The sequence below is a fragment of the Mobula hypostoma genome, chromosome 22 (genome assembly GCF_963921235.1).
Source record: "Mobula hypostoma chromosome 22, sMobHyp1.1, whole genome shotgun sequence".
In the NCBI taxonomy this organism is placed as follows: Eukaryota; Metazoa; Chordata; class Chondrichthyes; order Myliobatiformes; family Myliobatidae; genus Mobula; species Mobula hypostoma.
In genome coordinates, this window is record NC_086118.1 from 60,754,285 (window position 1) to 61,003,039 (window position 248,755).

At 48.5% G+C, this 248,755-nt stretch overlaps 2 protein-coding genes across 5 annotated transcripts; both read right to left on the minus strand.

The window, feature by feature from the left end:
* Window positions 1-72,006: 72,006 nt before the first annotated feature.
* On the minus strand, window positions 72,007-152,727 carry rnf157 (ring finger protein 157). Of its 4 annotated transcripts, none has more exons than XM_063030897.1 (19): window positions 152,358-152,727; window positions 147,685-147,803; window positions 146,562-146,650; window positions 135,561-135,707; window positions 134,843-134,960; window positions 132,251-132,317; window positions 127,499-127,542; window positions 119,081-119,128; window positions 118,146-118,217; window positions 117,861-118,020; window positions 111,507-111,619; window positions 105,090-105,322; window positions 104,468-104,573; window positions 100,413-100,524; window positions 92,525-92,757; window positions 81,670-81,726; window positions 81,533-81,590; window positions 75,855-75,959; window positions 72,007-72,881 (listed from the first exon to the last, which is right to left on the minus strand). In XM_063030897.1, the coding sequence occupies exons 1-19, from the start codon at window positions 152,614-152,616 to the stop codon at window positions 72,796-72,798; spliced, it is 2,226 nt and encodes a 741-aa protein (XP_062886967.1). In that variant the 5' UTR covers window positions 152,617-152,727; the 3' UTR covers window positions 72,007-72,795. The 4 variants fall into 4 exon arrangements, with proteins under 4 accessions (XP_062886967.1, XP_062886966.1, XP_062886965.1 ...); XM_063030896.1 differs by having other exon boundaries at window positions 81,551-81,590; window positions 100,413-100,614; XM_063030895.1 differs by having other exon boundaries at window positions 100,413-100,614.
* A 7,521-nt stretch (window positions 152,728-160,248) lies between these two features.
* On the minus strand, window positions 160,249-237,864 carry LOC134336464 (uncharacterized). Its single transcript, XM_063030716.1, has 18 exons — window positions 237,763-237,864; window positions 237,611-237,646; window positions 232,186-232,263; window positions 231,719-232,088; window positions 224,513-224,583; window positions 222,981-223,057; window positions 222,617-222,707; window positions 220,229-220,432; window positions 215,859-215,981; window positions 215,565-215,612; window positions 214,843-214,968; window positions 210,823-210,938; window positions 199,903-199,971; window positions 177,807-177,899; window positions 173,308-173,458; window positions 172,665-172,749; window positions 170,829-170,921; window positions 160,249-160,631 (listed from the first exon to the last, which is right to left on the minus strand). The coding sequence occupies exons 1-18, from the start codon at window positions 237,862-237,864 to the stop codon at window positions 160,420-160,422; spliced, it is 2,145 nt and encodes a 714-aa protein (XP_062886786.1). The 3' UTR covers window positions 160,249-160,419.
* Window positions 237,865-248,755: the final 10,891 nt, after the last annotated feature.

Genomic DNA, 248,755 nt, shown 5'->3' on the forward strand with positions numbered 1-248,755 from the left:
ACATTTGGACAGGTGTGTGGATAGGAATGGTTTACATTTGGACAGGTGTGTGGATAGGAAAGGTTTACATTTGGACAGGTGTGTGGATAGGAATTGTTCACATTTGGACAGGTGTGTAGAAAGGAAAGGTTCACATTTGGACAGGTGTGTGGATAGGAATTATTTACATTTGGACAGCTGTGTGGATAGGAATTATTTACATTTTGACAGGCGTGTGGATAGGAAATGTTCACATTTGGACAGGTGTGTGGATAGGAAAGGATTAAATTTGGACAGGTGTGTAGATAGGAAAGGTTTACATTTTGACAGGTGTGTGGATAGGAAAGGTTTACATCAGGACTGGTGTGTGGATAGGAAAGTTTTACATTTGGACAGGTGTGTGGATAGGAATTCTTTACATTTGGACAGGTGCGTGGATAGGAATTGTTTATAATTGGAAGGTGTGTGGATAGGAACGGTTTACAATTGGACAGGTGTGTGGATAGGAACGGTTTACATTTGGACAGCTGTGTGGATAGGAAAGGTTTCCATTTGGACAGGTGTGTGGAACGGAAAGGTTCACATTTGGACAGGTGTGTGGATAGGAATTGTTTACATTTGGACAGGTGTGTGGATAGGAAAGGATTACATTTGGACAAGTGTGTGGATAGGTAAGGTTTACATTTGGACAGGTGTGCGGATAGGAAAGGTTTACATTAGGACAGGTGTGTGGATAGGCAAGTTTTGCATTTGGACAGGTTTGTGGATAGGAATTGTTTACATTTGGACAGATGTGTGCATAGGAAAGGTTCTCATTTGGACAGGTGTGTGGATAGGAAAGGTTTACATTAGGACAGGTGTGTGGATAGGAATTGTTAACATTTGGACAGCTGTGTGGATAGGAATTGTTTACATTTGGACAGGTGTGTGGATAGGAATTGTTAACATTTGGACAGGTGTGTGGTAAGGAAAGATTCACATTTGGACAAGTGTGTGAATAGGAATTGTTTACATTTGGACAGGTGTGTAGATAGAAATTGTTTACATTTGGACAGGTGTGTGGATAGGAAAGGTTTACATTTGGTCAGGTGTGTGGATAGGAATGGTTTACATTTGGACAGGTGTGTGGATAGGAATCGTTTACATCTGGACATGTGTGTGGAAAGGAAAGGTTTACATTTGAACAGGTGTGAGGATAGGAATTGTTCACATTTGGAATGGTGTGTGGAAAGGAAAGGTTCACATTTGGACAGGTGTGTGGATAGCAAAGGATTACATTTGGACAGGTGTGTGGATAGGAATTGTTTACGTTTGGACAGGTGTGTGGATAGGAAAGGTTTACATTTGGACAGGTGTGTGGATAGGAATTGTTCAAATTTGGACAGGTGTGTGGATAGGAATTGTTTACATTTGGACAGGTGTGTGGAGAGGAAAGGTTCACATTTGGACAGGTGTGTGGATAGGAATTGTTTACATTTGGACAGGTGTGTGGATAGGAAAGGTTTACATTTGGACAGGTGTGTGGATAGGAATTGTTTACATTAGGACAGGTGTGTAGATAGGAATTGTTCACATTTGGACAGGTGTGTGGATAGGAATTGTTCAAATTTGGACAGGTGTGTGGATAGGAATTGTTTACATTTGGACAGGTGTGTGGATAGGAATTGTTCACATTTGAACAGGTGAGTGGATAAGAATTGTTCACATTTGGACAGGTGTGTGGATAGGAATGGTTTACATTTGGACAGGTGTGTGGATAGGAAAGGTTTACATTTGGACAGGTGTGTGGATAGGAATTGTTCACATTTGGACAGGTGTGTAGAAAGGAAAGGTTCACATTTGGACAGGTGTGTGGATAGGAATTATTTACATTTGGACAGCTGTGTGGATAGGAATTATTTACATTTTGACAGGCGTGTGGATAGGAAATGTTCACATTTGGACAGGTGTGTGGATAGGAAAGGATTAAATTTGGACAGGTGTGTAGATAGGAAAGGTTTACATTTGGACAGGTGTGTGGATAGGAAAGGTTTACATCAGGACTGGTGTGTGGATAGGAAAGTTTTACATTTGGACAGGTGTGTGGATAGGAATTCTTTACATTTGGACAGGTGCGTGGATAGGAATTGTTTATAATTGGAAGGTGTGTGGATAGGAACGGTTTACAATTGGACAGGTGTGTGGATAGGAACGGTTTACATTTGGACAGCTGTGTGGATAGGAAAGGTTTCCATTTGGACAGGTGTGTGGATAGGAAAGGATTACATTTGGACAAGTGTGTGGATAGGTAAGGTTTACATTTGGACAGGTGTGCGGATAGGAATGGTTTACATTAGGACAGGTGTGTGGATAGGCAAGTTTTGCATTTGGACAGGTTTGTGGATAGGAAAGGTTTACATTTGGACAGATGTGTGCATAGGAAAGGTTCTCATTTGGACAGGTGTGTGGATAGGAAAGGTTTACATTAGGACAGGTGTGTGGATAGGAATTGTTAACATTTGGACAGCTGTGTGGATAGGAATTGTTTACATTTGGACAGGTGTGTGGATAGGAATTGTTAACATTTGGACAGGTGTGTGGTAAGGAAAGATTCACATTTGGACAAGTGTGTGAATAGGAATTGTTTACATTTGGACAGGTGTGTAGATAGAAATTGTTTACATTTGGACAGGTGTGTGGATAGGAAAGGTTTACATTTGGTCAGGTGTGTGGATAGGAATGGTTTACATTTGGACAGGTGTGTGGATAGGAATCGTTTACATCTGGACATGTGTGTGGAAAGGAAAGGTTTACATTTGAACAAGTGTGAGGATAGGAATTGTTCACATTTGGAATGGTGTGTGGAAAGGAAAGGTTCACATTTGGACAGGTGTGTGGATAGCAAAGGATTACATTTGGACAGGTGTGTGGATAGGAATTGTTTACGTTTGGACAGGTGTGTGGATAGGAAAGGTTTACATTTGGACAGGTGTGTGGATAGGAATTGTTCAAATTTGGACAGGTGTGTGGATAGGAATTGTTTCCATTTGGACAGGTGTGTGGAGAGGAAAGGTTCACATTTGGACAGGTGTGTGGATAGGAATTGTTTACATTTGGACAGGTGTGTGGACAGGAAAGGTTTACATTTGGACAGGTGTGTGGATAGGAATTGTTCACATTTGGACAGGTGTGTGGATAGGAATTGTTCAAATTTGGACAGGTGTGTGGATAGGAATTGTTTACATTTGGACAGGTGTGTGGAGAGGAAAGGTTCACATTTGGACAGGTGTGTGGATAGGAATTGTTTACATTTGGACAGGTGTGTGGATAGGAAAGGTTTACATTTGGACAGGTGTGTGGATAGGAATTGTTTACATTAGGACAGGTGTGTAGATAGGAATTGTTCACATTTGGACAGGTGTGTGGATAGGAAAGGTTTACATTTGGACAGGTGTGTGGATAGGAAAGGTTTACATTTGGACAGGTGTGTGGATAGGAATTGTTTACAGTAGGACAGGTGTGTAGATAGGAATTGTTCACATTTGGACAGGTGTGTGGATAGGAAAGGTTTACATTTGGACAGGTGTGTGGATAGGAAAGGTTTACATTTGGACAGGTGTGTGGAGAGGAAAGGTTCACATTTGGACAGGTGTGTGGATAGGAATTGTTTACATTTGGACAGGTGTGTGGATAGGAAAGGTTTACATTTGGACAGGTGTGTGGATAGGAATTGTTTACATTAGGACAGGTGTGTAGATAGGAATTGTTCACATTTGGACAGGTGTGTGGATAGGAATTGTTCAAATTTGGACAGGTGTGTGGATAGGAATTGTTTACATTTGGACAGGTGTGTGGAGAGGAAAGGTTCACATTTGGACAGGTGTGTGGATAGGAATTGTTTACATTTGGACAGGTGTGTGGATAGGAAAGGTTTACATTTGGACAGGTGTGTGGATAGGAATTGTTTACATTAGGACAGGTGTGTAGATAGGAATTGTTCACATTTGAACAGGTGTGTGGATAGGAAAGGTTTACATTTGGACAGGTGTGTGGATAGGAAAGGTTTACATTTGGACAGGTGTGTGGATAGGAATTGTTTACATTAGCACAGGTGTGTAGATAGGAATTGTTCACATTTGGACAGGTGTGTGGATAGGAAAGGTTTACATTTGGACAGGTGTGTGGATAGGAAAGGTTTACATTTGGACAGGTGTGTGGATAGGAATTGTTTACATTAGGACAGGTGTGTAGATAGGAATCGTTTACATTTGAACAGGTGTGTGGATAGGAAAGGTTTACATTTGGACAGGTGTGTGGATAGGAAAGGTTTACATTTGGACAGGTGTGTGGATAGGAAAGGTTTACATTAGGACTGGTGTGTGGATAGGAAAGTTTTACATTTGGACAGGTGTGTGGATAGGAATTCTTTACATTTGGACAGGTGCGTGGATAGGAATTGTTTATATTTGGAAGGTGTGTGGATAGGAACGGTTTACAATTGGACAGGTGTGTGGATAGGAACGGTTTACATTTGGACAGCTGTGTGGATAGGAAAGGTTTCCATTTGGACAGGTGTGTGGAACGGAAAGGTTCACATTTGGACAGGTGTGTGGATAGGAATTGTTTACATTTGGACAGGTGTGTGGATAGGAAAGGATTACATTTGGACAAGTGTGTGGATAGGTAAGGTTTACATTTGGACAGGTGTGCGGATAGGAAAGGTTTACATTAGGACAGGTGTGTGGATAGGCAAGTTTTGCATTTGGACAGGTTTGTGGATAGGAATTGTTTACATTTGGACAGATGTGTGCATAGGAAAGGTTCTCATTTGGACAGGTGTGTGGATAGGAAAGGTTTACATTAGGACAGGTGTGTGGATAGGAATTGTTAACATTTGGACAGCTGTGTGGATAGGAATTGTTTACATTTGGACAGGTGTGTGGATAGGAATTGTTAACATTTGGACAGGTGTGTGGTAAGGAAAGATTCACATTTGGACAAGTGTGTGAATAGGAATTGTTTACATTTGGACAGGTGTGTAGATAGAAATTGTTTACATTTGGACTGGTGTGTGGATAGGAAAGGTTTACATTTGGTCAGGTGTGTGGATAGGAATGGTTTACATTTGGACAGGTGTGTGGATAGGAATCGTTTACATCTGGACATGTGTGTGGAAAGGAAAGGTTTACATTTGAACAGGTGTGAGGATAGGAATTGTTCACATTTGGAATGGTGTGTGGAAAGGAAAGGTTCACATTTGGACAGGTGTGTGGATAGCAAAGGATTACATTTGGACAGGTGTGTGGATAGGAATTGTTTACGTTTGGACAGGTGTGTGGATAGGAAAGGTTTACATTTGGACAGGTGTGTGGATAGGAAAGGTTTACATTTGGACAGGTGTGTGGATAGGAATTGTTTACATTAGGACAGGTGTGTAGATAGGAATCGTTTACATTTGAACAGGTGTGTGGATAGGAAAGGTTTACATTTGGACAGGTGTGTGGATAGGAAAGGTTTACATTTGGACAGGTGTGTGGATAGGAAAGGTTTACATTAGGACTGGTGTGTGGATAGGAAAGTTTTACATTTGGACAGGTGTGTGGATAGGAATTCTTTACATTTGGACAGGTGCGTGGATAGGAATTGTTTATATTTGGAAGGTGTGTGGATAGGAACGGTTTACAATTGGACAGGTGTGTGGATAGGAACGGTTTACATTTGGACAGGTGTGTGGATAGGAAAGGTTTCCATTTGGACAGGTGTGTGGAACGGAAAGGTTCACATTTGGACAGGTGTGTGGATAGGAATTGTTTACATTTGGACAGGTGTGTGGATAGGAAAGGATTACATTTGGACAAGTGTGTGGATAGGTAAGGTTTACATTTGGACAGGTGTGCGGATAGGAAAGGTTTACATTAGGACAGGTGTGTGGATAGGCAAGTTTTGCATTTGGACAGGTTTGTGGATAGGAATTGTTTACATTTGGACAGATGTGTGCATAGGAAAGGTTCTCATTTGGACAGGTGTGTGGATAGGAAAGGTTTACATTAGGACAGGTGTGTGGATAGGAATTGTTAACATTTGGACAGCTGTGTGGATAGGAATTGTTTACATTTGGACAGGTGTGTGGATAGGAATTGTTAACATTTGGACAGGTGTGTGGTAAGGAAAGATTCACATTTGGACAAGTGTGTGAATAGGAATTGTTTACATTTGGACAGGTGTGTAGATAGAAATTGTTTACATTTGGACTGGTGTGTGGATAGGAAAGGTTTACATTTGGTCAGGTGTGTGGATAGGAATGGTTTACATTTGGACAGGTGTGTGGATAGGAATCGTTTACATCTGGACATGTGTGTGGAAAGGAAAGGTTTACATTTGAACAGGTGTGAGGATAGGAATTGTTCACATTTGGAATGGTGTGTGGAAAGGAAAGGTTCACATTTGGACAGGTGTGTGGATAGCAAAGGATTACATTTGGACAGGTGTGTGGATAGGAATTGTTTATGTTTCGACAGGTGTGTGGATAGGAAAGGTTTACATTTGGACAGGTGTGTGGATAGGAATTGTTCAAATTTGGACAGGTGTGTGGATAGGAATTGTTTACATTTGGACAGGTGTGTGGAGAGGAAAGGTTCACATTTGGACAGGTGTGTGGATAGGAATTGTTTACATTTGGACAGGTGTGTGGATAGGAAAGGTTTACATTTGGACAGGTGTGTGGATAGGAATTGTTTACATTAGGACAGGTGTATAGATAGGAATTGTTCACATTTGGACAGGTGTGTGGATAGGAAAGGTTTGCATTTGGACAGGTGTGTGGATAGGAATCGTTTACATTTGAACAGGTGTGTGGATAGGAAAGGTTTACATTTGGACAGGTGTGTGGATAGGAATTGTTCACATTTGGACAGGTGTGTGGATAGGAAAGGTTTACATTTGGACATGTGTGTGGATAGGAATTGTTTACATTTGGACAGGTGGGTGGATAGGAATTGTTTACGTTTGGACAGGTGTGTGGATAGGAATTGTTCACCTTTGGACAGGTGTGTGGATAGGAAAGGTTTACATTAGGACTGGTGTGTGGATAGGAATTGTTTACATTTGGACAGGTGTGTGGATAGGAAAGGTTTACATTAGGACAGGTGTGTGGATAGGAAAGGTTTACGTTAGGGCAGGTGTGTAGATAGGAAAGGTTCACATTAGGACAGGTGTGTGGATAGGAAAGGTTTTCATTAGGACTGGTGTGGATAGGAAAGTTTTACATTTGGACAGGTGTGTGGATAGGAATTCTTTACATTTGGACAGGTGTGTGGATAGGAATTGTTTACGTTTGGACAGGTGTGTGGATAGGAATTGTTCACGTTTGGACAGGTGTGTCGATAGGACAGGTTTACATTAGGACTGGTGTGTGGATAGGAATTGTTTAAATTTGGACAGGTGTGTGGATAGGAAAGGTTTTCATTAGGACTGGTGTGGATAGGAAAGTTTTACATTTGGACAGGTGTGTGGATAGGAATTCTTTACATTTGGACAGGTGTGTGGATAGCAATGGTTTACATTTGGACAGGTGTGTGGATAGGAATTCTTCACATTTGAACAGGTGAGTGGATAGGAATGGTTTACATTTGGACAGGTGTATGGATAGGAAAGGTTTACATTTGGACAGGTGTGTGGATAGGAATTGTTCTGATTTGGACAGGTGTGTGGATAGGAATTGTTCACATTTGAACAGGTGTGAGGATAGGACTTGTTCAGATTTGGAATGGTGTGTGGAAAGGAAATGTTCACATTTGGACAGGTGTGTGGATAGGAATGGTTTACATTTGGACATGTGTGTGGATAGGAATTGTTTACATTTGGACAGGTGTGTGGATAGGAAAGGATTACATTTGGACAGGTGTGGGGATAGGAATTGTTTACATTTGTACAGGTGTGTGGATAGGAATTGTTTACATTTGGACAGGTGTGTGGATAGGAAAGGTTTACATTAGGACTGGTGTGTGGATAGGAATTGTTTACATTTGGACAGGTGTGTGGATAGGAATTGTTTACATTTGGACAGGTGTGTGGATAGGAATGGTTTACATTTGGACAGGTGTGTGGATAGGAAAGTTTTACATTTGGACAGGTGTGTGGATAGGAATTGTTCACATTTGGACAGGTGTGTAGAAAGGAAAGGTTCACATTTGGAAAGGTGTGTGGATAGGAATTATTTACATTTGGACAGCTGTGTGGATAGGAATTGTTTACATTTTGACAGGCGTGTGGATAGGAATTGTTCACAGTTGGACAGGTGTGTGGATAGGAAAGGATTAAATTTGGACAGGTGTGTAGATAGGAAAGGTTTACATTTGGACAGGTGTGTGGATAGGAAAGGTTTACATTAGGACTGGTGTGTGGATAGCAAAATTTTACATTTGGACAGGTGTGTGGATAGGAATTCTTTACATTTGGACAGGTGCGTGGATAGGAATTGTTTATATTTGGAAGGTGTGTGGATAGGAACGGTTTACAATTGGACAGGTGTGTGGATAGGAACGGTTTACATTTGGACAGCTGTGTGGATAGGAAAGGTTTCCATTTGGACAGGTGTGTGGATAGGAAAGGATTACATTTGGACAAGTGTGTGGATTGGTAAGGTTTACATTTGGACAGGTGTGCGGATAGGAAAGGTTTACATTAGGACAGGTGTGCGGATAGGCAAGTTTTGCATTTGGACAGGTTTGTGGATAGGAATTGTTTACATTTGGACAGATGTGTGCATAGGAAAGGTTCTCATTTGGACAGGTGTGTGGATAGGAAAGGTTTACATTAGGACAGGTGTGTGGATAGGAATTGTTAACATTTGGACAGCTGTGTGGATAGGAATTGTTTACATTTGGACAGGTGTGTGGATAGGAATTGTTAACATTTGGACAGGTGTGTGGTAAGGAAAGATTCACATTTGGACAAGTGTGTGAATAGGAATTGTTTACATTTGGACAGGTGTGTAGATAGAAATTGTTTACATTTGGACAGGTGTGTGGATAGGAAAGGTTTCCATTTGGTCAGGTGTGTGGATAGGAATGGTTTACATTTGGACAGGTTTGTGGATAGGAATCGTTTACATCTGGACATGTGTGTGGAAAGGAAAGGTTTACATTTGAACAGGTGTGAGGATACGAATTGTTCACATTTGGAATGGTGTGTGGAAAGGAAAGGTTCACATTTGGACAGGTGTGTGGATAGCAAAGGATTACATTTGGACAGGTGTGTGGATAGGAATTGTTTACGTTTGGACAGGTGTGTGGATTGGAAAGGTTTACATTTGGACAGGTGTGTGGATAGGAATTGTTCAAATTTGGACAGGTGTGTGGATAGGAATTGTTTACATTTGGACAGGTGTGTGGAGAAGAAAGGTTCACATTTGGACAGGTGTGTGGATAGGAATTGTTTACATTTGGACAGGTGTGTGGATAGGAAAGGTTTACATTTGGACAGGTGTGTGGATAGGTATTGTTTACATTAGGACAGGTGTGTAGATAGGAATTGTTCACATTTGGACAGGTGTGTGGATAGGAAAGATTTACATTTGGACAGGTGTGTGGATAGGAATCGTTTACATTTGAACAGGTGTGTGGATAGGAAAGGTTTACATTTGGACAGGGGTGTGGATAGGAATTGTTCACATTTGGACAGGTGTGTGGATAGGAAAGGTTTACATTTGGACATGTGTGTGGATAGGAATTGTTTACATTTGGACAGGTGGGTGGATAGGAATTGTTTACGTTTGGACAGGTGTGTGGATAGGAATTGTTCACCTTTGGACAGGTGTGTGGATAGGAAAGGTTTACATTAGGACTGGTGTGTGGATAGGAATTGTTTACATTTGGGCAGCTGTTTGGATAGGAAAGGTTTACATTAGGAGAGGTGTGTGGATAGGAAAGGTTTACGTTAGGGCAGGTGTGTAGATAGGAAAGGTTCACATTAGGACAGGTGTGTGGATAGGAAAGATTTTCATTAGGACTGGTGTGGATAGGAAAGTTTTACATTTGGACAGGTGTGTGGATAGGAATTCTTTACATTTGGACAGGTGTGTGGATAGGAATTGTTTACGTTTGGACAGGTGTGTGGATAGGAATTGTTCACGTTTGGACAGGTGTGTCGATAGGACAGGTTTACATTAGGACTGGTGTGTGGATAGGAATTGTTTACATTTGGACAGGTGTGTGGATAGGAAAGGTTTACATTAGGACAGGTGTGGATAGGAAAGGTTTACGTTAGGACAGGTGTGTAGATAGGAAAGGTTCACATTAGGACAGGTGTGTGGATAGGAAAGGTTTTCATTAGGACTGGTGTGGATAGGAAAGTTTTACATTTGGACAGGTGTGTGGATAGGAATTCTTTACATTTGGACAGGTGTGTGGATAGCAATGGTTTACATTTGGACAGGTGTGTGGATAGGAATTGTTCACATTTGAACAGGTGAGTGGATAGGAATGGTTTACATTTGGACAGGTGTATGGATAGGAAAGGTTTACATTTGGACAGGTGTGTGGATAGGAATTCTTCTGATTTGGACAGGTGTGTGGATAGGAATTGTTCACATTTGAACAGGTGAGTGGATAGGAATGGTTTACATTTGGACAGGTGTATGGATAGGAAAGGTTTACATTTGGACAGGTGTGTGGATAGGAATTGTTCTGATTTGGACAGGTGTGTGGATAGGAATTGTTCACATTTGAACAGGTGTGAGGATAGGAATTGTTCAGATTTGGAATGGTGTGTGGAAAGGAAATGTTCACATTTGGACAGGTGTGTGGATAGGAATGGTTTACATTTGGACATGTGTGTGGATAGGAATTGTTTACATTTGGACAGGTGTGTGGATAGGAAAGGATTACATTTGGACAGGTGTGGGGATAGGAATTGTTTACATTTGGACAGGTGTGTGGATAGGAATTGTTTACATTTGGACAGGTGTGTGGATAGGAAAGGTTTACATTAGGACTGGTGTGTGGATAGGAATTGTTTACATTTGGACAGGTGTGTGGATAGGAATTGTTTACATTTGGACAGGTGTGTGGATAGGAATGGTTTACATTTGGACAGGTGTGTGGATAGGAAAGTTTTACATTTGGACAGGTGTGTGGATAGGAATTGTTCACATTTGGACAGGTGTGTAGAAAGGAAAGGTTCACATTTGGACAGGTGTGTGGATAGGAATTATTTACATTTGGACAGCTGTGTGGATAGGAATTGTTTACATTTTGACAGGCGTGTGGATAGGAATTGTTCACATTTGGACAGGTGTGTGGATAGGAAAGGATTAAATTTGGACAGGTGTGTAGATAGGAAAGGTTTACATTTGGACAGGTGTGTGGATAGGAAAGGTTTACATTAGGACTGGTGTGTGGATAGCAAAGTTTTACATTTGGACAGGTGTGTTGATAGGAATTCTTTACATTTGGACAGGTGCGTGGATAGGAATTGTTTATATTTGGAAGGTGTGTGGATAGGAACGGTTTACAATTGGACAGGTGTGTGGATAGGAACGGTTTACATTTGGACAGCTGTGTGGATAGGAAAGGTTTCCATTTGGACAGGTGTGTGGATAGGAAAGGATTACATTTGGACAAGTGTGTGGATTGGTAAGGTTTACATTTGGACAGGTGTGCGGATAGGAAAGGTTTACATTAGGATAGGTGTGCGGATAGGCAAGTTTTGCATTTGGACAGGTTTGTGGATAGGAATTGTTTACATTTGGACAGATGTGTGCATAGGAAAGGTTCTCATTTGGACAGGTGTGTGGATAGTAAAGGTTTACATTAGGACAGGTGTGTGGATAGGAATTGTTAACATTTGGACAGCTGTGTGGATAGGAATTGTTTACATTTGGACAGGTGTGTGGATAGGAATTGTTAACATTTGGACAGGTGTGTGGTAAGGAAAGATTCACATTTGGACAAGTGTGTGAATAGGAATTGTTTACATTTGGACAGGTGTGTAGATAGAAATTGTTTACATTTGGACAGGTGTGTGGATAGGAAAGGTTTACATTTGGTCAGGTGTGTGGATAGGAATGGTTTACATTTGGACAGGTTTGTGGATAGGAATCGTTTACATCTGGACATGTGTGTGGAAAGGAAAGGTTTACATTTGAACAGGTGTGAGGATAGGAATTGTTCACATTTGGAATGGTGTGTGGAAAGGAAAGGTTCACATTTGGACAGGTGTGTGGATAGCAAAGGATTACATTTGGACAGGTGTGTGGATAGGAATTGTTTACGTTTGGACAGGTGTGTGGATTGGAAAGGTTTACATTTGGACAGGTGTGTGGATAGGAATTGTTCAAATTTGGACAGGTGTGTGGATAGGAATTGTTTACATTTGGACAGGTGTGTGGAGAAGAAAGGTTCACATTTGGACAGGTGTGTGGATAGGAATTGTTTACATTTGGACAGGTGTGTGGATAGGAAAGGTTTACATTTGGACAGGTGTGTGGATAGGAATTGTTTACATTAGGACAGGTGTGTAGATAGGAATTGTTCACATTTGGACAGGTGTGTGGATAGGAAAGATTTACATTTGGACAGGTGTGTGGATAGGAATCGTTTACATTTGAACAGGTGTGTGGATAGGAAAGGTTTACATTTGGACAGGGGTGTGGATAGGAATTGTTCACATTTGGACAGGTGTGTGGATAGGAAAGGTTTACATTTGGACATGTGTGTGGATAGGAATTGTTTACATTTGGACAGGTGGGTGGATAGGAATTGTTTACGTTTGGACAGGTGTGTGGATAGGAATTGTTCACCTTTGGACAGGTGTGTGGATAGGAAAGGTTTACATTAGGACTGGTGTGTGGATAGGAATTGTTTACATTTGGGCAGCTGTGTGGATAGGAAAGGTTTACATTAGGAGAGGTGTGTGGATAGGAAAGGTTTACGTTAGGGCAGGTGTGTAGATAGGAAAGGTTCACATTAGGACAGGTGTGTGGATAGGAAAGATTTTCATTAGGACTGGTGTGGATAGGAAAGTTTTACATTTGGACAGGTGTGTGGATAGGAATTCTTTACATTTGGACAGGTGTGTGGATAGGAATTGTTTACGTTTGGACAGGTGTGTGGATAGGAATTGTTCACGTTTGGACAGGTGTGTCGATAGGACAGGTTTACATTAGGACTGGTGTGTGGATAGGAATTGTTTACATTTGGACAGGTGTGTGGATAGGAAAGGTTTACATTAGGACAGGTGTGGATAGGAAAGGTTTACGTTAGGACAGGTGTGTAGATAGGAAAGGTTCACATTAGGACAGGTGTGTGGATAGGAAAGGTTTTCATTAGGACTGGTGTGGATAGGAAAGTTTTACATTTGGACAGGTGTGTGGATAGGAATTCTTTACATTTGGACAGGTGTGTGGATAGCAATGGTTTACATTTGGACAGGTGTGTGGATAGGAATTGTTCACATTTGAACAGGTGAGTGGATAGGAATGGTTTACATTTGGACAGGTGTATGGATAGGAAAGGTTTACATTTGGACAGGTGTGTGGATAGGAATTCTTCTGATTTGGACAGGTGTGTGGATAGGAATTGTTCACATTTGAACAGGTGTGAGGATAGGAATTGTTCACATTTGGAATGGTGTGCGGAAAGGAAATGTTCACATTTGGACAGGTGTGTGGATAGGAATGGTTTACATTTGCACAGGTGTGTGGATAGGAAAGGTTTATATTTGGACAGGTGGGTGGATAGGAATTGTTTACATTTGGACAGGTGTGTGGATAGGAAAGGTTTACATTTGGACAGGTGTGTGGATAGGAATTGTTCACATTTGGACAGGTGTGTGGATAGGAAAGGTTTACATTTGGACATGTGTGTGGATAGGAATTGTTTACATTTGGACAGGTGTGTGGATAGGAAAGGATTACATTTGGACAGGTGTGGGGATAGGAATTGTTTACGTTTGGACTGGTGTGTGGATAGGAATTGTTCACATTTGGACAGGTGTGTGGATAGGAAAGGTTTACATCAGGACTGGTGTGTGGATAGGAATTGTTTACATTTGGACAGGTGAGTGGATAGGAAAGCTTTACATTACGACAGGTGTGTGGATAGGAAAGGTTTACGTTAGGACAGGTGTGTAGATAGAAATTGTTCAAATTTGGACAGGTGTGTGGATAGGAATTGTTTACATTTGGACAGGTGTGTGGATAGGAATTGTTTACATTTGGAAAGGTGTGTGGATAGGAAAGTTTTACATTTGGACAGGTGTGTGGATAGGAATTCTTTACATTTGGACAGGTGCGTGGATAGGAATTGTTTATATTTGGAAGGTGTGTGGATAGGAACGGTTTACAATTGGACAGGTGTGTGGATAGGAACGGTTTACATTTGGACAGCTGTGTGGATAGGAAAGGTTTCCATTTGGACAGGTGTGTGGAACGGAAAGGTTCACATTTGGACAGGTGTGTGGATAGGAATTGTTTACATTTGGACAGGTGTGTGGATAGGAAAGGATTACATTTGGACAAGTGTGTGGATAGGTAAGGTTTACATTTGGACAGGTGTGCGGATAGGAAAGGTTTACATTAGGACAGGTGTGCGGATAGGCAAGTTTTGCATTTGGACAGGTTTGTGGATAGGAATTGTTTACATTTGGACAGATGTGTACATAGGAAAGGTTCTCATTTGGACAGGTGTGTGGATAGGAAAGGTTTACATTAGGACAGGTGTGTGGATAGGAATTGTTAACATTTGGACAGCTGTGTGGATAGGAATTGTTTACATTTGGACAGGTGTGTGGATAGGAATTGTTAACATTTGGACAGGTGTGTGGTAAGGAAAGATTCACATTTGGACAAGTGTGTGAATAGGAATTGTTTACATTTGGACAGGTGTGTAGATAGAAATTGTTTACATTTGGACAGGTGTGTGGATAGGAAAGGTTTACATTTGGTCAGGTGTGTGGATAGGAATGGTTTTCATTTGGACAGGTGTGTGGATAGGAATCGTTTACATCTGGACATGTGTGTGGAAAGGAAAGGTTTACATTTGAACAGGTGTGAGGATAGGAATTGTTCACATTTGGAATGGTGTGTGGAAAGGAAAGGTTCACATTTGGACAGGTGTGTGGATAGCAAAGGATTACATTTGGACAGGTGTGTGGATAGGAATTGTTTACGTTTGGACAGGTGTGTGGATTGGAAAGGTTTACATTTGGACAGGTGTGTGGATAGGAATTGTTCAAATTTGGACAGGTGTGTGGATAGGAATTGTTTACATTTGGACAGGTGTGTGGAGAAGAAAGGTTCACATTTGGACAGGTGTGTGGATAGTAATTGTTTACATTTGGACAGGTGTGTGGATAGGAAAGGTTTACATTTGGACAGGTGTGTGGATAGGAATTGTTTACATTAGGACAGGTGTGTAGATAGGAATTGTTCACATTTGGACAGGTGTGTGGATAGGAAAGATTTACATTTGGACAGGTGTGTGGATAGGAATCGTTTACATTTGAACAGGTGTGTGGATAGGAAAGGTTTACATTTGGACAGGGGTGTGGATAGGAATTGTTCACATTTGGACAGGTGTGTGGATAGGAAAGGTTTACATTTGGACATGTGTGTGGATAGGAATTGTTTACATTTGGACAGGTGTGTGGATAGGAATTGTTTACGTTTGGACAGGTGTGTGGATAGGAAAGGTTTACATTAGGACTGGTGTGTGGATAGGAATTGTTTACATTTGGACAGCTGTGTGGATAGGAAAGGTTTACATTAGGACAGGTGTGTGGATAGGAAAGGTTTACGTTAGGGCAGGTGTGTAGATAGGAAAGGTTCACATTAGGACAGGTGTGTGGATAGGAAAGGTTTTCATTAGGACTGGTGTGGATAGGAAAGTTTTACATTTGGACAGGTGTGTGGATAGGAATTCTTTACATTTGGACAGGTGTGTGGATAGGAATTGTTTACGTTTGGACAGGTGTGTGGATAGGAATAGTTCACGTTTGGACAGGTGTGTCGATAGGACAGGTTTACATTAGGACTGGTGTGTGGATATGAATTGTTTACATTTGGACAGGTGTGTGGATAGGAAAGGTTTACATTAGGACAGGTGTGGATAGGAAAGGTTTACGTTAGGACAGGTGTGTAGATAGGAAAGGTTCACATTAGGACAGGTGTGTGGATAGGAAAGGTTTTCATTAGGACTGGTGTGGATAGGAAAGTTTTACATTTGGACAGGTGTGTGGATAGGAATTCTTTACATTTGGACAGGTGTGTGGATAGCAATGGTTTACATTTGGACAGGTGTGTGGATAGGAATTGTTCACATTTGAACAGGTGAGTGGATAGGAATGGTTTACATTTGGACAGGTGTATGGATAGGAAAGGTTTACATTTGGACAGGTGTGTGGATAGGAATTCTTCTGATTTGGACAGGTGTGTGGATAGGAATTGTTCACATTTGAACAGGTGTGAGGATAGGATTTGTTCACATTTGGAATGGTGTGTGGAAAGGAAATGTTCACATTTGGACAGGTGTGTGGATAGGAATGGTTTACATTTGCACAGGTGTGTGGATAGGAAAGGTTTATATTTGGACAGGTGGGTGGATAGGAATTGTTTACATTTGGACAGGTGTGTGGATAGGAAAGGTTTACATTTGGACAGGTGTGTGGATAGGAATTGTTCACATTTGGACAGGTGTGTGGATAGGAAAGGTTTACATTTGGACATGTGTGTGGATCGGAATTGTTTACATTTGGACAGGTGTGTGGATAGGAAAGGATTACATTTGGACAGGTGTGGTGATAGGAATTGTTTACGTTTGGACTGGTGTGTGGATAGGAATTGTTCACATTTGGACAGGTGTGTGGATAGGAAAGGTTTACATTAGGACTGGTGTGTGGATAGGAATTGTTTACATTTGGACAGGTGAGTGGATAGGAAAGCTTTACATTAGGACAGGTGTGTGGATAGGAAAGGTTTACGTTAGGACAGGTGTGTAGATAGAAATTGTTCAAATTTGGACAGGTGTGTGGATAGGAATTGTTTACATTTGGACAGGTGTGTGGATAGGAATTGTTTACATTTGGAAAGGTGTGTGGATAGGAAAGGTTGACATTAGGACAGGTGTGTGGATAGGAAAGGTTTACGTTAGGACAGTTGTGTAGATAGGAATTGTTCAAATTTGGACAGGTGTGTGGATAGGAAAGGTTCACATTTGGACAGGTGTGTGGATAGGAATTGTTTACATTTGGACAGGTGTGTGGATAGGAAAGGTTTACATTTGGACAGGTGTGTGGATAGGAATTGTTTACATTAGGACAGGTGTGTAGATAGGAATTGTTCACATTTGGACAGGTGTGTGGATAGGAATTGTTTACATTTGGACAGGTGTGTGGATAGGAAAGGATTACATTTGGACAGGTGTGTGGATAGGAATCGTTTACATTTGAACAGGTGTGTGGATAGGAAAGGTTTACATTTGGACAGGTGTGTGGATAGGAATTGTTCACATTTGGACAGGTGTGTGGAGAGGAAAGGTTTACATTTGGACATGTGTGTGGATAGGAATTGTTTACATTTGGACAGGTGTGTAGATAGGAATTGTTTACGTTTGGACAGTTGTGTGGATAGGAACTGTTCACGTTTGGACAGGTGTGTGGACAGGAAAGGTTTACATTTGTACTGGTGTGTGGATAGGAATTGTTTACATTTGGATAGGTGTGTGAATAGGAAAGGTTTACATTAGGACAGGTGTGTGGAAAGGAAATGTTTACGTTAGGACAGGTGTGTAGATAGGAAAGGTTCACATTAGGACAGGTGTGTGGATAGCAAAGGTTTTCATTAGGACTGGTGTGGATAGGAAAGTTTTACATTTGGACAGGTGTGTGGTTAGGAATTCTTTACATTTGGACAGGTGTGTGGATAGCAATGGTTTACATTTGGACAGGTGTGTGGATAGGAATTGTTCACATTTGAACAGGTGAGTGGATAAGAATTTTTCGCATTTGGACAGGTGTGTGGAAAGGGAAGGTTCACATTTGGAGAGGTGTGTGGATAGGAATTATTTACAATTGGCCAGGTGTGTGGATAGGAAAGGTTTACATTTGGACATGTGTGTGGATCGGAATTGTTTACATTTGGACAGGTGTGTGGATAGGAAAGGATTACATTTGGACAGGTGTGGTGATAGGAATTGTTTACGTTTGGACTGGTGTGTGGATAGGAATTGTTCACATTTGGACAGGTGTGTGGATAGGAAAGGTTTACATTAGGACTGGTGTGTGGATAGGAATTGTTTACATTTGGACAGGTGAGTGGATAGGAAAGCTTTACATTAGGACAGGTGTGTGGATAGGAAAGGTTTACGTTAGGACAGGTGTGTAGATAGAAATTGTTTAAATTTGGACAGGTGTGTGGATAGGAATTGTTTACATTTGGACAGGTGTGTGGATAGGAATTGTTTACATTTGGAAAGGTGTGTGGATAGGAAAGGTTGACATTAGGACAGGTGTGTGGATAGGAAAGGTTTACGTTAGGACAGTTGTGTAGATAGGAATTGTTCAAATTTGGACAGGTGTGTGGATAGGAAAGGTTCACATTTGGACAGGTGTGTGGATAGGAATTGTTTACATTTGGACAGGTGTGTGGATAGGAAAGGTTTACATTTGGACAGGTGTGTGGATAGGAATTGTTTACATTAGGACAGGTGTGTAGATAGGAATTGTTCACATTTGAACAGGTGTGTGGATAGGAATTGTTTACATTTGGACAGGTGTGTGGATAGGAAAGGATTACATTTGGACAGGTGTGTGGATAGGAATCGTTTACATTTGAACAGGTGTGTGGATAGGAAAGGTTTACATTTGGACAGGTGTGTGGATAGGAATTGTTCACATTTGGACAGGTGTGTGGAGAGGAAAGGTTTACATTTGGACATGTGTGTGGATAGGTATTGTTTACATTTGGACAGGTGTGTAGATAGGAATTGTTTACGTTTGGACAGTTGTGTGGATAGGAACTGTTCACGTTTGGACAGGTGTGTGGACAGGAAAGGTTTACATTTGTACTGGTGTGTGGATAGGAATTGTTTACATTTGGACAGGTGTGTGGATAGGAAAGGTTTACATTAGGACAGGTGTGTGGATAGGAAAGCTTTACGTTAGGACAGGTGTGTAGATAGGAAAGGTTCACATTAGGACAGGTGTGTGGATAGGAAAGATTTTCATTAGGACTGGTGTGGATAGGAAAGTTTTACATTTGGACAGGTGTGTGGATAGGAATTGTTCACATTTGGACAGGTGTGTGGAAAGAGAAGGTTCACATTTGGACAGGTGTGTGGATAGGAACTATTTAGAATTGGAAAGTTGTGTGTATAGGAATTGTTTACATTTGGAGAGGTGTGTGGATAGGAAAGGTTTACATTTAGACAGGCGTGTGGATAGCAAAGGTTTACATTTGGACAGGTGTGTGGATAGGAAAGGTTTACATTAGGACTGGTGTGTGGATAGGAAAGATTTATATTTGGACAGGTGTGTGGATAGGAATTCTTTACATTTGGACAGGTGCGTGGATAGGAATTGTTTACATTTGGAAGGTGTGTGGATAGGAACGGTTTACATTTGGACAGGTGTGTGGATAGGAAAGGTTTACATTAGGACTGGTGTGTGGATAGGAATGGTTTGCATTTGGACAGGTGCGTGGATAGGAATTGTTTACATTTGGAAGGTGTGTGGATAGGAACGGTTTACATTTGGACAGGTGTGTGGATAGGAACGGTTTATATTTGGATAGCTGTGTGGATAGGAAAGGTTTCCATTTTGGACATGTGTTTGGAAAGGAAAGGTTCACATTTGGACTGGTGTGTGGATAGGAATTGTTTACATTTGGACAGATGTGTGGATAGGAAAGGATTACATTTGGACAGGTGTGTGGATAGGTAAGGTTTACATTTGGACAGGTGTGCGGATAGGAAAGGTTTACATTAGGTCAGGTGTGTGGATAGGAATTCTTTACATTTGGTTAGGTGCTTGGATAGGAATTGTTTACATTTGGAAGTTGTGTGGATAGGAATTGTTTACATTAGGACATGTGTGTGGATAGGAATTGTTTACATTTGGACAGGTGTGTGGACAGGAATTGTTCACATTTGGAAAGGTGTGTGGATAGGAAAGGTTGACATTAGGACAGGTGTGTGGATAGGAAAGGTTTACGTTAGGACAGTTGTGTAGATAGGAATTGTTCAAATTTGGACAGGTGTGTGGATAGGAAAGGTTCACATTTGGACAGGTGTGTGGATAGGAATTGTTTACATTTGGACAGGTGTGTGGATAGGAAAGGTTTACATTTGGACAGGTGTGTGGATAGGAATTGTTTACATTAGGACAGGTGTGTAGATAGGAATTGTTCACATTTGGACAGGTGTGTGGATAGGAATTGTTTACATTTGGACAGGTGTGTGGATAGGAAAGGATTACATTTGGACAGGTGTGTGGATAGGAATCGTTTACATTTGAACAGGTGTGTGGATAGGAAAGGTTTACATTTGGACAGGTGTGCGGATAGGAATTGTTCACATTTGGACAGGTGTGTGGAGAGGAAAGGTTTACATTTGGACATGTGTGTGGATAGGAATTGTTTACATTTGGACAGGTGTGTAGATAGGAATTGTTTACGTTTGGACAGTTGTGTGGATAGGAACTGTTCACGTTTGGACAGGTGTGTGGACAGGAAAGGTTTACATTTGTACTGGTGTGTGGATAGGAATTGTTTACATTTGGACAGGTGTGTGGATAGGAAAGGTTTACATTAGGACAGGTGTGTGGATAGGAAAGCTTTACGTTAGGACAGGTGTGTAGATAGGAAAGGTTCACATTAGGACAGGTGTGTGGATAGGAAAGATTTTCATTAGGACTGGTGTGGATAGGAAAGTTTTACATTTGGACAGGTGTGTGGATAGGAATTCTTTACATTTGGACAGGTGTGTGGATAGGAATTGTTTACGTTTGGACAGGTGTGTGGAGAGGAATTGTTCACGTTTGGACAGGTGTGTGGATAGGAAAGGTTTACATTAGGACTGGTGTGTGGATAGGAATTGTTTACATTTGGATAGGTGTGTGAATAGGAAAGGTTTACATTAGGACAGGTGTGTGGAAAGGAAATGTTTACGTTAGGACAGGTGTGTAGATAGGAAAGGTTCACATTAGGACAGGTGTGTGGATAGCAAAGGTTTTCATTAGGACTGGTGTGGATAGGAAAGTTTTACATTTGGACAGGTGTGTGGTTAGGAATTCTTTACATTTGGACAGGTGTGTGGATAGCAATGGTTTACATTTGGACAGGTGTGTGGATAGGAATTGTTCACATTTGAACAGGTGAGTGGATAAGAATTTTTCGCATTTGGACAGGTGTGTGGAAAGGGAAGGTTCACATTTGGAGAGGTGTGTGGATAGGAATTATTTACAATTGGCCAGGTGTGTGGATAGGAAAGGTTTACATTTGGACATGTGTGTGGATCGGAATTGTTTACATTTGGACAGGTGTGTGGATAGGAAAGGATTACATTTGGACAGGTGTGGTGATAGGAATTGTTTACGTTTGGACTGGTGTGTGGATAGGAATTGTTCACATTTGGACAGGTGTGTGGATAGGAAAGGTTTACATTAGGACTGGTGTGTGGATAGGAATTGTTTACATTTGGACAGGTGAGTGGATAGGAAAGCTTTACATTAGGACAGGTGTGTGGATAGGAAAGGTTTACGTTAGGACAGGTGTGTAGATAGAAATTGTTCAAATTTGGACAGGTGTGTGGATAGGAATTGTTTACATTTGGACAGGTGTGTGGATAGGAATTGTTGACATTTGGAAAGGTGTGTGGATAGGAAAGGTTGACATTAGGACAGGTGTGTGGATAGGAAAGGTTTACGTTAGGACAGTTGTGTAGATAGGAATTGTTCAAATTTGGACAGGTGTGTGGATAGGAAAGGTTCACATTTGGACAGGTGTGTGGATAGGAATTGTTTACATTTGGACAGGTGTGTGGATAGGAAAGGTTTACATTTGGACAGGTGTGTGGATAGGAATTGTTTACATTAGGACAGGTGTGTAGATAGGAATTGTTCACATTTGAACAGGTGTGTGGATAGGAATTGTTTACATTTGGACAGGTGTGTGGATAGGAAAGGATTACATTTGGACAGGTGTGTGGATAGGAATCGTTTACATTTGAACAGGTGTGTGGATAGGAAAGGTTTACATTTGGACAGGTGTGTGGATAGGAATTGTTCACATTTGGACAAGTGTGTGGAGAGGAAAGGTTTACATTTGGACATGTGTGTGGATAGGTATTGTTTACATTTGGACAGGTGTGTAGATAGGAATTGTTTACGTTTGGACAGTTGTGTGGATAGGAACTGTTCACGTTTGGACAGGTGTGTGTACAGGAAAGGTTTACATTTGTACTGGTGTGTGGATAGGAATTGTTTACATTTGGACAGGTGTGTGGATAGGAAAGGTTTACATTAGGACAGGTGTGTGGATAGGAAAGCTTTACGTTAGGACAGGTGTGTAGATAGGAAAGGTTCACATTAGGACAGGTGTGTGGATAGGAAAGATTTTCATTAGGACTGGTGTGGATAGGAAAGTTTTACATTTGGACAGGTGTGTGGATAGGAATTGTTCACATTTGGACAGGTGTGTGGAAAGAGAAGGTTCACATTTGGACAGGTGTGTGGATAGGAACTATTTAGAATTGGAAAGTTGTGTGTATAGGAATTGTTTACATTTGGAGAGGTGTGTGGATAGGAAAGCTTTACATTTAGACAGGCGTGTGGATAGCAAAGGTTTACATTTGGACAGGTGTGTGGATAGGAAAGGTTTACATTAGGACTGGTGTGTGGATAGGAATGGTTTGCATTTGGACAGGTGCGTGGATAGGAATTGTTTACATTTGGAAGGTGTGTGGATAGGAACGGTTTACATTTGGACAGGTGTGTGGATAGGAACGGTTTATATTTGGATAGCTGTGTGGATAGGAAAGGTTTCCATTTTGGACATGTGTTTGGAAAGGAAAGGTTCACATTTGGACTGGTGTGTGGATAGGAATTGTTTACATTTGGACAGATGTGTGGATAGGAAAGGATTACATTTGGACAGGTGTGTGGATAGGTAAGGTTTACATTTGGACAGGTGTGCGGATAGGAAAGGTTTACATTAGGTCAGGTGTGTGGATAGGAATTCTTTACATTTGGTTAGGTGCTTGGATAGGAATTGTTTACATTTGGAAGTTGTGTGGATAGGAATTGTTTACATTAGGACATGTGTGTGGATAGGAATTGTTTACATTTGGACAGGTGTGTGGACAGGAATTGTTCACATTTGGATAGGTGTGTGGATAGGAAAGGATTACATTTGGACAGGTGTATGGATAGGAAAGGTTTACATTTGGAGAGGTGTGTGGATAGGAATTGTTCAGATTTGGACAGGTGTGTGGATAGGAATTGTTCACATTTGAACAGGTGTGAGGATAGGAATTGTTCACATTTGGAATGGTGTGTGGAAAGGAAAGGTTCACATTTGGACAGTTGTGTGGATAGGAATGGTTTACATTTGCACAGGTGTGTGGATAGGAAAGGTTTACATTTGGACAGGTGTGTGGATAGGAATTGTTTACATTTGGACAGGTGTGTGGATAGGAAAGGTTTACATTTGGACAGGTGTGTGGATAGGAATTCTTTACGTTTGGACAGGTGTGTGGATAGGAATTGTTCACATTTCGACAGGTGAGTGGATAGGAAAGGTTTACATTAGGACTGGTGTGTGGATAGGAATTGTTGAAATTTGGACAGGTGTGTGGATAGGAAAGGTTTACATTTGGACAGGTGTGTGGATAGGAATTGTTTACATTTGGACAGGTGTGTGGACAGGAATTGTTCACATTTGGATAGGTGTGTGGATAGGAAAGGATTACATTTGGACAGGTGTATGGATAGGAAAGGTTTACATTTGGAGAGGTGTGTGGATAGGAATTGTTCAGATTTGGACAGGTGTGTGGATAGGAATTGTTCACATTTGAACAGGTGTGAGGATAGGAATTGTTCACATTTGGAATGGTGTGTGGAAAGGAAAGTTTCACATTTGGACAGTTGTGTGGATAGGAATGGTTTACATTTGCACAGGTGTGTGGATAGGAAAGGTTTACATTTGGACAGGTGTGTGGATAGGAATTGTTTACATTTGGACAGGTGTGTGGATAGGAAAGGTTTACATTTGGACAGGTGTGTGGATAGGAATTGTTCACATTTGGACAGGTGTGTGGATAGGAAAGGTTTACATTTGGATATGTGTGTCGATAGGAATTGTTTACATTTGGACAGGTGTGTGGATAGGAAAGAATTACATTTGGACAGGTGTGTGGATAGGAAAGGATTACATTCGGGCAGGTGTGTGGATAGGAATTCTTTACGTTTGGACAGGTGTGTGGATAGGAATTGTTCACATTTCGACAGGTGAGTGGATAGGAAAGGTTTACATTAGGACTGGTGTGTGGATAGGAATTGTTGAAATTTGGACAGGTGTGTGGATAGGAAAGGTTTACATTTGGACAGGTGTGTGGATAGGAATTGTTTACATTAGGACAGGTGTGTAGATTGGAATTGTTCACATTTGGACAGTTGTGTGGATAGGATTTGTTTACATTTGGGCAGGTGTGTGGATAGGAACGGTTTACGTTTGAACAGGTGTGTGGATAGGAAATGTTTACATTTGGACAGGTGTGTGGATAGGAATTGTTCACATTTGGACAGGTGTGTGGATAGGAAAGGTTTACATTTGGACACGTGTTTGGATAGGAATTGTTTACATTTGGACTGGTGTGTGGATAGGAATTGTTTACGTTTGGACAGGTGTGTGGATAGGAATTGTTCACGTTTGAACAGGTGTGTGGATAGGAAAGGTTTACATTAGGACTGGTGTGTGGATAGGAAAGGTTTACATTTGGACAGGTGTGTAGATAGGAATTGTTCGCATTTGGACAGGTGTGCGGATAGGAATTGTTTACATTTGGACAGCTGTGTGGATAGGAATCGTTTACATTTGGACATGTGTCTGGAAAGGAAAGGTTCACATTTGGACAGGTGTGTGGATAGGAATTGTTTACATTTGGACAGGTGTGTGGATAGGAAAGGATTACATTTGGAAAGATGTGAGGATAGGTCAGGTTTAGATTTGGACAGGTGTGCAGATAGGGAAGGTTTACATTAGGACAGGTGTGTGGATAGGAAATTTTGCATTTGGACAGGTGTGTGGATAGGAATTGTTTACATTTGGACAGGTGTGTGCATAGGAAAGGTTCACATTTGGACAGGTGTGTGGAAAGAGAAGGTTCACATTTGGACAGGTGTGTGGAGAGGAACTATTTAGAATTGGAAAGTTGTGTGTATAGGAATTGTTTACATTTGGAGAGGTGTGTGGATAGGAAAGGTTTACATTTAGACAGGCGTGTGGATAGCAAAGGTTTACATTTGGACAGGTGTGTGGAAAGGAAAGGTTTACATTAGGACTGGTGTGTGGATAGGAAAGATTTATATTTGGACAGGTGTGTGGATAGGAATTCTTTACATTTGGACAGGTGCGTGGATAGGAATTGTTTACATTTGGAAGGTGTGTGGATAGGAACGGTTTACATTTGGACAGGTGTGTGGATAGGAAAGGTTTACATTAGGACTGGTGTGTGGATAGGAATGGTTTACATTTGGACAGGTGCGTGGATAGGAATTGTTTACATTTGGAAGGTGTGTGGATAGGAACGGTTTACATTTGGACAGGTGTGTGGATAGGAACGGTTTATATTTGGATAGCTGTGTGGATAGGAAAGGTTTCCATTTTGGACAGGTGTTTGGAAAGGAAAGGTTCACATTTGGACTGGTGTGTGGATAGGAATTGTTTACATTTGGACAGATGTGTGGATAGGAAAGGATTACATTTGGACAGGTGTGTGGATAGGTAAGGTTTACATTTGGACAGGTGTGCGGATAGGAAAGGTTTACATTAGGTCAGGTGTGTGCATAGGAAAGATTCACATTTGGACAGCTGTGTGGATAGTAATTGCTCACATTTGGACAGGTGTTGAGATAGGAATTGTTTACATTTGGACAGGTGTGTGGATAGGAAAGGATTACACTTGGACAGGTGTGCGGATAGGAAAGGTTTACATTTGGACAGGTGTGTGGATAGGAAAGTTTTACATTTGGACAGGTATGTGGATAGGAATTCTTTACATTTGGTTAGGTGCTTGGATAGGAATTGTTTACATTTGGACAGGTGTGTGGACAGGAATTGTTCACATTTGGATAGGTGTGTGGATAGGAAAGGATTACATTTGGACAGGTGTATGGATAGGAAAGGTTTACATTTGGAGAGGTGTGTGGATAGGAATTGTTCAGATTTGGACAGGTGTGTGGATAGGAATTGTTCACATTTGAACAGGTGTGAGGATAGGAATTGTTCACATTTGGAATGGTGTGTGGAAAGGAAAGGTTCACATTTGGACAGTTGTGTGGATAGGAATGGTTTACATTTGCACAGGTGTGTGGATAGGAAAGGTTTACATTTGGACAGGTGTGTGGATAGGAATTGTTTACATTTGGACAGGTGTGTGGATAGGAAAGGTTTACATTTGGACAGGTGTGTGGATAGGAATTGTTCACATTTGGACAGGTGTGTGGATAGGAAAGGTTTACATTTGGATATGTGTGTCGATAGGAATTGTTTACATTTGGACAGGTGTGTGGATAGGAAAGGATTACATTTGGACAGGTGTGTGGATAGGAATTGTTTACATTAGGACAGGTGTGTAGATAGGAATTGTTCACATTTGGACAGTTGTGTGGATAGGAATTGTTTGCATTTGGGCAGGTGTGTGGATAGGAACGGTTTACGTTTGAACAGGTGTGTGGATAGAAAATGTTTACATTTGGACAGGTGTGTGGATAGGAATTGTTCACATTTGGACAGGTGTGTGGATAGGAAAGGTTTACATTTGGACATGTGTTTGGATAGGAATTGTTTACATTTGGACAGGTGTGTGGATAGGAATTGTTTACGTTTGGACAGGTGTGTGGGTAGGAATTGTTCACGTTTGAACAGGTGTGTGGATAGGAAAGGTTTACATTAGGACTGGTGTGTGAATAGGAAAGGTTTACATTTGGACAGGTGTGTAGATAGGAATTGTTCGCATTTGGACAGGTGTGCGGATAGGAATTGCTTACATTTGGACAGGTGTGTGGATAGGAATCGTTTACATTTGGACATGTGTCTGGAAAGGAAAGGTTCACATTTGGACAGGTGTGTGGATAGGAATTGTTTACATTTGGACAGGTGTGTGGATAGGAAAGGATAACATTTGGAAAGATGTGAGGATAGGTAAGGTTTAGATTTGGACAGGTGTGCAGATAGGGAAGGTTTACATTAGGACAGGTGTGTGGATAGGAAATATTGCATTTGGACAGGTGTGTGGATAGGAATTGCTCACATTTGGACAGGTGTGTGGGAAGGAAAGGTTCACATTTTGACAGGTGTGTGGATAGGAATTGTTTACATTTGGACAGGTGTGTGGATAGCAAAGGTTTACATTTGGACAGGTGTGTGGATAGGAATTGTTTACATTAGGACAGGTGTGTAGATAGGAATTGTTCACATTTGGACAGGTGTGTGGATAGGAATTGTTTACATTTGGACAGGTGTGTGGATAGGAAAGGCTTACATTAGGACAGGTGTGTGGATAGGAATTGTTCACATTTGGACAGGTGTGTGGATAGGAATTGTTTTCATTTGGACAGGTGTGTGGATAGGAATTGTTTACATTTGGACAGGTGTGTAGATCGGAAAGGTTCACATTAGGACAGGTGTGTGGATAGGAAAGGTTTTCATTAGGACTGGTGTGGATGGGAAAGTTTTACATTGGAACAGGTGAGTGGATAAGAATTTTTCGCATTTCGACAGGTGTGTGGAAAGGGAAGGTTCAGATTTGGACAGGTGTGTGGATAGGAATTATTTACAATTGGACAGGTGTGTGGATAGGAAAGGTTTACATTTAGACAGGTGTGTGGATAGCAAAGGTTTACATTAGGACTGCTGTGAGACTTCCGGTAGCGCTCATGGAGTGAAGTCGCGTTCTTGACTCGCTCCATTACCTCTGAGTTTTTTCTCTCTATGGTCAGCTATACTTTAATTAACTATTAAGGCATCAATTTTTACAATACTTTGAATTAAACTGAATTCTCTGACAATTGGATGGAACTTAGATCTGCTATGTCTAAGAACGGGAAAGACGGCAAGGATGGTAAACCTCCGGTTAAACCGAAAGCTACGGATCTCCCTCCGACTGAATCACCGGTGACTTTGGAAGCTATATCGGAGTTAATTCAGAGGGAAATTTCAACCTCTGTTAGGGAGATGATTCGTACAGAAATTATGGGCTTTGTTAAAGACCTGATTCATATGGAAATCTCAACTAAGTTCCAGAAAATTGCCGATTTAATTGATAAGATGCAAACATGTATTGCGGAACATCAGTCGGCTATATCTGGTCTTCAAAAATCCGCGCAACAAAGTGAGCTTAAGATGGGGAAAGTCGAAGAAACAATTAATGTAATGAAGAAGAAACTTGACTTTTTGACTTTTAAAAACTCTGACTTGGAATCTAGAATGCGACGGCAGAATTTACGAATGATTGGCGTCAGGGAAGCCGTGGAAGCTAACAACCCTATGAAATATTTCTCCCAACTTTTAAAAGATGCATTCCCTACTGTATTTCCTGACCAACCACCGCTACTGGATCGTGTTCACAGAATCCCATCATACTCGTCTAGGTCAGATAGACCTAGGCATGTTATCTTACGTTTTCATTACTTTCAAGATAAGGAGAGACTGTTTCGATTCGCTCGATCTAAAGGTTTCATTGATTTTTCGGATCTTAAGTTCCGATTCGTGGAAGATTTCAGTAAACCAATCTGGGACCAACGGGTCCGTTACAGATCCGTGATGTCGGAATTCTATAAGATGGATTTAAGACCAGCGCTGCTGTACCCTGCACGTCTAAGGATTCGCATGTTAGATGGAGCTCTTCGTTTTTTTGATTCTCCATCGGATGCCCAGAGTTATCTGGATCAACTTTCATCTTCAACATCTTAATTGCCTTTTTTTAATTTTCTCCGTTGATCGGAGGCTGTGAATTGGTTGGTTTTAACTTTTCTGTGCCCTATTTGGGCAGAAAAGTTTACTTTCGATTTCTTAATATGGCTGCTAAACTTTCTTTTTAACTGCGTCATTTTTTTCTTTTCCCAGGGGATTCTGGGTGGTTACTTCCCTTTTGTCATCTTACGTATTTCCTGTGCGGCCTTAAATTTTGTAGTTTTTTTTAAATTTTATTCTGTTTTGCTTTTTATAATCATTTTATGTTAATAATCCTATTTTTTTTGTTGCTGTGTCTATTCATGAGTTTGAGGTTTATTGTGGTTTTTTTTAATATATACTTTCCGGCTTTTGTTCTGTTCTGTGTGTATTTTAATTGAGCTAACTTTTTTTTACTTATTTTTTACTGTTTTACAATTAGCTGATCCTTTTCATATTTATACCTTTTTTTTAGGGAGCGTATACCGGAAGTCATGGGGGTAGTTTTAGCGCTTGCTTCTTTCTGGCGGGTCTGCTTTAGATTTCGCCTTGGGGTCCTGGGGTGGGGGGCGGTGGGAGGGGCTTCACGTTTTAGTTTGTTTCTCTTTGGGCTATATACATTATTGAAGTATTGGTTACGTCCTTTTCCCCGGTATCTTTTGTATGTTCTGTTTCCTCTCCGGGTCTGTGGGTCGCGCCTATTGTCAATCCTCCTTGTTATGGGTTGACTTTAGGATTTATGGAGTCTATTATTAATTTTGTCTCCTGGAATACTAATGGTCTTAATCATCCTATTAAAAGGAAAAAAGTTTTTAAAGTGTTCCGGAGACTTAAAGCACAAATTTTATTTTTACAAGAGACCCATGTACGGAGGGGGGACAGACTACGTTTTTTCAAATTTTGGAAGGGACAACAATTTCATTCGAACTCCAATGCTAAGATTCGAGGCGTCTCTATCTTTATAGACTCCTCAGTTACTTTTATACAACAGGATATTATCTCTGATCCGAATGGTAGATTTTTATTGGTTAGTGGTTTATTATTTAATAAAAAAGTAGTTTTGGTTAATGTTTATGCTCCTAATATGGATTGTCCGGAATTTTATAAATCATTGTTTGATCAGTTTCCGAATTTGAACGAGTTTTCATTGATTTGGGGCGGAGATCTTAATACCTGTTTATCTCCAGCTTTGGACCGTTCGGCTCCTTTACGGACTTTACCTAATAAATCTGCAAATTTGATTAATTTTTTCCTTTCTGATTCTGGGTCGACGGACATTTGGCGTTTTCTGCATCCTCAGGAAAAAGATTTTTCCTTCTTTTCACATGTTCATCATTCCTATTCAAGAATTGATTATTTTTTCATTGATTCTCGTCTCATTTCTTCAGTGATTAAATGTGATTATGATTCTATAACCATTTCGGATCATGCTCCACTTAAGCTTTCTATTAAAATTATGGCCAATATACCAAACAATAGACAATGGCGTTTTAATTCGCTGTTGCTTCAGGACTCGGACTTTGTTAATTTTATGAATGAACAGATTGAGCTTTTTTTTACAATTAACCATACAGAAGATATTTCGGTTAACACTCTTTGGGACACTTTTAAAGCCTATATTCGGGGTCAGATTATTTCGTATTCCGTTGCTTTGAGGAAGAAACAGAAGCAGGAGGAGATGGTAATTGTGGACAAGATTAAAGAAATTGATAAGAAATATGTTATGGCTCCTTCTGAGGAGCTATACAAACAAAGAACTGAACTTCAAATGGAACACAGTTTACTACTCTCGTCCTCGATTGTAAACCAATTAAAGAAAACAAGAAGTGATTTTTATGTTCACAGTGATAAAATTGGCAAGCTGCTGGCTAATCAATTGAAATCTAATTATGTTAAATCTCAAATCAATCAGATTTATAACCAAAATGATCGATTGATATTGGATCATGTGGGGATTAATCAAACCTTTTGTGATTTTTATTCTTCTTTATACCAATCAGAGTCTCCTCGAGATTCTAAATATATGAATGATTTTTTAGATAAGTTAGACTTCCCTCTGATTTCACAGGATATGTCTTCTTTATTAGATACTTCCATTACAATGGATGAGATTAAGAATGTTATTTTTTCTATGAATCTGGGGAAAGCTCCTGGCCCTGATGGGTTTACCGTTGAATTTTATAAATGTTTTGCTTCTTTATTGATTCCTTGGCTCTATAAGGTTTTTGAGGCTTCTTTGAAACTTGGTAAACTTCCGGAATCTTTTAATAGAGCATCAATTTCTTTAATACTAAAGAAGGATAAAGACCCTGCTCAATGTGCATCTTATAGACCAATATCTTTATTAAATGTTGATTCTAAAGTTTTTTCTAAGTTATTAGCAAATAGACTAGAAAAAGTACTTCCTTCTATTATTTCGGAAGACCAAACGGGTTTTATTAAAGGTCGTTACTCTTTTTATAATATTCGTACATTGTTAAATATCGTTTATACTCCCTCACAAAATGTTCCTGAGTGTGTTATTTCTTTAGATGCCGAGAAAGCTTTTGATAGAGTAGAATGGCCTTATTTATTTAAGGTGCTTGAAATGTTTAATTTTAGCTTGAAATTTATATCCTGGATTAAACTGTTATATTATTCCCCTGTAGCCTCGGTTCGTACTAACTCCTTAAACTCACCTTTTTTTCCTCTCTTTCGTGGTACTCGACAAGGCTGTCCTCTTAGTCCCCTATTATTTGATATTGCATTAGAACCTCTTGCAATTGCTATTCGAGAATCTTTAAATATTACTGGGATAACTCGGGGATTAAAGTCCCATAAATTATCACTCTATGCTGATGATTTACTTTTATATATTTCTAATCCTGAGAGATCCATTCCTGCTGTTTTAGAGTTATTAGCACAATTTGGTCTTTTCTCAGGTTATAAATTAAATCTTAGTAAGAGTGAACTTTTTCCGATTAATAAACATCTTCCCTTATATTATAAATTTCCATTTAAATTGATTAATAATTACTTTTCATATCTTGGGATTAAAATTACTTGTAAACATAAAGATTTATTTAAGACTAACTTTTTACCATTAATAGACCATATTACTCAACTTTCATCTAAATGGTTTCCCTTATATTTAACTTTGATTGGTCGTATTAATGCAGTTAAGATGTTTTTTTTGCCAAAATTTTTATATGTGTTTCAGGCATTACCAATTTTCGTTCCTAAATCTTTTTTTGATAAAGTTGACTCTAAAATTTCTTCATTTATTTGGCAGAACAAGAATCCGAGACTGGGTAAAATACATTTACAGAAAGCTAAGAGAGATGGAGGTTTAGCATTACCTAACTTTAGATTTTATTATTGGGCTATTAATATTCGACATATGAAATTTTGGTTACTTGATCGGGACATACTATTTATTCCTAAATGGGTAGCATTGGAATTACAATCTGTTCAGGGTTATACACTTGGTTCTATTTTAGGTTCCTCTCTTCCTTTTGATTCGAAACGTCTTAAGCAGGTCTCTAACCCGATAGTTAAATATGCTTTGCGCATTTGGTTTCAATTCAGAAAATTTTTTGATCTTAATCAATTCGGGTTAGCGATTCCTATTTTAGGTAACATATTTTTTCCTCCCTCTTTTACGGATCGCGCTTTTCAAACTTGGAAGACTAAGGGTATTTTACGGTTTTTGGATTTATTTTTAGATGGTTCCCTTATGTCTTTTGAACAATTATCTAACAAATATAACTTATCAAGAATACATTTTTTTAGATATTTACAAGTTAGAAATTTCCTAAGTACTATACTTACTTCCTTTCCAATGCTTCCTCCTATATATATTTTAGATTCGATAATTAACCTTAATCCATGTCAGAAAGGTGCATCGGCTATGATTTATAATATTATTATGAAACTTAGGAAAGCTCCATTTGATAAGATTAGGGTAGATTGGGAACAGGAATTGGGGCTTACCATTTCTGTGGATGATTGGGGGCAGATTTTACAATTAGTTAATACTTCCTCTATTTGTGCTAAACATTCCCTAATTCAATTTAAAGTGGTTCATAGAGCACATATGTCCAAAGATAAGTTAGCGCGTTTTTACTCGCATATTAATCCTTTCTGTGATAGATGTTCGGGGCAGATAGCCTCTTTAACTCATATGTTTTGGTCTTGCCCTACTTTGGAAACTTTTTGGAGAGATATTTTCAATATTATTTCTAAGGTATTAAATATAGATATCTCTCCTCACCCTATTACTGCTATCTTTGGACTACCTAAAATTTCTAGTAATCTTTCCCCTTCAGCCCGTAGAATGATTGCATTTCTTACTTTAATGGCGAAAAGATGTATTTTACAACATTGGAAAGAGCTTAATGCTCCAACTACCTTTTTTTGGTTTTCTCAGACGATTTTATGTTTGAATCTGGAGAAAATTAGAAGTAACCTTTATGATTCTTCATTTAAATTTGAACAGATTTGGGGACCTTTTATTCGATATTTTCATTTAATGTAATATTTACCCTTCTTGTTTTCTCTTCACTGTTTTAATGGAGGTCGGGATTGAGGACGTGATTTTAAGTTTAACTCTGTTTGGTTTCAAGTTAGCCCATTGCTTTGCTTTGCTTTTAGTTAGTTGCACGGTGGGTTTTTTTTTGGGGTTTTTTTTTTCTTTTTTTCCATTGATATATATAAAATCTAGTATACTATTATGTTATCTTGGTTTCTTATGCTTAAATTACATTGTTTGTAGTATTTTCTTTTTGGTATTGTTATCTTTTGGAATTTTATTATACTTTAACATTGTATTAATGTTTATATGGCTTACCTTTTTTGTATACTTACTCAATAAAAAGATTTAAAAAGAAAGAAAGAAAGGACTGCTGTGTGGATAGGAATTGTTTACATTTGGACAGGTGTGTGGATAGGAACGGTTTACATTTGGACAGGTGTGTGGATAGGATTTGTTTACATTTGGACAGGTGTGTGGATAGGAAAGGTTCACATTTGGACAGGCGTGTGGATAGGAAAGGTTTACATTAGGACAGGTGTGTGGATAGGAATTGTTCACATTTGGACAGCTGTGTGGATAGGAATTGTTCACATTTGGACAGGTGTGTGGTAAGGAAAGGTTCACATTTGGACAGGTGTGTGGATAGGAATTGTTTACATTTGGGCAGGTGTGTGGATAGGAAAGGTTTACATTTCGACAGGTGTGTGGATAGGAATTGTTTACATTAGGACAGGTGTGTAGATAGGAATTGTTCACATTTGGACAGGAGTGTGGATAGGAATTGTTTACATTTGGACAGGTGTGTGGATAGGAAAGGTTTACATTTGGACAGGTGTGTGGATAGGAATTGTTTACATTAGGACAGGTGTGTAGATAGGAATTGTTCAGATTTGGACAGGTGTGCGGATAGGAATTGTTTACATTTGGACAGGTGTGTGGATAGGAATGGTTTACATTTGGACAGGTGTGTGGATAGGAATCGTTTACATTTGGACATGTGTCTGGAAAGGAAAGGTTCACATTTGGACAGGTGTGTGGATAGGAATTGTTTACATTTGGACAGGTGTGTGGATAGGAAAGGATTACATTTGGAAAGATGTGTGGATAGGAAAGTTTTGCATTTGGACAGGTGTGTAGATAGGAATTGTTTACATTTGGACAGGTGTGTGCATAGGAAAGGTTCACATTTGGACAGGCGTGTGGATAGGAAAGCTTTACATTAGGACAGGTGTGTGGATAGGAATTGTTCACATTTGGACAGCTGTGTGGATAGGAATTGTTCACATTTGGACAGGTGTGTGGATAGGAAAGGTTTACATTTGGACAGGTGTGTGGATAGGAATTGTTTACATTAGGACAGGTGTGTAGATAGGAATTGTTCACATTTGGACAGGTGTGTGGATAGGAATTGTTTACATTTGGACAGGTGTGTGGATAGGAAAGGTTTACATTTGGACAGGTGTGTAGATCGGAAAGGTTCACATTAGGACAGTTGTGTGGATAGGAAAGGTTTTCATTAGGACTAGTGTGGATAGGAAAGTTTTACATTTGGACAGGTGTGTGGATAGGAATTCTTTACATTTGGACAGGTGTGTGGATAGCAATGGTTTACATTTGGACAGGTGTGTGGATAGGAATTGTTCACATTTGAACTGGTGAGTGGATAAGAATTTTTCGCATTTGGACAGGTGTGTGGAAAGGGAAGTTTCACATTTGGACAGGTGTGTGGATAGGAATTATTTACAATTGGCCAGGTGTGTGGATAGGAAAGGTTTACATTTAGACAGGTGTGTGGATAGCAAAGGTTTACATTAGGACTGGTGTGTGGATAGGAATTGTTTACATTTGGACAGGTGTGTGGATAGGCATGGTTTACATTTGGACAGGTGTATGGATAGGAAAGGTTTACATTAGGATATGTGTGTGGATAGGAATTGTTTACATTTGGACAGGTGTGTGGATAGGAAAGGTTTACATTTGGACAGGTGTGTGGATAGGAATTGTTTACATTTGGACAGGTCTGTGGATAGGAACGGTTTACATTTGGACAGGTGTGTGGATAGGAATTGTTTACATTTGAACAGGTGTGTGGAAAGGAAAGGTTCACGTTTGGACAGGTGTGTAGATACGAATTGTTTACATTTGGACAGGTGTGTGGATAGGAATTGTTTACATTTGGACAGGTGTGTGGAAAGGAAAGGTTCACATTTGGACAGGTGTGTGGATAGGAATTGTTTACATTTGGACAGGTGTGTGGATAGGAGTTGTTTACATTTGGACAGGTGTGTGGATAGGACAGGTTTACATTTGGACAGGTGTGTGGATAGGAAAGGTTTACATTTGGACAGGTGTGTGGATAGGATTCGTTTACATTTGCACAGGTATGTGGATAGGAATTATTTACATTTGGACATGTGTGTAGATAGGAGTTGATCACATTTGGACAGGTGTGTCGATAGGAAAGGTTTATATTTGGACATGTGTATGGATAGGAATTTTTACATTTGGACAGGTGTGTGGATAGGAATTGTTTACGTTTGGACATGTGTGTGGATAGGAATTGTTCACATTTGGACAGGTGTGTGAATAGGAAAGGTTTACATTAGGACAGGTGTGTGGATAGGAATTGTTTTCATTTGGACAGGTGTGTGGATAGGAATTGTTTACATTTCGACAGGTGTGTAGATCGGAAAGGTTCACATTTGAACAGGTGAGTGGATAAGAATTTTTCGCATTTGGACAGGTGTGTGGAAAGGGAAGGTTCAGATTTGGACAGGTGTGTGGATAGGAATTATTTACAATTGGCCAGGTGTGTGGATAGGAAAGGTTTACATTTAGACAGGTGTGTGGATAGCAAAGGTTTACATTAGGACTGGTGTGTGGATAGGAATTGTTTACATTTGGAGAGGTGTGTGGATAGGCATGGTTTACATTTGGACAGGTGTATGGATAGGAAAGGTTTACATTAGGACATGTGTGTGGATAGGAATTGTTTACATTTGGACAGGTGTGTGGATAGGAACGGTTTACATTTGGACAGGTGTGTGGATAGGAGTTGTTTACATTTGGACAGGTTTGTAGATAGGAACGGTTTACATTTGGACAGGTGTGTGGATAGGAATTGTTTACATTTGAACAGGTGTGTGGATAGAAACGGTTTACATTTGGACAGGTGTGTGGATAGGTATTGTTTACATTTGGACAGGTGTGTGGATAGGAATTGTTTACATTTGGACAGGTGTGTAGATCGGAAAGGTTCACATTAGGACTGGTGTGTGGATAGGAAACGTTTTCATTAGGACTGGTGTGGATAGGAAAGTTTTACATTTGGACAGGTGTGTGGATAGGAATTCTTTACATTTGGACAGGTGTGTGGATAGCAATGGATTACATTTGGACAGGTGTGTGGATAGGAATTGTTCACGTTTGGACAGGTGTGTGGATAGGAAAGGTTTACATTAGGACAGGTGTGTGGATAGGAATTGTTTTCATTTGTACAGGTGTGGGGATAGGAATTCTTTACATTTGGACACGTGTGTGGATAGCAATGGTTTACATTTGGACAGGTGTGTAGATAGGAATTGTTCACATTTGAACAGGTGAGTGGATAAGAATTTTTCGCATTTGGACAGGTGTGTGGAAAGGGAAGGTTCACATTTGGACATGTGTGTGGATAGGAATTATTTACAATTGGCCAGGTGTGTGGATAGAAAAGGTTTACATTTAGACAGGTGTGTGGATAGCAAATGTTTACATTAGGACTGGTGTGTGGATAGGAATTGTTTACATTTGGACAGGTGTGTGGATAGGCATGGTTTACATTTGGACAGGTGTATGGATAGGAAAGGTTTACATTAGGACATGTGTGTGGATAGGAATTGTTTACATTTGGACAGGTGTGTGGATAGGAACGGTTTACATTTGGACAGGTGTGTGGATAGGAATTGTTTACATTTAGACAGGTGTGTGGATAGGAACGGTTTACATTTGGACAGGTGTGTGGATAGGAATTGTTTACATTTGAACAGGTGAGTGGATAGGAATTGTTTACATTTGGACAGGTGTGTGGAAAGGAATTGTTTACATTTGGACATGTGTGCGGAATGGAAAGGTTTACATTCGGACAGGTGTGTGGATAGGAAAGGTTTAAATTCGGACAGGTGTGTGCATAGGAATTGTTTACGTTTGGACAGGTGTGTGGGTAGGAATTGTTCACGTTTGAACAGGTGTGTGGATAGGAAAGGTTTACATTAGGACTGGTGTGTGAATAGGAAAGGTTTACATTTGGACAGGTGTGTAGATAGGAATTGTTTACATTTGGACAGGTGTGTGGATAGGAACAGTTTACATTTGGACAGCTGTGTAGATTGGAAAGGTTTACATTTGGACAGGTGTGTGGAAAGGAAAGGTTCACGTTTGGACAGGTGTGTAGATAGGAATTGTTTAGATTTGGACAGGTGTGTGGATAGGAATTGTTTACATTTGGACAGGTGTGTGGATAGGAAAGGTTTACATTTGGACAGGTGTGTGGATAGGAAAGGTTTACATTTGGACAGGTGTGTAGATAGGAATCGTTTCCATTTGGACAGGTATGTGGATAGGAATTATTTACATTTGGACAGGTGTGTAGATAGGAATTGATCACATTTGGACAGGTGTGTCGATAGGAAAAGTTTACATTTGGACATGTGTATGGATAGGAATTGTTTACATTTGGACAGGTGTGTGGATAGGAATTGTTTACGTTTGGACAGGTGTGTGGATAGGAATTGTTCACATTTGGACAGGTGTGTGGATAGGAAAGGTTTACATTAGGACAGGTGTTTGATAGGAATTGTTTTCATTTGGACAGGTGTGTGGATAGGAATTGTTTACATTTGGACAGGTGTGTAGATCGGAAAGGTTCACATTTGGACAGGTGTGTGGATAGGAATTGTTTACATTTGGACAGGTGTGTGGATAGGAATTGTTTACATTTGGACAGGTGTGTGGATAGGAAAGGTTTACATTAGGGCATGTGTGTGGATTGGAAAGGTTTACATTTGGACAGGTGTGTGGATAGGAATTGTTTGCATTTGGACAGGTGTGTGGATAGGAATGGTTTCTATTTGGACAGGTGTGTGGATAGGAATTTTTTACATTTGGACAGGTGTGTGGATAGGAAAGGTTTACATTTGGACAGGTGTGTGGAAAGGAAAGGTTTACATTTGGACAGGTGTGTGGATAGCAAAGGTTTACATTAGGACAGGTGTGTGGATAGGAATTGTTTACATTTGGACAGGTGTGTGGATAGAAAAGGATTACATTTGGACAGGTGTGTGGATTGGAATTGTTTACATTTGGACAGGTGTGTGGATAGGAAAGGATTACATTTTGACAGGTGTGTGGATAGGAAAGGATTACATTCGGACAGGTGTGTGGATAGGAATTGTTAACGTTTGGACAGGTGTGTGGATAGGAATTGTTCACATTTGGACAGCTGTGTGGATAGGAAAGGTTTACATTAGGACTGGTGTGTGGATAGGAATTGTTTACATTTGGACAGGTGTGTGGATAGGAAAGGTTTACAATTGGACAGTTGTGTGGATAGGAATTGTTTACATTAGGACAGGTGTGTAGATAGGAATTGTTCACATTTAGACAGTTGTGTGGATAGGAATTGTTTACATTTGGACAGGTGTGTGGATAGGGAAGGTTTACATTTGAACAGGTGTGTGGATAGGAAAGGTTTACAATTGGACAGGTGTGTGGATAGGAATTGTTCACATTTGTACAGATGTGTGGATAGGAAAGGTATACATTTGGACATGTGTGTGGATAGGAATTGTTTACATTTGGACAGGTGTGTGGAAAGGAAAGGTTCACATTTGGACAGGTGTGTGGATAGGAATTGTTTACATTTGGACAGGTGTGTGGATGGGAATGGTTTACATTTGGACAGGTGTGTGGATAGGAATTGTTTACATTTGGACAGGTGTGTGGATAGGAAAGGCTTACATTTGGACAGGTGTGTGGAAAGGAAAGGTTTACATTTGGACAGGTGTGTGGATAGCAAAGGTTTACATTAGGACAGGTGCGTGGATAGGAATTGTTTACATTTGGACAGGTGTGTGGATAGAAAAGGATTACATTTGGACAGGTGTGTGGATAGGAATTGTTTACATTTGGACAGGTGTGAGGATAGGAAAGGATTACATTTGGACAGGTGTGTGGATAGGAAAGGATTACATTCGGACAGGTGTGTGGATAGGAATTGTTTACGTTTGGACAGGTGTGTGGATAGGAATTGTTCACATTTGGACAGGTGTGTGGATAGGAAAGGTTTACATTAGGACTGGTGTGTGGATAGGAAAGGTTTACATTTGGACAGGTGTGTGGTTAGGAATTGTTTACATTAGGACAGGTGTGTAGATAGGAATTGTTCACATTTGGGCTGGTGTGTGGATAGGAAAGGTTTACATTTGGACATGTGTGTGGATAGGAATTGTTTACATTTGGACAGGTGTGTGGATAGGAATTGTTTACGTTTGGACAGGTGTGTGGATAGGAATTGTTCACGTTTGGACAGGTGTGTGGATAGGAAAGGTTTACATTAGGGCTGGTGTGTGGATAGGAATTGTTTACATTTGGACAGGTGTGTGGATAGGAAAGGTTTACATTAGGACAGGTGTGTGGATAGGAAAGGTTTACGTTTGGACAGGTGTGTGGAAAGGAAAGGTTCACATTTGGACAGGTGTGTGGATAGGAATTGTTTCCATTTGGACAGTAGTATGGATAGGAAAGGATTACATTTGTACAAGTGTGTGGATAGGTAAGGTTTACATTTGGACAGGTGTGCGGATAGGAAAGGTTTACATTAGGACAGGTGTGTGGATAGGAAAGTTTTGCATTTGGACAGGTGTGTGGATAGGAGTCGTTTACATTTGGACAGGTATGTGGATAGGAATTATTTACATTTGGACAGGTGTGTAGATAGGAATTGATCACATTTGGACAGGTGTGTCGATAGGAAAAGTTTACATTTGGACATGTGTATGGATATGTATTGTTTACATTTGGACAGGTGTGTGGATAGGAATTGTTTACGTTTGGACAGGTGTGTGGATAGGAATTGTTCACATTTGGACAGGTGTGTGGATAGGAAAGGTTTACATTAGGACAGGTGTGTGGATAGGAATTGTTTTCATTTGGACAGGTGTGTGGATAGGAATTGTTTACATTTGGACAGGTGTGTGGATAGGAATTGTTTACATTTGGACAGGTGTGTGGATAGGAATTGTTTACATTTGGACAGGTGTGTGGATAGGAATGGTTTACATTTGGACAGGTGTGTGGATAGGAATGGTTTACATTTGGACAGGTGTGTGGATAGGAATTGTTTACATTTGGACAGGTGTGTGGATAGGAATTGTTTACATTTGGACAGGTGTGTGGATAGGAATGGTTTACATTTGGACAGGTGTGTGGATAGGAATTGTTTACATTTGGAAAGGTGTGTGGATAGGAAAGGTTTACATTTAGACAGGTGTGTGGAAAGGAAAGGTTTACATTTGGACAGGTGTGTGGATAGCATAGGTTTACATTAGGACAGGTGTGTAGATAGGAATTGTTTACATTTGGACAGGTGTGTGGATAGAAAAGGATTACATTTGGACAGGTGTGTGGATATGAATTGTTTAAATTTGGACAGGTGTGTGGATAGGAAAGGATTACATTTTGACAGGTGTGTGGATAGGAAAGGATTACATTCGGACAGGTGTGTGGATAGGAATTGTTTACGTTTGGACAGGTGTGTGGATAGGAATTGTTTACATTTGGACAGGTGTGTGGATAGGAAAGGATTACATTTGGACAGGTGTGTGGATAGGAAAGGATTACATTCGGACAGGTGTGTGGATAGGAATTGTTTACATTTGGACAGGTGTGTGGATAGGAATTGTTCACATTTGGACAGGTGTGTGGATAGGAAAGGTTTACATTAGGACTGGTGTGTGGATAGGAAAGGTTTACATTTGGACAGGTGTGTGGATAGGAATTGTTTACATTAGGACAGGTGTGTAGATAGGAATTGTTCACATTTGGACAGGTGTGTGGATAGGAAAGGTTTACATTTGAACAGGTGTGTGGATAGGAAAGGTTTACAATTGGACAGGTGTGTGGATAGGAATTGTTCACATTTGTACAGGTGTGTGGATAGGAAATGTATACATTTGGACATGTGTGTGGATAGGAATTGTTTACATTTGGACAGGTGTGTGGATAGGAATTGTTTACGTTTGGACAGGTGTGTGGATAGGAATTGTTCACGTTTGGACAGGTGTGTGGATAGGAAAGTTTTACATTAGGGCTGGTGTGTGGATAGGAATTGTTTACATTTGGACAGGTGTGTGGATAGGAATGGTTTACATTAGGACAGGTGTGTGGATAGGAAAGGTTTACGTTAGGACAGGTGTGTGGAAAGGAAAGGTTCACATTTGGACAGGTGTGTGGATAGGAATTGTTCACATTTGGACAGGAGTATGGATAGGAAAGGATTACATTTGTACAAGTGTGTGGATAGGTAAGGTTTACATTTGGACAGGTGTGCGGATAGGAAAGGTTTACATTAGGACAGGTGTGTGGATAGGAAAGTTTTGCATGTGGACAGGTGTGTGGATAGGAATTGTTTACATTTGGACTGGTGTGTGCATAGGAAAGGTTCACATTTGGACAGGTGTGTGGATAGGAAAAGTTTACATTAGGACAGGTGTGTGGATAGGAATTGTTCACATTTGGACAGCTGTGTAGATAGGAATTGTTTACATTTGGACAGGTGTGTGGATAGGAATTGTTCACATTTGGACACGTGTTTGGTAAGGAAAGATTCACATTTGGACAAGCGTGTGATTAGGAATTGTTTACATTTGGATAGGTCTGTGGATAGGAATTGTTTACATTTGGACAGGTGTGTGGATAGGAAAGGTTTACATTTGGACAGGAGTGTGGATAGGAATTGTTTACATTAGGACAGGTGTGTAGATAGGAATTGTTCACATTTGGACAGGTGTGCGGATAGGAATTGTTTACATTTGGACAGGTGTGTGGATAGGAATGGTTTACATTTGGACTGGTGTATGGATAGGAATCGTTTACATTTGGACATGTGTGTGGAAAGGAAAGGTTCACATTTGGACAGGTGTGTGGATAGGAATTGTTTACATTTGGACAGGTGTGTGGATAGGAAATGATTACATTTGGACAGATGTGAGGATAGGTAAGGTTTACATTTGGACAGGTGTGAGGATAGGAAAGGATTACATTTGGACAGGTGTGTGGATAGGAAAGGATTACATTCGGACAGGTGTGTGGATAGGAATTGTTTACGTTTGGACAGGTGTGTGGATAGGAATTGTTCACATTTGGACAGGTGTGTGGATAGGAAAGGTTTACATTAGGACTGGTGTGTGGATAGGAAAGGTTTACATTTGGACAGGTGTGTGGTTAGGAATTGTTTACATTAGGACAGGTGTGTAGATAGGAATTGTTCACATTTGGGCTGGTGTGTGGATAGGAAAGGTTTACATTTGGACATGTGTGTGGATAGGAATTGTTTACATTTGGACAGGTGTGTGGATAGGAATTGTTTACGTTTGGACAGGTGTGTGGATAGGAATTGTTCACGTTTGGACAGGTGTGTGGATAGGAAAGGTTTACATTAGGGCTGGTGTGTGGATAGGAATTGTTTACATTTGGACAGGTGTGTGGATAGGAAAGGTTTACATTAGGACAGGTGTGTGGATAGGAAAGGTTTACGTTTGGACAGGTGTGTGGAAAGGAAAGGTTCACATTTGGACAGGTGTGTGGATAGGAATTGTTTCCATTTGGACAGTAGTATGGATAGGAAAGGATTACATTTGTACAAGTGTGTGGATAGGTAAGGTTTACATTTGGACAGGTGTGCGGATAGGAAAGGTTTACATTAGGACAGGTGTGTGGATAGGAAAGTTTTGCATTTGGACAGGTGTGTGGATAGGAGTCGTTTACATTTGGACAGGTATGTGGATAGGAATTATTTACATTTGGACAGGTGTGTAGATAGGAATTGATCACATTTGGACAGGTGTATCGATAGGAAAAGTTTACATTTGGACATGTGTATGGATATGTATTGTTTACATTTGGACAGGTGTGAGGATAGGAATTGTTTACGTTTGGACAGGTGTGTGGATAGGAATTGTTCACATTTGGACAGGTGTGTGGATAGGAAAGGTTTACATTAGGACAGGTGTGTGGATAGGAATTGTTTTCATTTGGACAGGTGTGTGGATAGGAATTGTTTACATTTGGACAGGTGTGTGGATAGGAATTGTTTACATTTGGACAGGTGTGTGGATAGGAATTGTTTACATTTGGACAGGTGTGTGGATAGGAATGGTTTACATTTGGACAGGTGTGTGGATAGGAATGGTTTACATTTGGACAGGTGTGTGGATAGGAATTGTTTACATTTGGACAGGTGTGTGGATAGGAATTGTTTACATTTGGACAGGTGTGTGGATAGGAATGGTTTACATTTGGACAGGTGTGTGGATAGGAATTGTTTACATTTGGAAAGGTGTGTGGATAGGAAAGGTTTACATTTAGACAGGTGTGTGGAAAGGAAAGGTTTACATTTGGACAGGTGTGTGGATAGCATAGGTTTACATTAGGACAGGTGTGTAGATAGGAATTGTTTACATTTGGACAGGTGTGTGGATAGAAAAGGATTACATTTGGACAGGTGTGTGGATATGAATTGTTTAAATTTGGACAGGTGTGTGGATAGGAAAGGATTACATTTTGACAGGTGTGTGGATAGGAAAGGATTACATTCGGACAGGTGTGTGGATAGGAATTGTTTACGTTTGGACAGGTGTGTGGATAGGAATTGTTTACATTTGGACAGGTGTGTGGATAGGAAAGGATTACATTTGGACAGGTGTGTGGATAGGAAAGGATTACATTCGGACAGGTGTGTGGATAGGAATTGTTTACATTTGGACAGGTGTGTGGATAGGAATTGTTCACATTTGGACAGGTGTGTGGATAGGAAAGGATTACATTAGGACTGGTGTGTGGATAGGAAAGGTTTACATTTGGACAGGTGTGTGGATAGGAATTGTTTACATTAGGACAGGTGTGTAGATAGGAATTGTTCACATTTGGACAGGTGTGTGGATAGGAAAGGTTTACATTTGAACAGGTGTGTGGATAGGAAAGGTTTACAATTGGACAGGTGTGTGGATAGGAATTGTTCACATTTGTACAGGTGTGTGGATAGGAAATGTATACATTTGGACATGTGTGTGGATAGGAATTGTTTACATTTGGACAGGTGTGTGGATAGGAATTGTTTACGTTTGGACAGGTGTGTGGATAGGAATTGTTCACGTTTGGACAGGTGTGTGGATAGGAAAGTTTTACATTAGGGCTGGTGTGTGGATAGGAATTGTTTACATTTGGACAGGTGTGTGGATAGGAAAGGTTTACATTAGGACAGGTGTGTGGATAGGAAAGGTTTACGTTAGGACAGGTGTGTGGAAAGGAAAGGTTCACATTTGGACAGGTGTGTGGATAGGAATTGTTCACATTTGGACAGGAGTATGGATAGGAAAGGATTACATTTGTACAAGTGTGTGGATAGGTAAGGTTTAGATTTGGACAGGTGTGCGGATAGGAAAGGTTTACATTAGGACAGGTGTGTGGATAGGAAAGTTTTGCATGTGGACAGGTGTGTGGATAGGAATTGTTTACATTTGGACTGGTGTGTGCATAGGAAAGGTTCACATTTGGACAGGTGTGTGGATAGGAAAAGTTTACATTAGGACAGGTGTGTGGATAGGAATTGTTCACATTTGGACAGCTGTGTAGATAGGAATTGTTTACATTTGGACAGGTGTGTGGATAGGAATTGTTCACATTTGGACACGTGTTTGGTAAGGAAAGATTCACATTTGGACAAGCGTGTGATTAGGAATTGTTTACATTTGGATAGGTCTGTGGATAGGAATTGTTTACATTTGGACAGGTGTGTGGATAGGAAAGGTTTACATTTGGACAGGTGTGTGGATAGGAATTGTTTACATTAGGACAGGTGTGTAGATAGGAATTGTTCACATTTGGACAGGTGTGCGGATAGGAATTGTTTACATTTGGACAGGTGTGTGGATAGGAATGGTTTACATTTGGACTGGTGTATGGATAGGAATCGTTTACATTTGGACATTTGTGTGGAAAGGAAAGGTTCACATTTGGACAGGTGTGTGGATAGGAATTGTTTACATTTGGACAGGTGTGTGGATAGGAAATGATTACATTTGGACAGATGTGAGGATAGGTAAGGTTTACATTTGGACAGGTGTGCAGATAGGAAAGGTTTACATTAGGACAGGTGTGTGGATAGGGAAGATTTGCATTTGGACAGGTGTGTGGATAGGAATTGTTTACATTTGGAGAGGTGTCTGCATAGGAAAGGTTCACATTTGGACAGGTGTGTGGATAGGAAAGGTTTACATTAGGACAGGTGTGTGGAAAGGAATTGTTCACATTTGGACTGCTGTGTGGATAGGAATTCTTCACATTCGGTCAGGTGTGTGGTAAGGAAAGGTTCACATTTGGACAGGTGTGTGGATAGGAAAGGTTTACATTTTGACAGGTACGTGGATAGGAATTGTTTACATTAGGACAGGTGTGTAGATAGGAATTGTTCACATTTGGACAGGTGTGTGGATAGGAATTGTTTACATTTGGACAGGTGTGTGGATAGGAAAGGTTTACATTCGGAGAGGTGTGTGGATAGGAATCGTTTACATTTGAACAGGTGTGAGGATAGGAATTGTTCACATTTCGAATGGTGTGTGGAAAGGAAAGGTTCACATTTGGACAGGTATGTGGATAAGAATGGTTTACATTTGCACAGGTGTGTGGATAGGAAAGGTTTACATTTGGACAGGTGTGTGGATAGGAATTGTTTACATTTGGACAGGTGTGTGGATAGGAAAGGTTTACATTTGGACAGGTGTGCGGATAGGAATTGTTCACATTTGGACAGGTGTGTGGATAGGAAAGGTTTACATTTGGACATGTGTGTGGATAGGAATTGTTTACATTTGGACAGGTGTGTGGATAGGAAAGGATTACATTTGGACAGGTGTGTGGATAGGAATTGTTTACGTTTGGACAGGAGTGTGGATAGGAATTGTTCACATTTGGACAGGTGTGTGGATAGGAAAGGTTTACATTAGGACTGGTGTGTGGATAGGAATTGTTTACATTTGGACAGGTGTGTGGATAGGAATGGTTTACATTTGGACAGGTGTATGGATAGGAAAGGTTTACATTAGGACATGTGTGTGGATAGGAATTGTTTACATTTGGACAGGTGTGTGGATAGGAACGGTTTACATTTAGACAGGTGTGTGGATAGGAATTGTTTACATTTGAACAGGTGTGTGGATAGGAACGGTTTACATTTGGACAGGTGTGTGGATAGGAATTGTTTACATTTGGACAGGTGTGTGGAAAGGAATTGTTTACATTTGGACATGTGTGTGGATAGGAAAGGTTTACATTCGGACAGGTGTGTGGATAGGAAAGGTTTACATTCGGACAGGTGTGTGTATAGGAATTGCTTACATTTGGACAGGTATGTGGATAGGAAAGCTTTACATTAGGACAGGTGTGTGGATAGCAATTGTTTACATTTGGACAGGTGTGTGGATAGGAAAGGTTCACATTTGGACAGGTGTGTGGATAGGAATTGTTTACATTTGGACAGCTGTGTGGATAGGAACAGTTTACATTTGGATAGCTGTGTAGATAGGAAAGGTTTACATTTGGACAGGTCTGTGGAAAGGAAAGGTTCACATTTGGACAGTGGTGTAGATAGGAATTGTTTACATTTGGACAGGTGTCCGGAGAGGAATTGTTTACATTTGGACAGGTGTGTGGAAAGGAAAGGTTCACATTTGGACAGGTGTGTGGATAGGAATTGTTTACATTTGGAGAGATGTGTGGATAGAAATTGTTTACATTTGGACAGGTGTGTGGATAGGAAATGTTTACATTAGGGCATGTGTGTGGATTGGAAAGGTTTACATTTGGACAGGTGTGTGGATAGGAATTGTTTACATTTGGACAGGTGTGTGGATAGGAATGGTTTACATTTGGACAGGTGTGTGGATAGGAATTGTTAACATTTGGACAGGTGTATGGATAGGAAAGGTTTACATTTGGACAGGTGTGTGGATAGGAATTGTTCAGATTTGGACAGGTGTGTGGATAGGAATTGTTCACATTTGAACAGGTGTGGAGATAGGAATTGTTTACATTTGGACAGGTGTGTGGATAGGAATTGTTCACATTTGGACAGGTGTGTGGATAGGAAAGGTTTACATTAGGACTGGTGTGTGGATAGGAATTGTTTACATTTGGACAGGTGTGTGGATAGGAAAGGTTTACATTTGGACAGGTGTGTGGATAGGAATTGTTTACATTTGGACAGGTGTGTGGATAGGAAAGGTTTACATTTGGACAGGTGTGCGGATAGGAATTGTTCACATTTGGACAGGTGTGTGGATAGGAAAGGTTTACATTTGGACATGTGTGTGGATAGGAATTGTTTACATTTGGACAGGTGTGTGGATAGGAAAGGATTACATTTGGACAGGTGTGTGGATAGGAATTGTTTACGTTTGGACAGGTGTGTGGATAGGAATTGTTCACATTTGGACAGGTGTGTGGATAGGAAAGGTTTACATTAGGACTGGTGTGTGGATAGGAATTGTTTACATTTGGACAGGTGTGTGGATAGGAATGGTTTACATTTGGACAGGTGTATGGATAGGAAAGGTTTACATTAGGACATGTGTGTGGATAGGAATTGTTTACATTTGGACAGGTGTGTGGATAGGAACGGTTTACATTTAGACAGGTGTGTGGATAGGAATTGTTTACATTTGAACAGGTGTGTGGATAGGAACGGTTTACATTTGGACAGGTGTGTGGATAGGAATTGTTTACATTTGGACAGGTGTGTGGAAAGGAATAGTTTACATTTGGACATGTGTGTGGATAGGAAAGGTTTACATTCGGACAGGTGTGTGGATAGGAAAGGTTTACATTCGGACAGGTGTGTGTATAGGAATTGCTTACATTTGGACAGGTATGTGGATAGGAAAGCTTTACATTAGGACAGGTGTGTGGATAGCAATTGTTTACATTTGGACAGGTGTGTGGATAGGAAAGTTTCACATTTGGAGAGGTGTGTGGATAGGAATTGTTTACATTTGGACAGCTGTGTGGATAGGAACAGTTTACATTTGGATAGCTGTGTAGGTAGGAAAGGTTTACATTTGGACAGGTGTGTGGAAAGGAAAGGTTCACATTTGGACAGGTGTGTGGATAGGAATTGTTCAGATTTGGACAGGTGTGTGGATAGGAATTGTTCACATTTGAACAGGTGTGGAGATAGGAATTGTTTACATTTGGACAGGTGTGTGGATAGGAATTGTTCACATTTGGACAGGTGTGTGGATAGGAAAGGTTTACATTAGGACTGGTGTGTGGATAGGAATTGTTTACATTTGGACAGGTGTGTGGATAGGAATGGTTTACATTTGGACAGGTGTATGGATAGGAATTGTTTACATTTGGACAGGTGTGTGGAAAGGAATTGTTTACATTTGGACATGTGTGTGGATAGGAAAGGTTTACATTTGTACAGGTGTGTGGATAGGAATGGTTTACATTTGGACAGGTGTATGGATAGGAAAGGTTTACATTAGGACATGTGTGTGGATAGGAATTGTTTACATTTGGACAGGTGTGTGGATAGGAACCGTTTACATTTAGACAGGTGTGTGGATAGGAATTGTTTACATTTGAACAGGTGTGTGGATAGGAATTGTTTACATTTGGACAGGTGTGTGGAAAGGAATTGTTTACATTTGGACATGTGTGTGGATAGGAAAGGTTTACATTCGGACAGGTGTGTGGATAGGAAAGGTTTACATTCGGACAGGTGTGTGTATAGGAATTGCTTACATTTGGACAGGTATGTGGATAGGAAAGCTTTATATTAGGAGAGGTGTGTGGATAGCAATTGTTTACATTTGGACAGGTGTGTGGATAGGAATTGTTCACATTTGATCAGGTGTGGAGATAGGAATTGTTTACATTTGGACAGGTGTGTGGATAGGAATTGTTCACATTTGGACAGGTGTGTGGATAGGAAAGGTTTACATTAGGACTGGTGTGTGGATAGGAATTGTTTACATTTGGACAGGTGTGTGGATAGGAATGGTTTACATTTGGACAGGTGTATGGATAGGAATTGTTTACATTTGGACAGGTGTGTGGAAAGGAATTGTTTACATTTGGACATGTGTGTGGATAGGAAAGGTTTACATTCGGACAGGTGCGTGGATAGGAAAGGTTTACATTCGGACAGGTGTGTGTATAGGAATTGCTTATATTTGGACAGGTATGTGGATAGGAAAGCTTTACATTAGGACAGGTGTGTGGATAGCAATTGTTTACATTTGGACAGGTGTGTGGATAGGAAAGGTTCACATTTGGACAGGTGTGTGGATAGGAATAGTTTATATTTGGACAGCTGTGTGGATAGGAACAGTTTACATTTGGACAGCTGTGTAGATAGGAAAGGTTTACATTTGGACAGGTGTGTGGAAAGGAAAGTTTCACATTTGGACAGTTGTGTAGATAGGAATTGTTTACATTTGGACAGGTGTCCGGAGAGGAATTGTTTACATTTGGACAGGTGTGTGGAAAGGAAAGGTTCACATTTGGACAGGTGTGTGGATAGGAAAGGTTTACATTAGGGCATGTGTGTGGATTGGAAAGGTTTACATTTGGACAGGTGTGTGGATAGGAATTGTTTACATTTGGACAGGTGTGTGGATAGGAATGGTTTACATTTGGACAGGTGTGTGGATAGAAATTGTTTACATTTGGACAGGTGTGTGGATAGGAAAGGTTTACATTTGGACAGGTGTGTGGAAAGGAAAGGTTTACATTTGGACAGGTGTGTGGATAGGAATTGTTTACATTTGGACAGGTGTGTGGATAGAAAAGGATTACATTTGGACAGGTGTGTGGATAGGAATTGTTCACATTTGGACAGGTGTGTGGATAGGAAAGGATTACATTTGGACAGGTGTGTGGATAGGAATTGTTTACGTTTGGACAGGTGTGTGGATAGGAATTGTTCACATTTGGACAGGTGTGTGGATAGGAATTGTTCACATTTGGACAGTTGTGTGGATAGGAAAGGTTTACATTTGAACAGGTGTGTGGATAGGAATTGTTTACATTTGGACAGGTGTGTGGATAGGAATTGTTCACATTTGGACAGGTGTGGGGATAGGAAAGGTTTACATTTGGACATGTGTGTGGATAGGAATTGTTTACATTTGGAAAGGTGTGTGGATAGGAATTGTTTACGTTTGGACAGGTGTGTGGATAGGAATTGTTCACGTTTGGACAGGTGTGTGGATAGGAAAGGTTTACATTAGGACTGGTGTGTGGATAGGAATTGTTTACATTTGGACAGGTGTGTGGATAGGAAATGTTTACATTAGGACAGGTGTGTGGATAGGAAAGGTTTACGTTAGGACAGGTGTATGGAAAGGAATGGTTCACATTTTGACAGGTGTGTGGATAGGAATTGTTTACATTTGGACAGGAGTGTGGATAGGAAAGGATTACATTTGGACAAGTGTGTGGATAGGTAAGGTTTATATTTGGACAGGTGTGCGGATAGGAAAGGTTTACATTAGGACAGGTGTGTGGATAGGAAAGTTTTGCATTTGGACATGTGTGTGGATAGGAATTGTTATATTTGGACAGGTGTGTGCATAGGAAAGGTTCACATTTGGACAGGCGTGTGGATAGGAAAGGTTTACATTAGGACAGGTGTGTGGATAGGAATTGTTCACATTTGGACAGCTGTGTGGATAGGAGTTGTTTACATTTGGACAGGTGTGTGGATAGGAAATGTTACATTTGGACAGATGTGAGGATAGGTATGGTTTACATTTGGACAGGTGTGTGGAAAGGAAAGGTTTACATTTGGACAGGTGTGTGGATAGGAATTGTTTACATTTGGACAGGTGTGTGGATAGAAAAGGATTACATTTGGACAGGTGTGTGGATAGGAATTGTTCACATTTGGACAGGTGTGTGGATAGGAAAGGATTACATTTGGACAGGTGTGTGGATAGGAATTGTTTACGTTTGGACAGGTGTGTGGATAGGAATTGTTCACATTTGGACAGGTGTGTGGATAGGAATTGTTCACATTTGGACAGTTGTGTGGATAGGAAAGGTTTACATTTGAACAGGTGTGTGGATAGGAATTGTTTACATTTGGACAGGTGTGTGGATAGGAATTGTTCACATTTGGACAGGTGTGGGGATAGGAAAGGTTTACATTTGGACATGTGTGTGGATAGGAATTGTTTACATTTGGAAAGGTGTGTGGATAGGAATTGTTTACGTTTGGACAGGTGTGTGGATAGGAATTGTTCACATTTGGACAGGTGTGTGGATAGGAAAGGTTTACATTAGGACTGGTGTGTGGATAGGAATTGTTTACATTTGGACAGGTGTGTGGATAGGAAATGTTTACATTAGGACAGGTGTGTGGATAGGAAAGGTTTACGTTAGGACAGGTGTATGGAAAGGAATGGTTCACATTTTGACAGGTGTGTGGATAGGAATTGTTTACATTTGGACAGGAGTGTGGATAGGAAAGGATTACATTTGGACAAGTGTGTGGATAGGTAAGGTTTATATTTGGACAGGTGTGCGGATAGGAAAGGTTTACATTAGGACAGGTGTGTGGATAGGAAAGTTTTGCATTTGGACATGTGTGTGGATAGGAATTGTTATATTTGGACAGGTGTGTGCATAGGAAAGGTTCACATTTGGACAGGCGTGTGGATAGGAAAGGTTTACATTAGGACAGGTGTGTGGATAGGAATTGTTCACATTTGGACAGCTGTGTGGATAGGAGTTGTTTACATTTGGACAGGTGTGTGGATAGGAAATGTTACATTTGGACAGATGTGAGGATAGGTATGGTTTACATTTGGACAGGTGTGCAGATAGGTAAGGTTTACATTAGGACAGGTGTGTGGATAGGAAAGTTTTGCATTTGGACAGGTGTGTGGAAAGGGAAGCTTCACATTTGGAGAGGTGTGTGGATAGGAATTATTTACAATTGGCCAGGTGTGTGGATAGGAAAGGTTTACATTTAGACAGGTGTGTGGATAGCAAAAGTTTACATTAGGACTGGTGTGTGGATAGGAATTGTTTACATTTGGACAGGTGTGTGGATAGGAATGGTTTACATTTGGACAGGTGTATGGATCGGAAAGGTTTACATTTGGACAGGTGTGTGGATAGGAATTGTTCAGATTTGGACAGGTGTGTGGATAGGAATTGTTCACATTTGAACAGGTGTGAGGATAGGAATTGTTCACATTTGGAATGGTGTGTGGATAGGAAAAGTTTACATTAGGGCATGTGTGTGGATAGGAAAGGTTTACATTTGGACAGGTAGTGGATAGGAATTGTTTACATTTGGACAGGTGTGTGGATAGGAATGGTTTCTTGTAAAAATAAAATTTGTGTTTTAAGTCTCCGGAACACTTTAAAAACTTTTTTCCTTTTAATAGGATGATTAAGACCGTTAGTATTCCAGGAGACAAAATTAATAATAGACTCCATAAATCCTAAAGTCAACCCACAACAAGGGTTTAATATTTAATTAAATGTTTAATTTTACCTTGAAATTTATATCCTGGATTAAACTGTTATATCATTCCCCTGTAGCCTCAGTCCGTACTAACTCTTTAAACTCACCTTTTTTTCCTCTTTTTCGAGGTACTCGACAAGGCTGTCCTCTTAGTCCCCTATTATTTGATATTGCATTAGAACCTCTTGCAATTGCCATTCGAGAATCTTCAAATATTACTGGGTAACTCGGGGATTAAAGTCCCATAAATTATCACTCTATGCTGATGATTTACTTTTATATATTTCTAATCCTGAGAGATCCATTCCTGCTGTTTTAGAGTTATTAGCACAATTTGGTTTTTTTTCAGGTTATAAATTAAATCTTAGTAAGAGTGAACTCTTTCCGATTAATAAACATCTTCCCTTATATTATAAATTTCCATTTAAATTGATTGATAACTATTTTTCTTATCTTGGGATTAAAATTACTTGTAAATATAAAGATTTATTTAAGATTAACTTTTTACCATTAATAGACCATATCACTCAACTTTCATCTAAATGGTTTCCTTTATATTTAACTTTGATTGGTCGTATTAATGCAGTTAAGATGTTTTTTTTGCCAAAATTTTTATATGTGTTTCAGGCATTACCAATTTTTGTTCCAAAATCTTTCTTTGATAAAGTTGACTCTAAAATTTCTTCATTTATTTGGCAGAATAAAAATCCGAGACCGGGTAAAATACATTTACAGAAAGCTAAGAGAGATGGAGGTTTAGCATTACCTAACTTTAGATTTTATTATTGGGCAATTAATATTCGACATATGAAATTTTGGTTACTTGACCAGGATACACTATCTATTCCTAAATGGGTAACATTGGAACTACAATCTGTTCAGGGCTATACACTTGGCTCTATTTTAGGTTCCTCTCTCCCTTTTGATTCGAAACGCCTTAAGCAGGTGTCTAACCCGATAGTTAAATATGCTTTGCGTATTTGGTTTCAATTCAGAAAATTTTTTGATCTTAATCAATTCAGGTTAGCGATTCCTATTTTAGGTAACATATTTTTTCCTCCCTCTTTTACGGATCGCGCTTTTCAAACTTGGAAGACTAAGGGTATTTTACGGTTTTTGGATTTATTTTTAGATGGTTCCCTTATGTCTTTTGAACAATTATCTAATAAATATAACTTATCAAGAATACATTTTTTTAGATATTTACAAGTCAGAAATTTCCTAAGTACTATACTTTCTTCCTTTCCAATGCTTCCTCCTACATATATTTTAGATTCAATAATTAACCTTAATCCATGTCAGAAAGGTGCATCGGCTATGATTTATAATATTATTATGAAATTTAGGAAAGCTCCATTTGATAAGATTAGGGTAGATTGGGAACAGGAATTGGGGCTTACCATTTCTGTGGATGATTGGGGGCAGATTTTACAATTAGTTAATACTTCCTCTATTTGTGCTAAACATTCCCTAATTCAATTTAAAGTTGTTCATAGAGCACATATGTCCAAAGATAAGTTAGCGCGTTTTTACTTGCATATTAATCCTTTTTGTGATAGATGTTCGGGGCAGATAGCCTCTTTAACTCATATGTTTTGGTCTTGCCCTACTTTGGAAACTTTTTGGAGAGACATTTTTAATATTATTTCTAAGGTATTAAATATAGATATCTCTCCTCACCCTATTACTGCTATCTTTGGACTACCTAAAATTTCTAGTAATCTTTCCCCTTCAGCCCGTAGAATGATTGCATTTCTTACTTTAATGGCGAAAAGATGTATTTTACAACATTGGAAAGAGCTTAATGCTCCAACTGCCTTTTTTTGGTTCTCTCAGACGATATTATGTTTGAATCTGGAGAAAATTAGAAGTAACCTTTATGATTCTTCATTTAAATTTGAACAGACTTGGGGATCTTTTATTCGATATTTTCATTTAATGTAATATATACCCTTCTTGTTTTTTTTCACTGTTTTTAATGGAGGTCGGGATTGAGGACGTGATTTTAAGTTTAACTCTGTTTGGTTTCAAGTTAGCCCATTGCTTTGCTTTGCTTTTAGTTAGTTGCACGGTGGGTTTTTTGGGGTTTTTTTTTTTTCTTTTTTTCTATTGATATATATATAAAATTTAGTATACTATTATGTTATCTTGGTTTCTTATGTTTAAATTACATTGTTTGTAGTATTTTTTTTGGTATTCATACCTTCTGTAATTTTATTATATTTTAACATTGTATTAATGTTTATATGGCTTACCTTTTTGTATACTTATTCAATAAAAAGATTTAAAAAAGAAAAAAAGGATAGGAATGGTTTACATTTGGACAGGTGTTTGGATAGGAATTGTTTACATTTGGACAGGTGTGTGGATAGGAAAGGTTTACATTTGGACAGGTGTGTGGAAAGGAAAGGTTTACATTTGGACAGGTGTGTGGATAGCAAAGGTTTACATTAGGACAGGTGTGTGGATAGGAATTGTTTACATTTGGACAGGTGTGTGGATAGAAAAGGATTACATTTGGACAGGTGTGTGGATAGGAATTGTTTACATTTGGACAGGTGTGTGGATAGGAAAGTATTACATTCGGACAGGTGTGTGGATAGAAATGGTTTACATTAGGACAGGTGTGTGGATAGCAATTGTTTACATTTGGGCAGGTGTGTGGATAGGAATTGTTTACATTTGGACAGGTGTGTGGATAGGAATTGTTTACATTTGGACAGGTGTGTGGATAGGAAAAGTTTACATTAGGGCATGTGTGTGGATAGGAAAGGTTTACATTTGGACAGGTGTGTGGATAGGAATTGTTTACATTTGGACAGGTGTGTGGATAGGAATGGTTTCTTGTAAAAATAAAATTTGTGCTTTAAGTCTCCGGAACACTTTAAAAACTTTTTTCCTTTTAATAGGATGATTAAGACCGTTAGTATTCCAGGAGACAAAATTAATAATAGACTCCATAAATCCTAAAGTCAACTCACAACAAGGGTTTAATATTTAATTAAATGTTTAATTTTACCTTGAAATTTATATCCTGGATTAAACTGTTATATCATTCCCCTGTAGCCTCAGTCCGTACTAACTCTTTAAACTCACCTTTTTTTCCTCTTTTTCGAGGTACTCGACAAGGCTGTCCTCTTAGTCCCCTATTATTTGATATTGCATTAGAACCTCTTGCAATTGTCATTCGAGAATCTTCAAATATTACTGGGTAACTCGGGGATTAAAGTCCCATAAATTATCACTCTATGCTGATGATTTACTTTTATATATTTCTAATCCTGAGAGATCCATTCCTGCTGTTTTAGAGTTATTAGCACAATTTGGTTTTTTTTCAGGTTGTAAATTAAATCTTAGTAAGAGTGAACTCTTTCCGATTAATAAACATCTTCCCTTATATTATAAATTTCCATTTAAATTGATTGATAACTATTTTTCTTATCTTGGGATTAAAATTACTTGTAAATATAAAGATTTATTTAAGATTAACTTTTTACCATTAATAGACCATATCACTCAACTTTCATCTAAATGGTTTCCTTTATATTTAACTTTGATTGGTCGTATTAATGCAGTTAAGATGTTTTTTTTGCCAAAATTTTTATATGTGTTTCAGGCATTACCAATTTTTGTTCCAAAATCTTTCTTTGATAAAGTTGACTCTAAAATTTCTTCATTTATTTGGCAGAATAAAAATCCGAGACCGGGTAAAATACATTTACAGAAAGCTAAGAGAGATGGAGGTTTAGCATTACCTAACTTTAGATTTTATTATTGGGCAATTAATATTCGACATATGAAATTTTGGTTACTTGACCAGGATACACTATCTATTCCTAAATGGGTAACATTGGAACTACAATCTGTTCAGGGCTATACACTTGGCTCTATTTTAGGTTCCTCTCTCCCTTTTGATTCGAAACGCCTTAAGCAGGTGTCTAACCCGATAGTTAAATATGCTTTGCGTATTTGGTTTCAATTCAGAAAATTGTTTGATCTTAATCAATTCAGGTTAGCGATTCCTATTTTAGGTAACATATTTTTTCCTCCCTCTTTTACGGATCGCGCTTTTCAAACTTGGAAGACTAAGGGTATTTTACGGTTTTTGGATTTATTTTTAGATGGTTCCCTTATGTCTTTTGAACAATTATCTAATAAATATAACTTATCAAGAATACATTTTTTTAGATATTTACAAGTCAGAAATTTCCTAAGTACTATACTTTCTTCCTTTCCAATGCTTCCTCCTACATATATTTTAGATTCGATAATTAACCTTAATCCATGTCAGAAAGGTGCATCGGCTATGATTTATAATATTATTATGAAACTTAGGAAAGCTCCATTTGATAAGATTAGGGTAGATTGGGAACAGGAATTGGGGCTTACCATTTCTGTGGATGATTGGGGGCAGATTTTACAATTAGTTAATACTTCCTCTATTTGTGCTAAACATTCCCTAATTCAATTTAAAGTTGTTCATAGAGCACATATGTCCAAAGATAAGTTAGCGCGTTTTTACTTGCATATTAATCCTTTTTGTGATAGATGTTCGGGGCAGATAGTCTCTTTAACTCATATGTTTTGGTCTTGCCCTACTTTGGAAACTTTTTGGAGAGACATTTTTAATATTATTTCTAAGGTATTAAATATAGATATCTCTCCTCACCCTATTACTGCTATCTTTGGACTACCTAAAATTTCTAGTAATCTTTCCCCTTCAGCCCGTAGAATGATTGCATTTCTTACTTTAATGGCGAAAAGATGTATTTTACAACATTGGAAAGAGCTTAATGCTCCAACTGCCTTTTTTTGGTTCTCTCAGACGATATTATGTTTGAATCTGGAGAAAATTAGAAGTAACCTTTATGATTCTTCATTTAAATTTGAACAGACTTGGGGATCTTTTATTCGATATTTTCATTTAATGTAATATATACCCTTCTTGTTTTTTTTCACTGTTTTTAATGGAGGTCGGGATTGAGGACGTGATTTTAAGTTTAACTCTGTTTGGTTTCAAGTTAGCCCATTGCTTTGCTTTGCTTTTAGTTAGTTGCACGGTGGGTTTTTTGGGGTTTTTTTTTTTTCTTTTTTTCTATTGATATATATATAAAATTTAGTATACTATTATGTTATCTTGGTTTCTTATGTTTAAATTACATTGTTTGTAGTATTTTTTTTGGTATTCATACCTTCTGTAATTTTATTATATTTTAACATTGTATTAATGTTTATATGGCTTACCTTTTTGTATACTTATTCAATAAAAAGATTTAAAAAAGAAAAAAAGGATAGGAATGGTTTACATTTGGACAGGTGTTTGGATAGGAATTGTTTACATTTGGACAGGTGTGTGGATAGGAAAGGTTTACATTTGGACAGGTGTGTGGAAAGGAAAGGTTTACATTTGGACAGGTGTGTGGATAGCAAAGGTTTACATTAGGACAGGTGTGTGGATAGGAATTGTTTACATTTGGACAGGTGTGTGGATAGAAAAGGATTACATTTGGACAGGTGTGTGGATAGGAATTGTTTACATTTGGACAGGTGTGTGGATAGGAAAGTATTACATTCGGACAGGTGTGTGGATAGAAATGGTTTACATTAGGACAGGTGTGTGGATAGCAATTGTTTACATTTGGGCAGGTGTGTGGATAGGAATTGTTTACATTTGGACAGGTGTGTGGATAGGAATTGTTTACATTTGGACAGGTGTGTGGATAGGAAAAGTTTACATTAGGGCATGTGTGTGGATAGGAAAGGTTTACATTTGGACAGGTGTGTGGATAGGAATTGTTTACATTTGGACAGGTGTGTGGATAGGAACGGTTTATATTTGGACAGCTGTGTGGATAGGAAAGGGTTCCATTTTGGACATGTATTTGGAAAGGAAAGGTTCACATTTGGACAGGGGTGTGGATAGGAATTGTTTACATTTGGACAGATGTGTGGATAGGAAAGGATTACATTTGGACAGGTAAGGTTTACATTTGGACAAGTGTGCGGATAGGAAAGGTTTACATTAGGTCAGGTGTGTGGATAGGAAAGTTTTGCATTTGGACAGGTGTGTGCATAGGAAATGTTCACATTTGGACAGGTGTGTGGATAGGAATTGTTCACATTTGGACAGGTGTGGAGATAGGAATTGTTTACATTTGGACAGGTGTGTGGATAGGAAAGGATTACACTTGGACAGGTGTGTGGATAGGAAAGGTTTACATTTGGACAGGTGTGTGGATAGGAAAGTTTTACATTTGGACAGGTGTGTGGATAGGAATTCTTTACATTTGGACAGGTGCGTGGATAGGAATTGTTTACATTTGGAAGGTGTGTGGATAGGAACGGTTTACATTTGGACAAGTGTGTGGATAGGAACGGTTTATATTTGGACAGCTGTGTGGATAGGAAAGGGTTCCATTTTGGACATGTATTTGGAAAGGAAAGGTTCACATTTGGACAGGGGTGTGGATAGGAATTGTTTACATTTGGACAGATGTGTGGATAGGAAAGGATTACATTTGGACAGGTAAGGTTTACATTTGGACAGGTGTGCGGATAGGAAAGGTTTACATTAGGTCAGGTGTGTGGATAGGAAAGTTTTGCATTTGGACAGGTGTGTGGATAGGAATTGTTTACATTTGGACAGGTGTGTGCATAGGAAATGTTCACATTTGGACAGGTGTGTGGATAGGAATTGTTCACATTTGGACAGGTGTGGAGATAGGAATTGTTTACATTTGGACAGGTGTGTGGATAGGAAAGGATTACACTTGGACAGGTGTGTGGATAGGAAAGGTTTACATTTGGACAGGTGTGTGGATAGGAAAGTTTTACATTTGGACAGGTGTGTGGATAGGAATTCTTTACATTTGGTTAGGTGCGTGGATAGGAGTTGTTTACATGTGGAAGTTGTGTGGATAGGAATTGTTTACATTAGGACATGTGTGTGGATAGGAATTGTTTACATTTGTACAGGTGTGTGGATAGGAATTGTTTACATTTGGACAGGTGTGTGGATAGGAAAGGATTACATTTGGACAGGTGTGTGGATAGGTAAGGTTTACATTTGGACAGGTGTGCGGATAGGAAAGGTTTACATTAGGACTGGTGTGTGGATAGGAAAGTTTTGCATTTGGACAGGTGTGTGGATAGGAATTGTTTACATTTGGACAGGTGTGTGCATAGGAAAGGTTCACATTTGGACAGGTGTGTGGATAGGAAAGGTTTACATTAGGACAGGTGTGTGGATAGGAATTGTTCAGATTTGGACAGGTGTGTGGTAAGGAAAGGTTCACATTTGGACAGGTGTGTGGATAGGTATTGTTTACATTTGGACAGGTGTGTGGATAGGAAAGGTTTACATTTGGACAGGGGTGTGGATAGGAAAGGTTTACATTTGGACAGGTGTGTGGATAGGAATTGTTCACATTTGGACAGGTGTGGAGATAGGAATTGTTTACATTTGGACAGGTGTGTGGATAGGAAAGTTTTACATTTGGACAGGTGTGTGGATAGGAATTCTTTACATTTGGTTAGGTGCGTGGATAGGAATTGTTTACATTTGGAAGCTGTGTGGATAGGAATTATTTACATTAGGACATGTGTGTGGATAGGAATTGTTTACAGTTGGACAGGTGTGTGGATAGGAACGGTTTACATTTGGACAGGTGTGTGGATAGGAACGGTTTACATTTGGGCAGGTGTGTGGATAGGAATTGTTTACATTTGGACAGGTGTGTGGATAGGAATTGTTTACATTTGGACAGGTGTGTGGATAGGAAAAGTTTACATTAGGGCATGTGTGTGGATAGGAAAGGTTTACATTTGGACAGGTAGTGGATAGGAATTGTTTACATTTGGACAGGTGTGTGGATAGGAATGGTTTCTTGTAAAAATAAAATTTGTGCTTTAAGTCTCCGGAACACTTTAAAAACTTTTTTCCTTTTAATAGGATGATTAAGACCGTTAGTATTCCAGGAGACAAAATTAATAATAGACTCCATAAATCCTAAAGTCAACCCACAACAAGGGTTTAATATTTAATTAAATGTTTAATTTTACCTTGAAATTTATATCCTGGATTAAACTGTTATATCATTCCCCTGTAGCCTCAGTCCGTACTAACTCTTTAAACTCACCTTTTTTTCCTCTTTTTCGAGGTACTCGACAAGGCTGTCCTCTTAGTCCCCTATTATTTGATATTGCATTAGAACCTCTTGCAATTGCCATTCGAGAATCTTCAAATATTACTGGGTAACTCGGGGATTAAAGTCCCATAAATTATCACTCTATGCTGATGATTTACTTTTATATATTTCTAATCCTGAGAGATCCATTCCTGCTGTTTTAGAGTTATTAGCACAATTTGGTTTTTTTTCAGGTTATAAATTAAATCTTAGTAAGAGTGAACTCTTTCCGATTAATAAACATCTTCCCTTATATTATAAATTTCCATTTAAATTGATTGATAACTATTTTTCTTATCTTGGGATTAAAATTACTTGTAAATATAAAGATTTATTTAAGATTAACTTTTTACCATTAATAGACCATATCACTCAACTTTCATCTAAATGGTTTCCTTTATATTTAACTTTGATTGGTCGTATTAATGCAGTTAAGATGTTTTTTTTGCCAAAATTTTTATATGTGTTTCAGGCATTACCAATTTTTGTTCCAAAATCTTTCTTTGATAAAGTTGACTCTAAAATTTCTTCATTTATTTGGCAGAATAAAAATCCGAGACCGGGTAAAATACATTTACAGAAAGCTAAGAGAGATGGAGGTTTAGCATTACCTAACTTTAGATTTTATTATTGGGCAATTAATATTCGACATATGAAATTTTGGTTACTTGACCAGGATACACTATCTATTCCTAAATGGGTAACATTGGAACTACAATCTGTTCAGGGCTATACACTTGGCTCTATTTTAGGTTCCTCTCTCCCTTTTGATTCGAAACGCCTTAAGCAGGTGTCTAACCCGATAGTTAAATATGCTTTGCGTATTTGGTTTCAATTCAGAAAATTTTTTGATCTTAATCAATTCAGGTTAGCGATTCCTATTTTAGGTAACATATTTTTTCCTCCCTCTTTTACGGATCGCGCTTTTCAAACTTGGAAGACTAAGGGTATTTTACGGTTTTTGGATTTATTTTTAGATGGTTCCCTTATGTCTTTTGAACAATTATCTAATAAATATAACTTATCAAGAATACATTTTTTTAGATATTTACAAGTCAGAAATTTCCTAAGTACTATACTTTCTTCCTTTCCAATGCTTCCTCCTACATATATTTTAGATTCGATAATTAACCTTAATCCATGTCAGAAAGGTGCATCGGCTATGATTTATAATATTATTATGAAATTTAGGAAAGCTCCATTTGATAAGATTAGGGTAGATTGGGAACAGGAATTGGGGCTTACCATTTCTGTGGATGATTGGGGGCAGATTTTACAATTAGTTAATACTTCCTCTATTTGTGCTAAACATTCCCTAATTCAATTTAAAGTTGTTCATAGAGCACATATGTCCAAAGATAAGTTAGCGCGTTTTTACTTGCATATTAATCCTTTTTGTGATAGATGTTCGGGGCAGATAGCCTCTTTAACTCATATGTTTTGGTCTTGCCCTACTTTGGAAACTTTTTGGAGAGACATTTTTAATATTATTTCTAAGGTATTAAATATAGATATCTCTCCTCACCCTATTACTGCTATCTTTGGACTACCTAAAATTTCTAGTAATCTTTCCCCTTCAGCCCGTAGAATGATTGCATTTCTTACTTTAATGGCGAAAAGATGTATTTTACAACATTGGAAAGAGCTTAATGCTCCAACTGCCTTTTTTTGGTTCTCTCAGACGATATTATGTTTGAATCTGGAGAAAATTAGAAGTAACCTTTATGATTCTTCATTTAAATTTGAACAGACTTGGGGATCTTTTATTCGATATTTTCATTTAATGTAATATATACCCTTCTTGTTTTTTTTCACTGTTTTTAATGGAGGTCGGGATTGAGGACGTGATTTTAAGTTTAACTCTGTTTGGTTTCAAGTTAGCCCATTGCTTTGCTTTGCTTTTAGTTAGTTGCACGGTGGGTTTTTTGGGGGTTTTTTTTTTTCTTTTTTTCTATTGATATATATATAAAATTTAGTATACTATTATGTTATCTTGGTTTCTTATGTTTAAATTACATTGTTTGTAGTATTTTTTTTGGTATTCATACCTTCTGTAATTTTATTATATTTTAACATTGTATTAATGTTTATATGGCTTACCTTTTTGTATACTTATTCAATAAAAAGATTTAAAAAAGAAAAAAAGGATAGGAATGGTTTACATTTGGACAGGTGTTTGGATAGGAATTGTTTACATTTGGACAGGTGTGTGGATAGGAAAGGTTTACATTTGGACAGGTGTGTGGAAAGGAAAGGTTTACATTTGGACAGGTGTGTGGATAGCAAAGGTTTACATTAGGACAGGTGTGTGGATAGGAATTGTTTACATTTGGACAGGTGTGTGGATAGAAAAGGATTACATTTGGACAGGTGTGTGGATAGGAATTGTTTACATTTGGACAGGTGTGTGGATAGGAAAGGATTACATTCGGACAGGTGTGTGGATAGAAATGGTTTACATTAGGACAGGTGTGTGGATAGCAATTGTTTACATTTGGACAGGTGTGTGGATAGGAAAGGTTCACATTAGGAGAGGTGTGTGGAAAGGATAGGTTCACATTTGGACAGGTGTGTGGATAGGAATTGTTTACATTTGGACAGGTGTGTGGATAGGAATTGTTTACATTTGGACAGGTGTGTGCATAGGAAAGGTTCACATTTGGACAGGCGTGTGGATAGGAAAGGTTTACATTAGGACAGGTGTGTGGATAGGAATTGTTCACATTTGGACAGCTGTGTGGATAGGAGTTGTTTACATTTGGACAGGTGTGTGGATAGAAATTGTTCACATTTGGACACGTGTGTGGTAAGGAAAGATTCACATTTGGACAAGCGTGTGAATAGGAATTGTTTACATTTGGACAGGTGTGTGGATAGGAATTGTTTACATTTGGACAGGTGTGTGGATAGGAAAGGTTTACATTTGGACAGGTGTGTGGATAGGAATTGTTTACATTAGGACAGGTGTGTAGATAGGAATTGTTCACATTTGGACAGGTGTGCGGATAGGAATTGTTTACATTTGGACAGGTGTGTGGATAGGAATGGTTTACATTTGGACAGGTGTGTGTATAGGAATCGTTTACATTTGGACATGTGTGTGGAAAGGAAAGGTTCACATTTGGACAGGTGTGTGGATAGGAATTGTTTACATTTGGACAGGTGTGTGGATAGGAAATGTTACATTTGGACAGATGTGAGGATAGGTAAGGTTTACATTTGGACAGGTGTGCAGATAGGTAAGGTTTACATTAGGACAGGTGTGTGGATAGGAAAGTTTTGCATTTGGACAGGTGTGTGGAAAGGGAAGCTTCACATTTGGAGAGGTGTGTGGATAGGAATTATTTACAATTGGCCAGGTGTGTGGATAGGAAAGGTTTACATTTAGACAGGTGTGTGGATAGCAAAGGTTTACATTAGGACTGGTGTGTGGATAGGAATTGTTTACATTTGGACAGGTGTGTGGATAGGAATGGTTTACATTTGGACAGGTGTATGGATAGGAAAGGTTTACATTTGGACAGGTGTGTGGATAGGAATTGTTCAGATTTGGACAGGTGTGTGGATAGGAATTGTTCACATTTGAACAGGTGTGAGGATAGGAATTGTTCACATTTGGAATGGTGTGTGGAAAGGAAAGGTTCACATTTGGACTGGTATGTGGATAGGAATGGTTTACATTTGCACAGGTGTGTGGATAGGAAAGGTTTACATTTGGACAGGTGTGTGGATAGGAATTGTTTACGTTTGGACAGGTGTGTGGTTAGGAATTGTTCACATTTGGACAGGTGTGTGGACAGGAAAGGTTTAGATTAGGACTGGTGTGTGGATAGGAATTGTTCACATTTGGACAGGTGTGTGGATAGGAAAGGTTTACGTTAGGACAGGTGTGTTGATAGGAATTGTTCAAATTTGGACAGGTGTGTGGATAGGAATTGTTTACATTTGGAAAGGTGTGTGGATCGGAATTGTTTACATTTGGAAAGGTGTGTGGATAGGAAAGGTTCACATTTGGAATGGTGTGTGGAAAGGAAAGTTTCACATTTGGACAGGTGTGTGGATAGGAGAGGATTACATTTGGACAGGTGTGTGGATAGGAATTGTTTACGTTTGGACAGGTGTGTGGATAGGAATTGTTCACATTTGAACAGGTGAGTGGATAAGAATTGTTCACATTTGGACAGGTGTGTGGAAAGAGAAGGTTCACATTTGGACAGGTGTGTGGATAGGAAGTATTTACAATTGGACAGGTATGTGGATAGGAATTGTTTACATTTGGACAGGTGTGTGGATAGGAAAGGTTTACATTTAGACAGGTGTGTGGATAGCAAAGGTTTACATTTGGACAGGTGTGTGGATAGGAAAGGTTTACATTAGGACTGGTGTGTGGATAGGAAAGTTTTACATTTGGACAGGTGTGTGGATAGGAATTCTTTACATTTGGACAGGTGCGTGGATAGGAATTGTTTACATTTGGAAAGTGTGTGGATAGGAACGGTTTACATTTGGACAGGTGTGTGGATAGGAACGGTTTATATTTGGACAGCTGTGTGGATAGGAAAGGGTTCCATTTTGGACATGTATTTGGAAAGGAAAGGTTCACATTTGGACAGGGGTGTGGATAGGAATTGTTTACATTTGGACAGATGTGTGGATAGGAAAGGATTACATTTGGACAGGTAAGGTTTACATTTGGACAGGTGTGCGGATAGGAAAGGTTTACATTAGGTCAGGTGTGTGGATAGGAAAGTTTTGCATTTGGACAGGTGTGTGCATAGGAATTGTTCACATTTGGACAGGTGTGGAGATAGGAATTGTTTACATTTGGACAGGTGTGTGGATAGGAAAGGATTACACTTGGACAGGTGTGTGGATAGGAAAGGTTTACATTTGGACAGGTGTGTGGATAGGAAAGTTTTACATTTGGACAGGTGTGTGGATAGGAATTCTTTACATTTGGACAGGTGCGTGGATAGGAATTGTTTAGATTTGGAAGGTGTGTGGATAGGAACGGTTTACATTTGGACAAGTGTGTGGATAGGAACGGTTTATATTTGGACAGCTGTGTGGATAGGAAAGGGTTCCATTTTGGACATGTATTTGGAAAGGAAAGGTTCACATTTGGACAGGGGTGTGGATAGGAATTGTTTACATTTGGACAGATGTGTGGATAGGAAAGGATTACATTTGGACAGGTAAGGTTTACATTTGGACAGGTGTGCGGATAGGAAAGGTTTACATTAGGTCAGGTGTGTGGATAGGAAAGTTTTGCATTTGGTCAGGTGTGTGGATAGGAATTGTTTACATTTGGACAGGTGTGTGCATAGGAAATGTTCACATTTGGACAGGTGTGTGGATAGGAATTGTTCACATTTGGACAGGTGTGGAGATAGGAATTGTTTACATTTGGACAGGTGTGTGGATAGGAAAGGATTACACTTGGACAGGTGTGTGGATAGGAAAGGTTTACATTTGGACAGGTGTGTGGATAGGAAAGTTTTACATTTGGACAGGTGTGTGGATAGGAATTCTTTACATTTGGTTAGGTGCGTGGATAGGAGTTGTTTACATGTGGAAGTTGTGTGGATAGGAATTGTTTACATTAGGACATGTGTGTGGATAGGAATTGTTTACATTTGTACAGGTGTGTGGATAGGAATTGTTTACATTTGGACAGGTGTGTGGATAGGAAAGGATTACATTTGGACAGGTGTGTGGATAGGTAAGGTTTACATTTGGACAGGTGTGCGGATAGGAAAGGTTTACATTAGGACTGGTGTGTGGATAGGAAAGTTTTGCATTTGGACAGGTGTGTGGATAGGAATTGTTTACATTTGGACAGGTGTGTGCATAGGAAAGGTTCACATTTGGACAGGTGTGTGGATAGGAAAGGTTTACATTAGGACAGGTGTGTGGATAGGAATTGTTCAGATTTGGACAGGTGTGTGGTAAGGAAAGGTTCACATTTGGACAGGTGTGTGGATAGGTATTGTTTACATTTGGACAGGTGTGTGGATAGGAAAGGTTTACATTTGGACAGGGGTGTGGATAGGAAAGGTTTACATTTGGACAGGTGTGTGGATAGGAATTGTTCACATTTGGACAGGTGTGGAGATAGGAATTGTTTACATTTGGACAGGTGTGTGGATAGGAAAGTTTTACATTTGGACAGGTGTGTGGATAGGAATTCTTTACATTTGGTTAGGTGCGTGGATAGGAATTGTTTACATTTGGAAGCTGTGTGGATAGGAATTATTTACATTAGGACATGTGTGTGGATAGGAATTGTTTACAGTTGGACAGGTGTGTGGATAGGAACGGTTTACATTTGGACAGGTGTGTGGATAGGAACGGTTTACATTTGGGCAGGTGTGTGGATAGGAATTGTTTACATTTGGACAGGTGTGTGGATAGGAATTGTTTACATTTGGACAGGTGTGTGGATAGGAAAAGTTTACATTAGGGCATGTGTGTGGATAGGAAAGGTTTACATTTGGACAGGTGTGTGGATAGGAATTGTTTACATTTGGACAGGTGTGTGGATAGGAATGGTTTCTTGTAAAAATAAAATTTGTGCTTTAAGTCTCCGGAACACTTTAAAAACTTTTTTCCTTTTAATAGGATGATTAAGACCGTTAGTATTCCAGGAGACAAAATTAATAATAGACTCCATAAATCCTAAAGTCAACCCACAACAAGGGTTTAATATTTAATTAAATGTTTAATTTTACCTTGAAATTTATATCCTGGATTAAACTGTTATATCATTCCCCTGTAGCCTCAGTCCGTACTAACTCTTTAAACTCACCTTTTTTTCCTCTTTTTCGAGGTACTCGACAAGGCTGTCCTCTTAGTCCCCTATTATTTGATATTGCATTAGAACCTCTTGCAATTGCCATTCGAGAATCTTCAAATATTACTGGGTAACTCGGGGATTAAAGTCCCATAAATTATCACTCTATGCTGATGATTTACTTTTATATATTTCTAATCCTGAGAGATCCATTCCTGCTGTTTTAGAGTTATTAGCACAATTTGGTTTTTTTTCAGGTTATAAATTAAATCTTAGTAAGAGTGAACTCTTTCCGATTAATAAACATCTTCCCTTATATTATAAATTTCCATTTAAATTGATTGATAACTATTTTTCTTATCTTGGGATTAAAATTACTTGTAAATATAAAGATTTATTTAAGATTAACTTTTTACCATTAATAGACCATATCACTCAACTTTCATCTAAATGGTTTCCTTTATATTTAACTTTGATTGGTCGTATTAATGCAGTTAAGATGTTTTTTTTGCCAAAATTTTTATATGTGTTTCAGGCATTACCAATTTTTGTTCCAAAATCTTTCTTTGATAAAGTTGACTCTAAAATTTCTTCATTTATTTGGCAGAATAAAAATCCGAGACCGGGTAAAATACATTTACAGAAAGCTAAGAGAGATGGAGGTTTAGCATTACCTAACTTTAGATTTTATTATTGGGCAATTAATATTCGACATATGAAATTTTGGTTACTTGACCAGGATACACTATCTATTCCTAAATGGGTAACATTGGAACTACAATCTGTTCAGGGCTATACACTTGGCTCTATTTTAGGTTCCTCTCTCCCTTTTGATTCGAAACGCCTTAAGCAGGTGTCTAACCCGATAGTTAAATATGCTTTGCATATTTGGTTTCAATTCAGAAAATTGTTTGATCTTAATCAATTCAGGTTAGCGATTCCTATTTTAGGTAACATATTTTTTCCTCCCTCTTTTACGGATCGCGCTTTTCAAACTTGGAAGACTAAGGGTATTTTACGGTTTTTGGATTTATTTTTAGATGGTTCCCTTATGTCTTTTGAACAATTATCTAATAAATATAACTTATCAAGAATACATTTTTTTAGATATTTACAAGTCAGAAATTTCCTAAGTACTATACTTTCTTCCTTTCCAATGCTTCCTCCTACATATATTTTAGATTCGATAATTAACCTTAATCCATGTCAGAAAGGTGCATCGGCTATGATTTATAATATTATTATGAAACTTAGGAAAGCTCCATTTGATAAGATTAGGGTAGATTGGGAACAGGAATTGGGGCTTACCATTTCTGTGGATGATTGGGGGCAGATTTTACAATTAGTTAATACTTCCTCTATTTGTGCTAAACATTCCCTAATTCAATTTAAAGTTGTTCATAGAGCACATATGTCCAAAGATAAGTTAGCGCGTTTTTACTTGCATATTAATCCTTTTTGTGATAGATGTTCGGGGCAGATAGCCTCTTTAACTCATATGTTTTGGTCTTGCCCTACTTTGGAAACTTTTTGGAGAGACATTTTTAATATTATTTCTAAGGTATTAAATATAGATATCTCTCCTCACCCTATTACTGCTATCTTTGGACTACCTAAAATTTCTAGTAATCTTTCCCCTTCAGCCCGTAGAATGATTGCATTTCTTACTTTAATGGCGAAAAGATGTATTTTACAACATTGGAAAGAGCTTAATGCTCCAACTGCCTTTTTTTGGTTCTCTCAGACGATATTATGTTTGAATCTGGAGAAAATTAGAAGTAACCTTTATGATTCTTCATTTAAATTTGAACAGACTTGGGGATCTTTTATTCGATATTTTCATTTAATGTAATATATACCCTTCTTGTTTTTTTTCACTGTTTTTAATGGAGGTCGGGATTGAGGACGTGATTTTAAGTTTAACTCTGTTTGGTTTCAAGTTAGCCCATTGCTTTGCTTTGCTTTTAGTTAGTTGCACGGTGGGTTTTTTTGGGGTTTTTTTTTTTCTTTTTTTCTATTGATATATATATAAAATTTAGTATACTATTATGTTATCTTGGTTTCTTATGTTTAAATTACATTGTTTGTAGTATTTTTTTTGGTATTCATACCTTCTGTAATTTTATTATATTTTAACATTGTATTAATGTTTATATGGCTTACCTTTTTGTATACTTATTCAATAAAAAGATTTAAAAAAGAAAAAAAGGATAGGAATGGTTTACATTTGGACAGGTGTTTGGATAGGAATTGTTTACATTTGGACAGGTGTGTGGATAGGAAAGGTTTACATTTGGACAGGTGTGTGGAAAGGAAAGGTTTACATTTGGACAGGTGTGTGGATAGCAAAGGTTTACATTAGGACAGGTGTGTGGATAGGAATTGTTTACATTTGGACAGGTGTGTGGATAGAAAAGGATTACATTTGGACAGGTGTGTGGATAGGAATTGTTTACATTTGGACAGGTGTGTGGATAGGAAAGGATTACATTCGGACAGGTGTGTGGATAGAAATGGTTTACATTAGGACAGGTGTGTGGATAGCAATTGTTTACATTTGGACAGGTGTGTGGATAGGAAAGGTTTACATTAGGAGAGGTGTGTGGAAAGGATAGGTTCACATTTGGACAGGTGTGTGGATAGGAATTGTTTACATTTGGACAGGTGTGTGGATAGGAACGGTTTACATTTGGACAGGTGTGTGGATAGGAATTGTTTACATTTGGACAGGTATGTGGATAGGAAAGCTTTACATTAGGACAGGTGTGTGGATAGCAATTGTTTACATTTGGACAGGTGTGTGGATAGGAATGGTTTACATTTGGACAGGTGTGTGGATAGGAATGGTTTACATTTGGACAGGTGTGTGGATAGGAATTGTTTACATTTGGACAGGTGTGTGGATAGGAAAGGTTTACATTTGGACAGGTGTGTGGAAAGGAAAGGTTTACATTTGGACAAGTGTGTGGATAGCAAATGTTTACATTAGGACAGGTGTGTGGATAGGAAAGGATTACATTTGGACAGGTGTGTGGATAGGAATTGTTTACATTTGGACAGGTGTGTGGATAGGAAAGGATTACATTTGGACAGGTGTGTGGATAGGAAAGGATTACATTAGGACAGGTGTGTGGATAGGAACGGTTTACATTTGGACAGGTGTGTGGATAGGAACGGTTTACATTTGGACAGGTGTGTGGATAGGAATTGTTTACATTTGGACAGGTATGTGGATAGGAATGGTTTACATTTGGACAGGTGTGTGGATAGGAATTGTTTAGATTTGGACAGGTGTGTGGATAAGAAATGTTTACATTTCGACAGGTGTGTGGATAGGAATTTTTTACATTTGGACAGGTGTGTGGATAGGAAAGGTTGAGAGGGATATGGGCCAAATGGAGGTGAATTGGACTGGCTTAAGTCGGCAAAGGCTGACATAGACCAGGTGGGCCATTCAGCCCACCGTCTCTATGCTGACTATCATCTCATACCGGTCCGGGCATTGTTTTTATCAGTGTAACCCGGATCAGGGTTTAAGGAGTGGAGCTTCAGTTCCAGGGTCTCTGAGACACAACAAACACTGGTGGAGACTGCAGTTCTTGTTCCTTTAATCTACAGTGAGAGGCAATGCGCAGACTGTAACACAGAGCCAAGTCTTGCCAGGAATGTCACAGTCTTCATGAAAGAAGGAGTGAGGGATCGAGAGGGAGTGAGGGGCAGGGAGTGTGAGAGAGGGGAATAGAGAGTGCGGGGCAGGGAGTTTGAGAGGAAGAAGGAGAGAGGGGAATAGGGAGTGAGGGCAGAATGTCTGGGAAGGAAGAGTTATGGAGGGAGTGAGGGATAGGGAGGGGTGATCTGGGAGTGTCAGACAGGGAGGGTGAATGACGGAAGGAAGAGTTAAGAAGGAAGTGAGGGATAGGGAGGGAGGATCTGGGAGTGTCAGACAGGGAGAGTGAATGACGGAAGGAAGAGTTAAGGAGGGAGTGAGGGATAGGGAGAGGTGATCTGGGAGTGTCAGACAGGGAGGGTGAATGACGGTAGGAAGAGTTATGGAGGGAGTGAGGGATAGGGAAGGAGGATCTGGGAGTGTCAGACAGGGAGGGTGAATGACGGAAGGAAGAGTTATGGAGGGAGTGAGGGATAGGGAGGGAGGATCTGGGAGTGTCAGACAGGGAGGGTGAATGACGGAAGGAAGAGTTATGGAGGGAGTGAGGGATAGGGAGGGAGGATCTGGGAGTGTCAGACAGGGAGGGTGAATGACGGAAGGAAGAGTTATGGAGGGAGTGAGCTAAGGCAGGGGTCTGATTGTTGCACGTGGATGGTGTTCCAGCAGGAAGCATTCATCTACTCCAGGGGTGTGCACTGTGTCTGGGGTCACATCCTCGGTCACACGGCAAGACTTCCATAGACAGGGCCGTGGGCTCCAGGGGTCGAGGGCCACTGGCCAGGCCTGCCCTCGTCAACAGGGGTACCTGAGATCGTAGAGGAGAGAGTCAGCAAAACAATAGGCTGATTTAGCTTATCCTCTGCCTCAGCTAAAGCAACATCTTTGAAAAGGACTTCCACCCGATTGTTGGTGTGTGTCAGCCCCTTGATTGTGACCAGCAGAATAATCTGGTTCCACAAATTATAAGGCAACCCTAATGGGTAATTCCTGTTGTTCAACACTGCCCAGCTCTCCACCTGGCTCCAAGAGCTGAGTCCCAGAGTGAACTGTGAGGGGTGAGGGGGAATGATTGCCTGTCCCTGACGTTACAGCAGCACCTGACCGAGTGAACCGTGAGGGTGGGGGGTAATGAGTGCCTGTCTCTGACATTATTGCAGCACCTGACCGAGTGAACCGTGAGGGTGGGGGGTAATGAGTGCCTGTCTCTGACATTATTGCAGCACCTGACCGAGTGAACCGTGAGGGTGGGGGTAGGGGGTGGGGGTGCCTGTCCCTGACGTTACAGCAGCACCTGACCGAGTGAGGCACTGAGGGGAGGGAGGGAACGTCGACTCAGACCATGAGAGGCCTGCGTCGGGCACTGAGGAGGCCTGGTAACTCCGGGCAATGAGGTCAAAGGAGGAATAGCCCAGTGGTTGGAGTCAGCTAAAACACCAGGGAAGGTGGGTGGGGTCAGAGGGGAGTCATACCATCCCAGAACATCTGTGTGGGGGTTCCTTAAGACCATAAGATCCTAAGACATAAGAACAGAATTAGGCCATTTGGCCCATCTAGTCTACTCCGCCATTCAATCATGGCTGATCCCTACCTTCCATTCCTCAGCTCCACTCCCTGGCTTTCTCCCTGTAATCTTTAATGCTGTGTCCTATCAAGAACCTATCAAGCTCTGCTTTAAGTACACCCAATGACCTGGCCCCTACAGCTGCCTGAGGTAACAAACTCCACAAATTCAACACCCTCTAGCTAAAGAAATTTCTCCGCATCTCTGTTTTAAATGGATGCCCCTCTATTCTGAGGCTGTGCCCTCTTGTCCTAGACTCCCCCACCATGGGAAACATCCTTTCCACATCTACTCTGTCTAGACCTTTCAACATTTGAAAGGTTTCAATGAGATTCTCTCCTCATTCTTTTGAATTCTTGCAAATACAGACCCAGAGCGATCAAACTTTCCTCGTATGATAATCGTTTCATTCCTGGAATCATCCTTGTGAACCTCCTCTGAACCCTCTCAAATGCCAGCACATCTGGCGAGGAGCCCAAAACTGTTTACGATAGTCAAGGTGAGGCCTCACCTGTGCCTTACAAAGCCTCAGCATCACATCCCTGCTCTTGTATTCTAGATCTCTTGAAACAAATGCTAACATTGCATTTGCCTTCTTCACCACTGACTCAACCTGCAAGTTAACCTTCAGGGTGTTCTGTATAAGGACTCCCAAGTCCCCTTACATCTCAGATTTTTGGATTTTCTCCTCAATTAGAAAATAGTCCGCACATTTATTTCTACTACCGAAGTGCACGACCATGCATTTTCCAACACTGTGTTTCATTTGCCACTTTCTTGCCCATTCTCCTAATCTGTCTAAGTCCTTCTGCATCCTACCTGTTGCTTTAACACTACCTTCCTCTCCACCAATCTTTGTATCATTTGCAAACTTGGCAACAAAGCCATCTATTCTATTATCTAAATCATTGATATACAGCACAAAAAATAGTGGTCCCAACACTGACCCCTGCGGAACACACTAGTCACTGGCAGCCAACCAGAAAAGGATCCTTTCATTCCCACTCGCTGCTTCCTACCAATCAGCCAATGCTCTAACCATCTTAGTAACTTTCCTGTATAATACCAAGGGCTCTTAACTTAGTAAGCAGCCTCATGTGTGGTACCTTGTTAAAGGCTTTCTGATAGTGCAAATATACAACATCCACTGCACCCCCTTTATCTATCCTACTTGTAATCTCCTGAAAGAATGCCAACAGGTTCGTCAAGCAAGGTTTTTGCTTAAGGAAACCATGCTGACAATGTTGAGTGTCAGTGTCAGTGTGATGAGTCCAACCCCTCCACCCATCGTCACCCTCTACCTGTCTCACTGTCACCACTCCCTTTTCCCCAGCATCCCCGCCCCAGAATCCACATTGGTGTACAGTGCATCAGGCAACAGCATCTACAGAAAGCACTGTTCGTACGGGCAGTGGGGAGTACAGGGATCAAGGGCACTGAGACTGCGCTCAAGCAGCAGGTAGCAGCTGGTGATTACAGACAGACTGCAGGGCGGTGGGGAGTACAGGCATCGGCGAGACGGGCAGTGGGGAGTACAGGCATCGGCGAGACGGGCAGTGGGGAGTACAGGCAGTGGCGAGGCGGGCAGTGGGGAGTACAGGCAATGGCGAGGCGGGCGGTGGGGAGTACAGGCAGTGGTGAGGCGGGCGGTGGGGAGTACAGGCAGTGGCGAGACGGGCGGTGGGGAGTACAGGCATCCGCGAGACGGGCAGTGGGGAGTACAGGCATCCGCGAGACGGGCAGTGGGGAGTACAGGCAGTGGCGAGGCGGGCAGTGGGGAGTACAGGCAGTGGCGAGGCGGGCAGTGGGGAGTACAGGCAGTGGCGAGGCGGGCGGTGGGGAGTACAGGCAGTGGCGAGGCGGGCGGTGGGGAGTACAGGCAATGGCGAGGCGGGCAGTGGGGAGTAGAGGCATCGGCAAGGCGGGCAGTGGGGAGTACAGGCAGTGGCGAGGCGGGCAGTGGGGAGTACAGGCAGTGGCAAGGCGGGCAGTGGGGAGTACAGGCAGTGGCGAGGCGGGCAGTGGGGAGTACAGGCAGTGGCGAGACGGGCAGTGGGGAGTACAGGCAATGGCCAGACGGACAGTGGGGAGTACAGGCAGTGGTGAGACGGACAGTGGGGAGTACAGGCAATGGTGAGACGGGCAGTGGAGAGACAAGCATCGGTAATTGCTGGTCACAGCTCAGTCAGACCGAAGAGGACACGGATGATCACTCACCAGGTGTGGCAACCTCCGGACAGGGGTCATTGTCCAGTCCAATCAGCTCGGGTGGCTTGTTGTTGTTGTCACAGGCAGGCGTGACGCCAGTCTGGTCCCACCAGCCTGGAGAGAGAAAGAAAGACAGGAAGATTGTGGCAGGCGTTCAGACAGCCGGCACAGGTTGTCAGCGGCCCGCATGTCATTGGAACTCACAGTGTGGCACGTGCAGCGAGGGGATGTGTCGCCACTGAATGGGTCTGTATCCATTTCCTGTGGTCTTAGTGAAATACATGGCAGATCACATCTTGTCTCGGACTGTGGCTGAGGTCTCGACCTGTGTCCAAGGGATATTCCTGTCTCTGCAGTAAACCCCAGGGTTGTATTTGGGATCAGCGTCCGGTGTCCATGTTCAATATTCATTTCCTAGTGTGGGGGTTAGTGTTTGCCAACTATGTCGGGGTGGGGGATACTTAATCTAGAGTTACAGGGGGATGGGGACCCGAGTGTCAGAACAGTTAGTGGAGAAGTTGTGGAGACAGATGTTGGTAACGCCTTAGAGAAAGTCAAGAATCAAAAGGTTGAGCATTGTGTGACTAATGCCGAGAGGCGTATATTTCAATGCAAGAAGCATCGTAGGAAAAGCAGGTGAGCTCAGGGCATGAATCAACACATGGAATTATGATATTGCAGCCATTAGTGAGACTTAATTGCAGGAGGGGCAGGACTGACAGCTCAATATTCTGGCGCTTCGTTGTTTTAGACGTAACAGAATGGACTGACTAGAGAACTCATCTGCTGAGGGATTATGGATGGAAATGAGGAATAAGAAAGGTATGACCGTGTTAATGGGGTTATATTACAGAGCACACACAGTCCGTGGGATTTAGAGGAACCAGCCTGTTATAGAGGGTGATTTTAACTTTCCACATATTAACTGGGACTCCTTTACTGTAAAAACACGAGAGTCATAGAGAGATATAAAAGTACAGCACAGAAACAGGCCTTTTGGCCCATTTAGTCCATGCCAAATTATTTAAACTGCCAACTCCCATTGACTTACACCAGGACCATAACCCTCCATATCCCTACTAACCATGTACCTATCAAAAGTTCTCTTAAACGTTGAAATCGAGTTTGCATGCACCACTTGTGCTGGCAGCTCGTTCCACACTCTCACGCCCTTCTGAATGAAGAAATTTCCACGCACATGTTCCTCTTAAACTCTTGCTCTTTCACCATTAACATCTGGTTGTAGTCCCTACCAATCTGAATAGACGAAGTCTGCTTGCATTTATCCTATCTCTACCCCTCATAATTTTGTATATCAAATCTCTCCTCCTTCTACATTCTAGGGAACAAAGTCCTAACCTATTCAATCTTCTCTTATAACTCAAGTCTTCCAGAACCACCAACATCTTTGTAAATTTTCTCTGTAATCTTTCAATCTTATTTACATTGTTCCTGGAGGTAGGTGACCAAACCTGCACACAACACTCCAGGCTAGGCCTCACCAATATCTTACACAACTTCAACACGACATCCCATCTCCTGTGCTCAGTACATTGATTTATGAAAGCCAATGTGCCAAAAGCTTTCTTTATGACTCTATCATCCTGTGACACCACTTTCAAGGAATTACCGATCTGTACTCTCAGATCCCTTGGTGCTACCAGCCTCTTTGGTGCCTGATCATTCACCGTGTAAGACCTACCCTGTTACCCTGTGAAGTGCAAAACTTTGTACTTGTCTGCAATAAATTTCAATCGCCATTTTTCAGCCCACTTTTCCAACTGGTCCAGATCCCGCTACAAACCATGTTAGCCTTCCTCATTGTCCACTACACCCCCAATCTCGGTGTCATCTGCAAATTTGCTGATCTAGTTAACCACATTATCATCCAGATCATTGATATAAATGACAAACAACAACGGACCCAGAACTGATCCCTATGGCACAGGACTAGTCACAGGACTCCAGTCAGAGAGACAACCCTCTACTAGCACTCTCTGGCTTTTCTCACAAGGCAAATGTCTAATGCAATTTACTACTTCATCGTAAATGCCAAGTAACTCCATAAGACATGACGTACTGCCCACGAAGCCATGGTGACTACCCTCAATCAGTCCATGTCTATCCAATACTTACATATCCGATCCCCCAGAATACCTTCCAACAACTTTCCTGCTACTAACGTCAGGCTCACTGGTCTATATTTTCCTGGTTTATTTTTAGAACCTTTCTTGAACAGCAGGACAACATTGGCTACCCTCCGATCATCTGATAACTCACCTGTCGTTAAGGACGATTTAACTATCTGCTGGGGTCCTGACAGTTTCTGCACTTGCGCATGGTCTGCACACGGTCCAAAGGAACACCTTCTCAGGCCCCGGTGGTTTACCCTCCTACTTTGCCTCAGAACAGCAAACATCTCCTCTGTAATCTGTACAGGGTCCACGAAGTTGATGCCACTTTGCCTCACTTCTATAGACTCTGTCTGACTCCTGAGTAAATACAGATGCACTAAATTCACGTACACTCTTCCCCGTCTCCTTTGGCTCCACACATGGATTACCATTCTGATCTTCCAGAGGACCAGCTTTTTCCCTTATGATGCTTTTGCTCTTAATATATCTGTAGATTCTCCTTTAGAAATTTCTGAAATGCCAGTTCGCTGCTGTTGTTACTGCACGGTCGGGAATCTTCCGGAGAGAAGGCCTCAAAATCCCCGGCTTTGCCGGCTGTTGGTGACCAAGATTGAGGTCGAATCGTTCGGACAGAGATGGCGCTCAGTACTTGGTGTCGGAGAGCTGATTCGGAGGCTCGAAGTTTTCAGATGACTCAGAGACGGATTGTGGTCGGGCATGGCAGGGAGAGTTTTTCTTCCTTCTCCTGACTGCATGAGATGTGGGACATTTGAGAGACTTTGAACTTTTTACTGTGCTCATGGACTTCTTCATCAAGTTATGGTATTATTGCACTGTTGTAACTATATGTTATAATTATGTGGTTCTGTCAGTTTTTTCTGTCTTGGTCTGTCCTGTGTTTTGTGATATCACACCGGAGGAAATATTGTATCATTTCTTAAAGCATGCATTACTAAATGACAATAAAAGAGAACTGCATGTCTTCATAATCTAATCTACTCTAATCTAACCTTGTCTGCTAGGGCAACCTCATGCCTTGTTTCTAACCCTCCTGATTTCTTTCTTAAGTATTCTCTTGCATTTCTTGTACTCCATAAGCACCCACTTTGTTCCTACCTGACTATACCTGCTATACACCAATTTTGATGGGGGGAGAAGATGGCGGCATGATGACAGCGCGCGCGGCCACTTCTGTGATGAATATCTGTTATCTGTCAAGTAGGGGACCGTGCACAAACCTGATTTGATGGAGACAGATGTGAGAGCACAGCGGAACATCTGGAAAACTTCTGAAATGCTCACTTCGCTGCCGCTGCTACTATATGGTAACCGGAATCTCTGGAGCTGAAGGCCCCGAAATCCTCGGCTTTGCGTGTTTCAGCAGCCGGGGAGAGGTCGAAGGCGCTCGGCAGAGGATGGCGCTCGGAAGGCTGTATCGAAGAGGCTGCTCGGAAGCTCGGAGTTTTCGGACGGATGGACTCAGGCTGGGCTGGGGTCGGCTGCATCCAAGGTATCGGCAAGTTGACAGTGCCTGGAGGTTTATGGCAGGGAGTTTCTCCCTTTTGCCTCCTGCTATCAGGGACTCGGGAGTCGATCGACTCGGGACTTTGAGACTTTTTTACTGTGCCCATGGTCTGTTCTTTATCAAATTATGGTATTGCTTTGCACTGCTGTAACTATATGTTATAATTATGTAGTTCTGTCAGTGTTAGTCTTTGGTCTGTCCTGCTTTCTGTGATATCACTCCGGAGAAACATTGTATCATTTCTTAATGCATGTATGCATTTCTAAATGACAATAAAAGAGGACTGAGTGTTCTCATAATCTAATCTAAGATATGGCAAGTGTGGACTGGGACAGGCTGTTTTCCAAAAAAAGTGTACTTGGTAAGTGGGAGATTTTCAAAAGTGAAATGTTGAGAGTACACAGTTTGTATCAGCCTGTCAGAATAAAAGGTAAAGATAACATTTTTAGGGAACCTTGACTTTCAAGAGTCATTGAAGTGCTGGTTAAGAAAAAAAAAGGTGCAAAGCAGACATAAGCAGGTAGGAACAGATGAGGTGCTTATTGAGTATAAGAAATTCAAGAGAACACTTCAGAAAAAAATCAGGAGGGCTAAAAGAAGGTATGAAGTTGCCCTAGTGGACAAGGTGAAGGAGAATCCTAAGGGATTCTACTGACATGTTAAGAGCAAAAGGATTGCAAAGGACAAAAATGGTCCTCTAGATCAGAATGGTAAACCAGGTGTGGAGCCAAAAGAGAGGGGGGTGATCTTATATGCATTTTAACTCTATTTCGATAGGCAAAGCAGCAACTTCATGGGCCCTATACAGGTTACAGATAAGGAGGTGTTTGCTGTCTTGAGGCAAATTACTGTGGACTAATCCTCAGGGCCCAACAAGGTGTAACAAGGTTCAGTCGCTCAGCATGGAAGATGAGGTAATGAATTGAATTAGGAGAAGCCAAGGAGTGGTAGTAGATGGTTGCCTCTCTGATTGGAGGCCTGTGACTAGTGGTGTGCCACAGGGATCAGTGCTGGGTCCATTGTTGTTTGCCATCTATATCAATGATCTGGATGATCATGTTGATAACTGGATCACTAAATTTGCAAATGACACCAAGATTGGGGGTTTATTCTACAGTGAGGAAGACTATCAGCGCTTGAAATGGCATCTGAACCAGCTGAGAAAATGAGCTGAAAAATGGCAGAATTTAATACAGACAAGTGTGAGGCGTTCCACTTTGGTAGGACCAACCAGGACAGGTCTTGCACAGTGAATGGTAGGACACTGAAGGGTGCAGTAGAACAAAGGGATATAATTCATTGAAAGTGATGTCACCGGTAGATAGGGTCATAAAGAAAGCTATTGGCACACTGGCCTTCGCCTTCCCACCCACCAAACCATCTCCACAACCCTTCACCCACTCCTGCTCTCTCCTTGATCCCCATCACCCACCAAACCGTCTCCACGTGACCCACATGGGGGCCCATGTTCAGGAGTCATGTCACTGAGTGATGCAGGGCTCTGTGATCGGGGGTGAACATGGATGCCAGGTGTGGATGATGGAGAGTGACCTTGGACCTGGGACATGGATACCAGACATAGACACTGGACACGAGATACCAGTAAACGACCCCAGCAACAGAAGATCACATCAACAACCACAGACACATCTCAATTATCGTTCCCTGAACGTGGATTTTTCCACTTAGACTGCTGTGTACATGGAGCTGTCACTTGGATCCCTTGACATAGACCCCAGCGATGCACGTTCGGTGGGTGGAGAGAAGCGCAGAGCCTTTGACATGGACCCATGGACATCGGGACACCACACACGGATGTCCAGACCATTGAGGTGGATATGATGAGGATCCATAGGTGCCTGACAGTGACACCCAGCCACCCGTCGTTATCTGTGGGTCCTGACCTCTGGCACCAGATCCCGACATACAGCCACAGGACACATCTACAGGGACACGGATCACCGAATATGAAGATCAGGCAATGGATAGTGGGAATGCCCAAACTGAGTGACAGGAAGACAGGTTACCAAGGATACTTGACTCACGGACAGCAGCTCCCGCCCGCTCCTCGGTAACAGCGTTACCCTGGAAACACAGACAACAATGTTACCCTATAGGACTATCAACAGCCAATCCTAAGCAGTCCCCTGAAACCCAGCCCTACCTCAGAGTCTCGTCGGCTGGTACCCATATCAGCATCAGCCTCTGGTGTCCGAGGAGCCTGTGAGAACAAAATCAGGGAACTATTGTCTGATGTCATCCAGAGGTACTTTGCCCTTACCCACCAAACTGTCCCCACAGCCTCCCCATCCCCACTGCCCACGCTCTCCCCATCGAAAACCTCACTAAACCCCTCCCACCCACCAAACTGTCCCCACAGCCCCTCACCCGCCCCTGCTCTCTCCTCGCCACCCATCCATCTACTCCCCCAGTCCTTCCACCAATTCCATCCACTCTTCCCCATCTTTCCCCAATCCAATTCCTCCACAAGCTCTGAAAATAAGAAATTCTTTCAGAATCTGTAAATTCAGAGCAACACACACAAAATGCTGGAGGAACTCAGCAGGTCAGGCAGCATCTATGGAGAGGAATAAACAGTTGAAATTCTGAGATGAGACCTTTTTCCAGCACCTGTACATCAATAGCGAAGTAGAGATGGTCATTCCTCAAAATGCTTTAGTGTCCAAATTAATTCCTACTGATGAGAGCCTTTTGGTAAAGTAACCCACTGTATAAAAAGGAGAGAAATTGGAGAATTAAAGCAGGGGTGGTGTTGGGCAGAATCCAGTACGCGGCATTTGGAAGAGTGATGAACCTGTTGGAAGACAGCCCAGGAGTACAGGAGTGTCTTCACACTTGCGGACTCAGAGTGGGAGTGGGAGAACCGGAAGATGTGCTGTGTACGTACTTTCAGAAAGCTTTCACAATACCCCCGGAAGAAATTAGATTCAATAATAAAGCAGATGGGATTGGGAACAATTATTGTTGTGGATAAGGAACTGGTTAACACATAGGAAGGAGAGGGTAGCAATAAATGGGTCTTTCCTGGGGTGGCAGTAACTAGTGATGTACAGCAGGGATCAGAGCTGGAAACCAGTGACTCACAGTGGATATGAATGATTTTAGGTGAGGGAGTTCAGTGCATTAACTCCAGGTTTGTGCAGGTCACTGACCCCTGCTGGCTGGGACAGGGGTGGCGAGGTCCAAGCCGGGAACAGGTGGGTCAAAGTGACTTGGACAGGTTGACCAAGTGGGTGGATGCAGGGTAACAAGGATAAATGTGGGATGGCATATTTCACCCTAAAGGTGAGGTTTGGGAAGTGGGAGAGGTATCAAGACCTGGGTGTTCTTGAGCACCAGTCACTGGGAGTAAAGATACAGATGCAGCTGGCAGGTATGGTGTGGCTGGTCATCTTAGCAAGAGATTTCATGTCCCTTTAGGATTGTACCAGTTTCAATCGCATCCCTTTCATTCTTAAAATTGCAGCAAATATAACTAAGTCCAAAACCAGAGCTGGGTAAAACCCAGCCTATCCAGTACACTCATAACTGCAAGGCCAAACTCTACTCCATCTCAAGATTCAAGACTGTTTATTGTTGTTCTTCAGTACAGGGTGTATAGGGGAACCAAATGATGTTACCCTGGATCCCATGCAGCCTTTATAAACACAATAAATATTTTTAAAAAACAAACACGCAATGCACAGGTAAGTGTAAAGTGGCAGAACATGGATGGGAGCGAGGGGCGGTGAACTGTGCAGGCTTTTGTTTGTGGCCCGAGTTCAGCTCCTATACTCTGCTGCAGAGTGCCTTGTTAAGATCAATGGATCACTGACAGCGCCCGTTTCCTTCAGAAGAGGAGTATGTCAGGGGTGCCCCATGTCCGGCCAATTGTATGCGATCTGTGTCGAGCCATTCCTGAGCCTTCTTCGGCTGACGGGTCTGGTTCTGCGTGAACCAGACATGGAGGTTGTCCTCTCGGCCTACGCCGACAACGTACTCCTCATGGTGACAGATCCCAGTGACCTACACAGGATGCGCAAGTGCCCAGAAGTTTTCTCGGTAGCATCCTCCACTAGGATCAACTGGGCAAAATGTTCCAGACCCCTAGTGGGTCAGTGGCAGGTGGACCCCTTGCTGGAGGAGATGAGAGCTTTTGAGTGGAGTAGCAGGCATTTCCTCTATCTGGGAGTCTACCTGAGTCCTTCTGGGGACACCTGGCTGGCGAACTGGCAGGACCTGGAGATGGAAGTCATGGCCCAGCTGGGGTGCTGGTCAGGCCTTCTCAGGGTGCTTTCCTATCGAGGCAGGGTGGTGGTCATAAACCAGCTGGTGGTCTCCATGTTGTGGTACTGGATGATCACCTTGGCACCTCCTGCCCCCTTTGTCGCGAGAATGCAGAGGAAGTCCGTAGATTACAGGAAACACTGGGTCTCCACAGCAGTCTTCAGTCTCCCAGTGGGAGAGGGCGGACAGTCGCTGGTGTGTGTACATACGCGACTGGTGGCTCTCCGCCTCTGGACCCTGCAGAGATTCCTGCACACCGAGCACCCTCCCAGGTGGCACGTGTTGGCGACATCCTTTCTCCGGAGAAGCTGCTGTCTTCACGAAGATATGCAGCTGCCTCCGGCGGGCGTCAGCCGTGCTGCTTTGCGGAGTCTGCCCGGCTTCTATCAGGACTTTCTGAGAGTCTGGAACATGGCTACCTCAGGCTGGGAATCCCCTTCTCTGGCAAAGGGCAGAGTCCTGGCCGACCCTTGCCCAACAGATGTTGGTGCAGCTCAGGTGTGTGGATCGACTCAGGCTGAGCTGCTAGTCGGACCCAGGCTCCGCAGCCTTACCCGAGAGCCGAGCCAGCACAATTTGAGCCGTCTCTCCTTGACACCCACAATCCCATTCAGGGATGCAAGTTGGAGATATCAGTATAGGCTGCTGCTCCACACCCTCCACTTCCTAGCCCTTGTCCATTGTCCCAACACGCCATGGCGGTCAGTCTTTCCACCTGGAGGTGAGGGAGGTCCCCAGTGGAAATCCCTTTACGAGGGGGTTCTTCCCATGCACCTGGCGGATCTGGGGTGGGGGCTGCTGCATAGAGCGGTGCCCTGTAACAAGTTCTTTAGTTTGTACACGGATCTCCCAGCTGCATGTCACTTCTGTGGGCTGGAGGAGACCGTGTACCACACGTACATAGAGTGTGTGAGGCTGCAGCCCCTTTTTGTGTATCTGTGTGGGCTGCTTCTCACCTTCTGGTTGCATTTTAGCCCCACAGTATTTATATACGATCATCCAGTAAGGAGGGGGGCATGCAGGGATGAGGATGTACCTGACAACTTGCTCCTGGGGCTGGTGAGATCAGCCATCCGTGGGTCCTGGAAATGGGTGGTGGGAGGATCTGCCCGGGTAGACTGCCTGGCAATGTTTAGGAGGAATGTTCGTGCCCGGGTAAATATTGAGAAGGAACACACTCTGTCCACGGTGACTGTAGAGGCGTTTCGGGGCCGTTGGGCTCCACAGGGGGTTATTGCCATCACTGACAGAGATGGAAACATTTTAGTTTAATGTGTATTGTCTATTTGTAGTGAAGTAATTGTGTTAGTCTCTGGTTTGTATATATAGCACTGAATCTATAATAAAGATATTCTGTATAAAAAAAAGGGGGATGGACGGGAGCGAGGCGGGGTGGACGGGAGCGAGGGGTGGTGGACGGTAAATGAGGGGTGGTGGACGGGAGCGAGGGGGGTGGCCAGGAGCGAGGGGTGGTGGACGGGAGCAAGGTGGGTGGACAGGGAGCGAGGGGGGATGGATGGGAGCGAGGGAGGACGGACGGGAGCGAGGGGGAATGGATGGGAGTGAGGGGAGGGACGGACGAGAGCGAGGGGGGATGGACGGGAGTAAGGGAGGACGGACGAGAGCGAGGGGGGACGGACGAGAGCGATGGGTGACGGACAAGAGCGAGGGGGGATGGACGGGAGCGAGGGGTGATGGACGGGAGCGAGGGGTGGTGGACGGGAGCGAGGAGTGGTGGACGGTAAATGAGGGGGGATGGACGGGAGCGAGGGGTGGTGGACGGTAAATGAGGGGTGGTGGACGGGAGCGAGGGGTAGTGGACGGGAGCGAGGCGGGGTGAACGGGAGCGAGGGGTGGTGGACGGTAAATGAGGGGTGGTGGACGGGAGCGAGGGGTAGTGGATGGGAGCGAGGGGGGATGGACGGGAGCGAGGGGGATGGACGGGAGCGAGGGGTGGAGGGAATGATGGGTGGTGGACGGTGAGCGAGGGAGTACGGACGGTGAGCGAGGGGGTACGGACGGTGAGCGAGGGAGGACGGACGGGAGCGAGGGGGGCCGGACGGGAGCGAGGGGGGGATGGACGAGAGTGAGGGGGGATGGATGGGAGCGAGGGGTATGGACGGGAATGATGGGTGGTGGACGGTAAATGAGGGGTGGTGGACGGTGAGCGAGGGGGGACAGACGGTAAGCGAGGGGGGACGGACGGGAGCCAGGGGGGACGGACGGGAGCCAGGGGGGGATGGAGCGAGGGGGGATGGACGGGAATGATGGGTGGTGGACGGTGAGCGAGGTGGGGGGGTGGGAGCGAGGGGGATGGACGGGAATGATGGGTGGTGGACGGTGAGCGAGGGGGTACGGACGGTGAGCGAGGGAGGACGGACGGGAGCAAGGGGGGACGGATGGGAGCGAGGGGGGATGGACGGGAGCGAGGGGTGGTGGACGGTAAATGAGGGGTGGTGGACGGGAGTGAGGGAGGGGATGGACGGGAGCGAGGGGGGATGGACGGGAATGATGGGTGGTGGACGGTGAGTGAGGGGGTACGGATGGTGAGCGAGGGGGGACGGACGGGAGCGAGGGGGGATGGACGGGAGCCGGGGGGGATGGACGAGAGCGAGGGGGGATGGATGGGAGCGAGGTGGGATGGACGGGACTGATGGGTGGTGGACGGTAAATGAGGGGTGGTGGACGGTGAGCGAGGGGGGACGGACGGTGAGCGAGGGGGGACGGATGGGAGCCAGGGGGTACGGACGAGAGCCGGGGGGGGGATGGACGAGAGAGAGGGGGGATGGACAGGACTGATGGGTGGTGGACGGTGAGCGAGGGGGTATGGACGGTGAGCGAGGGGGGACGGACGGTGAGCGAGGGAGGACGGACGGGAGCGAGGGAGGACGGACGGGAGCGAGGGGTGGTGGACGGTAAATGAGGGGTGGTGGACGGGAGTGAGGGGGGATGGACGAGAATATGGATGGTGGACTAAATGAGGGGTGGTGGACGGGAGCGAGGGGGGGATGGACGGGAGCAAGGGGGGATGGACGGGAATGATGGGTGGTGGATGGTGAGCGAGGGGGTACAGACGGTGAGCGAGGGGGGACGGACGGGAATGATGGGTGGTGGACGGTAAATGAGGGGTGGTGGACGGTGAGTGAGGGGGGACGGACGGGGGACGGGGAGCGAGGGGGGACGGACGGGAGCGAGGGGGACGGACGGGAGCCAGGGGGGACGGACGAGAGCCAGGGGGGGATGGACGAGAGCCAGGGGGGGATGGACGGGAGCGAGGGGGGACGGTTGGGAGCCAGGGGGAACGGACGAGAGCCAGGGGGGACGGACGAGAGCCAGGGGGGGATGGACGGGAGCGAGGGGGGACGGTTGGGAGCCAGGGGGAACGGACGAGAGCCAGGGGGGGATGGACGAGAGTGAGGGGGGATGGATGGGAGCGAGGGGTATGGACGGGAATGATGGGTGGTGGACGGTAAATGAGGGGTGGTGGACGGTGAGCGAGGGGGGACAGACGGTAAGCGAGGGGGGACGGACGGGAGCCAGGGGGGACGGACGGGAGCCAGTGGGGGATGGACAAGAGTGAGGGGGGATGGATGGGAGCGAGGGGGGATGGACGGGAATGATGGGTGGTGGACGGTGAGCGAGGGGGTACGGACGGTGAGCGAGGGAGGACGGACGGGAGCAAGGGGGGACGGATGGGAGCGAGGGGGGATGGACGGGAGCGAGGGGTGGTGGACGGTAAATGAGGGGTGGTGGACGGGAGTGAGGGAGGGGATGGACGGGAGCGAGGGGGGATGGACGGGAATGATGGGTGGTGGACGGTGAGTGAGGGGGTACGGATGGTGAGCGAGGGGGGACGGACGGGAGCGAGGGGGGATGGACGGGAGCCGGGGGGGATGGACGAGAGCGAGGGGGGATGGATGGGAGCGAGGTGGGATGGACGGGACTGATGGGTGGTGGACGGTAAATGAGGGGTGGTGGACGGTGAGCGAGGGGGGACGGACGGTGAGCGAGGGGGGACGGACGGTGAGCGAGGGGGGACGGATGGGAGCCAGGGGGTACGGACGAGAGCCGGGGGGGGATGGACGAGAGAGAGGGGGGATGGACAGGACTGATGGGTGGTGGACGGTGAGCGAGGGGGTATGGACGGTGAGCGAGGGAGGACGGACGGTGAGCGAGGGAGGACGGACGGGAGCGAGGGAGGACGGACGGGAGCGAGGGGTGGTGGACGGTAAATGAGGGGTGGTGGACGGGAGTGAGGGGGGATGGACGAGAATATGGATGGTGGACTAAATGAGGGGTGGTGGACGGGAGCGAGGGGGGGATGGACGGGAGCAAGGGGGGATGGACGGGAATGATGGGTGGTGGATGGTGAGCGAGGGGGTACAGACGGTGAGCGAGGGGGGACGGACGGGAGCGAGGGGGGATGGACGAGGAGCGAGGGGTGGTGGACGGTAAATGAGGGGTGGTGGACGGGAGTGAGAGGGGATGGACGAGAATATGGATGGTGGACTAAATGAGGGGTGGTGGACGGGAGCGAGGGGGGGATGGACGGGAGCAAGGGGGGATGGACGGGAATGATGGGTGGTGGACGGTGAGCGAGGGGGTACGGACGGTGAGCGAGGGGGGACGGACGGGAGCGAGGGGGGACGGATGAGAGCGAGGGGGGATGGACGGGAATGATGGGTGGTGGACGGTAAATGAGGGGTGGTGGACGGGAGCGAGGGGGGGATGAACGGGAATGAAGGGTGGTGGACAGTGAGCGAGGGGGTACAGACGGTGAGCGAGGGGGGACGGATGAGAGCGAGGGGAGATGGACGGGAATGATTGGTGGTGGACGGTAAATGAGGGGTGGTGGACGGGAGTGAGGGCGCATGGACGGGAATGATGGGTGGTGGACGGTAAATGAGGGGTGGTGGACGGGAGCGGGGGGGGACGGGAATGAAGGGTGGTACAGTGAGCGAGGGGGTACAGACGGTGAGCGAGGGGGGACGGATGAGAGCGAGGGGAGATGGACGGGAATGATGGGTGTGGACGGTAAATGAGGGGTGGTGGACAGTGAGCGAGGGGGGACGGACGGTGAGCGAGGGGTGATGGACGGGAGCGAGGGGTGGTGGACGGGAGCGAGGAGTGGTGGACGGTAAATGAGGGGGGATGGACGGGAGCGAGGGGTGGTGGACGGTAAATGAGGGGTGGTGGACGGGAGCGAGGGGTAGTGGACGGGAGCGAGGCGGGGTGAACGGGAGCGAGGGGTGGTGGACGGTAAATGAGGGGTGGTGGACGGGAGCGAGGGGTAGTGGATGGGAGCGAGGGGGGATGGACGGGAGCGAGGGGGATGGACGGGAGCGAGGGGTGGATGGACGGGAGCGAGGGGGGATGGACGGGAATGATGGGTGGTGGACGGTGAGCGAGGGGGGACGGACGGGAGCCAGGGGGGATGGACGAGAGCCAGGGGGGGATGGACGAGAGTGAGGGGGGATGGATGGGAGCGAGGGGGGATGGACGGGAATGATGGGTGGTGGACGGTGAGCGAGGGAGTACGGACGGTGAGCGAGGGGGTACGGACGGTGAGCGAGGGAGGACGGACGGGAGCGAGGGGGGCCGGACGGGAGCGAGGGGGGGATGGATGGGAGCGAGGGGTGGTGGACGGTAAATGAGGGGTGGTGGACGGGAGTGAGGGGGGATGGACGAGAATATGGGTGGTGGACGGTAAATGAGGGGTGGTGGACGGGAGCGAGGGGGGGATGGACGGGAGCGAGGGGGGATGGACGGGAATGATGGGTGGTGGACGGTGAGCGAGGGGGTACGGACGGTGAGTGAGGGGGGACGGACGGGAGCGAGGGGGGACGGATGAGAGCGAGGGGGGATGGACGGGAATGATGGGTGGTGGACGGTAAATGAGGGGTGGTGGACGGTGAGTGAGGGGGGACGGACGGTGAGCGAGGGGGGACGGACGGGAGCGAGGGGGGACGGACGGGAGCCAGGGGGGACGGACGAGAGCCAGGGGGGGATGGACGGGAGCGAGGGGGGACGGTTGGGAGCCAGGGGGAACGGACGAGAGCCAGGGGGGGATGGACGAGAGTGAGGGGGGATGGATGGGAGCGAGGGGTATGGACGGGAATGATGGGTGGTGGACGGTAAATGAGGGGTGGTGGACGGTGAGCGAGGGGGGACGGACGGTAAGCGAGGGGGGACGGACGGGAGCCAGGGGGGACGGACGGGAGCCAGTGGGGGATGGACAAGAGTGAGGGGGGATGGATGGGAGCGAGGGGCGATGGACGGGAATGATGGGTGGTGGACGGTGAGCGAGGGGGTACGGACGGTGAGCGAGGGAGGACGGACGGGATCAAGGGGGGACGGATGGGAGCGAGGGGGGATGGACGGGAGCGAGGGGTGGTGGACGGTAAATGAGGGGTGGTGGACGGGAGTGAGGGAGGGGATGGACGGGAGCGAGGGGGGATGGACGGGAATGATGGGTGGTGGACGGTGAGTGAGGGGGTACGGATGGTGAGCGAGGGGGGACGGACGGGAGTGAGGGGGGATGGACGGGAGCCGGGGGGGATGGACGAGAGCGAGGGGGGATGGATGGGAGCGAGGTGGGATGGACGGGACTGATGGGTGGTGGACGGTGAGCGAGGGGGGACGGACGGTGAGCGAGGGGGGACGGACGGTGAGCGAGGGGGGACGGATGGGAGCCAGGGGGTACGGACGAGAGCCGGGGGGGGATGGACGAGAGAGAGGGGGGATGGACAGGACTGATGGGTGGTGGACGGTGAGCGAGGGGGTATGGACGGTGAGCGAGGGAGGACGGACGGTGAGCGAGGGAGGACGGACGGGAGCGAGGGAGGACGGACGGGAGCGAGGGGTGGTGGACGGTAAATGAGGGGTGGTGGACGGGAGTGAGGGGGGATGGACGAGAATATGGATGGTGGACTAAATGAGGGGTGGTGGACGGGAGCGAGGGGGGGATGGACGGGAGCGAGGGGGGCCGGACGGGAGCGAGGGGGGATGGACGAGGAGCGAGGGGTGGTGGACGGTAAATGAGGGGTGGTGGACGGGAGTGAGAGGGGATGGACGAGAATATGGATGGTGGACTAAATGAGGGGTGGTGGACGGGAGCGAGGGGGGGATGGACGGGAGCAAGGGGGGATGGACGGGAATGATGGGTGGTGGACGGTGAGCGAGGGGGTACGGACGGTGAGCGAGGGGGGACGGACGGGAGCGAGGGGGGACGGATGAGAGCGAGGGGGGATGGACGGGAATGATGGGTGGTGGACGGTAAATGAGGGGTGGTGGACGGGAGCGAGGGGGGGATGAACGGGAGCGAAGGGGGATGGACGGGAATGATGGGTGGTGGACGGTGAGCGAGTGGGTACAGACGGTGAGCGAGGGGAGACGGATGGGAGCGAGGGGGGATGGATGAGAGCGAGGGGGGATGGACGGGAATGATGGGTGTGGACGGTAAATGAGGGGTGGTGGACAGTGAGCGAGGGGGGACGGACGGGAGCGAGGGGGGATGGATGAGAGCGAGGGGGGATGGACGGGAATGATTGGTGGTGGACGGTAAATGAGGGGTGGTGGACGGGAGTGAGGGCGCATGGACGGGAATGATGGGTGGTGGACGGTAAATGAGGGGTGGTGGACGGGAGCGGGGGGGGATGGACGGGAATGAAGGGTGGTGGACAGTGAGCGAGGGGGTACAGACGGTGAGCGAGGGGGGACGGATGAGAGCGAGGGGAGATGGATGAGAGCGAGGGGAGATGGACGGGAATGATGGGTGTGGACGGTAAATGAGGGGTGGTGGACAGTGAGCGAGGGGGGACGGACGGTGAGCGAGGGGGGACGGACGGCAGCGAGGGGGGATGGACGGTAAGTGAGGGGCGGTCGACAGGAGTGGTTGATGTGACATCATGATTTTCCAGCACCTCTGTATACAAGTCGTTGAGGCAGGCGGCTGGTGCCAGTGATATGGCAGCTTTGTCTAACCATTGTCCACCGCAGTGCACTCTCCATCCACCAGCTTGCTGATGACATCATTCACCATGGTAGCCTTGAGATGGAGTGAGGAGGGAGAGAGAACGAGCTTAGTGCCCTGGTGTCACGATAATCATCTTTCTCTCAGTCAGCAAACAAAAGAGCTATTCATTGACTGCAGGCGGGGGTGTGGGGGCGCTGGGGAGGGTAGCAGGCAGTACCCATGTTCCTGTTTTAAGACTGTGGAATGTTTCCCTCTAATGATTAACTGGACTCTTGTTCTCAGAATGTATCTCTTCATGATCTTGAATTTTGTCTGCCTGCAGTGCACTTTCTCTGTTATCGTAACAGTTCATTCTGTTATTGTTTTACCTCTGCACTGTGTAATAATCCAATCTGTATGAAGAGCTTACAAGACAAACTTTTCTCCGTATCTCAGTACATGTGACAATAATAAACCAGTTCCAATTCCAGGGATCCACTAATTCCACTCAGCAAGAACATCTTTCCTCTGATCAGAATACCCAAACTGCCCACAGTATTTTCGGTGTGGTCTCACCAAGGTCTTGTACAACCACAGCAGGACATTCCTTCCCTTGGATGACTGGTCTCGCTATGACCAGAGAGCTGGAGGTGTGTTTGGTGGGTGGGGGGACTGAGATCCTCTTTGCTGCTTTCAGTCAGGGGTCTCTGCCCCTGTTTCTAGATCAATTGCCCAGGCGGTGGCGATCCCTGGCCAGTGAAATAACAGCAAGACTCACCTCCTCCTCTTCATCCTCCTCCACCTCATCCTCTCCCTCCTCTTCCTCCTCCTCGTTGTCATCCCTCTCCTCTTCCTCCGTTGAAGGCAGGGTGAGACGGTCCTCGGGATCGCACTCTGCCAGACTGTTGGCTCCGTTGGCCAGGTAGGAGCCTGACATGGAGGAGATTGTGTCGGTGCTGAGCTGCGAGGAGGCCATTGACATCACGCTCTGTGCCAGGCTGCTGCCAGGGTCTGTCGTGGGGGGAGACCAGGACAGGGAGAGTGTGAGAATTCCAGAGACAGAGAAAGAACCACAGCAAGGTCGTCAAAATGAGAGAATGTGAGAGAGAGAGAGAGAGAGAGAGAGAGAGAGAGAGATCACACACACACTTGGAGAAAATGAGGCCGGGTTGGGATGGACAGCAGGTAAGGATGGAAATATCCTAGAGAGATTGCGGTCCTGCCAAATGCCAGGTGTACGTAGTGGTATGTGAGTGGCAAGGGTGTGATAAGAAGATTATCTGATCAGTGTTAGCACGTTGTTGATGGTCAGGTAGATCCAGTTTCCACACTGTGACTAACGTGCAGAATGGGAAGGACTGTTGTGATCTGACAGTACCATACCTGTGGTCCAGAGCCAGCATATCGTATAACACTACAATCTGTATGGAGAGGCACTGGGAGAACTCACACAGCAAACAGTTGGGCATGAGGGAATCATGGCGAACACAGCACAGTGTGGGTTGAAGGGGTGAACAGAGGCAGTCTGCGTGCTTGCCTTTGTAGGTCAGAGCAGAGAGTGAAAGGGCTGGGACATCAGGTGGCAACTTTACAAACACTGGTTGGACTGTGTGCAGTCCTGGCCTCTGCACTACAGAATAGATGTGGTTGCCCTGGAGAGATTCACCAGGATGTTGCCTCGATTGGAGGACTTCAGTAAGGGGAAGAGGTTGGATCAAATGGGCTTGTTAAGAAGGAAAAGATGGAATACAAAGGTAAGCTAGCCAATAATGTTAAAGATCATACTAAAGCTTTCTTTATATACATGAAGTGTAAAAGAAAGTTGAGAGTAGATATCAGTCCACTGGAAAATGATGCTGGAGAGGAAGTAATGGGGGACAAGGAAATGGAGGACAAACTGAATAAATATTTTGCATCAGTCTTCACTGTGGAAAACACTAGCAGTATGGAGGAAGTTTGAGAGAGTCAGGATCAGACGTGTGCGAAGTTACCATTACTAGGGAGAAGGAACTTGGGAAACTGAAAGGTCTGAAGGTAGATAAATCAACTGGACCAGATGGTTTCCACCCCAGGCTTCTGAAAAAAGTGGCTGAAGAGATTGTGGGGGCACTAGAAATGATCTTTCAAGAATCACTAGATTCTGGCATGGTTCTGGAGGAATGGAAAATTGCAAACATTATCCCATTCTTCTAGAAGGGAGAGAGGCAGAAGAAAGGAAAGTATATGCCAGTTAATCTGGCCTCAGTAGATGGGAAGGTGTTAGAGTCGATTGTTAAGGATGTGGTTTTGGGGTCCTTGAAGACACATGTTAAAATAGGCCATAGTCAGCATGGTTTCCTCAAGGGAAAATTTTGCTTAACAAATCTGTTCAAATTCTTTGAAGAAATAACAAGCAGGAAAGACAAAGGAGAATTAGTGAATGTTGTATACTGGATTTTCTGAAGGACTTTGACAAGGTGCCACAAATGAGGCTGCTTAACAAGTTAAAAGCCCGTGGTATTACAGGAAAGATATGAGCAGAAATAAAGCAGTAGCTGATTGGCAGGAGGCAAAGAGTGGGAATAAAGGGATCCTTTTCTGTCTGGCTGCCGGTGACTAGTGGTGTTCCACAGGGGTCTGTGTGGAACCGATTCTTTATGTTTTATGTCAATGACTTGGATGATGGAATTGATGGCTTTGTGGGCAAGTTTACTGAAGATACTAAGCTGGAGGGGCAGGTAGTTTTGAGGAAACAAAGGCTGCAGAAGGACTTAGACAGATTCGGAGAATGGGTAAAGAAGTGGCAGATGGAATACAGTGTCGGGAATTGTATGGTCATGCACTTTGGTAGAAGGAATAAAAGGGTAGATTATTTTCTACATGGAGAGAAAATTCAAAAATCTAAAGTGAAAAGGGACTTTGGAGTCCTTGTGCAGGATTCCCTAAAGGTTAATTTGCCGGTTGAGACAGTGGTGGGGAAGGCAAATTGAATGTTAGGATTAATTTCGAGAGGACTAGAATTTAAAAGCAAGGATGTAATGTTGAAGCTCTATAAAGCACTAGTGAGGCCTCACATGGAGTATTTTGGCAGTTTTGCGTCCCTTATCTGAGAAAGAATGTGCTGCTATTGGAGAGGCTTCAAAGGAAGTTCTGACTGAGGAGTTGTTGGGAAGTAGTTGCCAGAGGACATGAAGATTGGGACGACAGAGGTTGGGATATGGAGGTGTGGATGGCAGATGCAGAGTAAGGAGGGGATGTAGACAGTGGTAGCCTGCGTTGTTCATCCATGTGTTGAACTGGAGGGGAGGTGCTGATACTGAGGCAGCATTGGGTGCCTCGGCACCTGGACTGGGGTGCTGAGGGGGGTGAGAACAGGAGGGCAATTGAAGAATTGGTTTAACTCATTAGCACATTCATGGCTGCATTCTGAGGCTCTGTAGCTAGGCCAATTGAAGCCACTGATGTTCTTCATGCGTCTCCACACCTCCCGCGTGCTACTCTGCCCAAACCTGCTCTCCAGTTCTCTCCTCTTTAGCCACCACTTTCCCCTTTATCAGCAGCTCCCTCTGCCCATGTTTCAATTCCTCCCTGTCTCCTGATCTAAAGGGTCTCTTTTTGTGGTTGAGAAGAGCCTTTCGATCACTGGTGACCCATGGTCTGTTGTTAGGGGAGCTACTCACTGGCGTTCAGAAGAATCAGGGGTGATCTCATTGAAAGCTATCAAATGCTGAAAGGCTTTGATATAGTGGATGTGGAGAGGGTGTGGAGAGGAGTCTAAGACCAGAGGGCAGCCTCAGAATACCAGGGTGTCTATAAGACCAGGGCAGCCTCAGAATACCAGGGTGTCTATAAGACCAGGGCAGCCTCAGAATACAGGGGTGTCTATAAGACCAGGGCAGCCTCAGAATACAGGCGTGTCTATAAGACCAGGGCAGCCTCAGAATACCAGCGTGTCTATAAAACCAGGGCAGCCACAGAATACAGGGGTGTCTATAAGACACAGGAGCAGAACGACACCATTCAGCCCAGCGAGTCTGCTCCGCCATTCCATCATGGATGATCCCGGATCCCACTCAACCCCAGCCAGCTGCCTTCTCACCATATCCTTTGATGTCCTGACCGATCAGGAAACCATCAATTTCCACCTTAAACATACTCATGAATGTTCTTGGCCTCCAGCGCACTGTGTGGCAGAGTATTCGATAGATTCACTACTCCTTGGCTGAAAAAAATTCCACCTCAGCTCTGTTCTAAAAGGTCGCCTCTCAATTATGAAGCTGTGCCCTCTAGTTCTGGATACCCCCACCATAGGAAACATCCTCTCCACATCCATCTTATCTAGTCCTTTCAACATATCTTCTCTTCCACCTATGATCTTCGTATCATCCGCAAACTCTGCCACAAACTCATTAATTCCACTATCTAAATCACCGACAAACAATGTGAAAAGTAGTGGTCCCAATACTGACCCCTGGGGAACACTGGCAACTAACCAGAAAAGGCCCCTTTGATTCCCACTTTCTGCCTCCTACCTGTCAGCCATTCCTCTATCTATGCCAGTTTCTTTCCTGTTATTATCACCGCTATGTATATTCTGCTGCAGGCCGATACTGACCTGGCTCTCAAGGAACTGTACGAGACCATCAACACCCTGGAGACTGCATACCCAGAGGTTGCCTTCATTGTCGCCGGTGACTTTAATAGACAGTCACTGTCTAAAGTTTCTCCAAAGTTTTGTCAACACATCCAGGTGAGCACACGGGGAGATAGCATACTCAACCACTTCTACTCTCTGTTCCGTAATGCTTACAAAGCACTCCTCCGCCCGCCGCTTGGAAAGTCGGACCACTCCTCCATCCTGCTGCTGCCGAGGTACAGGCAGAGGCTGAAACAAGAGGCGGCCACGGTTAAAACCGTCCACTGTTGGTCCAAGCAATCGGTCTCCATGCTACAAGATGGCTTTGATGACGTCAACTGGAATGTCTTTCATGATGAGGATGTTTTCAAGTTCATGGAAGGGGTCATGAGTTCCATCTGGAAGTGCATCGAGGATGTTGTCCTCCAGAAATCGGTCAGGGTCTCTCCAAACCAGAAACCCCAGATCAACTTCCAAGCGAACAGCACTTACCGCGTGACACAGAGCTTACATTGCTGGTAACCAACAGGACCTCAAGAAAAGCAGCTGTGATCTGAGCTAAGGCAGCGAAACAACAATGCAGGGACAAGATCCAGACACAACTCCCCACCAACAATACACACAGCTTATGGCAAGGTCTGCACACCATCGCAGACTTCAAAGCTAAGCACAATGGTGCTGCCGACATCACTGCCTCTTTCCCAGATGAGCTAAGTCTTTTTTACACTCAGTTCGATATCGCCTACACTGAGCCCCTAATCAGGTCTCTGGCAGGTGGTAAGAGTGGGCTCCCTCACCTCTGCCCCTCTGTCCCTCAACACAGGTGCCCCTCAGGACTGTGTACTAAGTCCCCTCCTTTACTCTCTGTATACCCACAACTGTGTTGTCACCCACAGCTCCAATATGCTAATTAAATTTGCTGACGATACTACACTGATTGGCCTAACCTCAAATAATAACAAGACAGCCTACAGAGGTGAAATCATCACTCTGACACAGTGGTGTCAAGAAAACAACCTCTCCCTCAATGTCACAAAAACAAAGGAGTTAATTGTGGAGTACAGGAGAAATAGAGACAGGCTAGCCCCTATTAACATCAATGGATTTGGGGTTGAGAGGGTGAATAGCTTTAAATTCTTCAGCATACATATCACCGAGGATCTCACATGGTCTGTACATACCAGCAAACCAGCGCTTCTTTCACCTCAGACGGTTGAGCAAGTTTGGCATGAGTCCCCAAATCCTAACAACTTTCTACAGGGGCTCAATTGAGAGCATCCTGACTGGCTGCATCACTGCCTGGTATGGGAACTGTACTTCCCTCGATAGCAGGACTCTGCAGAGAGTGGTGCGGACAGCCCAGCGCATCTGTAGATGTGAACTTCTCACTATTCAGACATTTACAAAGACAGGTGTGTAAAAAGGGTCCAAAGGATCATTGGGGACACGAGTCATCCCAACCACAAACTTTTCCAGCTGCTGCCATCTCAGAAACAGTACCACAGCATGAAAGCCAGGACCAACAGGCTCCAGGACAGCTCCTTCCGCCAGGCCATCAGACTGATTAATTCATGCAGATACAGTTGTATTTCTATGTTATATTGACTGTCCTGTTGTACATACGATTTATTATAAATTAGTATAAACTGCACATTGCACATTTAGACGGAGACATAACATTAAGATTTTTACTCCTCATGTATATGAAGGATGTAAGTAATAAAGTCAATCCAATTCAATGCTCTTAAAGCATAGATGTGAGGGAATTTCTTTAGCAAGAAAGTGGTGAATCTGTGGAATTCATTGCCACAGGCGGCTGTGGAGGCCAAGCCATTGGGTATAATTTAGGTAGAGATTGATCGATTCTTGATTGGTCGGGGTATGAAGGGATATAGGGAGAAGGCAGAAGATTAAGGCTGAGAGGAAAAACTGGATCAGAGAAGATGGAATAGTGCAGCAGACTCGATGGGCCAAATGGCCTAATTCTGCTCCTTTATCTTATGGTCATGGATATGTCAGACAGAGTCTGAGAGGAGGCTAACAGAGGATCATAGCACTGTAAACAGCATAGATAAGGTAGACTGGGGCTTATTCCCAGGGCTGGATATCATAAACAAGCATGCATTGGTTTTAGGTGCGAAAAAGACAATTTAACAGGGACCTGAGGGATGAACTACAGCCTATCAGTGGCGGTAACACAAGTACAACCTGTCATTATGGTGACATAACTACAGCCTATCAGTATGGTGATATGCCTACAGCCTGTCACTACAGTAATACAACTACAGCCCATCAGTATGGTCACACAACTACAGCCAGTCAGTGGTGGTGACACAACTACAGCCTACCAGTAAATTTACACCACTACAGCCAGTCAGTGACAGTGACACAACTACAGCCCATCAGAGGCAATGAAACAACTTTAGCCTGTTAGTACAGTAACACAACTTACAACCTCTCAGTGGCATTGAAACAACTACAGCTTGTCAGTACAGTGACACAACTACAGCCCATCAGTACCTGACACAACTACAGAGTATCAGTACCATGACACAAGTACAGACCATCTGTACCATAACACAACTACAGAGTATCAGTACTGTGACACCACTACAGCCCATCAATACAGTGACACAACTACAGCCTGTCAGTATGATGACACAACTACAGTCAGTGGCAGTGATGCAACTACAGCCCGTTTGTGATGTGACACAACTAGGACCTGTCATTGGCAGGACACAACTACAGCCCATCAGTATGGTCACACGACCACAGCCCATCAGTATGGTAACATAACAGCCCATCAGTGGCAGTGACACAACTACAGTCCATTTTTACAATCTCACAACTACAGTCACTGGTAGTGATGTAACTACAGCCATCCAGTACAGCAAAGCAACTACAGCTTGTCAGTGGCAGTGACACAACTACACCCTATCCATACATTGACACAACTACAGCCCGCCAGTACAGTGCCATGACAGTCCATCACTGGTGGACTGGTGTACTCAACTACAGAGTATCAATATTGTGATACATCTACAGTCTGCCAATGGCTGTGACACAACTACAACCTATCAGTGGGGTGACAGAATTACTGCTGGTCAGGATGGTGACACAACTACAGCCCATCAGTGGCGATAAAACAATGACAACCCAACAGCACGGAGACACAACTACAAGCCATCAGTGCAGTGACATAACTGCAGCCCGTAAAGACCATCTCACACATGGTCAGATGCGGTGACACAACTACTGCCACCCAGTACAGTGATGCAACTACAGATCGTCAGCATCAGTGACATAAATACAGCTGTCCAGTATGTTGATACAACTACAGCCTGTCAGTGGCAGTGACACAACTACAGTCATTGGCAGTGAAACAACTAGAGCCCGTTAGTGGGTGTGACACAACTATAGGCAGGCAGTGGCGGTGACAAAACTATAGCATGTCATTGGTAGTGACACAAATGCAGCCTGTCAGTAAGGTGACAGAACTGAAGCTTGTCAGTATGTTGGCACTAATGCAGCTCGTCAGTGTAGTTACAACTAATGCAGCCCGTCAGTGTAGTAACACTAATGCAGCCTGTCAGTGTGGTAACACTAATGCAGCCCGTCAGTGTAGTAACACTAATACAGCTCGTCAGTGTAGTAACACTAATGCAGCCTGTCAGTGTGGTAACAATAATGCAGCCCATCAGTGTAGTAACACTAATACAGCCCGTCGAGACAGTCACACAACTGGAGCCATCAGTATTGTGTCTACCCCTCTCTGTCTTGAGACAGAGATGGGGAGAGAAGGATGGTGTGTATGTTCATGTGTGTGTATAGGATGTAAGGGCAGTGTGTGAGCATGGGGTTGGGGATTTTGTGTGTCTATGCGGGGTCACAGTGCAGATGGTGCAGGTTTCATGTGTCCAGGTGTGGGTCGGTGGATATGTGTGTGCATGTTAGAATGGGTTCACAGTGCAGGAGCAGGTTACCATACACAACTGGGAAATGTGCGGTGCAGCTGAACAGAGAGCGATCCCATGGCCAGGGTGACTCTTACCTTCAGGAGAGCTGATGCTGGAGCAGAGGTTGGTGGGTGTGCGCGAGGAAGCATCCATCACTTCTGAAGATGACAGGGTCACGTTCTCACTCTCAGGGGTCACTCCGGAATCCTGGAATGGGAGGTCAAAGGTCACCCCAGTGTCCACAGCGATCACAGTCCAAGCCCCTTGCTTCTCTGGGGTCAGATGTTGCAGGTGATCCTGGGGTCAGAGATTACAGTCACAGAATCATAGAAAAGTACAGCACAGAAACAGGCCCTTCAGCCCATTTAGTCTGTACTGAACCATTTAAACTGCCTATTCCAACAACCTGCACTGGGCCTATAGCCCTCCATATCCTTATCCAAACCTCGTAAACATGGAAACCAAGCTCGCATGCACCATTTGCACTGGCAGCTTGTTCTGCACTCTCAACACCCATGCATCACTGAGTCGTGGCTGAAAGAAGGTCATCGTTAGGAGTTTAACATCAAAGAGTATACTTTGTATAGAAAGGACAGGCAGGAAGGCATAGATGGTGGTGTGGCTCTGTTGGTAAGAGATGGAATTACATCTTTAGAAAGAGGTGATATAGGGTCAGAGAATGTTGAATCTTTGTGGATAGAGTTAAGAAACTGCAGGGCAAAAAAAAACTATTATGGGAATCATATATAGGCCTCCAAATAGTAGCTAAGATGTGGGGTTGAGATTGCAAAGGGAGCTGGAAAAGGCATGTAATAAGGGTAATGTCACAATTGTAATGGGGAACTTCAGTATTCAAGGGGATTGGGAAAATCAGGTTGGTGTCGAATCGCAAGAGGGAGTATTTGTTGAGTGCCTACAAAATGCTTTTTAGAGAGCTTGTGCTTGAGCCTACTTGGGGAAAGGCTGTCTTAGATTGGGTGTTGTATAAATATCCACATCTTATTAAATACTGGTGGGGGTGATGGCAGAACAGAGGTGGCTGAAGTTTCTGGGAATAGTTCTCAAATGGCAGGGCCAGACAACCATGAGAAACAAGGGAAGTTAAGGACTGCATAAAAGCCAAAGAAAGGCCCATATAAGGTAGCAAAAGTGAGTGGGAAGTTTTTAAAATCCAACAAAAGGCAACTAAAAAAACTATAAGGAGGGAAAAGATGAAATATGACAGCAAACTAGCCGATAATGTAAACCAGGATACTAAAAGCTTTTTCAGTTATATAAAGAATAAAAGGGAGGTGAGAGTTGATATTGGACCACTGGAAAATTATGCCGGTGAGGTAACAATGCAGGACAGAGAAATAGCAGATGAACTTAATACTTTGCTTCAGTCTTTACTCTGGAAAACACTAGCAATGTGCCAGAGTTCCATGAGTGTCAGGGAGCAGGAGTGAGTGCTATTGCTATTAGAAAGGAAAAAGTGACCTGGACCAGATGGACGACATCCCAGAGACCTGAAAGAGGTTGCTGAAGAGATAATGGATGCATTGGTCATGATCTTTCAATAATCACTTGATTCTGGCATGGTCCCGGAGGACTGGAAAATTGCAAATGTCACTCCACTCTTTAAGAAGGGAGGAAGACAAAAGAGAGGAAATTATAGGCCAGTTAGCCCAACCTCAGTGGTTGGGAAAGCGTTAGGGCCCATTATTAAGGACAAGGTCACTGGGTACTTGGAGACTAATGGCAAAGTAAGTCAAAGTCAGCATAGTTTCAATAAAGGGAAATCTGGCCTGCCAAATCTGCTAGAATTCTTTGAGGAAGTAACAAACAGAGTGGACAAAGGAGAGGCAGTGGATGTCATTTACTTAGATTTTCAGAAGGTATTTGATAAGGTGCTTCACATGAGGCTGCTTAAGTAGATAAAATCCTGTGGCGTTACAGGAAAGATACTGGCATGGACAGAGGAATGGCTGACAGGCAGGATGCAAAGAGTGGGAATAAAGAGGGCCTTTTCTGGTTGGCTGCCAGTGACTAGTGGTGTTCCTCAGGGGTCAGTATTGGGACCGATACTTTCACATTGTTTGTCAATGATTTAGATAATGGAACTGATGGCTTTGAGGCAAAGTTTATGGATGATATGAAGATAGGAGGAGGGGTAGGTAGTGCTGAGGAAGCAATGCGATTACAGCAGGTCTTAGTCACATTGGAAGAATGGGCAAAAAAGTGGCAGATGAAATTCAGTGTTGGGAAATATATGATAATACATTTTGGTAAAAGGAACAATAGTGCGGGCTATTATCTAAATGGGGAAAAAATTCAAACATCAGAGATGCAGAGGGACTTAGGAGTCTTCATGCAAGATCCCAGGAGGTTAATTTACAGGTTGAGTCTGTGGTAAAGGCGGCAAGTGAAAAGTTGGCACTTATTTCAAGGGGAACAGAATATAAAAGCAAGGAGATATCAGTGAAAGCTACTGAATGTTGAAAGGATTAGTTAGGATGGACGTGGAGAAGATGTTTCCTCTGTTGGTGGTATCCAGAACTACAGCCTCAAAATTAAGGGGCGACCTTCTAGAGCAGAAGTAAGGAGGATTTTCTTTTTAACCAGAGAGTGGTGAATCTGTGGAATGATCTGCCACAGACTGTGGTGGAGGCCAGGTCTGTGGGTATATTTAAAGCAGAAGTTGAGAGATTCCTGATCGGTCAGGGAATCAAGGGATATGGTGAGAGGGCAGGTGTATGGGGCTGAATGGGATCTGGGATCAGCCATGGTGAAATGGCGGAGCAGACTCGATGGGCTGAATGGCGTAGTTCTGCTCTTGTGGACCCTCTGAGTGAAGAGGTTTCCCTTTATGTTCCTCTTAAACCTTTCACCTTTCACTTTAACCCTGACCTCCAGTTGTATCGCACTCAACCTCACTGGAAAAAGCCTGCTTGCACTTACCCTATCTATACCCCTCATAATTTTGTATACCTCTGTCAAATCTCCTCTCAATCTTCTACATTACAAGGAATGAAGTTCTAACCTATTCAATCTTTCCTTATAACTCAGGTCCTCCAGACCTGGCAACATCCTTATAAATATTCTCTGTACTCTTTCAATCTTATTTACATCTTTCCTGTAAGTATGTGACCAAAGCTGCATACAATATTCCAAATTAGGCCTCAACAATGTCTTACAAAACTTCAACATAACATCCCCTCTCCTCTACCCAATACCTTGATTTATGAAGGCCAATGTGCTACAAGCTTTTTTTTTTACGATCCTACCTACCTGTGACACCACCTTCAATGAATTATGGACCTGCATTCCCAGATCCCTTTCTTCTACCACATTCCATTTACTGTGTAAAGCCTACCCTGAATGGTCCTAGGTGAAGTGTAACATCTCGTAGTTGTCTGCATTAAATTCTATCTGACATTTTTCAGTCCAGATCCCACTGCAAGCCACGATAGCCTTCCTCACTGTCCACCACACCCCCAATCTTGGTGTCATCTTCAAATCTGCTGATCCAGTTAACCACATTATCATCCAGATCCTTGACACAGATGACAAACAACAACAGGTCCAGCTTTGATCTTTGTGGCGCTCCACTAGTCACTGGGCTCCAATCAGAGAGGCAACCCTCTACTACCACTCTCTGGCTTCTCCCACAAAGTCAACGTCTAATCCAGTTTACTACCTCATCTTGAATGCCGAGTGACTGAACCTTCTTGACCACCCTCCCAGGTGGGACCTTGTCAAATGCCTTACTAAATTCCATGCAGACAACATCCACTGCCTTGTCTTCATCCACTTTCTCATAAAGCTCTGTAAGATTGGTTAGACATGACCGACCACGCACAAAGCCATGCTGACTATCTTTAATCTGCCCATGTCTATCCAAATACTCATACATCTGGTCCCTCAGAATACCTTCCAATAACTTTCCCTGATGGTACAGTGCCTATAAAAAGTATTCACCCCCACCCCGGTAAGTTTTCATGTTTTATTGTTTTACAGCATTAAATCACAGTGAATTTAATTTGGCTTTTTTGACACTGATCAACAGAAAAAGACTCTTTGGTGTTGAGGAATAATTCCCAGGGTGGGAGGTTGAAGGTGACCCCAGGGTTGGAGTGGGGAGATTTCTGTGAGATATCAGGGGATTTACCTCAACCCCCTGAGGGAGTTGTTTCTCTGGTGATGTCGGCACCTCCCTGTCACTTCCCAAACTCTCTTCATCCTCCTCCAGCACCGGGCAATTCTGGGACAGCGACCTTGGGAAAACAATGAGGGTAATTCTGTGAGTGTGCCAATGGAAAAGGAGGGAGGGGACAGTGGAAGGGAAAGAGAGAGGGGTGAAGAGGGTGAGAGGGGGAAGAGTGGAGTTAAGGGGAGGAGGGGAGAGGGAGGGGAAGTGGAGGGGGACAAGAAGTGGGAGAGGGAGGAGGGAAGGGACAGGAAGGAAGCGGGAGACAGGAGCTAGAGGAAGGAAGGGACACGGAGGGGAAGGAGGAAAAGGAGAGAAACTGGAGAGGGAGGGTGAAAGGGAGAGGAAGAGGGAGGGGTGGGGAGGAAGAGGGAGGGGTGGGGAAGAAGAGGGAGGGGTGGGGAAGAAGAGGGAGGGGTGGGGAGAGGAGAGTGGGGGGGAGAAGGGGAGAGGAGCTGAGGAGATGGAGAGGAGGTGGAAAGGAGAGAATTGGAGAGGAGTGGGATGAAGAGGGAGGGGGATGGGGAGAGGAGTTGAGGAGGAGAGGGACAGGGATTGGGAGAGATGTGAAATGGTCACTTACATGAACTCACTCTCCTTCAGATGGAGTGCATCTTTGCTCTCAGTTCCATGGTCCAGTGAAGACAAAGTGTGCACAGGAAGAGCCCTTTGAGCATGGCCCAGGGGGGGCTTTGGGCAGGGAGGGTGGCCGTTCCTCACCAGGCGCAGGGGTGGTGCCGAGGCAGGGGTGAGGGGACCATTCAGTGCTTCCAGCAGGGACACCACCTCGTATCCATGGGGAATTGGGTCTGATGACTGAGAAAGGAAAGAGGTTTTACACCATTGCCTGGAGAAGCCTTTGCTCCGCGCTGTCAGTGATGGTGGGTGGTCAGGAACCCCTGCTCCTCTGGTCCTTGAGCCATCAGGAAAGATGGTAGGTGGCGGCTTTTGGGACCAGTGGCCACCTGTGCTTCATCTAATGGAGCGTGACCATCTTACCGTTACGGATGCTATCTCCAAGCCTGATGAGGTACAGGTCAGAGTGCATAAGGTCAGGGAGAGGACCAGGGAAGCTGCAGAGACAGTGCTTTGGGCGATGCGTGCAGTCAGAAAGCGGGGGGGGTCATGGGAACCAGTGCCGGATCTAAACCACTGACAGTCTCCAACAGACCGGGAACAAGGGCCAAGAGCCCTATGGCCAAACTTGCAGTTGACGTAAAGCTTTGGGAGTTCTCACCACATCACATTGGGCCTCCATCATAAAGAGTGACAGGACACAGGTGGTGACACACACTACAGCTATTTGAGATACTGATAAGATCACATAAGGAGATCTGTGAATGCACACCAGGAACTCCAGGGAACCATACTGGGAATATTAATGGGACCACATGGGGAGATCTGCGGGACTGCACAGGGAGATGTGTGAGCCTGTGCAAGGGTCACTGGTGGAACACGCAGGGAGATCTGCAGGTCTGTACCAGGTGCTCCATGGGACCATATTGGGAGTGCTGGTGGACCACATGGGGAGATCTGTGGTCCTGTGCTAGGAACACTGGTGGAGCACATAGGGAGACAAGTCCATAAGATAAAGGAGCTGAATTAGGCCATTTGGCCCATTGAGTCTGCTCCACCATTTCATCATGGCTAATTCATTTCCCTCTCAGCCCCAGTTTCATGCCTTTACCCAAATCCCTTCATACCCTGACTAGACAAGAGTCTATCAACCTCTGCCTTAAATATACCCTCTGAATTGGTCTCCACAGCCGCTTGTGCCAACGAGTTCCACAGATTTACAACTCTCTTCCTCGTCTCTGTTCTAAAAGAACATCTATCTACTCTGAGGCTGTGTCCTCTGGTTTTAGACTCCACCAACATAGGAAACATCCTCTCCATATCCACTCTATTGAGGCCTTTCAACATTCGATGGTTTCAGTGATATCTTCCCTCATTCTTCTGAATTCCACTGAATTAAGGTCTGAGCCATCAAATACTCATCACATCACTGAGCCTTTCAAACCCAGAATGGTTTTCATGAGCCTCCTTTGAAGCCTCTCCAATGTCAGCATATCCTTTCTTAAATAAGGGGCCCAAAACGCTTCACAACGTTCCAAGTGAACCCTCAGCAGTGCCTTAAAAGCCTTAACATTACATCCTTGCTTTTATATTCTAGTCCTCTCAAAATGAATGCTAACATCGCATTAACTTTTAGAGAATCCTGCATGAGGACTCCCAAATCCCTTTACACCTCAGATTTTTTAATTTTCTCTGTTTATAAAATAGTCTGTGCTCCTACTTATTCTACTGAAGTGCTTGATCACACACTTTCTGACACTGTATTCCATCTGCCACTTCTTTACCATTCTCCTCATCTGTCAAAATCCCGCAGCCTCTTTGCTCTCTCAAAACTACCTGCCCCTCCACCTACTGTATCTTCGTATCATCTGCAAACTTGGCCACAAAGCCATCATTTCCATCTTCCAAAACATTGACATACAACGTAAAAAGAAGTTGTCTCAACACAGACCCCTGTAGATCACAAGTCACTGGCAGCCAATCAGAAAAGGCTCCCTTTATTCCCATTCCTTGTCTCCTGCTAATCAGTCACTGCTTTATCCATGCTAGAATCTTTCCTGTATTACCATGAATTCTTACTTGTTAAGCAGCCTCTTATGTGGCACCTTGTCAAAGGCCTTCTGAAAATCCAAGTACACAACATCCAGTTGTCTATCCTGCTTGTTATTTCTTCAAAGAATTCCAACAGATTTGTCAGGCAAGATTTTCTCTTGAGGAAACCATGCTGACTACGGCCTGTTTTATAATGTGCCTCCAAGTACCCTGAAACCGCATCCTTAACAATTGACTCCAACATCTTCTCAACCACTGAAGTCAGACTAATTGGCCTATAATTTCCTTTCTTCAGCCTCTTTCTCTTCTTAAAGAGTGGAGTAACATTTGTAATTTTCCAGTCTTCCAGAACCATTCCAGAATCTAGTAATTAGAACATAGAACAGAACGTAAAACATAGAAATCTACAGCACATTACAGGCCCTTCGGCCCACAATGTTGTGCCAACCATGTAGCCTACTCTAGAAACTGACTAGAATTTCCCTAGTGCATAGCCCTCTATTTTTCTAAGCTCCATGTACCGATCTAAGAGGCTCTTAAAAGACCCTATAGCATCTGCTTCCACCACCGCCAGCAGTGCACTCCATGCACCCACCACTCTCTGCGTGAAAAACTTACCCCTGACATACCCTTGGTACCTATTTCCAAGCACCTTAAAACTATTCCCCCTCATGTTAGCCAGTTCAGCCCTGGGAAAAAGCCTTTGGCTGTCCACACGATCAATGCCTCTCATCATCTTATACACCTCTCATCCTCTGTGGCTCCCAGGAGAAAAGGCCAAGTTTACTCAACCTATTCTCATAAGGAACACCCTCCAATCCAGGCAACATCCTTATAAATCTCCTCTGCACTCTCTCTATAGTATCCACATCCTTCCTGTAGTGAGGTGACAGTACTCCAAGTGGGGTCTGACCAAGGTCTTCTATAGCTATAACATTACCTCTCGGCTCTTGAACTCAATCCCACGGTTGATGAATGCCAACACACCATACACCTTTTTAACAACATGTCAACCTACGCAGCAGCTTAGACAGTCCTATGGAAATGGACCCCAGGATCTCTCAGATCCTCCACAATGCCAAGAGTCTTACCATTAATATTATATTCTGCCTTCAAATTTGACCTACCAAAATGAGCCACTTCACACTTATCCTTCTGCCACTGTATGCCCAGTTCTGCATCCTATCGATGTCCCGTTGTAACCTCTGACAACCCTCCAGGCTATCCACAACACCCACAAGCTTTGTGTCATCAGCAAACTTACTAACCCACCCTTCTACTTCCTCATCCAGGTCATTTATAAAAATCACAGAGGAGGGGTCCCAGAGCAGATCCCTGAGGCGCACCACTGGTCACCGACCACCATGCAGAGTACAAACCATCTACAACCACCCTTTGCCTTCTGTGGACAAGCCAATTCTGGATCCACAAAGCAATGTCCCCTTGGATCCCATGCCTCACTACTTTCTGAAGGAACCTTGCATGGGGGACCTTATCAAATTCCTTACTGAAATCCATATACACTACATCCACTCCTCTACCTTCATCAATGTGTTTTGTTACTTCCTCAAAGAATTCAATCAGACTCATAAGTCACGACCTGCCCTTGACAAAGCCATGCTGATTATCCCTAATCGGATTCTGTCTCTCCAAATGCTCATAAATCCTGCCTCTCAGGATCCTCTCCAACAACTTGTCCACTACCGAAGTCAGACTCACTGGTCTATAATTTCCCGGGTTATTTCTACTCCCTTTCTTGAACAAGGGAACAGCATTTACAACCCTACAATCCTCTGGCACTTTTCTTGTCCCTAATGATGATGCAAAGATCATCACAAGGGGCTCATCAATCTCCTCCATCACTTCCCACTGTAGTCAGGGGTATATCTCATTCGGTCCCAGAGATTTATCTAACTTAATGCTTTTCGAAAGCTCCAGCACATCGTCTTTCTTAATATCTATATGCTCAAGCGTTTCAGTCCGCTGTAAGTCATCCCTACAATTTTCCATAGTGAATACTGAAGCAAAGTACTTATTAAGTACCTCTGCTACCTCCTCCGACTCCATGCACGTTTCCCCTATCACACCTGATTGGTCCTATTCTCACATGGTTCATCCTCTTGCTCTTCACATACTTCTAGAATGCCTTGGGGTTTTCCTAATCCTGCTCACCAAGGCCTTCTCATGGCCCCTTCTGGCTCTTTTCTTGTAAGATCATTACTAACATCTCCACAATCTCTTTGCCAGCTCTTTCAGAATCCTGGGGTGTAGACCATCAGATTCAGGTCACTCATCCAACTTCAGAGCTTTCAGCTTCCTGAGCACTTTCCCTCCTAGTAATGGTAAAACAATAAGTTGCCAGAAACGCTACTGGACTACAAGGGAAGATCTGTGGGCCTGTGCCATCTACAATGGTGGACCATACAAGGAGATCTGAGGGTCTGTAATGGGTGGTCTATGGCATAATACTGGGAATGCAGGTGAAAGGCCTTGATCGAGTGGACGTGGAGAGGATGTTTCCTATGGTGGGAGAGTACAAGACCAGAGGACACAGCCTCAGAACAAAGGAATGTCCTTTTGGAATGGAGATGAGGAGGAATTTCTTTAGCCAGAGAGTGACGAATCTATGGAATTCTTTGCCACAGGCATCTGTGGAGGCCAAGTCTTTATGTATACTTAAGGCAGAGGGTGATAAATTCTTGATTGGTCCGAACCATGAAGGGATATGCAGAGAAGGCAGGAAATTGAGGCTGACAGGAAAATTGGATCAGTCAAAATGAAAAGGCAGAGCAGACTCGATGGGCCAAACGGCCTAATTCTGCTCCAATATCTTATGGAATACTGATGTCCACACAGGAAGATCTGTGGGTCTTTGTCAGATACACTGGTAACCACACAGGGAGATTAGTTGGTCTGTGACAGATACACTGGTGGACCAATGTGGAGATCAGTGGCCTGAGCCAGGAACTCCAGTGGACCACACAAAGAGATTGCAGGTTTGTTCCACGTGCTCCATTGGACAATATTGGGAATGTTGGTGGAGCTACAGGGAAATCTGTGGGCCTGTACCAGGAACACTGATGGACCACATGGGAGATCTACAGGTTTGTACCAGGTACTACATGGGAACATATGGGGAACGCTGATGGACCACACAGGGAGATCTGTGGGTCTGTACCAGGAACCCTAATGGACCATACGGGGTGATCTGCAGGTTTGCACCAGCTGCTGCTTGGGACCATATTGGGAATTCTGGCAGACTACACAGGGTGATCTGTGCACATATACCAGGAACAAAGGTGGACCACACAGAGTGATCTGCAGCTCTGAGCCAGTTATGCTGGTGGACCACATGGGGAGATCAGCGGGCTTGTGCCAGGACAACTGACGGACAATTTGGGGATATCTGTGGGCCTGTACTACAGACACTGGTGGAACATAGGGAGATCTGTGCATTATGCCAGGGACAGTGATCTCAGGAAAATCTCAGGGTCTGTATAGAGTGCTCCATCAGACCATACTGCCAACACTGGTGGACTAGATGGGGAGATCTGTGGGCCTGTGCCAGGGACACTGGTATACCACAGGGGCAGATCTCAGGGTCTATACTGAGTGGTCCTTTGCACCATACCAGCAATGCTGGTGTTGCACACAGGAAGAGGTCTGTGGGCATGTGCCAGGGACACTGGTAGATTAGATGGGGTTATATGCAGGCCTGTGCCCAGAGCACTGGTGCATCACACAGTGAGAACTAGGGGTCTGTGCCAGGAACACTGACAGGCCAGAAGGAAATTCTGAGGGTTTGTCCTGGCTGGTCCACTGCACCGTACTAGCAATGTTGGTTAACCACACAGCAAGATCTCAGTGCCTGTACAGAATGTTCCATGGGACCACACCGGCAAAGCTGGTGGACCACATGGGGAAATCTGTGGGCATGTGCCAGTGGCACTGGGAGACCACAAAGGGAGAACTACAGGGCAATGCCAGGAACAGTGGTGGGGCACACGGGAAGATCTGAGGGCCTGTGCCAGGAATACTGGTGGACCACTCGGGCAGGTCTGTGGGCCTGTGCCAGGGACCCTGGAGGTCCACAGGAGGAGGTCTGCAGGCCCGTGCCTAAAACACTGGTGGAACACACCGGGTGATCTGCTGCTCTGTACCAGATGGTACATGGAACTATGCTGCCAATGCTGGGAGATCTGTGGGGCTACACCATTGACAGTCCCATTCTCCATAGGTTAGGAGGATGGTGGTGAGAGGAGAGGGTGGTGGTGAGAGGAGGTACGGAGCAGGTTGACTGTTGGAGGGGTTGTGTCCATAGACGGCAGGGTGTTGAGTACATGCAACAACGGAGAACCTCCAGCTCACTCACCAGCTGGTCGTCGTGATCCGGTAGCTGGGGGGAGATAACCGGTTCGGTAGTGTCGGGCGACAGGGGATCCTGCTTCTTTCTCATTGCTCTGATCTGTAGGAGAGCGCGGAAGGCTGAGAGAGGGAAGGGGAGAGAGAGAATGATGGGGAGAGACAGAGTGGATGGAGGGAGAGAGAGGAGAAAGGGAGAGAAAGAGAAACGGAGAGACAGAGAATGAGGGTGAGAGATAGAGACATGTGGGTGAGGAGAGGTGTGGGGGAAGGGGGTTGTGATGTGAATGGGTTGGGGAGGGAGGAGGGTGGGGGTTATAAGGGATGAGGGGAGGGTGAAGAGTGGATGGGAGAGGGGTACAGATTGGTAGGTGGTGAGAGGTTTGACAGTGAAGGTGAGGGTTTGGAAGGTAGGCAAGGGGTTTGAGAGATGGGTGGTGGTTTGAGGGTGAGGGTGAAGGTTTTGAAGGTAGGTGAGGGGTTGGAAGGTGAGGGGAAAGATTTTTTTAGATATAGGTGCAGAATTAGGCCATTTGGCCCATCAAGGCTGCTTCACAATTTCATCATGCCTGATCCAATTTTCTTCTCAGCCCCAACCTGATGCCTTCTCTCCATGTCCCTTCATGCTCTGACCAATCAAGGATCTATCAACTTCTGCCTCAAATATACATCAAGACTTGTCCTCCACAGCTGCCTGTGGGAAAGAATTCCATAGATTCACCACTCCCTGGTGAAAGAAATCCTTCATCTCTGTTCTGAAAGGACGCCTCTTTGTTCTGAGGCTGTGTCCTCTGGTCTTAGACTCCCCCACCATAAGAAACATCCTCTCCACTTCCACTCTATCAAGGCCTTTCACCATTCAATGGGTTTCAATAAGGTCACCCCTCATTCTTCTGAATTCTAGAGTATAAAGGCCCAGAACCATCGAATGTTCTTCATATGACAAGCCATTCAGAATCAGGTTTATTATCACCGGCATGTGATGTGAAAATTCAATCCTGAACCATTTTCATGAATTTCCCTTGAACTCTCTCCAGTTTCAGCACATCCTTTCTAAGATAAGGGGCCCAAAACTGCTCACAATACTCCAAGTGAGGCCACACCAGTGCCTTATAAAGACTCAACATTACATCCTTGCTTTTATATTCTAGTTCTCTTGAAATGAATGCTAACATTGCATTTGCCTTCCTCACCAAAGACTCAACAGGCAAATTAACCTGTAGGGAATCCAGCCCAAGTCCCTTTGCATCACAGTTTTTTTGTATTTTATCTCCATTTAGAAAATTGTCAACCCTTTCATTTCTTCTGCCAAAGTGCATGACTATACATTTCCCAACTCTGTATGCCATCTGCCATATCTTTGCCATTCTCCTAATCTGTCTAAGTCCTTCTGTAGCCTCTCCACTTCTTCAAAACTACCTGCACCACCACCTATCTTCATACCGTCTGTAAACTTTGCAACAAAGCCACCAATTCCATCTTCCAAATCATTGACATATAATGTAAAAAGAATCAGTCCCAACAAGGACCCCTGTGGAACACCACTAGTCACCGGCAGCCAGCCAGAAAATGCTCCCTTTATTCCCATTCCTTGCCTCTTGCCAATCAGCCGCTGCTTTATCCATGCTAGAATCTTTCCGGTAATACCATGGGCTCATAGCTTGTTAAGCAGCCTCATGTGTGGCACCTTGTTAAGGGTCTTCTGAAAATCCAAGAGCACAACGTTAGCCAATTCTCCTTTGCCTATTGTGCTTGTTATTTCTTCAAAGAATTCCATCAGATTTGTTAGGCAAGATTTTTCCTTGAGGAAACCATGCTGACTACGTACCCTGAGACCACATCCTTAATAATCGGCTCCAACACCTTCCCAACCACTGTGGTCAGACTAACTGGCCTATAGTTTCCTTTCTTCTGCCTTTCTCCCTTCTTGAAGAGTGGAGTGACATTTGCAATTTTCCTGTCTTTCGGAACCATTCCAGAATCAAGTTATTCTTTAAAGATAATTACCAATGATAATTACCATGATCCTTCAGAACTCTGAGGTGTACACCATCTGGCCCAAATGACTTATCTACTTTCAGACCTTTCAGTTTCCCTAGAACCTTCTCTCTAATTATGGTGACTTTGCACACTTCATGCCCCCTGACATTGCTAGAGTCTTCCAGAGTGAAAACTGATGTAAAATACTCATTCAGATCATCCGCCACTTCGCTGTCCCCCACTACAACCTCTCCAGCATCATTTTTCAGCAGTTCGATATCCACTCTCACCTCTCTTTTGTACTTTTATGTAACTGAAGAAACTTTTGGTATCTTCTTTAATATTATTGGCTAGCTTACTTCCATATTCTATCTTTTCCTTCTTACTTACTTTTTAGTTGCCTTCTGCTGATTTTTAAAAACTTCCCAATCCTTTAATTTCCCACTAATTTTTGTTCTGTTATATGTTCCCTCTTTGGTATTTATGTTGGCTTTGACTTCCCTTGTTCTGTCATCTTTTCTTTAGAATAATTCTTCCTCTTTAGGATGTATATATCCTGTGCCTTCTGAATTGCTTCCAGAAATTCCAGCCATTGGTGCTCTGCCATCATCCCTGCCAGCGTTCTTTTCCAATCATTTCTGGCCAACCCCTGTCTCATGCCTCTGCAATTCCCGTTACTCCACTGTAATATTGATACATCTGACTTTAGATTCTCCTTCTCAAATTTCAGGGTGAATTTGATCATATTATGATCACTTTTCCTTAAGGGTTCTCTCTAATCAATTCTAGTTCACTGCACAACAGCCAATCCGGAATAGCCAATCCTCTAGTGGGCTCAACCATGAACTGCTCTAAAAAGCTATTTTGCTGGCACTCTAGAAATTCCCCCTCTGGGAATTCAGCACTAACCTGATATTCCCAATCTACCTACATATTGAAATTCCCCATGAATATTGTAACATTGCCCTTTTAGCATGCTTTTCTATCCCCTGTTGTAATGTGTAGGCCACATCCTAACTACTGTTTGGAGGTCTGTATACAACTCCCATCAGAGTCTCTTCACCCTTGCAGTTTCTTAGCTCTATCCACAATGATTCAACACCTTCCAACCCCATGTCACCCCTTTCTAATGATCTGATTTGATTTTTTTGCCTCAGAGGCAATGCCACCCCCTCTGCCTTCCTGCCTGTCCTTTCGATGCAATGTGTTTCCTTGGACATTAAGCTCCCAGCTATAGTGCCAATAAAAAGTATTTAACCCCCTTGGAAGTTTTCTTGTTTTATTGTTTTACAACATTGAATCACAGTGGATTTAATTTTGCTTTTTTTTTTACATTGATTAACAGAAAAAGACCGTTTTGTGTCAAAGTGAAAACAGCTTTCTACAAGGTGAACTAAGTTAATTACAAACATAAAACACAAAATAATTGATAGCATAGTTACTCAACCCCTTCATGTCAGTATTTAGTAGATGTACCTTTGGCAGCAATTACAGCCTTGTGTGGATAGGTATCAGCTTTGCACATCTGGACACTGCAATTTTCCCCCATTCTTCTTTACAAAACTGCTCAAACTCTGTCAGATTGCATGGGGATCATGCGTGAACAGCCCTTTCAAGTCCAGCCAGAAATTCTCAATTGGATTGAGGTCTGGACTCTGACTTGGCCACTCTAGGACATTAACTTGATCGTTTTTAAGCCATTCCTGTGTAGCTGTGGCTTTATGCTTGGGGTCATTGTCTTGCTGGAAAACAAATCTCCCAAGTCGCAGTTCTCTTGCAGACTGCATCAGATTTTCCTCCAGGATTTCCCTGTATTTTGCTGCATTCATTTTACCCTCTACCTTCACAAGCCTTTCAGGGCCTGCTGCAGTGAAGCATCTCCACAGCCTGATGCAGCCACCACCATGCTACATGGCAGGGATGGTGTGTTTTTGATTCTATGCGGTGTTTTAGCGTTTACTCTGGTGGCCAAAAAGCTCAATTTTGATTTAATCAGACCATAGAACATTCTTCAGGCTGACTTCAGAGTCTCCCACCTGCCTTCTGGCAAACCCTAGCCAAGATTTTATGTGAATTTTTTTCAACAGTGGCTTTCTGTTTGCCACTTTCCCATAAAGCTGTGACTGGTGAAGCACCTGGGCAACAGTTGTTGTACGTGCTCTCTCTCCCATCTCAGCCACTGAAGCTTGTAACTCCTTCAGGACTCTTGGTGGCCTCCCTCTCTAGTCCCCTTCTTGCATGATCACTCAGTTTTTGAGGATGGCCTGCTCTGGGCAGATATACAGCAGTGCCATATTCTTTCCATTTCTCGATGATTGCCTTATCTGTACTCCAAGGAATATTGTGACTTGGAAATTTTCTTGTCTCCTGACTTGTGCTTTTCAATAACCTTTTTGAGGACTTGCTTGGGGTTTTTTTTGTCTTCATGGTGTAGTTTTTACTGACTCACCAGCAGTTGGACCTTCCAGAAACTGGTGTATTTTTACTACAATCAATTGAAACACCTTGACTGCTCACAGGTTTATATATAGCTAGGACACCTTCACTAATTATGTGACTTCTAAAACCTATTGGCTGCACCAGTGATGATATGGTGCGACTAATTAAAGTGGGTGAATATTTATACAATCAATTATTTTGTGTTTTATATTTGTAATTAGATTACCTCTTACTTTGTAGAGACCTGTTTTCACTTTGACATGAAGAGTGTTTTTCTGTTGATCAGTGTCAAAAAAGCCAAATTAAATCCACTGTGATTCAATGTTGTAAAACAATAAAACATGAAAATTTCCAAGGGGGAGTAGTGGATGCTTTTTATAGGCACTGTATAATAATCTTTCAGCCATGACTTAGTGATACCTACAACATCATAGCTGCCAATCTGAAATTGTTCTGTAAGATTACAGTATCTACTTTATTCCATAGACTGTGCGCATTCAAATACAAAACCTTCAGCTCTTGAGGTGTAACCCAGGTTATTAAACCCAAAGATGTAATGTTAGAAAGCTCCACCTGTGGAGGGATGAAAACGACGTTCACTGATTTTTTTTAAAAAGGGAACTTGGAAAAAGAGCTATGTGAGAACGAGGTGTGGCTGACATACGCGCAGACAAGCGAGAGAAACACAGCAAACGATTAGAAAGTAAAGATATAAACTGTTACAAGTGGAATTAGTAATGAGCATCTCCACCCTACTTACTTGAAAACCTCAGAGTGAAACCCCTGGAGAGACATCACTACTTGGAAATCCCCCTCCAAGTCACTCACCATCCTGACTTGGAAACATATCACCTTTTCTTCATTGTTGCTGAGTCAAAATCATGGAATCCCCTCGCTAACAGCACTGTGGGTGCACCTACACCTCAGGGACTGCAGAGGTTTAAGAAGGCAGATCATCACCACCGTCTCAAGGGCAACTAGGGATGGGCATTAAATGCCGGCTTAGCTGCCGACATCCACATCCCGTAAATTAATAAATTAAAATTTTTTAAAAATAAATAAATAAATAAATAAATAAATAAGGAAAGGTTAATCTGTAAACCTTTAAATAGGGAATAATACCAGATCTAATTGCAGAAATTAGAGTAATAAAGATTACTCTAATGAATCTCACTGATTCTAACTAAAAAGGAATTTGTTTTTTGTTGATATCTGAGATTTGGAACTTAAACAGAATGTTGGAATTTTGAATTGTTCTTACTCATGTAAATATTTTGTATATATTCCTATTTTTATAAACAAAACTTACCTCCAGAAGTGTGTGTTTCCTATTCACTACCTCTTTCCGATACCTAGAGCTTCCGATGGCCTGCTAGCACCTAGTGTAGTACTATGCAATTTGATTTTCTCATAAAGGGTGCTGCGACCAGTCACACAAGACAAGACCAGCGCGACACAGATGTTACAGAGGGTTTGGGAGTAGCCAAGAGGTTTGATGGTGAGGGTTTTGGAGGTAAGTGAGAGTCTGAGGGTGAAGTGAGTGGGTGATGGGTGAGGTTTGAGGGTGAGGGTTTGGGAGGCAGGTGAGGGGTTTGAGGATGAGAGTTTGAGTTGCAGGCAAGGGGTTTGAGAGTGAGGGGAAGGATGAGGGTGAAGGTGAGGGTTTGGGAGGTAGGCGAGGGGTTTGAGAGTGAGGGGAAGGATGAGGGTGAAGGTGAGGGTTTGGGAGGTAGGCGAGGGGTTTGAGAGTGAGGGGAAGGATGAGGGTGAAGGTGAGGGTTTGGGAGGTAGGCGAGGGGTTTGAGGGTGAGGGTGAAGGATGAGGGTGAAGGTGAGGGTTTGGGAGGTAGGCGAGGGGTTTGAGAGTGAAGGGAAGGATGAGGGTGAAGGTGAGGGTTTGGGAGGTAGGTGAGGGGTTTGGGGGTGAGGGTGAAGGAGTCCTTACGCAACCGGCAGATGGGACAGTTGTTGGCCTGGTAGCGCAGGGTGTCGGCGCAGGCGTTACAGAGACACAGGTGTCGGCAGGGCAGGATGAGGGTGTCGCGGACGTCAGAGAGACACACCACACACTCGGCACTGTTGTCACTGAGTTCGTCGTCGGGTACCTGCACACAGAAGGCAGAGGGTGAGAGAGGCTGTGGTGGGCCAAGGGTGAGGGGTCTGGTGTCTGTCAAAGACAACCCCTCACCAAGCAGAAAGTCAACAGAAAGGAGAGTGTGCAACAGCCAACCTTCAGCTCCTGGCTGTTGGACTTGTTCTCGATGCCATAGATCTCCTGCAATAGGTAAATGACGCCATCGACCTGCAGGCAGAGAGAGGGAGAGAATGAGAGAGTGACGGGGGCAGAGAGAGAGGGTAAGAGGGAAAGAGAGTGAGCGGGAGTATGAAAGACTGAGAGGAAAAGAGTGAGAGAGAGAGAAGGTGAGATAGGGAGACAGTGACGGAGAGAGACTGTGAGAGAAGAGAGAGAGGAACAGTGAGGGAGAGAGAGAGGGCAGAGAGGGGGAGGGGAGGGACATAGGTAAAGAGTGAAAGAGAGGGGAGGGTAGAGAGAGAGGGTTAAAGAGAGGGGGAGAGGGTGAAAGCATAAGGAAGGAAAAGAGAGGGAGAGAGAATAAGGGAGAGAGAGTGTAGGATACAGAGTGTGTGGGAGATTGTGAGGGAGAGGAGTGGAGCGAAACTGAGAGTGAGAGAGCGAGAGAGATAGAGAGAAAGAAAGAGTGAGAAGGCGAGAGAGTGAGTAAGGGAGAGGAAGAGAGTGACGGAGAGTAGGTAAGGGACAGAGGGAGAGAGGGAAGGAGAGAGTGAGGGAGATAATGAGGCAAGGGAGTGTTAGAGAGAGTGAGGGAGATAGTTCGGGAAGTGGGGGGGTGATGGGGGATGCAGAAAGGGATTGGGAGAGTCGGGGAATGACGAGTGAGATGCGAAAGGGAAGGAGAGACGGATTGGGGTGGAGGGGAGGGTGGAGACGGAAGGGGAAGGGGAGGGGTTGGGGAGGGAGGACGGAAGGGGTAGCTTGGGCAGTCAGCGGTGGGGGGGATGAGGAGGGGAGGGTCGAGGGGGCTGAGGGGGAAGGAGACAGAAGGGGAGGGAGGGGTTAAAAAGAGTGGACGAGGAGGGGAAGAGGAATCCCGCAGGGCGAGGTGGTTTCTCTTGGACACTCACCACCTGCTTCTGTTTGAGTGGTTTTACCGAGCAGTTGCCGTCTGGGCTCTGTGGGTGAGACAGGAGGGGTGAGTCGATGCCAGGGTGAGAGTAAACAGGTACAATGAAACACTTGCAACAGCATCACAGACACAGAAGACTGGCAGAAAATTAAACGTCACAGATACAGGAAAAAAGATGATTAGAACAAAGGCTGTGTCCGGTAATCAGGACTTTGTCAGGCTGTGTCTAGTAACCAGCGTGATGTGAGGCAGTGTCTGTTAACCAGGACACTGTCAGGCTGCTTCTGGTAAGAAGAGAGTTTCAGATTATGACTGGGAACTGGGACAATGTCAGACTCTGTCTGGTAAACACACAATGTCATGCTGTGTCTGCTAACCAGGACAGTGTCCATAAGTCCCCAAGACACAGGAGCAGAATTAGGCCATTCAGCCCATCAAGTCTCTCCACCATTCCATCATGGCTTTCCCGGATCCCACTCAACCCCATACACCTGCTTTCTTACCACATCCTTTGATGCCCTGACCAATCAGGAAACTATCAACTTCCGCCCTAATTATACACACGGTCTTGGCCTCCTCCACACTCCGTGGCAGGGCATTTCACAGATTCACTGCTCTCTGGCTAAAAAGATTGCTCCTTACCTCTGCTCTAAAGGTTGTCCCTTAATTTTGAGGCTGTGTCCACTAGTTCTGGATACCCCACCAGAGGGAATATCCTCTCCACATCCACCCTATCTAGTCCAGCGGTCCCCAACCACCGGGCCGCAAAGCGTGTGCTACCGGGCCGCGAGGAAACGATATGATTTGGCAATATGAGTCAGCTGCACCTTTCCTGATTCCCTGTCACGGCCACTGTTGAGCTTGAACACACGCGAGGTCATGACCCACACGTCATCCATGTCAGCGCGGGAAGGAGATCAACTCCTCGAGCTTGCAAATGATGAACGGCTAAAAAGTACGCTTGACATAACATCTCTGCCGGCATTCCGGATCAAAGTCAAGGCTAAGTATCCTGAGATAGACACGGAAGCACTGAAAACGTTGCTTCCATTTCCAACATATCTCTGCAATGAATGCAACGAAAACTAAATTGCGGAATAGACTGGACATAAGGAACCCCCTTCGAGTATCGCTGTCTCCCATCACCCCTCGATGTACCGTCTTGTTGCAGGGAAACAAGCCCAGGGCTCCCACTGATTCAGCGATATTGGTGTGTTGCAATGATTTTATATGTTCATACTGGGAAAATATGTGCTGTGTGTTTAATATCCAAACGTTACTTAAAACGTTATGATGCTATTGACTTATATAACCATACAACAATTACAGCATGGAAACAGGCCATCTCTGCCCTTCTAGTACGTGCCGAACGCTACTCTCACCTAGTCCCACCGACCCGCACTCAGCCCATAGCCCTCCATTTCTTTCCTGTCCAATTTTTCATTAAATGATAATATCAAACCTGCCTCTACCACTTCTACTGGAAGTTCATTCACCACTTACTTCAAACTCCCCTGTCCTCCCCTGATAATTGACTTATCGCTATATTCATGCGAGAAAAATATGCGCTGTGTGTTTAATATTAAATTCGTTGGATAAACCTTTTGAGAAACGAAATTGAGTGTATTAGCCACTTGTCACCTATATTGTGGTCGTGATTAACACCCCCCCCCCCGAACAGAATTGCCAAAAACAATAAGCAGAAAAAAATCAGCATTTGCGCACTGGTGCCCGCGCAAGGCTTCATGGTCATTGTAGTCTCTCACGGGGTAAACACAACGTTTTGACTGCTACTCTTGTCCGTTGGCAACCCTACCCCCCCACCACGACCGCCGGTCGGCCGGTCTGCAAGAACATTGTCAATATGAAACTGGTCCGCAGTGCGAGAAAGGTTGGTGACCCCTGATCTAGTCTTTTCAACATTCAGTAGGTTTCAATGAGATCCTCCCGTATTCTTCTAAATTCCAGTGGGTACAGGCCCAAAGCTGCCAAAACACTCCTCATATGTTAACCCCTTCATTCCCAGAATCATCCTCACGTACCTCCTCTGGACTCTCTCCAGTGACAATACATCCTTTCTGAGATAAGGGGCCCAAAACCGTTGACAATACTCCAAGTGTGGCCTGTCTAGTGTCTTGTAAAGCCTCAGCATTATCTCCTTGCTTTTATATTCTATTCCCCTTGAAATAAGTGCCAACATTGCATTTGTCTTCTTTACCACAGACTCAAACTGTGAATTAACCTTCTGGGAGTCATGCACAAGGACTCCTAAGTCCCTCTGCACCTCTGATGTTTGAATTTTCTCCCCATTTTGATAATAGTCTGCACTGTTGTTCCTTTTACAAAAATGCATTATCATACATTTCCCAACACTGTAATCCATCTGCCACTTCTTTGCCCATTCTTTCAATTTAAAACCATAAGATATAAGAGCAGAAGTAGGCCATTTGGCCCATTGAGTCTACTCCACCATTCAATCATGACTGATCCAATTCTTGCAGTCATCCCAACTCCCCTGCCTTCCCCCATACCCTTTGATGCCCTGGCTAATCAAGAACCTATCTATCTCTGCCTTAAATACACCCAATGACTTGTCTCCACAGCCACTCATGGCAACAAATTCCACAGATTTACCACCCTCTGACTAAAGTAATTTCTTCACATCTCAGTTCTAAATGAATGTCCTTCAAACCTCAATTTATGCTCTGTTGTCCTTGACTTCCCTACTATGGGAAATAACTTTGCCATATCTAATCTTTTCAGGCCTTTTAATGTTCAAAATGTTTCTATGAGATCACCCCTCATTCTCCTGAACTCCAGGGAATACTCCAAGAGCTGCCAGACATTCCTCATACAGTAACCCTTTCATTCCTGGAATCATTCTTGTGAACTTTCTCTGAACCCTCTCCAATGTCAGTATATCCTTTCTAAAATAAGGAGCCCAAAACTGCACACAATACTCCAAGTGTGGTCTCACGAGTGCCTTATAGAGCTTCAACATCACACCCCTGCTCTTATATTCTATACCTCTAGAAATGAATGCCAACATTGCATTCGCCTTCTTCACCACCGACTCAACCTGGAGGTTAAACTTTAGGGTATCCTGCACAAGACTCCCAAGTCCCTTTGCATCTCTGTATTTTGAATTCTCCCTCCATCTAAATAATAGTCTGCCCATTTATTTCTTCTACCAAAGTGCATGACCATACACTTTCCAATATTGTATTTCATTTGCCATTTCTTTGACCATTCTCCTAAACTATCTAAGTCTCTCTGCAAGCTCTCTGTTTCCTCAACACTACCCGCTCCTCCGCCTATCTTTGTATCATCGGCAAATTTATCCACAAATCCATTAATCCCATAGTCCAAATCATTGACATACATTGTAAAAAGCAGCGGTTCCAACACTGACCCCTGTGGAACTCCACTGGTAACCGGCAGCCAGCCAGAATAGGATCCCTTTATTCTCACTCTCTGTTTTCTGCCGATCAACCAATGCTCCACCCATGTTAGTAACTTCCCTGTAATTCCACGGGCTCTTATCTTACTTAGCAGTCTCATGTGCGGCACCTTGTCAAAGGCCTTCTGAAAATGCAATACACCACATCCACTGCATCTCCTTTGTGTACCTTGCTTGTAATTTCCTCAAAAAATTGCAGTAGGTTTGTCAGGCAGGATTTTCCTTTCAGGAAACCATTCTGGCTCTGGCCTGTCTTGTCATGTGCCTCCAGGTACTCCGTAATCTCATCCTTAACAATAGATTCCAACAACTTCCCAACCACTGATGTCAGGCTAATAGGTCTATAGCTTTCTTTCTGCTGCCTCCCATTCTTCTTAAATAGCGGAGTAACATTTGCAATTTTCCAGTCATCCAATACAATGCCAGAATCTATCGATTCTTGAAAGAAATTTGTCTAAGTCCTTCTGCAATCACATTGCTTCCTCAGCACTACCTACCCCTCCACCTATCTTCATATCATCCACAAACTTTGCCACAAAGCCATCAATTCCATTATCCAAATCATTGACAAACAATGTGAAAAGTAGTGGTCCCAACACTGACCCCTGACGAACACCACTAGTCACTGGCAGCCAACTGTAAAAGGCCTCTTTTATTCCCTCTTGCTGCCTCCTGCCTGTCAGCCATTCCTCTAGCCATGCCAGTATCTCTCCTGTAACACCAAAGGATTTTATCTTGTTAAACAGCCTCACGTATGGCACATTATCTAATGCCTTCTGAAAATACAAGTAAATGACACCCACTGCCTCTCCTTTGTCCACCCTGCTTGTTACTTCCTCAAAGAACTCTAACAGATTTGTCAGGCGAGATTTTTCTTAACAGAAACCATGCTGACTTTGACTTATTTTAACATTAGTCTCCAAGTACCTTGAAACCTCATCCATAGTAATGGACTCAAACACTTTCCCAACCATTGAGGTCAGGTTTACTGGCCTATAATTTCCATTCTTTTGTCTTCCTCCCTTCTTAAAGAGTGGAAACATTTGCAACCTTACAGTCCTGCAGGATCATGGCAGAATCAAGTGATTCTTGAAGGATCATGACCAATGCATCCATTATCTCTTCAGCAATCTCTCTCAGGACTCTGGGATGTAGTCCATTTGGTCCAGGTGACTTATCCACTTTAAGACCTTTGAGTTTGCCTAACACTTTTTCCTTTGTAATAACAATGACACTCACTCTTTCTCCCTGACAATCATGGATCTCTAGCACACTGCTAGTGTCTTCCACAGTGAAGATTGACGCAAAGTACCCATTAAGTTCATCTGCCATTTGTCTGTCCCCAATTACTACCTCACCAGCATCATTTTCCAGTGGTCCAATATCAACTCTCACCTACCTTTTACTCTTTATATAACTGAAAAAAAATTGTATCTGGCTTTATATTATTAGCTAGTTTACCCTCATATTTCATCTTTTCCCTTCTTATAGCTTTTTCAGTTGCCTTTTGTTGGATTTTAAAACCTTCCCAATTATCCAACTTCCCACTCACATTTGCTACCTTATATGCCCTTTCCTTGGCTTTTATGCAGTCCTTAATTTCCCCTGTCAGCCACAGTTGCCAACCCCCGCCATTTGAGAACTTCTTCCTCTGTGGAACACATCTATCCTGCACCTTGTGAACTATTCCCAGAAACTTCAGCCACCTCTGCTCTGTCATCATCCTCACCGGTATCTTCCTCCAATCCACCTTGTCAAGCTCCTCTCTCACGCCTCTGTAATTCCTCTTATTCCATTGTGATACTGATACATGTGAGGCAGTGTCAGTAACCTGGAGAATGTCAGACAGCACTCTGTCTGGCTGTGTTGGTAACAGGGACTGTCAGGTTACATCTGGTAACCAGAACAGTGGGAGGCTGCGTCTGGTAAATGGATCCATGTCAGCCTATCTCTGGTAAACAGGAGATTGCCAGGATGCGTCTGGTAACTGGGACATTGTCAGGCTGATTCTTGAGACCAGGAGACTATCAGGCTGTGTCTGGTAACCAGTACAGTGTTAGTCTGTGTCAAGAAGTGTCTTGTGACCAAACATTGTCAGGCTGTGTCTAGTACCTAGGTCAGAGTCAGTCTGCATCTGTTAACCAGGTCAGTGTCAGGGTATCTGGTAACCAGGAGAACATCACGCTGTGTCTGGTAACTGGGACAGTGTCAGACTGTGTCTGGTAACCAGGACAGTGTCAGGTTGTATCTGGTAACCGGGACAGCGTCAGGCTGTGTCTGGTAACTGGGACAGTGTCAGACTGCATCTGGTAACCGGGACTGTGTCAGGCTGTGTCTGGTAACCAAGGACAGTGTCAGGCTGTGTCTGGTAACCCGGACAGTGTCAGGCTGCGTCTGGTAACTGGGACAGTGTCAGACTGTGTCTGGTAACCGGTGCAGTGTCAGGCTGCGTCTGGTAACCGGGACTGTGTCGGCTGTGTCAGGCTGCGTCTGGTAACTGGCACAGTGTCAGACTGTGTCTGGTAACCGGGACAGTGTCAGGCTGCGTCTGGTAACCGGGACTGTGTCGGCTGTGTCTGGTAACCGGGACAGTGTCAGGCTGCGTCTGGTAACTGGCACAGTGTCAGACTGTGTCTGATAACAGGAACAGTGTCAGGCTGCGTCTGGTAACCGGCACTGTGTCAGGCTGTGTCTGGTAACCAGGACCGTGCCAGGCTGCGTCTGGTAACCGGGACAGTGTCAGGTTGTATCTGGTAACAGAGACCTGGTCAGGCCGTGTCTGGTAACCAGGACTGTGTCAGGAGATTAAACTATAAGACATAGGTGCAGATTTAGGCCATTTGGCCCATCGAGTGAAGACTGATGCATAATACTCATTTAGTTCATCTGCCTTCTCCTTGTTCTCTGTTATTATTTCTCCTACCTCATTTTCTAGTGGTCCTATATTCACTCTCATCTCTCTTTTACTTTTTACCTACTTGAAAAAGCTTTTACTACCCACTTTGATATTGTTTGCTAGCTTGCTTTCATATTTCATCTTTTCCCTTCTAATGATTCTTTTAGTTGCCCTCTGTAGGTTTTTAAAAACTTCCCAATCCTCTATCTTCCCCTTAATTTTTGCTTTGTCGTATGCCCTCTCTTTTGTTTTTACATTAGCTTTGACTTCCCTGGTCTGCCACAGTTGAACTATTTTGCCATTTGAGTATATCTTTGTTTTTGGAATACATCTATCTTGCACCTTCCTCATTTTTCCCAGAAACTCACGCCATTGCTGCTCTGCTGACATCCCTGCCAGCAGCTCCTTCCAATTTACTCTGGCCAACTCCTTCTCATACCACTGTAAATCTCCTTTACCCCACTGAAATACTGCTACCTCAGACTTTACATTTTCCCTATCGTTTCAAGTTGAACACAATCTTATCACGAGCACTGCTTCTTGAGGGTTCTTTCACCTCTGGTTCATTACATAATCCAGTGTAGCTGACCCCTAGTAGGCTCAACAGCAAACTGCTCTAAAAAGCCATCGTGTAGACATTCAACAAACTCACTCTCTTGAGATCTGTTTCCAACTTGAATTTCCCAATTGACCTGCATGTTGAAATCTCCCAGAACTATCATAACATTGTCAGGCTGTGTCCGGTAACGAGGTCAGTGTCATGCTGTGTCTGGTAGCCAGTTAAGTGTCATGCTTTATCTGGTAACCAGGTTGGTGTCAGGCTGTGCCTGGTAACCAAGACCGTGTCAGGCTGAGATCGGTAACTGGGTCTGTGTCTGGTAACCAGAACCATGTCAGGTTGTGTCTGGTAATTAGGTCAGTGTCAGGCTGTGACTGGTTACTAGGTTAGTGTCAAGCTGCATCTGGTAACCTGGAGAGTGTCAGGCTGTGTCTGCTAACAGGGACTGTGTTAGGCTGTGTCTGGTATCCAGAACCATGTCAGGCTGTGCCTGACAACCACAATGTGTCAGGCTGTGTCTGACAACCGGGTTAGTGTTGGTCATTGCTTTGACCAATACAGGAGTGTTTCTGATTCATGGAAATGAATAAACAGTCCACGTTTTGCACCAAGACCCTTCGTCAGTACTGGAAAGGAAGGGGGAGGACGCCAGAGTTAAAAGATGGTGGGTGGGGAAGGGGAGAAGGGGAGAAGGGGGCTAGCTAGAAGGCGACAGTGATAACAGGTGGCTGGGAAATGGAAAGGGCTGGAGAGGAAGGAAGCAGACAGGATAGGAATGGGACCATAGGAGAGAAGGAAGGAGCCGGGCGCTGGGGGAGGTGACCGGTAGTTGAGAAAAAGAGTTAGAAGAATCGATGTTCATGCCATCAGGTTGGACGCTACCCCAGACAGAATATGAGGTGTCGCTCCACTGACCTGCGGGTGGCCTCATTGTCCACAAGTGGAGGACATGAACCGACAGGTTGGAATGGGAATGGGAAAAGGAATTAAAATAGTTAATGCTAATGCTAATCATCAACTTTTTGTTCCTCTCCATATACGCTGCCTAACTTTCTGAGTTACTCCAGCAGTTTCTCCAGCATCTGATTAGCATTTCTAATTGTCCAGACCTCAGGCATGGTGCCTGGTGTGTGGGAGTCCGCCCCTCCTCCCCACATTGTGGACAATGCTCCTTCTTGTTGTTCATCTGCATATTGCTGCCAGCTTCTGCAATGAACTCACAGCAGTTTCCTGTGCCTCCAGAAGTGGATTACTTGTTTCTGACTGCACCACAGCACCATGTCCCTTAACCTCCATACATTCCCAGGGAATATCACGGATATCTATCCACTGTTCTTTTCCTCCGCAACCTCTTCCCTTCTCCACAAATCTTTTACCAGTATCCGCCCACCCATCATTTCCCAGTATAAGCCCCCATCCCCTAGCACAGCCCGGTCTGTACAGGAAGCGTCCCTGCCCCTCCCACAGTCACCCCCGGCATTGCACCAACTGGGGCACGTACCTTGTCGAAGGTGGTCAGGAGCACGTGGGAGTGGCCCGTGTGTTCTGTGGGTTAGAGAGGGAGTGAGTAAGCATGAAGGCCAAGAGCACACCCCTCCCCTCCCCTCCCCTCCCCACCCCACCCTACCACATCCTGGAACCCACAGACACATCCTGACCTGGGGACTCCATTTCCCACTCCTGCTCTTTCCCTACTCCCCACCACCATCTTTCCAAACACCTCCCACAGATCATCACTCGCTTCCCCCCAGACTCCTGTTGCCCAAAGATTGGACCCTTTCATGGAACACCACTCCTCCACCCTGGGATATTGGTCTCTGCTGGAGGTCTGCCCTGGTGTACCCCTCTCCTCACGCTGCCCTCCCTGGCTGCTGTGCCAGAAATGGCCTCTGCTCTGCTCCCACCAGTGTCTGTACTCCTTGGTCTATGCAGTCAGGGTTTGGTTGAGCCTTCAGGAGTTGACGTGTCTGGTCCAGGTGGAGTCTGGTTGGGCAGGTGGTGCCTGGTCGAGCGGGTGGCGACTGGTTGGGCGGGTAGCAACTGGTCCGGATGGCGTCCGGTCGGGTGGGTGGCTGGTCAGGGGGGGTGGCTGGTCAGGCGGGTGGCTGGTCATGGGGGTGGCGACTGGTCCGGGTGGCGTCTGGTCGGGCAGGTGGCGTCTGGTCTGGGAGGCGACTGATCCGGGTGGCGTCTGGTCTGGGAGGCAAATGGTCCGGGTGGCGTCTGGTCGGGCAAATGGTGACTGGTCCGTGAGGTGTCTAGCCGGGGGGGTCAGTGCCTGGGCCAGGTACTGTCTGGCACAGACCATTAATCCCAGTCTACAGTGAGAATGCCATGGGCAGTCCCAATCTCCATTGGTAAGGAAGGGTGGAGCTGTATGGGGAAGTGGGGGGTACAGAGCAGGTTCACTGGCTGGTTCCTGGGGTGAAGAGCTGATATAGAACATAGAATAGTACAGCACAGTACAGGCCCTTCGGCCCACAATGTTGTGCCGACCCTCAAACCCTGCCTCCCATATAAGCCCCCACCTTATATTCCTCCATAGTCTAGTAGTCTCTTAAACTTCACTAGTGTATCTGCCTCCACCACTGACTCAGGCAGTGCATTCCACGCACCAACCACTCTCTGAGTAAAAAACCTTCCTCTAATATCCCCCTTGAACTTCCCACCCCTTACCTTAAAGCCATGTCCTCTTGTGTTGAGCAGTGGTGCCCTGGGGAAGAGGCGCTGGCTATCCACTCTATCTATTCCTCTTATTATCTTGTACACCTCTATCATGTCTCCTCTCATCCTCCTTCTCTCCAAAGAGTAAAGCCCTAGCCCTGCTACGTTCACCAGCATTTTGTGTGTGTGTTGCACTCTAGTTTCATATGATGGGTAATGAATGCTATGCTATCTCTCTCTGCTATAAACAACTGTAATGTTACCTCTCAGCTTCCCTCACTTCTGGGGAAAACAGACCTGCACTATCTAATCTTTCCTGACAACTCAAGCCCACCATCCTTCTGAATCTTTTCTGGACCTTCTCTAGCTTAATCCCTGTAATGTAGTGACCAGAACTGCACACAATACTCCAAACTTGGCTGATGAAGTCCAGTGCAACTCAGTCCTGAAGCCAGGTCTCAACTGTACTATCAACAATTCCTTTCCCTGCTCGGCCCACTGAGTTCCTCAAGCAGTTCACTATTTGCTCAGGCGTGCCAAACACCATCTTCACCACCCCCCATCTACCTTTGTTATCAGATCCAGGGAACTATGAACCTGTCCCTGGGTCTCTGTTCTATAACACACCCCAGACACATGCGTTTCACCGTGGACAACCTGCCCAAGGTTAACTTCCCAAAATACATCACTCCCCACTTATCTAAGTTGAATTCAGATTGAGTTGGTGGTAAGGAAGGCAAGTACAATGCTAGCATTCATTTCGAGAGGACTTGTATGCTGAGGTTTTATAAAGTATTGATCAGATCACACTTGGAGAGTTGTGAGCAGTTAAGAAAAGATGTGCTGACATTGGAGAAGGTCCAGAGGAGGTTCACGAGAATTATCCCCAGAATGAAAGGGTTAACATATGAGGAGCGTTTGATGGCTCCGGGACTGTACTCACTGGAGTTTAGAAAAATGAGGAAGGATCTCATTAAAGCCTATTGAATATTGAACATAATAATGGACTCCAACATCTTCCCAACCACTAACTGGCCTATAATTTCCTTTGTTCAGCCTCCCTCCCTTCGTAAAGAGTGGAATGACATTTGCAATTTTATGTCCTCTGGAATCATTCCAAAATCTAGTGATTCTTGAAAGATAATTACTAAAGCATCCACAATCTCTTTAGCCACCTCTTTCAGAACCCTGGGGGGTAGCCCATCTGGTCCAGGTGACTTATCTACCTTCAGACCTTTCAGTTTCCCAAGCATGTTCTCTCTAGTAATAACAACTACACTCACTCTGCCCCCTGATATTTTTTGAGTTTCTGGCATCCTGCTAGTGTCTTCCACAGTGAGGATTGATGCAAAGTTTATCCACCATTTCTTTGCCCCCGATTACTACCTCCCCAGCATAATTTTCCAGCAGTCCTTTCCTCACTCCCAAGAAGTCAAGCTGTCTTCTTCAGCCTCTTGCAGACTTGGATTGAGATTGTCAGATGCAGACATTGGGCCTTCAATTACCATAGCAGACTTGCAGATATTTGCAGAGCAGAACTTTCAACTCAATCCTTCGCATTGACCACAGGACCTGTCGAAGCCCTGAGGACTGTGTCTCAATCTCAAAGCTTCTAACAATGGGACCCCGAACACCAGGTTTCGAATTCTGGTTTCACTGTTTCATAAATCCAAGGGTTATCATCAGATCCTGTTTCTCCTGCCCGCACAGAACTCACTGAACAATTGAGGCTGGAGGTAGGGGATTAGGGATTGAGGATTGGGTGTTGGGGGTTGGGGTTGGGATTGGAGATTTGGGATTTTGGATTAGGGTTGGTGTTAAGGGGTTTTGATTAGGGGTTGGGGGTTTGGGTTGGTATTGGGGGTTGGGGTTGAGGATTGGGTGTAGGGATTTGGCATTGTAATTTGGCTTTAGGGTTGGGATGGGGATTTGGGTTTGGGGTTGAGAGTTCAGGATGGGGATTGGGTGTTATGGATTGGGGCTTGGAGGTTGGGGCTTGGGGGTTGGTGGTTGGGGTTGGTGCTTGGGATTGAGGAGTGAGGTTTGGGATTGGTGTTGCAGTTTTGGGTTGTGGATTGGCGGTTGGGGCTTGGAGCTGGCAAATGGGATTAAGGGATTTTGTGTTGGGTTTAAGTATAGGTTTGGAAATTGAGCTTGGGGTTGTGGATTCGGGATTGAAGGTTGGACTTGAAGATTGTGGTTGAGGATTGGGGGTTGAGGACTGGGGTTTGAGGACTGGAGTTTGAGGATTGGTGGTTGGAATTATAGATTGGGGATTAGGATTGGTGGTTGGAATTATGGACTGGGGATTGGGGGTTGGGATTGGGCATAGGGGGTTGGTTTTGGGTATTGTGGGTTGGGAACTTTGGACTGGGGTTGGGGGTTTGGGTTGAGCAATTGGGGTTTGGGTTAGGGTTGCAGATTGAGGACTGGATATTAAATTTGGGGTTGGGGATTGAGGATTAGGTTTGGGGTTGGGGGTTGAGTATTGGATATTATGGGTTGGGGTTGGGTTAGAGGTTGGGATTTGAGATTGGGGATTGAGATTGGGGTTGGGGTTGGGATTTGTGGTTTGGGGTTGCCAGTTGGTCTTGGGGTTGTGGATTGGTGGTTTAGGTTGGAGATAGGTGAATGGGAATATTGATTGGGATAGGGCAGGGTGATTGGGGGTTGGGGATTGGTTTGGGGTTGAGGGTTGGTGTTGTGTTTGGAGATTGGGTGTTCGGGATTGAGGGCTGGTGATAGGGATTGGATGATGGCGATTTAGGGTTGGGGACGGATTGGGGATTGGGGGTTGGGATTAAGGTTTGGGAATTAGGGGTTGGGGATTGGGGATATGGGATTGAGGTTGGGAAAAGAGATTGAGGCTGGTGATTGGGAATTTTGGATTGGGGTTGCAGGTTGGAGCTGGGAGTTAGCATTTGGGGCGGGGGTTTGGGGATTGGTGTTTGAAGTCATAGATTGGGGATTGGGAGTTAATATTGGGCATTGGGGTTAGGATTAGGGACTGAGGATTTTGGATTGGGGTTGGATAGGATTGGGGGGTTGGTTAGGATTTGGGGTTGGGATTTTGGTTTTGAGGATTTGGTTTGGGGTATTGCTTTTGGGTTAGAGTTGCAGATTGAGGGTTGGGGATCAGGTTTGGGTATTAGGGATTGTGGGTTGAGTTGGGTTGGAAGCTGGGGTTGGGGATTGGGTTTGGGGAATGGATTTGGAGTTTGAGATTAAGATTAGGGATTGAAGTTGGGGATTCGGGGTTTGGGACTGGAGTTGAAGATTGTGGATTGGGTTTAAGGATTGGGGATTGGGTTGGGGATTCGAGATTGGAATTGGGATTTGGGGGTTGGGTTTGGAGCTTGAGATTGGGGATTTGGTTTGGGGTTGTGGATTAAGTTTGGTGATTGGGATTGAGGGTTGGGTTTGGGCAGGGTATTGGGTAGGGGATTGTGGTTGGGGGTTTCGGTTGGGGGTTGAGGATTTGGGTTGAGGTTCAGTGTTGAGAGTTTGGGTTGCTGATTGGGAATTCGGTTTGGGGTTGTTCATGTTTCAGTTGCATGACAAAGGTGGACATAGACCACACTCTCCTTACCTTCTCCTTCATCCACAACTGCATGGATCACCATTGGGTATACGGTGCCATCAGTATTACAGACCAGCTGGGAAGAGATAAGATGAAGGTCAAAACTTGGGGTTCAGATCTCAAAACTGATTTTCCCTCAGAGTGCCAAATCCAACTCCCTGCACTCCAGCACCCCAAACTCCAAACTCACTACACTGTGTCACTGTGCCCCAAGCTTTCTGTAATCCAGACCCCACCCCCCCCAACTCTCTGACCCTCACCCTTCATCTGACTTAGTGAGACACCAAGAACGGCAGCAGGGTGGGAATAAAACAACAACAGCACAGGAAGAGGCCCTTCAGCCCATCACATACGTGTTGACCATTACGTATACCAATCCCATCTGCCTGCACTTTCAAGTTCAAGTTTGTCATCCAACTGTTCATATATCACACACAGCACACAAACAAAATATTAAAATGATTAAGTTAATAAAGCATCATCAAAAATTCATGTAGTAATGTGCAACACAGATAAACAGCAAATAGCAAACAGTAAACAGCTCACTGTCCTAGTGACAAATCTTGGTGGTGGTAGGATATTCATTAGTCTCGCAGCCTGAGGGAGGAAGCTGTTACCCTGTCTGGTAGTCATAGTCTTGATGCTTCTGTACCTCCTTCCTGATGATAGTGGGATGGGTTGTAGGATCCTCAACAATGCTTTGAGCCCTTCGTCTGCAACACTTCTGGTAAATTACACAAATAGGAGGGAGGGAGACCCCAATGATCCTCTTGGCAGTTTTTGATGTCCTCTGTATGGTCTTGTGGTTTGATGCCTTGCAACTTCCATACCCAAGAATGATGCAGCCAGACAGGACACCTGGTGTCTTGGCAGAGTTCCTGTAGGAAATTGTTAAAATGGGGATGGAGAGCCTTGCATACCTCAATCTCCCCAGATAGAGTAGAGGCTCCTGGGCCTTCTTGATGAGTGAGCTGCTGCCGTGAATCCAGGTTAGATTGTCCGTTATGTGCACTACAAAGAACTTCGCGCTCTTCACACTCTGCACAGCAGGGTCATTGATGTGAAATGGAGGGTGGTTGACCTGTGCCTTTCTGAAAGTCCACAGTCATTTGCTTTGTCTTGTTGACTCAGGAGATTGTTCTTTCACCAGTTGACAAGCTTCTCTAACTCTTCTCTGTATGCCGACTTATCATCATTGCCGATGAGGCCAACTGCTATTGTATCATCAGTGAACTTGAAGATGCAGTTTGAGCTGGATCTGGCCATACAGTCCTGAGTCAGCAGTGTGAACAGCAGCGGGCTGAGCACACAACCCTGGGGGCTTTGGGTGATGGAGCTTGAGATGTTGCAGCCAACTGGGGTCTTTCTGTCAAGAAGTCCAAGATCCAGTTACAGAGAGGGTGTTGAGTACCAACGAGGATAGTTTATCCACCAGCCTCTGAGGGATGATTGTGTTAACAATCAAGGTCTATGATATAGACCAGGGGTTCCCAACCTTTTTTTATGCCAGAGACCCTTACCATTAACCAAAGGGTCAGTGGACCCCATGTTGGGAACCCCTGATATAGACCTTGACATGGCCATGAATGGATATGACATGGTCTGTATCCCTCCATTCCCTGCCTTCTCCGTGGATTGTCACCTTGTCGTGGTGGAGAAGCTTGTGTGGTCCTGTGATCCCGAGAGCGATGCCCTCTGGAGCTTTGCTCCTGGTAGGGTCACCCATGGCGGTAAGGTCGAGGGTGAGGTCCCTGACAAAGAACAATCCAGCCAAGACCTCAACGGTGGAACAGGCGGACGAAGCTACTTCGAACTCAACGGCAGTGAAGGCAGATGAAGGCTGCAACAAATCCATCAGCTCCAGTCGTCATGGTTTCCGTGCCATTGGAATCAGTTGGTTGATTTGTGAAGTATCGTGTGCTTCTTGGAGTGCAACATCAAGTACACGTTAAACAAATACACACACAGGCATCTTCACTCTGTGGGCCACTTCTTCAGAACGAAGAGCATCATCCTCGACCTCGAGGGATAGCCACGACGACGATTCCTTGCATGTTCTCATGTTGGTCTAAATGCCTCTTGGCATCTATCATACCTGCTTCCACCATCTTTTCTGGCAACATGTTCCAGACTGTGACCATCCATCCGGTCTATGTTTCTCACAACTTTATACACAACACTCAGGTCACCCCTCAGCTAATGAAGGGAAATATCAATTGTGTCTTCTCCACGCCTGTGCCGCCACCCTCAGGTATTCTTTGTCCTGTCTCTCAATTTCACAATAACTATCTCCAACCCCACCCAAAGAGCCCCAGCTCATACCCCTCATGATGCCTTCTGCCCATCTGACTGTGGTAACTATTTGCCTTTCTACAGATACTGTACTGCCTGACCTGCTCAGCATTTAGTGTTGTTATTGTAAAAGCCAAAATGCCCCCATCTCCTAGAACAAGATGAGATCTCATTACTGCCTGCAGGACAGGGGGTTTACTGAGATGGTCTGGGGACATCTAAGAAGGGAACCTTGTGTGTTTTGTATCCAGTGTAGGACCCAAGGGGATGCACTGCACTGCATGTGAAAACGTGGATACCCCCACCCACCTCCTCGTCCATCCAGTCCGAAGGATCAATGGTGTGAGTTGGCAAACAGAATTGCTGGCAGACGCCACGCCTGTAATGGACAGTCTCCGACTGTAGGGAGCAGTCCTTCGAGATGTAGCTGTGCAGAAACCATTGATAATAGTGTCACAGGCGAAGGCTGTACCTCCCCCGCCCCTCCCCCACGACACACGCGTTGCTCTACCCCAGTAAGCCCCCACTCTCAGGAAGGTCACATCTGTCTGGTGACTCTGGGAGAATGGTGATCCCAAGGGTGCCCTCTCAACGACCCAACTGCTCTCAGGATCAGGTCTCCTTGCTCCATCCCTCCACCACCGGGACCTTCTCTACCCCAACCCACAGGAATGAATCCCCACTCCAACCTCATACCACCCACAGACCGGGTCTCTCTCCCACCACTCCTGGATTTGCTCTCCCCACCAACCCTCCACTCAGCACCCGCGAGATATGAACCCCCACTGCATCCCCAGACCAGCTCTCGCTCTAACCTAGCCTGGTACTGGGTCTCTTCCCACATCCCAGCACGCGACCAGCTTTCAACCTTCCCCACCCATGGAACTGTGTTTCTTCCATAATGGGACCAGTTCCCCACCTCCCCACTCCCTGAGGCTGAGTCTTCCCCCACCCCCAATTGCAGGGACCATCTCTCACACCCCCCATTATTGAGGCTAGGACTATACCCGGGGAGGTGGGTTCTCACCTGGCACAGCCATTGTGGAACTCCTCAGTGGCCTGGTAGTAGATGGTTATGGCCACTTGCGCGTCAGCATCAAAGGTGAACTCAACGTTGTAGGGAACTTTTGGTACGGAACTGTCCTCCCCTGGGCTCTGCACTTCCTCTGGGCATCTGGGGGGTGTGGGGGAGAAGACATGAAGTCTTAGAGTCACAGCAGCAGGTCGTTCTATCTATCATGTCTCTCCCAGCACCATGGTCCTGATAGCCTGCACTCCCCTCTCTACTCCTCAGGGTCCTACATTTACACCACCAGGAAGAAGTGATTCTGTCATCACATCATTCCACTACACTCTTGAGTCCCACCCTCCTGACGTTAAATCCCTCAACCCCCACCACTTCACTACAAACCTAGCATCTCCAGTCCATCAACCCTGGAATCATTTTGGTGAACCTTTTAAATTAAACTTACTTTTCAGCTTGAAACTTTGCCTCAGTTTCTATCTGCAGAGATACAGCAACTGAGTGATTCTAACAGGGTTCTTTCCTCTCTCCTTCTCTCGCTCTCTGTACTGGATTAGTTCTGACCCCCCTCTCTCTCTCACACAAACACACTCACACACATACACAGGATCCAATGTGCTTGGCAACGGAAGACAAAGGGTTGTAATAGAGCATCGTTTTTCTGATTGGCTGTCTGTGATCCATAGGTGGAAAGGATCACAGGTTGGTGATCACAGTGACATAGGGGAGATGACCACAAGTTGGTGATCACGGTGATGATGGTGAGGTGATCACAGATTGGTGATCACAGTGACGTAGATGAGATGATCACAGTGACGTAGGTGGGATAATCACAGTGACGTAGGGGAGATGACCACAAGTTGGTGATCACGGTGATGATGGTGAGATGATCACAGATTGGTGATCACAGTGACATAGATGAGATGATCACAGTGACGTAGATGAGATAATCACAGTGATGTAGGTGGGATGATCACCGACTGATCACAGTGATGTAGGTGGGATGGTCACTGGTTGGTGATCACAGTGATGTAAGTGAAATGTTCGCAGTGACGTACGTGTGATGATCATAGTGATATAGGTGAGAGGATCAGAGTAATGCAGGTGAGATTATCGCAGGCTGATAGATGCCACCACGTTGAGTGGACTGAATGACACTGTGAACTAGAATCTGGCCGTGCAGTCTTGAGTGTATTGGGAGAAAAGTAGGGGTCTGAGGACGCTATCCTGCCCATCCTCTGCACCATACAGCACATCTGCATGATATGCTATCACAATAAAGTAGCTTCGATCATCAGGGACCACACCACTCAGGACGTGCTCTAGTCTCATTGCTGCCATCAAGAAGAAGGAACAGGAGCCTCAGGGCTCACACCACCGAGTTCAGGAACATGTATTACCCCTCAACCATCAGGCTCTTGAACCAAAGAGAACAACTTCACAGAATATCACTTGCCCCGTCATTGAAATGTCCCACAACCTATAGACGCATTCACAGTGCCTTTTCACCTCGTCCTCGATTATCTATTGCTTTATTTATTTACTATTATTCTTTCTTTCCTTTTGCACTTGAACAGTTTGCTGTCCTCTACGTACTGGTTGAACACCCAGTTTGGTGTGGTCTTGTGGTCTTTCATCGATTCTGTTATAATTCTTATTCTATGGATTTATTGAGCATGTCCACAAGGAATTTAATCTCAAGGCTGTTACACCCTCAGAGGGAACACATTCCCAGTAATATCTCAAGGAACACCCTAAAGCAAAAAACTATATTCCTGAAGGCTTAGTGGGGCCAAGCTCTAGTTTACCATTATGGATTGAGGGTATTTATGCTGCAGCCATACTTGACACTGGTTCTCAGGTTACTCTACCGTACCATTTGTTTTACACCGGTATTTGACACATTTACCATTGACGTCACGCAGTGTGCTAGAGATCTAGGGTCTTAGTATGGATGACCATCTGTATGGTGGTTACTTGTCATTGAAGCTGGAGTTTTCGGAGGCAGATGTGTGAGTAGCTAAGGTTTTTGATACGTTAGCGTTGCTTTGTCCAGACCCGGTCAAGAAGGATGAAGCTTCAATTCTTGTGGGGATAAACACTCCTATTGCGAGGAGGCTAGTGGGAGCCTACAAGGAGAAAGTTGGAGAGAACTTTCTGAAAACATTGTCCATTCACCCTGTGTTCGGAGCTGCTTTTGAGGAAGTGTGTGGCTGCACTGGGCTGGATGATGAGCACAGACGAGGGACTGTGTGGTACCCAGTCCAAACCAGTCACGTTATGGCCTGGGGAAGTAGTGAGAGAGACGGGAAACCCAAATTTCCCGGAATGCCTGATGCCGAGGCACTCTTGGTGGATGCTCCGGAAGACCACAAAGAGGAGTCATGCCTACCTGCTGGGGTACTGGTGAGGCCCGAACTGCAGAAGCCCTCGGTTGTACAGGTGAATGGAATGACAGCGAGTGTCAGGAACACTTTGGAGTGGGAAGTCACCCTCAGGCAGGGGATGCCAATCCTGCACCTCTTCCCCGTGATGGTTATGTCTAGTGTTCCTGTGGGACAAGCCAGGGAGAAACTCTCTCTGAAAAAGGGAAAGTTGACTTCAGTCATTCAACTTTAGGGACTCCCTGGTACCTGCGGGTTGGGAGAGGAGGTTGATAAAGACGATGTTGAAGCTGGAAGATGTCTTTTCTACTGGTGAGTTGATGTGGGTTGTTCCACGGGCACTCACCACACCATCTGGGTGACAGAGGACACCCTGTTCAGAGAGAGGTTACGGCGACTGGCGCCTGCAGAAGTGCAGGACGTTCGGCAGCAACAGCGCAAGTTGAAGGGAACTGAAATCATCACTGAGTCTGGAAGCCCTTATGCATCTCCAGTAGTGGTGGCCAGGAAGAAGGATGGGATGGTACAGATGTGTGTGGACTATCAGGCTCAGAATAGGCGTACAGTCCCCAACCAGTATACAGTCCCGAGAACTGAGGACACACTGGCCTGCCTGAGTGGTGTGAAGTGGTTCAGTGTGCTGGACTTGAGGAATGCATATTATCAGATCCCCATGAGTGAGCCCGACAAAGAGAAGGTGGCATTTATATGTCCACTGGAATTCTTCCAGTTTGAAAGGACGTGCCAGGGCATATTAGGAGCCCCGGCGACTTTCCAGCATGTCATGGTGAAAACGGTGGGGGATATGAACTTGCTTGAGGTTTTGGTATACGTGGATGATCTCATAGTGTTCGGATCTACCTTGGAGGAACATGAAGCAAGGCTACTGAAGGTGCTGGGCCACCTGAAAGCTGACTTTGCCTGGGCAAGTGCCAGTTCCGTCAACTATGTTGGACACATAGTCTCATGGATGGAGTAGCTAGAGATCCATCTAAGATAGAGGCAGTGATCACATGGCCAAGGCCCCAGACTGTGAGCGCCTTGCGCTCATTCCATGGGTTCCTTGGATACTATCGGATGTTCATGAAGGACTACGCTAAAGTGAGTCACCCTTTAAATCAGCTTCTGTGCAGTTACCCTCCCTAGGGGAAGAAAGGGAGGACAAAAGGAGAGGATGGTAAAGATTATCTTCGCCTTTCGGAGCCTTTTGGAGTGAGATGGGATGCGAAATGTGAAGAGACCTTTCAGTTGCTGAGGGAGCTGCTGACAAAAGCACCTGGCTGGCTTTTGCAGACTCCCAGTTACCATATGTACTGCATACAGATGCCAGCCGAGAGGGCTTTCGGGGTGTTCTGTATCAGGATCAGGGCACAGAGTTGAGACCTGTCATGTTTGTCAACCAGAGTTTGTCACCCTCTGAGCAAAACTACCCAACACACAAATTGGGGTTCCTGGCATTGAAATGGGCTGTGGTAAATAAGTTAAGTGACTATCTATATTGTGCCAAGTTTGAGGTGAGGATGGACAACAACCCATTAACATATACCCTGACCTTGGTGAAATTAGATGCCACAGGCCATCGGTGGTTGACGGCGTTGTCTGCCTATGATTTCAGCCTGAAGTACAGGCCGGGGAGTTGAAACACTGACGTCCTTGCATTGTCCCGACATGTACATGAAGGGCTGGACAGGGACGGAGAGTGGGAGAGCATTCCTGCCCCTGGAGTCAAAGCCATGTGCCAGTTTTCCATCACGGGGAAGGCAGAGGAAAGGCGAGGGCAGAATCGAGCGGTCGATCATTTGGGAGCTTCTGGTGGCGCCATTCCACAAGCTTACTGCAACCTGAAGGCAAAGCAGTTGCCAGAATTGAGTCCTGGGAAAGTGGCCGCTACTCAGCGAGATGACCTATGCATTGGTACAGTTTGGTGAGCAGCTGCGAAACAGGACATGACCAAAGCAGACAAGATGAAACACTCTGCAGTGCCTCCATTACTAAGAGAATGGACCAGATTGGAGTTAAGGAACCAGGTCCTACACCGGGTCACGTCACTTCCAGACCGATCTCGGCATTCCCAGCTGGTTCTACCAAAGAAGTATCAGAAGATTGTGATGAAGTCACTTCGTGATGATTCCGGCCATTTGGGGGTTGACTAGACCTATGGATTGCTCAGAGATCGGTTCTACTGGCCCTGAATGAAGCCGGAGGTCGAACCGTACTGCAAGTCGTGCATTCGATGCATACCGAGGAGAACACTGCCTACGAGGACCACTCCGTTATCCCACTTGCAGAGTGCGGTGCCACTTGTCCTGGTGTGTATGGATTTCCTGTCAATAGAGCCCAATGCCAGCAACATGACGAATGTCTTGGTTATTACGGATCACTATACTGGATGTGTGCAAGCCTTCCCTACCAAGGATCAGAGGGTATCCACCATAGCCAAAGTGTTACAGGGAGAAGTATTTCATTTATTATGGCCTCTGCAGGTGGATACATAGTGATCAGGGACGGGATTTTGAAAGTAGGTTCATACATGAGTTACTGAGCATGCTTTGGAATCAAGAAGTCGAGGACTATGCCTTATCAGCCACAGGGTGATCCCCAGCCTGAGAGGTTCAATCAGACCTTGCTGGACATGCTCGGAACCTTGGAGATCACTAGAAAGAACAAGTGGAGTCAACATATTAGGCATCTGGTCCACTAATACAACCGTACACAAAATGAAGCTACCGGTTACTAGCCTACGAAGGGTGATTGATATGTTCATGGCCTAAGGTAAAAGGAGTCAACTTTAGAAACCTCAAAGTTGCTGGTGAACGCAGCAGGCCAAGCAGCATCTATAGGAAGAGGCGCAGTCGACGTTTCAGGCCGAGACCCTTCGTCAGGACTAACTGAAGGAACTCTTCGACTGCGCCTCTTCCTATAGATGCTGCTTGGCCTGCTGCGTTCACCAGCAACTTTGATGTGTGTTGCTTGAATTTCCAGCATCTGCAGAATTCCTGTTGTTTAACTTTAGAAACCTAGCACATTTATTACTCAACATAGTCCCCTCCTACATGTGCACACTTAGTCCAGCGGTCGTGGAGCATACGGATCCCTTCTTTGTAGAAGTCGGCGTCTTGGACCCCCAGAAGTGGTCCGCAGCAGGGGTGATTGATAAGTTTGTGGCCTAAGGTGGAAGGAGATGAGTTACTAACTTCAAACTTTCTGCATTTTCACTCAAAGAGTTGAACTGAATGTGCATGTAACAAGAGCTGTGTAACTCATCTCCTATATTAGGCCATGAACGTATCAATCACCCCTGCTGTGGACCACTTCTGGAGGTCCAAGATGCTGACTGCTACAAAGAAGGGACCCGTATGCTCCACGATCACTGGACTAAGTGTGTAAATGTAGGAAAAATAAATGTGCTAGGTTTTCTAAAACTGACTCCTTCTACCTTAGACCACGAACTTATCAATCACCCTTCGTATTATCTGATGTTTGGGCGTTGACCTCTGTTTTGGGACTGGTGGGGAAAATCTACAACAGAAGACTTATCTGAAGTATGCATCAGATATGAAAAGGGAGCTGAAAAAGGCTTATGAAATAGCTAAGGTCTCAGCTACCAAGTGACAGAGTGATCAGCAGCACTGGGGCTCCACAGGGGACTGTCTTGTCTCCCTTTCTCTTCACCATTTACACCTCGGACTTCAACTACTGCACAGAGTCTCGTCATCTTCAGAAGTTTTCTGATGACTCTGCCATAGTTGGATGCATCAGCAAGGGAGATTAGGCTGAGTACAGGGCTCCGGTAGGAAACTTTGTCACATGGTGTGAGCAGAATTATCTGCAGCTTAATGTGAAAAAGACTAAGGAGCTGGTGGTAAACCTGAGGAGAGCTAAGGTACCCGTGACCCCTGTTTCCATCCAGAGGGTCAGGGTGGACATGGTGGAGGATTACAAATACCTGGGGATACGAATTGACAATAAACCGGACTGGTCAAAGAACACTGAGGCTGTCTACAAGAAGGGTCAGAGCCGTCTCTATTTCCTGAGGAGACTGAGGTCCTTTAACATCTGCCGGACGATGCTGAGGATGTTCTACGAGTCTGTGCTGGCCAGTGCTATCATGTTTGCTGTTGTGTGCTGGGGCAGCAGGCTGAGGGTAGCAGACACCAACAGAATCAACTAACTCATTCGTAAGGCCAGTGATGTTGTGGGGATGGAACTGGACTCTCTGACGGTGGTGTCTGAAAAGAGGATGCTGTCCAAGTTGCATGCCATCTTGGACAATGTCTCCCATCCACTACATAATGTACTGGTTGGGCACAGGAGTACATTCAGCCAGAGACTCATTCCACCAAATGCAACACAGAGCGTCATAGGAAGTCATTCCTGCCTGTGGCCATCAAACTTTACAACTCCTCCCTGGGAGGGTCAGACACCCTGAGCCAATAGGCTGGTCCTGGACTTATTTCATAATTTACTGGCATAATTTTACATATTACTATTTAACTATTTATGGTTTTATTACTATTTATTATTTATGGTGCAACTGTAACGAAAAGCAATTTCCCCTGGGATCAATAAAGTATGACTATGACAAGCAGAACCAAGGAAATAAGAGGAGATGTGATCAAAAGGTGAGGTTCTCCCGACTAATGCCTGGAGACTGAGGCCTCATAAGGAATTTGGGGCTACCTGGGAAGCACAAGCTGGCTGACAGCTGGGTGGCTACACCTGATGTAGTGGAGAGTCAGATGCCAAATGTACCAGTGTTCCAGCTGAGACCAGAGAATGGGAATGGGCCTGTCAAGATGGGCCTAAACAAGAAATAAGGAAAGGGAAGATGGAGTATGAAAGTAAATTAGCACAAAATATAAAAACAGACAGCAAAAGTTTGTATAAATATATAAAGCGGAAGAGGGTGGTTAAAGATAGAAGTAGGAAAGTTGTTTCCATTGGCAGGTGAGACTAGAACTAGGGGACATTGCCTCAAGGTTCAGGGGAGAAGATTTAGGACGGAGATGAGGAGAAACTGTTTTTCCCAGAGAGTGGTGTATCTGTGGAATTCTCTGCCCAGGGAAGCAGATGAGGCTTCCTCACTAAATATATTTAAGAAACAGTCAGATAGGTTTTTACATAGTAGGGGAATTAAGGGTTATGGGGAAAAGGCAGGTAGATGGAGCTGAGTTTACAGACAGATCAGCCATGATCTTATTGAATGGCGAGGCAGGCTCGATGGGCCGGATGGCCTAATCCTGCTCCTATTTCTTGTGTTCTTAAGATTCTCCACCAGAACCATCTTCTATCTCTGGGACAAGAGGTACATGTTGACCCAGAGCCTGACCTGGACCCTACGCTGAGTAAGAGGAGTAAGGTGACATGCGTGAATTTTGTATGTTTCTATAAGATCCCCTCTCATTCTTCTGAATTCCAGAGAGAATAGTCCCAGGCAACTCACTCTCTCCTCGTAGGTTAACCCCTTCATCCCTGGAATCAACCTGGTGAACCTCCTCTGCTCTGCCTCCAAAGCCAGTATATCCTTCCTCAAATACAAAAGAGTGTTGCAGGTACTAGGGTAGGTAGTAGATACAGAAGAGAGGAGACTGTGTGGACTAGGTTAAGGCTGGGGCACTGTGCATTAAACAAAACATTGAAGATACTAGGAAACACCAGACAGGATTGTGTGAGGAATGTCAGGAAGAGGAGTCAGTAGAACATGTAGTTCTGAGTTGCAGGAAGTATGGGATACAGAGAGAGATGATGAGAATTAATCTAAGGGAATTGGGGGTGCAGGAATTCACATTAAAAGGGTTGTTGGGCATGGGTGAGAGTGCACAGGTCAGGGTATTTTTAGCTTTCTTAAGGAGTACAGGGTTTTTTATAGGATATGATGGATAAGCAGGAATAGGGTACTAGGATGGCCAAAGATGGGAGGATAAAGTGTGGGTTCGGGTGTGTGTGTGTGTGTGTGTGTGTGTGTGTGTGATTGGATGAAGGGATTTAGAATGTATGTCTATTGCACACTCTGGAGCAGAAGGTGGCGGTAATGCACCAATAAACTGGGTGCCAACCGCCGTAAAACAAGACGGAGAAGAAGATATGGGTGAACCGAAGGACCAGCAGCAGGAAATATCAGACCAGTCCTCACCCCTAAATATGATAGGACTCGGAGGATGACGAAATAGTGGTGTGATATATGCTGCCCTTCACAAACTCCCCAATAACTGATGAAAAGATTCCCATCCCTTCGCACAGTGAGGCGGGTGAAATAGGAGGAACTGGCAGTGGACAGGCAGGTTTGCGGTTAGAAATTTATGGGAGGCTGGACTCTAAGGTAACTGGGCACGAGGGTGAGCTCAGCCACATGACAAGGGGACCTGATTGTCAGGAGGCACGAGTAATGGACAGGCAGGAGCCTCCCCAGATAGACAGGAAAGAGCCCAGGGAGAGTCTGAAGCTGAAGAAGTAGATGATGGGGTAAGAACGTCCCAAAGAGTCAAGGAAACCCCCAGGCAGACTGGCCTATGTTGCACCCGGGGAGCAGAGTGTGGCACCTACCCCTTGGTGAGCTCTGTCACTGCCAAATACACCTGGGTTGGACTTTGTGCTGTGTATGAAGGGGTGACACATTATCTCAATGTCACGAGGACATGACTAATTTTGATGGAGGGAGAGTGCAACACCCTGGGAAAGGTTTCACTGCTAATGTAATGGTCTTTCTGTAGAAGCAGTGTTTGGATTATGGTTAGAGACAACTGGAGCTTTCAAATATGAGCTGGGTCTTTTGTTCAGTGTGACATGAAGAGAGAGAAGATATTGGAGAGAATTGAACGTAGGATATGACCCAGTGAGGAGATCGTGACTCGATGGAACCAGGCACTAAGATCAACTGAGGATCGGTGAATTGAGCTCCAATTGGTGCACATTTGACTGTTTAATTATAATGGGCCCTTTTGGTTTTTTCTTTCTTTTCTTTACTTACCATTTAGTTAAGATTCATAAATATAATTCCTTTAATCATATGCGGTGTGCTGTGTGTTATTTTGTGGCACTGAGTTGTAACAGGGTAGCAAATTACACAGTATCCAGACCAACCAGGGGTTGGGGTGCGAGAGCCTTTCAATCTCACCGGTCTGGCTGGACCAGAGTGTGTCTTCCCCAGACTTACGTAGTCAAGGAAACCAGCGGGGTTTCATGTACTCAGATAATAAATTTACTTTGAACTTTATGGTGCACCAGTGTTAAAAATAACTGCGGTGGAGGTGCTGCTGTTGATTAATTACCAGTTGTAATGTGTCGGTCAGGAAGTCAAGTACTCAGTTGCAGTGGGAGGTGTTGCCTCCCAGGGTCTGGAGTTTGGTGATGAGTTTGCTTGGAATTATAATATTAAATATGGTCATAAACAATAGGTGCCCTTACTGTCCAAATGCTCCAGAGATGAGTATGGCGCCAAGGAGATGGTGTTCTGTTTCTGTGGTACATTAATTGCAGGTTGAGGTTGGATGGAAAGCTGGAGCTGATATGTGCAACCAAACAACAGGAATTCTGCAGATGCTGGAAATTCAAGCAACACACATCAAAGCTGCTGTATGTGCTGATGTGTGCTATGACCAGCTTCTTGACGGTGGGTGTCTGAGCCATTGGGCTGAAGTTGTTATGTTGATGAAATGGCAGATAGAGTTTAATTGTGAGGTGAAATGGGCTAGGAACTGACAGTTTAATCCTAATAAATGTGAGGTGATATATAGTATTTTGGGAGTAATAAAAAGGCTAGGATATATTCCAGGAGACAATGAGCACTGAGGAACAGAGAGGCCCTGCTGTGCAAATCCCAAGATCCTTGAAGTCGGCAAAGTAGCAAATGTGGTTAAGGCAGCATATGAGATAATGGCCTTTGTTAATCAGGATATTGAACATAAGAGCAGGGAAGTTATGTGCCAATTTTATAAAACATTGGTCGGACCTCAGCGGGAGTTCTGTGTACAGTTCTGATCAGTACGCTCAGGCAAGGATTGAAAGTGTTGGAGAGGGTGCAGAGGAGTTTCACCAGGACGTTGCCTGACTGCGATGAACTATTTTCGTTATGAGGAGAGACTGGAATAGTTAGCTCTACTTTCCCTGGACCAGACATGATTAGGGGGCGAGGAGAACCTCGCGGTGGTATGTACGTTTGTACATTAGGAAGGAGTATAAATAGGGCAGTCTGTCAGAGCAACACACATCAAAGTTGCTGGTGAACGCAGCAGGCCAGGCAGCATCTCTAGGAAGAGGTACAGTCGACGTTTCAGGCCGAGACCCTTCGTCAGGACTAACTGACAGAGGTTGTTAATGCCAGAGATCGTAGGTTTAGGGTGAGTGGAAAGAGGTGTACTGAGGATCTGAGAGGGACTTTCCTCACTAGAGGGTGGTGATTAGCTGGAACACACTGCTGGGGGCAGGATCACGTGTCTGGCCATGCCCAGCCTAGGCAGGCACTGGGGGTGGAGAGATGGTGGGATTAATGATGTGGCCGCCTACTGGTCAGTGTGGACTTGTCTGGCCAAATGGCCGGCTCCCATTCTGGATAATTGTGTGACCACCCTCCCATGCCCTCAGCCTGCATTGCTGTTGGGAGTTGGAAGTGATTCAACCTTACCTCACCAGTCTCAGCGTGTCCTTCCGAATGGAGATCAGACTCCGCAAGGTTTTCACCGGCTCGTGAGGCGGAGGAGCAGCGTATGGGAACTGTGGGTGGAGCACAGAACGCCAGCATCAGTCCGGGGGAATGGGTAACTGCTCACCCCATCACCCACCCCCACCAGGTCCTTCCCTCACGACATACCATCCACCTCAGCTGAGGGGGATGACAGGAGGGCACTGACCTCAGACAATCACAACACCAGCGCGGCTTCCTCATTGGACTGAATGGCCTCCTCAGGCAGGGTGTCGGGGGGGGGGGGTGTCCTGTGTCTCCTGCCAGCTTCCCCACAATAGAGACCATCACTACTCCCCACCCCCAAGGGGGAGCTGCCTCCCTCAGCCCTCCAACTCCCACTCACCCCCCTCCTCTAACCCACTGCTGCTAGCTTTCTCTCGGAGGCAGGGGATGATAGAGGGCATCAAGGATCCCAGCTTTTTATTCTACAGTTGTGTCCGTCTGTCAAGGCTTTGTTACCAGGGTAACCTGGTCATCAATCTCCTAGCACCCATAGGTGGGCTAACCTTGACTCTCAGTCACCACAGATGTGAGGCCATCACAGGGAGCCAGGAGGAGTCCGCTTGTAACCTGCAGTAGCCCAGCGACCAACCCTTTCACACCTCCCACCGTAGGCAATTTTACCATGGTTACAGCCCCCCCCAAGGGTCCTGCTGCTTGAGCAACTGCTCAACATACCAAGGGTGACCCTCACACACACTGCGGGGGGGCCTTGCCTATAAGCACTGGCTCCAAGCACACTAGCACAGAGTGCACTGGGCAATTACACACTGGTGCAGGGCCTCCTGTCACTGAACACGTGTGAATTGGCCAGTGGACAGTGGCATAGTGCACTGGGTGAGAACACACTGGTGCAGGGCCTCCTGTCACTGAACACGTGATACAGAGCAGACAGGAACAGTGCAGACCAGGTGCTCAATGAGTACAGATGGGTCAGCACAGAGAGGACGACTATGCACAGATGTCTGCTGCCTTTCCCCCCGAACCCTGGACCTGAAACATTCCTGCCTGGCTGCCGCCCAGCAATCTCAGTCCGCAGGGAAGTCAGAAGTCGAGTACATACAGTGACCGGCCGAGCTCCCAAGAAGTTGAGGTCAGAGTTCTCCCCAAACAGGAATCCCTCAGGCTGAGCAGAGTCAAACGTCTGTCCTCCCATGATGAAATGGCTAGCAAAGTAGTTCCCTGGCAGAGTGAGAGAAAAGGGTCCAGGTCAGGGCCAGAGGTCAAATGGCCTTAAGTGTTGTCACCAACTCTGCTCTACTATGTTGTCTGAACGATTGGAAACCTGTGGTCAGTTACATTGTAGCCTGGGATCTCTGACTGCACTGAGAACCACTGACCCTCAACCTGATATTGTAGGCCAGCCTGATACCCCAACAATGTAACTGCCTTGATAGTTACAATGGAACTGACCAGATCAGAGTGTGGGTAAGAAACAGGCAGAGAAAGGGGTGGAGAGAGAGAAGAGAGAGGGGAGAAGAGTGACCAACATCCCACCCCAACCCCTGCACCTTCTGGCACCTTCCACCAAACCAGTTGTGTATCTAATTGGCCATCTTGCTCTGGATCTCACTGATCTAACTTCTGCACCAGTCAAAGACCTTGCTAAAGTCCACGTAAACAACATTCACCGCCCTGTCCTTACCAAATAGCTTGGTCACCAGATTCTACAACCTACATACTCACTCCCAAGTTCCCTTTACAACTTATGTTCACACTTGTCACTCCTTGTTTATGTAGAGTTTTTCATAAATTCTATTGTAATGCTGAGTGAGAGGCCTTCAAAAGTGAAATTTTGAGCTTGTATGTTCCTGTCAGAATAAAATGCAAGGATAACCGGTTTAGGGAACCTTGGTTTTTGATAGATCTTGAGGCCCTGGTTAAGAAGGAGGATGTGCATAACAGGTATAGGTAGGTAAGAATAAATGAGGTACCTGAGGAGTATAAGAAATGCAAGGGAACACTTGAGAGGGAAATCGGGAGAGCTAAAAGAAAGCATGAGGGTTGCTCTTGCAGACATGGTAAACAGGAAAATCACAGATATATGAAGAGAAACAAAATTGGTTCTCTGGAAGATCAGCATGGTCATCTACGTATGGAGCTGAAAGAGATGTGGGAAGTCTTAAATGGATTTTTTTTCCATCTGTGTTTATATAGGAACCAAAGGGGTGGGGCGGGAGGAGGTTCCTCACTCAGTGAAAGCACACAGGAGACTTCCAGGAAATGAGTTCAGAGAGGAAAAGTGCCACTGATGCAAAAGATTGCTGATCTTTGCATCATCAGAAGGGATGGGAGAGCTTCCGGAGGACTGGAGGCTTGCAGATGTTGTTCCCTTATTCAAAAATGGAGTACAGATAGCTCAGGAAATTATAGACCAGTGAGTCTTACTTCAGTGGCTGGTAAGTTGATGGAGAAGATCTTGAGAGGCAGGATTTATGAACATTTGGAGAGGCATAATATGATTAGGAATAGTCAGCATGGCTTTGTCAAAGGCAGGTTGTGCCTTACCAGCCTGATTGAATATTTTGAGGATGTGACTAAACACATTGATGGAAGTAGAGCAGAAGGTGCAGTGTATATGGATTTCAGCAAGGCATTTGACAAGGTACCCCATGCAAGGCTTATTGAGAAAGTAAGGAGGCATGGGATCCAAGGGCACCTTGCTTTGTGGATCCAGAACTGGCTTGCCCACGGAAGGCAAAGAGTGGCTGGAGTCGGGTCATATTCTGCATGGAGATCGGTCACCAGCTATGCCTCAGGGATCTGTTCTGGGACCCCTTGTCTTTGTGATTTTTATAAATGACCTGGATGAGGAAGTGGAGGGATGGGTTAGTAAATTTGCTGATGACACAAACGTTGGGTGTGTTGTGGATAGTGTGGAGGGCTGTCGGAGGTTACAACGGGACATCGATAGGATGCAAAACTGGGCTGAGAAGTGGCAGATGGAGTTCAACCCAGATAAGTGTGAGGTGGTTCATTTTGGTAGGTCAAATATGATGGCAGAATATAGTATTAATGGTAAGACTCTTGGCAGTGTGGAGGATCAGAGGGAGTGGCATTGGATAAGAGGTGACCTGATAGAGGTGTATAAGATGATGCGAGGAATTGATTTTGTGAATAGTCAGAGGCTTTTTCCCAAGGCTGAAATGGCTAACACAGAGGGCACGGTTTTAAGGTGCTTGGAAGTAGGTACAGGGGTGTATGGGGTATCTAAGGAGGGTGTCTCTGGGGGGGGGCTGCCGTGCCCTTTTCAAGGCAGCTTGTCCACCTTTGGTCCCTACCTGGCGCTCAGCTCTCACCTGTGGCTCCAAGTAGCTGTAACACGCGCAGCGGCCACACCCCAGTAAACTGTCTCAGTAGACGGGCCAAACCAGGTGAGGGTAGCCGACGGGTCCTCGACCCTCGGTGAGGTAGGGGATCTGCCTGTCCCAGCGTGTGAAGTCTGGCCATGGCGGATTGAGCGGAAGGGACCAATTAATGGTCCAACGGTCAAGAAGGCAGGCCAGCAGGCATTGGTGGAGTGCTAAGAGCACGACAAAGCACTTAGATGTCCTGGCCATCCACTGCAAGAGGTGGTAATCTCTTTAAGCTCACTCAGCAGAAGGCAAAGGCAAAGCACTGCAGTAACCTGCCACAAACATGATTTCCCAATACGTCAGAGCAGCGTGGAGGGAAATTGTCTGCCAACTGGAAATTCCAGATGCGACCTAACGACAAAGTAGGTACAGAGGAGGTGACAGAGGTAAATTTTTTACGCAGAGAGTGGCGAGTGTGTGGAATTAGCTGCAATCAACATTGGTGGAGGCAGATGTGATAGGGTCTTTTAAGAGACTCCTGGGTAGGTACATGGAGGTTAGAAAAGTAGAGGGCTATGTGTAACCCTAGGTAATTTCTAAAGTAAGTACATGTTCAGCACAGCTTTGTGGGCCTAAGGGCCTGTATTGTGCTGTAGGGTTTCTATGTTTCTATCTCTATGATCTCACAGCTAGCAGTGCTGGACAAGGGGCTGCGTGGCCGACCTTCAAGAATCACAGCTATCTCCATGCCCATTCCCAGCTCCACTCCACACCAAGTCCCTCTGCAGGGCAGCGCTTTCAGCCCAGACCGAAGGCGGATGTTGGCCCCATCTCATCAACTCTGCAGACGTCTGGGCAGTGGCAGCCAGACATGGTGGGACTGACAGACTCTTCCATCATCACCCTGGGACAACCAGTCCTACCAGCCCCAGACACACTGATGAGGGTTGGCACCATGGTGTGCAGGTGGAAGCAGGTCCCACAGGGTCCTCAGCCTATCCTACAACAGGACAGTTCAGCATGATGCAGAAACACTGGGAACTGCAGGGACTCTACATCCTCCGGGTGGGGACGGCAGTGTCCCAAGGGCTCAGTAACACCCTCACTGAGGCAGCTGGCCCACCCTGAGGGAGCCGCTGGAGAGTGGGGAAAACAAGAACTGAGCCAGTGTGGACTGGCCTCCCTGTATCAGGTACTGCCACCCACAGCATCCATTGGATATGACCACAACACAGTCCCTCAGAGGGAGGACATGGCCCTCACCCTCTTGTGTGGATGGACACGCAAACTAATAGGACAGACTCACAACATGGACAGGTAATGGACAGGCTGACCAACATGTGTTCACTCCTCGGGGCAGTGACCTGGGGATCCTCAGTGTGGGGGATCCTCAGTGTGGGAGTTCGTCGGGTCAGTGACCTCAGATCCTCAGTGTGGGGGCTTATCGGGGCAGTGACCTGAGATCCTCAGTGTGGGGGTTCCTCAGTGTGGGGGCTCCTCAGGGCAGTGACCTGGGGATCCTCAGTGTGGGGGTTCGTCAGGTCACTGACCTGAGATCCTCAGTGAGGGGGCTCATCGGGGCAGTGACCTGGGGATCCTCAGTGTGGGGGTTCCTCAGTGTGGGGGCTCATCGGGGCAGTCACCTGGGGATCCTCAGTGTGGGGGCTCATCAGGGCAGTGACCTGAGATCCTCAGCGTGGGGGTTCCTCAGTGTGGGGGCTCCTTGGGGCAGTGACCTAGGGATCCTCAGTGTGGGGGTTCGTCAGGTCAGTGACCTGAGATCCTCAGTGAGGGGGCTCATCGGGGCAGTGACCTGGGGATCCTCAGTGTGGGGGTTCCTCAGTGTGGGGGCTCATCGGGGCAGTGACCTGGGGATCCTCAGTGTGGGGGTTCCTCAGTGTGGGGGCTCATCAGGGCAGTGACCTGAGATCCTCAGCATGGGGGTTCCTCAGTGTGGGGGCTCCTCGGGGCAGTGACCTGGGAATCCTCAGTGTGGGGGTTCGTCGGGTCAGTGACCTGAGATCCTCAGTGTGGGGGCTCATCGGGGCAGTGACCTGGGGATCCTCAGTGTGGGGGTTCGTCGGGTCAGTGACCGGAGATCCTCAATGTGGGGGTTCCTCGGGGCAGTGACCTGGGGATCCTCAGTGTGGGGGTTCGTCGGGTCAGTGACCGGAGATCCTCAGTGTGGGGGTTCCTCGGGGCAGTGACCTGGGTCCAGTCCCCTCAGCTGTCCCACCAATGACCTTCCGTCCGTCAGACAGTCAGCACCGGGGCGGTCACTGATGTTGCCCCGAGTTCAGTTCCACTCAGCCCTCCTCGGTGGGTGAACCGATCTCTCAGACAGTTATCAGTGACAATGTGACCGATCGTCCAGGACTCCCCCACCCCCGGGTTACGGGATAGCGGTATCCACGCCCTCTCCTTTCCCCGCTCTCCTCACCGGATTTGGGCGGGTACCGGTATACAGAGCCGGCCGGGATGTCCAGCTCCTCCACCGCCGCGTCCCGTCGGCTGTTCAGAGCCCCCATTCCGGACCGGGCCTTCCGCCTTCCGCCGACCGCCGCTCCGCCGGACAGTGCGCGTTCCCGCGCCCGTGGCTGCCGCGCGCCTCCGAATTTACGTGACCGGCCGGCCGGCTGGAGGGGAGTCCCCGCAAGGTCGGATCCCGGCGGCTGTGAGTAGCCGCGCTGCTGATGCATCGCGTCCAGTGCATGCGGCAGAAATGCAGTGATGCATAATCAGATTTAGCATCGGCATCACTGCAGCGATGCAGAGAAACGCAGGCAATAAGATAAAATGCGGCCGGAGTAGAGTAACGTTCCCGGGTCGGGATAGAGAGAGCCGTTCCCTGGAGAGAGGAGGTTTTTCACTGTGCAGGAGCTGGAGCGAGATGATGTTAAAACGGCAAGTGTGGACAGCAGGTGCCACATTGGCGGCGGGTCTCTGAGGCTTTGGCTCCAGAGGACCAGGTTAGACAAGGTGACTCCCATAGCCCTTCCTCTATCGTTGGTTTATTATTGTCACCGAGATATAGTGAAAAACTTGTCTTGCATACTGGTCATGTTAATCAGATCGTTACACGGTGGATCGAGGTAGAACAAAATAAACCGCTAACAGAATGTACAATAAAGTGTAAATCACAGATAAGGTGGAGGGCAAGTAAATGATAGAGTTAGATTGTGAGGCCAACAGTTCGGCACCGACTAGAAGGGCCGAGATGGCCTGTTTCCGTGCTGTAATTGTTGTATGGTTACCGTACAGGAGCCTGATAACAACGGGGTGATGATGGTAGCCGGTTCTACGCTTGCCAAGATCAGGATAACACAGCGGGATAAAAGCTGTCCTTGAGCCTGGTGGGACGTGCTTTCCGGCTTTTGTATCTCCTGCCTGACAGGAACTATTTTAGATTACTTTAAACTGTTCAGGCAGAGTAGATTAATAGTGACAACAGTTTCCTACTGCTTATCCTCGTCAAACGGTGAGTTGACAGGTGAGGTCAGACCTGCACCAAGCTTGTCCTGAGGAATGTGGGAAGTTGCCGGAGTTTCCGGTGACTACGTGTGCCGGAACTGTGTTCAGCTGCCTCTCCTAGCAGACCACATGATGGTCCTTCCCCTCTGCACCAACACATTCCCCCACCTACTGACACAGAGAGAACAAGCATTGGTCAAGTTCCCCCAAACTGTGGCCCCACCCTGAGAACAGCCAGTGTCTGACTGACCCACAGAGACACAGCAGGGGCTGGGCTGGCCTGAAGGAGGGCCTGCAATACCAGCCCATTCTACCTCCCACCACTTCTGCCAAGTTAGAGCCAATGTCTGCCAACCCCTTCCCCAACAGATTATAGAAGGGAATATTGCAGAGGTGTCAGAATTAGTCAGTACGTCAGGCAGTGGCTGGGAGGAGAGAATCACAGTTAACATTTCAGGTTGATGAGATTCATAATTACAATGTTTATGGATAGATGGATAGGACATGGATAGAAATGGAATTGGTTTATTAGTGTCACATGTACCAAGACACAGTTGGCTTGCATACTTCTCGTGCCCATCAATTCAGTACACACTGCATTGAGGTAAAACAAGGTCAAACAATAACAATGCAGAATAAAGTGTAACAGCTTCATAAATCAAAGTATCGAGTACGAGAACTTCAGAAATTTGGAGATTCTTATACCCCAACGATAAAGAGTTCTCATTCTTTTCACATGTATATCATCATTATTCTAGAATGGATTACTTTCTTATTGACTCTGAATTAATACCACTTGTTGACTGCAAATATGATTCCATTGCTGTTTCCGATCATGCACCATTGAAACTATCTATTAAGTCAATGGATACATCTTCTAGTACTAGACAATGGCGATTTAATACCACTTGGCTTCAGAATTCTGATTTTGTTAATTTTATTGTGGAACGGATTGATTTTTTTTTCAAAATGAATTTTACGGAGGAAATTTCCAGCGGGGTACTATGGGATACTTTTAAAGCATATATTCGTGGACAAATCATTTCATATTCTGCTGGATTGAAAAAGCGAACTGATAATGAAATACTTAAACTGGTTGACAAGATCAAAGAAATTGACAAGAAATATTCTATTGCTCCTAATCAGGAGCTTTATAAAGAGAGAGTCGAACTTCAAATGGAACATAGTCTATTACTATCATCTTCGATTGAAAATCAATTAATTGAAACTAGGAGTCAATTCTATATACATGGTGATAAAACTGGGAAACTACTGGCTAATCAACTGAAATCGGCTTCGGTTAAGTGCCAGATTGTTAAAAAAGATGGTACTCTGACAGTTGATCATAATGAGATAAATAAATCCTTTCAAGAATTTTATACTTCTTTATACCAACCTGAATTTCCTGATGATTCCACTATAATGCGAATATTCCAAAATTACCACCCAATGAACATTTAAAATTAGATGTACCTATTACGGTTGAAGAAATAAAGAATGCTATTTCCTCGATGAATTCAGGTAAAGCACCTGGTCCAGACGGTTATACAGTAGAATTTTTTAAAGCCTTTTCTACTATACTTTCTCCTTGGTTATGTAGAATCTTTAAGGATGCAGTATCTATACGTAAATTACCACAATCTTTTTATCGAGCTTCTATTTCCCTAATTCTTAAAAAAGATAAGGATCCTACTGAATGTGCATCTTACAGGCCTATATCTTTGCTGAATGTGGATTCTAAGATTTTTTCTAAAATATTGGCAATGAGACTGGAGAATGTATTGCCTCAAATTATTTCTGTTGATCAGATTGGATTTATTAAAAATCGTTACTCCTTCTTCAATATTAGGAGATTAATGAATATTAGAAACATAGACATAGAAACATAGAAAATAGGTGCAGGAGTAGGCCATTCGGCCCTTCGAGCCTGCACCGCCATTTATTATGATCATGGCTGATCATCCAACTCAGAACCCCGCCCCAGCCTTCCCTCCATACCCCCTGACCCCCGTAGCCACAAGGGCCATATCTAACTTCCTCTTAAATATAGCCAATGAACTGGCCTCAACTGTTTCCTGTGGCAGAGAATTCCACAGATTCACCACTCTGTGTGAAGAAGTTTTTCCTATACTTCTTCACCTAGAACTCCAGAATGCGTTATCTCATTGGATGCTGAGAAAGCTTTTGATAGAGTCGAATGGTCATATCTGTTTAATACGCTTGAGAAATTCAATTTTAATCCTATATTTATATCTTGGATTAAATTGATACACCTTACCCCGTTGGCTTCAGTATTTACCAATAATATCAAAGATCTCCCTTTTTTCAGTTATTCCGTGGTACTAGGCAGGGTTGCCCTCTTAATCCATTATTATTCGATATTTCCCTGGAGCCATTAGCTACTGCTATTCGTCCCTCTCCTAATATATTTGGTATTACCCATGGGAATGAGATACATAAATGATCACTATATGCAGATGATTTACTATTATATATTTCTAACCCTCAGAAATCCATTCTGGCAATATTATCTTTGCTTGCTCAGTTTATTAGTTTTTCTGGTTATAAACTGAATCTTAGCAAGAGTGAACTTTTTCCATTAAATATGCAGGCTCCCATTTCTAGATGTTCATCTCTTAGATTGATTACTGACTATTTTACTTATTTGGAGGTTAAAATTGCTGAGACACATAAGGACTTACTCAAGCTCAACTTTTTACCGTTAGTTAGTCAGGTTAAACAATTGCTTACTAAATGGTCCCCATCGTCTCTATCACTGATAGGCTGAATCAATGCTATTAAAATGATTATTCTACCTATTTCAAGCAGTACCAATTTTTAATCCTAAATCTTTTTTTTGATACTATTGATTCTAAAATTTCCTCATATATGGCAGAATAAAAATCCTAGGTTAAGTAAAAAATATCTACAGAAGTCCTAGAAAGATGGTGGTTTAGCATTGCCGAACTTAATATTCTATTACCAGACAATTAATATTCCATATTTAATATTTTGGACACAAGATTGGGATATAATTCCAAGTCCACAATGGGTAAACCTTGAAAATTACTCTGTACAAGGTTTTCATTAGTTTCTATTTTAGGATCTTCACTGCCCCTTATGTTTTCTAAATTGAATAAACAAATGGTTAATCCAATAATTAAACATACATTACAAATATAGTTCCAATTTCGTAAAGTTTTTGGTTTGAACAAATTTATATTATCAAGCCCTATTATATGGAATTTTTTTTCCAACCCCCTGTTATGGATCAAGCCTGTTTGATACGGAAAATGAAGGGTAGAACATGTTTCTGTTTCCGTGACTGTTTCATGTCTTTTGAACAGTTGTCTAATAAATATAACTTGCCCAGATCCTATTTTTTTAGATATTTACAAATAAGCAACTTTTTAAATACCATGCTGTCTACATTTCCAATTTCATACCCAACTGATATCACAGAAAAAATTTTAGGCTTAAATCCTTATCAGAAGGGATTAATAACTATTTATGATATAATTATGAAAATACAGCCAGGTATAGCTGATAAAATTAAAAATGAATGGGAAAGGGAACTTCAATTTTTACCTACCTATAGAGAAATGGGAGAAAATTTTTCAATTAGTTAGCTCTTCCTCTATACATGCTAAACATCCGCTGATACAATTTAAGGTAGTGCATAGGGCCCACATGTCTAAAGATAAACTAGCTCATTCTTACTCCCATATAAATCCTATTTGAAGGAGACAGACGGGAGAAGCACAGAGGAACATCTGGAGAAATTTCTGAAATGCCCGGTTCGCTGCCGCTGCTACTGTGCAATCAAGAATCTCCAGAGGGAAGGCCCTAAAATCCCCAGTTTTGCCTGCTGCTGGCGACCGAGGCTGGGGTCGAAGCGTTCGGCAGAGATGGTGCTTGGTGCTCGGTGTCGGAGGGCTGATCAGAGCTCAAAGTTTTCGGACGACTCAGAGTAGGACTGTGGTCGGGCATGGCAGGGAGAGTTTTTCTTTTCCTTCTCCCGTCTGCGTGAGATGTGGGACTTTCGAGAGACTTTGAACTTTTTACTGTGCCCATGGACTGTTCTACATCAAGTTATGGTATTGTTGCACTGTTGTAAATATATGTTATAATTATGTGGTTTTAGTTAGTTTTTCAGTCTTGGTCTGTCCTATGTTTCTGTGATATCACACCGGAGGAATATTGTATCATTTCTTAATGCATGCATTACTAAATGACAATAAAAGAGGACTGCGTGTCCTCATAATCTAATTTGTGACAGATGTCACTCTGAGGTGGCCTCTTTGACTCATATGTTCTGGTCCTGCCCTCTCTTGGAAAAATTTTGGAACGATATCTTTGATAACATTTCAACAGTTTTGCTTTTTGATTTACAACCCCATCCTATTATGGCAATTTTTGGTTTGCCAATGACGGAACATAGCTCTTTATCCTCTTCAGCCTGTCGTATGATCGCACTTGTTACATTAATGGCCAGAAGGTCCATTTTATTGAATTGGAAAGAGACCAATCCCCCTACTACATTTCAATGGTTCTCTCAAACTATATCGTGTTTAAATTTAGAAAAAATCATTTTTGATTTTTGATCCTTCAGTTAAATTTGAAGAGACTTGGAAGCCTCAACATTTTCATATGATGTAGTTTGACCTTCTCCGAATCCTTTTATTAACTTAGAATATATGAATAGAAGAGCGGAGTTGATGACATTAATGAATGTATTCGATCTGATATATTGGTTCAGCCCTGGTTTGTTCTGTTTGGGGTTTTTCTTTGTGATTTTTTTTCTTTTTATTTTTTTCTCTTCATGATTAATTATAGCAAGAGTTTGGAAGTTTATTACACTTCTACTATTTGTAGTTTCTCTTGTATATGTTTATTATCAATAATGTAATTCCAATCTCTTTATATCACTATTGTTATTATGTTTATGAACTTGAAAACTAATAAAAAGATTTTTTTAGAGAGAATTAGAATTAGAGGTCGTGGGTTAAGGGTGAAAGGTGAAATGTTTAGGAGAAACCTGAAGGGAGCTTCTTCACTCAGAGGGTGGTGAGAGTGTGGAACAAGCTGCCAGCACAAGAGATGGATGTGGGTTCAATTTCAACATTGACGAGAAGTTTGGATGAGTAAATGGATTGGAGGGGCTGGAGGGCTGTGATGCAGAATTACATGTTACCATGGAGAAGATGGGCTGAAGGCCTCGTTTCCGTGCTCTGACTCTAACTCCCTGACCGCCAGCACCTTCTCCAGTCAGGCGGCCACAAAGGGGCAGTTAGGGAAAGGTAAGAAATGTTGGCCTTGACTGCAATGGCCAGATTCCTAAAATGTCCATGTTTGTCATCAACCAAGCCCCGTCCACTTACCTGCCTCACTGGCATTGCCTGAGGACTTGGCTTGGAGCAGGTCCCCCGCTGGACACAGGCATGGACGTGCCACTGATGGACACGGACACAGACAGGTTACTGATCAACGTTGACAATGACAGCAGATTCCCCAGCTAAACAAATCCAACAAAGACACAGTGGGTGCAGTTACAAAGAGTTTATTGTTGTTGTGCATACAGGTCCATGTGGTAAATAGTGATAGTGTGCAGAACCAATTTGGCTGAAGTTTCGATTGAGAAGATGTGATGGAAAATTCACCAGGGATGTTGAACCTTTGGCTAGAGTCAAAGATTTGCCAAGAGTAGAACTCACAATGTAGGGACAATCAGTCACTCGTATCCTAGGTGGCCACTTGGTGTAGGGGACAGTCATTCACTGTTGGCAATCGTAGTGTAGGGACGGTCAATCAGTGACTGAGCTTCCATTTTTGCTGTGGGTGGAGAATCTCTGTGTGAAGATACTTCTCAGCTCAGACTTGTCACTGAGACCCTGCCAGGAGAGGGTGGTGGGAAATGCCGGCTCCAGGTCTGCTGTGCCCAGCTCACCCCCTCTTCCTCAGACGTTAACTTCTAGTGCTCTGTACGCAGAGACCTTTCTCCCTCAGAACACACCACTGTCCAGTTTCCCACTGCTTAATCTCTCTGCCCAGGTAGGCAATTGAACAACCAGCCTGGTGACCAGGCCCACAGTCGGTATCAGCAAACCAAGATATGTCAGTGTGGGTAGTGGGTAGTGGCTCCATATGTCACTACTACAGGGCGTGACGACCCTACCTCACATGAGTCCTGGGCTCAGCTGGCTCCGGCTGACAGCACCCGGTATGGGCCCCTATCCAGGGTCACAGATCCCACTGCCTTGTGGGTATCTTCAGGAGAAGAGAAGGCTGAGGAGTAAACCCTACACAAATCCGGAGTGGAACCCCTAAGGCGGTTGGATGACGTAAAAAGTCACCTCCCAGCAGCTCCTGCAGCCAAGCTAATGCCAAGTGTACTGCTTTGCATTCCTTTGGACCACATCCGCGAGGCCGAGAGGAGGATCTCGATGTCTGGGCAGCCCAGGGTCTCCATATTCATCGCCCAGGTCTGCGCCCCAGATGGGAGCATCCATTGTCTACTTAGACAGACGGAGCCATGATGATGAGATATGTCAGACCAGAGCCTCTCACACAGGGAGAACTGTGGCTGGGGAACCGCTGCAGAGGTCCCGGAGGGGGGAGTGAGGGGTAGGTGACAAAGTTCTTATTGGAAGAGTCACCCTTTGGTATGGGCCGGGAGTGTAGGGAGTGTACAGTGGTACAGCTCTGAACTGCACCCCAACCTGTAAGCAGTTGGGCCAGGGAACATCTCTCACTCTCCCCCCCCCCCCACCATCCCAGACACACTGAGCAATGTCACCCCTCCAAAGTGAGATGTCCCCACCAACCCACTCCCTCTATCCACCTCCCACTGCTCCCTCGATACCGAGTAACATCACCTCCCCCACTGCCCCCTCACCATCCTGGACACACTGAAACATCCCCTCCCACCATTCCTGACACTCAGTGACATATTGGTGCATCCCATCATGCTCCCTACACTGAGGAACAGGTGGACCATTGAACAGATCATCTCCAATATATTTCTACAACAGTTAAACATTGAGGGGTTCAGCAGGGGCTGGCAACTCAGGCTTGTGGTGAAAGGCAGGTCCCGTTGTTCCTGCTGTCGGCTCCGGAGATGGACACGAGATGGACCGAGGCTGGACCGGCCCTGCTTGACCATCAATGCAAGGACAGGTCAGCAGCTCGGCCGGACACCGGCAGTTTCGCTCCAGCTGGGCACCACGTACGTTCACCGCTGACCCTAAACACAGGAGAAACAATCACATTCCTGAATGACCTGTGACCGTGAGCTCACAGAACAGCCAACCTTTCACTGGTCCCTGGGTCATGGAATAGCTGACCTCTGACTGCAGGGATATGGACCTTTGACCTTTATCCAAGGGGTTTCTGAACAGGACCTCTATGAGTCGGGGAATGACTGACCTTTGACTACTAATTGACCTGAGAACCCAGTGCCTATGGGGTGAGCGTGAAAGGGATTTGGTCCCAGCTGTTGGAACAACCCCGGCCACAGCTGTGGAGAAGGGCACGAATGGCATTTAATGGGCATTTAATTACATTCCGCTACCCTCCTACCACCTTCACCCACTGGCTGCAGAACACACCACAGACAGTCACCCAGACTCAGACTCAGCAGCCCCTCCTGACCCCAGCTCCTACCTCAACCCCTGGGGGAAACCACCGACCACAGCCCCTACCACTCCCACTCACCATCAGACATAGGAGCAGAATTAAGCCATTCAGTCCATTGAGTCTGCTCCACCATTCCACAATTCCTGATTTATTATCCCCCTCAACCGTATTCTCCTGCCTTCTCCCCATAACTATGAGACCATAAGACATAGGACCAGAATTAGGCCATTCGGCCCATCGGGCCTGCTCCATCATTCAATCATGGCTGATTGTTTTACCCCTCCTCAACCCCATTCCCCAGCCTTCTCCCCATAACCTTTGATGCCATGTCCAATCGAGAACCTATCAATCTCTGCCATAAATACACCCAACGACCTGGCCTCCACAGCTGCCTGTGGAACAATTTCCACAAATTCACCACCCTCTGGCTAAAGCAATTTCTCCGCATCTCCGTTTTATATGGACACCCCTCTACCCTGAGGCAGTGCCCTCTTGTACTAGAGACCCCCACCATGGGAAACATCCTTTTCACATCTACTCTGTCCAGGCCCTTCAACATTAGAAATGTTTCAATGAGATCCCCCTTCATCCTTCTGAATTCCAGTGAGTACAGACCCAGTGCCATCAAACATTCCTTGTATGATAACCCTGTCATTCCTGGAATCATCCTTGTGAACCTCCTCTGGACCCTCTCCAATGCCAGCACATCTTCTCCTAGATGAGAAGCCCAAAATTGTTCATAAAACTCAAGGTGAGGCCTCACCAGTGTCTTATAAAGCCTCAGCATCACATCCTTGCTCTTCTCTTGTATTCTAGACCTCTTGAAATGAATACTAACATTGCATTTGCTTTCCTCACCACCATCTCAACCTGCAAGTTAACTTTTAGGGTGTTCTGCACAAAGACTCCCAAGTCTCTTTACATCTCAGATTTTTGGATTTTCTCCCCATTTAGGAAATAGTCTGCACATCTATTTCTACTGCCAAAGGGCATGACTATGCATTTTCCAACATTGTATTTCATTTGCCACTTTCTTGCCCAAGTCCTTCTGCATACTACCTGTTTCCTCAACACTACCTGCCCCTTCACCAATCTTCATATCACCTGCAAACTTGGCACCAAAGCCTTCTATTCCATCATCTAAATCACTGATATACAGCATAAGTAGAAGCGGTCCCAACACTGACCCCTGCGGAACACCACTAATCACTGGCAGCCAACCAGAAAAGGATCCTTTTATTCCCACTTGCTGCCTCCTACCAATCAGCCAATGTTCTAACCATGTTAGCATTTTTCCTGTAATACCATGGGCTCTTAACTTGGTAAGCAGCCTCATGTGTGGCACCTTGTCAAAGGCCTTCTGAAGGTCCAAATATACAATCTCCACTACATCCCCTTTATCTATCCTACTTGTAATCTCCTCAAAGAATTCTAACAGGTTCGCCAGGCAAGATTTTCCCTGAAGGAAACCATGCTGACTTTGTCCTATCCTGTCCTGTGTCACCAAGTTCTCCATAACCTCATCCTTAACAATTGACTCCAACATCTTCCCAGCCACTGAGGTCAGGCTAACTGGTCTATAATTTCCTTTCTGCAAGTCTGGAATGACATTTGTAATCTTCCAGTCCTCAGGCATCATGCCAGAGTCCAATGATTTTTGAAAGATCATTACAAGTGCCTCCACAATCTCTACCACTACCTCTTTTACAACCTTAGTGAGCAGTTCATCTGGTCCGGGTGACTTATGTACCCTTAGGTCTTTCAGCTTTTTGAGCACCTTCTCCCTTGTGATAGTAACTGCACTCACTTCTCTTCCCTCACACCCTTCAATATCTGGAACACTGCTAGTGTCTTCCACAGAGAAGACTGATGCTAAATACTCACTTAGTTCATTTGCCATTACCTAGTCCCTATTATTAGTTCTCCAGCCTCATTTTTTTTAGCACTCTCAACTCTCATTTATTTTTTACATACTTTTACTACCCACTTTGATGTTGTTTGCTAGCTTGTTTTCATGTTTCATCTTTTCCCTTCTAATGATTCTTTTAGTTGCTCTCTGTAGGTTTTTAAAATCTTTCCAATCCTCTATCTTCCCACTAATTTTTGCTTTGTTGTATGCCCTCTCTTTTGCTTTTACATTAGTTTTGACTTCCCTTGTCAGCCACGGTTGTACTATTTTGCCATTTGAGTAATTCTTTGTTTTTGGAATACACATGACCTGCACCTTCCTCAATTTTCCCAGAAACGCACACCATTGCTGCTCTGTTATCATCCCTGCCAGCAGCTCCTTCCAGTTTACCTTGGCCAATACGTCTCGCATACCACTGTAGTTTCCCCTACCCCACCGAAATACTGCTACTGTATATCAGACTTTACTTTCTCCCTATCAAATTTCAAGTTGAACTCAATCATATTGTGATCACTGTCTCATAAGGGCTCTTTTAGCTTAAGCTCCCTAATTGCCTCCAGTTCATTACATAACACCCAATCCAGTATAGCTGATCCCCTAGTAGGCTCAACGACAAACTGTTCTAAAAAGCCATCTCGTAAGCATTCAACAAACTCATTGTCTTGAGATCCATTACCAATCTAATTTTTCCAATGAACCTGCATGTTAAAATCTTCCGTAACTATCATAACTTTGCTCTTTTGACACACGTTTTCTATTTCCTTGTGTAATCTGTGGTCCACATCCCAGTGGATGTGATTGGGAGGCCTGTATATAACTGCCATCGGGGTCCTTTTACCTTTTTAACTCAACCCACAAGGATTCGACATATTCCAATCCTATGTCACATCTTTCCACTGATTCGATGCCATTCTTTACCAGCAGAGCCACACCACCCCCTCTGCCCACCTTCCTATCCCTCCAGTATAATATGTTACCTTGGACATTCAGCTCCCAACTAGAACCATCCTTCAGCCACGATTCAGTGATTGCCACATCATCATATCTGGCAACCTGTAATAGTCCAACAAGATCATCCACCTTATGTCTTATACTCTGTGCGTTGAGATACAACACTTTGAGCACTGTATTTGCTATCCTTTTTGATTTTGCATCCCTAATGCACTGATAATTGCAGCCAGCGGGATGACTTTGTCCTATCATCTGCCTGCTCTTCCCGACGGTCTGGCTGCATGCTATCTTTCTTTTTTTTTCACCATCCATCCTATCCTGAGTCCCCTCATTTCGGTTCCCACCCCTCCGCTAAATTATTTCAAACCCTCCCCAACAGCTCTATGAAACTTGCCTGCGAGAATATTAGTCCCCCTTGGGTTCAGGTGCAACCCATCCCTTTTGTACAGGTCATACCTCCCCCCGAAAAATTCCCAATGATCCAAGAACCTGCAGCCCTGCTCTCTGCACCACCTTCTCAGCCTCACATTTATCTGCCAAATCATCCTGTTTCTACCTTCACTAGCACATGGTACAGGGAGCAATCCTGAAATAACTATCCTGGGGGACCTGCTCCTCAGCTTTCGGCTGAACTCTCCAAATTCTCTCTTCAGAACCTCATTGCTTTTCCCTCCTATGTCATTGGTGCCAATATGTACCAAAACATCTGGCTGCTCTCAGTACCTCTTCCTTCTTCTGTCTTTACTTCTGCACCATGGACTCATGCTGAGTCTCCGTGGTATTCCCCGGGAGCTCATCCCCCATAACAGTATCCAAAACAGTATTGTTATTTTTGAGGGGAATGGCCACAGGGGTGCTCTGCGCTACCTGCCTCTTCACATTTCCATTTCTGCCGACAGTCCCCCAGCTGCTCGCCTTCTGCAACTTAGGGGTGACTACTTCCCTGTAACTCTGATCGATTATCTCCTCACTCTCCTGCACAAGCCAAAGGTCATCCAGCTGCTGCTCCAGATTCCCAACATGGTCTTCAAGGAGCTGCAGCTGGATGCACCACGCAGATGTAGTTCTCTGGGAGAGAGAAAAAAGGGAACTTTAACAGAACCTTACCTAGAGCCAATGCCTCTTCTGAGCCAAAGCCTTAGACATCCTGACTAACCAACCGATCTCTGCTCTAAATATACTCAATGACTTGGCCTCCATAGCCGTCCATGACAATGAACTCCACAGATTCACTCCCCTGTGGCTAATGAGGTTCCTCCTCATCTCCGTTCCGAATGGTTCTCCCTCTACTCTGAGCATTCAGACACCATCCCTCTGCTCCTGCATTGTCACTAAATGCTGGAACTCCCTCCCAATGGTACCTGGAACCCTTCACCAGAAGGTCTGTACTTAGTCACTCAGTTATGAAAAGGGCCCTTTGGCCCGACCAGACCACAACAACAAAAACTCCCATTTAAACTAATTCCTCCCATTTGCCCGCATTTGGCCCATCCCCCCTCAACCATTTCTATCCATGTACAGCACCTGCCCACGTGTCATTTAAATGTTAGAAACCACAGAAAACCTATAGCACAATACAGGCCATTTGGCCCACAATACTGTGCCAAACATGAACTTGTGCAAAGCTGTCAGAGTCCTATCCACACAGACTCAAGGCTGTAATTGCTGCCAAAGTTACATCTACTAAACACTGACTTGAAGGGGCTGACTACTTATGCAATCAATCATTTTATGTTTTACATTCGTAATTAATTTCGATCACTTTTTAGAGATCTGTTTTCACTTTGGCACAGAAGAATCCCTCGCCAAATTAAATCCACTGTGATTCAGTGTTGTTAAAAAATAAAACATGAAAACTTCCGGGGGGGGGGGGGCTCACTGTAAATTCAATAGAAATATGGAAACATAGAAAACCTACAGCACAATACAGGCCCTTTGGCCCACAATGCTGTACCGAACATGTATGTACTTTAGGAATTACCTAGGGTTATCCATAGCCCTCTGTTTTTCTAAACTCCATGTACCTTTCCAGGAGTCTCTAAAAGACCCTATCGTATCCGCCTCCACCACCGTTGCCGGCAGCCCATTCCACGCACTCACCACTCTCTGCGTAAAAAACTTACCCCTGACATCTCCCCTGCACCTACTTCCAAGCACCTTAAAACTGTGTCCTCTTGTGTTAGCCATTTCAGCCCCTTTGACTATCCACACGATCAATGCCTGTCATTGATGTTAATATACCTGCCACGACCATTTCCTCTAGCAGCTCATTCCATGTATTAACTGCCCTCTGGGTGACAAAGTCTCTTTCCCCTCTCATCTTAAAGCAGTGCCATCTGATTCCAGATTCCTGACCGTGTGCATTCACCTTGTGTCTACCTCTGATTTCCTACACCTCGTAACACTCCAGGGAATAAAGTCCAACCCTCTCAACCTCTCCAAAACTCACTCCCTGGAGTCCTGGCAACATCCTCAGAAATATCCTTGACACTCTTTCCAGCTTGATGGTGTCTTTCCTGATAGTAAAGCTGAACACAATATTCCCCATGGGGCCTCACTGCCTGGTACAACAGCAGCTTAATACCCTGTCTTCGATACTGCTCTGACTGGTGAAGGACAATATGCCAAATGCCTTCTTCAGCTTTGGGGCGTCCAAGCAGGTGACTCACCACCCCACCCCCCCTTTTGACCAGCACCATGGGATGGGTAATAGAATGTTGAACTGAGAGATGTACAAAACAAGTGAGCCATCAGCCTATTGAGTTCGTACTGCCTGTCGACCACCATTTACGCTAACTCCATGTTTGGTCGAGGAAAACTGGATACACAGTGCCTATAAAAAGTATTCATTCCCTTTGGAAGTTTTCATGTTTTATTGTTTTACATCCTTGAGTCACAGTGAATTTAATATGAATTTAACTTAATTCCCAGCTATGCCTACCTGCTTGGAGGCTACATGGAACAGTCTATGTTCCAAGCCTACACTGGAGACTGTCCTGCACTTTTCCTACGCTGCATCAGCGACTGCATTGGTGCTGCTTCCTGCACCCGTGCTGAACTCATCAACTTCATCCACTTTGCCTCCTAATTCACCTGGTCCATTTCCGACACCTCCCTCCCCTTTCTCTATCTCACTGTCTCTATTTCCGGAGGCAGCTTATCCACCGATGCCTATTACAAACCTTCAGACTCTCACAGCTACCTGGACTACATCTCGTCCCACCCTGTTACTTGTAAAATTGCCATCCCCTTCTCTTCCTCCATCTCTGTCACATCTGCTCTCAGGATGAGGCTTTTCATTCCAGAACGAAGGAGATGTCCTCCTACTTCAAAGAAAGGGGCTTCCCTTCCTCCACCATCAACACTGCCCTCAACCACATCTCTTCCATTTCACACACACCTACTCTCACCCCATCCTCCTGCCACCTTACCGGCGATAAGGTTCCTCCTGTCCTCACCTACCACCCCACCAGCCTCCGCGTCCAGCACATAATTCTCCAAAACTTCCGCCAAACCTTCAATAGGATCCCACCACCAAGCACATCTTTCCCTTCTATCCACTTTCTGCTTCCTGCAGAGATCACTCCCTTGTCCATTCGTGCCCCCCACTGATCTCCCTCTTGGCACTTAAACCTGCAAGTGGAACAAGTGCTTCACCTGCCTATACACCTCCTCCCTCACTACCATCCAGGGCCCTAAACAGTCCTTCCAGGTGAGGCGACACCTCACCTGTGAGTCTGTTGGGGTCATTTACTGTGTTCAGTGCTCATGGTGTGGCCTCCCGTACATCAATGAGACCCGATGTAGATTGGGAGACCGCTTCACCGAGCATCTCTGCTCCATCTGCCAGAAAAGAGGGATCTCCTAGTGGCCCCCATTTTATTTCCACTTCCCATTCCCATTCCAATATGTCCATCCATGGCTTCCTCCACTGTCATGATGAGGCCACACTTAGATTGGAGGAAAAACACCTTATATTCTGTTTGTGTAACCTCCAACCTAATGGCATGAACATCAATTTCTCAAACTTCCGGTAATGCCCCGCAGCCACACCCCCTCTTTTCCATTTCCCATTCCCTTTTCTCCCTCTCACCTCATCTCACCAATCAACTTCCCAACTCATCCCTCCACCTGCTGGTTTCACCTATCACCTGGTGGTTCCCCCACCTTCTAAATCTACTCCTCAGCTTTTCTCTCCAGTCCTGCCGAAGGGTTTCAGCCTGAAATATCAACAGTACTTTTTTCCCATAGGTGCTGCCTTGCCTGCTGAGTTCCTCCAGCATTTTATGTGTCTTGCTCGGATTTCCAGCCTTTGCAGATTTTCTCTTGTTTGTTAATTTAATTTGGCTTTTTTTTTTACATTGATCAACAGAAAAAGACCCTTTCGTATCAATGTGAAAACAAATCTCTACAAAGTGATCTAAACTAATTACAAATATAAAACACAAAATAATTGATTGCATTAGTATTCGTCCCCTTTAATATGACACACAAAATCATCACTGGTGCAGCCAATTGGTTTTACAAGTCACATAATCAGTTAAATGGAGATCTGTTTTTGGAGGCCTGTGAGCAGTCAAGGAGTTTCAATTGATTGTAGTAAAACTACACCTGTATCTGGAAGGTCCAACTGCTGATATCCTGGCAAAAACTACACCATGAAGACAAAAGAAACATAGAAACATATAAAATTATGAAAGGGATAGGTAAGATAGAGGCAGGAGTTGTTTCCACTGATAGGTGAGACTAGAACTAGGGGACATTGCCTCAAGATCTGGGGGTGAAGATTTAGGATGGAGATGAAGAAGAACTGCTTTTCCCAAAGAGTGGTGAATCTGTGGAATTCTCTGCCCAGTGAAGCAGTGGAAGCTACCTCAGTAAATACATTTAATACAAGGTTGGATAGATTTTTGCATAGTAGGGGAGTGAAGGGTTTATGGGGAAAAGGCAGGAAGATGGAGATGAATCTGTGGCCAGATCAGCCATGATCTTATTGAATGGCCGAGCAGGCTCGACGGGCCAGATGGCCTCCTCCTGCTCCTAATTTTTCAGAATACTCCAAGCAACTCTGTAAAAAGGTTATTGAAAAGTATAAGTCAGGAGATGGGCACAAGAAAATTTCCAAGTCACTGAATATCGATTGGAGTACAGTTAAGTCAATAATGAAGAAATGGAAAGAATATGGCACAGCTGTAAATCTGCCTCGAGCAGGCCATCCTCAAAAACTGAGTGACCGTGCAAGAAGGGGACTAGTGAGGGAGACCACCATGAGACCACCATGAGACCTATGACAACTCTGGAGGAGTTACAAGCTTCAGTGGCTGAGATGGGAGAGACTGCACATACAACAACTGTTGCCCAGCTGTTTCACCAGTCACAGCTTTATGGGAGAGTGGCAAAGAGAAAGCCATTGTTGAAAAAAACTCACATAAAATCTCAGCTAGAGTTTGCCAGAAGGCATGTGGGAGACTCTGAAGTCAGCCGGAAGAAGGTTCAATGGTCTGATGAAAGCAAAATTGAGCTTTTTGGCCACCATCCCCACTGTGAAGCATGGTGGCTGCATCATGCTGTGGAGATGCTTCACTGCAGCAGGCCCTGGAAGGCTGGTGAAGGTAGAAGTAAAATGAATGCAGCAAAATACAGGGAAATCCTGGAGGAAAACCTGATGCAGTCTGCAAGAGAACTGTGACTTAGGAGAAGATTTATTTTCCAGCAAGACATTGACCCCAAGCATAAAGCCAAAGCTACACAGGAATGACTTAAAAATAACAAAGTTAATGTCCTGGAGTGGCCAAGTCGGAGTCCAGACCTCAATCCAATTGAGAATTTGTGGCTCGACTTGAAAAAGGCTGTTCACTCACGATCCCCATGTAATCTGACAGAGCTTGAGCAGTTTTGTAAAGAAGAATGGGAAAAAATTGCAGTGTCCAGGTGTGCAAAGCTGATAGAGACCTATCCACACAGACTCAAGGCTGTAATTGCTGCCAAAGGCGCATCTACTAAATATTGACTTGAAGGGGGTGAGTAATTATGCAATCAATTATTTTGTGGTTTATATTTTTAATTAATTTAGACCAATCTGTAGAAATATGGTTTCAATTTGACACAAAGGCATATTTTCTGTTAATCAATGTCAAAAAAGCCAAATTAAATCCACTGTGATTCAATGTTGTAAAACAATAACACATGAAAACTTCTGGGGGGGGTGGGGGGTGTGAATGCTTTTCTAGGCACTGTAGACACAGTATTCCAGGGTTCGTATAGTTGGAGCGTAGAGTTGTGTGTGATCCAGGGATCGAATAGTTAATCTCAGAATCGTGTGTGATCCAGGGATTATACAGTTAGATCCCAGAATCATGTGTGATCTAGGGTTTGTGCAGTTTGAGACAGAGTTGTGTGTGATCCAGGGATCATACAGTTAATCCTAGAATCGTGTGTGATCCAGGGATCGAACAGTTAATCTCAGAACCATATGTGAAATGGGGATCGTACAGTTAATCTCAGAATCGTGTGTGATCCAGGGATCGAACAGTTAATCTCAGAACCATGTGTGAAATGGGGATCTACAGTTAATCTCAGAATCATGTGTGATCCGGGGATCTTACAGTTAGATCCCAGCATTGCGTGTGATCTGGGGATTGTACAGTTAATCTCAGAATCGTGTGTGATCTGGGGTTCGTGCAGTTTGAGACAGAGTTGTGTGTGATCCAGGGGTCATCCATTAGGGGACCAGAGGGTGTGTGATGTGTACAGCTGGCTGTATCTATCTGTGCAACCCCTTCCCCGGCTGTCTGCTCCACACTGCCCACTCCTTTGGCAGCAGCATCCCCGGCAGGTTGCATGATAACCTCTTCTCTGGGGCACATGCTGGATGAATATATGTTGTGGACTGGCACCTTAGGGTGACTCTAGGTTGCCCAGCACCCATGCATAGGTGATCCTTACCTGGCCCCAGTACGGTGGGGAGGTGCCCACTGGGTAAGCGACTGGAGCAGATCCTGGGGGCAGGAGACCTCTGGGACACCTTGCACTTGGACCCTGCAACAGAGAGTTCGAGTCAGGCAAGGAGAGGGGACCGTACACAGAGAGAGAGTGAGTGTGAGTGAGTGACTGAGTGTGTGTGTGTGTGTGTGTGTGTGTGAGGAGTATAAGGCAGGGGGAGGGGGACAGTACAGAGAGAGAGAGTGTGTGTGTGTGTGCGTGCATGCACATGGGGGAGGAGTATAAGGACAGGGGAGAGGTGGGGAGCATAATGTTTGTATTTCACATTTCCAGCATCTGAAGTTTTTTTGGATAGTGTTTAGTCCTCCTGGCTCAGCAGACTTGTATGAACACTGCTTCTATGACGCTATGTGCTAATGCTGTTATGTGCCAACGATGTTACATCAAGTAAGTTGAATGGTGTCACAATAATAACCTCACACGTAACATCAGCAAGACCAGGGAATTGATTGTGGACTGCAGGAAGGGGAAGTCAAGGGAACATGCATCAGTCCTCACACTGGGATTAGCAGTAGAAAGGGTGAGCTTCAGGTTCCTAGGTGTCAACATCTCTGAACATCTATCCTGGGCCCAATGTTTTGATGCAATTATGTGGAAGGCATGACAGAACTCGACTTTGGAATGAGTCAGTTGCACGTTGGTTGGTTGTCTGCCCTATTGAATGTGGTCTTTCAATGATTTTATTATGATTCTTGGATTTACTATGAATGCCTGTGAGGAGGTGAGAGCTGGTAGGCACGGACTCTACGTTCACTCCCTGTTGGATGGCAGTTTCTCAACATCTGTACTAGATACATTGTCCTTTTAACCCTCCCTCCTCCCCGGGACTCCCCATGTGAGGCAGTGCACCCTCAACTGGACTCAACATCTTGGTCCGTCCGCCCCCGCCCAGCTGGTTTGTTCCCCCTCTCTGACCTCGGTTCAATCAGCACCTCCCACCCACACCATCGTCAGAGTTACTTTGTTGGCGCCTGCCCTGACCAGTACCATCCTTGTGCTCTCCATTTTACCCCACATCTTCCCACATTCCCTCCAGCCCCTCATCCGTAACTCAGACCTGGTCTTAGAGTCATGGTGTTGCATGTCATGGACACAGACTATTTGGCCCAAAGGCTCCATGCCCATCCTGGTGCCTGACAAGTCAGTCCCATTTTCTTGGATTATGGGGATGTCAGCCATTTGGCCCATCTAACCTTTCCTATCCATTACCCATACAGATGTAATACTTGTTCAAGTAGCTGCTTCAGTCACTTCCTCTGGCAGCTCATTCCATATACGGACCGCCCTCTGTGTGAACAAGCTTCCCCTCGGGTTCTATTAAATCGCTCCTCCCTCACCTTAAACCTGTGCTGTCTGGTTCTCGATTCTCCAACCCTGGGGAAAAGACTGTGCACATTCACTCTATCTGTACCCCTCTGAATTGTCAACCCGCATTCTCCTATGCACTACTGAGCAATGTTCCAACCTGCCTGACCTCTCACTCTAACTCAGTCGCTCAGCAACATCCTCGTGAATCTCCACACTCGTCCCAGCTTATGACTAACAGCGTAATCAGATCTGCGCGCAGCCTCACTGATGTCTCGTTCTGTATTTAACGCTTCCAGCTCGCATCCAAACTGTGCTTCTCCACGGAGGCTGCTCGGCCTGCTGAGTGTTCACACAGTTTGTGTTTGTACTTGGATGCAGCCCTGTGCCTGGTGATAGACAGACAGGAGAGGTGGTGGAGCAGTGGTGCAAGGGTCAGAGACACACGAGGACGTGGTGCCCCGCCGTACTCACCGTCCCGGCCTGCAATGGAGGGCAGCTTACAGCTGGACCTTCCCCGGGCTCCCTGTAGGTCGGTCATTACTGGGCTCTCTACTTGCTGCAGGGATAAGCACATGTTAGACCAGACTTCTGGGACATCAACAAACATCTATCCTGCCTGCAGATAGACATCTACCCCATGCACAGTCAGGTGCCCTGTCTGCAGTAGACAGATATCCCAGCACCCAGGGGTCAGCAAATTACAAGAGGTTGTGGGGACGGAGGTGGTGGTTTTGGGACCGAGAACCATAACCGGTAATGGTCTCAGTATATGGGGCAACTCCCCTTCCCCTTACCCATCCCCAGTATCTCCAACCCCTCCACCTCTCCCCTCCCTGAAATCTCCAATCTGCCTCGTTTCCTCTGAACTTTCGCCCCCCCGCCCACATTCCCCCAGCTGGGCTCCCATGCCCTCCGGGGAAATCTAGCAATGGAAGGAGATGGCGGAGGACATTTGGCTCCTCCAGCTTGCTGTGCAGTGATCCCGAACCCATCCTCCCTCAGGTGGACCCTGCGTAGTCTGTGTGAACAGCACAAAGGAGCAGCTCTTCCCCCCACCACCCCAGGTGTATTCACCCCTACCAGTGCAGCCAGTCCAGCCCTGCTTCCCATGAACCTTAGTGAAGTGATTATCGTCCAGCAGCCTGGTGGGGTAGGGTTCATACAGCCTGGGGCCTCGCCGGTTCTGGGCATAGGTCAAGGTGTGGCTACCCCCGCAGCTCCTGGCTGTGGGTGGGAAAGCTTCCGGTAGATCCAGCACCCGTTCGCTGCAGAGAGGGAAAAGAGAGAGTTCACCAAGTGACAGGGCCCACCACTAGACCCTGACCACTAATCGCCTGAAATTAGTCGTCCCAGAGACCCACCCAACCTCACCCACTTATTCCTGACCCTCTACTGAAAACCGTCACACTACCCCTGGCCGGACATTCACCGTCTGTGGAACTGTATAAGCACAATCCCTGGGGCTCGCTCAGAAGCAAACACCCACCAGTCAAAGGAGGTGTGGACTCAGGCTGCGTGTGGGATCTGCCTGTTCCTCCTCAGCCGCCAAGGCTGGGAAACTCTGGGGGCGCAGCCGCAGAGTGGGAAGTATCATGCTATTACACTCAGGGTGTCGGAGTCCAGAGTTCATTCTGCTGTTCTATGGTCTCCCCATGACCACGTGGGTTTTCTCTGGGTGCTCTCGTTTCCTCGCACAGTCCAACGACGTCCTCAGTGTTAGGTTAATTTGTCATTCCAAATGGTCCTATGTTTTCTGGGCAGCTTGAATGGCCATGTCTGTCTCCAATAAATAATTAAATGAAACCTGGGTGGGGGGGAGCAATCTCCACTGAGAGTGAGACCTGGAACTGGAAACAGCACAATGGAGAGTGTCAGTGACCCAGGACCTGGTGACAAGGCGGTGGTCAGGGTGGGCTGGGTCGCCGGTGACCAGGGACCCAGAGAGGTGGGACGGGTCGCCAGTGACCAGGGACCCGGAGAGGTGGGGTGGGTTGCTGGTGACCAGGGACCCAGAGAGGTGGGACGGGTTGCTGGTGACCAGGGACCCAGAGAGGTGGGACGGGTCGCCAGTGACCAGGGACCCGGAGAGGTGGGGTGGGTTGCTGGTGACCAGGGATCCAGAGAGGTGGGTTGGGACGCCGGTGTCCAAGGACCTGGAGGGGTGGGATGGGTTGCCAGTGACCAGGGACCCGGAGGAGCAGATCGCCAATGACCGGGAAGGGTGCAGGGTCCCAAAGTCCAAGGACTGGAGGGGTGTGGGGGGCTCAGGTGGGGATGAGTGCAGTCAGTGGGGTTACGTGGGTGGACAATGCATAGTCAATGGTGAGTGCGGGTTGGTGGGTGGACAGTGTGTGGTCAACGGTCAGACCATGTGGCCAATAGTCAGTGTAGGTTTATGGGTAGACATTGGTCAGTGTAGACATGTAGTTGGACCGTCCACCAGGTCAGTGCATTGTGCGGTGTTCCCATGTGTTCATCGGGGCTTGTGGACCATTGCTATAGAGCGGTTGGAGCCCCAGGCTGATGGGCATTACCAACACCCCGCGTTTGGAGTGTGGTTCACTCACTTCCCCCATCCCTCCGCTCTCTGCCTACTCCTGCATACTCACGATTTGATGATACTCTCATACGCTTTACGAGGTGGTGACGAAGGTACCGGGCAGCCAATATGGAGCAGGGGTCTCATGAACGGACTGACTGCCTTGACTGACCCTTTAAAATGGTTCTGCACCCTCTCTATCTGCCTACAAAGACTAGCGTGCAGCCGGTGCATGTGAGTGATGCCGTGTTCCAGCTTTGAGCGGGTCATCCTTCTGTGGGTGGGAGACATGACATTAACAGCACTGCAGTGCCTGATCAGCGCGGCCAGCTCCATATCAGACACCATCAGGGCTCCCACCAATCCACCGGGGACATACCTCCAATCCCGGCAATCTGAAGTAGAGCAGGAGGGGAATCAGGTGAATGGAACTGGAGAGGGAATGGATGGAATTGTTTCTGGATTGTATTAATGTACAGACATTGATGGGGAGACCCTGAAAATTGACAGATTTTATAAGCAATAGCAAAGATGTGATTCTATACACACTGCCAAACAAAGGCAGAGAGAGAGAAGGGGTAGAGAGGGGATTGTAAAGGAGTACATCCCAGAGGAGAGTTTGAGCAGTGAGTGTGAGTGGTGAGAGTGAGCAGAGTGCAACTAGTGAGTGTAAATGACGAGTGTATACTAACCAGTGAGTGTGAGGGACAAGTGTATACTAACCAGTGAGTGTGAGTGATGAGTGTATACTAACCAGTGAGTGTGAGTGATGAGTGTATACTAACCAGTGAGAGTGAGGGACGAGTGTATACTAACCAGTGAGTGTGAGGGACGAGTGTATACTAACTAGTGAGTGTGAGTGACGAGTGTATACTAACCAGTGAGTGTGAGTGGTGAGAGTGAGCAGTGTGCAACCAGTGTGAGGGACGAGTGTATACTAACCAGTGAGTGTGAGTGGTGTGTAACTAGTGAGTGTGAGTGACGAGTGTATACTAACCAGTGAGTGTAAGTGACGAGTGTATACTAACCAGTGAGTGTGAGTGATGAGTGTATACTAACCAGTGAGAGTGAGGGACGAGTGTATACTAACCAGTGAGTGTGAGGGACGAGTGTATACTAACTAGTGAGTGTGAGTGACGAGTGTATACTAACCAGTGAGTGTGAGTGTCGAGTGTATACTAACCAGTGAGTGTGAGTGGTGAGAGTGAGCAGTGTGCAACCAGTGTGAGGGACGAGTGTATACTAACCAGTGAGTGTGAGTGGTGTGTAACTAGTGAGTGTGAGTGACGAGTGTATACTAACCAGTGAGTGTGAGTGGTGAGAGTGAGCAGAGTGCAACTAGTGAGTGTAACTGACGAGTGTATACTAACCAGTGAGTGTAAGTGACAAGTGTATACTAACCAGTGAGTGTGAACGACGAGTGTATACTAACCAGTGAGTGTGAGTGATGTGTGTATACTAACCAGTGAGAGTGAGGGACGAGTGTATACTAACCAGTGAGTGTGAGGGACGAGTGTATACTAACTAGTGAGTGTGAGTGACGAGTGTATACTAACTAGTGAGTGTCAGTGACGAGTGTATACTAACCAGTGAGTGTGAGTGTCGAGTGTATACTAACCAGTGAGTGTGAGTGGTGAGAGTGAGCAGAGTGCAACTAGTGAGTGTAAGTGACGAGTGTATACTAACCAGTGAGTGTGAGGGACGAGTGTATACTAACCAGTGAGTGTAAGTGACGAGTGTATACTAACCAGTGAGTGTGAGTGGTGTGTAACCAGTGAGTGTGAGTGACGAGTGTATACTAACCAGTGAGTGTGAGTGACGAGTGTATACTAACCAGTGAGTGTGAGTGGTGAGAGTGAGCAGTGTGCAACCAGTGTGAGGGACGAGTGTATACTAACCAGTGAGTGTAAGTGACGAGTGTATACTAACCAGTGAGTGTGAACGACGAGTGTATACTAACCAGTGAGTGTGAGTGATGTGTGTATACTAACCAGTGAGAGTGAGGGACAAGTGTATACTAACCAGTGAGTGTGAGGGACGAGTGTATACTAACCAGTGAGTGTGAACGACGAGTGTATACTAACCAGTGAGTGTGAGTGATGTGTGTATACTAACCAGTGAGAGTGAGGGACGAGTGTATACTAACCAGTGAGTGTGAGGGACGAGTGTATACTAACCAGTGAGTGTGAGGGACGAGTGTATACTAACTAGTGAGTGTGAGGGACGAGTGTATACTAACTAGTGAGTGTGAGTGACGAGTGTATACTAACCAGTGAGTGTGAGTGGTGAGAGTGAGCAGAGTGCAACTAGTGAGTGTAAGTGACGAGTGTATACTAACCAGTGAGTGTGAGGGACGAGTGTATACTAACCAGTGAGTGTGAGTGGTGAGACTGAGCAGAGTGCAACTAGTGAGTGTGAGTGACGAGTGTATACTAACCAGTGAGTGTGAGTGGTGTGTAATCAGTGAGTGTGAGTGGTGTGTAACCAGTGAGTGTGTGAGGGTGTAAGCAGTGTATAATCAATGGGTGAGAATGAGAGTAAGCAGTGTATAACCAGTGAGAATGAGTGTGAGCAGCGAGTAGTATGAGTGGAGAACTGTGTGTAAACAGTGAGCAAAGTGAGAGAGTGAGCGTGAGCTGTGAGTGTAACAGTGTATAACCAGTGGGAATGAGTGTGAACAGTGAGAGAGCAAGCAGTGTATACCAGTGAGTGAGAATGAGCGTGAGTGTGAGTGTGTGACAGACAGCAGAGAGTGGGGGATTGGGCAACAGTACTCCCCCACTCCCAGGCAATTGAATTTTTTAGAGATGGTAATAACTGTACTTCAATTTGAATTCACAGTATTGTAACCCCTAACCTTTGAATGTCTTTTGTATGTAAATAACAATTTGTATGTCTGTAAAAAGAAGAACGGATGGCAGACACACCCTGTGGTGAAGGATGAGGGGGAATCAGCATTATCACTGCAGAGAGACGGTCAGCTTTAATAGCTGTACCCTCTCTGCCCAGCCCACTCCGGGGGGAGGGGAAATGAACACCAGCCCTCACACCACAAGGTCAGCGAGTTCACACACCCCTTGCTCCTGCGTCGTGTCAGGTCAGCATCTGGGCGCTGTGACCGGTGCCCGTTGCTGGCGTAGTTCGGTGATGGCAGGGAGACCATGTTCCTATAGAGACAGAAGCACAGTGAGCAGCTGCCCAATACTCCATGGTCTCTGACCCCAGGACCAGATAGACACACACCCAAACCCTACCATGGCCATCCCTGACCCCCAGTCCTTCTTCAACACACCTCGACACCCCCTGACCTCAACATAGCAATCTCCAACCATTGACTCCACCCCAGAACACTCAGATCTCACCCAGCACCCCCCCAATCCCTCCCCAACATACCCCAACACCCAACCACACCCTGGCACCTTCTGCCCTCCCCAGGCATTCCTGAACCATTGACCTCACGCTGGCACACCGAGATTAGGAAGACTGAAAGAGCACATGATGAAGGAGAATGCCAAGGTCTTCTACAGATATACTAAGAACAAAAGGATAACAAGGGTCAAAATTGGTCCTCTGAAGATCAGAGAGGTCATCAATGCATGGAGCCGAAAGAGATGGGGAAGATCCTTAATGCAGTTGTTTTTGCAACTGTATTTACTCAGGAGATGGACTCGATCTGTACAACAGAGGCAAAACACAAGTACAAGCAGAGCAGCCATTCTTTTGAGTATGCCAGTGTTTAAGATGGATTTAAGGAGCGGTGTCTCAGAAAGGCAGCCTCCAGCACCCAGGACATGCCCTTTTCTCACTGTCACCATCAGGTAGGAGACACAGAAGCCTGAAGGCACACACTCAGTGATTCAGGAACAGCTTCTTCCCCTCTGCCATCCGATTCCTAAATGGACATTGAAGCTTTGGACACTACCTCACTTTTCACTAATATACAGTATTTGTTTTTGCACGTTTTTAAAAAATCTATTTGTACGGGGTCTTTCTTATTTGTATGTTAAATTTAAAATGGCTTCTTTGTTATGTTATACTGGGGAATGCTTCTTTGTTATGTGAAATGCTGAGAGAGTCTCTAGCTAGACAGTTGCTTGGGTTAGTACAGACAGCAGGGTGCTGTTAGCCAATGGGTGCTCATGTATTGTTTTGTTTTCAGGTGATAATGCTGTATCATATAACTGGACACGGGGGTTTTTGGCGGGGAGTCGGAGGAGAGATGGGGAGGAAGGAGGGGAGACAGGGAGACGGAGGGGGGACGGGGAGTCGGAGGAGAGACGGGAAGTCGGTGGAGAGACGGGGAAGAAGGAGGGGAGACGGGAGAACGGAGGGGAGACGGGGAGTCGGAGGGGAGACGGGGAGTCGGAGGGGGGACGGGGAGTCGGATGGGGGACGGGGAGTCGGAGGGGGGACGGGGAGTCGGAGGGGGGACGGGAAGTCGGTGGAGAGACGGGGAGGAAGGAGGGGAGACGGGGAGACGGAGGGGGGACGGGGAGTCGGAGGGGGGACGGGGAGTCGGAGGGGGGACGGGGAGTCGGAGGAGAGACGGGAAGTCGGAGGAGAGACGGGAAGTCGGTGGAGAGACGGGAAAGAAGGTGGAGAGACGGGAAAGAAGGAGGAGAGACGGGGAAGAAAAAGGGGAGACGGGGAGACGGAGGAGGGACGGGGAGACGGAGGGGGGACGGGGAGTCGGAGGGGGGACGGGGAGTCGGAGGAGAGACGGGGAGTCGGAGGAGAGACGGGGAGGACGGTAGAGAGACGGGAAGTCGGAGGGTAGACGGGGAGACGGAGGAGAGACGGGGAGTCGGAGGGGGGGACGGGGAGTCATAGGGGGGACAGGGAGTCGAAGGAGAGATGAGGAGGACGGTGTACGGGGTTTTTGGCAGGGAGTCGGAGGAGGGACAGGAGTAGGAGGGGGGACGGGGAGTCGGAGGAGAGACGGGGAGACGGAGGAGAGACGAGGAGACGGAGGGGGGACGGGGAGACGGAGGGGGGACGGGGAGTCGGAGGGGGGACGGGGAGTCGGAGGGGGGACGGGGAGTCGGAGGGGGAACGGGGAGTCGGAGGAGAGACGGGGAGTCGGAGGAGAGACGGGGAGTCGGAGGAGAGACAGGGAGTCGGAGGAGAGACGGGGAGGACGGTGGAGAGACGGGGAGGACGGTGGAGAGACGGGGAGGACGGTAGAGAGACGGGTAGTCAAAGGGGAGACGGGGAGACGGAGGAGAGACGGGGAGACGGAGGAGAGACGGGGAGTCGGAGGAGTGACGGGGAGTCGGAGGAGAGACGGGGAGTCGGAGGGGGGACAGGGAGGACGGTAGAGAGACGGGGAGTCAAAGGGGAGACGGGGAGACGGAGGAGAGGGGGAGTCGGAGGAGAGACGGGGAGTCGGAGGGGGGACGAGGAGTCGGAGGAGGGACGAGGAGTCAGAGGGGGAACAGGGAGTCGGAGGGGGGACAGGGAGTCAAAGGAGAGACGGGGAGGACGGTAGAGAGATGGGGAGTCAAAGGGGAGACGGGGAGTCAAAGGGGAGACGGGGAGTCAAAGGGGAGACGGGGAGTCGGAGGAGAGACGGGGAGTCGGAGGAGAGACGTGGAGTCGGAGGGGGGACGGGGAGTCGGAGGGGAGACGGGGAGTCGGAGGGGAGGCGGCGAGTCGGAGGGGGGGCGGGGAGTCGGGGGGGACGGGGAGTCGGGAGAGACGGGGAGTCGGAGGAGAGACGGGGAGGACGGTGGAGAGACGGGGAGGACGGTGGAGAGACGGGGAGGACGGTAGAGAGACGGGTAGTCAAAGGGGAGACGGGGAGACGGAGGAGAGACGGGGAGACGGAGGAGAGACGGGGAGTCGGAGGAGAGACGGGGAGTCGGAGGAGAGACGGGGAGTCGGAGGAGAGACGGGGAGTCGGAGGGGGGACAGGGAGGACGGTAGAGAGACGGGGAGTCAAAGGGGAGACGGGGAGACGGAGGAGATGGGGAGTCGGAGGAGAGACGGGGAGTCGGAGGGGGGACGAGGAGTCGGAGGAGGGACGAGGAGTCAGAGGGGGAACAGGGAGTCGGAGGGGGGACAGGGAGTCAAAGGAGAGACGGGGAGGACGGTAGAGAGATGGGGAGTCAAAGGGGAGACGGGGAGTCAAAGGGGAGACGGGGAGTCAAAGGGGAGACGGGGAGTCGGAGGAGAGACGGGGAGTCGGAGGAGAGACGTGGAGTCGGAGGGGGGACGGGGAGTCGGAGGGGAGACGGGGAGTCGGAGGGGAGGCGGGGAGTCGGAGGGGGGGCGGGGAGTCGGGGGGGATGGGGAGTCGGGAGAGACGGGGAGTCGGGGGGGGACGGGGAGTCGGGGGGGGACGGGGAGTCGAAGGAGAGACGGGGAGTCGGAGGAGAGACGAGGAGGACAGTGGACGGGGTTTTTGGCGGGGGTCGGAGGAGAGACAAGGAGGACGGTAGAGAGACGGGGAGTCGGAGGAGAGACGGGGAGGACGGTAGAGAGACGGGGAGTTGGACGGGAGACGGAGGAGAGACGGGGAGTCGGGGTGGGGGGACCGGGAGTCGGAGGGGGGACAGGGAGTCGAAGGAGAGACGGGGAGTCAGAGGAGAGACGAGGAGGACGGTGGACGGGGTTTTTGGCGGGGAGTCGGAGGAGGGACGAGAGTAGGAGGAGGGACGGGGAGTCGGAGGAGGGACGGGGAGTCGGAGGGGGGACGGGGAGTCGGAGGGGGGACGGGGAGTCGGAGGGGGGACGGGGAGTCGGAGGGGGGACGGGGAGTTGGAGGGGGGACGGGGAGTCGGAGGGGAGACGGGGAGTCGGAGGGGAGGTTGGGGAGTCGGGGGGGGACGGGGAGTCGGAGGGGCGACAGGGAGTCGAAGGAGAGACGGGGAGTCGGAGGAGAGACGGGGAGTCGGAGGAGAGACAGGGAGTCAGAGGAGAGACGGGGAGGACGGTGGAGAGACGGGGAGGACGGTAGAGAGACGGGTAGTCAAAGGGGAGACGGGGAGATGGAGGAGAGACGGGGAGACGGAGGAGAGACGGGGAGTCGGAGGAGAGACGGGGAGTTGGAGGAGAGACGGGGAGTCGGAGGAGAGACGGGGAGTCAGAGGGGGAACAGGGAGTCGGAGGGGGGACAGGGAGTCGAAGGAGAGACGGGGAGGACGGTAGAGAGATGGGGAGTCAAAGGGGAGACGGGGAGTCAAAGGGGAGACGGGGAGTCGGAGGAGAGACGGGGAGTCGGAGGAGAGACGGGGAGTCGGGGGGGGACGGGGAGTCGAAGGAGAGACGGGGAGTCGGAGGAGAGACGAGGAGGACAGTGGACGGGGTTTTTGGCGGGGGTCGGAGGAGAGACAAGGAGGACGGTAGAGAGACGGGGAGTCGGAGGAGAGACGGGGAGGACGGTAGAGAGACGGGGAGTTGGACGGGAGACGGAGGAGAGACGGGGAGTCGGAGTGGGGGGACCGGGAGTCGGAGGGGGGACAGGGAGTCGGAGGGGGGACGGGGAGTCGAAGGAGAGACGGGGAGTCGGAGGAGAGACGGGGAGTCGGAGGAGAGACGGGGAGTCGGAGGAGAGACGGGGAGTCAAAGGGGAGACGGGGAGTCGGAGGAGAGACGGGAAGTCGGTGGAGAGACGGGGAAGAAGGTGGAGAGACGGGGAAGAAGGAGGAGAGACGGGGAAGAAGGAGGGGAGACGGGGAGACGGAGGGGAGACGGGGAGTCGGAGGGGGGACGGGGAGTCGGAGGGGGGACGGGGAGGACGGTAGAGAGACGGGAAGTCGGAGGGTAGACGGGGAGACGGAGGAGAGACGGGGAGTCGGAGGGGGGGACGGGGAGTCATAGGGGGGACAGGGAGTCGAAGGAGAGATGAGGAGGACGGTGTACGGGGTTTTTGGCGGGGAGTCGGAGGAGGGACAGGAGTAGGAGGGGGGACGGGGAGTCGGAGGAGAGACGGGGAGACGGAGGAGAGACGGGGAGACGGAGGGGGGACGGGGAGTCGGAGGGGGGACGGGGAGTCGGAGGAGAGACGGGGAGTCGGAGGAGAGACGGGGAGGACGGTGGAGAGACGGGGAGGACGGTAGAGAGACGGGTAGTCAAAGGGGAGACGGGGAGACGGAGGAGAGACGGGGAGTCGGAGGAGAGACGGGGAGTCGGAGGAGAGACGGGGAGTCGGAGAAGAGACGGGGAGTCAGAGGAGAGACGGGGAGTCGGAGGGGGGACAGGGAGGACGGTAGAGAGACGGGGAGTCAAAGGGGAGACGGGGAGACGGAGGAGATGGGGAGTCGGAGGAGAGACGGGGAGACGGAGGGGGGACGGGGAGTCGGAGGGGGGACGGGGAGTCGGAGGAGAGACGGGGAGTCGGAGGAGAGACGGGGAGGACGGTGGAGAGACGGGGAGGACGGTAGAGAGACGGGTAGTCAAAGGGGAGACGGGGAGACGGAGGAGAGACGGGGAGTCGGAGGAGAGACGGGGAGTCGGAGGAGAGACGGGGAGTCGGAGGAGAGACGGGGAGTCGGAGGGGGGACAGGGAGGACGGTAGAGAGACGGGGAGTCAAAGGGGAGACGGGGAGACGGAGGAGATGGGGAGTCGGAGGAGAGACGGGGAGTCGGAGGGGGGACGAGGAGTCGGAGGAGGGACGAGGAGTCAGAGGGGGAACAGGGAGTCGGAGGGGGGACAGGGAGTCGAAGAAGAGACGGGGAGGACGGTAGAGAGATGGGGAGTCAAAGGGGAGACGGGGAGTCAAAGGGGAGACGGGGAGACGGAGGAGAGACGGGGAGTCGGAAGGGAGGATGGGGAGTCGGAGGGGAGACAGGGAGTCGGAGGGGGGACGGGGAGTCGAAGGAGAGACGGGGAGTCGGAGGAGAGACGGGGAGTCGGAGGAGAGACGGGGAGTCAAAGGGGAGACGGGGAGTCGGAGGAGAGACGGGAAGTCGGTGGAGAGACGGGGAAGAAGGTGGAGAGACGGGGAAGAAGGAGGAGAGACGGGGAAGAAGGAGGGGAGATGGGGAGACGGAGGAGGGACGGGGAGACGGAGGGGGGACGGGGAGTCGGAGGGGACGGGGAGTCAGAGGAGAGACGGGGAGTCAGAGGAGAGACGGGGAGTCGGAGGAGAGACGGGGAGTCGGAGGAGAGACGGGGAGGACGGTGGAGAGACGGGGAGGACGGTAGAGAGACGGGTAGTCAAAGGGGAGACGGGGAGACGGAGGAGAGACGGGGAGTCGGAGGAGAGACGGGGAGTCGGAGGGGGGACAGGGAGGACGGTAGAGAGACGGGGAGTCAAAGGGGAGACGGGGAGACGGAGGAGATGGGGAGTCGGAGGAGAGACGGGGAGTCGGAGGGGGGACGAGGAGTCGGAGGAGGGACGAGGAGTCAGAGGGGGAACAGGGAGTCGGAGGGGGGACAGGGAGTCGAAGGAGAGACGGGGAGGACGGTAGAGAGATGGGGAGTCAAAGGGGAGACGGGGAGTCAAAGGGGAGACGGGGAGTCGGAGGATAGACGGGGAGTCGGAGGAGAGACGGGGAGTCGGAGGAGAGACGGGGAGTCGGAGGGGGGACGGGGAGTCGGAGGGGAGACGGGGTGTCGGAGGGGATACGGGGAGTCGGAGGGGATGCGGGGAGTCGGAGGGGAGGCGGGGAGTCGGAGGGGGGGCGGGGAGTCAGGGGGGGGCGGGGAGTCGGGGGGGACGGGGAGTCGGGGGGGACGGGGAGTCGGGGGGGACGGGGAGTCGGGGGGGACGGGGAGTCGGGAGGGACGGGGCGTCGGGGGGGACGGGGAGTCGAAGGAGAGACGGGGAGTCGGAGGAGAGACGAGGAGGACAGTGGACGGGGTTTTTGGCGGGGGTCGGAGGAGAGACAAGGAGGACGGTAGAGAGACGGGGAGTCGAAGGAGAGACGGGGAGGACGGTAGAGAGACGGGGAGTTGGACGGGAGACGGAGGAGAGACGGGGAGTCGGGGTGGGGGGACCGGGAGTCGGAGGGGGGACAGGGAGTCGAAGGAGAGACGGGGAGTCAGAGGAGAGACGAGGAGGACGGTGGACGGGGTTTTTGGCGGGGAGTCGGAGGAGGGACGAGAGTAGGAGGAGGGACGGGGAGTCGGAGGAGGGACGGGGAGTCGGAGGGGGGACGGGGAGTCGGAGGGGGGACGGGGAGTCGGAGGGGGGACGGGGAGTCGGAGGAGAGACGGGGAGTCGGAGGGGGGACGGGGAGTCGGAGGGGAGACGGGGAGTCGGAGGGGGGGTTGGGGAGTCGGGGGGGGACGGGGAGTCGGAGGGGCGACGGGGAGTCGAAGGAGAGACGGGGAGTCGAAGGAGAGATGGGGAGTCGGAGGAGAGACGTGGAGGACGGTGGACGGGGTTTTTGGCGGGTGGTCGGAGGAGAGACGAGGAGGACGGTAGAGAGACGGGGAGTCGGAGGGGAGACGGGGAGTCGGAGGGGGGACGGGGAGTCGAAGGAGAGACGGGGAGTCGGAGGAGAGACGGGGAGTCGGAGGGGGGACGGGGAGTCGGAGGGGGGACGGGGAGTCGGGGGGGGACGGGGAGTCGGGGGGGGGACGGGGAGTCGGGAGGGACGGGGAGTCGGGAGGGACGGGGAGTCGGGGGGGGTACGGGGAGTTGAAGGAGAGACGGGGAGTCGGAGGAGAGACGAGGAGGACGGTGGACAGGGTTTTTGGCGGGGAGTCGGAGGAGGGACGGGGAGTCGGAGGGGAGATGGGGAGTCGGTGGAGAGACGGGGAGTCGGGCGGGGCGGGGAGTCGGAGGGGACGGGGAGTCGAAGGAGAGACGGGGAGACGGAGGAGGGACGGGGAGTCGGAGGGGGGACGGGGAGTCGGAGGGGGGACGGGGAGTCGGGGGGGGGACGGGGAGTCGGAGGAGGGACGGGGAGTCAAAGGGGTGACGGGGAGACGGAGGAGAGACGGGGAGTCGGAGGGGGGACGGGGAGGACGGTGGACAGGGTTTTTGGCGGGGAGTCGGAGGAGGGACGGGGAGTCGGAGGGGAGATGGGGAGTCGGTGGAGAGACGGGGAGTCGGGGGGGGCGGGGAGTCGGAGGGGACGGGGAGTCGAAGGAGAGACGGGGAGACGGAGGAGGGACGGGGAGTCGGAGGGGGGACGGGGAGTCGGAGGGGGGACGGGGAGTCGGGGGGGGGGACGGGGAGTCGGAGGAGAGACGGGGAGTCAAAGGGGAGACGGGGAGACGGAGGAGAGACGGGGAGTCGGAGGGGGGACGGGGAGTCGGAGGGGGGACGGGGAGTCGGGGGGGGACGGGGAGTCGGGAGGGACGGGGAGTCGGGAGGGACGGGGAGTCGGGGGGGTACGGGGAGTCGAAGGAGAGACGGGGAGTCGGAGGAGAGACGAGGAGGACGGTGGACGGAGTTTTTGGCGGGGAGTTGGAGGAGGGACGGGGAGTCGGAGGAGGGACAGGGAGTCGGAGGGGAGATGGGGAGTCGGTGGAGAGACGGGGAGTCGGGGAGGGACGGGGAGTCGGGGGGGGACGGGGAGTCGGAGGGGGACGGGGAGTCGAAGGAGAGACGGGGAGACGGAGGAGGGACGGGGAGTCGGAGGGGGGACGGGGAGTCGCGGGGGACGGGGAGTCGGGGAGGGGACGGGGAGTCGGGGTGGGGACAGGGAGTCGAAGGAGAGACGGGGAGTCGGAGGAGAGACGAGGAGGACGGTGGACGGGGTTTTTGGCGGGGGGTCGGAGGAGAGACGAGGAGGACGGTAGAGAGACGGGGAGTCGGAGGGCAGATGGGGAGACGGAGGAGAGACGGGGAGACGGAGGGACGGGGAGTCGGAGGGGGGACGGGGAGTCGGGGGGGACGGGGAGTCGGGGTGGGGGGACCGGGAGTCGGAGGGGGGACAGGAAGTCGAAGGAGAGACGGGGAGTCAGAGGAGAGACGAGGAGGACGGTGGACGGGGTTTTTGGCGGGGAGTCGGAGGAGGGACGAGAGTAGGAGGAGGGACGGGGAGTCGGAGGAGGGACGGGGAGTCGGAGGGGGGACGGGGAGTCGGAGGAGAGACGGGGAGTCGGAGGGGGGACGGGGAGTCGGAGGGGAGACGGGGAGTCGGAGGGGGGGTTGGGGAGTCGGGGGGGGACGGGGAGTCGGAGGGGCGACAGGGAGTCGGAGGGGCGACAGGGAGTCGAAGGAGAGACAGGGAGTCGAAGGAGAGACGGGGAGTCGAAGGAGAGATGGGGAGTCGGAGGAGAGACGTGGAGGACGGTGGACGGGGTTTTTGGCGGGTGGTCGGAGGAGAGACGAGGAGGACGGTAGAGAGACGGGGAGTCGGAGGGGAGACGGGGAGACGGAGGAGAGACGGGGAGACGGAGGAGAGACGGGGAGTCGGAAGGGAGGATGGGGAGTCGGAAGGGAGGATGGGGAGTCGGAGGGGAGACAGGGAATCGGAGGGGGGACGGGGAGTCGAAGGAGAGACGGGGAGTCGGAGGAGAGACGGGGAGTCGGAGGAGAGACGGGGAGTCAAAGGGGAGACGGGGAGTCAAAGGGGAGACGGGGAGTCGGAGGGGAGACGGGGAGTCGGAGGGGAGACGGGGAGTCGGAGGGGAGACGGGGAGTCGGGGGGGACGGGGAGTCGGGGGGGACGGGGAGTCGGGGGGGACGGGGAGTCGGGAGGGACGGGGAGTCGGGAGGGACGGGGAGTCGGGGGGGGTACGGGGAGTTGAAGGAGAGACGGGGAGTCGGAGGAGAGACGAGGAGGACGGTGGACGGGGTTTTTGGCGGGGAGTCGGAGGAGGGACGGGGTTTTTGGCGGGGAGTCGGAGGAGGGACGGGGAGTCGGAGGAGGGACGGGGAGTCGGAGGGGAGATGGGGAGTCGGTGGAGAGACGGGGAGTCGGGGGGGCGGGGAGTCGGAGGGGGATGGGGAGTCGAAGGAGAGACGGGGAGACGGAGGAGGGACGGGGAGTCGGAGGGGGACGGGGAGTCGGGGGGGGACGGGGAGTCGGAGGAGAGACGGGGAGTCAAAGGGGAGACGGGGAGACGGAGGGGAGACGGGGAGACGGAGGAGAGACGGGGAGACGGAGGAGGGACGGGGAGTCGGAGGGGGACGGGGAGTCGGGGGGGACAGGGAGTCGAAGGAGAGACAGGGAGTCGAAGGAGAGACGGGGAGTCGAAGGAGAGATGGGGAGTCGGAGGAGAGACGTGGAGGACGGTGGACGGGGTTTTTGGCGGGTGGTCGGAGGAGAGACGAGGAGGACGGTAGAGAGACGGGGAGTCGGAGGGGAGACGGGGAGACGGAGGAGAGACGGGGAGACGGAGGAGAGACGGGGAGTCGGAAGGGAGGATGGGGAGTCGGAAGGGAGGATGGGGAGTCGGAGGGGAGACAGGGAATCGGAGGGGGGACGGGGAGTCGAAGGAGAGACGGGGAGTCGGAGGAGAGACGGGGAGTCGGAGGAGAGACGGGGAGTCAAAGGGGAGACGGGGAGTCAAAGGGGAGACGGGGAGTCGGAGGGGAGACGGGGAGTCGGAGGGGAGACGGGGAGTCGGAGGGGGGACGGGGAGTCGGGGGGGACGGGGAGTCGGGGGGGACGGGGAGTCGGGAGGGACGGGGAGTCGGGAGGGACGGGGAGCCGGGGGGGGTACGGGGAGTTGAAGGAGAGACGGGGAGTCGGAGGAGAGACGAGGAGGACGGTGGACGGGGTTTTTGGCGGGGAGTCGGAGGAGGGACGGGGAGTCGGAGGAGAGACGGGGAGTCGGAGGGGAGATGGGGAGTCGGTGGAGAGACGGGGAGTCGGGGGGGCGGGGAGTCGGAGGGGGATGGGGAGTCGAAGGAGAGACGGGGAGACGGAGGAGGGACGGGGAGTCGGAGGGGGACGGGGAGTCGGGGGGGACGGGGAGTCGGAGGAGAGACGGGGAGTCAAAGGGGAGACGGGGAGACGGAGGAGAGACGGGGAGTCGGAGGGGGGACGGGGAGTCGGAGGGGGGACGGGGAGTCGGAGGGGGGACGGGGAGTCGGGGGGGACGGGGAGTCGGGAGGGACGGGGAGTCGGGAGGGACGGGGAGTCGGGGGGGGTACGGGGAGTCGAAGGAGAGACGGGGAGTCGGAGGAGAGACGAGGAGGACGGTGGACGGGGTTTTTGGCGGGGAGTCGGAGGAGGGACGGGGAGTCGGAGGAGGGACAGGGAGTCGGAGGGGAGAGGGGGAGTCGGTGGAGAGACGGGGAGTCGGGGGGGGACGGAGAGTCGGGGGGGACGGGGAGTCGGAGGGGGGACGGGGAGTCGGGGGGGACGGGGAGTCGGGGAGGGGACGGGGAGTCGGGGTGGGGACAGGGAGTCGAAGGAGAGACGGGGAGTCGGAGGAGAGATGAGGAGGACGGTGGACGGGGTTTTTAGCGGGGGGTCGGAGGAGAGACGAGGAGTCGGAGGGCAGATGGGGAGACGGAGGAGAGACGGAGAGACGGAGGGGGGGACGGGGAGTCGGAGGGGGGGACGGGGAGTCGGAGGGGGGGACGGGGAGTCAAAGGAGAGACGAGGAGGACGGTGGACGGGGTTTTTGGCGGGTAGTCGGAGGAGGGACGGGAGTAGGAGGAGGGACGGGGAGTCGGAGGGGGGACGGGGAGTCGGAGGGGGGGACGGGGAGTCGGAGGGGGGGACGGGGAGTCGGAGGGGGGACGGGGAGTCGAAGGAGTGACGGGGAGTCGGAGGAAAGACGAGGAGGACGGTGGACGGGGTTTTTGGCGGGGAGTCGGAGGAGGGACGGGAGTAGGAGGAGGGACGGGGAGTCGGAGGAGAGACAGGGAGTCGGAGGAGAGACGAGTAGTCAGAGGGAGAGATGGGGAGTCAGAGGAGAGACGAGGAGGACGGTGGACAGGGTTTTTGGAGGGGAGTCCGAGGAGAGACAGGGAGTCAGAAGAGAGTTGGGGAGTCGGAGGAGAGACGAGGAGGACGGTGGACGGGGTTTTTGGCGGGGAGTCGGAGGAGGGACGGGGAGTCGGGAGGGACGGGGAGTCGGGGGGGGTACGGGGAGTTGAAGGAGAGACGGGGAGTCGGAGGAGAGACGAGGAGGACGGTGGACGGGGTTTTTGGCGGGGAGTCGGAGGAGGGACGGGGAGTCGGAGGAGAGACGGGGAGTCGGAGGGGAGATGGGGAGTCGGTGGAGAGACGGGGAGTCGGGGGGGCGGGGAGTCGGAGGGGGATGGGGAGTCGAAGGAGAGACGGGGAGACGGAGGAGGGACGGGGAGTCGGAGGGGGACGGGGAGTCGGGGGGGGACGGGGAGTCGGAGGAGAGACGGGGAGTCAAAGGGGAGACGGGGAGACGGAGGAGAGACGGGGAGTCGGAGGGGGGACGGGGAGTCGGAGGGGGGACGGGGAGTCGGGGGGGACGGGGAGTCGGGAGGGACGGGGAGTCGGGAGGGACGGGGAGTCGGGGGGGGTACGGGGAGTCGAAGGAGAGACGGGGAGTCGGAGGAGAGACGAGGAGGACGGTGGACGGGGTTTTTGGCGGGGAGTCGGAGGAGGGACGGGGAGTCGGAGGAGGGACAGGGAGTCGGAGGGGAGATGGGGAGTCGGTGGAGAGACGGGGAGTCGGGGGGGGACGGAGAGTCGGGGGGGGGACGGGGAGTCGGGGGGGGACGGGGAGTCGGAGGGGGACGGGGAGTCGAAGGAGAGACGGGGAGACGGAGGAGGGACGGGGAGTCGGAGGGGGGACGGGGAGTCGGGGGGGACGGGGAGTCGGGGAGGGGACGGGGAGTCGGGGTGGGGACAGGGAGTCGAAGGAGAGACGGGGAGTCGGAGGAGAGACGAGGAGGACGGTGGACGGGGTTTTCAGCGGGGGGTCGGAGGAGAGACGAGGAGTCGGAGGGCAGATGGGGAGACGGAGGAGAGACGGAGAGACGGAGGGGGGGACGGGGAGTCGGAGGGGGGGACGGGGAGTCGGAGGAGAGACGGGGAGTCGGAGGAGAGACGGGGAGGACGGTGGACAGGGTTTTTGGCGGGGAGTCGGAGGAGAGACAGGGAGGACGGTGGAGAGATGGGGGATCGGAGGAGAGACGGGGGGGTTGGAGGAGAGATGGGGAGTCGGAGGGGGGACGGGGAGTCGGAGGGGGGACGGGGAGTCAGAGGGGGGACGGGGAGTCAGAGGGGGGACGGGGAGTCAGAGGGGGGACGGGGAGTCGGAGGAGAGACGAGGAGTCGGAGGAGAGACGGGGAGGATGGTGGACAGGGTTTTTGGCGGGGAGTCGGTGGAGAGACGGGGAGTCGGTGGAGAGACGGGGAGGACGGTGGAGAGACGGGGAGACCGTGGAGAGACGGGGAGTCGGAGGAGAGACGGGGAGGACGGCGGAGAGACGGGGAGGACGGAGGAGAGACGGGGAGCACGGCGGAGAGACGGGGAGTCGGGGGAGAGACGGGGAGTCGGAGGAGAGACGAGGAGGACGGTGGACAGGGTTTTTGGCGGGGAGTCGGAGGAGAGACGGGGAGGACGGTGGAGAGATGGGGGATCGGATGAGAGACGGGGGGGTTGGAGGAGAGACGGGGAGGAAGGAGGAGAGATGGGGAGTCGGAGGGGGGACGGGGAGTCAGAGGGGGGGCGGGGAGTCAGAGGGGGGACGGGGAGTCAGAGGGGGGACGGGGAGTCAGAGGGGGGACGGGGAGTCGGAGGAGGGACGAGGAGTCGGAGGAGAGACGGGGAGGATGGTGGACAGGGTTTTTGGCGGGGTGTCAGTGGAGAGACGGGGAGTCGGTGGAGAGACGGGGAGGACGGTGGAGAGACGGGGAGACCGTGGAGAGACGGGGAGTCGGAGGAGAGACGGGGAGGACGGCGGAGAGACGGGGAGGACGGAGGAGAGACGGGGAGGATGGAGGAGAGACGGGGAGGACGGTGGAGAGACGGGGAGGATGGAGGAGAAACGAGGAGTCGGAGGAGAGACGAGGAGGATGGTGGAGAGATGGGAAGTTGGAGAAGAGATGGGGAGTTGGAGGAGAGACGTGGAGGACGGTGGAGAGACGGGGAGTCGGAGGAGAGACGGGGAGTTGGAGGAAAGACAGGGAGGATGGCGGACCAGGTTTTTAACGGGGAGTCGGAGGAGAGACTGGGAGTCGGAGAAGAGATGGGGAGTCGGGGGAGAGACGGGGAGTCGGGGGAGAGACGGGGAGTCGGGGGAGAGACGGGGAGTCGGGGGAGAAACGGGGAGGACGGCGGATGTGTGGAGAGGCTACGGTCTATCACTTCGGGTGGTCCCGAGCCGTGAGTCGACAGGATCCGGGTGGTCATCAAGAATCGATTGAGCTCCAACGGTTGCGCGCGAAGAACTTGGACTTTGATAAGTCTTGGCGCCTTTTTTTCATTACTTCCTTGTCTGTATCGAATTTATATTAATGTCATAGACTTAGTAATTTCTATAAAGTGTACTTGGTAAAACATACTGGGTGTGCTGGCTGATGATTGATGTTGGGATTGATTCGGGCGGCGACCGACTCCGTGGGAAGCGTTAAGGCAGGTGCTGGGTGGGATTTCCCCTAGACATATATGAGCCAATATAACTGAGCGTTACATATTCAATATACGTAATTGATTTACTTATTTATTATGTTTTATTTTATTTATTATTATTTTTTTTTCTCTCTCTCTCTGCTAGATTATGCATTGCATTGAACTGCTGCTGCTAAGTTAACAAGTTTCACATCACATGCCGGTGATAATAGACCTGATTCTGATTTCTTCATTCCTCATCTGTTAGGCCAGAGTAGTGCAGTGAGGATGGCTCCGGGGCAGTGTTTTCCACTGTGGGAGGTAGGTAGGAAGTCATCTTCACCTAGTGCACTGAGCTGCAGCTCCTGAAAGACTGCATTAAGGAAATGGAGCTGCAGCTCGATTACTGTTAACTCAAACGGGAGAATGAGGAGCCGATACCCAGGAGCCACAGGAAGATAGTCACCCCTGGATGGCAGAAGACAGTTTACTGGGTGACTGTCAGGAGAAGGAGAAAAGATGCACAGTGAGTGGCCATTCCCCTCAATACCAAGCATACAACTTTAGATACAATCGAGGAGGACGACCTGCCAGGACTCTGGCACTGAGTCTGGTGTTGTGGCTCGGAAGAGCAGAGAGTTGAAGAGGATTGCAGTGGTGATAAGCGATCCCCTAGTCAAAGGAATAGAGACGAGGTTCTGTGGGTGTCACAGGGATACCCGGATGGCATGCTGCCTCTGAGGTGGCAGGGACAGGAATGTCTTGGATTGGGTCCATGGAATTCTCAAGGGCGAGAGTGAGCAGCCGGAAGTCTAGGTACATTTTGGCACCAGTGGCACAGGTAAACAAGGTGAGGATGTCCTGAAGAGAGAATTTCGGGAGTTGAGTAGAAAGATGAAAAATGGGACCTCCAGGGTAGTACCCACCGCATTGCTGCTTGTGCCATGGGCCAGTGAGGGTAAGAATAGGGTAGTTTGACAGGTGACTGTGTGGCTGAGGAACTGGTGAAGGTGGCAGGGGTTCAGATTTCTGGATCACAGGGATCTCTTCTGAGGAAGTTACGGGGATGGGTTACACCTGAAACCGAAGGGGTCCGTTATCCTTTCAGCCAGGTTGGCTAGGATTGTTCCTAAGGGTTTAAACTTATTTGGCATGAGGATGGGACCAGAGTGATAGTGCTGGAGATCAGGTAGCTGGATTACAAACAGACATACAATAATGTGCAGTGAGGAGAGGATGATGATGGAGCAAAATTGCAGTCAACAGGATGAGTTACGACATAAAGGGCGGACAGAATCAAAAAGGGTGAATACAGGACTGAAGGTGTTATATTGGTATGTGTGCAGTGTACGGAATAAGGTAGATGAATTTGCAGCACAGTTGCAGATTGGCACATATGATATTGTAGGCATCACTGGATCATGGTGGAAAGAAGATTATAGCTGGGAGCTTAATGTTCAGGGATACACACTGTATTGAGAGGATAGGCAAGAAAGCAAAGGAGCCAGTGTTGCTCTGTTGGTAAAAAATGAAATCAAATCATTAGAAAGAGGTGACATCATATCAGAAGGCATTGAAACATTGTGGATAGAGCAAAGGGAATGCAAGGGTAAAAAGATCCTGATGGGATTAGTATAAAGACACCCCCCCCCCACCAAACAGTAGTAAAGATCTGGTCTACAAATTACAACAGGAGATAGAAAATGCATGCCAAAAGGGCAATGTTTCAATAGTCATGGGGGATTTCAATATGCAGGTAGATTGGGAAAGTCAGGTTGGTGTGGATTCCAGGAAGAGGAATTTCTAGAGTGTTTACGAGATGGCTTTTTAGAGCAGCTTGTGGTTGAGTCCACTAGGGGATCAGCTATTCTGGATTGGGTGTTGTGCAATAAACTGAAATTGCTTAGAGACCTTAAGGCAAAGGAACGCTGAGGGGCAAGTGATCATAATATGATCAAATTCACCCTGAAATTTGAGAAGGAGAAGTTAAAGTCAGATGAAGTAAAGGGAAATGCAGAGGCATGAAAGAGGAATTAGCCAGAACTGATTGGAAAGAACACTGGCAGGGATGATGGCAGAGCAACAATGGCTGGAATTTCTGGAAGCAATTCAGAAGGCACAGGATATATACATCCCAAAGAGTAAGAAATATTCTAAAGGAAAGATGACACAACCGTGGCTAACAAGAGAAGTCAAAGCCAGCAGAACAGCAAAAACTAGTGGGAAGTTAGAGGACTGGGAAGTTTTAAAAACCAAAAGAAGGCAACTAAAAAAGTAATTAAGAAGGAAAGAAGGTAAAGGTAGAATACCATAAGACATAGGAGCAGAATTAGGTCGTTTGACCCATCAAGTCTGCTCCACCATTCAATCATGGCTGATCCATTTTCCCCCTTCTCAGCCGCACTCCCCGACCTTCTCCCAGTAACCTTTGATGCCGTGTCCAAACAAGAACCTATCAATATCTGCCTTGCACACCCAACGACCTGGCCCCCACAGCTGCCTGTGGCAACAAATTCCACAGATTCACCACCCTCTGGCTGAAGAAATTTCTCCGCATCTCTATTTTAAATGGATGCTCCTCTATCCTGAGGCTGTGCCCTCTTGTCCTAGACTCCCCCACCATGGGAAACATCCTTTCCACATCTACTCTGTGTAGGCCTTTCAACATTTGAAAGGTTTCAATGAGATCCCCCCTCATCCTTCTAAATTACAGCAAGTACAGACCCAGAGCCATCAAACGTTCCTCATTTGATAACCCTTTCATTCCCAGAATCATCCTTGTGAACCTCCTCTGGACCCTTTCCAAATCCAGCACATCTTTTCTTAGAGGAGGAGCCCAAAACTGTTCACGATACTCAAGGTGAGCCCTCACCAGTGCCTTATAAAGCCTCAGCATCACCTTCCTGCTCTTGTATTCTAGACCTCTTGAAATGAATACTAACATTGTATTTGCCTTCTCACCACCAACTCAACCTGCAAGTTAACCAACACACATCAAAGTTGCTGGTGAACGCAGCAGGCCAGGCAGCATCTATAGGAAGAAGCGCAGTCGACGTTTCAGGCCGAGACCCTTCGTCAGGACATGAGTCCTGACGAAGGGTCTCGGCCTGAAACGTCTACTGCGCTTCTTCCTATAGATGCTGCCTGGCCTGCTGCGTTCACCAGCAACTTTGATGTGTGTTGCTTGAATTTCCAGCATCTGCAGAATTCCTGTTGTTTGCTGCAAGTTAACCTTTAGGTTATTCTGCACAAGGACTCCAAAGTACCTTTGCATCTCAGATTTCTGGATTTTCTCCCCATTTAGAAATTTATTTCTACTACCCAAGGGCATGACCATGCATTTTCCAACATTGTATTTCATTTGTCACCCTCTTGCCTATTCTTTCAATCTGTCTAAGTCCGTCTGCATCCTACCTGTTTCCTCAACACTACCTGCCCTTTCACCAATCTTCATATCATCTACAAACTTGGCAACAAAGCCATTTATTCCATCATTTAAATCATTGATATACAGCATAAAAAGAAGCGGTCCCAACAATGACCACTGCAGAACACCACTAGTCACTGGCAGCCAATCAGAAAAAGATCGTTTTATTCCCACCCGCCTCCTACCAATCAGCCAATGCTCTAACCATGTTAGCATTTTTCCTGTAATACCATGGGCTCTTAACTTGGTAAGCAGCCTCATGTGTGGCACCTTATCGAAGGCCTTCTGAAAATAAAAAAAATAATCAACATCCCTTTAGCTATCCCACTTATAACCTCCTCCAAGAATTCTAACAGGTTCGTCAGGCTAGATTTTCGCTTAAGAAAACCATGCTGACTTTGTCCTATCTTGTCCTGTGTCACCAAGTTCTCCATAACCTCATCCTTAACAATTGACTCCAACATCTTCCCAACCACTGAGGTCAGGCTAACTGGTCTATAATTTCCTTTCTGCCGATTTTTGAAAGGTCGTTACTAATGCCTCCACAATCTCTAACGCCACCTCTTTCAGAACCCTAGGGTGCAGTTCATCCGGTCTGGGTGAGCTTTTTGAGCAGCTTCTCCCTTGTAGTCGTAACTGCCCTAACTTCTCTTCCTTCCAATATCTGGCATGCTGCTAGTGTCTTCCACAGCGAAAAATGATGCAAAATACCAAAGCAGGTGAGCCAATAATTTTAAAGAGGATACCAAAAATTTCTTCAGATACTAAAGTGTAAAATAGAGGAGAGCGTGAATATCGGACTGCTGGAAAACAGTGCTGGAGAGGTCATAATAGGAGGCAAGAAAATGGCAGACAAACTGAATAAGTATTTTGCATCAGTCTTCACTGTGGAAGACACTAGCAGTATGATGGAAGTTCCAGGAGTCACGGGTCACTAGTCACTAGTCACCATTACTAGAGCGAAGGTTCTTGGGAAACTGAAATGTCTGAAGGTAGATAAGTCACCTGGACCAGATGGTGTACATCCCAGAGTTCTGAAAGAGGTGGCTGAAGAGATTATGGAGGCATTAGTAATGATCTTTCAAGAATCACTAGGTTTTGGAATGGTTCTGGAAGACTGGAAAATTGCAAACGTCACTCCACTCTTCAAGAAGGGAGAGAGGCAAAAGAAAGGCCAGATAGTTGACCTCAGTGGTTGGGAAGATGTTGGAGTTGATTATCAAGGATGAGGTCTCAGGGTACTTGAAGGCACGTGATAAAACAGGCCATAGCTGATCACAAGATTGGAACAGAAGAGGAGCGTCCCACTCCCTCCGGATGAACCCGACCTGGTGGCATCGAGATTCATCGTCACCGAGGAGGACATTAGAAGGGCCTTCCTGAAGATAAATCCAAGGAAGGCGACGGGCCCAGATGGCGTCCCAGGACGGGTTCTCCGAGCCTGTGCAAGCGAGCTAGCTGGAGTGTTTGCTGACATCTTCAACTGCTCCTTGCGTCAGCCTAAGATCCCCTCGTGTTTTAAGAAGGCAACGATAATCTCAGTGCCGAAGAAGAGCAAGGTGGCATGCCTGAATGACTATCGACCTGTGGCTCTGACATCAATTGCTATGAAGTGCTTCGAGAGATTGGTTATGGCACACATCAACCACAGCCTACCGGTCAACCTCGAAGCTTTGCAATTCGCCTACCGGAGCAACAGGTCAATGGCAGATGCCATCTCTCTGGCCCTACATTTCTCCTTAGAACACCTGGAGAATAAAGACGCATACATAAGGCTCCTTTTCATTGACTACAGCTCTGCCTTTAATACCATCATGCCAAATAAACTGATTCCTAAGCTCCGGAGCCTGGGCCTTAGCACTCAGATCTGCAGCTGGATCTTCAACTTCGTCACAGACAGGACCCAGGCTGTAAAAATAGGGGACAAGCTCTCCTCTACAATCACTCTGAGCACCGGTGCCCCACAAGGCTGTGTACTCAGCTCCCTGCTGTACTCACTGTACACCCATGATTGTGTAGCCAAGTTTCCATCAATCTCAATATATAAGTTTGCTGATGACACAACAATTGTAGGCCGTATCTCGGGTAATGATGAGTTTGAGTACAGAGAGGAAATTAAGAACCTGGTGGCATGGTGCGAAGACAATAACCTATCCCTCAACGTCAGCAAGACGAAGGAATTGGTTGTTGACTTCAGAAGGAGTAGCGGACCGCACGACCCAATTTACATTGGTGGTGCGCAAGTGGAACAGGTCAAAAGCTTTAAGTTCCTCGGGGTCAGTATCACAAATGACCTGACTTGGTCCAACCAAGCAGAGTTCACTGCCAAGAAAGCCCACCAGCGCCTTTACTTCCTGAGAAAACTAAAGAAATTTGGCCTATCCCCTAAAACCCTCACTAATTTTTATAGATTCACCGTAAAAAGCATTCTTCTAGGGTGCATCACAACCTGGTATGGAAGTTGTCCTGTCCAAGACCAGAAGAAACTGCAGAAGATCGTGAACACGGCGCAGCACATCACACAAACCAATCTTCCGTCCGTGGACTCACTTTACACCGCACGCTGTCGGAGCAGTGCTGTCAGGATAATCAAGGACACGACCCACCCAGCCAACATCTTTTCGTCCCTCTTCCCTCCGGGAGAAGGCTCAGGAGCTTGAAGACTCGTACGGCCAGATTTGGGAACAGCTTCTTTCCAACTGTGATAAGACTGCTGAATGGATCCTGACCCGGATCTGGGCCATACCCTCCAAATATCCAGACCTGCCTCTTGGTTTTTTTGCACTACCTTACTTCCCATTTTTTCTATTTTCTATTTATGATTTATAATTTAAATTTTTAATATTTACTAATTTTAACTATTTTTAATATTTATAATATGTAATATTTGTAATCCAGGGAGTGTGAAGCGCAGAATCAAATATCGCTGTGATGATCATATGTTCTAGTACCAATTGTTTGGCGACAATAAAGTATAAAGTGTAAGTAGTCAGTATGGTTTCCTCAAGAGAAAATCTTGCTTGACAAATCTGTTGAAATTCTCTGAAGGATAGACAAAGGACAATCGGTTGATGTTGTGTACTTCACTTTTGAGGTGGTCTTTGCCAAGGTGCCATGCATGGGGCTGCCCATGGTATTACAGGAACGATACAAGCATGGATAAAGCAGTGGCTGGCTGGCAGGAGGCAAAGAGATGGAATAAAGGGAGCCTGTTCTGTTTGGCTGCTGGTGACAAGTGATGACCCACAGGGGTCTGTGTTGGGACCGATTCTTTTTACGCTGTATGTCAATGATTTGGATGATGGAATTGATGGTTTTGTTGCAAAGCTTGCCAATGATGAGAAGATAGGTAGAGGGGCAGGTAGTTTTGAGGAAGCAGATAGGCTACAGAAAGTCTTGGTTTCAGATTAGAAGAATGGGCAAAGAAGTGGCAAATGAAATACAATGCCATGCACCTTGGTAAAGAAATAAAAGGGTAGACTATTTTCAAAATGGAAAGAAAATACAGAAAACTGAGGTGCAAAGTGACTTGGGAGTCCTTGTTCAGGGTTCTCTAAAGGTTAACTTGTAGGTTGAGTCTGTGGTGAAGAAGGCAAGAGTTGGCATTCATTTCAAGAGGACTAGAATATAAAAGCGAGGGTGTAGTGTTGAAACTTTATAAAGTACTGGTGAGGCCTCTCTGGGTATTTTGAGCAGTTTGGGCCCTTATCTTAGAAAGGACATTCTGAAACTGGAGAAGGTTCAAAGGAGTTTCACAAAAATGATTCCAGGTTTGAATGGCAGGATATGTCCGTGAAGAGCTTTTGATGGCTCTGCACCTGTATTCCCTGGAATTCCGAAGAATGAGGGGTAAACTCATTGAAGCCTATCGTTTGGTGAAAGGCCTTGATATGTGGAGAGGATGTTTCCTACGGTAGGGGAGTCCAAGACCAGAGTACACAGTCTCAGGATAGAAGGGCGTCCTTTTAGAATGGAGATGAGGAGGAATTTCTTTAGCCAGATTGGTGAATCTGTGGAATTCTTTGCCACAAGCAGCTGTGGAGGTGAAGTCAGTATATATATTTAAGGAAGAGGTTGATAGATTCTTAATTAGTCAGAGAATGAAGGGATATGTGGAGAAGACAGGAGATCAGGGCTGAGAAGAAAGTTGGATCGGCCATGATGAAATTACTTGGCAGAAAATTGGAGCACTCAGAGGACACAAGACACCCATGTGGTCACAGGGGAACATGCAAACTCCACACAGACAGCGCCAGAGCTCGCGATCAAACTCAAGGCTACTTTGCAGAGCTTTGGGGAAACCCCAGCTGTCAGTGTTCTTGGGCTGAGTTGGAGACTCGATACTCACGGAGTGCAGGGCACCCTGACGTCCAGCGGCCGATCACACGAGAGGCAGTGGAAATGACTCATGAGCTGCCTGAGGGGAGGGAGGGACACAGGCTGAGGGTCAGAGCACATGGTGGGGGAGATGTAGCAGGGATGGAGTAACTGGGAGGGGGCAGGGAAGTGGAACACGGCAGAGCCGGGGTGACAGGGGAAGTAGGGGGTGTGGTTGGGTAGGGATGATCGGAGAGTGCAGGCAGTTGGGCAGGGACGGTCGGAGAGTGAGAGCGGTCGGGTAGGGACGGTCGGAGAGTGCGGATCGGTGGGTAGGGACGGTCGGAGACTGCGGGCGGTTGGGCAGGGACGGTTGGAGACTGCGGGCAGATGGGCAGGGACGGTCGGAGAGTGCGGATCATTGAGCAGTAATGGTCAGAGTGTATGGGCGGTTGGGTAGGGACGGTCAGAGAGTGAGGGCGGTTGGGCAGGGACGGTCAGAGAATGAGGGCGGTTGGGCAGGGACGGTCGGAGAATGCGGGCGGTTGGGTAGGGACGGTCGGAGAGTGCAGGCGATTGGGCAGGGACGGACGGAGAGTGCGGGCGGTTGGGCAGGGACAGTCGGAGAGTGCGGGCGGTTGGGTAGGGACGGTCGGAGAATGCGGGTGGTTGGGCAGGGATGGTCGGAGAGTGCGGGCGGTTGGGCAGGGACGGACGGAGAGTGAGGGCGGTTGGGCAGGGACGGTCGGAGAGTGTGGGCGGTTGGGTAGGGACGGTAGAGACTGAGGGCGGTTGGGCAGGGACGGTGGGAGAGTGCGGGCGGTTGGGCAGGGACGGACGGAGAGTGCGGGCGGTTGGGCAGGGAATGTCGGAGAGTGCGGGCGGTTGGGCAGGGACGGTCGGAGAGTGCGGGCGGTTGGGCAGGGACGGTCGGAGAGTGCGGGCGGTTGGGTAGGGATGGTCGGAGAGTGCGGGCGGTTGGGCAGGGATGGTCGGAGAGTGTGGGTGGTTGGGCAGGGACGGTTGGAGACTGAGGGTGGTTGGACAGAGACGGTCGGTGAGTGTGGGCAGTTGGGCAGGGACGGTCGGAGAGTGCGGGCGGTTGTGCAGGGACGGTCGGAGAGTGTGGGCGGTTGGGCAGGGACAGACGGAGACTGAGGGCGGTTGGGCAGGGACGGTAGAGACTGAGGGCGGTTGGGCAGGGACGGTTGGAAAGTCTAGGTGGTTGGGTAGAGACAATCGGCGAGTGCGGGCGGTTGGGCAGGGACGGTCGGAGAGTGCGGGCGGTTGGGCAGGAACGGACGGAGAGTGCAGGCGGTTGGGCAGGGACGGACGGAGAGTGCGGGCGGTTGGGCAGGGACGGTCGGAGAGTGCGGGCGGTTGGGCAGGGAATGTCGGAGAGTGAGGGCGGTTGGGCAGGGACGGTCGGAGAGTGCGGGCGGTTGGGTAGGGACGGTCGGAGAGTGCGGGCGGTTGGGCAGGGATGGTCGGAGAGTGCGGGCGGTTGGGTAGGGACGGTCGGAGACTGAGGGCCGTTGGGCAGGGATGGTCGGAGAGTGCGGGCGGTTGGGCAGGTAACGGTCGGAGAGTGTGAGCGGTTGGGCAGGGACGGTAGAGACTGAGGGCGGTTGGGCAGGGACGGACGGAGAGTGAAGGCAGTTGGGTAGAGACAGTCGTAGAGTGTAGGCGGTTGGGTATAGACGGTCGGAGAGTGTGGGTGGTTGGGTAGGTACGGTCGGAGAGTGCGGGTGGTTGGGCAGGGACGGTTGGAGACTGAGGGTGGTTGGACAGAGACGGTCGGAGAGTGTGGGCAGTTGGGCAGGGACGGTCGGAGAGTGCGGGCGGTTGTGCAGGGACGGTCGGAGAGTGTGGGCGGTTGGGCAGGGACAGACGGAGACTGAGGGCGGTTGGGCAGGGACGGTCGGAGAATGTGGGCTGTTGGGCAGGGACGGTCGGAGAGTGCAGGCGGTTGGGCAGGAAGGGACGGAGTGTGCGGGCGGTTGGGCAGGGATGGTCGGAGAGTGAGGGTGGTTAGGTAGGGACGGTCGGAGAGTGCAGATCGTTGGGCAGGGACGGTCGGAGAGTGGGGGCGGTTGGGCAGGGACGGTCGGAGAGTGAGGGCGGTTGGGCAGGGACGGTCGGAGAGTGTGGGCGGTTGGGCAGGGACGGTAGAGACTGAGGACGGTTGGGCAGGGACGGTTGGAGAGTGCGGGCGGTTGGGTAGGGACGGTCGGAGACTGAGGGCGGTTGGGCAGAGACGGTCGGAGAGTGCGGGCGGTTGGGCAGGGACGGTCGGAGACTGAGGGTGGTTGGGCAAAGACGGTCCGAGAGTGCGGGCGGTTGGGCAGGGACGGACGGAGAGTGAGGGCGGTTGGGCAGGGACGGTCGGAGAGTGTGGGCGGTTGGGCAGGGACGGTAGAGACTGAGGGCGGTTGGGCAGGGACGGTTGGAGAGTGCGGGCGGTTGGGTAGGGACGGTCGGAGACTGAGGGCGGTTGGGCAGAGACGGTCGGAGAGTGTAGGTGGTTGGGTAGAGACGGTCGGAGAGTGCGGGCGGTTGGGCAGAGACGGTCAGAGAGTGTAAGTGGTTGGGTAGAGACGGTCGGAGAGTGCGGGCGGTTGGGCAGGGACGGTCGGAGACTGAGGGCGGTTGGGCAGGGACGGTCGGAGAGTGCGGGCGGTTGGGCAGGTGACGGTCAGAGAGTGTGGGCGGTTGGGCAGGGACGGATGGAGAGTGAAGTCAGTTGGGTAGAGACAGTCGGAGAGTGTAGGCGGTTGGGTAGGTACAGTCGGAGAATGCGGGTGGTTGGGTAGGGACGGTCGGAGACTGAGGGTGGTTGGACTGAGACGGTCGGAGAGTGCGGGCGGTTGGGCAGGGACAGACGGAGACTGAGGGTGGTTGGGCAGGTAACGGTCAGAGAGTGTGGGCGGTTGGGCAGGGACGGTCGGAGAGTGCGGGCGGTTGGGCAGGTAACGGTCAGAGAGTGTGGGCGGTTGGGCAGGGACGGTAGAGACTGAGGGCAGTTGGGCAGGGACGGACGGAGAGTGAAGTCAGTTGGGTAGAGACAGTCGGAGAGTGTAGGCGGTTGGGTATAGACGGTCGGAGAGTGTGGGTGGTTGGGTAGGTACAGTCGGAGAATGCGGGTGGTTGGGTAGGGACGGTCAGAGACTGAGGGTGGTTGGACTGAGACGGTCGGAGAGTGCCGGCGGTTGGGCAGGGACGGTCGGAGACTGAGGGTGGTTGGGCAAAGACGGTCGGAGAGTGCGGGCGGTTGGGCAGAGACGGTCAGAGAGTGCGGGCGGTTGGGCAGGGACAGACGGAGACTGAGGGCGGTTGGGCAGGGACGGTCGGAGAGTGCGGGCGGTTAGGCAGAGACGGTCAGAGAGTGCGGGCAGTTGGGCAGGGAGGGACGGAGAGTGTGGGCGGTTGGGTAGGGACGGTCGGAGAGTGCAGATCGTTGGGCAGAGACGGTCGGAGAGTGCAGATCATTGGGCAGGGACGTCGGAGAGTGGGGGCAGTTGGGTAGGGACGGTCGGAGAATGCGGGTGGTTGGGCAGGGATGGTCGGAGAGTGCGGGCGGTTGGGCAGGGACGGACGGAGAGTGAGAGCGGTTGGGCAGGGACGGTCGGAGAGTGTGGGCGGTTGGGCAGGGACGGTAGAGACTGAGGGCGGTTGTGCAGGGACGGTTGGAGAGTCTAGGTGGTTGGGTAGAGACAGTCGGAGAGTGCGGGCAGTTGGGCAGGGAATGTCGGAGAGTGCGGGCGGTTGGGCAGGGACGGTCGGAGAGTGTGGGCGGTTGGGCAGGGACGGTCGGAGAGGGCGGGCGGTTGCGTAGTGACGGTCGGAGACTGAGGGCGGTTGGGCAGGGACGGTAGAGACTGAGGGCGGTTGGGCAGGGACGGACGGAGAGTGAAGGCAGTTGGGTAGAGACAGTCGTAGAGTGTAGGCGGTTGGGTATAGACGGTCGGAGAGTGTGGGTGGTTGGGTAGGTACGGTCGGAGAGTGCGGGTGGTTGGGCAGGGACGGTCGGAGACTGAGGGTGGTTGGGCAGGGACGGTCGGAGAATGCGGGCTGTTGGGTAGGGACGGTCGGAGAGTGTGGGTGGTTGGGTAGGTACGGTCGGAGAATGCGGGTGGTTGGGTAGGGACAGTCGGAGACTGAGGGTGGTTGGACAGAGACGGTCGGAGAGTGTGGGCGGTTGGGCAGGGACGGTCGGACAGTGCGGGCGGTTGGGCAGGGAGAGTCGGAAAGTGCGGGCGGTTGGGCAGGGACGGTCGGACAGTGCGGGCGGTTGGGCAGGGAGAGTCGGAAAGTGCGGGCAGTTGGGCAGGGACGGTCGGAGACTGAGGGTGGTTGGGCAGAGACGGTCGGAGAGTGCGGGCGGTTGGGCAGGGACAGACGGAGAGTGCGGGCGGTTGGGCAGGGACGGTTGGAGACTGAAGGCGGTTGGGCAGGGACGGTCGGAAAGTGCAGGCGGTTAGGCAGAGACGGTCAGAGAGTGCGGGCGGTTGGGCAGAGACGGTCGGAGAGTGCGGGCGGTTGGGCAGGGACGGTCGGACAGTGCGGGCGGTTGGGCAGGGAGAGTCGGAAAGTGCAGGCGGTTGGGCAGGGACGGTCGGAGAGTGCGGGCGGTTGGGCAGGGACGGTCGGACAGTGCGGGCGGTTGGGCAGGGAGAGTCGGAAAGTGCGGGCAGTTGGGCAGGGACGGTCGGAGACTGAGGGTGGTTGGGCAGAGACGGTCGGAGAGTGCGGGCGGTTGGGCAGGGACAGACGGAGAGTGCGGGCGGTTGGGCAGGGACGGTTGGAGACTGAAGGCGGTTGGGCAGGGACGGTCGGAAAGTGCGGGCGGTTAGGCAGAGACGGTCAGAGAGTGCGGGCGGTTGGGCAGAGACGGTCGGAGAGTGCGGGCGGTTGGGCACAGACGGTCAGAGAGTGCGGGCGGTTGGGCAGGGAGGGACGGAGAGTGCGGGCGGTTGGGCAGGGACGGACGGAGAGTGTGGGCGGTTGGGTAGGGACGGTCGGAGAGTGTGGGCGGTTGGGTAGGGACGGTCGGAGAGTGCAGATCGTTGGGCAGAGACGGTCGGAGAGTGCAGATCATTGGGCAGGGACGGTCGGAGAGTGGGGGCAGTTGGGTAGGGACGGTCGGAGACTGCGGGTGGTTGGGCAGGGACGGTCGGAGAGTGCGGGCGGTTGGGCAGGGACGGTCGGAGAGTGTGGGCGGTTGGGCAGGGACGGTAGAGACTGGGGGCGGTTGGGCAGGGACGGTTGGAGAGTCTAGGTGGTTGGGTAGAGACAGTCAGAGAGTGCGGGCGGTTGGGCAGGGAATGTCGGAGAGTGCGGGCGGTTGGGCAGGGACGGTCGGAGAGTGCGGGCGGTTGGGCAGGGACGGTCGGAGACTGAGGGCGGTTGGGCAGGGACGGACGGAGAGTGAAGGCAGTTGGGTAGAGACAGTCGTAGAGTGTAGGCGGTTGGGTATAGACAGTCGGAGAGTGTGGGTGGTTGGGTAGGGACGGTCAGAGAGTGAGGGCGGTTGGGCAGGGACGGTCGGAGAATGCGGGCTGTTGGGTAGGGACGGTCGGAGAGTGTGGGTGGTTAGGTAGGTACGGTCGGAGAGTGCGGGTGGTTGGGCAGGGACGGTCGGAGACTGAGGGTGGTTGGACAGAGACGGTCGGAGAGCGTGGGCGGTTGGGCAGGGACAGACGGAGACTGAGGGCGGTTGGGCAGGGACGGTCGGAGAATGCGGGCTGTTGGGTAGGGACGGTCGGAGAGTGTGGGTGGTTGGGTAGGTACGGTCGGAGAATGCGGGTGGTTGGGTAGGGACAGTCGGAGACTGAGGGTGGTTGGACAGAGACGGTCGGAGAGTGTGGGTGGTTGGGTAGGGACGGTCAGAGAGTGCAGATCGTTGGGCAGGGACGGTCGGTGAGTGGGGGCGGTTGGGTAGGGACGGTCGGAGAATGCGGGTGGTTGGGTAGGGACGGTCGGAGAATGCGGGTGGTTGAGCAGGGATGGTCGGAGAGTGCGGGCGGTTGGGCAGGGACGGACGGAGAGTGAGGGCGGTTGGGCAGGGACGGACGGAGAGTGAGGGCGGTTGGGCAGGGACGGTCGGAGAGTGTGGGCGGTTGGGCAGGGAGGGACGGAGAATGCGGGCTGTTGGGTAGGGACGGTCGGAGAGTGCAGGCGGTTGGGCAGGAAGGGACGGAGTGTGCGGGCGGTTAGGCAGGGATGGACGGAGAGAGTGGGCGGTTGGGTAGGGACGGTCGGAGAATGCGGGTGGTTGGGTAGGGACGGTCGGAGAATGCGGGTGGTTGGGCAGGGACGGTTGCAGAGTGCGGGCGGTTGGGCAGGGACGGTCGGAGAGTGCGGGCAGTTGGGCAGGGATGGACGGAGACTGAGGGCGGTTGGGCAGGGACGGTCGAAGAGTGCGGGCGGTTAGGCAGAGACGGTCAGAGAGTGCGGGCGGTTGGGCAGGGAGGACGGAGAGTGCGGGCGGTTGGGCAGGGACGGACGGAGAGTGTGGGCGGTTGGGTAGGGACGGTCGGAGAGTGCAGATCGTTGGGCAGGGACGGTCGGAGAGTGCAGATCGTTGTGCAGAGACGGTCGGAGAGTGCAGATCATTGGGCAGGGATGGACGGAGAGCGAGGGCGGTTGGGCAGGGACTGTCGGAGAGTGCGGGCAGTTGGGCAGGGACGGTCGGAGACTGAGGGTGGTTGGGCAGGGACGGTCGGAGAGTGCGGGTGGTTGGATAGGGACGGTCGGAGAGTGCGGGCGGTTGGGCAGAGACAGTTGGAGAGTGCGGGCGGTTGGGCAGGGACGGTCGGAGAGTGCGTGCGGTTGGGTAGGGACGGTCAGAGAGTGCGGGCGGTTGGGCAGGGACGGTCGGAGAGTGCGGGCGGTTGGGCAGAGACGGTCAGAGAGTGCGTGCGGTTGGGTAGGGACGGTCAGAGAGTGCGGGCGGTTGGGCAGGGACGGTCGGAGAGTGCGGGCGGTTGGGCAGGGATGGACGGAGAGTGCGGGCGGTTGGGCAGGGACGGACGGAGAGTGCGGGCGGTTGTGCAGGGACGGTCGGAGAGTGCGGGCGGTTGGGCAGGGACGGTCGGAGAGTGAGGGTGGTTGGGCAGGGACGATAGAGACTGAGGGCGGTTGGGCAGGGACGGTAGAGACTGAGGGCGGTTGGGCAGGGACGGTCGGAGAGTGCGGGCGGTTGGGCAGGGACGGTCGGAGAGTGCGGGCGGTTGGGCAGAGACGGTCGGAGAGTGCGGGCGGTTGGGCAGGGACGGTCGGAGAATGCGGGCGGTTGGGCAGGGACGGTCGGAGAGTGCGGGCGGTTGGGCAGGGACGGTCGGAGAGTGCGGGCGGTTGGGCAGGGACGATCGGAGAATGCGTGCGGTTGGGTAGGGGCGGTTGGGCAGGGACGGTGGAGAGTGCGGGCGGTTGGGCAGGGACGGTTGGAGAGTGCGGGCAGTTGGGCAGGGATGGACGGAGAGTGAGGGCGGTTGGGCAGAGACGGTCAGAGAGTGTGGGCGGTTGGGCAGGGACGGTAGAGACTGAGGGCGGTTGGGCAGGGACGGTTGGAGAGTGAGGGCGGTTGGGCAGGGACGGTCGGAGAGTGCGGGCGGTTGGGCAGGGACGGTCGGAGAGTGCGGGCGGTTGGGCAGGGACGGTCGGAGAGTGCGGGCGGTTGGGCAGGGACGGTCGGAGAGTGCGGGCGGTTGGGCAGAGACGGTCGGAGAGTGCGGGCGGTTGGGCAGGGACGGTCGGAGAATGCGGGCGGTTGGGCAGGGACGGTCGGAGAGTGCGGGCGGTTGGGCAGGGACGGTCGGAGAGTGCGGGCGGTTGGGCAGGGACGATCGGAGAATGCGTGCGGTTGGGTAGGGGCGGTTGGGCAGGGACGGTGGAGAGTGCGGGCGGTTGGGCAGGGACGGTTGGAGAGTGCGGGCAGTTGGGCAGGGATGGACGGAGAGTGAGGGCGGTTGGGCAGAGACGGTCAGAGAGTGTGGGCGGTTGGGCAGGGACGGTAGAGACTGAGGGCGGTTGGGCAGGGACGGTTGGAGAGTGAGGGCGGTTGGGCAGGGACGGTTGGAGAGTGCGGGCGGTTGGGCAGGGAATGTCGGAGAGTGCGGGCGGTTGGGCAGGGACGGTCGGAGAGTGCGGGCGGTTGGGCAGGGACGGTCAGAGAGTGCGGGCAGTTGCCTAGGGACGGTCGGAGACTGAGGGCGGTTGGGCAGGGACGGTAGAGACTGAGGGCGGTTGGGCAGGGACGGACGGAGAGTGAAGGCAGTTGGGTAGAGACAGTCGTAGAGTGTAGGCGGTTGGGTATAGACGGTCGGAGAGTGTGGGTGGTTGGGTATAGACGGTCGGAGAGCGTGGGCGGTTGGGCAGGGACAGACGGAGACTGAGGGCGGTTGGGCAGGGACGGTCGGAGACTGAAGGCGGTTGGGTAGGGACGGTCGGAGAGTGTGGGTGGTTGGGTAGGTACGGTCGGAGAATGCGGGTGGTTGGGTAGGGACAGTCGGAGACTGAGGGTGGTTGGACAGAGACGGTCGGAGAGTGTGGGCGGTTGGGCAGGGACGGTCGGACAGTGCGGGCGGTTGGGCAGGGACGGACGGAGAGTGAGGGCGGTTGGGCAGGGACGGACGGAGAGTGAGGGCGGTTGGGCAGGGACGGTCGGAGAGTGTGGGCGGTTGGGCAGGGAGGGACGGAGAATGCGGGCTGTTGGGTAGGGACGGTCGGAGAGTGCAGGCGGTTGGGCAGGAAGGGACGGAGTGTGCGGGCGGTTAGGCAGGGATGGACGGAGAGAGTGGGCGGTTGGGTAGGGACGGTCGGAGAATGCGGGTGGTTGGGTAGGGACGGTCGGAGAATGCGGGTGGTTGGGCAGGGACGGTTGGAGAGTGCGGGCGGTTGGGCAGGGACGGTCGGAGAGTGCGGGCAGTTGGGCAGGGATGGACGGAAACTGAGGGCGGTTGGGCAGGGACGGTCGGAGACTGAAGGCGGTTGGGCAGGGACGGTCGGAGAGTGCGGGCGGTTAGGCAGAGACGGTCAGAGAGTGCGGGCGGTTGGGCAGGGAGGACGGAGAGTGCGGGCGGTTGGGCAGGGACGGACGGAGAGTGTGGGCGGTTGGGTAGGGACGGTCGGAGAGTGCAGATCGTTGGGCAGAGACGGTCGGAGAGTGCAGATCATTGGGCAGGGATGGTCGGAGAGTGAGGGCAGTTGGGCAGGGATGGTCGGAGATTGCGGGCAGTTGGGCAGGGACGGTCGGAGAGTGCGGGCGGTTGGGCAGGGACGGTCGGAGAGTGCGGGCAGTTGGGCAGGGATGGACGGAGAGTGAGGGCGGTTGGGCAGGGACGGTCGGAGAGTGCGGGCGGTTGGGTAGGGACGGTCGGAGAGTGCGGGCAGTTGGGCAGGGATGGACGGAGAGTGAGGGCGGTTGGGCAGGGACTGTCGGAGAGTGCGGGCAGTTGGGCAGGGATGGACGGAGAGTGAGGGCGGTTGGGCAGGGACTGTCGGAGAGTGCGGGCGGTTGGGCAGAGACAGTTGGAGAGTGCGGGCGGTTGGGCAGGGACGGACGGAGAGTGCGGGCGGTTGGGCAGGGACGGACGGAGAGTGCGGGCGGTTGGGCAGGGACGGTCGGAGAGTGCGGGCGGTTGGGCAGAGACGGTCAGAGAGTGCGGGCGGTTGGGCAGGGACGGTCGGAGAGTGAGGGCGGTTGGGCAGGGACGGACGGAGAGTGAGGGCGGTTGGGCAGGGACGGTCGGAGAGTGTGGGCGGTTGGGCAGGGAGGGACGGAGAATGCGGGCTGTTGGGTAGGGACGGTCGGAGAGTGCAGGCGGTTGGGCAGGAAGGGACGGAGTGTGCGGGCGGTTAGGCAGGGATGGACGGAGAGAGTGGGCGGTTGGGTAGGGACGGTCGGAGAATGCGGGTGGTTGGGTAGGGACGGTCGGAGAATGCGGGTGGTTGGGCAGGGACGGTTGGAGAGTGCGGGCGGTTGGGCAGGGACGGTCGGAGAGTGCGGGCAGTTGGGCAGGGATGGACGGAGACTGAGGGCGGTTGGGCAGGGACGGTCGGAGACTGAAGGCGGTTGGGCAGGGACGGTCGGAGACTGAAGGCGGTTAGGCAGAGACGGTCAGAGAGTGCGGGCGGTTGGGCAGGGAGGACGGAGAGTGCGGGCGGTTGGGCAGGGACGGACGGAGAGTGTGGGCGGTTGGGTAGGGACGGTCGGAGAGTGCAGATCGTTGGGCAGAGACGGTCGGAGAGTGCAGATCATTGGGCAGGGATGGTCGGAGAGTGAGGGCAGTTGGGCAGGGATGGTCGGAGATTGCGGGCAGTTGGGCAGGGACGGTCGGAGAGTGCGGGCGGTTGGGGAGGGACGGTCGGAGACTGAGGGCGGTTGGGCAGGGACGGTTGGAGAGTGCGGGCGGTTGGGCAGGGACGGTCGGAGAGTGCGGGCAGTTGGGCAGGGACGGTCGGAGACTGAGGGTGGTTGGGCAGGGACGGTCGGAGAGTGCGGGCGGTTGGGTAGGGACGGTCGGAGACTGAGGGTGGTTGGATAGGGACGGTCGGAGAGTGCGGGCGGTTGGGCAGAGACAGTTGGAGAGTGCGGGCGGTTGGGCAGGGACGGTCGGAGAGTGCGGGCGGTTGGGCAGAGACGGTCAGAGAGTGCGGGCGGTTGGGCAGGGACGGTTGGAGAGTGTGGGCGGTTGGGCAGGGACGGTAGAGACTGAGGGCGGTTGGGCAGGGACGGACGGAGAGTGAAGGCGGTTGGGTAGAGACAGTCGGAGAGTGCGGGCGGTTGGGTAGGGACGGTCGGAGACTGAGGGCGGTTGGGCAGGGACGGTCGGAGAGTGAGGGCGGTTGGACAGGGACGGTCAGAGAGTGTGAGTAGTTGTGTAGGGAAGGAGTGGGGTGGTTGGGTAGGGAAGGAGTGGGGTGGTCTATCAGATGGGACATCACTCACTTCCTGAGCACGGCAGCTCCCTCCTCCGTCCCTTGGGGGGTCTGTAGAAGTTTCCGGACTTTTCTCCATCGCTCCTCCAGCTGCTTCTTCAATGGCTCCAGTTCAATCCGGTCCAGCTACCGAAACGGAGAGCGTCAGTCACCGGGAGAGGGAGCGCGTCCGTCACAGAGACGGAGAAGGGGAGAGACGTGGAGAGACGGGGCATCTGTTGCCGGGAGAGGGAGGGAGCGCGTCCGTCACAGAGACAGAGAGACGGGGAGACAGGGAGACGGGGAGAGACAGGGAGACGGGGAGAGAGAGGGAGACGGGGAGAGAGGGAGACGGGGAGAGAGGGAGACGGGGAGAGAGGGAGACAGGGAGAGAGGGAGAGACAGAGAGATGGGGGAGATGGGGAGAGACAGGGAGATGGGGAGGGACGGATACGGGGAGAGACAGGGAGACGGGGAGAGACAGGGAGACGGGGAGAGAGGGAGACGGGGAGAGAGGGAGAGACAGAGAGACGGGGGAGATGGGGAGAGACAGGGAGACGGGGAGGGACAGGGAGACGGAGAGAGACAGGGAGACGGAGAGAGACAGGGAGACGGAGAGAGACAGGGAGACGGGGAGAGAGGGAGACGGGGAGAGAGGGAGAGAGAGAGAGACAGAGAGACGGGGAGAGACAGAGAGACGGGGAGAGACGGAGAGACCGTGAGACGGTGAGAGACAGGGAGACGGGGAGAGACGGAGAAAGAGGGAGAGACGGAGAGACGGAGAGACGGGGAGAGACAGAGAGACGGGGAGAGACGGAGAGACCGTGAGACGGTGAGAGACAGGGAGACGGGGAGAGACGGAGAAAGAGGGAGAGACGGAGAGACGGAGAGACGGAGAGAGACGGGGAGACGGGAGAGAGACGGGGAGACGGGGAGAGAGGGAGACGGGGAGAGAGGGAGACGGGGAGAGAGGGAGATGGGGAGAGAGGGAGACGGGGAGAGAGAGACAGAGAGACGGGGAGAGACAGAGAGACGGGGAGAGACAGAGAGGGGGAGAGACAGAGAGACGGGGAAGACAGAGAGACGGGGAGAGACGGAGAGACCGTGAGACGGTGAGAGACAGGGAGACGGGGAGAGACGGAGAAAGAGGGAGAGACGGAGAGACGGAGAGACGGGGAGAGACGGAGAGACGGGGAGAGACGGAGAGACCGTAAGACGGTGAGAGACAGGGAGACGGGGAGAGACGGAGAAAGAGGGAGAGACGGAGAGACGGAGAGACGGAGAGAGACGGGGAGACGGGAGAGAGACGGGGAGACGGGAGAGAGACGGGGAGACGGGGAGAGAGGGAGACGGGGAGAGAGGGAGACGGGGAGAGAGGGAGATGGGGAGAGAGGGAGACGGGGAGAGAGAGACAGAGAGACGGGGAGAGACAGAGAGACGGGGAGAGACAGAGAGGGGGAGAGACAGAGAGATGGGGAAGACAGAGAGACGGGGAGAGACGGAGAGACCGTGAGACGGTGAGAGACAGGGAGACGGGGAGAGACGGAGAAAGAGGGAGAGACGGAGAGACGGAGAGACGGGGAGAGACGGAGAGACGGGGAGAGACGGAGAGACCGTAAGACGGTGAGAGACAGGGAGACGGGGAGAGACGGAGAAAGAGGGAGAGACGGAGAGACGGAGAGACGGGGAGAGACGGGGAGACGGGGAGAGACGGGGAGACGGAGGGAGACAGGGAGACGGGGAGACAGTGAGAGAGGGAGAGACAGAGAGACGGGGAGAGACAGAGAGACGGAGAGACTGTGAGATGGGGAGAGACAGGGAGACGAAGAGAGGCGGAGAAAGAGGGAGAGACGGAGAAACAGGGAGAGACGGAGAGACGGGGGGAGACGGGGAGACGGGGAGAGACAGGGAGACGGGGAGAGACAGGGAGACGGGGAGAGACGGAGAAACAGGGAGAGACGGGGAGAGACGGAGAAACAGGGAGAGACGGAGAGACGGAGAGACGGGGAGTTTGAGCATCTGTTGCCGGGAGAGGGAGGGAGCACGTCCGTCACAGAGACAGGGAGACGGGGAGACGGGGAAATGGGGAGACAGAGAGACGGTGGGGGGGAGCGTCCGTCAGCGGGAGATGGAGCACCATGGAGAGCAGGAGCTGCTGTCGGAGGGAGAGAGGGGCAGGATGGGAGGGATTTTGAGGGGATGGAAGGAATGTGGGGGAGGGGTTGGGGACAGGTGGTGACAGGGGACAGGGACTGACCGTGGGGGAGGGGACAGGGGACAGGAACTGACTGTGGGGAAGGGGACAGGGGATGTCCATGGGGGAGGGGGAGGGGACAGGTGGTGACAGGGGACTGGGACTGGCTGTGGGGGAGGGGACAGGGGATGTCTATAGGGTAGGGGACAGGGACTGACCATGGGGGAGGGGACAGGGACTGATCGTGGGGGAGGGGACAGGGGATGTCTGTGGGGTAGGGTTCAGGGTACAGGGGATGTATGTGGTGTAGGGGACAGGGGATGTCCATGGGGAAGGGGACAGGGGACGGGGACATCTGTGGGGTAGGGGACAGGGGATGGGGACATCTGTGGGGTAGGGGACAGGGACTGACTGTGGGCGAGGGGACAGGGACTGATCGTGGGGGAGGGGACAGGGGACAGGGGATGACTGTGGGGGAGGGGACAGGGACTGACTGTGGGGGAGGGGACGGGGACTGATCATGGGGGAGGGGACAGGGACTGACCATGGGGGAGGGGACAAGGGACACACGACAGGGGATATCTGTGGGTGAGAGGACAGGGGACAAGGACTGACTGTGGGGGAAGGGGGAGGGGACAGGGGACAGGGACTGATCATGGGGGAGGGGACAGGGGACAGGGACTGACTGTGGGGGAGGGGACAGGGGCTGATCGTAGGGGAGGGGACAGGAGACAGGGGATGTCTGTGGGGTAGGGGACAGGGACTGACCATGGGGGAGGGGACAGGGACTGACTATAGGGGAGGGGACAGGGACTGATCGTGGGGGAGGGGACAGGGGATGTCTGTGGGGTAGGGTTCAGGGGACAGGGGATGTCTGTGGGGAAGGGGACAGGGGATGTCCGTGGGGGAGGGGACAGGGGACAGGGGATGACTGTGGGGGAGGGGACAGGGACTGACTGTGTGGGAGGGGACAGGGACTGACCATGGGGGAGGGGACAGGGTACACACGACAGGGGATATCTGTGGGTGAGAGGACAGGGGACAGGGACTGACTGTGGGGGAGGGGACAGGGGCTGATCGTAGGGGAGGGGACAGGAGACAGGGGATGTCTGTGGGGTAGGGGACAGGGACTGACCATGGGGGAGGGGACAGGGACTGACTATAGGGGAGGGGACAGGGACTGATCGTGGGGGAGGGGACAGGGGATGTCTGTGGGGTAGGGTTCAGGGGACAGGGGATGTCTGTGGGGAAGGGGACAGGGGATGTCCGTGGGGGAGGGGACAGGGGACAGGGGATGACTGTGGGGGAGGGGACAGGGACTGACTGTGTGGGAGGGGACAGGGACTGACCATGGGGGAGGGGACAGGGTACACACGACAGGGGATATCTGTGGGTGAGAGGACAGGGGACAGGGACTGACTGTGGGGGAGGGGACAGGGGACAGGGACTGATCGTGAGGGAGGAGACAGGGGATGTCCGTGGGGAAGGGGACAGGGACTGATCGTGGGGGAGGGGACAGGGGATGTCCGTGGGGAAGGGGACAGGGGACAGAGACTGATCGTGGGGGAGGGGACAGGGGACAGGGACTGACATGGGGGAGGGGGTGGGGATGTCCGTGGGGGAGGGGACAGGGGACAGGGACTGATCGTGGGGGAGGGGACAGGGGATGTCTGTGGGGGAGGGGAGGGGACAGGGACTGACATGGGGGAAGAGGAAGGAAGATAAACTGGGGGGGGGTGAGCAGGGGATGATGGGGGAGAGGGAACAGCACTTGACTGCGGGATTGGGGAGGAGACCAGATGACGGTAGGGGAAGGAGATGATGGTAGGGGTGGGGAGACAGTGGGGACGGGGTTACCTTGCACTCCATCTCTGCGCTGAGCTGCTGCAAGACTCGGTTCCAGTCCTTCTCATGGGCACAGAGTTTGTTGAGCAGAGACTCCATCATTCGGTTCACTTGCTCCGTCACTGCATCCATCTGGAGCTGGGGTGGGGATGGACAGAGGAGCCATCAGCCACAACCCTGATCCCCACCAATCCGAACCTGACCCTTGACCTCAAACACCACCCCCCGATCCCCACCCTCGCTTGGAGAGATGATGAGGGGGGGGGCTGTGACATAAAGAGTCACTGGAGGATCGATCCGCTGCTGACTTCAGTCGCAATCGCTCCGACTCCCTCTGTCTCCCAATTACCACCCACACTCCCCCTCCCCACCCACACTCACCCCGCCCCCACCCCACTGCTCACCCCTCCCCCGCACTCACTCATCCCTCCCCCACCCCACCGCTCACCCCTCCCCACCCCACGCAACTGTCCCCTCACTCACCCCTCCCCCCGCACTCACTCACCCCTCCCCCACCCCACACAACTGCCCCCTCACTCACCCCTCCCCCACACTCACCCCTCCCCAGCCCACACGACCGCCCCCCCACTCACCCCTCCCCCACACTCAACCCTCCCCCTCCCTCACTCACCCCTCACCCCACACCGACCCCCTCACTCACCCCTCCCCCCACACATCCCTCCCCCACCCTCACTCACCCCTCCCCTACCCCACACGACCACCCCCCCACTCACCCCTCCCCCGCACTTGGTCTCCAGGCGGCCGAGCGAGTCAAACAGAGACTGAAACAGGAAGGAGAGGTTACTGAGAGACTGGGGGGGTCGGGGTAATGGTGAGCAGGGGAATTGCAAGCGAGACAAATGAGGGGGAGTGGTGATGGGTCAGAGAAGAGAAGGGGGGAACTGACAGGTCAGGAAAGGGTCACTGGGTTGGGACGTGGGGAGGGGTGACATCGGGTCCAGATACCCGGGGGGGGGGTGATGGGTCGGGTCAGGGAGGGGATCGGGTATGGACACCCCTCACCCCACCTGGATATTGCTCTGTTGTTTCTGATCATCCTGGATCAATCGGCTGGTCGTCTGGTTCAGCCTCTCACACTCGGCCTGGAGCTGCTCGATGTGACTCTGCAACTCCGTACACAAGCCCCCGTCCTGTGGTAAAGACACTCTACATTACACATAACTCCGTACACAAGCCCCCGTCCTGTGGTACAGACACTCTACATTACACATAACTCCGTACACAAGCCCCCGTCCTGTGGTACAGACACTCTACATTACACATAACTCCGTACACAAGCCCCCGTCCTGTGGTACAGACACTCTACATTACACATAACTCCGTACACAAGCCCCCGTCCTGTGGTACAGACACTCTACATTACACATAACTCCGTACACAAGCCCCCGTCCTGTGGTACAGACACTCTGCATTACACATAACTCCGTACACAAGCCCCCGTCCTGTGGTACAGACACTCTGCATTACACATAACTCCGTACACAAGCCCCCGTCCTGTGGTACAGAGACACTCTACATTACACATAACTCCGTACACAAGCCCCCGTCCTGTGGTACAGAGACACTCTACATTACACATAACTCCGTACACAAGCCCCCGTCCTGTGGTACAGACACTCTACATTACACATAACTCCGTACACAAGCCCCCGTCCTGTGGTACAGACACTCTACATTACACATAACTCCGTACACAAGCCCCCGTCCTGTGGTACAGACACTCTACATTACACATAACTCCGTACACAAGCCCCCGTCCTGTGGTACAGACACTCTACATTACACATAACTCCGTACACAAGCCCCCGTCCTGTGGTACAGACACTCTGCATTACACATAACTCCGTACACAAGCCCCCGTCCTGTGGTACAGAGACACTCTACATTACACATAACTCCGTACACAAGCCCCCGTCCTGTGGTACAGAGACACTCTACATTACACATAACTCCGTACACAAGCCCCCGTCCTGTGGTACAGACACTCTACATTACACATAACTCCGTACACAAGCCCCCGTCCTGTGGTACAGACACTCTACATTACACATAACTCCGTACACAAGCCCCCGTCCTGTGGTACAGACACTCTACATTACACATAACTCCGTACACAAGCCCCCGTCCTGTGGTACAGACACTCTACATTACACATAACTCCGTACACAAGCCCCCGTCCTGTGGTACAGACACTCTACATTACACATAACTCCGTACACAAGCCCCCGTCCTGTGGTACAGACACTCTACATTACACATAACTCCGTACACAAGCCCCCGTCCTGTGGTACAGACACTCTACATTACACATAACTCCGTACACAAGCCCCCGTCCTGTGGTACAGACACTCTACATTACACATAACTCCGTACACAAGCCCCCGTCCTGTGGTACAGACACTCTACATTACACATAACTCCGTACACAAGCCCCCGTCCTGTGGTACAGAGACACTCTACATTACACATAACTCCGTACACAAGCCCCCGTCCTGTGGTACAGACACTCTACATTACACATAACTCCGTACACAAGCCCCCGTCCTGTGGTACAGACACTCTACATTACACATAACTCCGTACACAAGCCCCCGTCCTGTGGTACAGACACTCTGCATTACACATAACTCCGTACACAAGCCCCCGTCCTGTGGTACAGACACTCTACATTACACATAACTCCATACACAAGCCCCCGTCCTGTGGTATAGACACTCTACATTACACATAACTCCGTACACAAGCCCCCGTCCTGTGGTACAGACACTCTACATTACACATAAGACCGTAAGACTTAGGAGCAGAATTAGGCCATTTGGCCCAGCGAGTCTGCTCCACCATTCCATCATGGCTGATCTTTTTTCTCCTCCCCCTCAACTCCAGTTCCCAGCCTTCTCCCTGTAACTTTGAATGCCATGTCCAATCAAGAACCTATCAATTTCTGCCTTAAATACACCCAACGACCTGGCCTCCACAGCTGCATCTGGCCAGAAATTCAACAAATTCACCACCCTTTGGCTAAAAAAAATTTCTCCACATCTGTTTTGAAAGGGCGCCCCTCTATCCTGAGGTTGTGCCCTCTTGTCCTAGACTCTCCCACCAAGGGAAACATTCTTTCCACATCTACTCTGTCTAGGCCTTTCAATATTCAAAAGCTTTCAATGAGATCCCCTTCATCCTTCTGAATCCCAGCGAGTACAGACCCAGTGCCATCAAACATTCCTCGTATAATAACCCTTTCATTCCTGGAATCATCCTTGTGAACCTCCTCTGGACCCTCTCCAATGCCAGTACATCTTTTCTTAGATGAGGAGCCCAGAACTATTCACACAATACTCAAGGTCAGGCCTCACCAGTGCCTTATAAAACCTCAGCATCACATCCCTGCTCTTGTATTCTAGACGTCTCGAAATGAATACTAACATTGTATTTGCCTTCCTCACCACTGACTCAACCTGCAAGTTAACCTTTAGGGTGTTCTGCACAAGGACTCCCAAGTCCCTTTGCATCTCAGATTTTTAGATTTTCTCCCCATTTAGAAAATAATCTGCACATTTATTTCTACTACCAAAGGGCCTGAACATGCATTTTCCAAGATTGTGTTTCATTTGCCACTTTCTTGCCCATTCTCCTAATCTGTCTAAGTCCTTCTGTATCCTACCTGTTTCCTCAACACTACCTGTCCCCCACTAATCTCCGTATCATCTGCAAACTTGGCAACAAAGACATCTACTTCATCATCTAAATCATTGATATACAGCATAAAAAGAAGTGGTCCCAACACTGACCCCTGCGAAACACCACTAGTCACTGGCAGCCAACCAGACAAGGATCCTTTTATTCCCACTCGCTGCCTCCTACCGATCAGCCAATGCTCTAACCAGGTTAGTTACTTTCCTGTAATACCATGGCCTCTTAACTTGGTAAGCAGCCTCATGTGTGGCACCTTGTCAAAGGCCTTCTGGAAATCCAAATATACAACATCCACCACATTCCCTTTATCTTGTAACCTCCTCAAAGAATTCCAGTAGGTTCATCAGGCAGGATTTTCCCTGAAGGAAACCATGCTGACTTTGTCCTATCTTGTCCTGTGTCACCAAGTTCTCCATAACCTCGTTCGTAACAATTGACTCCAACATCTTCCCAACCACTGAGGTCAGGCTAACTGGTCTATAATTTCCTTTCTGCTGCCTTCCTCCTTTACACTCTCCCCCACCCCCTCACCATGACACACTCACCCACCCCCTCACCGTGTCACACTCTCTCCCACCCCCTCACCGTGACACACTCTCCCCCACCCCTCACCGTGTCATACTCTCCCCCACCCCCTCACTGTGACACACTCACCCATCCCCTCACCGTGTCACACTCTCCCCACCCCCTCACCGTGACACACTCACCCACCCCCTCACCATGACACACTCACCCACCCCCTCACCGTGTCACACTCACCCTCACCCCTCACCGTGTCACACTCTCCCCCACCCCCTCACCATGACACAATCACCCACCCCCTCACCGTGTCACACTCTCTCCCACCCCCTCACCGTGACACACTCTCCCCCACCCCTCACCGTGTCACACTCTCCCCCACCCCCTCACCGTGTCACTCTCACCCACCCCCTCACCGTGTCACACTCTCCCCCACCCCCTCACCGTGACACACTCTCCCCCACCTCTCACCGTGTCACACTCTCTCCCACTCCCTCACCGTGACACACTCACCCCCACCTCCTCAGTGTCACACTCTCCCCCACCCCCTCAGTGTCACACTCTCCCAACCCCTCACAGTGTCACACTCTCCCCCCACCCCTCACCATGACACACTCTCCCCCCACCCCCTCAGTGACACACTCTCCCCACCCACCCCCTCACTGTGTTACACTCCCCCACCCCGTGTCACACTCTCCCCATTCCCTCACCATGACACACTCTCCCCACCCCCTCACCGTGACACACTCTCCCCCACCCCTTCAGTGTCACACTCTCCCCCACCCCCTCACCGTGACACACTCTCCCCACCCCCTCAGTGACACACTCCCCCACCCCCTCACTGTATCACTCTCTCCCACCCCCTCACCGTGACTCACTCTCCCCCACCCCCTCACAGTGACACACACTCACCCACCCCCTCACAGTGACACACACTCCCCCACCCCCTCTCGGTGTCACACTCTCCCCCACCCCCTCACAGTGACACACACTCCCCACCCCCTCACAGTGACACACTCTCCCCCACCCCCTCACCGTGACACACACTCCCCCACCCCCTCACAGTGACACACACTCCCCACCCCCTCACAGTGACACACTCTCCCCCACCCCCTCACTGTGATAGACACACCCCCACCCCCTCACCACAGATTGCCGGAGATACCTTTGTCCCCTCCCCGGATGAATCAACCAGCGTGTTCACTGTCTCTTGCAGCTTCTGGAAACGCTGGCACAGGTTGCTGGCATCCTGACTGACGTCTAGACTGCAGACAGGACACGTCCCCTCCGTCTGCAGGCCCAGACTCATCCCAAGCAGGGCACAGGAGGAGCCCATGATTTTCTCCAGAACAGCACCCAGTTTGTCCAGCTGTTGGAAGACAAGGGCTGATCAGACCAAGCACCACAGGCCGGAGACAGGACAGTGTCTGCATCCACCCCACATCTGGGACACGTCCAGGTCCATTCCCAGCACCACAGGCCAGAGACAGGACAGTGTCTGTATCCACCCCACGTCTGGGACACGTCCAGGTCCAGTCCCAGATCCGCAGGCCGGAGACAGCAGTGTCTGCCTCCACCCCACGTCTGGGACACATCCAGGTCCATTCCTACCACCACAGGCCGGAGACAGGACAGTGTCTGCATCCACCCCACGTCTGGGAGCACGTCCAGGTCCATTCCTACCACCACAGGCGGGAGACAACGCAGTGTCTGCCTCCACCTCATGTCTGGGAGCACGTCCTGGTCCAGTCCCATACCGCAGACGGGAGACAGCCAAGTGTCTGCATCCACCCCACGTCTGGGGACACGTCCACGTCCATTCCCAGCTCCGCAGGCCAGAGACAGGACAGTGTCTGCATCCACCCCGGGTTGTGCAGTGGAGAGCAATTCTCAAGATAAGACTTATCAAGATTCCAGATTGTTTTATGTTATTTCCAGTACACAGGTGTAAAGGAGAACAAAATAATTGTAACTCCAGATCCAACGCAGCCCAAAATAACACAATAATTAGAAAAAAACAATGAGATAGCTTCTACAGGTCGACTGTCTGTCCATAAAGTGATGTTAGGCTGCACATTAGGTGACTGACAGGAAATAATAAAGTAGTAGTGGAGTTAGTGGATGGAGGTGTTGATGGGCCTTACTGCTTGGGGAAAGTAACTGTTTTAGAGTCTGATGGTTCAGGCTCAGATGCCACATAGCCTCCTCCCTGATGGAAATGGGAAAAATAGTCCATAGGCAGGGTGGATGGGATCCTTCACCATGTTACTGGTCATTTGTCAAAGTTGCTGGTGAACGCAGCAGGCCAGGCAGCATCTGTAGGAAGAGGTGCAGTCGACGTTTCAGGCCGAGACCCTTGACAAGGTGCCACACATGAAGCTGCTTAACAAGCTACGAGCCCGTGGTTTTACTGCAAAGATTCCAGCATGGATAAAGCTGTGGCCAATTGGCAGGAGGCAAAGAGTGGGAATAAAGGGAGCCTTTTCTGTCTGGCTGCCGGTGACTAGTGGTGTTCCACAGGGGTCTGTGTTGGGACAAATTCTCTTTTTGTTATATGTCAGTGACTTGGATAATGGAATTGATGGCTTTGCAGATGATACGAAGTTAGATGAAGAGACAAGTCGTGTTGAAGAAGCAAAGAGACTACTGAAGGACCTAGACAGATTAGGAGAATGGGCAAAGAAATGGCAGATGGAATACAGTGTCGGGATGTATATGGCCATGCACATTGGTAGAAGAAATAAAAGGGTTGACTATTTTCTAAATGGGGAGAAAATTCAAAAATCTGAGGTGACAAGGGACTTGAGAGTCCTCCTCGGGCTTTATAAGGCATTAGTAACGCCTCACTTGGAGTAATGTGAATAGTTTTCAGCACAAAACGATGTGCTAACAGGATTCAAAGGAGGTTCATGAAAATTATTCCAGGTTTGAAAGGCTTATCATGTGAGCAGCATTTGATGATGCTGGAATTCAGAAGAATGGGGTCGGGAAAATCACATTGAAACCTATGGAATGATGAAAGATCTCTTCTCGATTGGATGTGGAGAGAATGTTTCCTATGGTGCAGGAGTCTGAGGTCAGAATCACCTTCACAACGCGACCACTGCCACCATGGGTACAGGAGGCACCCTAACCCTAACCCTCCCCTGGGTCTGGGTGTCAGTCTCACCCTAATTCCAGGACCACCCCCACCCCGGGACTGGCTGTCAGTCTCACCCTAATTCCAGGACCACCCCCACCCCGGGACTGGCTGTCAGTCTCACCCTAATTCCGGGACCACCCCCACCCCTGGGACTGGGTGTCAGTCTCACCCTAATTCCGGGACCACCCCCACCCCTGGGACTGGGTGTCAGTCTCACCCTAATTCCAGACTACCCCCACCCCTGGGACTGGGTGTCAGTCTCACCCTAATTCCGGGACCACCCCCACCCCTGGGACTGGGTGTCAGTCTCACCCTAAGCCCAGAACCACACCTACTCCCGGGATCCCCAGAATCGCTTCAAACAGCAACTCCTGACGCCACCCCCCCCACCCCACGCCCCCCAGCACTGACCTGCTGCTGGACAGGGGCTCCGGGCTCAGTGCCACTCAGCTGAACCCTCCGGAGATCCTTCAGCTCTTCGTCGATGTTCTTCACCACTTCCCTGGGAAAGGGAGGCTGTTCATTCCAACACCACACTGATATCAACTCCCTGAGCCCACACTCCACCACAACCCCACATCCCGTCTGTTCACCGGTCTCCACTGACCGGACGAAGGCAGAGCTCAGTTTGGATCAGTAGGAAGTCGACCATGCCAGTAATGAGCTTTAACCCCACCATGCTCTTCCTCATCCATGACAAAACCCCTCCCCCCCATTGATATGTCCATCCCTCACAACCCTCCCCTCAGTCCGTCCCCCCAACCCCAGGCCTCACCTGAGATCGGATATCTGAGCCCTCACATCATCAGCCGTCCCCTCACCGTCACCGTCACCATCACCTTCTCCTGGGGACTGAACAAACAAAGACCGTCAAGGATCCACAATAATGCCCCCCACCCACCACGAAACCCTGAACTCCACCATCAAACCCCTGACACCACCACCCACCACTTCCTGGTCTGAAACAGACGAGACCCTGGCCCGTGCATGGTCCCCAGGAAAGCATAGGATCACTTAGAGGTTGCCCGGGGGGGGGCGGTGGCAGAGGAAGGGGTCCCTGCCTGGGGGAGAGGCTGTGGGAGGGTGGTCCCTGCCCAGGGGAGGAGGTCCCTGCCCAGGGGAGGGGCCATGGGAGATGGGGTGTCCCTGCCCAGGGGAGGGGCCGTGGGAGGGTGGTCCCTGCCCAGGGGAGGGGCCGTGGGAGGGTAATCCCTGCCCAGGGGACTGGCCGTGGGAGATTAGGGGGTCCTTGCCCAGAGGAGGAGTGGTGGGAGATGGGGGTGTCCCTGCCCAGGGGAGGGGCCATGGGAGGGTAGTCCCTACCTAGGGGAGGGGCAGTGGCAAAGGGGAGGTCCCTGCCCAGGGGAGGGGCCATGGGAGATGGGGGGGTCCCTGCCCAGGGGAGGGGCCGTGGGAGATGGGGGGGGTCCCTGCCCAGGGGAGGGGCAGTGAGAGATGGGGGGGTCCCTGCCCAGGGAAGGGCTGTGGAAGGGTAGTCCCTACCTAGGGGAGGGGCAGTGGCAAAGGGAGGGTCCCTGCCCAGGGGAGGGGTGGAGGGAGGAGGTTGCTGCCCAGGGGAGGGGCGGTGGGAGATGGGGGGGCTCCCTGCCCAGGGAAGGGCTGTGGAAGGGTAGTCCCTACCTAGGGGAGGGACAGTGGCAAAGGGGGGTCCCTGCCCAGGGGAGGGGTGGAGGGAGGAGGTCTCTGCTAGGATCTGCACGCCTTGGGAGCAGCATGAACAGTTTCCAAATACGATGCTTCATTGTCAGTAATAACAAACAGATTCTGAATACTCTGCATGTGGAACCAGCCCTTCACAGCAATCTGTTTCCTGCCCTTTATACTCGGGAATACAGTACTGGATATTACGGGCCCAGGAAGCAATCTTTCCAAGATATCAATACAGAGTCTCTATAGGACCTTAACACCAGAAGGCTGGAGAGCGCAAATGTTGTGCCTTGTTTAAGGGGTGCTGCTCGGACAAGACTGGGAACTACGGGCTGGTATATCTAGTGGTGGGAAACTTTCTGCAATGGATTTCAAGGGACAGAATCTACCTACATTTGGAAGACAAGGAGTGACGAGGGATAGTCAGCATGGCTTTGTGCATGGGAGATCAGTTTTTGAAGGTGGGACCATATAATCATTGATGACAGTAGGGTGGTAGACATTGTCCTTGTGGCCTTTTGCAGGACTTTTGACAAGCTCCTGCATGGTATATTGGTCTGAAGGTTCAATCCTTGGGGATCCAGGTTAACTGACTAATTGAATACAACTTTGGTTCGGAGTTGGGAGAAATGCACTCACCGGGACCTGTCCTTCACTCTCATCTCTTCCTTTCAGCTCCTCGCTGTCCATCGCTATGCTGACTTCAGGGGCTAAAACACAAGAATTAAATATTGCCATCTGGGCTGATGCAATCACAGGATGGTGGCCCATCCCCTCATCCTAAAGTTCCACCCTCTCGCCTCCCCCACCCAATCTCCTCACCTCTTCCACAGTTCCCTCACACAGCCACGGTGAAGGAGCTGTCATGATGGTCTTGTGGGGCCTGTGTCACTGATTACCCCGGTAAGGGGTCTGTCTTTCAATAGCACCATCTGCTCATTCATACTCAGCACAATCTCCTTCACACAGCCTCTTGCATTCTGACAACTTGTTATCCTGCCCCTCATGAGGGACCACTATCCCGCACACTCCAGAGGAAAATCTCCTTTCTGTACTACTTCTATTTATAGCTAATAATCTCTAATCCAGGCAGCGCCCTGGTGAGCTTTCTTCAAAGCCTCCACACCTTTCCTGTAATGGGAAGACCAGAACTGCACACAATACTCCAGATGTGGCCTGACCAAAGTTTTATACAGTGGCAACATGGCCTCCATCGAAACAGAGAAAACCTACAGCACAATACAGGCCCTTCAGCCCACAATGCTGCGCCAAACATGTATTTACTTTAGAAATTTCCTAGGGTCACCCATAGCCCTCTATTTTTCTAAGCTCCATGTACCTACCCAGGAGTCTCTTAAAAGACCCTATTGTATCCACCTCCACCACCATCACCGGCAGCCTATTCCACACACTCACCACTCTCTCCATAAAAAATTCACCCCTGACATCTCCTCTGTACCTACTCCCAAGCAGCTTAAAACTGTGCCCTCTCGTGTTAGCCATTTCAGCTCTGGGAAAAAGCCTCTGACTATCCACATAATCAATGCCTCTCATCATCTTATACACCTCTATCATCTCTTATCATCTGTTGCTCCAAGGAGAAAAGGCCAAGTTCACTCAGTCTATTCACATAAGGCATGCTCCCCAATCCAGGCAACATCCTTGTAAATCTCCTCTGCACTCTTTCTGCAGTTTCCATATCCTTCCTGTAGTGAGGTGACCAGAACTGAGCACAGTACTCCAAGTGGGGTCTGACCAGGGTCCTATACAGCTGTAACATTACCTCTCGGTGTCACATGGGGTGCTGGGAGCAGACCCAAATGCAAGACACAGACACTGAAGTACAAGGAACAGCTCTTGACTAGAGTAAGGACGTGACAGGATTCAGGCAGGGAGCAGGAACAAGAGCGCAGACTTGGGCTAGGGAAAGCGGGACCAGGACTAGGAACCATGGACTAGGAGACAAGGCTTGGACTTCGAGCCCGAGACTGGACAAGGACCCAGAACCAGGCAAGGACATGAATTGGCTGCCAACTGGGGTCTTGGGTCTTGGGTCTTGAGCTTGGCTGCCGGCTGGGGTCTTGGGTCTTGAGCTTGGCTGCCGGCTGGGGTCTTGGGACTTGAGGCTTGGCTGCCGGCTGGGGTCTTGGGTCTTGAGGCTTGGCTTGAGGCTGGGATCTTGGGACTTGAGGCTTGGCTTGAGGCTGTGGTCTTCGGACTTGAGGCTTGGCTTGAGGCTGGGATCTTGGGACTTGAAGCTGCGGGATCCTCGAGGCTAGGGTTCTTGGAGCTTGGCTGCAGTATCCTCGAGGCTAGGGTTCTTGGAGCTTGGCTGCAGGATCCTCGAGGCTAGGGTTCTTGGAGCTTGGCTGCAGGATCCTCGAGGCTAGGGTTCTTGCAGCTTGGCTGCCGTATCTTTGTCTTGAAATGCGGAGGCTGATAACTCGGAGACTGGAGCTGAGAGACAGACTGGGAACTGAATCATCAACATAGAGCCAGGACTTATCCTTCGACAAACCAGGACTCATCTTTAGCACAACACTAACATGAGACAGGACAGAACATAGACACAGAGCCGGGACTTATCCAAAGACAAGCCAGGACTCAACTTCATCTCCACACCAAGGTGGGACGGGTCTCTCCGTCAGGTAATGGCAGAACGGCCAGACTTACCCAACAGAGGTGAGGACAAGACAGACTCCCCCTGCAGGGTAACGGCAAAACGGCCTGACTTACCCCACAGAGGTGAGGACAAGACAAGGCAGGACACCCCGCAGGGCAATGGCAAGCAGCCTGGCTTACCACACGGAGGCAAGGACAAGAGACAAACACCACAGAACAACAGACAGTTCCATCTCTGCTCGGGGAAGCTCCGAGTCTCAGTTCAGCCAGTAACCTCAGCTGGCTACGGAAACAGCTGGATCCCTATCTAGCACGGAGTGGCTGGCAGCCACTCAGCTGGCCTGGGAAACAGCCGAATCCATCCCGCAAAGACTACTCCAACGAGTGGCAACAAGGCTCCATGAAGCGGTTGTCCTCCAACCAGGCCTAGAGATCACAAATGGTTTCACTAGCCTTCCATCAGCAGGTTGCTCCAAGGGGTACTGACAAGACAAACCAGCAGCCCACACTCAACCCCAAGGCTACGTATATTGCAAGCCCAAAGATGGGAATCAGGTGCCTATGATTAACTCAAACAAGGGTCAGCTGGAATACCCGAAGTCCTGAGTCCATGGACCAGACCGTGAACTGGAATGGGGACTTCACGGAGAGGACCATGACACTCGACTCTTAAACTCAATCCCACAGTTCATGAACGCCAATGCACCGTATGCCTTCTTAACCACACAGTCAACTTGCGCAGCAGCTTTGAGTGTCTTATGGACTCAGACCCCAAGATCCTTCTGATCCTCCACACTGCCATGAGTCTTACCACTAATACTATATTCTGCCATCAAATTTGACCTACCAAAAGGAACCTCTTCACACTAATCTGGGTTGAACTCCATCTGCCACCTCTCAGCCCAGTTTTGCACCTTATCGATGTCCCGCTGCAACCTCTGACAGCCCTCCACACTACCCACAACACCCCCAATCTTTGTGTCATCAGCAAATGTACTAACAGATCCCTGAGGCACACCACTGGCTATTGACCTCCATGCAGAATATGACCCGTCTACAACCACTCTGCCTTCTGTGGGCAAGCCAGTTCTGGATCCACAAAGCAAAGTCTCCTTGGATCCCATGCCTCCTTACTTTCTCAATCAGCCTTGCATGGAATACTTTATCAAATTCCTTGCTGAAATCCATATACACTACGTCTTCTGCTCTACCTTCATCAATGTGTTTAGTCACATCCTCAAAAAATTTAATCAGACTCGTAAGACATGACCTGCCTTTGACAAAGCCATGCTGACTATTCCTAATCATATTATGCCTCTCCAAATGTTCATAAATCCTGCCTCTCAGGATCTTCTCCATCAACTTACTAACCACTGAAGTAAGACTCACTGGTCTATAATTTCCTGAGCTATCTCTACTCCCTTTCTTGAATAAGGGAACAACATCCACAACCTTCCAATCCTCTGGAAACTCCCCCATCCCCGTTGATGATGCAAAGATCATTGCCAGAGGCTCAGCAATCTCCTCCCTCGCCTCCCACTGTAGCCTGGGGTACATCTCACCTAGTCCCGGTGACTTATCCAACTTGATGCTTTCCAAAAGCTCCAGCACATCCTCTTTCTTAATATCTACATGCTCAAGCATTTCAGTCCACTGTAAGTCATCCCTACAATTGCCAAGGTCCTTTTCCGTAGTGAATATTGAAGCAAAGTACCTCAGCTATCTCCTCCAGTTCCATACACACTTTTCCACTGTCACACTTGATTGGTCCTATTCTCTCACGTCTTATCCTCTTGCTCTTCACATGCTTGTAGGATGCCTTGGGGTTTTCCCTAATCCTGTCCGCCATGGACTTCTCATGGCCCCTTCTGGCTCTCCTAGTTTCCTTTTGATCTCCTTCCCGCTAACCTTATAATCTTCTAGATCTCTATCATTACCTAGTTTGTTGAACCTTTTGTAAGTTTTTCTTTTCTTCTTGACTAGATTTACAACAGCCTTTGTACACCATGGCTCCTGTACCCTACCCTGTCTCATTGGAATGTTCCTATGCAGAACGCCACGCAAATATCCCCTGAACATTTGCCACATTTCTGCTGTACATTTCCCTGAGAACATCTGTTCCCAATTTATGCTTCCAAGTTCCTGCCTGATAGCCTCATAATTCCCCTTACTCCAATTAAATGCTTTCCTAACTTGTCTGTTCCTATCTCTCTCCAATGCTATGGTAAAGGAGATAGAATTGTGATCACTATCTCCAAAATGCTCTCCCACTGAGAGACCTGACACCTGACCAGGTTCATTTCCCAATACCAGATTAAGTACAGCCTCTCCTCTTGTAGGCTTATCCACATATTGTGTCAGGAAACCTTCCTGAACACACCTAAGAACTTCACCCCATTTAAACCCCTTGCTCTAGGGAATATTTGGGAATCAATATTTAGAAAACTAAAATCTCCCACAACGACAACCCTGTTATTATTACACCTTTCCAGAATCCTTTCACTATCTGCTCCTCGAAGTCCCTGTTACTATTGGGTGGTCTATTTAAAAAAACAGTAGATTTATTAACCCCTTCCTGTTTCTAACTTCCACCCACAGAGATTCAGTAGACAATCCCTCCATGACTTCCTCCTTTTCTGCAGCCATGACACTATCTCTGATCAACAGTGCCATGCCCCCACCTCTTTTGCCTCCCTCCCTGTCCTTTCTGAAGCATCTAGAGCCTGACACTCTAGGTAAAAATTCCTGTCCCTGAGCCTTCCAAATCTCTGTGATGGCCACAACATCATAGCTCCAAGTACTGATCCACACTCTAAGCTCATCCACTTTGTTCATGCTGTTTCTTGCATTAAAGTAGACGCATCTCAAACCATCAGTCTGAGAGCATCCCTTCTCTATCACCTGCCTATCCTCCCTCTCGCACTGTCTCCAAGGTTTCTCTATTTGTGAGCCAACCGTCTCTTCCTCCGTCTCTTCAGTTCGGTTCCCACCCCCCAGCAGTTCTAGTTCAAACTCTCCCCAGTAGCCTTCGCAAACCTCCCCGCTAGGATATTAGTCCCCTTCGGATTCAAGTGCAACCTGTCCCTTTTGCACAAGTCACACCTGCCCCAAAAGAGGTCCTATGATCCAGAAATCTGAATCCCTGCCCCCTGCTCCAATCTCTCAGCCACACATTTAACCTCCACCTCACTCTGTTCCTACACACACTGTCATGTGGCACAGGCAGAAATCCCGAGATTACTACCTTTGAGGTCCTGCTTCTCAACTTCCTTTCTAACTCTCTGTAGTCTGTTTTCAGGACCTCCTCCCTTTTCCTACCTACGTTGTTGGTACCAATATGTACCACGACCTCAGGCTGTTCACCTTCCCACTTTAGGATGCTGTGGACGCGATCAGAAACATCCTGGACCCTGGCACCTGGGGGGCAAACTACCATCCGTGTTTCTTTCCTGCGTCCACAGAGTCGCCCGTCTGACCCCCTAACTATAGAGTCCCCTATCACTGCTGCCATCCTCTTCCTTTCCCTCCCCTTCTGAGTCACAGGGCCAGACTCCATGTCAGAGGCACGGCCACTGTTGCTTCCCCCCAGGTAGGCCGTTCCCCCCAACAGTACTCAAACAGGAGTACTTATTATTAAGGGAAACAGCCACAGGGTACTCTCTAGTATCTGACTTTTGTCCTTCCCTATCCTGACTGTTCCCCACTTATCTGTCTCCTGAGTCTCCAGTGTGACTGCCTGCCTATAGCTCCTGTCTATCACCTCCTCACTTCCCCTGAACTGACGAAGGTCATCGAGCTGCATCTCCAGTTCCGTAACCTGGTCCCTAAGGAGTTGCAGCTCAACGCACCTAGTACAGATGTGGCCGTCCAGGAGGCTGGGAGTCTCCCGGACTTCCCACATCTGACACCCAGTACAGAACATTGGCCTCACAGACATACTTCCTGTTTCTGTACCTCACCTCGACCCGTTATCCCCGAAGCCGAAATGAGCCAAAGCCCTCCCACTCTGCCTCAGATCACTCCGTCGATGACACTCCGCTTGGCCATGTCTCCCTTTTATGCCTAAACCTTTCCTGCTATTTCACTCATGATTGGTGCTCCGCTTATAGCCACTGATAGGCCACATACAATGAACAAACGCTCTCGAAGCTCCCTTTTTAAATAACCACCGCCAAACTGCGAGAAATCCCTCCTGGTAAAGCTCTGTTTGTAAAACATCTTTCTACTCAATGCCCCAAATAGTGAAGAGGTGTATGCCTGTTTTACCTCCCTACCTGCGGTGGTACTACTTTCAGAGAGCCGCAGACTGAACTCCAGGAACCCTCTGAACCTCAGTGCCCTTGACTGTGTACTTTCATCTCCCAAAGTGCAGCACCTTACACTTAAGCTCCACAATTAAACTCAGTGACCATATTTCCAGCTGATCTCTATCCTTTGACCACCTTCCTCACTATTCAGACTTCTGGCAATGTTTCTGTCAACTGCAAACTTACCAACTGATCCAAATTATCGTCCTAAATATTTATACTGTATATGTCACAAACAGCAGTGATCACTGCAGAACACCACAGGTCACAAGCCTCCACAACTCTCTCTGTCTTGCATAGCCAAGTCAATCTACCAGACTTCCATGGGTTCCATCTGCCTTAATCTTTTGCATCAGGCTACTATGAGAGACCTTGTTGAAAACTTACAGAAGTCCACATAGGCAACATCCACTGCTCTACTCTCATAAATTATCTTTGTCACTTCCTCAACATTTCGATAGTTTGTTAGACATAATTCCCCCACCCCCCACACAAAGCCATGTTGGCTGTCCCTGATGTCTATGCTTTTCCAGATGTGATTAGACTGTATAACTAAGCATTTTCTCCAGTAATTTCCCTACCACTAACGACAGTGAGAAATGGTCATCTTTGCAAATCCAATCCTTTCGAAGACAAGCTGAGTGATCACTTGTAGACCCAGTGTTGACACTGACCATTGTGTCTATCCTACTGAGTTCACCAAAGTCTGGATCACATAGAAAGAATAGTCCGTCCTATCTTTCTGTAATGCTGTCATGTGGCAGAGTTGGCCCAAAGCTACACAGGCCGATCAGGGAGGGGAAAGAGGAAGAGCTGGACATTCACCGTATTCCACACCGACAAAGAACCCACAGAGCCTCCCACTACTCCAATCTAATCCCAAAATGCACAGGAACCACCATTTCCCCAAACTCACCTAATTCTGAGAAGGCTTTCTCAAGTGCAGAGACTCGCTGATCCAACAAAGGTTGATAGTCAGATGCATGTCGAATGCGTTGAAGAGCGAATATAGTATCGGGATAAAGCTCAGCTCCCTCCCCCGTGAGCATGGATGACCCAGCTCCCTTCTGTGCAGCAGAAAGGTGATGTTCCTGGGCTGAATGTCCTTTGGAAGGCTGGATTATCATGGGAGCAGCCTGTGCTTTGCTTTCTGTCTCCTGGGGCAAAGATACTTGAGTGGCCATTTCGTCAGGGTTCTCAGCTGCCTGGGTATCATCAGCAGATGCAATCTTTGTGTCAACAGCTGGTGCAGGAGCAGGAACTTGGCTTGTTAGAGAGTGTGCGACCTGTTCAAGAGCAACAAAACACAAAATTCAGCAACTGCCTGGTGTTCACCAGCAAGGTCTAAAACAGACTTCCAAATCTGGTCCTCACATCACGTACAGGCTCAGGGAGTGGATCAACAAGAGTTCTCTGGAGAGCTTTCCAGCTGACAAACTGTTTCCCATCCTCCGTTTTCTTCTAGAGAGCACAATAGAGAACAATGGTATTAAATAGCAGCGGAATGAGAACCAGGTTTCCTATATCCCATCTTCAACATTCTTAAAAAATATTGGCCATTTGGCCCATTAAGTCTGCTCCGCCATTTCATCATGGCAGATCCATTTCCCTCTCAGCCCCAATCTCCTAGTCTCTCCCTGTATCCCTTCATGCCCTGACTAATCAAGAATCTATCAACCTCTGCCTTAAATATACCCAGTGACTTGGCCTCCACGGCCGCTTGTGGCAATGAATTCCACAGATTCACCACTCTCTGGCTAAAGGAGTTCCTCCTTATCTTCATTTTAAATGGATGTCCCTCTATTCTGAGGCTGTGCTCTCTGGTCTGAGACTCCCCCACCATAGGAAACAACCTCTCCAAGTCTATTCTCTCGAGGCCTTTCAACATTCAATAGGTTTCAATGAGGTCACCCCTCATTCTTCTCAACAGTGAGTACAGGCCAAGAGCCATCAAATGCTTTCACACGACAAGCCTTCTAATCCTGGAACCATTTTTGTGAACTTCCTTTGAACCTTCTCCAATGTCAACACATCCTTTCTTAGATAAGAGCCCAAAACTGCTCACAATACTCCAAGTGAGGCCTCACCAGTGCTTTATAGAGCCTCAAAATTACATTATTGCTTTTATATTCCAGTCCTCTCAAAATGAATGCTAACATTGCAGGACAAAGAATAATCCGTTAATGTTGTGTACTTGGATTTTCATAAGGTCTTTGACAAGGTGCCACACATGAGGCTGCTTAACAAGCTATGAGCCCAGGTATTACAAGAAAGATTCTAGTATGGCTAAACCAGTGGCTGATTGCCAGGAGGCAAAGAGTGGGAATAAAGGGAGCTTTTTCTCACTGACTGCTGGTGACTAGTGGAGCTCCACAGATGTCTGAATTGGGAGTGGTTCTGTTTACGTTTTATGTCAATGATTTGGATGATGGAATTGATGGCTTTGTTGCGAACCTGTCTAAGTCCTTCTGTAGCCTCTCTGCTTCCTACCGGCTCTTCCACCTATCTTTGTATTGTCTACAAACTTTGCAACAAAGCCATCAATTCCATCATCCAACTCATAGACATAAAACATAAAAACAATCGGTCCCAACACAGACCCCTGTGGAACACCACTAGTCACCAGCAGCCAGCCAGAAAAGGCTCCCTTTATTCCCACTCTTTGTCTCCTGCCAATCAGCCAAAGCTCTATCCATGCTAGAATCTTTCCTATAATACCAAGGGCTCTTAACTTGTGTGGCACCTTGCCAAAGTCCTTCTGAAACTCCAAGTACACAACATCCACCAATTCTCCTTTGTCTGTTCTGCTTGTATTTTCTTCAAAGAATTCCAACAGATTTGTCAGGCAAGATTTTCCCTTGAGGAAACCATGCTGACTTTGCCCTGTTTTATCATGTGCCTCCATGTACCCGGAAACCACATCCTTAATAATCGACTCCAACATCTTCAAAATCACTAAAGTTAGACTAACAGGCCTATTATTACCGGACACAATAGGCTCGTTTAAGAGACTTCTGGATAGATATATGGAGCTTAGAAAAATAGAGGGCTATGGGTAACCCTAGGTAAATTCTAAGGTAACGAATGTTTGGAACAGCTTTGTGGGCGGAAGGTCCTGTATTGTGCTGTAGGCTTTCTATGTTTCTATTTCTTTTCTTCTGCCTCTCTCCCTGAAGAGCAGACTGACATTTGCAATTTTCTAGTCCTCTGGAACTGTGCCGGGATACATTGATTCTTGACAGATCATTACTAATGCCTCCACTGTGTTTTCAGCCACCTATTTCAGAACCCTGGGGTGTACATTATCTGATCCAGGTGACTTATCTACCTTCACACCTTTCAGTTTCCCAAACAACTCCTCCTAGTAATGGCACTTTCACATACTTCTGCCCCCGACACACCTGAACTTCCACCATACTTCCACTGTGAAGACTGATGCAAAATACTTATTCAGTTTGTCTGCCATTTCCTTGTCCCCCCATTACTATCTTTCCAGCGGTCCAATATCCACACCTGCCTCTCCTTTACACTTTATATATCTGAAGAAACTTTTGGTATCCTCTTTAATATTATTGGCTAGCTTACCTTCGTATTCATTCTTTACCTTATATATGACTTTTTTAGTTGCCTTCTGTTAGTTTTTAAAAGCTTCCCACTAATTTTGGTCTATTATCTGCTCTCTCTTTGGTTTTTATGTTGGCTCTGACTTCTCCTGTCAGCCACTGTTGCATTGTCCTGTCTTTAGAATACCTCTTCTTCAGGATCCATCTATCCTCCATCTTCCGAATTGCTCCCAGAAATTCCAGCCATTGCTACTTTGCACTCTAGAAATTCCACCTCCTTGACTCCACCACCAACCCGATTTTCCCAATCTACCTGCATATTGAAATCCTCCATGACAATTGTAATTTGACCTTTTAGCGGGTATTTTCTATCTCCTGCTGCTATTTGTAGGGCACATCCTTACTACTGTTTGGGGGTCTGTATACAACTTCATCAGGCTCTTTTTACCCTTGTAGTTCCTTAGCTCTATTCAAAATGATTCTACACCTTCCGATCCTATGTCAGCTATTTCTAATAATTTGATTTCATTTTTTACCAAGAGTCAAGCCACCCCCTCTGCCTTTCTGCCTGTCCTTTCGATACAATGTGTAGCCTTGGATATTAAGCTCCCAGATATCATCTTCTTTTCTCCATGATTCAGTGATCTCCATTACATCATACCTGCCAATCTGTAACTGTGCTACAAGTTCATCAACCTTATTCCGTATACTGTGCGCATTCAAACATAACACCTTCAGTCCTGTATTCACCTTTTTCGATTTTGTCCTCCTTTTACATTGCAACTCATCCCATTGACTGCAATCTTGCCCTATTATCAGCCTCTGCTTGCCTGCAGTCTCAATACATACTGCTTCTGTTTGTAAACCAACTACCCCATCTTCAGCCCTATCACCCCGGTTCCCATCCCCCTGCCAAATTGGTTTAAACCTCCTGAACAGCCCTAGCAAACCTGCCACAACTATATTAGTCCCCCTCGGGTTCAGGTGTAACCCATCCCTTTTGTGGAGGTCATAACTTCCCCAGAAGAGATCCCAATGATCCAAAAATCTGAAACCCTGCCCCATGCACCAGTTCTTCAACCACGCATTCATCTGCCAAATCATCCTATTACTCTCACTGGCCTGTGGCATGGGCAGCAATCCAGAGATTAATACTCCGAAGGTCCTGTTTTTCAGCTTTCTCCCTAGCTCCCTACAATCTCTCTTTAGGACCTCCTCACCTTGTCTACTTCTGTTATTGGTGCCAATATGTTCTAAAACTTCTGGCTGCACAACCTTCCTGTTCAGAATGCTGAGGACCTGATCCAAGACGTCTCTGACCCTGGCTCCTGGGTGGCAACATACCACCTAGGTATCTCTGCAGCACCCACAGAACCTCATCTCCATTCCTCTGACTATGGAATCTCCTATCACCACTGCAGTCCTCTTCATCTCTCTTCTCTTCTGAGCCTCGCACCAGACTCATTGCCAGAGACCTGGTTGCTACAGTTCCACCCTCGTAGGTCATACCCCTCAACAGTATGAAAAGTGGTATAATTATTATTGAGGGGAACAGCCACAGGGATGCTCTGCACTGGCTTAACTGACCAGAGGTCAGAAAGATCAGAGAATAACAATGGTACGTATTAAATACTAGTGAAATGGGAGCCAGGTTTCTTATGTCTTACCTTCAACCATTTCACTAGCTTAACTGCTTTCAAACTTGAGAATCTGGTTTGAAATTAATTAAAGTTAACTATTCATAAAGTCAACAGCCTACAATGTAGATGCTATTTTTGCAGAGAACCAAACTTCTGAATTCATCAAAGACCCTTGTGCCAGTGGACACTGGCTACTGCAAGATCAGAAAGCTGGTGGCTTTTTGGACATTTCTTACCTGGAACTTTCATCAGCAAGAATAAATGATGCACAACCAAACACAATCTTAATGTAGACAAATTTGGTATCTAACTTAAAAGATCTTTTGCTAAAATAGGAATGCTTTGTCTGTGTATGTACTACTATTCAGTTGATTGGTGGAGGGGAGAGGGATGGGGGGAGAGAGGGGTGGAGGGGGGATAGTGATGAAGGTTGGGGGATGGCTGGGTTAAACAGTCAAAATGTAATTGACAATTGGTTGTATTGAATGTAATTTGTTGGTGTTGCAATAAAAAATTAGCAATAAAAAAAGTTCAGAAAGCCAGTGGAACAGACAGGTGAGTCTCGTTGTGGGCATTGACAATACAGATGGTTGCAGTGGGTTACACTGTAAGTGTCGACAGTAAAGGCAGTGTCGGCCTATTACACTTACTGAAACCTGACCCTGCACAGACACTGAGGAAGTTGTGTTCAAAGGTGATACTACACCTGTGTTGTCGGAGGTACAGGGAGCCACTGGTTACACCCACTGTTCCCTAGTCAGACATGGACATCAGCAGCAATTAGGGAACCTATGTTTGGGACACAGAGTCACTGTGTTTATACGGTATGCCATGACACTGAAGGACGTTCTGGGTCAGGTGAATTCCTAGTTCCCATCAGTCCTAGCCTTTCCATCCTCTCCACATCTGCCTGGATCCTAATCTTGGAATCCCCTCACAATTTCTTGTCTCTGACAAAACCCTTTGAGGCCCTGGTATTGTGTTCAGGGCCCAGTCCAGTGCCGGAAATTTTCGGGTCAGACAGTAACAGCAGGAAACAGAAAGACAACATTTCTAGTCTGCTACCCTCCATCACCCAGTCATAAAGCTTATCTGTGGCCAGCAAGACCAACAACACATATAGAAATGCTGGGGGTAGGAGGAGGGGTTGGGTCAGTGGTGGTAGGGAGGGGGGCCTAACTGGATATGGGCAGGGGCAGAGTGTATGGGGAAGGAGCTGGGATTAAGGGCTAGGAGTGATCCAGACTGACAGACTCGCTCCTTCAAATCTAGAGTGTGCACCCTCTCCCTGCCTCTGCAGGGCCTGAATAACCTCCTTGTGACAGAACATTCTAGTCTTTCATACTTTCCCAGAACTCTTGGGCTCATGGTGAAGACTGGCACTCTTGGGCATGTACGTGTTAGGCAGAAGTGCCTGTTTCTGCCGGGTGGAATCCAGCCTGGCACCCTGTGGTTTGCTCTGCTCAAGGGGTGAGGGAATGGGGAGGTTCTCCCCAAAGGCAAGACGTCTGTGAACAGTTCTTGATTGATCATAGCTCCCTCACATGCTCACAGTGTGATGCACAGAACAGGACTCTAGCAATGTTACTTGAAGAAAGGTCTCACCAGAACCTCATTTACTTGGCCCACTTGGTTCATCACCTGAAACACAAGGGAAGGCAGAGTTAATGCATGACCCAACACACACATGTACACACTCCCAACAACTGGGAGTGAAAATCTCTATGAGAAGAAAAGGACTTTCACACTTGCCTTACCGAATTGATATTGCTGTCTATGTCTTTAATACGATCTTCAACAGAGCTTTGGAACTTCTTCAAATAATTCATCTCTTGCATCATTTCTTCCATCATGGACATTGCCTGCAACACAATAACTACCTGGGTCACAGCCCACAGTTGAGCAACACAAGACCCCCCCCCCGCCACACCTGGATCCACAGCTAATACCCGGTCCCTACATCCGCACCACACACCCATGAGAGACATGGACAGTCACAGCCACTCAGGGCAGTGCGAACTCTCCACAGCAGCCAGAAGAATGGTAAAAAAGACCAATGTATCTCGCAATACCCTTAGAAATTGTCAGAAACCCACCCTTCAGTCCACATGTTTGTGCTGTCCTTGTATCCACCTAGACTAATTCCACTTTCTCCAGCCTCCCATTTCTTCTCCCTCACCAGGTCTCACCCATCACCTTCTTGCTTGCCCTCCTCCTCGACTACCCCCCACCCAACTTCTAATTCAGATTTCTTCCCCTTTCCTTTCTAGTCCTGAAGAAGTCCCAGCCGGAGACATTGATGTTCATTACTTTGCATAGACACCACCGAACCTGTTCAGCTGCTCCAGTATTTTGTGTGGCCCAAGATTTCCAGCATCTACACAATCTCTTGTGTTTTCCACTTACTTGCATCATTTTGTTTTGTTCTGCCACTCTCTCTGCTTCACCCTACGGCCAATTCTCATTGCGTTGCCCCTGCTTCACCCTACAGAGTCCACATCTGTCCTGACATCTTTCTTTTAGGTCCAGCCACCTCCTCTTTCCCCATCGGACTCTCTGTTCGCACTACACAATTCACGTGAGCACCCCGCCCTTTCCCCATCGGACTCTCTGTTCACCCGACACAATCCACGTGAGCTCCACCCTTTCCCCATCGGACTCTCTGTTCGCCCTACACAATCCACGTGAGCTCCACCATTTCCCCATCGGACTCTCTGTTCGCCCTACACAATCCACGTGAGCTCCACCCTTTCCCCATCGGACTCTCTGTTCACCCTACACAATTCACGTGAGCCCCCCCCCTTCCCCATCGGACTCTCTGTTCGCCCTACACAATCCACGTGAGCTCCACCCTTTCCCCATCGGACTCTCTGTTCACCCTACACAATTCACGTGAGCCCCCGCCCCTTTCCCCATCGGATTCACTGTTCACCCGACACAATTCACGTCAGCCCCCCACTTCCCCCAATCGGACTCTCTGTTCACCCGAGACAATTCACGTGAGCCCCTGCCCTTCCCCCATCGGACTCTCTGTTCACCCTACAGAATTCACGTGAGCTCCACCCTTTCCCCAATCGGACTCTCTGTTCACTCTACACAATTCACGTGAGCTGCACCCTTTCCCCATCGGACTCTCTGTTCACCCAACACAATTCACGTGAGCTCCCCCCCCTTTCCCCAATCGGACTCTCTGTTCACCCTACACAATTCAGGTGAGCCCCCACCCTTCCCCCAATTGGACTCTCTGTTCACCCGACACAATTCACGTGAGCTGCACCCTTTCCCCATCGGACTCTCTGTTCACCCTACACAATTCACGTGAGACCCCCCCTTCCCCCAATCGGACTCTCTGTTCACCCTACACAATCCACGTGAGCTCCACCCTTTCCCTAACTGAACTCTCTGTTCGCCCTACACAATTCACGTGAACCCCCGCCCTTTTCCCCATCGGACTCTCTATTCGCCCTACACAATTAACGTGAGCACCCCCCCCTTTCCCCATCGGACTCTCTGTTCACCCAACACAATCCACGTGAGCTCCACCCTTTCCCCAATCGGACTCTCTGTTCACTCTACACAATTCACGTGAGCCCCCCCCCCACCTTTCACCAATCGGACTCTCTGTTCACCCTACACAATTCATGTGAGCTCCACCCTTTCCCCCAATCGGACTCTCTGTTCACCCTACACAATTCACGTGAGCTCCACCCTTTCCCCCAATCGGACTCTCTGTTCACCCTACACAATTCACGTGAGCTCCAACCTTTCCCCCAATCGGACTCTCTGTTCACCCTACACAATTCACGTGAGCCCCCTCCCTCCCCTAATCGGACTCTCTGTTCACCCAACACAATTCACGTGAGCCCCCACCCCCTTCCCCAATCGGACTCTCTGTTCACCCTACACAATTCACGTGAGCCCCCCCCTTTCCCCATCGGACTCTCTGTTCACCCTACACAATTCACGTGAGCCTCCCCTCTTCCCCCAATCGGACTCTCTGTTCACCCTACACAATTCACGTGAGCTCCACCCTTTCCCCATCGGACTCTCTGTTCACCCTACACAATTCACGTGAGCCCCCTCCCTTTCCCCATCGGACTCTCTGTTCGCCCTACACAATTCACGTGAGCTCCACCCTTTCCCCATCGGACTCTCTGTTCACCCTACACAATTCACGTGAGCTCCACCCTTTCCCCATCGGACTCTCTGTTCACCCTACACAATTCACGTGAGCCCCCCCCCCACCTTTCCCCAATCGGACTCTCTGTTCACCCTACACAATTCATGTGAGCTCCACCCTTTCCCCCAATCGGACTCTCTGTTCACCCTACACAATTCACGTGAGCCCCCCCCCCAATCGGACTCTCTGTTCACCCTACACAATTCACGTGAGCCCTTCCCTTTCCCCAATTGGACTCTCTGTTCACCCTACACAATTCACGTGAGCCCCCCCCTTCCCCCAATCGGACTCTCTGTTCACCCTACACAATTCACGTGAGCCCCCCCCTTTCCCCATCGGACTCTCTGTTCACCCTACACAATTCACGTGAGCCCCCCCCCATCGGACTCTCTGTTCACCCTACACAATTCACGTGAGCTCCACCCTTTCCCCATCGGACTCTCTGTTCACCCTACACAATTCACGTGAGCCCCCCGCCTTCCCCCAATTGGACTCTCTGTTCACCCTACACAATTCACGTGAGCTCCACCCTTTCCCCATCGGACTCTCTGTTCACCCTACACAATTCACGTGAGCTCCACCCTTTCCCCCAATCGGACTCTCTGTTCACCCTACACAATTCACGTGAGCTGCACCCCTTTCCCTAATCGGACTCTCTGTTCACCCTACACAATTCACGTGAGCTCCACCCTTACCCCATTGGACTCTCTGTTCACCCTACACAATTCACGTGAGCTCCACCCTTTCCCCATCGGACTCTCTGTTCACCCTACACAATTCACGTGAGCCCCCCACTTCCCCCAATCGGACTCTCTGTTCACCCTACACAATTCACGTGAGCCCTTCCCTTTCCCCCAATCGGACTCTCTGTTCACCCTACACAATTCACGTGAGCTCCACCCTTTCCCCATCGGACTCTCTGTTCACCCTACACAATTCACGTGAGCTCCACCCTTTCCACCAATCGGACTCTCTGTTCACCCTACACAATTCACGTGAGACCCCCCCCCTTCCCCCAATCGGACTCTCTGTTCACCCTACACAATTCACGTGAGCTCCACCCTTTCCCCATCGGACTCTCTGTTCACCCTACACAATTCACGTGAGCCCCCCGCCTTCCCCCAATTGGACTCTCTGTTCACCCTACACAATTCACGTGAGCTCCACCCTTTCCCCATCGGACTCTCTGTTCACCCTACACAATTCACGTGAGCACCCCCCCCTTCCCCCAATCGGACTCTCTGTTCACCCTACACAATTCACGTGAGCTGCACCCCTTTCCCTAATCGGACTCTCTGTTCACCCTACACAATTCACGTGAGCTCCACCCTTACCCCATTGGACTCTCTGTTCACCCTACACAATTCACGTGAGCACCCCCCCTTCCCCATTGGACTCTCTGTTCACCCTACACAATTCACGTGAGTCCCCCCACTTCCCCCAATCGGACTCTCTGTTCGTCCTACACAATTCACGTGAGCTGCACCCTTTCCCCCAATCGGACTCTCTGTTCACCCTACACAATTCACGTGAGCTCCACCCTTTCCCCATCGGACTCTCTGTTCACCCTACACAATTCACGTGAGCTCCACCCTTTCCACCAATCGGACTCTCTGTTCACCCTACACAATTCACGTGAGCCCCCCCCTTCCCCCAATCGGACTCTCTGTTCACCCTACACAATTCACGTGAGCTGCACCCCTTTCCCTAATCGGACTCTCTGTTCACCCTACACAATTCACGTGAGCTCCACCCTTACCCCATCGGACTCTCTGTTCACCCTACACAATTCACATGAGCCCCCCCCGCTTTCCCCATCGGACTCTCTGTTCACCCTACACAATTCACGTGAGTCCCCCCACTTCCCCCAATCGGACTCTCTGTTCACCCTACACAATTCACGTGAGCTCCACCCTTTCCCCCAATCGGACTCTCTGTTCACCCTACACAATTCATGTGAGCTCCACCCTTTCCCCATCGGACTCTCTGTTCACCCTGCACAATTCACGTGAGCCCCCTCCTTTTCCCCATCGGACTCTCTGGTCGCCCTACACAATTCACGTGAGACCCCCCTTCCCCCAATCAGACTCTCTGTTCACCCTACACAATTTACGTGAGCTCCACCCTTTCCCCATCGGACTCTCTGTTCACCCTGCACAATTCACGTGAGCTCCACCCTTTCCCCCAATCGGACTCTCTGTTCACCCTACACAATTCACGTGAGCTCCACCCTTTCCCCATCGGACTCTCTGTTCACCCGACACAATTCATGTGAGCCCGTCACCCCCCATCGGACTCTCTGTTCACCCTACACAATTCACGTGAGCTGCACCCCTTTCCCCAATCGGACTCTCTGTTCACCCTACACAATTCACGTGAGCCCCCCCTTCCCCCAATCGGACTCTCTGTTCACCCTACACAACTCACGTCAGCTCCCCCCCTTTCCCCATCGTACTCTCTGTTCACCCTACACAATTCACGTGAGCTCCACCCTTTCCCCATCGGACTCTCTGTTTACCCTACACAATTCACGTGAGCACCCCCCCTTCCCCATTGGACTCTCTGTTCACCCTACACAATTCACGTGAGTCCCCCCACTTCCCCCAATCGGACTCTCTGTTCGTCCGACACAATTCACGTGAGCTGCACCCTTTCCCCCAATCGGACTCTCTGTTCACCCTACACAATTCACGTGAGCTCCACCCTTTCCCCATCGGACTCTCTGTTCACCCTACACAATTCACGTGAGCTCCACCCTTTCCACCAATCGGACTCTCTGTTCACCCTACACAATTCACGTGAGCCCCCTCCCTCCCCCAATCGGACTCTCTGTTCACCCAACACAATTCACATGAGCCCCCCCCTTTCCCCATCGGACTCTCTGTTCACCCTACACAATTCACATGAGCCCCCCCCCGCTTTCCCCATCGGACTCTCTGTTCACCCTACACAATTCACGTGAGCCCCCCCTCTTCCCCCAATCGGACTCTCTGTTCACCCTACACAATTCACGTGAGCTCCACCCTTTCCCCATCGGACTCTCTGTTCACCCTGCACAATTCACGTGAGCCCCCTCCTTTTCCCCATCGGACTCTCTGGTCGCCCTACACAATTCACGTGAGCCCCCCCCTTCCCCCAATCAGACTCTCTGTTCACCCTACACAATTTACGTGAGCTCCACCCTTTCCCCATCGGACTCTCTGTTCACCCTGCACAATTCACGTGAGCTCCACCCTTTCCCCCAATCGGACTCTCTGTTCACCCTACACAATTCACGTGAGCTCCACCCTTTCCCCATCGGACTCTCTGTTCACCCTACACAATTCATGTGAGCCCGTCCCCCCCCAATCGGACTCTCTGTTCACCCTACACAATTCACGTGAGCTGCACCCCTTTCCCCAATCGGACTCTCTGTTCACCCTACACAATTCACGTGAGCCCCCCCTTCCCCCAATCGGACTCTCTGTTCACCCTACACAATTCACGTCAGCTCCCCCCCTTTCCCCATCGTACTCTCTGTTCACCCTACACAATTCACGTGAGCTCCACCCTTTCCCCATCGGACTCTCTGTTTACCCTACACAATTCACGTGAGCCCCCCCCCCCCCATCGGACTCTCTGTTCACCCTACACAATTCACGTGAGCTGCACCCCTTTCCCCAATCGGACTCTCTGTTCACCCTACACAATTCACGTGAGCTCACCCTTTCCCCATCGGACTCTCTGTTCACGCTACACAATTCACGTGAGCTCCGCCCTTCCCGCAATCGGACTCTCTGTTCGCCCTACACAATTCACGTGAGCTCCACCCTTTCCCCATCGGACTCTCTGTTCACCCTACACAATTCACGTGAGCTCCACCCTTTCCCCCAATCGGACTCTCTGTTCACCCTACACAATTCACGTGAGCTCCACCCTTTCCCCAATCGGACTCTCTGTTCACTCTACACAATTCACGTGAGCCCCCCCCCCTTCCCCCAATCGGACTCTCTGTTCACCCTACACAATTCATGTGAGCTCCACCCTTTCCCCATCGGACTCTCTGTTCACCCTACACAATTCACGTGAGCCCCCCGCCTTCCCCCAATTGGACTCGCTGTTCACCCTACACAATTCACGTGAGCTCCCACCTTTCCCCCAATTGGACTCTCTGTTCACCCTACACAATTCACGTGAGCCCCCCCCTTCCCCCAATCGGACTCTCTGTTCACCCTACACAATTCACGTGAGCCCACCCCCTTCCCCAATCGGACTCTCTGTTCACCCTACACAATTCACGTGAGCTCCCCCCTTTCCCCCAATCGGACTCTCTGTTCACCCTACACAATTCACGTGAGCCCCCACCCTTTCCCCCAATCGGACTCTCTGTTCACCCTACACAATTCACGTGAGCTCCAACCTTTCCCCCAATCGGACTCTCTGTTCACCCTACACAATTCACGTGAGCCCCCTCCCTCCCCCAATCGGACTCTCTGTTCACCCAACACAATTCACGTGAGCCCCCACCCCCTTCCCCAATCGGACTCTCTGTTCACCCTACACAATTCACATGAGCCCCCCCCTTTCCCCATCGGACTCTCTGTTCACCCTACACAATTCACGTGAGCCTCCCCTCTTCCCCCAATCGGACTCTCTGTTCACCCTACACAATTCACGTGAGCTCCACCCTATCCCCATCGGACTCTCTGCTCACCCTGCACAATTCACGTGAGCCCCCTCCCTTTCCCCATCGGACTCTCTGTTCGCCCTACACAATTCACGTGAGCTCCACCCTTTCCCCATCGGACTCTCTGTTCACCCTACACAATTCACGTGAGCCCCTCCCCCCCAATCGGACTCTCTGTTCACCCTACACAATTCACGTGAGCCCTTCCCTTTCCCCAATTGGACTCTCTGTTCACCCTACACAATTCACGTGAGCTCCACCCTTTCCCACAATCGGACTCTCTGTTCACCCTACACAATTCACGTGAGCCCCCTCCCTTTCCCCATCGGACTCTCTGTTCGCCCTACACAATTCACGTGAGCTCCACCCTTTCCCCATCGGACTCTCTGTTCACCCTACACAATTCACGTGAGCTCACCCTTTTCCCATCGGACTCTCTGTTCACCCTACACAATTCACGTGAGCCCCCCGCCTTCCCCCAATTGGACTCTCTGTTCACCCTACACAATTCACGTGAGCTCCACCCTTTCCCCATCGGACTCTCTGTTCACCCTACACAATTCACGTGAGCACCCCCCCTTCCCCCAATCGGACTCTCTGTTCACCCTACACAATTCACGTGAGCCCCCCGCCTTCCCCCAATTGGACTCTCTGTTCACCCTACACAATTCACGTGAGCTCCAACCTTTCCCCCAATCGGACTCTCTGTTCACCCTACACAATTCACGTGAGCCCCCTCCCTTTCCCCATCGGACTCTCTGTTCACCCTACACAATTCACGTGAGCCCCCACCCCCTCCCCCAATCGGACTCTCTGTTCACCCTACACAATTCACGTGAGCTCCACCCTTTCCCCATCGGACTCTCTGTTCACCCTACACAATTCACGTGAGCCCCCCCTCTTCCCCCAATCGGACTCTCTGTTCACCCTACACAATTCACGTGAGCTCCACCCTTTCCCCATCGGACTCTCTGCTCACCCTGCACAATTCACGTGAGCCCCCTCCCTTTCCCCATCGGACTCTCTGTTCGCCCTACACAATTCACGTGAGCTCCACCCTTTCCCCATCGGACTCTCTGTTCACCCTACACAATTCACGTGAGCTCACCCTTTTCCCATCGGACTCTCTGTTCACCCTACACAATTCACATGAGCACCCCCCTTCCCCCAATTGGACTCTCTGTTCACCCTACACAATTCACGTGAGCTCCACCCTTTCCCCATCGGACTCTCTGTTCACCCTACACAATTCACGTGAGCCCCTCCCCCCCAATCGGACTCTCTGTTCACCCTACACAATTCACGTGAGCCCTTCCCTTTCCCCAATTGGACTCTCTGTTCACCCTACACAATTCACGTGAGCCCCCCCCTTCCCCCAATCGGACTCTCTGTTCACCCTACACAATTCACGTGAGCCCCCCCCTTTCCCCATCGGACTCTCTGTTCACCCTACACAATTCACGTGAGCCCCCCCCCCCATCGGACTCTCTGTTCACCCTACACAATTCACGTGAGCTCCACCCTTTCCCCATCGGACTCTCTGTTCACCCTACACAATTCACGTGAGCCCCCCGCCTTCCCCCAATTGGACTCTCTGTTCACCCTACACAATTCACGTGAGCTCCACCCTTTCCCCATCGGACTCTCTGTTCACCCTACACAATTCACGTGAGCACCCCCCCTTCCCCCAATCGGACTCTCTGTTCACCCTACACAATTCACGTGAGCTGCACCCCTTTCCCTAATCGGACTCTCTGTTCACCCTACACAATTCACGTGAGCTCCACCCTTACCCCATTGGACTCTCTGTTCACCCTACACAATTCACGTGAGCACCCCCCCCTTCCCCATTGGACTCTCTGTGCACCCTACACAATTCACGTGAGCCCCCCACTTCCCCCAATCGGACTCTCTGTTCGTCCTACACAATTCACGTGAGCTGCACCCTTTCCCCCAATCGGACTCTCTGTTCACCCTACACAATTCACGTGAGCTCCACCCTTTCCCCATCGGACTCTCTGTTCACCCTACACAATTCACGTGAGCTCCACCCTTTCCACCAATCGGACTCTCTGTTCACCCTACACAATTCACGTGAGCCCCCCCCCCCTTCCCCCAATCGGACTCTCTGTTCACCCTACACAATTCACGTGAGCTGCACCCCTTTCCCTAATCGGACTCTCTGTTCACCCTACACAATTCACGTGAGCTCCACCCTTACCCCATTGGACTCTCTGTTCACCCTACACAATTCACGTGAGCACCCCCCCTTCCCCATTGGACTCTCTGTTCACCCTACACAATTCACGTGAGTCCCCCCACTTCCCCCAATCGGACTCGCTGTTCACCCTACACAATTCACGTGAGCTCCACCCTTTCCCCATCGGACTCTCTGTTCACCCTACACAATTCACGTGAGCTGCACCCTTTCCACCAATCGGACTCTCTGTTCACCCTACACAATTCACGTGAGCCCCCTCCCTCCCCCAATCGGACTCTCTGTTCACCCAACACAATTCACATGAGCCCCCCCCTTTCCCCATCGGACTCTCTGTTCACCCTACACAATTCACATGAGCCCCCCCCGCTTTCCCCATCGGACTCTCTGTTCACCCTACACAATTCACGTGAGCCCCCCCTCTTCCCCCAATCGGACTCTCTGTTCACCCTACACAATTCACGTGAGCTCCACCCTTTCCCCATCGGACTCTCTGTTCACCCTGCACAATTCACGTGAGCCCCCTCCTTTTCCCCATCGGACTCTCTGGTCGCCCTACACAATTCACGTGAGCCCCCCCCTTCCCCCAATCAGACTCTCTGTTCACCCTACACAATTTACGTGAGCTCCACCCTTTCCCCATCGGACTCTCTGTTCACCCTGCACAATTCACGTGAGCTCCACCCTTTCCCCCAATCGGACTCTCTGTTCACCCTACACAATTCACGTGAGCTCCACCCTTTCCCCATCGGACTCTCTGTTCACCCTACACAATTCACGTGAGCCCCTCCCCCCCAATCGGACTCTCTGTTCACCCTACACAATTCACGTGAGCTGCACCCCTTTCCCCAATCGGACTCTCTGTTCACCCTACACAATTCACGTGAGCCCCCCCTTCCCCCAATCGGACTCTCTGTTCACCCTACACAATTCACGTGAGCTCCCCCCTTTCCCCATCGTACTCTCTGTTCACCCTACACAATTCACGTGAGCTCCACCCTTTCCCCATCGGACTCTCTGTTTACCCTACACAATTCACGTGAGCCCCACCCCCCCCATCGGACTCTCTGTTCACCCTACACAATTCACGTGAGCTGCACCCCTTTCCCCAATCGGACTCTCTGTTCACCCTACACAATTCACGTGAGCCCCCCGCCTTCCCCCAATCGGACTCTCTGTTCACCCTACACAATTCACGTGAGCTCCACCCTTTCCCCATCGGACTCTCTGTTCACCCTACACAATTCACGTGAGCACCCCCCCCTTCCCCCAATCGGACTCTCTGTTCACCCTACACAATTCACGTGAGCTGCACCCCTTTCCCTAATCGGACTCTCTGTTCACCCTACACAATTCACGTGAGCCCGCCCCCCCCCATCGGACTCTCTGTTCACCCTACACAATTCACGTGAGCTCCACCCTTTCCCCATCGGACTCTCTGTTCACCCTACAAAATTCACCTGAGCCCCCCGCCTTCCCCCAATTGGACTCTCTGTTCACCCTACACAATTCACGTGAGCTCCACCCTTTCCCCATCGGACTCTCTGTTCACCCTACACAATTCACGTGAGCCCCCCTCTTCCCCCAATCGGACTCTCTGTTCACCCTACACAATTCACGTGAGCTGCACCCCTTTCCCTAATCGGACTCTCTGTTCACCCTACACAATTCACGTGAGCTCCACCC

What these genes read in the sequence shown, in the direction of transcription:
- rnf157 (XM_063030895.1), bottom strand. Translation starts at nt 152,616, where the DNA reads ATGCATCAGCAGCGCGGCTACTCACAGCCGCCGGGATCCGACCTTGCG. An exon ending in CGGACTGGATGGACGAGGAG is followed by an intron (nt 132,318 to 134,842) that starts GTGGGTGGGGGT and finishes ATCTCTTCCCAG; the next exon opens with CTGGTCTGTAATACTGATGG. An exon ending in CTGAAGGAGAGTGAGTTCAT is followed by an intron (nt 104,574 to 105,089) that starts GTAAGTGACCAT and finishes TGTTTTCCCAAG; the next exon opens with GTCGCTGTCCCAGAATTGCC.
- LOC134336464 (XM_063030716.1), bottom strand. Translation starts at nt 237,864, where the DNA reads ATGTCCATGATGGAAGAAATGATGCAAGAGATGAATTATTTGAAGAAG. An exon ending in TTGATCCACTCCCTGAGCCT is followed by an intron (nt 232,089 to 232,185) that starts GTACGTGATGTG and finishes GCTCTTGAACAG; the next exon opens with GTCGCACACTCTCTAACAAG. An exon ending in GAGCCCCTGTCCAGCAGCAG is followed by an intron (nt 220,433 to 222,616) that starts GTCAGTGCTGGG and finishes GTCTTCCAACAG; the next exon opens with CTGGACAAACTGGGTGCTGT.